This window comes from Manis pentadactyla, chromosome 2, assembly GCF_030020395.1.
Source record: "Manis pentadactyla isolate mManPen7 chromosome 2, mManPen7.hap1, whole genome shotgun sequence".
NCBI lineage: Eukaryota > Metazoa > Chordata > Mammalia > Pholidota > Manidae > Manis > Manis pentadactyla.
This window is the reverse complement of record NC_080020.1, coordinates 220,143,789-220,432,146: the sequence shown is the minus strand read 5'-3', so window position 1 is coordinate 220,432,146 and position 288,358 is coordinate 220,143,789. Positions and strand designations below refer to the sequence as shown.

The following is a 288,358-nucleotide window of genomic DNA, read 5'->3' as shown; positions in this document are numbered from 1 at the left end:
ACCCCCTGAGAGAATAATAAGTGCAAAATGGAGGGAGATTAGATCATCCTAGATCTTTTCCCTTCACACCTATTTGGAGGCCAAACACCACTTTCATACCTGCTCTACTCATTCCTGTTTGACAGCAAAACGGAACAAAATAAATACAAAGAAAACCAAAATGCTTGCTAGCAGCAATGGGAGCAGAACTGCGCTGGAGACAGTGTCATGGAAAGTTTATGATGTGATGTTTATGCCACGCTCCCTGACGTATGGTCTGGGTGGAAAATGCCTCCTCCAGGCTGAGATACACTCCTGTCATCCCCTTTGCCCATGCAGCCTGCCTTGTGTCATCTCCTGGGGCTCTATAGTTTTCCTTGAATTTATTTTTTACTTTTTTGGTTCCATCTCCCAACTGAAACTAAATTCGTGGAGGGTGGATACTGTAGCCGAAACCTGCTTGTTTCCTCAGATCTCTCATCACAGAGCGGAACCTTAATAAAGAATAAAGAAGGGAGCCCAGGCCCCATGGAGAGGCTGTGCTGGAGGTATTCACTGAGGTTCCAGTTTCTCCGACCTCTAAGAACGTGACAGAGGCCTCAAGAACTTCTGCCCCAGCCACCACCTGACCACAATCACACAAATGACCTGGATAAGTACCACCTGGCTGAGCCAGCTGACTCTTAGAACCATGAGAATAAAAATAGCCCATGATCATTCTTTAATATTATCAGGTGGGGTGGCTTGTTGAGCAGTAATAGATTCTTAGATCGCTGATCACTTAAACATCTTTTTTGGCTATTTGGTCATGAAAGCCATAAACTAAGCCCCTTTAGAAAGCTGGTGGTGGACAGTGGCTTCAGGCTGTGACGTCCCACGCAACCTGCCTGCCAGGACTCAGGATCACCAGGAACCTAGGGCTATGGGGTCCCTCTGGCTAGATCCCTCTCCTGGGGAGGCGTTGGCTGCCCGTCCCTTGGGGAGTGACCCACCCTTCCTTCTCCAGCAGAGCTGGGAAGTTATCCAGGGCCAGCTGTGTGCTTTGGAAAGCTGTGTCTCTGGTTCCTCAGCGCTCTCCCTTGTGCAGGAATATGAGATTAACCTCCAGTTTTACACCCGGGGACTCCAAGTACCATACAAGTTCCAGTGTTTTTCAGGTGCAAGTTCTTTGTTTGGTTTTTAGCAAATTAGTACAATAATAAGCTCGATTATCTAGGTCCTCAGGGGGTGAATCTGGGAACTCTAAGAGCAAAGGGGTTTCCAGTTACCCTCTGGCTTGTGCTCAAAGTCCTTACTCTCCCTGAAGAATGGGTGTGAAGGCTCAGGCTACGCAATGGTCTGGGAATGGAGACTAGGAAGAGAGGACTGAGGTTCCCCAGAATTACAATCCATGCCTTTGGCTAGCAAGCAGGTGGTCAGACAGAAAGGAAGGGCGGGTGGGCTGTAGTGAGGGTGTGTGATGAGCCTGGTGTACTCTCTCAAGAGGGTTTTTAGAAGTGTTTCTCATTCCTCAGCACTACTATGGACTGAACATGTTCTGCTCTCCCCAAATCCATATGTTGAAGCCCTAACCCCCCAGGTGATGGTATTTGTAGGTGGGGTCTTTGGGGGATAATTAGGGTTAAATGAGGTCCTGTGGGTGGAGCCCCTGATGGATTAGTGCCCTTTTAAGAAGAGGAAGAGACCAGAGCCCTCTCATTCTGCCATGCAAAGACACAGCAAGCAGGCTGATGCTGCACACCTGCAAGAAGGTCCTTCAGGACACTGAACCGAATATGCTGGTACCTTGACCTTGAATTTCCCAGCCTCCAGAACTGTGAGAAATGAATGTTTTTTGTTGAAGCCACCTGGTTTATGGTATTTTGTTACAGCAACCTGAGCTGACAAAGACAAGCTTTAAGATTTATTTTTAACTCTGTCTTGTGAGCCCAGAGGAACCTAAGCGATCATGTCCTCCGGCCTGATCCATTTGTAGGTGAAGACCCTCATGGCCTGGGGACTTGCCTGAAGTCACAGAGGTGTGTGAGGACTCTCTCTGCAATGTTGCCATGCAAAGCTGTGGCATTCACATCAGAAAGGCACTGGCTTTTGCTGGTCACCGTGTCCATCTCCACTAAGGAAAGCAAAGAACAGAGACAATTTTCCAACTAATCCACCAGGCAAACCCAACTGAGAAAAAAGAAAATTTCTTGGCAGGGACTGGTCCTCTGTAGGGATTGGAAATCCCTGGATGTGTGCTCAGGATTCCAGCACATTTCACAGGGACAAAGCCAGAGACAAACAGTCATGCCCTGTGTGCGGAGCCTAGTTTCTCTTGTAGCTTTTGAGGTCACAAGAAGCCTGGTTTCCGTGGCTTTGCAAACAGACTGTCAAAGCCCAAGTGCTGACTGTATCAGCTGTGGGACATTAGGTAAGCCACTTGACCTCTTTGTGCCTCAGTTTTCTTACCTGTGTAATGAATAATAGTAGTACCTCTCTCATGGATTGTTGTAAGGATTTTTTTTTCACTCTCTCCCATTCTCTCTACTTACCTTAGAGAAGTTCCTAGTTATTAATTGTGGTGCTATTGTTTGTCATTATTTTTATCTGATAGCTTTCATTGTAACCAGCTTTGGGGAGCTTATAGCCTACAGAGGTCACACTCTGATGTGTCTTATTTTGTTTGCATGGTATCCAATAGACGTTTGAACTTGAATGTACTTGATGGGGGCATGCACACTTCAGTTTGCCACAGTCTCCACCATGTACATTTCAGACTTTGATGCTACAAGCCAGGACCCAGCAGGCATAAGTTGGGTTTGTAACTTATGGTCTATTAGGAAGGTAAATTGGGCAGATTATGACATAGAATTTGTGGGTGCAAGGATCTATGGTGATTGAGGTGAAGTCTGAGGTCAGAATGAAGGGGAGCTGTTTTTGGTGTGTGCCATAGTGGCAGTGAAGGCCCAGCCCCTCCTCCTTCATGGCTCCTGCACCCATGCCCGTGGTGGGAGTGATGGAAGCCAGAGGAGCCTGAAGTAGTAACTGCCCACGGACAGACACTCGCATGTGCAGGCACCAATATTTCAGTCCTAATCTGAAGGCTGGGAACGACTAGTGTCCCAGCTCAGCAATCGGGCGGGAGGAGTTCCCTCTCACTCAGGAATGATCTGCCTTTCTGTCTGTTCAGGCCTTCAAGTGATTGGAAGAGGACCGTCCACATCAGGGAGGACAATCTCCTTTACTCGGTTTACTGATTCCAGTGTTAATATCATACAGGAACACCCTCATAGACAGGCGTGAGTCTGATTCCTCCACAGCGTAGGATATTCCAGCTCTGGAGTATGCATTGCGATACCAGCTGTTTGGGGCCAGTCATGAACTCCCGGAGTGGAGCTCTGTGAGCGGGGCTCCCCGCTGACAAACGGCCCCCAGTGAGCAGTTTCTCGTGCTGTGGCTTCCTCACAGGATGATTTTCTCCAGATTCTGGTGGGATGCGAGGGTTACTTCAACACTTGCCACAGTAGCTGGGAAGGGAACACTCAGGAGGCTGGGGGCTGAAAGGCCCTTTGTCTTCCTTCCCAGCTCGGAAACATGTGTTTTGAGCAGCAAGGCACGCACATCCTTGTCCTCAGATATATCTGCCTCTACCATAAGAATTTAGCAGGCCTGGTCTCTTGGTTAATGAGATTTGTCCTCACCTCTGATTCCTCTTCAGTACTTACATCTCCTGTGTGTTTATTTTGGCCCCTGGCTGCTCAAATCCCATTCCTCATGGCCCACCAAGTCCCCTCCCTGTAAGTGCTTCAGCTCTAAGTAGCCTTTTCCTGAAGCAACCCACACATTTTCTCTTCCTTCAGGACAACAGATCCCAGCTAGGTTAGGCAAAAGGCATCTGACAGAGAAATTCATATTCAGTAGGGACAGATAGACGGCCTGTGTTGCTCATCCTATGGGTTCTGGTCATATTTAGAGACCGAAGCCTGACAAATGGATTGATTTCTAATTGGTGAGATTTTTGGTGGCAGAGCCAAGTGAGAGGAAGGTGTGTAGGCAGAGTAGATGGGAGGAATGGATGGGGTCTGTCATCATGGCTGCCTTTGAATATTGGAGTCACCGTAACACTTTCCAGAACCTTCCAGAACCCAAAGCTCACTCACAGTGTGGCCAAGCTTGGGTAAGCCTCCCTCTACTCTCATCTTTTAGCCAGGCTTGGGCTGGCTTCAGGGCAGAACACCGGCTGTCCCTTGGCCGCCTCACGGTGGCTTGGCAGCTGCACAACTGAAAAGAACACTAGCCTGAGGCAAACACCCCTATTTCTCGAGACAGGCAGGAGCCTCCTCCCCTCTCCCTCGAGCAGCTGGGGTGAGCCAGGTTCAGTGAGGAGAAAGATGCACTTTGTTCAGCCTGGGGACCAGGCACCCAGGAATAAGCACAGGAGGCTGACAGAGCAGTGTGTGTGGTCTTGGGCTCATGTGCAAGGAGTGAAATCCTACTCCAGATTCTCAATTCTGCACAACCGAGCAGCATCATGTGCCATATTTGCTTACATTTGGTAGTGTGTGCACATGGTATCAACTCCAAAGGCACAAAAAGGGTATGCAGCAAGAAGTAGGGCTCCCTCTCATCCCATCCCCAGTCTCCCAGGTTCTTTCTCCAGAGAAAGCCACTTCCTTACTAGAACTTCTACAAGGAGTCTGTTTGTGCATATCCAGGCGCGCGCACACACACACACACACACACACATACATGCATATATATATATATTTAGGAAATGATAGCATTCTGTACAAAAAGTTCTGTATCTTCATTTCACATTACTTATCTTGGAGATCATTCCATATTAGGTCACACAGAAATACCTAAATGTATTTATAGCTTTATACTATTACATTGCATTGATGTCCTTTATTTTATTAGTCCTCTATTGATGTATATTTGGGTTGATTCCAATCTTTTTCACTTACAAAAGCAATGCTTTTTAAAAATAAAAACAAGAATATCACCCATCTCAACCGTAGGATAAATACCTAGAAATGGATTTACTGGGTCAGAGAATTGCCTTGGGAAACTTGATTCCTATTACCTAACCATCCTTCAAAAGAGTTGTGCCCTCTCCCCAGCAACACAGTGTGTGACAAAGTTTTTGACTTTTGCCGATTTGGTAAGTACAGAATGGTATTTCACGGTACTTTGAATTTGGATTCTTATATTGTGAATGAGGTTTACTTCCTTTGTATAAGTTTATACATGTATCTGAATTTCCATTGTTGGTCACTGTTCACATCTTCTTCCCATTTTTCTATCATCTTACTGCTCTTTTGCTACTATTTGTTGGAAATTGTTGGAAGAGAGGGAGGAAATTCCCTTCTCCATGACTTCTTAAAGTATTTCTAAGTGAAAGCACATCAGCAAATGTCACTCTGTCTTCTTTCTGACTCCCTCCTGCCACTCATTCCCACTGCGGAGAAGAGGTGTAAAAGGCCTGATCAGTAAGTTTGGCAGGAAGAAGTGGATGGGCCTTGCCTCTGTCTCCCTGCCCTTGGGATTGCTTGCTTGTAGAGCACGTGTGGTCCTGGCGGCCCGTGGCTGTGTAGTAAGCAGAGCAACAAAGGCCCTGCCTTGCTAGGTGAGGCCTGCAGGTTTCCAGATCTGCCTGTGACGTGGGGGAGTGTGGGGGGTTTGCAGGGGTGCAGATCTTCATTCTGGAGTCCAGCATTCAGAGGCCTATTGTGTGCACACCTAACTTGTGTTCTCCAATAGTTCTGTCCTAATAAAGCTGATGTCTGGGGTCTTCATTTGCCTATTCCTGTGTCTATTACAAGTTGCTTTGGAATTTGGGTAAGAAAAGGGATGCTATTTCTTAGACCCCCCCTCAAACTCCATATGAGCTTTATAAGTATTAAGGAAACTCGTCTTTTACCTGTGATATGAGATCCCAATATTTTTTTCTAGATTTTTATTTATCTTTTCACTTGGTGTGTTTCGTCTTTGTATGGAAATCTAGTCAAACTTATCAATCTCATGTTTTATGGGTTTTGAGGTACTGTGTCATGTTTTAAAATTCCTTCCTTCTGCTGGATTATAAAACACGTTTTCCTGTGTTTTTTTCAGGTGTTTTCATTTTTCACGTTTAATCCTTGTGAGGTCCAACCTAGTGTGGCACCCTCCTGGGACCCTGGACTGACCCTGAGGGAATGGGATTTGGGGGGTGGGGAAAGAAGGAGGGCCACGGGAACACAGGGCCACATACCTGGGTGCTTGGTCAGTGCTATTTGGTGTATGCAGTTAAGGGTCAGACACAGGTCTCTAGGACTGCCTGAGCATTTCAGCGGCCATAGCAGCAAGGAGGAGAGTTCAAGGAGTCTCCCTCTGGGGCCCAAAGGGATAGGAAGTGCTTTCTCAACCCACTCCGTGAGTTGAGTTGTAGGAGGATTGGAGCCCAGGCCTCCTAATCACAAGCTAAGGGCTTGTTTTCTGGTCCCAGCAGTCCAAGCCCAGCTTGGTTCCAGCTGAACCAGAGAGCTTCGGGGACATACGCCCAGCTCTGAGGCTGATGGGCCCACATGTCTCCTCCCCCTGAGCCCCTGCTGCATGCCCAGGGATCTACCACATGGCCTGGGCTTGGCCAAACGAAACTCCTGCTATGGATGCAGGGTCCGCTGGGATGACCAGAATATCAGGGCAGAGCTGCAACCATGGCCTTGGAGAGAAAAGGGGTGAGTTGCCTCCTTTCTTCTGACTAAAATCAACAACAGGCTGCAAACGTGGGATCACTTAGAGACCAAAGCCTTCCCGCATCGGGTACTTGTTACTCTCTTTCACATGTTGTAAAGGAATATGCCTTCAGGGGAGCAGAGTGGGCCCTGTGCTTCTCTCCTCTTGCTCCAGAGCCTGAAGAGCAGGTCGGTGAGCAGCTCTGCATCCTCCCACCTGCCTACCAGCAATCCTTCCCTCTTCCCACCAGCCCATCCTTGAATAATAAAACAACCCCTATCTTGTTGTTTTTCATAAGCATAATTAAACACTGAATTATGAAGTGTTTCCTAAGTGAAAGTGAAGAAGATCCTTCTCTGATTCTTTTATATAACTTAGAGTGGGTCAGGATGAATATGAGAATCCCTTTATAAGTATTTCTGGGCTTTGTGTGCATTTAAATTTTATGTATTAAAACTTGTAATGCTTCTTCTCCCAGTGATGTGATCCATTCTATATAATCTTTGGTTGCTACTTCTCTTTAGCTCTCTTCTCTTCCTACTCAGAGAGCTCTGAACAGCTTCCACCAGAGCTACCATATGCAGATGCACAGGCTGTGCATTGCACAACTCCAAAGTGTACTGTTGATTTTATTGTCTATAGACTGAAAGGCACTTCTAGACTTGTGGACCATGGCAGCCCTGTCTCCTTCCATTGTGTGGTCACAATTCACATAAGCAGTTCTAATTCCTTTGTAAAATTAATGACTCATATGCTATATCTCAGAGCCACATGGAAATATTTCTTGGGTTACCTGATGCTCTGGATTATCTATGCTTAACTCTTCTACTAATGTACGTGTTTAGTAGTGACTTCCATTCTCTTAGTTGAGCTGAATCAAGAGGGTGGGCAGATTAAACTGATTCATACTAAGGTGTGAATGACTAATATGTCACTTGAGCCCTGGAGGAATGGTGAAGGCTATTCCATTTCAGAGAGGGATCTTTGTGACTGGAAGAAAGATTTCAGCTGTAAAATCACAACTAGATGGGCAGAGAAGGGTATTGATCTTTGTCAGAGTGAGAGAAGATTGGAAGATAGGGGTTTTTAAAGCCTTTACTCTTGCTTTCCTCTATTGCTCTAGGACCAGTCTATTCAGGAGCTTATAGGTTTCTGTTATAGGCATGCTCAGCATTTTGTCTGTTTGGGAAATCCACCAGTGTGTAAGCCTCCCCCTTCCTGCTCCAAAGGCATAAATGGCCTCATAATTGTTCTTCATGACCCTGACTTCTGGGAGTTGCAGATATATGACTTAAAGTCAGCCAATCAAGCACACCCATTCAGGACTGCAGCAAGGAAGCCAAGAAGCAGGAACCATTTAGAAATGTTTGTGGCAGAAGGGGGAGCTCCCAGGGTGCCCAGCGGTAGTGGAGACTGAGAGGAACCCCCAGCAGCAAGGGGTGAGCCGACCAGGGCCTGGGCTGGCACACTTTACCTGGCCTCACTGGATTCCAGCCTGTCTCCTGATGCTGATTCTCCAAATTTCTTGTGAATTCTGTAAGCTACCTGATTTCCTTTCTAAAAGTTCTATTTCTGCTTATCAGAGTCAGCTTCTGCTCTGACATCCATGAGCCCTGAGAGGAATCTCCTCTGCTCACAGAGGCCTCAGGTCTTATTGAAGCTAGAGTGAGTCTCTCTGGCAAGGATTGATGGACTGATAAACCATCTCTAAAGAAAATTAAAAAAAGTTCTTATTTGTGGCATTTGTTATTTCCTGATGGCCATGGTGTAAATACTCCCACCATGGTCAGTTTCAAAATGCCGACTTCAAACTCCTGCCTAGCAAGATTTTGGAACCATTAATGATCTGCTGCCAGGAGCCAGGGCCAGCCAACTTGTGCATAGCATGGCTAAGTCTTAAAATCGGACAGATGAGCATCCGGGCAAGATGGATACCAACAGAATGTGGCTTTTGTAGCCAAGATGACCGGCTTGGCATATTCTGACTGGGTGCAGTGAGAAGAGGGTGGTGATGATCAGTGTTCAGCCCGTGAACTGGGGTAGGAAGCCAAGGCAAGGCCCAGGCTGTTGGCACCCAGTCAGGCCAGAAAGAACTGCTGTCCCCTAGAGGCGGGGAAGAAATCTATCTCTGCTGTTACCCTAAACCTTGATCGACTATTAAGAAGGATTCTGTGACTTTGGGCTAGCTGTTTCTTCCACTTGGACCTCAGTTTCTCCATATAAAAAAATGGGGCGACACCACCAACATCAGAGAGCTCTTGTCAGAGTCAGGCATTTTGTGCTGAGGCCATGGAAGGTCAGCTCTGCGGGAAGAGCTCAAGACCCTGGAGCTAGGGCTGAAGGACTGAGGCTCAGGGGAGGCTTTTGGCTTTGCATGTTTTGCAGCATCTGTGTGATGCACGCCTAGTGTGTGTGTGTGTGTTGTGTATGATGCGGTAGAACAAGCCCTAGGGACATCCAGCCCAGTGTGGCTCCAGGCATGTGTCTTAGATTACTGGTACTCTCAGCGGGTGAGCAGACAACAGAATCCCATTTTAGAGGATGCGAAGAGGATTTGAATGTTTAATAAGAAAAGGATGGACAAAACATGCTACAAGAAATCCACAAAATGTCATTGGCTTCGGTTGGCCTGCTCCCTCTGGCGTGTGTTGACAGGATTTTGTAAATAGTCTGATTAATCTCTGTCCTCTTGTGACCTAAAAAGTCACAATTGGAGTTTAGGTTTGTTCCTGGGATTTAATGTGTTGGCAAGTGGCAGAGAAGGAAAAAGGGGACACTGCATGATTTTCTGGCCTCCCAGCAGGAAAGCCCAGTGGCTCATTAGCCTCCGAGAGCTCCAGTCTCTACACCAGCAAGTTGCCCCACCTGCAGGTTCTGAGACCCTGGTGTTTTCTGCCTCACTGGGTCCTGTAAACAGGGTTCAGTGTGACACTCACAAGTTCCTGGGCAATGCCATCTGCTCCATCCATGATGGTTCCCTCTTCACCTCTTGAAACATTCTCTCAACAGTAAACTCCAAAACATCTGGGTAGATATTGAGATCCTCAGTAGCAATGTTTTACATTTATGAACTACGTTAATCCCAAACCCTATTTCATATCACTTGTTTTCAAAAAAACAGAACAAAACAAACAAACAAAAAACCCAGAACCCTAGTTCGGCTCACACTTGCTGGCACCACCAGGTATTTCTGGCACTCTTGGCTCAGACCTCCCGGGGCGTCTATCAGGTCTTAAAGTTGAAAGGGAGTGTGGTGGTGCTCAAAGGGTTAAATGGCTGGCTGTGCCATTTTGGCCCCAATCAGAGTGAAGTTTGCCCCAGCAACCCTGGAGCCTCAGAGCCTTGCCCTAGAGAGAAGCACAGGTCAGAGGCAAAGCACCAGGCATGGGCTGGAGGGCAGGTCTCTGTCACCAGCCCCGCTTACTTCCTGCTTCTGCACCTGCTTGCCCCCTGACTCTGTTGCTGAGATCTGTGAGCATCTGCATTTTGAGGGGGGCTGGGGGGATCCTCTGGCCTGTCCTCTTAAACCTGGAAGAAATGGGCAAGATTCCATTTTTAGATGTAAAGCTGAAAAAGAGAAGTCTGTGCTCAAACCATGTGTTTTGGGAGACAGGAAAGTTCCCAAATCAGTCTCTTTTTCCCATAAAAACTATACTACAGCAATAGCCTAGCGATTCACTTAGCCTTGAATTAATGTGACATCATCCAAAATGACTATTAGTCTGAAGTTACAACTTTCAAGGCCTAAAGAAAAGTACCCTTTCTCCCAAAATAAACATTACATATACTCAACCATAGGAGAACAGGATTATAGACTTTGGGAACTGGAAAGAATCGTAGAGTTTATTTTACAGATGAAGAAACAACAGTCCAGGGAAGGATGCTCCTTGGTTGGAGCCCAGATGCAAGGTCAGGAGTGGGAGTTCCCCAGGGCTCTTGCTACATTTTAGGGGGTTGGTAACAGGAAATTACCTGAGGTAGTAGCTGGGTTCGGGTTCGATGGTGCCATTTTCGATCTGAGTGATACAAGTGCTGGTTATAGTTGTGAGGGGTGATGTGAGCTGGAGAGATGCCTGTCTCTTTAGGTTTCTGTGCCCCTTAGGAAGGGGCTTAGGACACCCAAAGGAATTGGCTCGATGGTGGCAGGGAAATGTCCCTAGTAATATGCAGGGTATTTAATTTTTTCCCCAAGTGGATCAGGGGGAAGGTGGATCCCACTAGGAAGGGAGAGCTCAGTTAGTTTCTACTATCTAAGTCTTCTGGAGAAACCCAGCCAATGACCAGCTGGGCAAGGAGTAGGTACTTGGATGGGGGCGGGCTGATCCTCTGATGTGTGATGCTGCTTAGGACTGGCCAAGAAAGCCCCGTGGGGGGAGGGGAAGCGCTCTCTTCCACCTCAGGGCGAGGCTCACTCCCAGAGCATCAGCCAGTTTCCCTCAGTACATGTGTGTTGGGGGAAGACAGTGCAGGGCTAGAGGACTTATGGGGGCCCTGGAGGGCACCTGATGTTTTGATGGCCGGTGCTGACAAAAGCCTTAGAGCTCCTTCATCCGCTGGAACAGGAAACCTGCCCAGGGGGACAGATGGTGAGGCAGGAGGTGTGCAGCAGGCAGGGCTCTCTAGGTTGGGGGACTGACATGCTGGCAGACCAGAGGGCCTGGACCCAGTAGGGGCCTAATGCACTCCTGCTGAATGGAAGAAGTGTTGATGACGCAGCAGAGGGGCTTCGCTGGATTCTAGAGAGCTTTACCCAGTCACGGGCTCTGCTGTCCCTGGAGGCCCAGACTTCTAGAACATACCCTCACCCAGCTGCTGGTGTTTAACTGTTTCTGACAGTCCATCAACCTCCAAATTTTTTAACTTCAGTCCAATAGCTTTAAACTTCATATTCAATCATAATGTTCCTCTGTTCAAAAAATCTTTACTGGCTCCCCATTACCTTCAGCAGTGCTTCCTAGAGTATTTGTCCCGTGAGCTGACGTTAAAAATTGGCTTTGGTGATCAGGCTTCCCTCTTGGGGATTCACAACACACATACGCATACTTAAAGGCCCTGAGAAGACCCGCAGGGAAGAAATTGGTTTCCCAAGATTGAGCATGAACACCAGGATCCTGTCTTTTTGTTTGCTTAACATGTCTATTAGCAGATTATGGGACGTATTTTGATACCATGTTTTAGTAGTCTGCAGCATAAAAGCCAAATGAATTAGCCTTGCACTCAAGAGATTATGGAATCTGGCCTCAGCCTAGGCTTCAGCCTGTCTCACCAACGCGTTGTGCCGCCTCCCTCCACACCACGTGTCTCGTTCCTCCCTCCCGCATACTGTCTGTATCAGCAGAATTATGTTGCCCTAAAATTTATATGTTGAAGTCCAAATCCCCAGAGTGTATTTGGGGGAAGGGCCTTTAAAGTGGTACTTAAGTTAAAATGAGGCCGCTATGCCTAAATCCAATCTGACTGGTTTCCTTATAAGAAGGGAGATTAGCACACACAGAGAAACTCCAGACAAGGTGTGCACGCGGAGGGGAGGCCACGTGAGGACTCAGCAAGAGGGCGGCCGTCTGCAAACCAAGGAGAGAGGCCTCAGGAGAAACCAAGCCTGCCGGCCCCTTGATCTCAGACTTCCAGCCTCCAGAACTGTGAGAAAATAAGTATCTGTCTTTTAAGCCCACGAGTCTGTGGTGTTTCGTTATGGCAGCCCAAGCAGGTTGATTCACGGTGCCCACTCTCGCAGACGCACCGCAGGGTGTAAGTGTTCCATCCAGGCTTCTGTTTCTGCTGTCTTCCTCCTGGGGCACCAATCTCCTATCTCCTTCAGGGCTCTGCCACGGTATCTCTTTTAGCAACAAACAAACCAAACTAAACTAAAATAGAATTCTGCCTGTCTTGCAAGGCCTTGCTGGAATGTCTCCTTTTCTAATAAGCTCACCCTGATCGTTCAGTTGAAATGACTCTTCTCACTTCTGGGCTCCCAAGGCTGGCCAAGCGTCTGTTTAGCTTGTGGCCCCTCTGCCTTCTGCTACGGTGGGTTAAGCACATTCACTCCTCCCACCATATTGTTGGATATCTGGGAGCAGAAACCTGTCCCGTGTCCCAGTACTCAGCATTGCACCCAGCACATAACAGCTGCTCCATGGTTATTTTCCAGCTGCAATGAAAATTGTGTCTCTGCATCCAGTAGCCCAAGAGAAGAAGTGAGTACCTTCTGCTTGGCTGGGATTGTCTAGCTCTTGGGATGCTGGGGCCAACGGGCAGTCCCTGCTGTGGTTGAGAAGAACTGGGTACAGGAGGGGGCACTGTGGTGGGCCCAGAAGGGTATGTAAGAGCTGGAGTTATGCCTCTGAGAGCAGGAGCAGAGATCTACTCGATCTGAGTTCCCAAGATACATGCGTGTGTGACTTGAGTTACAGGAACTCTATGCCTTGCACACAGGGGAGGCTGAGTACTCCTGGTGAGGACGCCAGTGATGGGCTGTCAGGGTCTGCTCCCTGGGGAAGTGACTCCTAGTGACTCCACTGGAGCTGGAAGGTGCAGGTGGCTATGCAGCAGGTGGCAGCAGGGACCTCCTTGGTCAGGACCGGATGGCCCCTGTGCCAGGCCACCAATGCCACAGTCACTGGCCCTCACGTGGGGTTCGTGCAGTGAGCCCTGCAGCCTTGGGGAGAAGGGCCCCAGTGGAAGGGGAACATCGACACCCTCCACTCTGATCTGAACACAGGCTTTTAATTTCCCTGTAATTTGCCTGTTCTCCCCCTCCCTGGGCTGGCTTCCCTGCCATTTCATTTCCTGCCGTTTTCTCCTCTTGCAGCAGAGGTGAAGAGAGTTGACCTCTCCTTGCCCCAAAGCTGAATAAAATACAGAACAGATTTTTGTGAATAAACATAGGCTGGAATACCACTGGCCAGTCACTTCGGGGTCCTCTCAGGTCGTGTGGCCGAGCTCTCTCTGGGCCACCAGCCTACAGGCAGGGCTGCACAGAGGGGCTGTTCCCTGAGCCGCAGCCCCACGGGTCGGCAGTGGGGGGGACTTGGCCTCCCCGGATGAGAAGGGCAGGCCAGTCCCAGCGGCTGGTGGGCAACCTGACCCTCTCCTGTGAGTCACGGCTGGAAGGATGGAAACCTCCTTTTAGGTTGTCCTTGTCAGGGCACCAAGGAGGAAAGATTGAAATGTCAACACCTAGTGGGAAAGAAATTTCTGTCTGGAGCATTTGGGAAAATTCCAAGAGGGGTGCAATTAGAGCCCCTGCTAGTAGAGAAGAAGGGATGGTGGCTTTGGAGCCAGACAGATGGCACGTCTGTCCAGTCCTTGTTCTTTCACTGTCGTAGACCCGGAACTTAGTCTCTGCACACCTCCGTTTCCTCATCTGTAAAACTGAGATAATATTGTAGATTCTGTAGGTCAGCAGTGAGAAATAAGCATAACAACAGATGGAAAGGGCTGGGCACGTAAAAGGTGAGCCCTGGTCTCTCTGTGTCCTTCTTGTTATTCAGGTCTCAGCTTAAACATCAGAGGGGCTGCTTCTGACACCCCCACCTTCCCGTCTAATGCAGTCCGCCAGCTCTGGTCTATCGAGTGGCCTTCCTGCACTGCATGGATGTTGTCCTGTTTCTTTGTTTATGCGTTTGCTGTCCGGCTCCTCTGAGAAGGAAAGCCTGTGAGGGCAGGGACCCAGCCTCTGCACCCGCCCCTGTGTCTCAGCACCCAACCATTCTGGTGCCCAGCAGGCACTCAGCTGTGAGTTATTAAATAAGTGGTTGCAAAGTGGCAGCTATTATTTTTATTGCATCAGGGTAACTTCTTAATTTATTGATTTATGTTTTTATCCCTCCCTATATTTTCCCATCTCGCATCCCCTTTGTAAGGAGTTAGCAGGCTGTAGGCTTCCCTGTCTCAGGGTAGATGTGTGGCTAGGCTAAAATCAGAGGTTGTCTGCAAGATACTCTCCTTCCTAGATTTTGGTTCTGAAATCTCTAAAACTGTTGAAAAGGTATGCCAGTGCCTGGGGGCTTCGGGGAGAGAAAGAAGAGGAGGGTGGGAGGGAGGGAGGGAAGGAGTAAAAGAGACACAGAGAGACATATAGATAGAGATAGAAGGAGAGGGAGGGAGAGGGGAGGGGGGAGAGATGCAGGAAGGGTGTTGGGGGACAGAGGGAGAGAGGTTTTGGAGGAAACATGAAGAAAGGGGGACTCCCCATCCTCCTCCCCGCCAAGTCCAGAAGGAGATTTCTGAAGCTTGAAGGGGGCAGGAGGGAGCTCCAGGGCTCTGGGAACAGCAGCAGGTGGCCATGTATCCCCTGAGATAGTGCCCGAAGTGGGGGTGGCTGTGAGGTGCCCTAGGGAGGCGGAGACTTGGGCAGCATGGTCCCACAGTGACAGGAGCGACACCAGAGCAGCAGCATGGGCCAGCGTGCTGGGTGTTTGGGCTTGGCGGCTGGCGCTGGTGACTGAGGACCACATGGGCCTCCCTGGTCCCTGAGGCCCTTCTAGCCCTGGAGACCGTCCGCCCTTAGGGTGATGGACACTGGCTGTGGCTCAGCATCAGAGCTCGGCTGTTCACCCTCCTCCACATTATTTATGCACTGAGTTGGTGAAGGGGCTGATGACACATGCTGTGCCCATGTTTGAAGAAAGGGGTGGGTAGGTTTGAGCAGTGTCATTCCTGGTCCTGCATACGGCAGGAGAGTGCCACCTCTGTACCCACTGTCAGTCCTGGGCCCTGCTCAGCCCAGGGCTTCACAAGTTGTGAAGATCAGAGGTGACTCTGTGTCAGATATACAAGAAAGGTCATAATTCTTTATCTTCCTACAGCACAACTAAATCTAGTAAAAGGATCTCTTGCACGTGGTTGATGTATAACAGCTGCCATATCACACCTCCCTCTCCTCACTGTGTTATATCAGAAGCTCAGGGCTTTGCAATCCCGGAGAAGAGTAGAAGAACCAGAGACCTCAGACGTAAGGTGTTTCCACCGTGGTGGCTTCTTGGCTGGGGCCCCGGTGCATTAGAAGGTGGCCAGCTCTGCTCGAAGCTTCACGCCTTCTCTGCCACGGGAACCTCTGGGGTCGGCTGGGACCCTGAGGCTCCTGGCCCGTGTCTCCCGGGCGTGCCACTGTGCAGGGTGGTGCCCGGATCCCTTCCTTCCTCCAGCCCAGGATTCCACTCCTTAGGGATGGGCCATTTCCCTCTGCCCCTCAAAGAACCAGCTGTCAACTCCTCCCTGGCTAAGACAAAGCCAGGTCATTCTCTTCGTGGACTTGGTTTTCCAGAGGGTCACCTTGTCTCACCTGACAATGTCACCTCTTGCTCTGAGACACAGAAGAGATGTCAAGAGTACTGGCTCCAAAGGAAATGACCAAAATCTGTATTAGCTTCCTACTGCTGCTGTGACAGAGCAGTGCAATTTGGTGGTTTAAGGTGATGCAAATGTATTCTCTTAGGGTTCTGCAGAAGTTTGACACTGGGCTAAAATTAAGGTGCCAGCAGGGTGGTGTTCCCTTCTAGAAGCTGTAGGGCTTAATCCATTCCCTTGCCTTTCCACCTTCTGGAGGCTTCCTGCGTCCCCAGCTTCAAGGCCCCCTCCTGCATTTTCAAAGCCAGTGGTGCAGCCTCTCTCTGACCTGCTCACAGGAGAGGATACCCTGTCTGAGTAGCAGACAGGTGAGCCGACAACCGCAATCTCTGTGCTAAGTGCAGAGTGAATTCAGGGCGGGGGCAGGCAAGGCAGGGCAGGCTTCTCAGAGGGGTGCTACCCAAGCCAGTGCTCGGCTGAGCCCCTCTACTAGACAGAGGAAAATCCCGAGAACAGGGGCTTGGTCGAACTCATCCTCTTCTTACCTGCAGGCCAAAGTTACTACTTCGTGCCTTGTAGACACCCCATAAATATCACATACAATGAACCTATTCAACTTGTTCAGAGCCATTTTCTCTTTGGGGCCATAGTTACCAAAATATGATACGATGGGAAATCAGGCACTGTTGCCCATGTGGGAGGTTGAGGTGGCTTCCTCAGGGCAGAGCCCTGGCTGAGGGTTTTGGGGAATTTCCCTTATTGCTATGCATTTTCCCCCGTCGGGGATGAATGCCAGGATTGAAGCTGGAAGCTCCTTGTCCAGTTGTGGGGACTCACCAGGAATCCTCCCGGACATCAGGGAACTGGATTTGAGAACCAGTCTCAGGTTCAAGCAGAACTTTGAGGGTTGGCCACTGATAGATGTCTCCTCCTTTGAATTTCTTCATAAAATCACATTCTGGGAGCAAGGGCATGAGGCTGAACAGGTGAAATGCTTGGCACTGTCAGGACTTTCTGGACAGGTCTGTTAGCTGTGGCCCAGGGGGAAAGGGTGCTGCCTGTGTCTGGGGGATGCTTATGTTGGCTGCAGGAGGGAGCAGCCTGGGGCCTCTGCCTCTGGGTCCTGGCTCGGAGAGTCTGGCCTCCCATCAAAAACTTCCCTTTGCAGCTTCTACCTGGCAAGGTCCCTAGGCTGTGAGCATCTTCTGGCCCTCTGACCTCAGATGCTTCTCCTTCATTCCTGTCTTCTTCACACAGAGCTTCCAGATGGGAACCCTCTCTGGGTTCTAGGGCCTGCAGCCTGCAGGGGAAGGCTGATCAGAGGGCTATCCGAAGCCAGAAATCTCCTCCTGGTGCGGCAGGCTAAGGACTGAGCTGAGCTCTCAGTGATGACTTACTGTTTGTTGAGGGGATGGATCATGGAATGAGAGAGTGAAGCTGGTGAATCCAGGCTGCCTTTGGCACTTTCCCTGGGCCTTTATTCTCCCTCTTTGACTGGAGATGCTCAGCATCCCTAGATCCTTCCTAAACTCTTGCAGGACCAGGGCACAGAGAGATGGCGACACTTAAGTATTCTGCTTTCTTTGGAGGGCCATTCTCAAGGCTGCCCTTCATCCAGGACTGGCAACCAACTAGTGGGTAGTGAGGTGAATATGGGTGATGGAGACCCACTTAGCATTAAAGAAAAAGAGACATAGAATCAAGTACAATTGAAAATGTCAAGTGTATCTCAGGAATAAGGGTATTACTTGGTGAAAATGTGTTTCAGTTTTGTGTATACCAATAGTATTCTAAATGCTCATTGCAATGTGCGGTGCATGTTTTGCTGTGAGTCCTGGTGAAAAAGGTCAGAGCATCTCAGGAATCACTGGGGATCCCAGGGAGCCTGGGGGAGATGCCGCAGCTCTGACCAGGCAACTTCATCTGTTGTAAATCAAGATGCATAAACCACCCCAAATATCCCTTTCCTGTGACCTTGGGGGCAAATGGAAGAGCACTGGCTGAGAGCTGGGAGGCTGAGGTTCTAAGCTTGCACCTATTGTGTGCTACCTGCAAGCCTTGGGTACATCGCTAAGCCCCACCTTAGTTTTCTCCTCCATTAAATGGGTTAACACCGCGTGGGTGTGCACTGCTGCCCTCTGGTGGTGAGCTCGTTACTGCTGCAGCCTTGGCTTTAGGTGTCCTTGAGAGAAGGGGCAACAAGGTGGGCCTCACACCCAGGTGGAGTAAGGGCCCCATGTGTGTGTTGTGAGGTCTCTGCAAAGGCCCCAGCTGTTCAAATACCCTGCCTTGGGAAATACTCCTGTGTGACAGAGAACAGCACAGACCTTTCACTCAGATCCATGCTAATGAACATTGAGTTACCCCTTCAAAGTGTGTGCAGTTCCACTTTGCAAGAGGCATCAGGCCCCAGGACCAAGGTAGAAGAGTCTTCGCCAGCCTCCTCAACTGCTGGCTTCCCACCCCGGGCATTCACTGTGGCAGCACTGCCTGGCATGGCCAAGCCAAAAGGTGGTGCCTCTTGGGGGGCAGCCGTGGGGCCCCTAAGTCCCAAGGTGGTGATGTCTCTTTGACCTCTGCCTACCGCTGGCTTCCTTCCCTGCAGACATCTTTACTAAACATCAGAAATCCTGAGCAGAGTCACGGGCTGAGGCTTCCTTCCAGCGGACCTACCTTACAGTCAAGGTTTGATGAGGCCCACCTGCTCTGGGGTACTTAGCTGTAAGCCAGGTCCCTTGCATCTGTCTGCTGGGACCAACCAGTGGTGTTTGAGGCACTAAGGGTGAGATTAGATGCTTAGAATATGGGTTTTCTTCATCTTGCCACTTTCCTCAAACTCTTCCTTTTTGGATAGTATTAGTACCTATTTGCATCTCCAATTAAGGCTCTAATTAAATTCCCTTTAGTCTTTGACTCAGCCTTTTGAAAGAGAAGTGAGTTTCTGAAAAATGTCTTGCTTAAACAGTATGCTGCATTGTTCTGTGATTTATTTCTAGTAAATTAAAAGAGGACTGAGTGTTTCTGGCATTGTCTCTGGACTGGAAAAGTCAATTGTCAGGGAGAGAAATGCATCTTCAAGTCCCCCAAAGCAAATACCTTGGATCATTGCATTCAATAGGTGCTTAATAATTGTTTGTTGAAAGGTTGAATGGATGAAGAAATGAGTGGAATCTCAATGACAGTACTTCAGTGAAGTGCCTGAGCTATGAAGTCACAGTGTTGTGCTAAGTAATTGGGTGTGAACCTCACTGTTACATGACAGGACCAGGCAGCCTGGGCCAGGTCAGGGTACTTAGTCCCTGAGGGTGAAGGACCCAAGTAAACATTTAGCAAGATGGAGTCAATGTACTTTTCAAAACAATCATTTAGGTTATTAAGCCACTATCTTATGAGGGTCTGAGGGCTTGAAGTAACAGTTTTATTTTTAAACAATTTACTTCCATTCTGACTTCAGGAACCCCCACGATGGCTTAGTTTTGAGGACATTACCAGTCAACCACAGCCAAGAAGTGATTAACAAATGCCTGTCCCATACACTGGACCTGACTTCTGGGCAGACTTCTTAGTTTCGTAATAATACAGGATTAGCTTTCCTTTAAAACTTCCCAGGCTGGAACCATTTTGGAAAAAATCAGCATTTAAAAAAATTTTTTTTGAAGAAAAATATATCCCCCGATGTTTAGGGCCCTAAGTGGAGACTCCAAGAAAACGTTAAGTGCATATTTGAGTCCTTGTCCACATCCTCGCACAATGAATCATGCAGGGGCTGTCCCTCCCTCAGCCTCTTGATGGGAAATGGTGGCTGTTTCTAATGAGATGAGCAACGCCGGAGCTTTAGTTCCTCCTGTCACCCATCGGGATGCTGAATGCTCACAGAACCACGGAGAAGGAGCGGCATGCCTTGTGTACGGTTTATTGCCATGTCAACTGCTTACAGTTGTGGAAAAAACACGAATTCTACAGAATGATTTAGAGCTGCATTTCCCAAAGCTGTTGACAAGTACTGATAGCAAGTGAGATGATTTTAGCCCAGACATGGATAAATGTTTTTATTTTAATGGCATATGTTTATTTAACAACTTTATTAAATGGCATTTATTTTAAGGGCATGTATTTATTTTAACAAATTAATTTTTTCATTAAAATAGATACCACTAACACATCTCACCTGTGATTTTCAAGATTTCTCAGTAAAAGACTATAGAAGTTATTTTAAGTGAGAACAAAAAGAAAAGAAGGCATGTTAATAAAGAAAACTGATAATACACAGTGAGAATTATGAGGCTGGTACTGAAACAATGAAATTGGGGAACAAAGTCAAAGGGAGCATTAAGTTTTTGCAGTACAATTAGGATCAATACTCAGACTCCGGAGTGTCACTTGCAACAAATATTCAGGATACACCATCTACCCGGGGGAAGGCTTAGGCACTGTGCTTTTGTTTGGAGGAACCCCCAAGGGCATGGCCACTCTCCTTGGCTGTGGAGAACATTCTGACTGAAGGATCTTTCTAGATCACATCTCTGTGAGTTCACCAGTAAAGAGCCCCTTCAGGGAGGGATGTCTGCTGGGCAGAGCGGACCTTCTCTCAGACCAAGCCTGGAGCTCAGGGGAAGCTGACAGCTCCAGAGCCTTCCCTTCTGCCCACCTTTCCTCCAGGGCCATCACACATCCGAGGGTATCAGAGCAGAGGCCAAGCCTCCATGATGTCAGGCTCTCCCACCTCTGGGGATGCAGGCTAGCGAGTGAGCCCACTGCATCTCCTTCAGGATAAAGACAAAGGAATGAGCTCTGGGTCTTTGGGGATCGAGAGGTGTCCTGGCTTGGTGCTTAAGGCGACAGCTTAACTATCAAGGTGGCTTTTCCGAGGAACTTCCGTCGTGACCAGAGAACCCACTCCTAAGGCTGGCCTGGCTGGGGTGTTGGATCTCTTGGAGAAGAAACTCTGAAAGTACCCAGAGCTGGTGCTGGGTGTGCCATTTGGTGGTCTGGGAGTTGCTGATTGCTCTCTCTGTCACAAAGCCTTTGATTTCCACCGGCTCATGTGTACACATGTGGGTATTCTTGGTGGCCTGACCATTGAGCATAATTAAAAGAAATGATTGGCTTTCTCTTGATGCAAACATCTGGTTTTACTTGAAACAAGATGACTTAGCTGTTTCAGAAACATTCTTGTAACCCTGGATTCACATTTTCTTCTTAAAATATATATTTTCTCTGCTAGGGCAGCACATTAATGTAAACACACCGTGTAACTGACAACCGACAGTTTCAGAGTATGTGGGGCTCTAAGCACTGGAGGGACCGCAAGAATGATTGCGTTTTTGATTTGATCACTGGAAATCTGTTTCAACAGTCACTCTGATTTAAACAATTACTCTGATTTATACTCCAAACGCTGTAATTTGCAGAAAATGTAACCATGTGAGGACATTTTTGTAGAGTATGTCTTGGCAACTTTGTTTTATTGTGATGTCATTTCTTTTAGCTTCAAGGAAGCAGTGAGGGACTCGAAGAAGGAAAAAAACAGGGTCCTTCCTTCTGCTGTGATTTCCTGATGGCCGGGGGAATGTTCTGTCTTCCTGGTTACTGCTGCCTACCACTGCCGGCCCCCAAGGCCACCTCTATAGGCCTAAGACTGACATCCAGGAGAGAAGCTAGACCCAAAGTTTCCTGAATCAAAGAATTAAGGGCCAGGGGTGGGGGTGGTTGGATTTTCTTGTCACTTGTGCTGTGTCATTAAGGAGAACAGGTGGGAAGCCCACTCTCACACACTGTTTATTCTTCAAAGCCAGGTTGGTGAGGCTGGACGACTTAGATGGCACGGGCTTTAATCCCTTCCATGCCCAGAAAGGAGGATCCAGAGAGGTAAGGAACAGCACCCGGGCTCTAGAGCAAGTGTCAGAGCCAGCAGCAGAATCAGGGCCTCCCTGGACATCCAGTTCATTGCAAGATTGAAATGGAGGCAAGGAATTGCTACACGGTCCCAGTTTATGTGCAGGAAATGTATCCCAGTAAAATGGGAATACAAAGTCGTAAATCAAAATGGAGCAGTCCGTGTTTTGTAGGGTGCAGCCTAAGAAAGCGAGTATGTAAAGCTTTAGCTCTGTTTATACTCCGCTCCCCACATGCAGTTACCCCGACTGGTCGGCGCCACTGGGGAAAGGGCCACGGAGGGCACCCTGTGGAGCTGTCACTGCCTGCTGGTGTGGCGACAGCTCAGCTGCCACAGGTCTTGACGGTGCTTCTCAGATGAGGTAGCGTCGCGCCCGTGGGGTGGGCGCCAAGACCCGTGACGGTGGGAGGGTGCCCAGCCTCTGATCGCGTCTTCCTAGGCCGTTTGCTCTGACTGAATGGTTCTGACCCCTCCACGCTCAGACGCTGAAGCCCTGAGCCCCAAAGTGATGGTGTTTGGAGACAGGCCTTTGGGAGGCGATTAGGTGCAGATGAAGTAAGAGGGTAGAGCACCACCAGTGGGATCAGTGCCCTTGCAACGAGAGGAAGAGCCCAGGGTGAGCCCTCTCCAGCCCCCTTCCCCTCCCAACCACGTGCGCTTGGAACTAGAAGGTGTCTGCCTATAAAAGCAAGAGTTCTCATCAGTCTTCACGACTCGGAGTCTGTGACTCTATCATTTTGTTCATTTGTTTTTCTTATTTGAAAGTGATACAGGCTGATGGTGGACAGTCCCTCCCACTTGGACCTCATGCTTTTGGAGGTGTGAGGTCCTTCATGCGTGTCACCTTTCCCAGAGAGCTGGAGGGGTGATGCTCAGCCAAAGGCAGGGCCCACGGCTTGGCCCTCCTGAGACTGTCCTGAGCGACACAAACGAGGTGACGCTGACGTGTTTCTGAACTGTGCTGGTTTCTGCGGCCCCTGCACAAGCAGGGGGGCCTACGGTCTCTCTGCTCCTAACACAGGAGTTGGCCTACATTGGCCCTCCAGAATGGTTTGCTAAACGGCGCTGGATTGGCTCTTTGACTCACGTGTCCCCGGGTGATAAGTTTATCCATGCTATCAGCACAGATGAGAGAAATGGTCTTTTCTGTGTTTTCCTAAAGCTGACCTGAATCTTCACACTAGCTCCCACTCACTGGGTAGTGGGAGAAAAAGAAAAAAAATGAGTTTTGGTCCAACTGAATAATTTCGAACAGAGTCCTTTATTTGCACAGTTTCCTCAGCTAAATGCCCTGTCTTCCAGCTCTGCCCCTCGTCCCCTCTTTCTTGCCTCTGCATGGCGTTTGGGTAAGTGAGGAGGGAATGCTGTTTTCTGGGGCTCCTGACACACCAATGAGCCTCTGGTCTCAGGCAGGGTCCCTTAGTCCCGTCACCACTTCTCCTGCTGTCCTTGGTAGCTGAGGTCAGCTGCCAGTAAGACCTGTGATCTTACCTCTCTGTCTTGGTCACCCTCCCTGTCTGACTCAGGGTCTGCTGTGGCAGACCCACCACAGTCTCCAGTGCAAGGTCACCGTACCCCTTGCTGTGGTGGCCCATGTAGACACTTTAGCTCCCAACCCGGAGGGCATACAAATCCCCCCTGGGAAACCTTGCGCGGGTCTGGGTCCCAGACACAACCCAAGAGAACCTCAGAAAAGTCAACTTAAGCTCGGTCTTCCCTTAGCTGTAGTGCACTTGATCAACAAGCTTACTTTGATGTGGTTGCCGCCATGTTGGGGACAGGAGTAGACTCTGAAATGAAATTAACAGTCCCACATGGGAACATGTCAAAGACTTCCTTCTGACTTCTGTTCCTAATTATCCAACATTTATACTTATCTCCCGCTTCGATCTCTACTCAGAACTCCAGATAGGCATATCCAATTGCCTTTTCTATCTTTACAGTTGGATGTCTAAAAAGAATCTCCACCTTAACATAGACAGCACCTGAACTCCGCCTTCTCTGTCTCCGTATCTGTCCCCTGTTCCAAGAATTTTCAGTCTTCAAGAATAGCAGTGCCATCAACTCAGTTGCCCAAGCCAAAAATTTAAAAGTCATCCTTGACTCTTCTTTCTCTCAGCCCTCACATCCAATTCATCAGCAAATCCCATTGGCTCTAACTTTGAAAGAGATCTTGGACCCCAAACGTTCTCACCACCTCTGCTGTTGCCACCAGTGTCCAAGCTCCCATTTCTCTCACTTTGACCACAGAGTGTCCTTACTGGGTTTCCTACTTATACTTGTTTCCCCATAGATCAGTGTTTTCATTTGGGGCAATTTTACCCCCCGGGGGACATTTGGCAGTGTTTGAAAATGTTTGGGGTTGTCACCACTGAAGGAGGGTGCTACTGGCATCTAGTGGATAGAAGCCAGGGATGCTGCTGAAAATTCTGTAAGACCCAGGACAGCCCCGCACAGCAAGGAATTACCTAGCTTGAAGTGTCAATGGTGCCGAAGTTGAGGAACCCACATAATTTATTCTCAAAACACAGTAACCACAGCAATCTTTCTCAAGTATAAATTAGATTGTACCACTCAGTTGCTTAAAACAATATGGCTTTCTAGTGCAATAAAAATAAAATTTAAGTTATTTACTCTGGTCTCAAGGCCCTATAGAATTTACTTTCTGTAAACATCTCCCTTCTGTTCATTTACAGTATTTCAACAGCAATGATCCTTTACTTTTCTCTCCAGTTTTCTGAACTTGTCCTTTAATCAATGTCTTAAACCATGCTATCAAAATTGCCAGTAAAAGGGTGCCATTCAGATTGACATAAGTCAAAGGAGGGGTGTGTTTTTGTGTCAGGGCCTTTATAATTGCTGTTCTTGGAACAGTGTTCTTTTGATCTTTACTTAGTTGTTATCTCATCACTCAGGTCCCAGGCTAAATGTCACCTCTCAACAAGTCTTTTCTGACCTCCCTAAGTAAATAGACCCTATGCCCACCCAACACACACACACACACACACACACACACACACACACACATCATGTCTTCCCCAGTGGGTGGAGATACAGTGCGTGGCCGCCACTGGTGCCTTATCCTGCAGTTCCTCGTCACGTAGTGGGCAGCCAGGAGCAGCCCTGCTCAGCCACTGAACAGTGGTGGATATGAGAAGTCCTTCTCCTTCTTCTGAACTTCTCTTTTCTTCTAGAGGAAAGTGGGACTTTGAAAAGCCCTTTTAGGAAGGTCAAGGTTGAAAGGGCTGACAAGGAAAAGGTGGGCTTTCCAGGCACAAATAAACTAGTTCTCATCTTTTCCTGCTCATTTTCCTGTTGGTTCTTGTTTCCCTGCCCCCTGCCTCCTGTGCCAGAACCTGATCTCTCAATGATGGCACAACCACCTTCTCAGCTGGAAAACCTTGACCTTGAGAGGCTGTGTCTTCTGAGGCTGGTACATTGCTGCTGCACATTTGGGGCTTTGACAGTTTGATGTACTTGGAGTCTGTTATCCTAGTACAGGACATGCTAGTACTGGACTAGTCACTCTGTGGTCAGAGCCCCCTCACGTGTGCAGGGAGAACAGAGGCAAGAGACCATGAGGAAGGAGGAGAGAAGGGCAGGAGGGAGCCTTGGGTCTCAGTTTCTGGTGCTAGAAAAGTAGAATCTCCCTAGCTGAAGTACTTGGAGACCTGGCTACATTTCTGCCCTCTGATGCCATGAGATCCCTCGTTATCTCCCCACACACCCCTCTTTTGTCTTATGCCAATCTGAATGGCATCCTTTTACTGGCAATTTTGATAGCATTGATTAAGACACATGAATTTCACAAATGAGACACACTCATCTGACATTGTGCTAGGTCTGGTACCTTTAATGTTTAAATTATGGCCTCTGTTCTCCCAACACAAAGTCAGGTACAGGAGACCAATACAAACAGATAGTTGCAGAGGAATGTGGAAAGTGCAACACAAAAGTGTGCATATGGAAATCATAGATTAATGAAGAGAAGGGGCAAGGTGGGCAGAAGGAAGGTACCACCAAAGCAGGGTTACTAGCAGTTCAACATAAGCAAGATCAAAGACGAGGAGATGTAAAATCAGATGTTTGCAGAAATTTGAAGTATCGAAGTTTGGGATTGTGCTGGTGTGGAGTGAGGTGCTGGGGCCGGGACATAGAGCTGTAGTGCATATTCCATGCAGGGTTGCTTAGAGAACTTTCCAGGCTTATTCGTGGCTCTTAGCTGTTGAATTGCAGAGATCTAGAAAAAGTATAATTTTATTTTCCATATTTTCAGCAAAGGTATGATAATGAACTATATTTTCTTCTGGCCTGACAAAAGACCTTCACCAGTTTATAAAACAGAATTCTTTAAAACATTCCCACCAAATGTTCTCAACTTGAACTCAAAGAAGTTTCAGAATTAAGGCAAGGTGGAAACAGGTCTGCTTAAGAAATGGTTTCCACCCCCACCTCCTCTCCACCCCCCCCCCCACAGCTAGCCCTTACTTCATTAAGCAGAGACAAATGTTTGGGATCAAGAATTGAATGGTCAGAACGTACCTGTGTCAGGGCATTGTTACAACACAACTGTGACTTGTCTGGCTTGCTGTCAAATGTTTCGGGCAGCAGTGGGAACAGGCACTGGGACCCCCAAAATGAATCTCCTCCCATAGACAACCACACTTCCAAAGCACACTCAGTTCTAAAGGTGCTCACAGGGAAACGAACCTCTGTTAGCCAAGCTCACGTTGGCATCAGCTGTAATATAAAATGCAGGCCAGCCTGAACCTCTTATTTTTCTCTTTCAACTGGGATATAAAAGGAGCTTTAACATTTCCTCCAAAAACACATTTCAGCATTCATGCCTCCTTATGAGGGGCCAAGGGGCTGTGTGAATGAGAACTCTTCATTTCAAACCTGATATAACCCAGGAAGTAACTGGGAATCAGGCAATGCCAGCAGCAACAAGCAAGCTCAAAACTGCTCTAAATGGTTTGTCTCCTGCTACTCTTGTGCATTTCTGGCAGGGGCCTGCCCACAGGTGGTCACTAAATGTTTATTTTCCTCCAGCATACAGGCGGCCACCGCCCCTGCCTCCATCACCATCCATGCCATCAGCAGAGTTATCACCACCGTGGGTGCCAGGAGCCTCACTCTGCGGCCTGTCCTGCAGTGGAATGGCTGCTATCTCTTCCCTTCTCTTGACCTCCTACAGAAATGCAAGCAGCAGAGGCTGGCCCCACAACTCCCTATGGAATCAGAATAACTTCTAGAACATGTCCCTCTGGGAGTGGGGTTCAGGTCAGGAAGCTACACGGCCCATCTCACAGGTAGGAGAGACTGACTGGCACTATATGCTTTTGGATGCTTCTGGTTGGTTGGGAGTATCATGGGCACAGATGCCGTATTTCCTGGATCAAAAATGCAATGACACATGTTTACTGATGGGGCCAATGGGATAGGAATTTTGAATTTCAGCTTTCTTAGAAAACCTAAGGTTTTAGGGTATTGAGGAGAAGGCCAAGACGTGTGAATTCTCTTTCCCACAAGACCCTGGTGGCTGCAGGCTGACATGTGATTTCTCAGCCTTTGGACAAAGGTAGGTAACTGGCAGCAGGTGCTCCAGAGAATATTCAGAGGCAGCCCCTGGGATGATTCCCTACATCCTGTTGGATATAAAGCTGGTCACCCTACCGAGCCTGAGCATTGCCCAGGGAGATGACGAATTGTGTCCCTCTGAAGCAGTAGTTCTCAACCAGGTAACTGTTCCCCAGGGAACATTTGGTGATGTCTGGAGATATTTTGGTTGTCTTTACTGGAAGGAAAGTGCTACTGACATCAAGTGGGTAGGGGCCAGGGTTACTGCTCAACCATCTAGAATGCACAGGACCACAAAAAATTATCCAGCCCAAAATGTCTATATTACCAAGGCTGAGAAAGCTTGCTTTGAGGAAAAGGTCCAGGCAAACTGTGTGGTGACCAAGGCCTGGGCTCAGTGGAAGGATGACCTCCCCGAAAACAGATGTAAAGGGCTTTGGAAAACTTAATCAGACACTCAGCTTTGAAAATTGGATGGAACTTGCCAGAAATAAGCCAGATAACAAAGGTGTTACAACCAGAACCCTGTTTTGTGTTTATAAGGGCCTCTCTCTACAACTATAACGTCAAGGAAGAGGGGATGGAGGAGACCTGGGCCTGGCCACTCTGGGGCATTTGGAGGGCATGAGTGTAGTCAGCTTCCACTGGAGTCCATCAGACACTGGCTCTGCCCACTGCTGGAGGCGCTAGCGCCCAGGAGAGTGGCCAGGAGAGACAGCCTCTGGCACTGCCTGCAAGAAGTTGGATGTTTGCTGTTTGCTGTAGGAGAGATTTGGGTCTGGTCTGTATGCAAGTGAGACTGTGGCTCTGCAGCCTGTGACCCCAGATCCCAGAGCCTGGCCATGTGCATTCTTCATGGCAGATAGTCCCAGCACGGCCAGGACAGAGCAGCCCCTTTCCTCCTTCCTGGCCGCATGGACCCGGTGAGGGACCACAGGCTTATGTTACAAAGGGCAAGTGATCAGGCCTGGGCTTGGCCTCACCTGAGCAAGGATGACAGTCACCCTGTCATGTGGCATCAGCAGATACAGAGGGCGGTGTCCCCTTTTCCCTGATGCCTGACATCTCTCTGATTCTAGGGAGAGGAAATGTTAGCAGGACAATTTGGGGCAAGATTGCAGTAACTTCTCTTTTTACTTCTGGCTATTCTTCCTTGGGAGAGGTTGAGCACACTGACTCCTGAGGGCTGTTATGTGGCTCAGACTATGAGCTCCTTGAGTATAGGTCAGAGACTCGATCTTATTTATCTCTGTATTCCCAACCCCAGTAAGTCCAGGAGTTTGCCCTATGTAGACTGCATGGGTGAGTGAATGGGTGGATGGATGGATGGGTGGATGGGTGGGTGGATGGGTGGATGGGTGGATGGATGGATGGATGGGTGGATGGGTGGATGGATGGGTGGATGGGTGGATGGGTGGATGGGTAGGTGGATGGGTGGATAGATGGATGGGTGGGTGGATGGGTGGATGGATGGGTGGATGGATAGGTGGATGGATGGATGGGATGGGTGGATGGGTGAATGGATGGGTGGATGGGTGGATGGGTGGATGGATGGATGGATGGATGAATGAATGGGTGGATGGGTGGATGGGTGGGTGGATGGGTGGATGGGTGGATGGGTGGGTGGATGGGTGGATGGATGGGTGGATGAGTGGGTGGATGGATGGATGGATGGGTGGATGGATGGGTGGATGAGTGGGTGGATGGATGGGTGGATGGATGGGTGGATGGATGGATGGATGGGTGGATGGATGGATAGGTGGATGGGTGGATGAGTGGATGGGTGGATGGGTGGATGGGTAGGTGGATGGGTGGATAGATGGATGAATGGGTGGATGGGTGGATGGATGGGTGGATGGATGGGTGGATGGGTGGGTGGATGGGTGGATGGGTGAATGGCTGGGTGGATGGGTGGATGGGTGGGTGGATGGATGGATGGATGGGTGGATGGGTGGATGGGTGGGTGGATGGGTGGATGGATGGGTGGATGGGTGGATGGGTGGGTGGATGGGTGGATGAGTGGGTGGATGGATGGATGGATGGATGGATGGATGGATGGATGGGTGGATGGATGGATGGATGGGTGGATGGAAGGATAGGTGGATGGGTGGATGAGTGGATGGGTGGATGGGTGGATGGGTAGGTGGATGGGTGGATAGATGGATGAATGGGTGGATGGATGGATGGGTGGATGGGTGGATGGGTGAATGGATGGTGGATGGGTGGATGGGTAGGTGGATGGGTGGATGGGTGGATGGATGGGTGGATGGGTGGATGGTTGGATGGGTGGATGGGAGGGTGGATGGGTGGATGGATGGGTGGATGGGTGGGTGGATGGGTGGGTGGATGGATGGATGGATGGGTGGATGGATGGATGGATGAATGGATGGGTGGGTGGGTGGGTGGGTGGATGGATAGGTGGATGGATGGATGGATGGATAGGTGGATGGATGGATGGGTGGATGGGTGGGTGGATGGGTGGGTGGATGGGTGGGTGGGTGGGTGGATGGATGGATGGGTGGGTGGATGGGTGGATGGGTGGATGGGTGGATGGGTGGGTGGGTGGGTGGATGGGTGGGTGGATGGATAGGTGGATGGATGGATGGATGGGTGGGTGGATGGATGGATGAATGGATGGGTGGGTGGGTGGGTGGATGGATAGGTGGATGGATGGATGGATGGATGGGTGGATGGATGGATGGATGAATGGATGGGTGGGTGGGTGGATGGATGGATATGTAGTAAAACAATGAACAAGTAACAACTTTGTGGGGTATTTGTTGGCTGCTTATTGGGTGTACAACATTTTCCCCTCTCAGTAGTATCTCCCATCTGAAGGCTCTCTCTGGGGATAGTAAAGGTTAAAAGGAGAACTGAAAAAGAATCAGGGAGGGAGCTGAAGGGCCATCCTGGGCCGTGGTCAGTATTCCATGACTACTTGGGCAGTGAGTGGATTTGGAGCAAAGAAAGTCTTTGGGATTCATGCTGCTGCGGACAGATGCCTCCCGGATGCCCATGCCCGACCCTTGTCCAGGCCCAGTTGGACAAGCAGGGCCCTGGGACCTGCCTTCCAGAGTTGCCCATCTTGGCTGTGGAGTCAGATCATGAATGTGTAAAAGTAAAACTCATATTAAGCTTTTGGCTCAGTTGAGGATTATTTGATTAGGAGAAACAACAACAATAAAATGAACGGCAGTGAAGTGGGGGAATAAACAGCGAGGCAGAGAGGTGCGGGATGTGCTGCCAGCCTCACGGATTCTGGCGAAGTGCCTGGTGGTGCTCCCCAGACCCGTCGTCTCGTACTCTCTGGGATGGCACCGTCACTGCTTTAGGTCTCTCTGTTCCAGCTTCCTTCCATGGAGCTTCCCGTACAGGACCTTTCACTTCTGTTCCCTCAGAGTGTCAGCTTGCCCATGGCTTTGGGCTGCCCCGACACCTACTCTTGTCCAAATTTTCATGACCTTTTAATGCCCGAGCCCCAAACTTGTCTGCTATCGTTTCTGTGTTTTTAGTTTAAATTCCAGAGACAGGAAGAAAAAGGAGAGAGGGAGAGATCGGACTGGCTCAGCCTGGATCAGTTTCCCTAATCCCACCCCAGTCACCCAAGCCCATACTTGGGCTGTGTCAAGACTCACATGGAAGGAGCATGATCAGGGGGCGTATTTCAGCAAAGACAGATGCGAGAGGCCTGGCAAATGTACATGGAATGAATGAGGAATCCCAGGAGTTGTGACTGAGTGATGGCACGTGGGGAGGACTCTAAGAGGAACAAACGTATGAGGGAGGGAGGGAGAAGAGAGTGAGGTGCCAGCTAGGTTTGCTGGTTAGCATTTAGAGGATGTGAGAAGGTCGATTTCGATTCGATGAGCTTGACCCTCTTGTAACCGGCAGGTCAGTTAAGTTCATGGAGGCGCAGAGGCTGCATCCATCGCCTCCTCTAGGGGGCGCTGCCTTATAAGGGCAGGGTCTCCAGGACAGACACCTGAGAGAGACAGGCCTCTGGGATGCCGGGATTAACAGCCTTCAGAGAAAAGGTGTGACAATGGCCACACTGAGGCGGGAGAGAATTAGGTCCCATGGTTTCTTCCAGTCTTGCCCCCTGAAAGTTGTCCTAAGTTCCTTAAGAGACTGTTGAGACACAGCCTGTTTGCTTTGGGACTCCCCCCCCACACAAAGAACCCCAGTCATTGAAGCCATTGGAAGTTTGGCCAAAAGCTGAGCTAACTGTGGGAAAGCCCTAGTTTCGAGGCCAATTCAGAGGCAAGTGGGTAACCACAAGGACAAAGTCCCAAAAGCATATCAGAGAAAATAACAAGGCAAGTGCTATAAATGAAGGAGAGTCTGTGAGCCCCTGGGCCACAGGACAGGAAGAGAGTCTTAGGGGCTCAAAATCCCGTGACTTTCCAGGATGGAGACTCAGCATCAAAGGCCACCAGCATTGTTGTCTAGGGCCTGGGAAGTCCCCAAGGCAGAGGTAACCCAGAGGGAAGATCAAACCGATGACCTTGCAGAGACGGTCCTGAAGAACTTTGTCTTGTACCAAAAAAATCTAGTTTCTCAGAAAATGTGTTCAGTCTTGAACTGATACCCTGGAAGAGCCAAGTTCCTCATAGACTCTGCAATGGCACACCGAGACACTGCTTGACTCACAGAAAAGCCATCTGGCTCAGGTGACACTATCGAGGAGGGCAGAACAGGTGGCAGTCACTCCCGTGGCCTGGAAGCTCCTGGGCAGCCAGCTCAGGAGTACCAGCACAGATGCCAGTCCCATCGCGGCCCTGGCGTGGGCCACTCACCAGGGCCCTGGAGGTGTACAGGAAGCTGGAAAGGAGTCGTGGCTGCAAATGCCTGTGAGCTAATAGATATATCTGGAGGGTGAAAGTGAACATTAACTGAGATCCATGATAAACTTCTGCATATTATTATCATTTCATATTTATATTTAGAAGCATCATCCTGCGACAGAGGGGTATGTTCAATATAGAGTTTCTGCCTTGCCTGAAAACTAGCTTTGAGCTGTAAGAGTTAGACTGCATTTCCTTTCCCACTGTGAAGCAGTAACCAGCGGTACACCTTCCCTCTGGCAGCTCCGTGCTCATCAGAAACGTTTCTCTATCAGAGCCACAGGCCTTATGAGGCCGAGACTTGGCATTCCAGCGCCTCAGCTGTGCCGGACAGCCAGAGGCCCCACCTGTGGAACAGGGCCCCCCAACTCCCTGGGGGAAGGACAAAAAGCAGTTCTGATTTGTTGAGCATCTTAGAATCACTGGGGTGCAAATCAATGCTGGTTGTCATGGTGACAAGCTGCAGCCAGGAGCCTCCGGGCATGGGACAGCCAGCTGAGGGATGGATGAAGCTTTCACAGGCATGGCCTCTAGAAATTAAGACCAGGGATTTTGAAGTTAGGCTTGGGTTCAAATCCTTGCTTCATCACTTACTAGCTGTGTGTCTTTGGGCAATTTGCTTAACTTCATTGAGCCTCAGTTTCCTCATGTGTAAAATGGGGGTAATAATACCACCTTCAGAGAACTACAGGGAGGATTAAATGAGGAAACACGGGTGAAATGCTTCTTCCACTGACTACTACCCTGTGTGTATTTGTGAAGCATTAGCTTTATTAGTGTCAACATTCCTGGTGCTATCTTTGTACTTTGCCTGGTTTTTAAAGTCTGGTGTAGGCAATGCACTGAGGCAGAGAAAGCTTGCTACTTGCTTTGAATAGCATCTGGGAAGAAACTGTCACATTTTGGAGATGCCAACGAAAGAATATCTTATTTCTAGCCAAGCACCTTGTTTGTCCAGCTACAGCATGTGGCCTGTTTATCTGAGACAGCCACCCCAGTCCCATTTTTCATATTTACTTCTCAAGAAGTACAGCCAGAGGAAGAAATCAAGTTGTGGCTTGGTTGCAGTCCAAGAAGCAGACATTTTCCTGTTTGACAGGTGCATCTGCCCTTCCAGTGGCCCCATGAAACATGCAGGAACAGAGAATCACTTACGGTCATTGGAGGAATTGATACCCTTTGAATGAGGACTGAGAATAATGCAAATGTCACGTGGTATCTGCTATGCACTGAAAAGAAGGAACAAACCAATTAACTGATGGAATGTGGAGCATCTAAGGGAACTGCAGGGGCTCTGGAAGTCCAAGAAAACAGCAGAGTGGGTCCCCAGGTAGACAGCAGTCAACTGCTAGTGCTAAGTTTGGTCGGAACTAAAGCCAACCTAATGGCTTTGACTGGCTCTGGGTTACCCTCCCCAAATCTCAGATCCTGATGTTCTTTCTAAGATGGCACATCCCTCTTTAACTGGTAAGTTGCCAGAACCCAAGGCCCCAATTCCTCCCTTTCTGGCATTTCGAGTTCCCTCTCACTGATGGTTTAGCCTTCATACTACCTCTGTGGCAGGTGGGCCCGCACCTGCCTCCTCTGTTGAACTGCCATCTCTAGTTGAGGATACCAATTCTTAAATAGACTTGTACCATGTCCTTTCCTGAGACAGAAGTAGACTTTCAGTGGGTTCCCAGTATACCCAGTGAGGGGTCATTTGTTAGCAATGTCTGCTGTGGACGAGGGCTCATGCAGCACAGGCTAAGGAGGGACAGGGGCACAGTAAGTGATTTAGAAATGTTAGTAAATCATATAGCCAGATGGAAAATAAGTAGAATGGACAGGTGAAGTGTCTTCCTGATGTTCACATAGGTAGTTTCTTCCAGAGGATGGACAGAAAAGCTATCTTTTGATTGGCAGCTCTGCATTCTTCCTCTGTGTATCATTCGCTCTTGCCCTTGGCTGAAAGCACGGGGTCTGTGGGATATCACCAACAAAGGTGGCAGAGAGAATCTTTAAAAGCCCAAAGCTCTTTCTCCAGCTCCTGTTTGATCTGGTCAGAAGTAGATACATCTGGAGCCAGCCTGGGGCTCAAACCTCAGCTGAAAAGAGATAAATTCTTCTCCAGGGACAATGTCTAGCTTTGCAACCACTCAAACAGAATCTGATGCAAGTTTCCACTGGGGATTGTTAGTCAGTCGCATGTATTCTCCATCTAGAAATCATTTGTTAATCAATGAGTGCACTTTTTTTTTATATGCTGAATCACATCTGGAAGTGATCTAAACTGATGCTCAGGAAGATGATTAAAAATTCTGATTGTGCCCAAATGAATATGGAAATACTTAATAAGGAGCTGGCATCTTGGGATGCCTGTGAGGCACATTTTTGAATCCTCAGGGCCTGGATCTCACTTGGGGCAAAGGGACCTAATGGAGAGTTGGGAGGCGCTTGTTTCATGTGCGCCCCAGTCTGGGCGGGCAGGCCCTCCGTGCTCCCTGCTCATCCTTTGCCTGTCTTTCCGGAGCCTGAGCGCCCATGGCTGGATTCTCACACATCACCAGCTTTCTTTCCCAGGGCAGAGGGAAAGCAGGGAGGAGAACATGGGTGTCACAGTGTTGGCATCTCATGGAAACCCCAAGAAGATATTGGGACACGGAGGTTACTATCCGTTTTCACTTTCGGAGACGCTATAGTGATGTAAAGTCTTTTCGAACCTAAAATCCCACAGGACTCATACAAGGTCATAGAACATGCCAGCAGCCTAAAGCCTGGTTGGCTGGACCCGTGCCCTGTAGAAGCCACACTGAGTGAGTTGGACCAAGCCACCCGGTTCCCCTGGCTGAGCAGTATAAGGCAGATGGGGAGAGGGCCTATGTGTAGCTCGGGTCTCCCCCCGGGCACTTTGCCGCACCCAGTGACTCAGGAAGCTGGCCAGGCATGCAGAGTTGGGAGAGAGAGCCCTGCCTGGGCTCTCCTACCTCGGATTTCCCTGGGTCTCCCTTTTAAGTCGAGGAACTTGACTGCTTGCGTGATTCCAGAGGCCGAGAAGGCTTCTGGCCTCCCTGCTCAGCCGGGACCACAGCCTCACCGGTTAGCCCTGATTGGGCTCCAGTCGCTTCGGCATCTTCTTCCAGGAGGGCAGCTCTCCCGGCCCCTCACCATTTGTCTGCCCTTTGGCCTCCCTCTGAAGAAATGAAGGAAACTGAAGACTAGGAGGAGCAGAACTCCTGCCCACATCCCAGCTCTGTTATTTCCGGGTACCCTTCTGTTTGCCACGTGGTGACTAGGTATTTTTCTTAAGCCCCCCAGATATGATAAGTTTGGTGGTGCCATGACTTTTTCATGCTCCCAAAAGTTATTGCCTAGGCATTAGAAGACACAATTGAATAAAAAGCTAGAAGCAGGCTGTGGATAAAATGAGATTTCCTGTGGCCAGGATTCTCACCTGGCCCTGGTTGACTAGCTCACTGCACACCTGTGGGCAATACATGGCTGTTGATTCTATGTAAAGAGCCCTGCCCAGTGCTCTGGGTGCGACACGGTGGCAGGGCTGCAAGGCTGCAGGAGAGCAGAGCAGAGGCTGGAGTGGTGGCAGTGCCAAGGACAGAGGCCCAGAGGATGGCTGTGTGGGACAGCTGCGCAGAGAGGCCCAGAGGACAGCTGTGCAGACAGAGGGCCCAGAGGCAGAGTCCAGCTTGCTGCCTGCAGACTCGCTCTGAGTGAACAGGATTCTAGTGACTGACCTGCCACCTGGAAATAAAGTTGGGTATAACCCTTTCACCCCAAAGAACGTTTTGCTGTCAATTTCTTTGGTCACACTGAATCCATAGCACAGTTGCCCAGGGCTGAAACCCATTGGTAAGACAATTGGTGAAAGTCATCAGGGTTCACTGTTGACCAAGGAAAAGAACAGGCTGCCCTTATGGTAGGGGTGCTTCAGCAGGCTGCCCCTGTGAATGGGGGACAGTGGATCATCCCCCAATGGGTATGTGGTCTGAGGTGGCTTGCCTCCTAGAGGACTGGGCCCCACCCCAGGACTGGAGGCAAATGGAGGTGACACCTGAGGCTGTAGGGGTGGCTCTTGGTATAGTAAGCAGATCCTTTGAGAAGCAGCGTGCCCGGGAGGCAGCGGGGACTGTGGGGTGGCTGCTTCTTACAGTCTTAAAAAGGTCTATGGAGGAGGCCCAAGGAAAGGCGGCACAAGAGCTGCAAGCCTCCGTGGATTCCCTGAGGAAGGAGATGGCATTGATGTGGGAGGAGGCGGCACGAGAGCGCCGGCAGCAAGGTGCCATTGGAGATGAGACGGCAGCGCCGCCAGGTGCTCTGAAGGAGGAAGAGGCCAACAAGGAAAAAGATAAACTCCTGAGGGAAGCACAGGCGGAGGTGGCGTGAGAACGTCAGCTGCGAAGCATTGAGCTGAAGGTAAGAGAGCTGCTGAAGACTGAGCTGGCACAGTCGTGAGGCACTGTAGCAGAGGAGGCACTTGGGGGAGTGGAGAGAAAGGTGCCATCAGCCCCAGAAATGGAGGAGCTGGGGAAGGATGAAGGGGTGGTGCTGGAGGCACTGGCCCCTCCTGTATTGAAAGCCCGCCCAGTGGTTGTAAAGAAAAGAAAGACCCAGCAGCTGAAAGTTCCCCAAGGAGAGGAGCAGCCCCCTTCCCGGGCGTGGAGCACTCTATGGTCCGCCCCTATACTCAGGCTGAGCCGGTGGCTGTGGGACTTAGGGGTGGATGGAATTGTTCTGTCAGGATCAGAGATGGGAAAGCTGTCTTCCCTGACAGTGCAGCCCACCTTGAGGCATCAATTACAAAATGCGAAGTGACACGTACAGTAGCTGAAGCAATGAGAACCCAGAAAGAAATAAGACCTGTTACTCACAGGAGGAATTTGAGGGGCCTTGTGAAGGTTAGGAGGACCCAGATGTGGGTTGATTTGATACGGGCAGGAGTAGATGGAAGGAAATTAGGTGGAAAGCCAAATAGGATCTTACTGGAGCTATGGCAACAACTGAAACCAGTGCAGCAGTTCCAGCCATTAAGACCAAAGAGGCAGAGGTCAGAGACAGAGCCACGAGTCTGGCCTGTGTGTCTGCAAGACTTTTTGCTGGAGAGGCTGGAGAACAATATTCGAGCTTCCTTGCACAGGGACCATTGCAGAGGACTGAGGGCACATAGATTGAGAGGAGAGAATCCTGGAGGGGTGGAGTGTGGATAAAATGAGAGTTCCTGTGACCAGGATTCTTACCTGGCCCTAGTTGACTAGCTCACTGCACACCTGTGGGCAATACATGGCTGTTGACTCTATAAAAAGAGCTCAACCCAGTGCTCTGGGTGTGACACGGTGGCAAGGCTGCCAGGCTGCAGGAGAGCAGAGCAGAGGTTGGAGTGGTGGCAGTGCTGAGGACAGAGGCCCAGAGGACGTCTGTGCGGACAGAGGGGCCCAGAAGCAGAGACCGGCTTGCTGCATACAGACTCACTCAGAGTGAATGGGATTCTAGCGACTTACCTGCCACCTGGAAATAAAGTTGGGTATAACCCTTTCACCCCAAGAACATTTTGCTGTCAATTTCTTTGGTCACACTGAATCCATAGTGAACTTGCCCGGGGCTGAAATCCATTGGCAAGACACAGGCTGAACTGGTTATAGACAGCCGAGGCCACAGAAACAACCAGTGCCTGTAGCCTTGGGAAGAGAAAGGAAGCAATGTTCAGTCCTCTTAAGAGATCATGTGAATCCCAGAGTTCTCACCTGATGCCTGTCTTCTTGGCTGGGGAGGAGATCTAGGGCTTTCTTTGTGTGGCATGAACACAACATGGGGAGAGGCTTAAAAAACAGTCCATAAAAGCAAAGCAAACCAAACTAAACAGAAACAACTGGGCTCGTGTCCCTCATTAGAGAGCACCAGCCAAATGACTGCCCTGTCCTGGGCATTGAGATCAGGGGGTTCCAAGTTCATTTCAATGAGCTTGCTCTGTTTTGCAAGTCTTGATGTGCTGAGGGGCTGCATTTTTCTAAGTATGTTTTCTTGGGATGGAAGGTAATAAGAGGAAATGGTAAATATTGCCACGACGCATCAGAGCAACATCTTATTCTTGTATTTTTCCATCCTTGTTCTTGCCTGGTGTAGGAAGGAGAGAGAGCAACACTGCAGCTCTGCTCCCAGGCTGCACAGCAAGGCTCTGTCCCACCAGCCTCTCTGGCGTCCAGCTGGTTGTCAGGGTCCAGCTGCTGACTGTGTGCAGGATGCAGAGGGCCCCCTCAGTTGCAAGGTCAGGGGGTGAGGCTAGAGGAGAAGATTCCCCATTCTGGAGAGGACCCGGGGGTCCAAGAATAGCTGCTGGGTCTGCTCCACACCGGCCCTCCATCCAGCGAGGATGTGTAGTCAGCTGAACGCCCACGGCCCGGACAGTGCTCCGTAAAGGCTGCTCTTGGGCTGAGGGTTTTTGGCACATTTGGAGCTTTGACTCAGTGTTGAAAGTTGGTTTGGAGCCAGTGGCGGGCCTTACCTTGACCGTCGAGGTTGCATGTAGACTATAGTCTCCTTGGGTTAGGGATAGCCGGCGGGCACATGTTGCCTCCTCTGCCTAGAGTGCCTTGCAGGTGCCAAAGGAGGATGCGGGCGAGCTGTGGGGGTGATTCAGGCTTGCTCGGAGGCAGGAGCTCTCCAGCAAACTAGTTCTTAACTTCACCTCCTTTGGCTCATGTTGACCTGCATCAAGCGGCACAAGTAGAGAGGTGACAGGCAGCAGGGGCAAGAACACACGGGGGCTCAGGAAAGGGTCCAAAACAGAAACCTTGCTTTGTTGGACTGATTCTGCTGGGGGTAAACACAGTCAGTATGTTTGTGGGGTCATTAGTCTGCCTGGTGCTGCCCTGGGTGTGAGAATGTTCTGGGATGTGATCCTTGCACACAGGAACGGGTGCAGGGGTCTTTTAGGATATAAGTGGATGAGTGGCTTGGTCCAGTGGTGGCAGCTCTAGTTAATGACTCCTGGAAAACAGAAATTTGCCTGGAAGGCTCTCAAAAGAGCCTGTGGGTTTTGACAGTCAGACCCCATGCATCCCATTCATTGGTGTCACCTCTGAAATCCTCAGGGGTCCCTCTACATGGAATGAAACAGAGACAGCACATGTGCTGCTGAAAGTGAGTTTCCCCAGGGACCCTATCAGCACCCCCAGTGGCCCTAGGATGGAGGTCTTCCATGGGGATGGGTTTTGTTTCAGGATCTTACTAAAATGAGACACTCCCTGGAGACACACGGCCTGGGACCTGTGCCGGGAAGGAGCTCTCTCTCCAGCAGAGACCAGGGCTGCTGCCGTGCCCACCATGCTCAGACACCACCGGCCTGTCCCTGGAGGCTCAGCTGTTTTCCTTTGTGAGAGATTTGATGTCTCTGGATGTTACCCTGGTAAGCAGTCCAAGCTAGGAGGGATGTAAGAGGTTCTGAGACTCAAATCCCTTGTAGAATGTCAGGGGAGTTCTCCCAGTGGGAGAAGTGACAGAGGCTGAGGATGTAAGTGTGGCTGTCTCAATTGTATCACTGTGTCACTCTGGGGTAAGGGGTCAGCTTTGTAGACAGAGCTACTGCAGCAGAATCAAGAGATTTGCATTTGTTTTGTTCTCTCCAGAAGAGCAGGTGCTCATTCAGTGTTTGTTGAATGAAAGAGTACAGCCCATCTCCACTTCCGGACCTGTCTCAGCACCACGTTGACACTGGCTAGAGTAGGAGGCAGGGAGCTGAGGGAGCCCCCCATCTGAGGTCAGGCCAGGGGTGTGGACTGACCTGCACAGGAGTTCATTTGAAAGCACAGTGCTCTGATATGTTCTTGTGGGGATTCCTATAGCTATTCCAGGAAGGCCACCCTCCCTGGGTATCTCTGAGCACCCCACGGTGAGCACCAGGCCAGGCAAGGAGTGCCCTGTCCCCATACCAAGGCTAGCACCAAGCTGGGGCTCCCCTGGAGGTGGCAGCCTCCTTATCTCCTTTCTGACAAAAGGCTGATCACATGGACTCACCAGGAGCTTGGAGGCTGCTGGAAGTGGCACCTGCCTGCCCGTCGTAACTGGGCTATTTCTCTTCTGGTTGAGGCGACATCTAACAAGCAGAGCACCTGTGTGTGCTAAGCATTCCAGGCCAGATTGACAAAGCACTTGCTCTTGGCCACCTTCTCAAGGACTAGCCATCTGACCAGTGCCACTGGGCTCCTCTCCACTTCCACTTATCAGATGCCACAGCCCTGGGTTTCAAGGGAGCAGCTGAAATTACCGTGAAACAGAGAAGAGAGAATATCAGAGACAGAGACCGGCAGGACACCTGGAAAGGAGTACCTCTGGCAGCTACAGGGAGGTGCCAAGATGGAGGGTGAGCTGGGGCTGTGTGTGGGGTGCATCCGTTCATTTGTGTGTGCATGCACGCATACATTCATGCAGAGGTGTATCTGTGTGTATGCATGCATGTGCCCAGTGTCTGTATATAGGTGTTAAAAAATAAACTTAGTGTTTGAGGCATATTAAAAATTTTAGGTGTTTATTTGAGCAAAATTGACTTGAATTGGTCAGTGCTAAACCAGAATGCTAAGAACGCTCCACTGATAGGAGCCAGGGGAAAGACATTTATAGAGAAGATCACGGAAGCAAAGCAAGGAGATAATTTGATCATCTACAGCTGAAGCAGTTGCCTTTTTGGGAAAGCCTAGTTGGTGGTCCTATGTGATTTGGTTGTCCCTGAGTTCTGATTTCTTAAACTTGGGACATAGACAGACTTAGGTTTTGTTTGCTTACATAGGTTGTTAAGGCATCAGAACCACCTCAGTCTAATGGCCTCTTGTGTTTAAGTAATTTATCATAGGCATTTCTGTGTTCCTGTGTCTCATATGTGCAAATGCATAGGGCCAGCTGTCAATGTAAAGTATGTGCCTACAAACCTGTGTATGTTCTTAGGCTACTGTCACCAAGGGGTGGCACTCAGGATGTTTAATACCCAGCCTGGTGCAGGCACTGACCAATCAGAATGGACACTCTCAGTAACACAGTAGTTCTAGAGTCATAGGAAGGCCAAGGGAGTCCCATGGGAGGGGCTAGGATAACTTGGGCAGGGGGTGTGGACATGTGGGGAGCTTGGAGCACAAGGCCACTGGGCCTCTAGCTGGGGTGGCCTTCCTCCTTCTGCTGAGTCCTGGCTCTGCAGCTGACCTTGGGACTTGGTAAGACGTTGGGGCTGTGCACACCTTTCACTGCTTTTGAGAACTTGTAAGCTCGTGCTCATCACTGACAGTTGCCCCCATTCTTCATGCACCCTCCTTTGTACCCCAGGTTCCTGGTTGCTCTGGGGAGAGGAGAGGAGGAGGAGGGCATCACCAGGCTCCTTCCTGCTGGACACAGCTGTGGTCTGGCTGGCTTACCCAGGTGGGTTGGCTACACCAGCCCCATCACCTAAGAAACCCCCTCCACATTATGAGGCCTGCAGAGATGCTGCTGCTAAGTTAGTGGCAGAGGCAGAAACTCCGTCAAGACAAGGCCTCCCCCTACCAACGTTGCAGAAACTTATTGCTGCTTTTGGGGGATGGTGTGGGCGGTAGAGCCTGCTGGCCCAGGAGGTGTTCTCTTGGTTCTCAGGGAATAGCAGGTTTCTGGAGTCAGATCATCAGATGATAAAAACAGCAAGTACTCAGTATTCACGTTGTGTCAAATGCTTCTCTAGGCAAGTGACACGGATGAGTGTCTGTAATTTTCACAGCCCTTTGAGGTAATGACTATTATCATCCCCACTTTACATATGAGGAACTGGAGCTCCAGAAGAGCCCAGCCACCTGGCAGGGCCACACCCCTGGCTCACGAGGGAGCTGGAGGAAGATCCAGGTGGCTGGCCCTGGCCTGCTCTCTGTGTGCTCTGCAGGAGGAGGGGACCAAAGGATAAAGCCCCTTGCCCCCTTGGGGAGATCTGGGCTGAGTGGTGGGAAACTATAAGCATGTTCTGTTCTCCCAGCAAAGAGGGAAGCCTGGGAGCTCCACACGAGGCTGGGCAGCTCGGAAGGCAGCCTGCTCTGCATTCCATGGTGGCCGCGTGCAGTTGCTGGGAGAGCTCCTGGGGAGCATCATTAATCACAGTGTGGCCCCTCATGGGGACCAGCCCCCCACTGGCCTGCCTCTCCTCCTTTATGTGCTGAATCCTCACCAAGGAAGGGAAGATTGCTTTCTCTTGGAGGGAGGGGTTGTGGCATCCCTGAAGGTGTGTAGCTGGGACCAGCTCTACCCCAAAGTTGATCTGCAAGGTTTTGCTGCTCCCCTGCCAGGGTCTGGGCTGCAGAGGGCATGAGACGTGGGAAGCCCAGGCCAGCCAAGGTGGTACAGAGGCCACCCAGACAGGAGCAGAGAGGGCTGATGGCCCAGAGGACAGAGAGGGCCCTGTGGGTTGGAAACGGGGGTCAGAGAAGGCTTCCTGGAGGAGGGAGACCCTGGGAGCTTTGTGGTGAAGAGGTGGATAGACAAGATGTGGCATCATGTCACTGGGAAAGGGGAAGGTGGGGTGGCAGGTGCTGGTAAAGCCCTGGGGGCCACATTCCTGAGCCCTTTTTGTCCTGGCTCAGGGGGCCGAGCCTGCCACTTGGTGCAGGGCCACAGAGCCCCTCTGTAGGCATATTTCTTCATCCTGGCGTGTTCACCTCCCCCGAACCCCTCTGTAGGCCCCATAGAGCGGCCCCCAGAGCACATGGCAGGCACTTGAAGGAACAAAGGAACCATAAGTGACGAGGCAGTTCCCCCTGTGAGCTTCGTGCCCAGCACAGTGACGGGAGCAGAAGGGCTGGCCCAGCCTCGAGGAGGCTTCGGTGGGGACTTCACCTCATTGCAGGCGCGTGTCTCCTCAGCTAACCACATGGTTTCTGGATTTGAGTTCAGGGGAAGCTGGCCGGCTCTGGAGGTGCTGCCTCCTCCTCCGGGATCCCACCCTCAGACCAGGAGCCCGGTCTGCGGCCCTGGGGAGCCCTCAGCGCCCTTCCCTCCCGTACCCACCCCCACACTGGGCAGGACTGGGGGAGACACAGGGAGGCGTCACTGGGAAGTCTCAGCCCTGACCAGCGCCCTCTCTTCAGCTTCCAGGGGCACCCCTGACGCTCCCTGGTTTCAGCTGATCTCAAAGCAAACACCACAGCATTTCCTGGGAACCTGGCTGTGGAGGTAAGGGGGACTCCCATTCTGCCAGAGGGAAGAGCACGGAAAACTCGGGGACCCGTGTGTCTCCCTCCCAGAGTCTGAGTCCCTAGAGGACGGGAGTCGTCAGCATTTCCAAGTCCTGAAGAATTTGAAGTGTGCTTTTCCATCTGTGGGCAGCCGGGAAAGCGGATGGGGAGTCCCCGTCCCGGGGGGTGCCGGGCCCCTTCCTCCCTGCAGTGAGCAGGCCTGAGTCAGGTCCAGTGGCCGCACCCCTTAAAGGGCTGTGGGGGCGCGGGGGGGTGGCTAGATCCTCAGGGGTCTGTAGGGCTCCAAACGCAACCTTTCCTGGGGCTTTTTTATATGCTTATCTCTAGCTTTATATTTTGTTCAGAATTGTTTACATTATACTTTAGCACTTAATTCAACAGCCTAGAAAATATGTTTTTTCAAACTCTCTTTTTCATCTTCTGGACCTAAGATCATGTTGGTGTCTTTCCTTTATAATAATTCATTACCTGCGGACCACTGGCGTGAAATCCCGGCCGCAGCCCCACCAGCCCTGTCTGCAATTGCATGGCCTCCTTCACTCGCCCTCCCTTTGGAAAGCCTTGGCCTCTGTGTTTATACACTAATGTTTTTTCTCACACATTCATTGTGAGGCTTTCCTTAATTTGGTGTCCCACTGGGCACCAGCGGGAGGCCACTCAAACATTATGTCAGTGATCTCAGAATTGAACCCCAGGGCTTTCTTCTGCCAGCGGCCGGAGCAGATGTGTGGCACACTTTATTAACTCAAGTACCCACGAGTTGAAAATTTCATTAGTTTGAGGGGAGGGCTAAGTCCCATCCAGAGACCTGGTCTGGACAGATTCTTTGTGTCAACCTGACCCCTAGCAAAACGGATTATTGTTCTAAGTGAGACAAGTGACCTAATGTTCTGCCTGTTACGCACACATGGTCTGTAACCTTTTAAAATACGAGTGTGGGAAAACAGCACGTTCTGCCACATCCCTGACTGCAAATTCCTGACAGGTGGCAGCCGGGCTCTTAGCAACCCACAAGGAGGCTGGAATTAGCCAGGGGCCATGGTGGTCCCCTTAGGCCAGGTATGGGCCGGGCAGGAGACAGCCTGCTGGGGGAAAGGAGCCCACGGAGGCAGAGCCTCTGGCCTCCAGTGCCACCCTGCGACAGGCCAGGGCATGGCCTCAGCCAGGGGACCAGCGGGAAGGGCGCGGGAGCACCTTAGCTCCCCTGCCCCCACAACATGGGCCCTGGGCTTGGCAGCGGCACTGGGGGAGCTTTTCTGCAGGACACACACTGGAGGCTAGCAGGGAAGTGCTGGTTTGTTGGTCCAGTGAAGAGAGCTTACCCAGACTCTGTGCTGGGCGCTGGGTGCAGTCACATCTCTGCTGAGAACACCCTGCACAAACCCACCTGCTCACCTGGACCCCTCTCCTCCCCCTGTTCTCAGCGACCTCATGGTCTGCCTGTTAGATACACAAGGTCTGAAACCTTCCAAAACACGAGTGAGTGAGAATAGCACCTTCTGCCACCTCCTGAACCTCAGGTCCCTGTCCTGTAGCAGCCGTGCTCTGTAGGAAGAAGGAAAAGCCTGCTTCATTGAGTTCAGCACCTCCCAAGGCCTCCCCAGCAAGGCCCTGAGCTGGGGCCCATGGATGAGAGAGGTGTGTGGATGTGGCCTGGGTGTCTGCAATGCTTAGGGTGAGAGGGTGGACGAACCACCAGATCAGGCAGGGAGATGCCATTTCCATGTGGGCTGTGGCTGGAGGAAAGAGGCAGTTTTAAAACCAGGGAACATGGAGGGAAAATCTCCAAGAGAGAAGGGCTCGAGCAAGTCTTGAAGAGGCAAGAAGAATGGGTTAAGGAGGGGTCCTGGGAAAGAAAAGGACAAGGCATGGGTCTTCATTAGAGCTTTGGGGGTGCTAAGAGGTGGCTACGGTCGCCCACAGCATATTCGCTCTGGACTGTGTTTGTGGCTCAGATGCAGGGCAGTTCCCAGTGGAGAGAGGGTTCCACTTAGGCTGTCTAGGGGCCTGTGGGGAGCTCCACCCTTTGACAGTCCCAGCTCTCCGGCTGCATCAGAATGCTTGGAGACCTAGGGACACAGCCCCAGGCCTAGGCTCAGCTCTCCCCAGAGGCTGTGACCTGGCCTCCCAGAGAGCTGAGGAGAGGGCTGCCCTGGCCCCTACCTTCTGACAGACACAAAGCAGAGCTGGTTGTAAAAACTTAATTAAATGAAATATTTTAACAAGAAATTCCAAGAACAGAATGCCCCGCTCGTAAGCAAACCCTCACAGAAATAAAAGCTGAAGGGAAGCGTGTGTTCTGTTCGACAAGAGAAAGTTCCTGCAAGAATTGAGATAGTGCAGAGAGTTGGTTTGTGTTGGAGAAGTGGGTGAGCCAGCCTGGTTCCCCCAGAGCCCAGCAGGGGAGGGGTCACCGCCCTGGGAAGGCATGGACTCCTGACCATCCTTCAGCCATTTGACACACCTCTAACGAGCACCTATGTGCCAGGCAGTGTGCAAGGCTGAGTGTGCGATGCTGTCAGCATTTGCCAGGTATTTCTGTGCTCCCAGGAGAGGGATATTTTACAAGATAAAGATGGAGGCTCAGGGAAGTTATGTGACTTCCTATTCTTAGGTCAGAGCAGGGACTATATCCCAGTCCCCCAGACCCCATGTCTAGGCCCTTTTCACCTGCCCTGCCCTTTGTACCCCAACAAAATTGCTGGCTGGCTGGAAGCAGGGCCGCCTCATAGATCTTCAGCCGCTGCTTCTATGAGGGAAAAAGCCTGGAAGTACCACGTCAGTGAATGGTTAGTCAGTCAACAAACAGCACCCACCAGTGTGAGTGAGCTGTCTCACAGGAATTCATAGAAGGGAATGTTTCAGCAAACTCAGAACCCTCAGGAAGGGCTGGGCCCATTATACAGCCAGCCCCAAGGTGAAGCATAAAACCGACAAGGCCTTAGCATGAGCCCATTACAATGGCCTGGTCGATTTCAGAGTCTGGTCTAGGGCAGCAACACGGGTCAGCAAGCACATGGCCTGGGTGAGTGTCAGAGGAGATCGGGGAAGGTTTCCAGGGCTGAGACATTTTCTCCTGGGCCTTGAAGCATAGGGAGAAAGGAAGAACTGGTCACGGAGATAGCAAGGTGTGGACAGTGCAGGGGGACACAGACTAATCCAGTTCATCTGCAGGGCATCACTGCTGAGTTCCCGTTTTGCAGATGAAAAAATTAAGGATCAGAGAGGTCAGGTGACTCTCCCAGGCCCCCGAGGCTACTCTCCTTCCCTCTTGGGGAGTCTTCCTCCTTTGGGCCCCTCCCAGACTTTTTTTTCTCACCTCATTCTAATAGGGTCATGCCTCTAACTTCACCAGTTCTCTAAATATATGGTTACTTTTTTACAAACACACACACATTTTTAAACATAAATATAAAATTCAAGAGAATCAGATGGGCAGATAACCTCAGGAAGCCAAGAGCATGGAAGAAAAGGCCAGTCACCAGATTTTACAAATGATCACCTCAACTCCTGCTCCGGATGTTCAGTTTGGTATACTTCTAGCTACTCCGTGCCACGTGGTCCACTTTAGGATTCTGAAGTGATCAATCGCCATAGTTGTCATTAAGATGGGTCTTGTCTCCCCCCGTCTCCCTATGGCAATACCCCGAATGCCTGGCCCATAGAAGGGGCTTAATAAATAGCTGCTGAAAATATGAAATAATTTTCTCTTGAGAAGAGGAAATTTTTTCATCCAAAAATGCCATGAAGAGGGGAAAGGAACCACAAAATAAATTTAGTGCTTAATATATGTCAGTTACTGAAAGATTTACATTTTCTCTATTTCATTTTAAGTAATTAATATGATTTAATTTACTAATAACACCATAAATGCCCCAAAACTCATCACCAGCATGAGAATGAAGGCGTGGCCCAACTCGCATCCAGCTGTGTGTGTCCTCACCCCTGTGACGGTTAATTCCACATGCCAACTTGACCAGCTAAGGGATGCTTATAGAGCTGGTTAAGCATTACTTCTGGGGGTATCTGTGAGGGTGTTTTCAGCAGAGTGGAACATTTGAATGGAAGACTTTATACAGTTGTATGTAATTGTAATTGTACTTCTGCCAGTATGACACTACCAATTTTTCCACTTTCTGTATGCCAGGCACTTGCTATCCATTCTCTCATTTAATCTTCACTACAACCCTGTAACATATGAGGGAACAACTTTCTACTCCTGCTCAGAGTGGCTCAAACTATTCTTCTTTTATTATTCCCATTTTAAAGATGAAACTAGAAAACTCAAGTAACTTTTCTGAGGTGACATTAACTCATGAATGGTGAAACTTGAATGTGGCCACAGAGCTTAGGACTACTATTGAGAAGAAGGAAGTGCTGGCAGCCCCAGGCATCCCTCACTCAGCTCAGTGAGCTAGAGGCAGTCCTCTGCCCTCCGTCAACTGTTCCTTCTGTCATCTTCCAGAGCATCATGTAATTCCAGAAATGTTCTGATGATCTGCTCTGTTCCGGCTGGCTCAACCCTGGTATAAGGCTCCTGGAGCTGGCCTGGGTCCCACTGTTCTCTAGGGGCCTATGTGCAAGCCTGTGTGGGTCCCACTTAATGGAAGAGAAAAGAAGGAGCAGAGTCCACTCAGGGAGCCAGGGAGAGTTGGTGGACTGGCTGTTGACCAAGGTGCCTTCTCTCAGGTTGCTCTCTAGCACCTAAACTCTGGATCCTGTGCTCAGCATGGCTTGGTGCTTACGCACAACTACAAGCCCTAGCGATAGCTTAATAAGGGTGGGGACACAGGTCTAAAGCTCATGGACCAGACCACCTCCAAGGCCTGAGTCATCCCTCTCACTCAAACTGGGCCCTGGCTGTTGCCAGTCAAGGGTATGAAATTGAAACTAGGGTCAGAACTTAGAGCCCAGTGCCCCGGCATCATTGGCTAAGCTCAAGCACTGCTCAGACTTGGAAGGAGCCAGGAGCGGTTTGTATCTGAGAAGGGCAGGGCCCTGTCCATGTAGAAGCATGTGTGCCTACTCCACCAACTTTTATGAGGCCCCAGACTGTTATTTGTTGGTGACCACCCAACCATCCCACCAGCAAATGGAGTGCTCTAAAGGGAGTTGTAGTTGACCTCTTAATGCAAAACAGCAAGACAACGAGATGAGCTAAGAGGTAGGGTCTGTTTCTGCACATTTATCTCTGGTTATTAGACACTTTTAGAGGGAACATCTGTTTGTCCACTCTGGCTTCCACATTGCAGGCCCCATTTAAGGGCCAGTTTGGCCCCTTCTCTGACTGAATGGGGACTAAGTCATAAATTAGAGCTAGAAAGGGGACCTAGACTAAGAAGTCAGAGGAGGCTTTTCTCATCTCACCAATAAAAGGCATTTGGGCTCCTCAACTGACCAGCCTTCAAGTAAAAAGCAAAGCAAGGATAGGCTGGTCCAAATTCACCTGGTGGTACCCACTCCCACTGGGCCCATTTATTACAAGGTTTATTCTGGGGACAGTGACACTGGTCTAGGCTGGACCTGGGAATCAAACCAAAGCACACAGCTTGATTGTGCTTCCAAAGTTCCAGGTACATGGGCTGGGCTCCATTATTTCAATTTTCTTTTGGTTTTAAATGTTGGATATTTGTTTTACAGGAGGAATATCTGTGTTTATAGTAAGACTTTCCATGACAACTCACAATATGTTCTTAGGAGATGTACGTGTTGGCTTCCTCTCAGGACAATAGACCAACAAATTGTACAAGGGGAAGAATTGTTTATTTGTTAAATTTCTAAAAGTACTTATAAAATCAATACATTAATTGGTTAAAATTCCCCTTTGCCCCTATTCCTTTGGATATTGTTTCGCTTGCCCATCTCTCCAGTTTAATAGCCTGATATATATTTCTGTCTAGACACACCACTGCAACTTGAAACTTACCACAGTCCCTTTCCAGCTGTGCTGACATATGGGTCCATGCCTTACACTAATAATCTGCTCCCAACACATTCCTCCTGTTGCTTTTGATGTCCCACAGCTCTTCAAGTTATGCGGTTTCAAAATTTGCTTCACTCATTCTTTTTCCATGTTCTCCGGGTCTCTCTTGCTACCCCTCCAGTTCTTGGCTCCAGTGTCTTACTAAGGCAGTTCCACTTCTAATAGCTTTTGCACCCAGCCCTTCTGTTCAAAACGGTCAACCCCCTGGTTCTGTTGGTTGTACTTCATGATACTTGTATCCAACACCTCCTCACCATTCCCAGCATCTATGACTTGGCTGAGGAGTACAGCATCTTTTACTTGGACCCTGGCATAGCCTCATATCTAGATTCGTCCATTATAAGTCATCCTGCATGAATTGCCACATCAGTTTTCCTAAGTCACAACTTGTATCACCCTCCTATTCAAAAATTTTCACTGGATTCTCTTCTAAACAATAGAGTATCACCTTTTGCTCCAGCCCTCTGAAATATTGTGAAACTCGCCTTTTCACTCCTGTCTCCCCTTGACTTTTCCTGTGCTCTGGCTAGTAGATGATCCAATGTCTCTCAAACACATCAACCTATCTTTCTTTTGCTTGTGTTTCCCTTCTCCTAAGATGCCCTTTCTCCTTGTTTCTTGCCAAAGTCTACATATCTTCAAGAACCATTTCAACATTCTCCATGAAAACTTCTTGATTCTTATCCTTTCCTATTATAAGCCCTCACAATACTTGGTTTATACCCACATTCCACCTTTGGTAGACAAACGGATGGACAGATATCCAGAAACTGCATCTCACTGATTTTTGCTTCCCCTACTGAGCCTTTGTGGTTGACACACAGAAGCATTTCATGAAGGCTCATTGAATTGGGTAGGTCTCCCTCCATCCACATTCTTTCCTTGCTATAAACTCATTCAAGCAAGCATCTAATAATAAGGGTATTTTGCTTCTGTACAATATTAAAGGTTACTAATCTCTTTCACATGTATTATTTCAACTGATTTTTATAAACAGCCTTTCGAGGCAGGCAGGATAAATACCATCCTCACACTGTAGGTAAGAAAACTGAGGAAATAAGTTGTCCAAAGCTACAAGTAATGAATGTAGCCATTAACTGAACCCAGGGAATTGTCCTGATATGCAGTTGAAGACCAAAGAAGAGATCAAGCAAAGTCCAAGCCCTCCCAAGTATCTCTTCTTCTTCCAATTTTATTGAGCATGGTAAAGATATTCTAAGCCAGCCAAGAGCACCTCATATGAGGGATATCAAGGAACTGGACAGATGGGTTTGTTATAATTACATTTTAATTTTGAATTTGTGTCTATTTTTCTCTCTTCTCATGCCCTAAATACAGATAGTGTCTCATGAGCACCAGGAATCTAGGATTCTGCCTTCTTCTCCAAATTAAGCTATAATTCAGGCCTCCTTTGAGTTTGAACATTCAGTAGATCTTTGCTGTTCATAGCTCATCCAAGAAACTCCTGTAGAGCTATGCCTAGAACCACTCTTGTGATACCATGGGAACTGGGTCTAATTTTCCCCCTTCTCTCACCACTGGAAATGACCTCTCATCTACCCATCCATTCAACTACCCATCCATCCACCCACCCACCCACCCACCCATCCTTTATTCAACAGATTTTCCTTGAGTGCTGATTCACTACCAAGTATTCCACCTCCCTACAACTCTTTCTTGCTTCTAAGTTCGGACAGAAGAATTCTGCTAAGGTACAAATAGGTTAATGTGTACAAATAGTAATGCTTGTGCATTTTGACAGTGGGTTTGACCAAGGGAATGTGAAGCCTTTATGAAAGAGTAACAGAGGAAGGCATGTTTGGATAAAATGGGTCTTTCCCAAACAGACCTTGTGTAGGACTTGGTGGGGAGGTAATCTCCAATTTCCTGTTCTCCAAAGGTCCCACCTTTCTTTTGTTCTTCACTGCTCTTGAAAGAAAGAGTTACAGCTAACTCGCCCGAGGTGTTGATGACCCTTGTTCTTGCAGGCTTCCCTCCCTAGAGCTCAGCATGGATGCTCTGACTGGACTTGGCCTATGTTTAAATTAATCAGAGTTTTAAGTGAGTGGATGTGGCAGGAGAAATCCTTGAGTTTTGATTACACTTGGGATTGTCGGATATTACATTTGGAGAAATAAGGAAATGAAAGAGCGTAAGTGTATGGTTGGTCCCAAAATGTTAGGTCCCCATGCCTCCTCTTCCATCCACACATCCTTTGCCTTGAATGGATCCTGGCTGAACTGCAGGGAGACTCCTGGGGTCTAACGCTTTTGGGGCTAGGACTGCCTAGCCATCCCCTCTCCACTCCTGGCAGGCTGAATGAAACAGAGGGCCTGTAGGCTTATCTCCGAGTCTGACAGTCTTGTCTGGCAAAGTCAGGCTGGTCACTGAGAAAGACTGTGTGGCACGTGAAGACAAATGAGATACTCCTCAGGATCAAATTATGTGAAAGCCTTTGTGAATATTTTTTTCTTCTCACTTGGCCAATAAAACCCCTGAGACCAGTTACCTATTTTTTTTTTAAGGAGGCAAAATATTCCCCTTCTCAAATTCTGCCTTTCCCATTTCATTCTATTACTCAAAACAACACAGTGTGTGTTCTTCTAGAGATGTGAAATGTCAGACATTTAAATGAATACTCTCATTTCACTTGTCTTTCAATATGAATGAGCCACATTGAGTGGTATGATACACAATAAAGAATTTATTTAAATGTTTTCCCTCCCCTCAAGTTTAGTAAAATAACTCAGATCCTGATTTTCTTTGACTTGCAAATAATGTTATTTTCCAGAGTTCAGAGACCTTCAGAGATCTGATGCTAACTTCAGTGCAGGTCCAGTTCATACGTGCTTTTGCTTGTAGTCAGCTGCCTGCTACGGGGCTAGCTCAGTGTATGGTTATACCAATACGAACAGTTTGAAGGTTTTCCCTACTATGTGAAAGTTTCATTGGTGCAGAAGAATAAATGAGAATTGCTATAAAAAAATTAGAAGGTGATAGTAAATTCTCCTGGTGCAACCTTTATGTAGGGGCTCATGTCATTCCCAGCGGCTGATTGTAGCTCTTTCAGTAACTCGGTGATATATCTCAGAAACATGTAGTATTTTTGAATAGACAGGTCAATCAATCTTCTGGACTCAGCAATGAATTTTTCATAGTAATCAGAGAGTTGGTCTGAAAAGTCCTGTAATTTATATTTGAACTGCTGGTGGTAATCAGAAATCATTTTCTTCATTGCAACAGCCCAACTTTTAATTATTTCCTGAACACTGGTAGAAAGCTCTTCAATCTTCTCTTCCCCTTTGCCACCTGCATTGGCAAGGATGCTAAGGTATTCCTGGATATCTTTCTGCACAAATTGCTCAGCTTGACTTGAGAGTTGGGAATAAAATCCAGCAACACCTACAGTGTATTTTGAATTGAAGTCCTTAAGGACATCTATGAGGCTCTTAATGAGGTTGATGATCTTTTCTTTAAGTTCATAATATTTCACTGTCCAGCCGGCCACACTTCGATCAATATATTCTTTGCGAAGAATCTTTATGAACTCCTGGAGCTGCTGTAACTCTTGAGAGGCTTCTTGAAATTTGTTTTGAACATGTTCATTAAACTTACCAAAGTTAAGGTATAGGCTTTCTTTTAGGAATTCAAAAACAAATGGAATATAGTCATGAAAGATTGCGTTGATTTCATATTGGATATCATTAATGATGTAAGTAAGATTCTTCTCCTTTAAGTGTGTAATTACTTCTTTTATACTTTCAAAAATGCCTTCCAAAATGTCCTGAAGATCACTTAGCATCTCTGTGGTCTTGATAGACTGGAGGTCATTGAGGGCCTCTTGGATCTGTTGTGATAAGAATTGCAACAGTTCCCCATACTCCAAGATTACATCTATTAGTTTATGGCTGCTTGGATCAAAAGGAAATTCAATCTTTAGGTCCCTGATGAATTCAGATTTCTCCATTAAGTCTTGCAGATAGGAAAACAGTACTTCCAGCCCACTGTGGATTTTTGAATGTACCTGGGACAGTACCTTCCCCACTTCCTTCAAGGCCATAGAGCAGAGTTCATCTCTAGTGTACGTACCGGCAATTCCTGGGAGCTGCGATCTGGTGTACTTCATGTAATGAATGAACGAGTCCATCAGATGATTGACTATCACTTTGTACTCCTCAATAAGTCTTATTAAGCTGTCAAATACTTTATTTTGGAGTTTCTGGAAATCAACTTGGCCCTCCCGAACTAACAGTTCCTGGTAGAGGCTCTGGGCCTTGTCCTTCCACTGCTGGTAGGTTCCAGCTGTGTTTCTGGCTACCCTTTGGAGCGCCAGGTCCACCTCATCAATCCGCCTCACAGCCCCTTGATAGGCCTCCTCGGCGCTGTTCTGCAGACTTCTTCTCAGTTTTAAAGAAGCCTCTCTCAGATCAAGGCCTGTGTGCTCCTGGTGGCACTTGTTGACATAGTCATAAAGGGCCCCTGCGGCCTTGGGCACGTGGTCTTTGAGTGCGTTTAGCAATTCGGATGCCGCGTCTTCTTCCCAGTTAACTTTGATCTGAACTTTCTCATCAGGTTCCTCGTACCTCAACTCACTTTTGAACATGTTGAGTGTTTTATCTGGAGAGGACTAAAACCAGCCAAAAAAAGAAAGGATGAAAAGAACATGTTTTCAATTATCCTGACTACACAATAAACTACACTAAAACTCTATTACCAGTTAAAGATGAGAGGATCTTTCATATTCTGAGGGGGATTTATCTGTCATATGTCAGCTCATGCCTTTTGTCTTACGGTTAAACAAGTTCCCCATTGTTAATTCTTCTTTATCATGTGCCCCAAAAGGGAGAACATTATGCGTGGCATTTACATGGTAACATCTAACATGAAGGTCTTCCTAGGATTTAAGATTGCAAGAGAATGAGGAAGAGGGAGAGGAAAGGAAGAAAGAGACAGGAGAGGACTAATTCAGAGAAAGGGCAAGTAGCAAAAAAGAAAAAGGACCGCAGCCCTTCCGGCAGAGATCTCGAATACCAATATCAGGAGCCATTCATTCCCTAAGCCTGTGGAAAACTTCAGCAATAGAACCACACTGCTGCTTCTCTACTTACGACATTTTTTATTTGGTCCTGGCAGAGTCTGTAAAGTACATGAGAGGAAGTTGGCATATCTCATCCAACAATTTTATTGTGTGGAAGAATTTTGAAACCTCGAATTATTCCAGAAACCACTATCTGAAAAATGCACTCAACATAGGGCAGTTTGCCCATGAGTTAGGTGATAAGACATGACCTTCATCTTTCTAAATTTGCTCCAAAGTAGTAAAAAATTAATAATGGCAATAAGATGTTATGTGTGCATCTAATAATTAAAGTCAATAAAAGAATCATTCTGTTCTGGTTCAACCTGCTCCCTGCTTGGTTTCCACTGGTTTGGGAAAGCCCCAAGAAAATACTTGGTATTAAATTAAATTTATCTGCCCGAATTCTCTACTTGCTCTTGGGGGTACAGAGCCCATTAAATGGGACTCACCTGAGGGTGGTAGTAGAAGTTCCATTTTAAGGTATTGTTATCATCTTTCAAGTCCATGGCCACAGTGCCAATGGCTGGGAAGGCTGCCGAGGAAGACAGGCTATCCCTGTCTGCTTGGTAGTGCAGGTGGATATCAGTGAATGTCGGGCTGGTGATGTCAAGGTAAACGTTTTCTTCCAAGACCCTGAAAGCCGAAAAGCAAATGAACCATCACGAAATGGGTACATAGACAGTAAAAACCACAAAGATTTGGAAAGGGATGAAGTTTCAATAAAAGATCCATACTGAAGTCCTTGATATTTGTTATCTTCTTTATACTCTGCACTGACGTCACGGTGTGCAAATGTTCCTTTAATCTTATAGACTAATACGTCATCTTCAATTTTGTGTGTTTCCACAACTGTATAGGAGAGATTTTATATTTCATCAGATTAATAACTATAGGACATAAACATTTTCATCATGAAAACTGGGAGAATTGTATCTTAACTAAATGCCTCGTGTGTTTGGAACACGTAGTCCACATTTTAAAAAATAAATAGTTAGAAGGAGCCCTAAAATCATTACAGAAAAATCTATTTTCTTTAACCCTATTTCTCTTAAATGACAGTAAGTTCTACAGGACGATTTTTACATGTGGGGTATATATGTATCTCTTTTTCTCTTTCCCTGTTTTTAAAATTTTGCTATAGAGCATAATTGTGCCTCCAGTCTTATCAAACTACATAATTATTTATTCACAGCTCTCAATGAAAACATACAGCATCTAGGAGAGGAGTGGGGACATTTCCTTACCCTTCAGGTCATATTGTAGGAACTGAATGGTTGAGCTGCACATGGAATTCAGGAATGTTTCAACTTGATCTTCTTTGTTTTTCAAACCAGCACTCCAAGTGGCATTATACAGGGGAGAGGCCACCCTGAAATGTGTAGTCAGTGCTCCAAAGGAGGGAATGAAAATTCCAGCAGGTACAGAGAACTTAATGGAGGGAATCTCAATAGTCTGCTCAGGCACAGTGATGGTTGGCAACTCAAAGTCTGCAATCTTGCTGGCCACCTCATTTAGATCCAAAGCAGTAGTGCCAACTGAAATTCGTTTTGGAAGGGTGAACTGGGACACAGTTAATTGAGATTTAGGCACAGTTATCTCAAGAAAAGGAATTGGGGAGTCCTCAGGTTCAGAATATTTTGTTAACACATCGACTTCAGGGAATTTCACTTTGGGTAGTGTTGGTATGTTGAGGTGTGTGTAATCAAGTGTGTAGGATGGAATCTGAAGATCTGTAAATGGAACGTGGAACGTAGGTGTGACAAGAACTGAATTTAGAATATTTAGTTTCAGTAGGGGAATAATGAATTTATCAGCTAATTCTTGCACAGGGACAGTGTAAGTATAGCCATGGGGATTTTTGGTGTACACAAGGGTAGTGGAAGCATGAAGATACTGTTTTTTATCAATGCTGGTGGTTACATCCAGCTTCAGAAGGTCCCATAAGCTCTTGTCATAAACTGGTAGGACAATATTTTTGAGGAACCATAGGGATCCTTCTAAGGAACCTGCAATGTCAAGGCATGCTTCTTTTTGGTCATTGGAAAGCTGTACGTTGTTTTCGAGAGACCCAGAATGAACATGGACCTCACTCTTCCAGATGACTTTCTGGTTCTCAGTGTTAGCATTCAGGGATACCTCCTGGCCAAGGTAATTGATATCAAGGATGCCATGGGGCTGTTTTGCATGGACCTGAACAAGGGCTGATATTTTCCACGGGGAGAGTTCCAGGGTAACTTTGCCTGTATGTTCTTTGGATGTTAAAAAGAAGCCCTCTGGCTGTAAGTGGTTTTTCATATTGTGTTCCCAGATGGCGTAGATTCTTTGGAGAGTGGCTTCTCCAGCAAAATTTTCTTTTATTTCAAGGTTCCAGACACCATCCACTTTGGAAGCCCCTTGCAGCTTCACTGAAGACCGAGTACTCTTGGAATTCAAGTAAGTGCTGGCTTCACTGGCAACAGTTCCTGAATATTCCCGTGAAAGGACCAGACCCTTGATATCTCCTTTGGTAGATGACTCAATGGAAAAGTAAGAGGTGAGGCTTTCTAAGTTGAGTTTGTGGTCAACTGCTCCTGTAGCTGTGGAATACAGCTTGGGGGAATTAAAATCATACTTTAATTCAATGGATGAAGAGATAGTAGGCTTTGACTTGGTGTTTCCACTAAGTTCTTGCTTGAAATTCATTCTCAAAATTGGAATGTGGACTTTTGCGGTTGTTGTCACTGATGCTTCCATGTTTTTCTTTGTTAAGCTAATAGTACTGTCGTGATTGCCGTCCACAAATTTGTTACTCAGAGACAAAGCTGTGGCTAACTTCAACCCTCTTTTCCTCGTCAAACTTGAGGTGCCCTCTAATTTGTACTGCAGTGCATTGATGACAGAAGAAGAGGAAGTAAGGAAATGAGCAACAATATCTGATTGGTTATAAAGTCCAGCGCTGGTAGTCAGTGTGATGATACTTGATTTAAAGGAAAAATCATAGGTGATATTGCCCATGGCTGGAATTAAAATATTGTTTGGGGTATTCAATACCTTGAAATATTTCCCATAAAATTTATCCAAAGGGATTGGGATGGAATGCTTGCCTTTGTTTTTCTTATACTGAGCCTTTATGGTTAAATCAAATGATTGCTTTGTTGTTTTCAAGAATTCCTTCAAGCCTGTTTTCTCCCATAAAGAGAAATCTTTCACCTGGAGAGTTTGGAGCGTTGTATAAGGTAGAGTCATTTCTGGAATTGTTAAAGGAATATTTAAGAAATCCAGGTTGGCCTCTCCATTTATTCCTACGTGGGCTTCCATGCCATTCTCACTGTTTCCAGCAGAGAAGTTTTGATTATATTTATACTGATTGAATCTGGCACTTGCGTGCCAACCTGCTTGCTGGGCACCAGGACTCAGAAACAGTGCAAAATTATTGAGGAAGTCTATCTTTCCTGTCAATTTTAATGGAAAACTAACTTTCAAATTCCCTTCATTGTTTGTGGAAGCAGTAACCTCAAATGGCTGTGCTGAAAAGAAGAGAGAATTTTTCAAAGTTCCAATAACTTTTCCATTTAAATGAGCATTATGGTTGCCAGTTATCTCTGCTTTCTTTTCTCCGAGCAGTGCTATGCCCTTAGCGGTTAAAACACTGTGGCCTATGTGCTGGGATTCAACTTGTGACTGGATTTCAAATTTAGTGACGTTGAGGAAGCCAGATTCATAAACCAAGTTTTGGTTTACTCTTAGGTGTTTGCTATTGATCTTATTAGACAGTCCAAAGGAAGTCATAGGTCCTTCCACAGAAAAGCTGATTTGAGATTCATGTGTGCCCTCATCTGAGGATTTGGGGGAGGCCCATTTCCATGACCCTGTTCCAGAAGAGGTCCATGTTACGTGTCCAGCTTCCAATAGGGTCTTGATTTCATTGCGCAGGTCAGCCTGACTAGAGAAGTCCAGTTTGGGGATGTTCAATTGGTGGGAGTACTTTGTGTTGCTGTCCAGGGTAAGCTGATTGTTTATCTTGATGAGCACACCATTTCTAAGTTCCAGTGTATTTTTTTCTGTGTGTATATCTGCCACTGTGGTTGATTTTGCCTCAATAGCATTTCCAAAAAATAGCACTTCACTCTCATGTTCTGTTTTCAGGTAATTGCTAGAGAACTTCACAGACTCTTTCAAAACCAGTGGATCAATCATAGTGTCTGAAAGTTGTGCATTTGCTTGAATATCAAAATTTAGAACTTCTAATTTGGACTTCCCTTTGGCGGTGATGGAAGCCACAATCTCTGCCTTGTTCTCTGTAGTAACATTATAAATGTCAGCATTTGCATCTAATGTGAAAAGGGGAGATTGGATTTTCAAAATGCTGTACAGCTTCCCAAAAGTAGGTACTCCAATTGTGTGTGAGATGTGGGGAAGCTGGAATTCTGGTATGTGAAGGTCAGGAATTTGAGAATCTTTAAAATCAAGATTGGGGATTGTGAATTCTGGAATTGTGATTTCTGGTAAATAGAAGTCTGGCAGAGTGATACTAGCAAGAATGGTGTCTGCCCCCTTCAGATCCTTCAGATGTACTTCTGGAACTGGCCACTGCAGCTCGCTGTTTAGCATTTGGTCAATGGTTCTGATGATCTTTGCCTTTATTTCTACCAAGTCAATTGTAAAGGAAGGAACATGGAAGGTATTGAGGACAGTAAATTCTGGCGTGGAAAACCTGGATGGGATTTTTATATCTTGCAACTTTTTGAAGTTTATCTGAACTGATGGAATCTTCAAATCTGTCAGGGGGACTATGAAATCTGGGGTCTGATATGTAGCTTCCTGAAGAGCATGGAGGCTGACTTCAAAGGCAGGCATGGTTCCAAAGATGGTCTGGATTTCAGGAACAGTGAATCCTTGTTCTACCAATGCTTTCACATTTTCAGCCCAGTCTTGGAGAGAATACTGTTCTGCAAAGTCAGTTAGGTTCTTAGCAGCAAGACTCCACCAATCAGAAATGTAAGTGACAAGCGTGCTATAAACCTGGCCTACTAGGTACAGGTATCGCTGAACTTCCTGCTGAATGTCCATTTGATAGATTCGGTCCCGTATATCTTCTAGGGTATCTTGGAATTTGGTTTTCATGTAATTCAGAGATGCTGAATTTAAAGCCTCCTGTAACCAACTGAAGAATAAGGTTATTTGGGTGCCTTTTAGGTTTTCCAGATGGACTGAGATCACAGCCTTGACGTCCTCTACAAATAGTTTTAGAGCTTTAGCTTTCTGTGGAAGTTCCAGAGCCTGAATTTCACCATTGACTCTCTGCGTCACCTCACGGATTTTGTTATTGGTTTCATCTACAAACTGGTGGTAATCAAATGCCCTTAATTTCTTTGCCAAGAGGTCAAGGAATCTGTTTACTTCTTCAATGAATTTTTTAAATGACAATGCTTTAAGTTGCTTGACAGCATCATCAATAAACCCAAGCAATTCCTCAAAGTGACCTTTTATCTTAACTTGTTTTAGGGCATTGCTTAGCTTCTGAACAGTCTCCTTCAACTTATACTGGTGAGCCAACTGTACTGATTTATCCATTAAAACCTGGATGTGTTGGTCTATTTCGTACATCCTAATTAACTTATGGGCCATGGCTCTAAATTCATTGATTATCTCAGTTACTTCAAACTCTTCTATAAGAATTGTAACACAGTATTTGACATGCTCAATAATTTCCTCTATTCTTTGAAATGGAATGGTAGTTCTCAACTGATCTAAAAGTACTCTGACATCAATAGCTTCAACCTGTTGCCTTAACTTTTCAGCAAGGTATTGGATGTCTATATTCCGAATCTGTGTCTTGAGCTGTTGCAATTTTTCTTGTATCTGGATTCTGATTTGATACTTAGTATCTACATTTTGAATCCAAGATACGGTACTACTTCTAATTTTATTAAAATCAATCTTTTCAATGAAATAATATAGATTATGGATTGTTTTTACTAAATTTACACGGATATGATAATGTTCATCAAGAATTTTTAATTTTTCAATGATTTGGTCAATAAGCTTAGCAATAGCTGTTTTAAAATCACGTAAATCATAATTATCTTTAATATACTGATCAAATTGTATCACATATGTTTGTAGTTGAGATAATTTTTCATTAAGGTTGATTTTGGCATTGTCCAATGCAATTTGTAGATCATTTTCTGTAATTCTATAATTTTTTGTAAAAGCAGTTAGTTTCTCCTTGGCACTTGAAACTTGTGTCTCCCAGTTGAATGCGTTCAGATAACCATTAACCTGCTGTGGGAGTTTGTCCAAGGCTGCTCTGTATTTCCTCCCAAACTGATCAATATCGATGCGTTTCAATTGTCTCTGTATGGTTTCCAGTGCAGTTATAATCACCACTCGATTCTTCTCAAAATATTCTGGCAGGATTTTAAAGAATGGGAGGTAGACGGTGTGAACACCTTGGTTCTTATCATATTTTACAGAAGCAACAATAGTGAATTCTTGGGGCTGGTCAACACTATCCCTCATCCCTAAAACATCAATTACATTGATGGGCTCGCTGAGTAAAACTGGCACTTTAACTGGGGAGTCTAGCATGGTGAGGTCGGCCAGGGCTACTCCGTGAAGCTCCACACCGGCTTTGTCTTTCGTATTGTAAACACTGAAGTCCTGGCTGTATTCGTTTTTGTTCAGCTGGGTCTTGAGTTTCCAGGTGCCTGTTTGCTCGGCGGGAGTGAGCAGGACACTGACTTTGTGATCAAGGACAGTACTGATGCTCCTCTTGGCCATGAAAAGGTGACCCGTGGATCCTTTATAATCATGAGAGAAAGTAAGGGCCAGAGGTTCTGCTTTCAACAGGAATTTGCTATACAGTTGCCCAGTGTGCTCTCCCCAGAGAACCAGTTTCCCATTGCCATTTGTATTTACATTGATAGTCATTGTAAACGGGGCCATTACAGAGTGGAAAGTGTTGCTGAAGTGCACTGAGTCCGAACTGTAGCTTATACGGTTGTCAATGGCTGAAGCCAGTCCAGCAATGTTGGTGTTGAGCCGATGGCTAAACTCTGTACCCTGGACCTTAGCTACTGTGTCTGCTTTATAACTTGCTGATAAGTCAGCATAAGAAATGGTGTAGATGTGTTTTATTTCATTATTTTGGTAGACTCCTTTTATGTTCCCACCCACATTCAGCTTCAGGGGTTCTAGCCGTAATTTCCCACTGTTGGTCAGATCCAAAGCGTTGAATTTCAGGCCATTGTTTAAAGTAGTGACGAGAAAATAGGGTTGTAGCTGTAAATTAAAATTTTGCTTATAAAACTTGTCAGAGCTGTAAATGTTGTCCAGTTTTGAAGAGAAGTCCAAAGAGAGCCCTGCCATGCTCAGGCTGGTTGTGTAGTCAAGTTTCATTTCAGCAAATGAGCCCATCATGTCATTTGAGAGCTTAAGTCCCTCCTGGTTGATTTTGAAGTTGAAGATATTTTTGCTGTCAACACCCAGAATCATGGCCTGATAAGCACTTCCCAGCGACACCTCTGTGAGGGCAGCTTTTCCATCTAGACTGAATTTTGCATTGTGTTCCCTGAAGCGGCCATTTGTTGTTAATTTCATAGATGCCCCGGAGAAGCCCAGTGCCGCATTCAGCTCATTCTCCAGCACCAGGGGACTATACTTCAAGTTGGTAGTCGCACTGGTGGACATCCCATCGGGGGCAATCCTTAGTGTTGCCTTGTGAGCACCAGTGTTAACTTTGTCAGTGCCCAAGATGTCAGCATTTAATTCAAGACCATGGGAAGTTAGGGATCCAGAAAGCAGGGTGAAGAACCTCAATGACTTGTAATCAGCCTGGTACTCAGAGCGCAGCAATGCATTCTGCTTAGAGAAAGTCAGATCCACCTTGTTAGACGTGGCAAAGTCCTCATACTGCCCATTGGTGTCAGATTTCAGAGTCAGCTCATAGTTCTCGTATTTCAGGGAAGCAGTATTTTTAATGATGCCACCTTGCAAATCTGAGGTGGAGGTAAAGGAGACGGTTCCGTCTTCATATCTTCCTGTTATCTGGTTGGTGCCCTGCAGGTAGGAGGAGTTAAACCTCAGGTTGGACTCTCCATTTAGCTGGCCAGTGGTAGTATCCCTCTGATAAGAGAGGCCATATGCGCCTTTAGCATAGAATGACGAGGCACTGAACTGCCCATTAATCTCAACTTCCTTGACATACAAATGCTGTTTCGTTTTTGAGTCCAAATATACTGAAGCAGACATCTGTGGTCCCCAGGCACTAGATACGTTGAATGTTAGCAAACCTCTTGAGGCTGGGTTGTTTCTGATTTTTTCTACATGACTGAATTTGATGTTTGAATCCAGAAATTTGTGGTGTAGGGACCCAACACATGATAACGTGAACACATTCTTGTGATCATACGTTGTTTCTCCAGATCCTGACATAAAAATGAAAACACATTGGTTAAATTCAGTCATAAATTTCTAGATCAATTTCTATGTTGAATGTATTTTGATAATAAAGTTCCATTGATCTGGGTCAATTGTGCAAAAGTCTCTATCTATAACACAATCATAGAATCTGATAGCAAAAGGCATTCTTCCAGGAAACCTTGCCTGACCACTGCAGGGTTCATTTATCAGGTGTTTTCCCGCACCTTATATTTATACACAATACCCTACCAAACTACCTCTTATAGTGAATTATAATTGCCAGTTTATATATCTGCTTTCTCTGTTTCTGCTTTGTAGAATACTTGACACATATTATATGTTTAATAAATATTTCTATTAGTTGAATGAATGAATGAACAGTCTTCCAAGTGGCAAAGAAAATATTTTAGAAAGCCAAAATCTTTCCCTTCCTAGAGGAGGCTATCCCATCAGAGCCTGTGATGAATCAGTCCCTGTGTATCCTCTACCCGAGCAGGGCTCACCTTGAACACTGTAAGAGAGCAGGTCGACCACAGAGTCAGCCTTCATGTGGTACTGAGCCTGAAGGCTCAAGTGGTTTGTGCTTGTGTTGCCGCCAGTATAGGAGGCGGACCAGTTGTACAAATTGCTGTAGATGTTTGTGGAGAGGTCTAGAACACCCAGGAGAGGCATCTCCAGTTTATATGACTTGGGAATAGTAAATGTGGGGACATGGAACTCTCGAGATGGCAGGTAGAATCCCACAGGCTTGAAGTTGAGGGCTGGTGTCCGAATAGTCTCTAACATCTTTAGATCTTTGGAAGATCTGCCCCCAAAAGGCAAAGGAATCTCAATTCTCATGCTATTCTTGTTCAAGGTGTATTTGACCCGTCCATCACTGAAATGAACAACAAAGACAATGTCCCCACGGTCAGACATCAAGAACTCACAGTTCCCTGCTATCTGACTTTCTGAGCGATAGTCGTTGTGCCCCATTTCTGCACTTACACGGCACCTTTCCTCCTATCACTGTCTATGCCGAGGACAGTTTGTTTTCACCTCTACTTATCAAACATTCAAATCCATTCAACAAGCCCCTCCAACCAGAAGCTACTTCCTTATCAGTACTTCCTTATGACTACTGGGACATCTAAGTCATCGTTAATTTCTCTTGTTCTTACAGTGACACAGTCCCTTACACCTGTCTCAAAGAGCATGTCTCAATTCTGCTTATATAACTACTACTCACTTGTGCATTTGTCAGTGTCCACAGGTTATTTTCCTGGGAGGCAGGGTTACACCTTATCCTGGTCTTTATCTGTCCTTTCATACAGGGGATATTTGACCTATATTTAGTAAATTGTTTGTATCTCAAAAGAACACAGGTGTGGGAGTCAGCAATCTTGGGTTATAGTTTTAGCTGCCACTTATTGGTGATCCTGTATTAGTGAATTCACTTCTCTGAGTCTCAGTGATGTTATATATGCAGTAAGGACAGTGCCCTTCTGCTGACTGCATGGAGTCGGCCTTGGAGATCAAATGAAGAAAACTACTTGGAAGCACTTTGCAAATCTTTTTGATACTATGCATGTATGATGGATTATTATGATAACACAAGAATAAAATAGGATGGCAGAGTTTAAATGCTGTAATTTGTTCACTGCATTATTCCAGTAGGGAGTGGATGCTTCCTAGCCAGGATCCCACACTCAGTAGGAGGATGCTCGATAAGGCCCTGTCCAATTCCAAAGCTCTGCAGTCCTGTCTTTTCAGCACAGCACAGAGAAGACTGTTGGTCAGAAATTGTAGTAGTAAAGGAAGAGGTTTCTGGGTTCTCTAAAGCTGACATTTTTTTTTGTTTATCTTCAATAGACTTTGGCCATAGGAGTGCTTAAAGGACTTCAGCCTTTCACACTTATTTGGTCTATTAAACTTTGCTGCTCAGCCATGACTATGGACACAGGCCACTTGTATCCTAATCCTGAAGATAATACAGAGAACCATCAGTCTATAAAAGACTAGTCTTTTCAGCTCATGCTCTGATATTTTTTTCATGAAATAAAGCATTACATGTATTTCTGTAAATAGAGGAGTAGACTAAACAATTTGGAATCTGACTTCCCCATAGGCATGAGGCTATATTGCTAAAGTGAAATCTTCTCTCAGAATGCTACCTTCATATAATGCCCAATGGTTGTTCTGACTCTCTAGAGCTCAACAAAAATCCTGTCATCAACAATTCCTCTAGCTACTCCTGAATTTTTCACAACCAGTGATGAATATAACCTGGTCCTGAACAGAGGGGAGTTCACTTATAATGGAGGAAAACTGAATGGCGTTTGAATTCAGGTTGTAGTGAATAAAGCCTCCTACTGGAAAGCACCAGAATCCTCTCATTACTTTCTTAGGTTCATTTGGAATGGGTTGGCATTCACATTCTGACCTCATGTTCAATGCTGTAAAAATGCCACAGTGCTTATGCTATACTTAGGCCTCTCACTAAAATGCTTACATTATTTCCCTTAAAAATGTAAATTAAAAAAATCCTAAATCACACTAAGTAAAATATTCCACTTACTTTTCATGGTTCAAGAAATGTTTCTGATTTCTTTTTTTTTTTACCTTTTCAAGAAGAGTGTTTCTGGGATGTGGAAGTCTGGTAATCTCATTTTCTGGAGGTAGAACTCTTGTAGGTCACCGAGGTGATCTTGCAAATTCTGGGCATAAGGAAGACTCGTGGAAGCCTTCTGAAGCCATGTGTTTGTTGCCTACAAAATAATATAAGTTTTCAGAGCAATAGGCATGGGTAGGCCTCAAAGTACAAGTGACATTAGGTGATAATCCGTATTTGATTGATTAATCATTAAGCAGAATGATGCACTGAAAGTTAAAAATAAGTTGCAGAAAATTTTGAATTTTGGTTACAAGTCATTGGTCTCTTCCTGTATTTTGTAAAAGGAATATATGACATAGTCAATTCCACTAGTGTCCTGATGCTTCCTTTGATATCTTAGGTACAGCAAACTCTTTTGCTTTGTAATGTTTATTTGGTATTTATCACATATAGCCTTGTGAAACGGGGTTAATTATAGTTGCATGAATGTTTCCATGGTAGGAATCATGCCTTACCCATCTTTGGACACCCTCTTTCACTGAACTCAGGGTTTCTTGTACATAATTAGCCCTTATAACCATGTATTGGTTGACTGACTGATTTGTACTTACAACTATTAATTTGGAACCCATGTGCCGAAAAGTCATGTCTGTTTGAGGAACTCTGTGATCCAAGAGACTGTCAGCGTACATATATACGCTTTTAGGATAGTCAGAGAGGTCCACAGGGAAACTGGAAGCCGCTTTATTGGTATCCACGTTAGTGCCTGTGTTCCATTCAAATTCAATCTTCTGTTCATCTGAAAATGCACACGCGGCATAGCTGTCAGTGGCACCAGGTCAGCCCCTGACCCATGCTCTCAGGTACACAGCGCTCCCGGAAGCACCCCCGTGAGAAGAGGCACATACCGTAACGCCATGCCACCTTCTTGGAAACTGTCAAGCCATGAGCTGTAGCTGATGAGTCCACTTGGAGGAGGAGTTTTGTGGAAGACCACTGGGTAAGGATCTCACTTCTGGCTTCTGCTTGCAGACGGGGTATGGAAATAACACCTTTGATTTTGCCTTCTTCTTTCTTGTCACAGCTAGGGAAAAGAAAATCAGTTGACATTAATGACTTCTCTATTCCAAGGAAATATGCAGGGTGAAACAGTTAGAAGTTCCATTTCTATTGATAAAAATCAGATACATGAAGGGCTCAGAGAAATGAGCTCATTAACTCAGTTATTTCTAATGAGCTAACTCATTAGCTCATTCTAAAGCTAACTCAGCCTAAATGCAGGACTTTCCAGGAAGGTACAGGGGGAAGAGAAGTGTTTCCAAAATGGTTTGAATCCTGTTCTACCACTCACAGGCCCTCTTGCCTTGGCCACTTTTTTTTTTGACCCCACTGAGCTACCACTTCCTTACCTATAAATCAGAGAAACCCATACCTATCTTGCAGTTTATTATGAGAACCAAGATAATTTCTTTAAAGCACCCAGCGCAGTACCTGATGAATAGTAAGTGCCCAGTGAAGGAAGATTCAACTGGACATGTACAGAGGATCAAATGTTGAGGGCTTTATCTACCCTTTGGGCTGCAGAGTAGGGATGCCCTTGGTTTGATCAGCCTTGGACCTGAAGAAGAAGAATGAAAACTACAAGGGCCTGTGGGTCAGGTCGGATCACACTGAACTGTCCTTACCTTACGCGGCCAGTGAGAGTGACCTCAGTGATTTTCTTGTTCTGAATGTCCAAGGTGAGCTTGTAAGACTTTTTTGCCTTAGCCGATTCATCACTAACTCTGAGGATTGTCCCAAGGTCAACATCAAAATCTGGAATTTGGATTTCACTGGTCAAAGTCATACTCTGCCGGTTATATCTGAAGATCATAGTAGCCTCGGTCTGCTTCACACCTGGGAGAGTGTACAAGGAATCAAGACGTGTATTCAGAAGCTATGTTTAGGAAGGAAGGAGAGGAAAAAACGGAGAAACCCTAAGTACCAAATGTGCTCAAATGAGGATCCAGTTTAGGACTTTACCTTTAATTTTTATACTCAGTGGTGCTCATATATTTGTTTGATCTGCAAATAATGTATTGATTGCCTATCATGTGCTAAGCACTGCTCTTGGTGCTGAGGAATCTCTGCACTCATGGAACTTACACTCTAGTGGGAGGGCTATACAGACAATAAACAAGTACATTTTTCATGTCAGGTGGTAATAAATGTTATAAAGAAAAGCAAAACTGGGTAAGAAAGGGATAGAAGTGGTGCTAGTTCATGTGTGGTGGTCAGAGGTCTTCCTCTTAAGAGGTATATAGGCAGAGGCCTGATGAAGAGAGGCTCTAGGCCATGCTGCATTCTTAGGGGACAGCATTCCAGGCAGAGGGCATTGGAAATGCACAGACCCCAATGTGGGAAATGCTTGGCACATTCAGGGAACAGTAAGGGCTCAGGGTCCTTCTGTGTCATGTAGACACGGCATCTCTATATGACCCTTCACCTATGGGGCCCTTCCTGGTTCCTTGCTACCTCTGCCCTGGCTGCCTGTCTCACCAGCTCTCCTTTCCTTGTCTCAAGACACCTAGGTTTCCTCCAGTTCACAGGTGTATCCATTTTATTACATCTTCTGTAAAACTGTTAAGTGATATTTTTTTTCAGATGTATCCCATGCAGGCATCTCCTTTCCTGTGGGTTTTCTTTTTCTAGTTCAATTTTGTGAAATGGTATTTCTACATACAAAGACCTTCCAAAGTGAACATCTAAGCTTGCCCCATCCCCTAAAACCTGTTCCTCCACTAATCTTTTCTGTCTCAGCAAATGGCAACTCTGTTTTTCAGTTGCTCAGGCCAAAAAACTTAGAGTCATTTTGATTTCCTGTTTTCTCTTACACATAACACCCACTGTGTCGTCAGCTTAACCTTCAAAATATGGCCAGAATCCAACTACTTCCCAGATATCCTCTGCCACCACTCTAACCTAAAGCACCACCACATCTGCCCTGGATTATCGTGACAGTCTGCATAATAGTTTCTCTGCCCTGGTCTTCCTCAAGTCTTTCCTCAACATAAACATAGAGAAATCATGAGAACTCTCCAGTGGCTGCTTATTTCACTGACAATAAAAGCCAACATCCTTACCATGGCCTATAAGACTACCCTTCCCCTTATTTTTCTGACCTCACCTTCTACCATTTTCTCCTTGGTCTCTCTGCTTCAGCCATACTGGCTTCCTTCCTTTTCCTCAAACATGGCGGCCATATGCCTGCCTCAGGGCCTTTGCACCTACCAGCCCCTCAGCCTGTAACACTCTTTCCATGTGGCTTATCTCCTTACCTCTTTTAGTCTCTTTTTATGCTCCCTTCACCAGTGAGACTTTCCAAATAGCACTGCCTTCTCCCATTCTTCCTTCTCCCTGCCACTCCCAACATTCCCTAGATGCCTTTATGCTCTATTTTTCTCCCCAGCACCCATCTGATATTGAGAGTATTTACTTGTTTGGTTGTCTGCGTAAACCCCCGAGGGAGATATCAGCTCCATCGTATACTGTTCTAGCCTCAGCTCAGAACAGAACTGACACTTTTCAGGCATTTAGTCAATAAACATGTTCCCCTTATGAGCCCGGGGCCTGAGACTGAGAGCAGGGATAGAGGAAACCTCTCTTGGCTACTTGCCTTCTGCCTGAGTTGAAAACTTCAGTTTGTCCACCAAGGCTCTGTTCTCCCTCTGGAGTTCATAGGTCACACTGGCAGAATACTGCTCTACTTCTCCTGTTGGCTTCAGTTCCAGTTCAAATCTAAAGATGTCACAGTGCATATATTAAAGCTTTCGGTGATGATAATGGCCTCAAAACAACTGAGCCTCAATGGCAACAAAAATATGGTCCTTATTTTAATATTGTCTCTTCTCCTTAACTAACAATGATCTTTATGATGCTTCTCAGTCCCTCTAAGAGCCCAAGGCAAGGGCAGATCCCAGGCTTCCCCAGGTTTTTAGATGATCCCAGCAGAAGCCAGCTGGTTGTTTCTACAAACAACCAGCTGGACGTTGTAGGGGGGTTACTGAAGACAAGGGAGCCCTTAAGCATGGTGAAGGCTTTGAACACATCCTGGGCTCCAGGAAAGGTCATGCCTATGTGTTTTCAGGCTAAGAAACATGGACACTGACTTAGGGGCAAATTGCAATGTGTGCTGTGATCTCATCTAATGCATAAGGGAGGAAGAGAGGACACCATCTACAAAGGGATGCTTTCAAAGGAATGACTGTCAATGGCAATGGCTATAGTTCCCTTGAAGAAATGTGATAGAATCACCTTGATTGTTTATTTTTGAGCTAAGACCTCCCTTAGACATCATGACTTCTCACTGCACAAGTGCTCCTCCTCTATCTTAGGCTCAAAATTTAGTTAGGATTATGGATACCCTGCAGGTGTGTTGGGCAGAGGACCACTGTTTTAGATAATTGAAGGATGGTGCAAATCCCTAACACTGATGCATGGCCTACAACACACAGCATTTTTTTTCTTTTGCCCTGCTAGATGGCCAGGATTTAGAAGGTGAGCAGATGCTGGGTGGGGCAGTGAGCACCTCTGACCTGGTGTCCCCAGTCAGTGGATCGTAGGAGCCTGAGTCGGTGGAACTGGCCTTGGAGTAAGCACCCGTAGTACAGTAGTTCAGGCCAGTAAAGAAAGGCTTGCAGGTTGACCAGGACTGCCGGTTCTCAGTTAGAGGTGAAATCATTTCGGTTTTTGTGGTAGAGACCAAATGCAATGTGTTACTGGTGGAGAAACAAAAAACCTGGGTTATCCTCAAGTCCTGAATTGAAATGAACATCCCTGATTCTCACACTGCACATGCCCCCTTATCCTGCTCTCTATCTCTCTCGTCTGTCCACCTCCACTTCAAATTATTGGATTTACTCAGAAATATATAATAGGAAGAACATCAGCAAGGTTAACAATCACAGAAACCCTTATGTGACAGACATTGCACTAAGATGTGTACATATGCAATCTATAATTCCCACAGCAATAGGCCTTAGGCATCTCCTTTTTACAGAGGCTCAGAGATGGTAACAATCACTGGGACCTGAGCTCAGGTGTGCCCCTTCCTTCCTATGAAGGAAAAGGTAAGGATGAGAGGCCCTGTCTCTTTCCTCTGAAATCTCTTCCCACCAGCATTAAACATGCTGAAGTCTCCTCTCCCATTGTGGGCATGTGCATGCATGCATACACACAAACACACCCACTCACACACATACACCTTTTCTCTGCCCTTCTAGTCCCTTCTTGTCTCCCTCACAATCAAGAAATTTGTCTCTTTTGCAGTGTCCACTTCTTTCGGCATGCTTCTCACTGAACTGCAGTCTGACTGCCGCTCCCACCATGCCTCTGGAGCTACATTCATCAGCATCTCCAGGCACCTTATTGCTCCTAACTCCACTGGTCATTTTAGGCTTTATCTTCCTTGATCTCCTGGAAGCATTCAGTAGAGTTGAATGCTTCTGTAGAACTCCGGCACAGCCTTCAGATATCAGCTTAGGTATCACTTTCTTCAGGAAGCTTTCCCTAACTGCCACAGGCTCCAAGATACGGAGCGTCATGGCTGGATAACACTTCCTCTAACTTAGCCCTCACTTTATGCTCACAGCTTGCTTCATTGTTTATGTCCTTCCTGTAAACCGTAAGCCCTAGAAGGTCAGGGATGTTATGTACTCATTCAACATGCTGGGTACATACCAGACAATTAAATACTAATTTTTAGCATTTTTAATCAACAAATTAATGTGCTCAAAATATGGAAACTAAGGTAAATCAATGTTTGATGATGTCTTCAAATATGGAGTGTTCAATATGAGGCTGCATCCCATAATCACAAGATTAGTTATTTGATGCTTTATCTACTGACCTAGCTGCCATGAACCAGTATGTCCTCTGGTATTTTTCCTGGGGGAACCAAAAACGTTCATTTCCCAAGGATTATTTCTCTAGAGCTACTGTTTCTTCATCCTCAAAACCAACCAACCAATAAAACAACCACAATAAAAAAAACCACAACTTAATAAGAGCTAATTCATCAGTAGGCCTTAAGTCTCAATTTTCTAGTAAAATGTGGAGAGCTGAGGAAATGATGCTTATTTAGTGAGTGTAGTCTAGGTTAAAAACAGGTAATCCAGCACCTTCTTTCCCTCTGTCCTCCCAGATGCACCGGGGCCTGAACTATTTCCATCAGCTGCCTCGCCTGGCCAAGTCCTTCAGACAGTCTCAATTCTCTCCTTCAAACTGGCTGGCCAGAACTGGCTGAATTACCTGCCACTGAACAGCTTGACTGGCCTCTTTGGAGAAGGAATGATGAGCCTCAGCTGCCCAGCTTTCAGGGTAACTTGTGCCTCCAGGCCTGTCTCATGGAAGAAGTTGGTGTTCATTTGGATTCCACTCCTAGCAAAGTCTGGAATGATGATGCCCATATTCGTCACAAATTCCACAGACACAGAGGGCTTTGTCACCAGTTCTGCCTGCATCTGTAAGTCAGAAAATGACCTATTCAGCTTTGTTAAATATCTCAGTGCCCTGGCAGTCATATCAACCACTGTTTCCCATCCTTGGGCAAATATCTCTGGATGGCTCACAGCTCAGGAAACACTGTGATTTGTTTGGAGGAAGAAAAGCCAAGTTCTCAGCTCCCCAGAGCCACGTGACACTGACACCCAGAACGAGGAAGTGCCCAAGTTAACTTAAGCATAACAGGATAAAAAGATCACAGAATCCTCATTTACTGGGAGCACAGCTAAGTTCTCATGTTACTGCCATGCCCAACTTGAGCTAGCAAGGTGATACATCCTATTGGAACCCTGAAGTTTCTCAAAAAAATGAATGAGGTGATTTCAGTGATGATGTACTTTGTCTTGAATGAGACACGTCTTTTTAAAATTGCACAAGAAACCCATCCTGGAGGAAAAGAACAACCTCAAGGAATCAAAAGGTAAACAGAGTCTTACATTGGCTACTTCCAGTTTCACTCCAGCCTTGATTCCGGGAGTGACGACCCCAGAGGAGGACACTTGGAGCTGCAATCCAAGTCCGGTGGGGAGTTCAAAGGCATTGTCCATGAAGATGTAGTGAAGAAACAAGTCATTCTCTGAACCTTTCCTTATGGCCTCTCCGATCTACAGATGCAACAGAAGAGAGTAATTAAAGGTGAGCCCCATCGACGTAGGCTCCCACGTATTGGACAATAATTATTCTTGATCCAGAAAGGAGGGGACTAGCATATTTTGATTAGCTGAACAGGTTGATCAGTAAAGATGAATGATTACTGGCTCCTAGCAAACTGGGATATAAGAAATTGCCCTAGATAGACATCATGTCACTTTCACATGGTGACGCAGAAGGCACTTAAGAATATTACTGGGCCCTAGAGCTTTATGAACTTTAAGTATCATTGCATGGTATGAATTCTGTTTTTTAGGAGTCTAAATGTAAACAGGGGTTTACTTAAAATATAATATATTGTGGTAAAACCAAATCTTTGAAACCAATGAGCTATCAAGATCATATAGATACTGGTATGCACTGGTTTTTGTTTTTAATAACATTTCTAGAAAATAACTTGAGATCTGTTTTCTTAAAGCTGGTATTATTATTTATTAAGGCTTGGGGTGTATATTTGGATATTTTCTCCCTCAATAACAAATGAGTAATAATAAAAATTATAGCTCCTGTTTAGATAGTGGATTACAGTTTGCCAAATACATTCTTCCATAACCACTGCATCACGTCAACATTAAAAGGAGCCTGTAGCACAGGTAGAAGGAGATACACTTAACATTGTTTTTTCAGATGAACACAAGAATGCTCTTAAAAGATACATCTAACATTATAAATAGCTTAATTTCTAAATGTTACCAATTCCTTGCAGTTAAGGAACATTCTTCACTGAAATTCAAGGCAAACTTACCTCTTTGAAGGAAGGACAAGCACTTTCTCTGGTTTGTGTATCTGGATCTTTAGGGAGTCTGGGAGACCTAAAAAGAGTACAAGCTAATCTCACGGCCCTGTGATGGGGCCTGGCCCACTCACCATCTGGGGGATGCCCCGTAGAGTGTGAACACCATTTAGCAGCAGCCTTCCCAGGAGCTGGAGGTCATGGAGCTTGACAAAGCCGAGCTCCTCTCCCAAGATTTGGAGGTAGGCTCTGGCTTCTGGGAATTCTTTGGATTTCAAATCTTTGATCAGCTTCTCAACATTGAGCATAATTCCACTGACCATGTCCTGGGATTTTAACAACAAAATGTCTAATGAGCTGTCAGCACTGTCAGACACATTTAGATTCCTGATAGGGGACCTGTCTGTTACAGCTGTGGAGGGCTAGACATAAACACTCAAGGGGGTATGTGGGGCAGGCACTGAAATGAGTCCCCGACCTTTTACTGAAAGATAGATAGTGCCTCTGAATTAAGATAAAATACTGAAGTCTTACCAGGAATAGTGGTGTTGCCATACTGTTCTTAACTTGAATAATTTAGGTATAGTAAAGGGGATCTCGGTTTTCCAGGAGGCCAAGACCTCTGGGGCTCCCCCAAATTAGAAGATCATCTGCCCACCACTTCCTCACATGCTCATGCCCTTCTCCTATAACAGGGGATGAATACTAGGAGTTTCTTGATAAAATGTGCCTGCTGTATAAATTGGCCAAAAGCTTGAAAAACACCCAATCCTAGACAAGTTCTTATAGGTAAGAATTCCTATTCCTGGACTGATGTGTAGGTATTGAGAAAGACAAGAGTGATTGACAGACCCCAAACACATCAAAGACCCCCAGCCTCCGAGTGGAGGTATACATAAATTAGAAGAAGGAGGTGGGGCCCTCTGTGAGCATCTAGGAATAAATTATCGCCTTGCTTCTCAAACTGAAATATACGTACAAGTCACCTGGGGAATTTCATTAAAATGTAGATTCTGATTCAGCAGATCCTCCTGGGGCCTGAGAACCTACATTTCTAATAAGCTCTGATGTGATGTCAATGACTGGACCACACTTTGGGTGGGAAAAACATGAAGAATAAGAAGTCCCAGGTTACACAATCTATTATCTCCTCCTTAAGTGGGGGCTTATGCTAGTTTCAAAATGGATTTTGCTCCCATTAGCTAGTGCACTAACATGAGTAAGAGCCAAAGAACACAGTTAATAATGATCAAAATGTGAATTTAAAAAATTATATTAGTATCTGCTTATTGAGCAACTGCTACCAACCAGTCACTCTGCTTAGCATTTTACATACTTAATTTTGTTTAGTCTTTAAATGACCAGGTGAGGTATGGATTATTATTAGTATCTAGGGATGTAGAAACAGTCAGACATAATATTAGGCAACTTGCCCAAACATGCACAGTTGGAAGACAGTGAGGTTAGAATTCAAATCCATGCCCCAGAGTTCACACTCTTAATCATTACACTAGAGTCCCTCTAATGGGTCTGGTTTCTGGGCACCCTGAACCTCTAGGAGGCCCATAACTGCAGAGGATACTGGTATTTACCCTCACAGGACTGGTTAATAATAGCCATAATTCTCACTTCAGCTAGATAGTTCCTTGAGACTTCTAGGCTTAGATAAGAATGTTTGTTTTTGTATTGAGACCCAAAGCCTTCCTTGAGAGGATACTTAACAAAAACATACCTGCTCACGTTTATCGTCTTTGGTGTAGCCAAAGTGATCCACCAAGACCCTGGAGACATGATCAGGCACTTGCTCATCAACCCAGTACAGAGCCTTGTTGACACTGTCTGGGAAAAATCCTTGCTTCCCAAAAAGAGCTTCCACTGTTGGGTTAAAGCCATTTCCTTCCAAACCAATCTGAGACAAAAAATTGAGGCAAGAAGGTGCCATCAGGTTTCTTTGTTGTGTGTCAGCCTCCTATTCCCTCTTTATGTCCATTTAATTTAGCAAGCATTTGATGAATACTACAGGTTAGGAGCCAGCTTAGCACTCTATAGCAGTTGTCTATTTGAATCTCACTAGAATCTTGAAAGGTAGAACTTATTTGCCTTTTTCCAGAAGAAGCAGCTAAGGTTCAGAGAAGATAAGTAATTAAACAAAAAATTCAGAGTTAGGAGCGCATTTAGGGTTTGAACCAGATCTGTCTGACTTCACAGCCCACGAAGTTCCTTTTGGATTTGGGGCCTTAGGGCTTCTCTGAGACATCTGTGTTTCCATTAATGCTAAGGAGTCACGCTTCAGAAGGCCCCTAGCGGGGATGAAGGAAGGCCAGGGAAGAGGAAAGAGGCAGCCCTCAAAGAGATGGTTCCTGGTTCCTCCCAGGCTGGCTCGTGGCTCCCTTGACTTCCTATTCATGGTATTGTACAGAACGGAGCAGAGAACATAAGACCTCTTCAGTCTCAGACATACCTCAAAGAGGTCCGCTGAAGCAAATCCAAAGACAGTGAGGGTTGTTTTCAGCATGCTTTCTTTAGGAAGGTAATTGTTGGGATCAAATATAAGATTGCCTTCGATTTTGGCTGAGACTGGGTCAGGCCAAGGCAGAGAAACAGATTTGGAAAGGTGATAGTTCCGGGAAAATTTTGTGAAGTCCATGAGAGTTGGAAGTTGAGTTTCTTTCAGAGCTGTTTCCACTAACTTTTTCAAGCTAGATGAAGAGAAGGAATATATTTTCAGCTGACACATCATATTACTTATCCATTGTCTCTCTTACCCCAAGTAAATATGGATTTCCAGGTGCTACCAAACTATTTGGATTTCATTTGCCCCAAGAGCTTGGTTCAGGTGTGCTGCATTTTCACACAAGTGTTTATTCCAGGAGAAAGAACACTCCAAAAAGGGCAGGCCGTGGCTTAATTAGAATTGAGGTTTGGAATTCCAGTCCTTTGTGTCAGATGAGGGAAAATTATTCTTACTTACTCTTGGACATACAGTTCTTCTGATTTTAAGATGTTGGCAATGTGAGAAGCTATGAAGTTCTTCACTTGCTCATTCTGTTCCCGTGGGAGAAGTTGGACAACTGTTTTAATATCTGACTGGGAAGGGTCCCTCATCAGCATGAGATAGGCTGCCAGTCGCTTATCCCCCGGAGAGGCATCACTGAGGAAAATCTCAAGAAGGACTTCCCGGACCTATAGCCAAAATAGGAGACTGTCATCACTGTCCTTGGTTAAAACACAGAATCTGCCTGGCAAGCATTGGCATGGTCCGATAGTGCTTTATTATGTGCAAGTCGAATGCCTTTCCAATAACTTTCAGTACCTTAAATGCTGGTACTGAGTCTCTCCCCAGTGTTCCCCAGAGCAACCAGCTCAGGGAAAGTTCTCAGAAGACACCTATCAAATGCAGATTGAATTCAATTGCATTAAAATACACAAAGTATGGCTGAGTTATGACTTGATGGAGATCTGCTACTAAATGAAAACAAAGTTGTTTAAACATAAATTATCTCAGCATGAGTGTAAAGGTGGGAAGGGATAGTGAGAATTTGAGTCTAATAAAGTAGTTTCTAAAGCTATGGAGTCATTGTTCCTAATGCATCAGGTACCTAGGACCTGATGATGCTAGTTTGGAGAGGTTAGGAAAAATCAGGCATGTTTTCCCAAGATGAGAGTGATGGTTGATCTGGTAGGAGAACAGCATGTAGCATATCTTGCAAGATCAAATATATTTCTCCTGCCTACATACTACTAAGCAGTCAAGTCAATTGGCTTATTGAAATTGGCAATTAGAAAGCAGTAGAATAAAGTCAGTAGAATGGTGAGATTTAGAATCTCATTCAAAATCCTTGTTAATCTGAATAATGCTTTCACATTCAGACCTCCTCTGTGGACCTTACCTCATCTTGAAGTTCCATTTTCCGCAGGGCCTGGATGGCAGCCTTCTGGATGACCAGTGAGGGCTCTGTACTTTTGATACATTTCAGGATTGAAGATGTGAGTCTTGGGGTTAGCTTCTCCACGGTACTGCCAATATTTCCAATGACCTACATGGAAAAGGAACAAGAGGGATTCAGGATGAAGAAGCAGTAAGGAGTTGCTAGGAAAATGCTTCCAAAAGGATACACATGAGACAAAAGACTGAACAGTACCCTCAGAATCAAGTACGTGTGATCTTCATTCCCAGTGCAGTCATCATGAAGCTGTTCCAACAGGTAATCAGCAACATCCAACAGGTCCTGGGTCTTAGTAGGGTGTGTCTTATGGTAGCTACAGAATAAGAGTCAGATTCAGCAAGCATGGCTTGGTTTATCTTGAAATACAAACATGTGTTTGCTGATTTCTTATTTTAAGTCATTACTCTCAAAATGAAGTAGAAAAACAAAAAAGCAAACATCAGAGTTTTAAAGTGGAGGGTGGGGTACAATCCTAATCCAGAGACACGGGGTCCTTCTCAGCAACCACAAGAAGAAGTGTAAAACTCACTTGTTGATCACACGACTCAGAGCATAAAAAGTGGCCCTGCTCTGCTGCTCCTTTGCGGTGTTAAAGATCTCCCGCAGTCTCTGGGCCGAGGGCTCTGGGATCAGGGCCATCAGGTAGGTAACAACATCTATCAGAAGGGGGTTGGCTTTCTCACTCTTCAGCCACTGGAGGATGTAAGTGTAACACTGGGGCTGTCCACATTGAATCAAGGCTTGTAAAGTGATGGGGCTGATAAGAAAAGGGCAGAGGAAGTTACACAGATCACGTTCAAGGCAGCTAAAATATCTGTGGAGCATTGCGTTCTCTCTGTCAAGAGTGCTCTTATTTCCTTTACTCATGATCCAAACTTAACCATCTTCCAAAATACAGCTCAGATCCTAAGAACCAGGAAGCCTTCCCTAGGAGCATTTCCATTGGCCATGGAGGAAGGCCTGAAGGACCACTGGACTTATCACCAGAAAAGGACTGTTTTCATTGTCCTTTGGACAGAACACGGAACATGCCAGGCAGACATTCGCACGGTCCCTTCTCTGACCTTTATAGCACTTAGGACCATTGCTTTGAAGTATAGAGAAATCACAGTATTTTATTTTGTTGCATAGTTCTCTCTCCACTAGACTACATGCTTCTAAAGGGCAAAGATTTCTTTTTCTCTCAAACTTCCTGTGACACCCACAATAGAACTAGGAATTAGAAGATATCCATCAAAATACAGGAAAATTTTCCCTCCTATTTTAACACACAGATACATACACACAGGTGTGTGTATCTATGTATGGTTGCCCATGGGACTCTAAGCACCTTGGCTGATATTCTTCTATCCAGAAAACACTAACTGATCAACTAATTGAGTAACTGAATTGATATTTCAATGTCCCTGAGATTCTCCAGCTGAGGTTTGAAAGTTCAGCCAATTATAATGGGTTATATGGAAGACAGAGCCTCGACCCTTAAAGAAATACCTGGACACCTCAATCAGCTTTGGCAGGAGGGTTGTGACTGCCTCGTGGCTGAGGCCTCTTAGCTCAGTAACCAGTTTGTGGAAGAGGTTAGCTCTCTGGGCATTCTTCTCAGAGACACGCAGCATCTGCAGCTCCTGGAGGGTCTTCACAATGGCCTTGGCCTGCTTTGGAGGTGATGTGGACTTGGTACTCTCAAAGGCAAGACCCACCTCCTCAGTACCTGGAAGGAGAAAAGTGTCAAAGGGATTCTTGCTTACCTCCGTATCTCAGCTGCATCTTGGTCTGCTGGAAACTGGGAATTGGGGAGGTGTCAGCAAAGGGGAAAAGAAAAGAAAACTACCCTGTACTTGATTTCTATTGTGTATCTGGCTCTGTGCTCAGTGTTTCACTTCAAGGTTCCTGCTGACTCATCATGCTATCCCTGTGGGTCAGTGTTGTTCCTCAATTAAACATAAGGGAATAAGACCCAGAGATGAGCAACTCACCTTGCCCAGGACTCTCTGGGTATAAGAGGCAGAGCTGGAATTGAATCTAGGCTTTTTTGAATTTAGCATCAGATTACCTCTTTGCCCAGGAGAACCGGGGAGGGGCTGATGCTGCTGACCTGGCTACAGCTAAGGCTAGGCTCGCTGATGCTCGCTATCATTTCTTCCAGTGGGATCTAGCAACTTGTGGGCAGAAGACCCTTTTGTGTCCCCTCTATCACCCTACTGCAACCTATGCTAGGGAGAGGGTTAAGTCAGCATGGAAATGTGGTATAATGGAAAGAATTCTGGCTTAGATTCGACTTGGGAGCTTATTTTGCAGCACCTCTAATATTCTGAGACCTTGAAAGCACCAAGCCTCTCTATGTGTCATTTTCCTCTCTGTAGAATGGGTATAAAAGCACACATCACTGCCATGTGACATAACAGGTTGCTGAGAGCAATGAGGTAATGCATAAAACATAATGCATAAGATTTCAGTGGAAGACAAATGTTGGACCTTTCAGTTCTAAAGACTGATGCCTGACCCTGAAGGTTCTCTCCCACTTGCCCCAAGTCACCCAGGCCATGGGCCTTGTTACCGAGTGTTGGCAATTACCAGAGGTAGATTTAGGAGGCCAGGTCATGTTTATGAAAACCTAGCTAGCTCTGGAAAACTTCTCCCTTTCCTTTATCCCATTGCCACCTGATATTCTGAAATGAATATGCTTTCTCACTAGAGCAGCTCATAGAACAGCAAAGCCCACTTGACTCATTTGCCAACAATCATTCCATAGGGCTCAGCAAGGAGCAAAGCCATGATACATGCTATGTCTTGGGTAGATTTCCCAGCCCTGACTACCATGTGAGCATAAAGTCTTACCTTCATTAAAGAAGCGGCTGTTGATCTTAGGCGTGTCTTCAAGTTTCAAAGTCTGTGTGACCTGTGCCATCATACCATACTTATTCCTGGTAACAAAGAAAGCCCATCATGTTATGAACGGCTGGCTCCCCAGAACATACTGTTCTCTGCATCTTAAATGTTTCTCCCATGTCCTCTTCTATCCAAATCCTGCCCACCTTTCAAAACATAGTTAAAGCCAGCTGTTCTTGACTCCCCTAATGAACAGCACCCACATCCTCCCGGTCATAAGAGCTGTCTTTCTGATGAAAGGACAGATGTACCTTCTACCTTCCACCTGTCTGGAGTGCCCAGGGGGTAGGGACTAACACTATGCCTCAAAATTCCTTTTTGCACAGTGGGCAAAATTCCTAATTGCACAGTGGGCAATTACTCCATTAATATTGGTTGATTGATTGATTTTCAAAACGGATTTGGATATACAAGTCTCCAATCCAAATCGCAAATCCTCCATAAAGCCTTCCTAACCAGGGGAGCCTGCAATGATCCTTGGCTTTTCATGATCTACAGTCATTAAAGTCTGGGTCTCAGATACCTGTTGCTGGTCTCAAATTGTTTTGCATTGTAAGATTTTCCTGCCAAATTACCTGTTAGCTTTACAAGGGGCACAGGGATGGGCTCTGCTTTGTGCCTCTTCATAGCCCCCTCCCAAGCACAGCCTAGCTTGGGACAGGGCACCTGAAAAGCATTCAGTTCATTATCAACCCCAGAAATGATGAATCAGGGATGCAGCAGGTGACTTACATATAGGAAAAAGGCAAGAACAGGTGTTGCTCCTGGCAGATGGCTTCTGACACATGCTTCCTCCTGGGGTCCAGAGTATACTGGCAGGACTGGTTGCTGCTAATCATAGTTGACAAGGTGTGGGTCTATGAATGAGATGGGGAGAAGCGTTTGATCAGTCCCTGGGGCTTGAATCTGAATCTCTTGCCATGGGAATTTACCTTCAGGAAGTAGGGGAGGTGGAGGGCAAAGTTCTGACCACCAGATAATTCAGTTAAAGAAAGAACTTGGCACTTGGCATTTAGACAAGGGGATGCAACAACTCCGCATCCCCAAAGCTGAGTCAAGCTCTAGACTCTTCCTCTTTCATCCCAGTGGACCACTCGTCAATATAAACGAACTACACATAACCTGGTATCCTATGCATCCCTGCACCACCACACATTACCACTTCACACACTACTGCTAGTATGTTTTCTTTGCCTAGACGCCTGTCCTTATATCTCTCTTGTATTACACATCCTTTGTATTTGTCAGGGTCATGCTCTACACCTGCAATGAACCTCTGGGGCTAGCCTCATTGATGCTTGCCCATCATTTCCTCCGATCAGGTCCACTAGCAGCTTTGCCCAATGTGCTATGTAACTAGAGCCTCCTCCTTCTGGGTCAGGCCTGGGACTGCTTGTGGGCACTACTCAGCTTATCACTTCACTGGGTGTGCTGGATATTGGCCTTTATTGGCATGCATAGACCCTTGTTCCAGCATTGGCCTGTAAGCACCCTGAGGGGAAGGCCATGGTTCATCTGCCACTGTCCCTCCCTCAGTACTGCCCAGAGCCAGTCTGAGCATACAGCAGGTGCTCAAAAAAGACACATAAGCCAGTGCCTAGGCATCTCATTGTGGCCCTGTGGCTGTCAGGCTCCCTGATTTTGGTCCCAAGGACAATGACCAGGAGTATTGCCAGGGATGGCAGTGATTGCTCAAGTCCTTTCTGTTAACTGAGATAAGCTGTGCTTCATGTCCCAGAAGATATTACAAGGCATTAGGAAAGCTCAGGTAATACGGTGCTGCATGACCCCTGCTGAGGCGACAGCAGGGAAGACTAGTACTGAGGGGGTGGCCTAGGCAGAAGGCAGAGGGCCCAGAAGTTGCTCAGGGTCATACATGGGATGGAAAGACAGGATGTTGAAATGCTTTTGGTAATGTCACCCTTGGGAGTGAGGGAGAGGAGAGCAGAACATGGGTCTTGGCACTTCCATGGGGCGCCAGATGCTTTGGGCTGGAGACACCCAGCCCTGGCACAGCAAAGAGCGGTAGGTGGCTTTGCCAATCTACATCAAGCCCTGGAGCCTTCACAGGGATGGACAGTCATTAGTCTCAACTGATGGCATAAGGTTTGGCACCAGTGACAGAATGACAGCAAGAAGAACAGAGCTCTGGACGGGGACTCAGGACCCCGATTCTCGCCCTGGGCCAATCAGTAACAGGCTCTGCGCCTTGGGCAGGCCTCTCTCGGTTGGGTCCTCAGTTCCCTGCTATGGTCCATCGGAAGCAGAGGCTGAGCAGGTCTTCCCTGAAGTCCCTACAAGTTCTCACATTCCAGAGTTTAATAGCAAAGAGGATGCTGCTGAGTGTGACCGGCAATGCTGGTGTGAAACTCACCATGCCTTTGATCAGAGCAAGTGGGCTCACTCCTGTGCTGATGGGCTTGAAGCCGTCACACTCGTCTAGGTTTCTTTCGATGGATATTGCTGTTGCCACGTTTCCCTTCCTTGTTTTAACAGTGAAGTCACTGGAACAGTTTCCATACACAGTATCCTAGGGGAGCAGAAGATGCAACAAGCATATTCAAAGCAGGAAAACATCCTTATGTACTTCGGAAGGGGCTGGGAAGGGAGCCTGGGAGAAAAAGCAGAAGCAACATGGGTTTGGGAGGAATTTCTTCCTCCTAATCAGAATGTGGGCATTGCTGGTACCTGGCCAGCCAGAGGCGGAGTGAAGATCCAGTTAAGGGTGGTTCTGGTTCTGAGGTACACTGGCCAGGATGCTCAGGATCCAGCCAACTCTGATTTTATATTCTGTGTTCTCAGAACATTTTCTCTACTGCTCATTTACGGCATGTATTCTAATCCGCCTTGTGTTATGTGTATCTCGGTTCTCCCCACTGAATCTTGAGAACTCCCTGAGGGAAGGCCTCTACAGGATGCATCTCTCTGTTCTCCAAGTGCAGTATAGAACATAGAACACAGTAAGGGGTCAAAAATTTTCACTGAACTGGAGCAAATTGAATTCTCTCTCAGATTAAACCTGAAATTCTTAAAAGAGGCTGGCAATACATTCAATTATTTCCCATGGCTAAAATACATTCAGGTTTTACTGTGTTATACCTTTTGGGAAAGAAGAAAATCAAACAAAAGAGTAGGGTGGCCAATACTCCCCAAAACTGCTTTAAAATGAGACCCAACCTGCTCAGCCTGCTTGGGATGACCTGTCAAGTGAGGCCAGAGGACAGGGGGAGCCTTGCCTCACACCAATCGAGGGCCTCCTGTGTTACTAGCCATGTCGCAGAGTCAGTGATCCACTGTGTCATATAGCGTATGCACTAGGACCCAGCTCCAATATGAAGATGATTCAAGGGGCCACTATTAGTAGCTTTCTAAATTCTCACCAGAAACAATACTTGTTTAGTCTCTTGCGTCTCCAGGGGAACCAGGAGGGCAGAAACAATGCCCCTCTTGATGTTCAGGATGTGTTTGGGCTCTTCCTTCTCTGGGTAGAGTACAGCCTGCTTCCCTTCAGGAACGGCCAGCCTGAGATCATACCTGTTCCAGAGAGAGTACAGTCACAGACGTGTCCTTTCTCCGTCATGAGCCTGCTGGACATAGGCTAGGTGGCTTCAAAGTCTACTTCTTTCTTGATTTTCTTTTTACATCTCTTCTTTATAAATATATCTACACATATACCAACATTTAAAAAATATACAAATATGCGTGTTTAGGGCATTCTTTTATTTCTTTTCCTTTTCTACTCGCTTCACCCATCCCCTCTGTCCTCGACCCACGTCAGTTTGGCTGCCACACTGCTCAGAGAACAACCTACACTGACTGTTCTCTTTGTATCTCCACTCAGACAATTCCTTATAGATGTGAAGGGGTGTAGACAACCACATCTAAAGATTATGTCATTGCGTGTTTTATCCAAAGGGCATTGTATTACGCATACTTCTTTATCTTGGTTTTCTCACTGAATTATAGTCCATGAGAATTCTTTTGAGTCATTTGGTATAGCCCTAACAGATTCTTTCTAAAAAGCTGCATAACATTCCATTTTATGGTTCTATATAATCTATTCAGACATTCTCATGTTTGATGGCATTCACTTTCTGTCCTGGGTTTTTTTTTCCACATAAACACCACTGAAATAAACACCCTTATGCATATATCTTCACACATCGCAGCTTTTCTTTTCATAGGCTAGAGTCTCAGAGTTTGCAATTGCTGTGTTGAGGCTCTAAGTATTTTTAATTATAATAGATATTGATTATTGGCCCTCATTTCCACCAGCAATGCACACTTCCTCACAGGCCTGCCCACAACTATGGTTATATTTCTGTGTCTTGTGGGTGTAAGGAGAAACAGGTCTTGTTGTTCCATTCATTACATTCCTGACTGCTAGTGAATTTGAGCTTATTTTCATACATTTATTGGACAGTCACTCTTTCATGTGGTCTCACGCCATGTCTGAAGCATGTCGATTTTGATCTTAGGGACGTTCCTTTGAGGACTTCCCATTGGGGATTCAGAGCTATGCTTACTCTAGTTAAGCCAGAAAGAGGCCAAGGAGACCAAGGATACCTCCCACAGCAATAAACCCTCTCAGAATGTTCTAGACACTGTAGGGCAGGCTTAGGAAGCCTTGAGGTGGTTAAGAGCAGGAGTCCCTTTTGTTAGGAGAGAGGTAAAGAACAAAGAATAACTCCGACTCCTCCCATCATTGCATCTGGCTCCCTCAATGTAAGTTCCAGAATAAAATATAAAATGAGGTGCATTGATGAGAGACAGAAGCATCAAGGCCTACTCTGCAGAGAAAGGACTGGCTTCAGAGTCTAATGTTTAACAAATCGAAAAGAGTAGGGCATTTCTGATGCTACTGAATCGACAAAGCTATGACTGCCTGTATTTGCACACACTTAGGATACTATAAACTGATTTGGAGATAAGGCATAGGTGATGTTCAAAATATTTAACAACTGGCACACCAGAGACACTGATCAGTCGGAAGGAATGCCCGCTGGAAACCACAGGAGCAGTCAGTGTGCGCCATTAGAACAGCAACGCTGGGTAGGGCCTCGGTTCTCCCTGGCCTCCCTGAGCCTGAGCTGGACTCCCTGGACTCCCTGAGGTCTGCTGAACAGACCCTGCACGGCCAAGTATGGGCCACAGCAGCAACACCTGCAGGGACCTTCCCCGGACACCACCAGGTACCCAGCTTGTTTAATTTTTTAAACAAGAATTCACTTGTTTAAACAAACCATCACAGCTTCATTGTCTCAAGGAGTTTTAAAGCATGAGATTTTTGAAAAACAGATCTAAATGATAATTAGGGGAACTTCCTTAGGGGAGGGTAAATAATCCTTCCCTCTTTCGGACTGCTGTGAAAACCCAGCAATTCCGTGATGCATGCTGAGTACAGAACACAAATACCTATACTCACAATCGTGCCTAATATGAACACACACATTCCTACCTCCACGGACACATGCACACATTCATGCACAACACATCCACTCTCAGAGCTCAGAAACTGAAATACGCAGGCCCACGCCTCACTTGGCCATGAGGACAGCAAACTCATCAGAGTTCTTGGTCTTCTCCAGCAGGACCCTGCCCGTAGGCTTGGAGCCATACACCTCTTTAAGGGTGCACTGGCTTGTCTTTAGGATGAAACTGCAGAGTTGGGGGACCTCCAGCTCAACCTGAGAAGAGAGGGTAAGGGCACATTAAGACTCTCTGTCAAGAGAGTGAGATCCCCCCAGGGCCCAAGCCTCACTCTCTAATCAGGACACCAAGGGGAATGGCTGTTGGGGAATATGACATCTGTTTCCCAAAATCACATGTGTGCTTTACATGTCTTACAGGTTCTCCATGAATAAACAGACTCAGTCCTATTTTTGGCCTTTTGCATGTTCTGGGTACCAAGTTTCTTAAGTTTGCCCACATGCATGTAAAGGAAGACATCTTTTCATTGGCTCTGAAAGTACTCGATCAGTTATAAAGTACGACGGGTTAGAAGAAATGCAGCCTAGAGGAAGAACAGGAAGCAGGAGGAAGGCTATCATTGGTTTCAACAGCAAACGTCTCCTTAATGTCACCAACAACCCCCACGAAACCAAAACTGTTTGTATCTGTTAGGGTCCGTTCAGAGCTTCACATAGCTGGCGTTTAAGCAGATCTCGAGCTGTTATCTAGCACTGTTCAAAGAACCTTCTGCAGTGATGAAACTGTTCTATATTTGTGCTGTCTGGTGTGAGAGCCACTAGCCATGGGCTGCTATTGGACACTTGAAATGTGGCTAGTGTGACTAAGAAACTGAATTTTTAATTTTATTCAGTTTAAAGAGCCACATCTGGCTAATGGCTACTCTAGTTGACAACACAGACCATGGGGCCTGGGAAGAGGAGGGCAACTTCTCAGTCTAACTTCTGCTCCCCACGCAAATCCCCACGATTTTCCTTAGACACGTTGCATATGAACAGAGACATGAGTACAACCAGTCTCAACTGTAAGTAAAGTTTTATTTGAGAACAAACCGCATGTTTAAAGTTTTCTTTTTTCCATTTGTTTTTAACAACTGATTGTGTTTGACTTAGATTATAAAACCTGCATTCCAGAACAGTTTCCTGAGATGGCCCACCTCCCCTGGCTCTCCCACTATGTCACATCTACGGCCTTACATCCTGACATTCTAGATCATATGTTCCAATTACATCTTGGATGCTGATGGGAAGATAGATCTGATTGGCAAAGTTTTCTGTGGCAGACAGCTTCTCAGAAAAGTGGCTGACTTTCATACTGAGAGTCAGTCCCAGGACTTTGAGATTACAACAGTCCTGGCGTGAGGCTAGGTTCGCTCAGCCATTGGTTCAGGTGCCTCCAGGGGCTTTCCGTCTCCCCTCATACCTTGCAGTTGATCTTGGTGGCACTTCTTGCCTCGGAAGTCCCAGGGACACCACTGGAAATTGCAGCCTCATAGTTATATATGTACTTCCTAAGGTGCCTGAATCGAGTTGCATCTTCTACAATGAGGAGAAATAAGTCAGCTACATACAAGACAGCTCTCCCAAGGATAGTCAGTTTTGGGCAGAGAGAGGCAGTGGCAAAGGTAATCAAAAACGGTAATTAAACTGAAATTATTTTTAACTGACTTTGCATTATATGTAATTTTCTTTTGTATATTTAACAGCTCTACTATGTTTCACTGAGGATAACATTTAAATTATCTGACATTCCTTGAATACATCATCTGAAGTACAAGGAAGGGAGTGTTAAGTAATGAATGCAGCCAGAAAGCCCATAGGGAAGACTCTGGAAAATTAAGAGTTGACAGCATGAAACAAACTATCTCTAATGCCTTTTCAGCTTGCAAATACCAGAATTGTGTGGCTCTTTTGGTTCTGCCAGATCCCTGAGTACTTTTCATTAAGCATTACAAGTATCTGGCTGTCTTAAGAAACCCCCACCACGGAATTTTTGGAGGTTTCCGTTGTGCTTGAGAAGAATCTTCTTAACAATTCGAGAAAAAAAAAAAGTGTGTTATGAGCAGCGATGACAGATGCCCACTAGATGGCAGTGCTTCCCCATCAGAAGCCAGCCTGGCGCTCTACGGAGAATACCGGGTACCGCTGCGAGGCCCGCTCCTTTGACCTCTGTAAGTCAGGTAAACACGAAGGAGTGGGGGGTTCTGAATTTCTACACAAAGGTTAAAGTCAGCATTTCCTCATCCCCGTGTGCTTTGAATCAATGATTAGCCACTGATAAAAGGGATGTGATGTCCCTCTAAAGTGTCCATGGGTCAGCAGAGCGGCAGTCCCTTCCCCACCCTACCCCCAGGCCGAGCAGCTGGGACAGAACAGAACAGAACAGAAGGCAGGAAGAAGGGAGCTGGTGCCCTTCGAGGTGCGCAGAGGCTCAAGGACTGGCTTCCTGGGGCTGAAGGCCGTGCCCGCCAATCGGGCCTCAGAGCATTTTAGAGACCTGGGGCGCGGAGGATGCGCGGAGTGCCCTTTCCTGCCCAGTGGGGAAATGCCTTACTTGTGCAGATCGGGCTGACATTTTCCGGCACTTCTTCTGTAAGAAAAGGGGAAAGACAGCTGTGGGTACTCGCGTTGGGGGCCTGGGCCTCCCAGGGCCCGCAGTGCCTAGCGCTCTCCTCCTTCAGGAAGCCGGCCCCAGGCCTCCCTCCGCCCTCCGGCCCCGCCGCGGGCTGCCCTCCCTCGGCCCGGCCCGGCCGCCCCGCGGAGGGACCCGGGCCCGCGGCACTCACGCGCCCCGGCAGCGGCGGCGGCGGCGAGCAGCAGCAGCGCGGCCAGCAGCGCAGGCCTCGGCCGGCCCATGCCGACGGGCGGCGGCTCCTCCCGGTGCGCGGCTGCTGGGCCTCGCCTCGCGCGGGTCGCCGGCTGCTCAGGACTCCGCACCCGCAGGCAGCGTCCGGCTCCCGACGTGGGAATGCGCGGCCCGCGCCCGCGCCCTATTTATACGGGCCGCCCGCCGCCCAGGCCGCAGCTTGCAGAGCGCCCGGAGAATTGCAAAAGGTCCAAAGGGCAGCGTCCTGGGCCTGTTTGCTTTCCACGGCGGGCTCCTCTCTGAGCCGCGACGAGGGGCGGGCCGGGGTCTCAGCCCCCACCCCGTCAGGGCCACACTGGGCCTTTCCTCCGGCCCGGCCAGTCCCCGGGATACCGGGGAGAGGGGCCCTGAGCCAATGGGTTGAGCACCTGGGAAACCCGCTCTGACCCAGGGGCGCCTTCACGAGATGACCAGGCAGGCACAAACCCTGCTCTGACTCAGTAGCCATTTGGAGGGCCAGTCCTCAACGGCTTCTTGGTTGACACATTTTCCACTCCCATTATTTTCTATTTTGGTGGACTTTGGGTTTGCATGGGTGCCCCTAATCCTGGTCAATACTTGTGGCTGTGGGTCACCTGGCCTGGATTCAGCCCACCTGGGAGGGAGAAGGGGGACGGAGGGAGGCCTGCCAAGTGACCCGAATGGCCTCCTCCCAGTCTCAGCCGGAGTTTAGGTGCCCAAATCTTCAAGAAACCCCAGTGAGGTGGAGCTTCTGGAGAAGATCATTTCCCCAGGGCCCACACCCTTGGACAGGGTCTTGGTGGGGATTTGAAGAGAGGAGGCTTTGTCCTGAGGGAACCAGCTGGCGTTCACTCCAGGGATGCGGAGGCCAGTGAGGAGCAGAGCGGTGGATGGACGCAGCATGTTCCTTCTGGACATCCCAGAACCTTCTCCAGGAACCCTTCCTTTCCCTTCTAGGGACTGTCCATTTCCCACTATGGGGGCGGGGGACTTCTGCTGAGCGGCCCTTCCCACTTTCCGTGTCCTGCTGTAGGAAATCAAACACAGTATAGCTACTGCAGCTGTCCTGGTTTTACTGACCCGGATGCAATCATAAATGGTGATGGCTGGGATGGCCATGATGGGATAGACGAGCGTCTGAGGCTGGCCGTGTCCTCAAGGCACCTCCAGTCTGCTCGGGGGGACACAGTGTGTACATGGGAAATTCCAGGGAGCCGTGAAGGTAGGCTGTAAGTGGTGTTAAACCGTGTTGGGATAACTGCTGGTGAGGCATGAAGTGTGGCTGTGAACTATCCGGTACAGGAAGCACCTTTACAGGAGTCAGCATTGGTTGTTACAATTTATTTATAAGTTATATTGGATGTAAAACTACTTGTCAAGTCCTTTAAATCTCCTGATGGCAAAACTAATAGCTCTAGAAAGGTCATGTTCTGAAATAGTAATAGTGCACAACCATCCCCGTCCCCTCAGAAGGGACTCACACTAGGGTGTGTGCCTTGTTTCCTGCCCTTGGGCCTCCACATTTCTCCCCATTCAGGTACTGTCTTTAGCCAGGAACTCCTGGGCAGCCAGACTCCCAAGGATCTGTTGCTTTGCATATTTGGTATATTAAAATTGTTAAAATTGGATAGTACAGATCTCTCAACCCAAGGCTAGCCATATCTACACCACTGAATTGTGAAAAGTCTGGAAAAAGTAACTGTCACAAAACCCCATTTCTCTGAGCATTTTATTGTGACTATTTTATGTGGGCTGACTTTTCCCAGCAAGAGCAGCTACTACTATTTCAGGAAATGGTCTCACTCCTGCTCATGTTCACTTTAAGGTATTTAGATACAAAGAAGACCAAAGGGGATGACAGATGAAGTCTTTGTCCTGCAGGCAGTGTCAGTAGAGAACATAATTTTTATGATTTGGGAATCAAAAATGAATCCAATGATTTGGATGCAGGGAAAAAACCATGGGGTATTCGGATGTGCCTGAGCTGCCTGTCGCCATCCCTTAAGGAGAGAGCCTGAGGCTGGGAAGCCCTGGGGCTGGCTTCTCTGTTTTCCTGATTTCCTCTGGGAGTCACCCTGTGCTGGGCTCCATCCTCTGACAGGGTCTGGTGTATGAGTACCCAAGAGCAAATGTAGAATTATTGAGTTGACTTGAGTATACTCATAGAAACACTATAAGGGTTAATGTATATATTTTTCTTAAGTTACAAATCCACTTAGATCTTCTGTCAAAAGGTATTTGAAAATATAGCATTATTTGTGACCACAGATCACCCCTTATTCCTTTCCTTAAACTAAAACATTTTATAGTTCCCTCTCCTAAGCAACTTCTAAGTTTCATGTTTTCATAGAAGCATCATATTAGGATTCAGGAAATCATATGGCATAAGCTAATCATTGAACAGAGAGAACACTCGTCCAGAGAGGTCAGCTGATGAAAGGGAACCAGTGTGAGTAATAGACTCAACAAGACCCAGAATGGAGTCCTAGCTGGGGTTCTTGCGACATTTGTAATCTTGGCAAAGTGACTCCACCTTCCCCAGGCTTCTGTTTAGTCATCCCCAAAATAGGATTAGAAATATCCAGCTTCCTCACAGGAATTTTTGTGAGAATTAAATGAAACAATTATGTAAATAATTACATTGATAGCATGATGTCTGACCGATTAAAAAAATGAAAAAGACACTCAATAAATGGTAATTGTTATTTATTATGTGTGTTAGAATAGAAGTATATTTGTAGTACCTATTGAGCTAGCTAACCAGAAGGAACAGAAATTAAAGAATAAAAATAGGAGATCAGGGCTGAAGAGGGCACAGAATCAAAACCAGGATTCCATGATGGCTATGCATAAATGTGACTGAGCATCCATTTGAATCTGTTGGTGCCTTATTATTTCTGGATTTGAAACCACTGTCCTTTCTGAGACAAATGGAGGCCTTCCTCCAGCAAGCAGACCAGTGGCTCTAGCAGAAACATATTCTGGTATCATGAAAATTAATCTCAACTAGTGGCTATGAGTTATCAACGCATGAATGCAAAGTCCTGTTGGGTGAACCGTCAGTCTGAGTAATCACAGAGCCCTGAGTACTCGTGAGAAAGCCACCTGACTAGTAGAATTTCAAGGAATTAGATAATGCTGAGTATCCTAGTTACAGTCTTTAGAAGTGAAATTATGCATTCTGTTTATCTGCAGGTGACCAGAAGGGTCTTAGCCAAGTTCAGGGAAGTATTAAAGACATCTCAGAATCCCAATATTCTGAGTTCAGTGCAGTTTACATACTGAAGTAAATGTTCAGTATGTAATTTGCTGAATACAAATGAATGGATCTATGCCATTCAGTTATACCCCAGTGCTTCCATGATATTTATATAGAGTGGCCATGATGCTAAATAAATCTTTTTAGTGACATCAAAGAAGGCAATACAATTTGATACAAATTATTCCATGCTATGCTGTTGAAAAACCTCATTTGGTAATAGAGACAAATATTGACAATGATTAATCAGCTATGTCTTGTCTGCCTATGACTGCATTGTAATTGCAAATCATGCCCAGAAGCTGGAAAAGTAAACCTCAAGAATTGCAGATGAAACCATGCTCAGTGTGGTCTGCACATCTGTGCACATGCACGTGCACACACACACACACACACACACACACACACATACACACAGGAAATGTCAAGGAAAACATAGTGCATTTAGGTAAATGATACAGCTGGAAGACAGTGGGGTGGGCCAGTGTCAACCAAATGAACACATTGCTGATGGATGATTAACCTCCTAGAGGAAGCGAAAAGAAACTCTCCTACTCTGACATCCTGCTATCCAAGCGATAAGGTCAGAATGTTGAGCAGCAGTTCTTACCAGGGGAGAGAAGTCAGAAGTCAGCACTGCTCAATGTGCAGTGAGCTTCTATGTATATGAAGTGAAACTTGCTCGACTGTGCAGATCTTATCCTTGCAACTTCCAGCGTCTGCTCCAGCTCCACCTACTTCAAGGAGCCTTTCCCTGGGTTCAGTCTGTTAGCCTCATGGCTTCTGACCCTGATCTTCTATCAGTCAGTTTCTTTTTAAGGCCACTGATCATGACAACTTCTGTTGTTGCCCTGAACTTCTATTTTTCTGTGGTGATATGATTCAATTTTTAATGGGTTTACATATTACCTTGCTAACCAGAGAGAGAAGCTTGGAGGGCAAGAACTGTGTGTAGTTTTCAGCTTTGTATCCCTCTTCCCTCTCTCTCCCTCAGCAACACCTCACAGTAGGTGAGGTACGTATAGATTAAGAGTAGATGCTGTGCTTATAATGTGAGATGGTCCTTGTGAGACAGGATTTTTTCATACATGCACTTCATTTTTGCTCTGGATGCTGCCTGAATATGTTTATATCTTAATTTAGAATGTATGGTGAATTTGAATCAGAGAGAGATGGGATCTATGAACTAGAATTATGGGACAATCTCTAAGACTCTCTAAGTGTCAGTCCCTCATCTGTGTGATGAATGGACAAGACTAAGACTAGATCACTGATTTGGCCCATTGCAGCTCTGATTACTTTGATTTTATGATGACTTTGCAACTTAATAAAACAATATATAAATTATACTGGGCTTCAACCTCATGGCAGTTAGGGGCTATGGCTGAGGATTCAGAATCATGGAGCAAGACAGATTTTCTGGAAAGTCACTTACCTCTACAAAGACTTGCACCCTCACCGCCTCAGAAATAGAACCCTTCACCCATTTAAACACATTTCCACATAAGGACAGGGCATGCCTTCCTGGGGATGCAGGACCATCTTCCTCTTGTCTAGCTTTAGTCTTCGTCCTTGCCTTGACCTCAGATAAGCTTCCTTAGATATGCCTTAGCTTTTCATTTGAAAGGCTTTCTGCTGATATTTGTCCGCTGCTCTTTACTGATTTGTTTTTTTATTTTTTAAGTTTTATTTATGTTTTCACTGGACTAAGGACCAGAATGCACTATCCTCAAAAGGCTGAGACCAATACTGATGGTGACCACATGGCTGGCTGACTGAATGAGCCATGTCATTCCCACACAGCCATTTATTATCTTCAAGTATGAGGGAAACCCTAAGCACTCTGGCCTCTGAGAGCTTACAGATGAGGAAAAGGGCATGAATATACATCACAGCTAATCAGGACTGTACATAAAGTGCCCGGTATGGGGTCTTCATGGCCAGACTGCAGTGATCCAGTGTGGGTCTCAGAGGTCCAGGAAGAGGTGACTTGACTGGGTCTTGGCTAATGGGCAGAATTTGGGTAATTGGGCCGGATGGCACCACTGAAAGAGCAATGGTAGGAAGCTGAGACTAAGTTTGACATGCCTAACAGTCTGTAGCCCAACCAACTGCCTGATCCATGGAGGAGGCTGAGGAAATGTGGGGTGGCCAGATCAGGAGGGAGCACAGTCTGCTGTGCCCAGGCCAGGGACAGAGCTTCCTGGCTGATTCGAATGCAGGCTACTATACAAACTGCACATTATATATTTGGCATTGTATATAGCCCACATGACATTAAAACCCTAGGTTGTATGGAAGGCCATGAGTATTGGGCTGCATTCTTGTCCAGAGCTGTGAAGGGAAACGGAGAAGCAGGGATTCAGAGTGTTAGACACAGAGACCTCAAAGACCAACTCTGGATAATAGTCTCACTTTATCAATGGAGAAACAGGTTGCTTTACTGCTTTTTCCAAGACAAAGGTGGAGGTAGGGCAAGAACTTGGGTCTCCTAGTTTATAGTCTAGAATATTCCTTCTGTTCTAATTATACTAAATCTATGTCAACTACATAAACTTGCTTGGAAATTGCTCTATGAAGAGGAGTCTTTGATGCCAGTATATTTCTTTGTAATCCATTGCTCACTAAAAGTGAAAAACTTAATTGATTTTTTGGTGGGATTGTATTCAGTAAATATTGCTTTACAACTAATTATATAGACTCATGGAGATTCAGGGTCTTACAGGCCATTAATTAATCAAATCTAACTGTCTCTCAATATGGGTGTTCCATCAACCTGAGTATAATATACCTGGGCACCCATTAGTAGGCTGTCAAAATGGTGGAATTTGGTAAAATTAGATATTGCTCTAGTAAGCACAGCAATTAAAAGTCCCTAAAAGGGAAACTTGCGCAGCCTGTTTACCTACAGATGGCCAGAGAAGTCCTGTACATGGACTGCAGTGCTTAGTGGCTCTATCTCAGATCTCTTCTACTTCTGTTGTCTATTCAGGTCACAGACCCATTACAGGGAAAGCTGAGAAAGGTACCAGTTTTGGGAAGGAAGTTTCTATGACATTCTCTTTACACATATCCTGAAGTCAAAAACAAATAATTACCAGATTATTGTTGTTCTTACCTGCATATCCTTCCCTCTCTGTGAGCCTTAAGGGAGGAGCCAGGCTATCCCTCAAACCCAGTCTGCTTTGGTTTCCTGGTCTTCAAGGCAGAAATTGGGTAGAAACATGTGCTATTTAGTATCTGGGGTTCCTTGTCTTTCTTTCTTTTAGTGGTGGCATTTAGCTTTTAAAAAAGTTATTTTTTAAAATAATGGCCACCTTTAGGTGTTCTGAGATCCACCCTGGAAAGCTTTTTAATAGCTCAATTGAGATAAAATTCGTATATAAAATATACCCATTTAAAGTATATAATTCAATGTTTTTTAGTATATTCACAGGATTGTACAACCATTACCACAATCAATTTTTAGAACATTTCATCACCTCAAAAATAAATACTATACCAATTAGCCAACACCCACTAAATTCCACATTCTTCCTCCCTAGGCAGCCATGGATCTATTTTTTGTTTCTATAGATTTGCCTATTCCAGACATTTCATATAATGGGATCATACAAAGTGTAGTCTTTTTTGTTAGGCATTTTTGACTTAGCATAATGTTTTCAAGGGTCATCCATGTTGTAGCATTTTATTCCTTTTTATTGCCAAATAATATTCCATTATGTGGATATACCACCCCAAAAATGGATATACCACAATTTATTTATCTATCCATCAATTTATGGACATTTGTGTGTTTACACTTAGTGGTTATTATGAATAATGTTGCTATGAACATTTGTGTACAATTTTTTGCATGAACATATGTTTGCATGTCTTTGGTGTATATACCTAAGAATGAAATTGTTGGGTCATATGTTATTCTATGTTTAACCATGTGAAGAACATCCAGACTTTTCTAAAGTGGCTGCACCACTTTACATTCCCACCACCAGTGTATGAAGATTCCAATCTCCGCATCCTTGCCAACATTGGTTTTTACCTCTTATTTCGATTATAGCCACTTTAGTGGGTGTGAAGTTGTATCTCATTGTGGTTTTGATTGGCATTCCCATGATGGCTAATGCTGTTGAGCATTTTTTTGTGTTCTTATTGGCAATTTATATACCTTTTTTGCAGAAATATCTATTTGAATTCTTTGTGTTTTGAACTTTTTAATTGAGTTGTTTTGACTTTTTGTTAACTTATAAGAGTTCTTCATATATTCTAGATACAAGTCTCTTATCAGATATAGGATTTGCAAAGATTTTCTGTCATTCTGTGGGTTGTCTTTCACTTTTTTGATGGTATCTGTTGAAGTACAGAAGTTTTTAATTTTGACGGAGTCATTTATTTTTTCTTTCATTGCTTGTCTTCTGGTGTCATATCTATCATCTAGGAAGTTTATAGTTTTAGGTATTATATTTATGTCTATGATCCACTCAGTTAATTATTGTGTGTAGAAGATTACTTTTCAGCCTTACTTTGAGAAATTTCTAGGTTCTGTGAGCCTGTTCATAGCCCTGAGTAATCTCTTCTGCCTCCCTGTGAGGGGGCCGTGACCTGTCCCTGGGGAGGATGACATCAGTCCTGTTGCTCAATGAGCAGGATCAGTCACTTATCAGAGGGTGCTGCCCCTCCCTGGTACTTTCCAAGCAGTGACCAGTCACCGGGGACTGAGAGCCAGTCCCTGAGGGGACAGGCCCTGAGTGAGCCCTTGTTTTTCAGAAGGAAAAAAGATGTTTTTGGTTTTCAGAGCTGAAATCCCAGTCTCCTTTTGGAGTCTATAATGCTGTCACAACATTTTTCCTTTGTCCTTCAGAAAGTACCCAGTGGTTAGAGAAATGAAGCTTTTCTGCATCTAAAACAGATCAATATGCTTCACAAGGAAACATACAAAACTATTAATTAATAAGTAAATAAATGAAATGAAATGACATCAAACACCTTAGAATGCTTGCTTTGGAGGTGAAGAGAAGAATAGGAGTTGGGAGTGGGGATGGGTAGTTAGGATGAGGAATGAACAACAAATAAATAAACAAACAAACCAGTAAAATGAGATAGAGGCCTTCACAGACCCGTGCAACAATGTGCCAGGTGCTGAGGAGGGAGAGTTGTCATTTCTCTGCTCCTGAGTAGCCACAGAACACTAGGCATGTCATTATAAATATTTTTAAAACCCTAATATTTTTCAAGCACCAAAAATATAACAGTCATGTTGATAGTTACCTTTCATAAATTATCTCATTTAATATTGAAAAGTAAAATATCTAGAAAATGGATGTTCTAACCACCATGTCTACAAACAAGGAAACTAGGGCTGAATTCTCTACAACATACCAGATTTTACTATCTTCAGTATTTATATAAAGTACAGGTACCTGGAAGAGATGATGGTGAATGTGTAATCATATGAGCACTCTATGGTTGCATCTCTGTGACTCTGGGCACACACATACAAGTCGCTCTCTATCTGGGGAAAGACACTAGTGGCTTATTGACAAGAGCTATAGTACACATTGCCTTAAGGTTCGTCAAGGGCTTTGATATCTATCATTTCTTTGAGTTCTTCTCATAACCTTGTGAATTTTATGTTACATGTCACAGGTAGGGCACCTGAGGCTCCCTGGAGTTAAATGACTTTCCAGGATCACCTGGCATAGAGCTGGCTGAGCTAGGAGTCAAACCCAGGTGTCGTGACTTCACAGTCCAAGTAGTCATACTCCACCATCTTGAATCTCAATGGGAAGATAAGAAAACCAGGACTCTTTACGGCATTTGTTAGAGAATTAAGACATGGGTGTTCTGAGCCTCAGCTTCCAGAAGGAATGCTCAGAGAAAACATGAAGTTATCATAGTGACCCACTGCTGGAGAAGGAAATGGGGGTTAGCAGCATTTCCTGGGGTAGGCCTTTGATAATATCCAGATTTCTGATGAAATATACTTAGGGAGAGGCCCTGACATGCTGAAAGACCTGTAGTCACTGCTCTTTGGGTGAGTTCTTAAGGTAAATGCTGTGAATTGCAGTTTTCCCTTCTAAATCCCTCCATGTGTTTTCCCCAAGAAGGTACACAAAACACATCAGTGGTACACAAGACCAAGCAGGCTCATACACATCAGTTCTTTTTCCATACTTACCCTGCACATGATCATAATGAGTTCATCCTATTGGATTCACATTCTGGAATTTGAGACATTGTATCACACCCAGAAAGTACGTCCAAGAATGAGTCAGTGTGAAGTGGTGTGTCTGACCTCTCCTTCCAGACCAGGTCTTGGAACTGGAGTCCCTTGGTGGAACACTGGCTGACAGCGGTCTTTATCACTGGCTGACCGATAAGCACAGCTAAAGGCCATCTATGTAACTTACTTAGACAAGTTCAGTATAAAATGGTAAAATGAGGCAATTAATTCAAATCAGTCTATTCCTCTTGACTCTTACACCTTTTTTACCGGAAATTTTAGTTGAAAATGGTGATGGATGTCTAATTTATCTTGATAATTATCTCATTTTCACTTCATTAATACCAGAGCTGTATCTCCTTGTTAAAGGGCAGATGAGCTACTTGCTCTCTTACTGCTCAGAGAAGTTAGAACCTTCCAGAAAGGAGAGAGGTAGATGGAAAAGTCAGGTAACTCAAGCAGCTTCCAAGCCCATCCTGCTGATGACGGGACCCCCTTCTCACACCACACCAGTGCTTTCATTGCTATCATTCTTGCACAGAGAGACAGGAAGCCCTGGTGTGGCTTCCCCCTCCCCCCCCCCCACTCCCTCTCTCCCTTGCTCACACCCACTGTCTTGCCTTAGTCACCAAACCTCTAGTTAGGTTGTCTGTCCTTGTCTTCCTCCTCCTTCATAATTACGTTATCATCTCCACCATTTTGGTACTCTATTATCTCTAGATTAATAAATGTTTGGGGTGATTTTATGGGCTGTGATGCTGGTACATGTAGAATATACCACTGTGACTCCCAACATAGCCTGTGTAATTAGTTTTACTAGGGCTTCCATAACAAAGCACCACAGATACAGGGGGATTAAGCAACAGAAATTTATTTTCTCATACCTCTAGAGGCTAGAAGTCCAAGGGGTTGCTAGGTTGGTTTCTTTAGAGACTTCTCTTCTGGGCTTGTAGATGGCCATCTTTTCTTCCCTGTATCCTCACATGATCTTCTCTCTATGTTAGTCTGTGTCCTAATCTCCCCTTCTTATAAAGGCAGCAGTCATACTGGAGTAGAGCCCACACAAATGACCTCATTTCTCCTAACTACCACTTTAAAGGCCCTGTCTCCAAATGCAGCCATCTTCTGAGATACCTGGCATGAGGATGTCAACATATGTCTTAGGCTGGTCAGACTGCCATAATAAAATACTGGGTGCTTAACCAACAGAAACTTATTTTCTCAGTCTGGAATTTGGAAGTCTGAGATCAGGGTGCCACCATGGTTGAGTTCTTTTGAGAGTGCTCTTTCTGGTTTGCAGAAAACCACCTTCTCCACTCAGGGAAGTGGGGGTGAGGGGTTGGCAGGACAGAAAGAGAGACAGAGAGAGAGGTGTCTCTGATGTATCGTCTTATAAAGGCACTGATCCCATCATGAGGGCCCCACCCTTGCCTAAATCTAACTACCTTCCAAGGGCTGACTAGGGACTTTGATCCAAATGCTCTTGGAGCTGCCTCACTGAGCTATGTACGGCTTCCTCAGAGTCCAAGGGCTTCCTGAAATGGGTTTTGGCCATGGTGATGGCTATGGAAGGATATTGTTGAAGAGTCCCTCTACAGTAAAATAACCCAGACAGAATGGTAAAGCTAGTTGACTTTGCTCTCAGGAGGCTCTTCTTCTCCTAGTAAACTTATCTCTAGAGGATTAAAGGCAGGGTCCCAGAGAGCTGTGGACTCCCCTGTATCTGCAAGCCAGCAATCCTCTTAGCTCAAGGAACAATGCAGCTAGCGACCTTGGCCTAATCAGGAAGGGCAGATCAATGCTTTGTTACTATGAATGCTTTGGGTGGGGAACAGAGAAATAAAAGTGTCTCTTGCAAGAAAAGAATAGGTACAAAAATCTACAAATTGGAAAAGATGCATTTATATGAGATACCAGGCTTCTTCAAGAAAGTACTGGAGGAATGTATTTCGCTATTATTTAGGATATTTTAAATGTGATACTATTGACATCATTCAACCCATAAAGAAAGACCCAGAAATAGTATATTTGGTAAAAATCATATAAATATAAGACAAAAATAGTATTATATTACCTGACTGAGTAGTTTGAGTAAACCCAATGGTAGTTTGATTCCATTGTGTTCAGAGAATATACATTGTGTGATTTCAATTATTTTAAATTTATTGAGGTTTGTTTATGACCCAGAATATGGTCTATATTGGTAATTATTTCATGATCACTTGAAAAAACTGTGTGTTGTACTGAGTCAGGTATAGTTTTCTATAAATGTCAATTAGATCCCCTTGGTTGACGGTGTTGTTGAATTCTTTTATATCCTTGATGATTTTGTCTATTGGTTCTGTGAACTTCTGAGAGTAGGGTGTTGAAGTACCTGACTATAAATGAAGCTGGGGCTTAAAAACAAAAAGAATAAGGCTTCCTCATATCCATCAGTCAATCAATTAATCAACCAGCAACAAAGCATTTACTGATTACTTCCAGCATCCTTAGCCCTATCCTGGGGAGTGAAAGAAGAGATATGGGCTTAGTCAGGAAAACTGCGTGTTTATATCATGTATGAAATCAGTGTGTAGAGTCTCATACTAATAAGCTGAAATGTTGCAACTTCCCTTTCTAAGATTTTTATATGTGTGCAATGAATTCATCTGATTAGCCACACTTGGTTCTAGGTCACCCACGGACTTACAGGGAGGAAGGCAGGACTTCCACATGTTGGATGGTCTATTCAGCAACTTACTCTATAGAACAAGCTAATCCCAGGCAGACCCAGAACCCACCATTTTTTCAGAACTGGGTACTGATGCATCCCTTGTTTATGTATCTCTTCCTTTTAAGAAGTGGACTAATAAGAGTGCTAAAGGTACACTCTGAAGTCAGAGGTTTGGGCTTACACTGCAGCTCTGTCACTTACTGTCTGTGTAATTGGGGGTGAGTTATTTAATTTCTTGTGCTTCTGTTGCCTTATCTGTAAAAGGGGGGTCATAATAGATGATTCCTACCTGATAAGGTCTGCTGATTATGAATTGAGTTAAAACAGATAAAATACTAGGCCCAGTTCTGGTGCATGGTGAACAGTCTATAAGTATTAGTTATTATCATTGTTCTGTCAACCTGTCCTTTCAAGCCTATTCCCTTTCTTCTTCCCAATGTCTGTGATCTTCTGATGTGCATACATAATGTCTACTTTAGACATTTTCCCAAGATGAATAAAAAGTTTTTTTCTGCTAGTTTACATTCTTAGAGAGGAAGGAATACCAGATGATAAGACCAAAACATTACTAGGAGAGGCACAGCAAAACTAGGGTCACAGGAGGGGTTAAGGTTGATAAACAGCTCTGATGAAAGACCCAAAACTTTGAGGGGTTTTGCACATAGTTCTTTTGGATGCCGGCTGAATGGCCAGTTGGCTTTTGTGTGACACTTACGTTTTATTAAATAGCTAAATGATATTTTCTTTATTAGAATTTATCTTTTTATATGAAATAGAAATACTAACTTCTCATTTTATGAAACTTTGAAATTCTAATGATAATTTGTCCAAGTGACAGCTATCAACTTCTAGTTTAACATTAAAACAGTTATACATCTTGGAACTATTTCCTAGGCATGGAGTAGTGACTGTTAACAAAAGGCTATTCTTTCCACACCAGCAGAAACATGGCAAAGCATTTAAACAGTTCATGGAAAAGGATATCATTCTTAAACATTTACAAACATGTTTGTTCTTTCTTATAAAATGAGAAATTTTAAAAGAAAAAACTTATAACAATTACATTGAAGTTCATGTTTTCATCTGTCAGACTACCAAAGATAAAACAGTTTTGAAAAACATTATTGATAAGGGAGCTGTAAATATGTCCAACTTCAGTGGAGGCTAATATGGTAAGGCAGAGCAAAGCACAAGATATGCATACCTTGAAGCCCAGAAATTCTCCCTCTAAGCACTTATCTTAGATATAATATGTATCTGTAGATATATGTAATATATCTAACATATAATGACACTTGTGCAAAGATTTCCACACAACACTGTTTGAAATAGTAAAGTCTGGAAACATATTAAATATCCATCCATAGGAGACTAATTCAATAAATTATTGAATAGCCATAAATGGAAAACTATGCAGTTTTATATGTGCACCAATATAGAATTGTCTGTAAGATAGACTGTTACATGAAGAGCAGATGGAAATAGCAGTTATAGTGTGGTATCATTTGTGTAAACTATATACATATATGATACATGATACAACATACAAGTACATGCTTGTATATGCATATGTCCTTTTTATTAATCATTGTTCTTCAAAGAAACTGACCCAATAGCAGATATATATATACATACACATATATGTGTGTGCATGTACATGTGTATGTGTATGTATGTCTTTTATTCTGTATGATATTTTATATAAGGTTCAAGTATCATTCATTAAAAACAAATAAAATATAACTTTAAGAAAGTGGTGATGAGTAAGAGGGGAATGGTATGATCTGGAAGATGCAGAGAATTTACTCTTGCTCAAAATTTACTCTTACATTTAGGGAGATAATGAGTTAAGGCCAATTGCTCCAAATGAGCCCCATTCTAATCAGGCACCCAGAAGGATATATCTCATAGGCTCTTTTTTGATGCAAGAAGGCTAGAATGGTAGAAAAAGATTGTATGTCTGCTAGTCATTCACACAGAGTACCTGATACATAGTATCAACAAATTTTTATTGAATAAATAAATAGAGGGGTGGCCGCTCTGCTCAGTTACAGCTGATCAAGCTCCTTTGACTTCCAAAACGACAGCAAGGTGAAATGAATAAGTTTTCCCAGAGACTGCAAGGGTTCTGGGAAATTCCCTTGGCATGCGCATGGGCTTGCCTCTCCCAAGGCCTTCCCTTTCATGCCTCTCTCATCTAGCCTTTTGCCTATCAGCACTATGTATACACACATCCAGAGGGCCTTCTTCAAATGGAAACATTCCCGATGCAGCTCATAGCTTGCAGGAAATCACATTCCAGAGGCCAAGAGGTGACCCATAAAAGGCACCTTGAAACCCAAGTTATGATCCAAAACATCCAAAATAAGTAAATACAGCCATGTGAAGCTTACCATTCAAAACCAAATATTGTCTATGATGGCCACTCATGAGCAGAAGCAAAATGTGCCATTACCTTTCTCTGATGTAAACACACACACACATTAGTTAACAAGAGTATTCAGATGTGTATTTATTTTACTAGTCATTAGTAGTGTATCTTAAAAAAAAAAAAAAAGAGAATACTCAGCTAAATGAAACTGTTTGCTCATTTTGCCATTTCACACCTCCCCTCCCCACCCACGCACATACCCATGGTACCAGAAAAAAATGTAACATACATCATTTTTTTAAACTTTAGGTGAGAATTTAATTCACCCAGATACCTGAGGTAGTTGTCACATGAACTTTCTAGGGGTTGGGGAGCGATAAACCCCTGGAGTTAGGAGGAGGGGTTGGGAGGACTAAAGTTCCTGTTTACTGATTTCTCTGGACCCACTGGCACTTGTTTTCCCAGCCTCGCTTTCTGGTTTGAAGGTGAAGCTTTGAAAGGCCAGTTGCAAAATGCAAGATCATCTTGTATTTGTGTACTTTATGCTCTTCTATGACTTTCAGTCATCTTGTCAGCATTTTTTCCCGGGCCCTAGTGAGTACTCAACACTGTGCTAGCCACATGGAAAAGACATATATGGCACGTATCTATCCTTGCCCTCCTAAAGAAATCAGAAAACAGAACAGTAAGTAAAGAAACTGCTGGGTTCCTGCTGCTGCTTCTTTGCTCCTCACTCAGGGCTCGGGCTTATTCTTTCCTGTGATATTTGGGTAAACAGCCTAACAGTTAAATCTGACCAACTCGGGGGAATAGAGTGATTCCGCCTTGCTGTAATGCATCAGCTTTCTTGGGATTAAAGTCAAGATGACATGCTGTCTGCCAATGACAGCTCCACTGGAGACATCAAGCCCTGTCCTGCCAATGCAAGGATGCTGGGGAAAATGTGTTCCTGTTGCTCCGTCTTGTCCTTCTCCAGCCTGTCATTCACAAAACCTAGTCAAGTCTACTTTCTAAATATCTCCACCAGTTTTCCACCCCTTCTCTACTGACACTGATCTGGACATGTCTTTCCTGTATTTTTTCAGTAGCCTCCTTGCACCCTAACTGCAGCCACACAGATCAATGTGTGGTTCCCTGAACATTACAGACTCTTTTGTGACTCTGAGTTCTCAAAAATGCCTCTCTCTCTGCCTGGAATGCCCTCTTCCCATTAGTTTGGCAAACAAACTTAAAATCTTCTCTGATGCCCCTAACAGATTTAATCATAGCTCTTAATATTCTACATATGCTTTGTGTGTATTTCCATTCATAGTGATATCTGACTGTATTGTAATTGTCAGTTGGCTACCCATCTCTCCATTCCAAGGGCAGAGGCCATGCTTTTTCATTTTTGTCATCCTAGTGCCAGACACAGCAAACATCTCCACTTAGATATTCCACAAATATCTCAAAGATGTCATGTTTGTTGAATGAATGAATGCATGAATAAATGAATGAATTTCTTGAACAAATCTTTTTTCACCTTCTGTATCTTGAGTGTGGAAAAGAATTATTTTCATCACTTTTGGTGGCAAACATTTAATCGCATGTCTTGATTGATGGAGATTCATAACTCACTGCTTTTCATCTATCCCTCACAACTTGCCCCTTCCCAAGTCTCAGTTATCTACAAGATGAGACAAATAAGGCAGTTTTGCCTCCAAGGCAGTTTCCATTGTTCTGTGGGAAGGTAGGTCACCTTCTGAATTAAAGTACAGTGTTAATAGGAATGCTTCCCGGATGCATTCACTGTTAGATTGGAACAAGACATTGGTATTTCAAAAGAGTAGTTCCCTTTTGATCTGACAGGCAGTTTTAAAGAGTTAACAAAAATAACTTCTATTGCAGAATCATTTTGCAGTTTACTTTTTTAAAGTTCTGTTTACATACACATATACAAACACTTCATTCACAAATCTCAAAACATTTAATGAATAGAGAAGGAAAAACACCCACACTGTCTTGGTGCAATAGATGATTTTTAGCAATTTCTGCTATCGTCTGGTCTGATTTAATATGGAGAATGTTCTGCCTTTGCGTCATGTGAAATTCCTTTTGGCTCTACACTTTATAAAGCATTGTTCTACCTTGAGCAAAAGCACAGAGTCCCCTTTTTAATTCTTTTCTATGATTCAGTAATGAGATATAATTTTCACTCTAGTACAATTCTTCTGGATTTAGAAAAATAAAATAGTTTAGAATTGGAAATATAAATGCTCTGGTACATGGATCACTGGATCACATCTTCAGCCAAAGAAACTATCAATTCATACCAATGAAACATAAAGCTGTGAAGGGAAGAATATATTTCTCATTTCTCATCTATCTGAAAAATATCACTGGGCCAACTTTAATCATCTTTCCTATTATCATCTAAATGTATACTTGAAATGTAGCATCATAAACTAAGTGGATATTTTTTTATTGTCATGTTAGATTTTCACTGGTCATAAAGCTGCCTGATAGTATTTTCTATTATTTTAGCAGCCAACCACAGCTTATTTTACACAACTTTTATACAACTCTCCAATCAATATTACATAATGGTATAGTTAACTGTTAACTTTCCCTACCTTTTATTATTCCATCAGTAATGACCCAGTTATGAAAGCGATAGTTATTGATTTAGGATGTAGGAAAGAATGAATAGAAGACAAGTTACATTTTCTACAGCCTAAATTTTTCACTTCTTGTCAGACCACTGCTTTTAAAAGTGAATGAACTAATTTGGCTAGTACTATCTGTAAGAAACTTATTATTCTAAATAATTAGGTATGTTCATACAAAGAAAAAAAAGCAATCCCATTCTAGGTATGGAATTAACCCTCTTTGAACTCAAGAAAGCTACAAGCTATGAAATTAGGCTAGATAATCTTCTGAATTTAGAGTATACACAATTGCAAAAAAGTTAATTAGTAATGTAGAGGCTAGTTCTCACAGGTAACTTTTCCCCCAGATCCTCAGTGATAATGAAAAAAAAAAAAGAAAGAAAAAAAATGCCTCTCCCATAACAAAAACAAATGGCCCCAATTTCAAAGAACAAATTTTAGATTTGCTTAAATTCAAATTTTTAAAAATCAGATTGTGTATACACAATGAGACCAAATGACAGTTAGCCAAATGGTGCTCTGAGCTGTAATAAGCCGACTCAGAAAGCAACATCATGGCCCAGCTGGATATAGTGCAGCCACCCTAGTCCTTTCCATGCAGCAGCAATTACAGTGACCGAATCCACCAAGTGGCAATCTATGCCCTTCACACTGATGATAGAAACAGTAGGATTGGCTGCATTACACAACTGATTCAATTTGCTTGTTTTTGAACATACTGCTAGAGTAGGATAAAAACTGGAATGCTTGTACAAACACTATAGAGATTAGTGACTCATGACACTGCATTTTCAGGAAGTGAGGGCCAGCCCTTCGATTTGGCCAAAGCACTTCTAATTGATCTTCCACAGGGTACGTGTTCCCACTGAGGGAGTGATACCCTGATCACAGGAGTCTGCTAACTGACCACTTACTAAGTCAATGTTGGGGCAGTAAACCAGATAGAAGCCAGCTTTGTTACTTAAGAGTCTTCCTCCATTTTGTATCCATGGTTACAGGTTAGCCGAATATATAAAAATTGGGGGATACAAAGCCCTTTGGTGATCTGGTAGGTGTTAGTATGCTCTACATAGTATATATGTTTTTATACTATACATAGTATAAAATGTATGCTCTAACTAGTATAAAAATCTACAAACATCCAGCAGATTTTGCACTGAACTTCGAGAGGCTGTGAAGCATCTGACATCTGTCCACAGACCTCAACAATTCCTTAGTTAAGATGCTTACCGTGACAATCAGAGGACCAGGTACCTACTGTATTCATCTCTGTATTTCTAAACATTTCTAGTGCGGTGGAGAGCCTGGAATGAGTCTTTAGATCCTTTGGGGATAAGCAATTTACCAGGGTTGGAGTTGGTGCTCTTATCCACCGGGGGCTCCAGAACAAAGTAGAAAACCTCTTAGCAATGCAGTGCCCTAAAGCCTGCCACCTCCAGAGGCCCAGTGCCTTCTCCTCTGCCTCTTTTCTGTGTGCTCAGGAGAGACCGGAATGGTGAGCAGCACTGTGAGGGCTGCCTGTGGGTGTCAATCAGATGATGCAACGACAACCCCAATCTGTCTACACTGTGTGGGTCATGAGTGAGGTCATTGCTCTCAGGCTGAACCTATTTTTGGGTCTTTCACCCATGATATTAGAATATTAGAATATCATTGTCCTTCAATAAGTAGTGCAGTTAACTGCTTCTTTATCACCAAGAAATTTCTGGACTGAGCCAGAGAATAAGTACACCGAGTCACAGGCCCAGAACCAGTTGTCCTGACAGGGAATTTGTGCTATGGAAACAATACAGGAAATGTTTTCAAATTTAGTCTCCTCTCCAGCCATAGAATCAGGCCTTCCTCAGGGTGAGAAGGAGATTTTTGCTTTGTGTGTGTGTATATGTGTGTGTGTGTGTGTGTGTGATGGGGGGAGGGGACAAAGGAGGTTCCAAAGCTGTGGGCTCCATTCATGCTTTGAGTGATGTTGCAAGCCTAGACTTCTGGAAATACATGTTACTTGGGGCATAACTTTAACTCTTGGTCCAGAGTCTTCAGCATTGTCCCAGAAACCCACTGTGCCTTAACAGTGCCTCAGTAGAGCCATACCAAGTCATGCAGATTGGATGTATCACTGCTAGCTCATCAGTGCAGAGATCAGCTTTCTTTGAGAGGGTCCTGGTGTCAAGGGTTCAGTCCAAGCCTAGTGTATCAGGAACACAAAGGTGGCAAGTCTCCATTGCAGGTTGTTCTACTGCTTGTCTCTTACATTTTCTTGGACTATAGCTACTGTGTGTAATGACTGGCCAGAGTCAGGACCAACGAGGATGGCCCAAGGGAGAAACGATCCAGGCTCTGATTATTGGGAGCTGATAGTTGGCATCAACCAGATGAGCAAAAGCTCAAGAGTGGGAGAGTGACTCCACACACTGTGGGGCTCAGGCAGACTGTTCACGCAGACTGTGCTCCCTGACTTGGCTCAGGCGCTGTCCTCTTTTCTGGTTCCTTCTCTTTTGTTCCTCCATGAGCCAAATCCAACTTTTTCTCTAGGCTTTGCTCTCAATGGACCTGCTGGAAATCCTCCCTAATATCTCAGCTCCACCTCCTCTTCTGTGACCTCCTTTCCTGAAGAGTAATTGGTACCTGGAGTAGCACTTAGACATTCAGAGCATCCTCCAGCTGCTGCTGGTCATTCTCCTTCCCTGTTTAGGTCCTTGAGAGCAAGGTGTCTATAGATACCACCCCATGGAGCTAAGCAAGTGTAACAAGAAATACTGAGCAAGTTAAAAATCCAACTATTGAATCATTAGAGAGGTAACATGGCTGAATCCAAATAATTTCATGAACACTGGAGTGGTGAGGGCATGCAGTCTCCTCAGTATTTTTCAAATGTTTTGGAGTGATCCCTATTAAGAAGTTCTTCATCCACTACAATAGAGCCCCCATAAATATATATAATAAAAGATACCTCAAGCAACCTTACTCTCACTTCATGCGATGCACTCTAATATTCTCTATTCTGTTCTATTTAATTTTTTAAAAAGTGCTGGTCACCATCCATTCAACTGATTTCATGATCCACCAATGGGTGGCAATTTCTTGTTTGCAAAACACTGGCTTAGCTCATGGGATTATTTTAAACCTGACAAGGAATCCTGCCCTGCTTTGCATTCTTCTCTAAAAACTGGAAGAATATTTTCTATACATAATTTACACAACATCTAAAGCAAATCCTTACAGCAGTTCTGAACTAGGTTTCACAGTATGTCACGGCTAACAAGTGGTGATATTTAGAGCCATAACCAGTCTTAAGATTCTAAATTGAGGGCTACTTTCACTTTATCATGCTGCATCCATTGTCTTGATTTGTGCCTGTCTAGGCTCCTCCGCTTGGTTGTAAGCAGCCAAAGGACCAGGAATGCATCTGCCACCATGCCAGGTCCCCAGGAGGTGCTTCATGAGTCCCTGATAAGCAGAAGGGTATAATGAGGTTGGTCAAAAGCCATGTTCTGGTTTTGACATTGTGTTCTGGACATCTTTGTGACCAGACCTTACACATTACTTTATAATCATACATTTTATGAGGTATGACTATACTTCATGTATAACATACCCATGATGCTTTATGAGTCATTGGTCAATGGGTTGGCACTGGAAAATTTCTCAAACGTGCAGGCTTTTTTTCAGTGAAAAGATTGGAGGTACCAAGAGAGGCCAATAAAAGCACCAGATAGGGTCTTTTTTTTTTCCTGCTAGTTTTCCCAAAGAGCTTGTTTTCCTAAGGCTGTACTTTGTAGGGTTGGTGTCTGCCAGACCCTGAATCCATGATCAATGGAATACAAGAACATGGGCCTCTCTAGCTAAATACAACGTTCCAGGGGAAACACAAATATACATTTGTCCTAAGGTATATACATATATATATATATATATATATATATATGGGGATTTGGGTAAGGACAGTTAAGACTGAACAGACAATAGATAATTCTCTGTTGAATGAATGAATGAATGAATGAATGATTATGCAGATGAAAAAAAGTCAAAGTGTGACTAAATGCTGTAAATGTGTAAATATTCAGAAAGTCTATGCATGCTCATATGAGGCTCTTTTCTTCCACAACCTAGGATGGGAAAATGTGACAATAGCTCAGTCCTGTGGGTACTTGGAAAGGAAAGGACGTGGAGAGAGGAGTTAAGAGGAGAAAGGGAAGGTAAGAAGGGGAAAAAAGAATGAGAGGAAACATGTGGCTGGAGTAGCAGGAAGAACTCCAGAAACTCTGAATGTTGACCAATCTTTGTTCTAGAATTATCTTTATCTTACCTGGTACTCTGTATGTTTTGTTGGACTCAAAGTACAGATTTCATGTGATGGAAACTTCCCTTGTTTAGTTATTCTTCCTGAGCCAGTCTAAAAGGCTGTTTAACCACCTCAGTAGGTTTCTTGCAGCTGATACCCTTCTGAGCTGAGGTAAGGAGTGGCAGGAAGCAGTGTCATGTGGCTCCCTAAAGAGGGTTCATGCGGAAGGACTGACCCAGGAAGCCTTCCCTGATAGTAAATAAATGGGGCCCTCTCAGCAGGAGGAAAACAGGTGATGTTGCAATGGCAGAACTCACCTTTCCACCTCTTGTTTGGTAAGGTTTTGGGAAAAGAACCACAACCTGTGCAAAAGTCAGGTCAAAAGCCTCTCCAAACATTGATTTCCCAATCCAGGACCTGTAATATCAAATAAAACAAAAGCCCTTGCCCTGAATGAAGTCATTAGAAAATATCTCTTTGCTCTCCTGGGAATTGGGTTCTCTCACAACGTCTTTCTGAATTATCACTTTGTATTGAGGCAAGAGTTTAATCTTTCAAGAGGCCAGTGGTTCTGAGGGCAGAAGGGAAGGCTGGCGCTGCCCTTGGGCGTGGGAGAAGCATTAAGATCAAGAGCACAGCTATTGGAGCCAGGCTGCCTGGATCTGAAATTGGTTCTGCCACCAGTGGAGTAAGTTTTATAACCTTTCTATGTGTCTTATGTGAAAGAGGGATACAACAATTTTAATTCATAGGAATAAATAAGTTAATGTAGGTGATACACTTAAACCAAGTGCCTGAATATAGCAGACATTCAATAAGTCTTGGGTATTAATAGGATATAAGAAAAGAAATATTCATTTGCTAAAAATTGAAAGTTTATTTTGCTAGTTTTTATTCTTCATTTAATAAGGACCAGTGGTTTCAAGAATCCTGGGATGAAAGACCTGAAAAGAATATTTATTTTACAGATGTGTGAAAAACCGAGAGTTGAGCTCTTCAAGGCCACACAGATACCTAGTAGTAGATTCAAGACTAGAAACCAGACTTCCTGATTCTGGACCATTCTCCACTACACCATTTTCCTTCCCTGGAGAAGGCTGTCCCAGACCCAGAAAGTCCTATCAGAGAAATAATAACAACCAGAGCTTCAGTACCTCCTGCAAGAGCTCCTTAGTTACTCCAAAGACAAACTTAAGGTGGTTCATTCATTCATTCATTCATTCACTCACTCACCTGGCACTGAGTTAGGCTATCCAAGGAAGGTACAGAAAAGTAGAACATAGTCCTTGTCCTTAAAGGACTTCGAGTGACATTGGAATAATAAGTTAGGCAGAGACAAAATGATACAATAGTACAATCATTTCTATAATGTGCAAAGTTTTTGAGAGGTTAGCCATCCTTTGCTATATAACCAGTCAGAAGTCCAGTAGAAGAGTTTATAAGGTTAATAAGTTTATGAACAATTGAAGTAAATGAAGCCAAGCAGGTCTACTGTGAGTTGGGCCGTGGTTAATGTTTGCTCCAGCTGTAGGTGCCAGAGGCTTCACATTTCTGTAGCGTCTTGGTTTTTGCCTCCCCTGTTGTCCTTGGGGTTCCCTAAGAACTCCTCAGACAGAGTCTGCATTTTCTTTCAGCTGTAATCCACTCTTACATATACGTTACAGCCCTTTTGGCGTGTTGGTAAGATGTGGGGAGGGGGAGTGTTCAATAATTTTATGGTTAAATCTCAGTGTTTTAGTGTGCTTGGGTCCCTGGGAAGTGACCTTAATGCTTTTCTTGGACCCCCTCCCTCTTAGGCAAGACAGGAAACGTAGAGGGAGCTGGGGGCAGGGCGTGGTACTTCTCTCTGGTGGGATAAAATCCTGGTAAAATCTTTCCCTTAGAGATAAGACTTTGTTAGGAATATACTCTGGATTTATTTCAAACGGAAAACATTTCTCCACACCCGTCAGAACCACGAGGTTTTCTTTCTTGGCTCTTTATTGTGGGAACCTGGTGGAGTTCCCGAGGTAAAGCCCACGAGAGCATGGGAGCCCTAACTTCACAGGCTCCCGGAGTCTCCCGCTCTCATACTAGTCCACACTCAGCCCCAGCAGTCTGTCAGAATTACCACATATGTGTTCCTATCAGTGTATGGCTCTGTGAGTTCTGCTCCAAGTAAGCCCATCTCAATGACTCTCTGGATTCTACTGCTGTCCAGATTCCAGGGTGGCTTTTTGCCCTGAAATCTCAGCTCCTAGAAAGTCCAAGGAAAATCATTGGTTTTCAGTTTGTTCAGCTTTTTCTCGTAAGATTGGGAGTAATGACCTCCTAGTTCTTTAACTGAAACCTAAAATTCCGACTTCATTTTTTTGCATTTGGATATGCAGTTACATCAGCACCATTTGTTGAAAAGACTATTCTTTCCTCGTTAAATCTTTTGGCATCCTTGTCAAAAGCCATTTGACCATAAAGTTGGAGTTTATTTCTGGACTTTCAATTGATCTATATGTGTACCCTTATGCTAGTACTACACACTGTCCTGATTACAGCAGCTTTGTAGTAAGTGTTGAAATTGGGAAGTTTGAATCCTTCAAATCCATTATTCTTCCTCAAGATTGTCTTGGTTATTCTGGTTCTCTCACATTTCCATATGAATTTTAGGATCTTTCTGCAAAGATGCCAGCTGGGATTTTGAAATGGATTGCATTGAATCTTTATAATCAATTTGGGGAGTATACTATCTTAACAATACAAAGTCTTCAAATCCTTAAATATGGCTTATCTTTCCATTTATTTAAGTCTTTTAAGTTTTATTTCAATGGTGTTTTATAATTTTAAGTGTACAATATTATACTTCTTTTGTTAAATTTATTCCTAAATATTTTCTTTTAATGATATTGTACATAGAATTGTTTCTAAATTTCATTTTTGAATTCTTCATTGCTAGTATATAGGAATAAAATAATTGATTTTTGTATGTTGACCTCATATCCTGTGACCTTGCTGACCTTGTTTATTAGTTCTTATGATTTCTGAATGCTTATTTTAGTCAAAGTTTGTCCATGGTCCGGTGAAACTGGGATTAAAAATACCCATAAGATTTATCCATTTGGTTTATCACTTAGAACCACTGTTATGCTAAGGAAATACACTCTGGTAAGATTGTGATGGACAGATAGATAGTAGCTGGACTGAATCATGGGATCCAGAAGATGACTGATAAAGTGTCAAAAGAGTCAGAAATGGGTGAGTTAAGTGTAGGCACTGGCTTTGAGGTAACTGAAGGTTTACCTTGCCTTCTGAGACTTCGGGAAAGGAGTCAAGGGTATGGCTATGGATCAGGATGTGGGTAGAATAAACTTTAAAACTGCTAACTAAAAGCAAGAAGTTGATGGAAAGTATGCTTGATGATTTCAATTTCTCCATGATATAGGCACCCAGGTGATCTGCTGTGGGGAGGGATTTTTGAGGAGAATCATGAAGATTCGGAATATCTGTTGAGGAGGTTGGAGGGGAATCTGACCAAGGGCAGGTAAAAATGTTAATAGGCATTGCTCAGAGACCAGTTGAGGCTGAATTATAAAAATGGGTTGTCAGGTCTATTTGTGGGATGTTCCCTAGCAGCATTTAATCATGTGTGCACAAGAATAAACAGATACATAAGCAGCGATATTGCATTGATATTGGGCTGCAGATTTACTGTATGGGTGCCGTGGCCATGAAAATGTATTAACAAAAAGTGTCAAGGATTCTGGTAAAGAATAATTGAGACAACCAATCATGTTACTACAGACTAGGTTGGCAAGGGGGCCTTACAGGGTTCTCATAGACTGGGGGAAAATTACGAGGTTAAAGAATTAGAGGTCTTTCTTCAGTTGAAAAGTAGGTACAGTGAGAGTGAAGACATAAGACAGGTAGAAGGATAAGAAGTTAAGACTCAGAGTGGGATAGTGGAGTTCAAAATTGCCAATGTACAGTTCCAGGTGATGATGAGATTCTAGGTATGACTTTGCCAAAGTAGAGTAGAAGTGAAAGCCACTGTTTCTGGCTTATACACATGAACTTTGATATCATCCAAAATTATGATAGTAACTGGGGTAGAGAGAAATATCCAGACCCAATAATTGTCAGTTAATGGGGAGGAGTACCTGGGAAGTTGCTAGATGACAGTGATAAAGTGAGGCAGTGGTTGATATACCTGAATGGCTCACTCTCACAGAATCGAGAGCTTTTACCCAAATTATCTGAGGGTTACAACACTCCCATGAATAGCAGTGGCTCATTCTGGAAATGATTCCTAAGGTTGGGGAGTATCATGAAAGAATCTTTGGAGTGAAGAAGGTAAATAGCCTACATCTATACTAGAAAATCTTAGCCTGCTAATTCTGATATGCTCACTAAATAACACCATAAATGGAGTAGCTTAAATGACAGAAATTTATTTCTCACAGTTCTGGAGGCTGGGAAGTCCAAGATCTAGATGCCAGGAAAGTAGTTTCATTCTTACCTCTCTCTTTTTAACTTGTAAACTGGCAACATGGCAGAGGGTAGATGGGAGGGAGGGGGGGACATGGGAGTGTGGGGGTGGGAGAGAGAGGCTGCTCTCTGGTGTCTCGTCTTATCAGGGCACTAATCCCATGGTGAGGGCCACACCCTCATGACCTTCACTAACCCTCATTACCTCCAAAAGGCCCCACCTCCAAATACTATCAGTTTTGCAGGTTAGGGTAACAACACAGGAATTTGGAGGGAACACAAGCATTCAGCCTATGGCACTGACTCATGAGTAGGCACAATTTGAAGGAAGGGAAAAATACTTGCTATTAGTTGTTGTTTCCAACTGTCCCTTTCTTCCCAGTGAGAACTGCTGTTTTAAGGATGGCTACAGAAATCCAGGGAGAATTCCTGAGGAGCGTATGGCTACTATTCTATCCATACTCCTGCTTGCTACTGAAGACTATATATAGACATGAATCTAGATTTCTGACAGATCTTTCCAAAGATAAATGCCCGTGTTTTTCATAATTATGCTTAATTTGATATGTAAGAGTATAAATGCACACATTCATTTTTTGTAACTGAGGTATTATTTACAGTGAAACACACAGGGATTAAATGAATGGTTTGTTGAGTTTTGACAAATGCATAAATCTTCGTCTTTATTAAGCTATGGAATATTTCCATTACTCCAGAAAATTCCTATTCAATTCCTGCCCTTCTTGAGGCAACTGTAGTCCTGATTTCTAGCATTATAGATTAGCTTTGCCTATTTTAGAGTTTTATAGTAATACAAACACAGTAGGTGGTACTCTTTTTGTGTCTGACTTCTTTTGCTTAGCCTAATAAAAGTTAGAATTAAAGTTAGAATTTGGGGATTAAAATAAATCATTTTAATAGAAAGTTCCCATTATTACTAAAGTGACTAAATTCACACCAGAATGCAGGCAGATATGTTAAATATCCTTGGCGTTTTGCCAATAAAGCCTAAGAAAAATTTTAGCTAAGCATTATGGGAACTATGTGGAGGCCAAAGCCCACTTCTCATTCCTGAACTCTTTGTTGTCTCTGAAATGGATCAGAGGGAAAACAGTTCCTCTCCATACTTCTGAGAGGGATGGTAAACCTGTCCTGTTCCTGCTTCAGGATTTAAAGAGAAAACCTAGGAGTATATTCTCCAACTAAAAAATGAAATCACAGCTTACACATGAAATCCTGGAATGTATTTCTTAACCTCTGTTTCAACAGAAACCGAAGTCTGAGCAAGTATCTTTCCCTTCCTTCAAATTGTGCTTACTCATGTGGCCGTGCCATGGGCTGAATGTTTGTGTTACCTCCAAACTCCTATTCTGTAGCCCTAACCCGCCTAAATGGTGCTGTTTGGAGGTGGGGCCTTTTGGGGATAATGGGGGTTAGAGGAGGTCATGAGGGTGTGGCCCTCACAATGGAATTGGTGCCCTTATAAGAAGAGACACCAGAGAGCAGCCTCTCTCTCCCAACCCCCACACTCCCCATGTCTCCCCCTCCCTCCCATCTACCCTCCACTATGTTGGCAGCTGACAAGTTAAGCGAAGAGGATTTAGAACGAAACTACTTTCCTGGCATCTAGATCTTGAACTTCCCAGTCTCCAGAACTATGAGAATAAATATCTGTTGTTTAAGCCACCCAACTATGGCACTGTGTTATGGCAGCACAATCCAAGACAGGAGGTAATATTTACTAACTACATGTAATTTTTTTTTTGATTTATATGTGGATACCACATTTCTCTCTTTATTATTATTATTTTTAATAAAATGCTGAAGTGGTAGGTAGATACAAGATAAAGGTAGAATACATGTAATATTTAATACTTAAACCAAAACTAGAAGATAGATATTAGCATCTCCATTTTCTCAGGGAGGAAAATAAAGGTCAGCATCACCCAACTAGTAAGTGATAGCAGATATTATCAAATTTCCCTGCACTCCAAAGAAGTTGCACCAATTTATTCTCTCACCAACAGTCTCCAATTACCTTAAATGTTGGTAAATAACCCACAGGTAAAATATCAAGGTTACACAGCTGAGATGGGGCCAGGTCAGTATCTGAACCTGTGTTTTTTGTGGGGACAGTTATTGAGTTAAATTGACATACAAGAGCATATGGTATCATGATGATTTGATATACATATACTTTATAAAAGGATTCCTCCCATCTAGTTAATTAACACATCCATCACCTCACATGTTTTGTATGTAATATATGTATATTTATATGTAATATATCTGTATGTATATATGTGTATACAGATACATACACAGTATATATATACACATATATGTATATATAAATATATGTGAGAACATTTAAATTCTACTCTCTTAGCAAATTTCAGTTATACAATAGTGTTGTCAACTATTGTCACCATGTCATATGTTAGATCTTTATTCATTTTATAGCAAGAATTTTGTAACCTTTTATCAACCTCTTTCTATTTCCCCAACCCTCCAATCTGGACCACCACTACTTTCTATTTCTATGAATTTTATTATTGTTTTAGATTCCATATATAAGTGATATATACCATACAGTATTCATCTCTCTAACTTACTTCACTTATCATTATGCCCTCAAGGTCTATCTATGTTGCTGAAAATGGCAGGATTTCCTTCTTTCTCATGACTAAATAATACTCTGTTGTATGTATATCCTATGTCTTCCTTATCCATTCACCTTTCATCCTTTGATGGATACTTAGTTGTTTCCATATCTTTGCTATTGTGAATAATATTGCAGTGAACAAGGGAGTGCAAATATCTCTTGGATATCCTGTTTTCATTTCCTTTGGCTATTTACCAAGAAGTAGGATTGCTAGATCATGTAATAGTTTTATATTTAATTTCTGAGGGATCTCCATACTGTTTTCCATAATGGCTGTATCAATTTACATTCCCACAAGCAGTGTACAAGGGTTCCTTTTCCTCCATATCCTTGCCAACACTTGTCTCTTGTTTTCTTGAGGATAGCCATTGAAACAGGGATGAAGTGATTTGTTGTGGTTTTGATTTACATTTCTCTGCTGATGAGTGATGGTCAACACCTTTTCATGTATTCGTTGACCATTTGTATGTTTTCTTTGGAAAAATATCTATTCAAGTTCCTCTGCCCATCTTTAAAGCAGATCTATGGTCTGCTAATATTTTCTCCTTTCCATAGATTGCATTTTCATCTTGCTGTTTCCTTTGCTATACAGAGGCTTTTTAGTTTGATGTAGTTCCACTTGTTTGCTTTTTCTGTTTCCTTTGCTTTGGTGTCAAATCCAAAAGATTATTGCCAAGATCAATGACAAGGAATTCGTCACCTATTTTCTCATAGGAGTTTTATAGTTTCAGATCTTAAATTTGAGTCTTTAATCTATTTTGAGTTGATTTTTGTGAATGGTGTAAGAGAGGGATCCAGTTTTGTGCTTTTGTTTTCATTTTTTTCCCACTACTATTTATTGAAGAGATTATCCTTTCTCTATTATATATTCTTGGCTCCTTTGTTATAAACTAATTGACTTTATATGCATGGGTTTATTTCTGTATTCTCTATTCTATTTTGTTGTTCTCTGTGCCTGTTTTTATACCAATACCATACTATTTGGCTTACTATAGTTTTGTAGCATAGTTTGAAATCAGGAAGTATGATGCTGAACCTGGTCTCTGATTACGAAAACTGTTCTTCCTACTATGTAATTTTTCTCCATTTGGAAGAAATCTTCAATAATGGCAATAGTGACATTTTTCCTTTTATTATTAAATATAGAACACTTTCAGACTCTGAGTAATGGTGATTATAATAATCATAGTTTAAAAATCTAAAAATATTTACTCAAAAATATGGAATGTTAAGAGATGGGGAGATATTTAGTTGCTTGACATTTCACTATGCTGGATAAATGTGTTTTGCTGATAAGTGAATCAAAAGTTAGGAAACCTAATTACAGACTTGCTGGGTTTTGTTGGTGGGGGACAACGGGCAATATTTTCTTATGGAATATGTTCTTCAAAGATAGCTAGAAAATTTCTCTTGTCCAGTCTATTAAGCATTATTTAGTCAAAAATCTTTGCTTCAGAGTGTTAGGAAGGAGTTTGATTTGATGACAGGGAAGTCAGAGTGAGAGGTGACACTAATGTCAAGAAAGCAAAACTAGTTTATTACACTCTGTAATACAGCGGGTCCCAACCTAGTGTCAGACAGCCCTGAATATTCGGGAGAGTTCCTTTTTATGGGGTGTGCGAGGGGTTTTTCAGAGGGGTATTGTTGTGCAAACAAGTGTTGATTGACAGGCTGGCAATGATGTAAGCTAATTTTTACTGCATGTGCTTTTTCCCAGATTTCTCTCTGATTGCCCACCAAGAGGGGCTAACCCACACTGCAGATTTATTATAATGACTTTGTAATGAGCAAAAGTCACTTCAGGACACCCCAGGAGTATGCCTGGTTGGACTCTAGCTTGTGGATTTCTCTGTGGTTTTACTCCTCCTGCTAGATAGAGATCTTCTCACTGATGGAAGTTATCTGTAGTCTCAACTCTTCTATGGTCACCCCTACTTTTCCTCACACTTCTGGCTTCCTGCCTAACAAAAGCATGATCAATTAAGTTAGGCTAGTTTAACTTTAAAAAGAACTTTCAGGAATATAGAGGTCATCTAGTTCAGCTCCATTTTTCAAATATGAAACACGAGGGACGTTAAGCCACAGATTCAGTAGCAGAGGCCAGGTGACTGTGATATAAATCCAGAGACTCCAACCCATGTTTCCATTTCTGTCCCTTTCCCCCCATTTCCTTGGGTATCGTCTTTGTCTTGGCTTTTATTACCCCAGGTCCAGCACATTACAAGAGACTCCTAACTGGCCTTAAGGATCTCCTCAGCCTGATTGATCCAATCACCAAAAGGGATCTCTCTGAAACAATTATGGTTGTGCCATTCTTCTAATCCAACTCAAAATCTCCAGGGGTTACACATTGTCTATAGGCCAGATTCCTCATTATGAATGCTGGTTTGTGCACCTGGGAAGGGTTCATAAGACTTGCAGGGATTCTTGGGACCTCCATTCTCTGAAAATAAGATTAAGAGATGCATTAGATATCAGGTGATCTGTGAGGTTCCACCCAAGCTAAAGTTTTCAAGACCCTACGTACATTTGGCTTCAAATTATCTTCCAAAGTTCATATTCTGTAACTCCTCGATATGAACTTATCTTTATTCTTTCATATGTTTATATATTTTTGGTAATAGAAATACATTTTCATATCACTTTAGAAAACATGAAAGATCAATATTTAAGAGCTCAAGAGCAATGAAACTTTCTTTTTTTCTCTACAAATGAATTTATTAGTTCAGCTCTTCATGTTCCATAAATTGTCATTGATTTGGCAATTTGATGAAAACATTTATATAAAAATATTCCACTAGAATATAAAATCTACAGACACAAAGGGGTTTATTCTGCCATAGATGTAGTCTTAGAATACTTAGAATACAAACAGGTGAATAAGACATAAGAATATAATAAAAAAGCAGTTATACTGGAGGAGCTTGATTATATAGGACCCTAGGGATAAAATTTCATTAGCATAACCTCTCCATCCTCTTTTATTTCAAAGACTTTTCATATGGTATATTGCTTTTATGTTGAGAGTTTATCACTGAACTTAACTTTTTTACAGACTTAATTACTTTATTATTTCTTTTTTCAAAAAGATTTGAAATAATGGGATAAAACCAATCATCACCAAGCTTTATAAAAATGCATATGAAATTTTAAACTCTCCTAGATGCTTCTGAATGGTGTCACCCTAAAAGCTGCTTTCTGTAAAGCTGTTCTTTTTAAAACCAACATTTTTATTCATGCTGCATTCTACAGGAAATCTTTCTATAATGAGGATATCCTCCTCAGAGAATAATGAACATATTTCAGTATTTTCCTTATGATTAAAGTTGTCCCTAACCCTTTTCCCTTTATTTCAGAATTACTTAGTGAGCAGACATTGAAAAAATTGCTGGGGATGCTACCATAGCGACTCTGTGTAGGACCTCAGTACAAGGAGACATGCTCAGGGCACATCTGGAATGGCAGGACATAGGTAGTTGGACTCTGTTGGATGGAAGATGAAAAGGTTTTGCAAATTACATTGTAACTGATGTGTCTTCACATTTTTCCTTTTTTGTCCAACACATACCCTTCAAACTAACATCTCCCACTTATGTCCCTTATTATTTATTACCAGATGTTTATTCTTTTTTAGTTCTCAAAAACAAACCAAAACATACCTGCAAGATAAATAGGCTAGTTGTGTCCTTCTCATAGTAGTAGTAGTAGTGAAGAACTCGAGGTCCTATAAGGCTAAGTGACTTCCTAGCCCCTGAAATACATGGTAGTGGAAGTGAGGATCTGATGGTCTTCTAACATCTAGTTCAGGTTCCTTTTATTATTTTAACCTAATTTTCCCACAAAATAAGAGAGGACTTAGTATTTCTGAGTAGGAAGGGAAGCATGGGAAATGCATCTGCAATGAAATCTACCAGCATCTAGATCCTACAAGGTTGGTAAATCTCAACATGGGCTGGGCAGCCAGAGCCCAGAGCCTTGGCTTTCCTGGCTGAAATCTACCTTCCCCTGCAGGGTTTCTTAATGCCCTGTTACACTGGCCCAAGCAGGGCACTTTCTCAATTCCCACAGCATAGCTGAGAAATGCTTTTTTCAATTTTTTTAGAACACCAGTTGATGTATTCAGATTTTCGATTCCATCTTATGTCAAATTTAATAATTTGTATTACAGGAAATAGACCCATTTCATCAAGGTTTTCAAGTGGATTAGCATAAAGTTATAATATTCTCTTATAACTTTATATGTATCTCCATATATCTATTATTTTAAATCTTTCATCTATGTGTATGTGGGAACTTTCACTTATTTCTGATGTTTTTTGGTGGCTTCTCTTTTTTCCTTGATTAATCTTGCTAAAGCTTTTATTTTATTCAGTTATCAACAAAAGAAAAAAAGGGGGGCTTGGGGAGTTGATAAATGACATCTATTCAATAAACTTTCTGTGCACTCAATGTCATGCACTAATGTAGGGTTAAATGCTGCTAACAGATGGGGTGACAGTAAGACCTGATTTATGCCTATTTTCAGGTGTAGTAACTAACAGCATTCTCTTTTACTCTCAAAAGTGTCCTACATTATAACATAAATTACATGATCAACTCACTAATGGGTCAAATAAAATTCAGTTGAAGTATACAAGTGGTGGTCTTAACAAAAGTTTTGGTGAAGCCTGATCAGAAGGATTATTCTTTTTTAATGGAGGAGAGTAACTGGAGACATAATAGATGATCATTTTGTAGAGTTTTGCTACAAGAGAGAAAAGAAATAAGGTAGGAGGCAGAGGAAATGGAGTTATTTGTTTTCTGTTTCACCATCTCTGCTTTTATTATTTTTAATTCTTTCTACTTTGTATGGGCTTATGTGAGTTATTTCCTAGTTCCTAGGTTAATTAATGCATTTATCATTAATGTATTTATGTAATTCATTTGAAGCCTTATTGTATCTCCTCATGAATAAAACATAGTTTCTGGTATAGAGTGCTTTTATTTTCATTAATTTCTAAATAATTTGAAACTTTGATTTTGACATTCTCTTTAGCCAATGAGTTGTTGAGAAATGACTAAAATATCTAAACTTCTGGATTCAACTTTTTATTAACTTGTAATCTTTAGATCCTATGTTAAGTGATCTATATATCTCTACATATCTATTAAAAATTTGTTGTAATTTCCTTTGTGGTCTTTTACAGGACCAGTTTTTGTAAATGTTAACCTGGTAAATGAGCAAATTGTATATTCTCTATTGAGTGTGAGTTCTGTGCTATCTATCAGCATAAACTTGTTAGTTATATGATTTAAATACTCTATACTTTTACTCATAGGACATCATAGTGGGAGACTTTAACATACCTGTAAGATGTGGATTGCTAATTTCCCTTTGTGATTTGACTAATTTTTCATGTATTTCAAAATGATGTTAGTAACTCTTAAATTCATGATTACTATTATCTCTTGCAGAAATATTTAATGATGTGAAATACCCTTTTTTTAAGCTTTAATGTTTTTGAGCTTCAATTCTGTTTTGCCTCACATTGATAGTACTGTTGTCAACTTTCTGTTAGTACTTGCATATGTTTTCAAACTTTGAGTTAATTGCAATTTTGGCTTTCTCTGCTAAGTTATACATAGCTGGATTCTTAAGAAATTCAACCTGTTTTACTTTTTATGAAGCAAACATCCAATTTATATTTATTGTTATTTTTTATATATATAGACCTATTCCTTCAATGTTATTTTGCGTTTTCATTTTACCATCCTTTTTCATATGCTCTTATTTCCACTAAGCCTTTTCATGGATTAGTGGAATTTTGTTTCTCTTTTTGTTTACTGGTTTGAAAACCATGCACAATCTGATTTTACACAAGTAGTCACACTTAAATTTTTATCATAAGTGGTTAAATTTATATTTTTCTAACAGTATATGAAGTTAATCACTATGCATGATTCTCTTTGAAGCTCTTAGCATGCTTTTATTTTCTTAAATTCTCTTCCATCTTCCACATCTGGCTGTATAAAATTTCTGTGTATCCCACATGCCTCCTCCATCTCCCCCATTCCATGTTGACATGATCTGAAATTTTTGCACCTGATTGTTTTTAAGGAATTATTTTATTTTTCATAGAAAAAATAGTTGTATTACTTTTTTGCTAGCTACTGCAGCTCATGGTTAAGTCTTAGATTCATTTTCTTTGTATATTCTCTAGTAGTTTTTTCAGCCTTCAGAGAGGAGCTTTGGGTTATGAAAATTCTGAATTCCTGGATATTTGAAGAAACATCTTATTTCATCCTTTCACTTTAGTGATTTTATGGCTGAATACAGAAATTATATCTGAATGTCTTTTCCTTCAGCAAACTAAAGATATTGTTCATTGTTATTTTTTCTCACCCAGTATTGATGATGAAACATCTAAAGCCAAATCCGATTAGAATTAATTTGAATGGTCTTTTCCTCACCCTCTCTGGAAGCTTCAGCAGTTTACCTTTGTAGCCATTAGCACATTGACTATAAACCTGATGTTCTGAACTTAGATTACCTTTGTACATTGCCATTTGTATTTGTAGGGTGATGGTTTATTTTAATCCTGCTGCATATTTGGTGGGCCATTTCCAATCTGAGGATTTATATGTCTCTCCAACCATAAGACATTGCATCGTAGTATTTCTTCAGATCTTACCTCTCCTCTAGTCTCATTGTTGCCTATTAGATAGATGCTACGACTTAACAGAACTGTCTTCCAAGTCCCTTAAATTTTCATCTTTTTGCACCTTGTGCTTCATTCCTAGGCTTTCAGACATCTAATTTCCTTTTTCATTGGGCCCATTCCTCTAGTTCTACCTATTGAATTTTTAATTTCAATAAATTTTTTTTATTTCCAAGGTTTATGTTTGGTTTGTTTTATAACAGACTTCCTCATTCAGTATTGTCATCTTATATCTGATGACACTAATTAAACTTATTTTAAAGTCCTTTTCTTATCACTCTACTAACTTTTACATAATTGTTGGGTTGTTATCTATTTTTCATGGTGGCTTCATGCCAGATGTTGATAATTTTTGACTGTGGCTCATCTTTGTGGTCAGCTCCTCTGCTGAAACCTTTATATTTCTAGCTGCACAGCTGACCTTCAGGGAGATGTGGAAATAGCTGCTGAGGTTTGTGCTCCCCATTCTTTTCCGTGAGAATGGAGAAAAGGTGGGATGTATGCTGGGTGGGCTATTTTAGAAGCCACTGTTCTGGGCTTAGTCATGCCATACGGGCACTGTCAAGCTCTGCTCTCCTTCGGCTTGGCTCCTGCCCGAAGACATAGCTTGGTAGGGAGGAGAAGAGTGGGCTGTACCTGGCATGACCAGTGTGGATGCCCCACCTCACTTTCCTGTCCTTTGCCCTGAATCCCTCCTCTCTGCTCCTGGCGTCTATCACCTATAGGCATGCGATACCCTTGACAATGCCTCTGTCTTCCGTGGTAGTGCTTCCCAAAGGCTCCAGCACAAATTCCAGGCTGCAATTACCCTCTTCAGACTTACCCTGTGTATTTCTTGACTCTCAGGAATTTTTCATAATTTTGAATAGCCAAAAATTTCTCTTTGAATTTACAGAACAAGGTATGTATTCCCACACTCAAAAAAGAAATGTAAGGCTTAGAGTAGATGGAAAGAGGGGCTTGGGAAGGAGGAAATACCACTCTGTGCAATTAGTTTTCCATCTGGAAGGCAAAAGCTTTCCCCTTTTTTGTTTTTGATAGTTGTCTGCCTTTCTCTTACCGATATCAGAAATATCACATAATTGCTATCCATGTTGTAAATATTTGTTAAATATACCTTTTAATTTTCTTTAAGGTATCTTCTAAGATATAGAAATTCTTTATTTTTATGAGGACAAATCTTCTCTATTTTTTACTTTAAGATTTCTAGATGTTGTGTCGTGCTGAGGAGGCCTCCGTAATACACACTAAAATCCTATTTTTTTATGTTTGGGCCTTATAATATTTCATGGTTCAGTCTTTTGTGATTATATATTTTGTGCTTACGTATGGACTCATCAGAATTTTAGTTTGGTGTTTGGTGTGAGATTTGGTGTGCGTCCCATTTTCCGTCTCCAAGTTGAAGTTCACCTTGCTGTCGTCCTTCCCTGCTCTGTCAACTTGTTTTGTGGCGGGTGGGTGTGCAGAAGCAGTTAACATTTTTTAGTGCACAGGTCATCAAACCATGAAGAACCACATCAGTATTGGATGGGTTGGACTGTACAGCCCTCAGTACTCTTAAGCTTTGAGATGAATGCAGTAATTGTATGGGATCTGGGGTCCTCTCTCTTGCAGAGAAGATGAAGGTGTAGAAGGGTATGTGAAGATATGTAGCCAGAAAAGCTGAGTGTGGCAGAGAGCACTGTCTACCAAAGTGTTCCAGTTCTCCCTTTGGACACACCTAGAGTCCATCTTCCTGCCTTCCTCACTATTAGGCATAGCCATGGGTCTAAGTTCTCTCCAGTGCAGTGCGAACAACATTCCTGTCCAGTCCTGTGGAAGCTCTCAGGGGTACTCCTCCATTCTCCTTTTTAAAGGCTGCACATAGATGATGAGGTTCTAAGAGATGGGAACTCAAGATGGAAGGATCATGAGTGCTTGTAAAGCTGAGTGGAGGAGAGCTGCCTGCTGACCAGAAACGTTTGCCTTGGATGAAAACTTAAGTGAGAAATCACCTTCTTTGGTAATTACCCAAAAGAAGACAGGATATTTAGATTTCTGGCAGATAGGCTATACTGAGTTAGGAAAGTTTCCTTCTATTCCTAACTTACCAAGAGACTCTGTTGGTCTTTTAGTCAGGAATGGATGTTAAATTTTATATAAAAAATTTTGACATCTATGAAGGGTCAAGAATAAATTGCATGTATTATACTGAGTTTTGATTTAACAATTTTAACATTTTCTGATTTATTTTTGCTTTTCTCTTTACTCCTTTCTTCTACTTTCCTTGGTTTTATTTTGTGTTCTTTTTCTAATATCTTGAGTGCTATTCATTTATTTCCTTTTTGCTTATTTAATTAGAAAGGTATTTTGGGCTATGAAGTTTCTGATATTCTACAGCACTGATTTATAATATTCTAACTGTATTATTTTCTTAGTCATCTGTTAATTCATAAAATTCTACATAAATGACTTTTATATTATTATTAATTATATCATGTGCCTTATACCAATAACTGACAAGCAGATTATTTCCCATTTCCCCATGGATTTTGGAGTGTTCTGGGCCATACTTTTCTTTCTGTCATTCATATCAGGTGCAGAAGCCAAGGCACCCCCACATTCCTCTATGATATGTTTGGTATTTTTGAGGTACAGTTTTAACCAATACAAATCTCTTCATAGGTAATCTATTTCTTTTTCAGTACTAATTATAAAAACATACATTTTGAACAATAGCTATATTAAAATTAAAAGTTTTTATTCTAAAATTATCAAAATATGAAAGTTTCAAGCAATAAAAATTAGTACAGTCCTGTCTTTAATATTTTAACAGCTTTATGTAGAAGTGCAGAATCTTATTAATATGACATGGCAATTTATGTTTCTTTATCATCTTTACCTTGGGAATTGGTTGCTGTATAGAAACTTAATATGACCATAAAAAACCTTTATATGATTTGCTGGAGGGATTTAAAGATACATTTTCTTTTGTCTTCTTTAATCATTTCATTATTAAAATGAAAATTACGTCTTTTTGTTGTGAATTCATTTCTTAGGAGGCTATCAAGTTATCATCTCTCGTCTGTATTATCTTGGTTTAGAACATGCACTCTGGTGCCAATATTTATCAGCTCTGCAACATTTGGCAAGTATCTTAACCTCTCTGTCCTCTAGTTTCGTCAAGTGTAAAGTGGGGAAAACCACAGTGCCTACCTCATAGGGTTTTGCCAAGGGTTGAGAGTTCAAAATATAAAGTTTTTAGAACAGTTCTGGGGACAATGTTCATGCTGTATAGTTAGGTATTTTTATTGTTATCTAGAAGCAATCACGGCTACCTCCATTGAAAACTTAATGCTGATTTTCTTCTCATTAATAGAGTGCCCTTTATGTTTAATGGACATTACATAAACTGTCATTATACCAAACTCAGTGATGAGGTATTATACCTAGATGAGTCTAGACATTATTATCCTAGATCCAGAGAAGCTATGAGAAGTGAAATAATTGTTCAAATTCACTAGGCAGTGACAGAACTGGGATTTGAATTCATGTCAGTCTGTCACTGAAGTCCATGCTATTTCCATGATATCACTCAGCCAGAAACCACAGCACTATATGCAACCAACCACCATAACATCTTTCTGCCATTACCAAACCAGAGCTTTATCTTTTTTGGCACACCAAAAATCGTGTACTTAGAGTACCGATGTAGTACCTCTGTATTGGAATTAAACTGTAGGTATCTGATGACAGTAATGATTTACTGCTGCTAATTTTAGTTTACCCCAGATAATTTGTCAATCAACACCCAGTCTTTTGGTTTTCTCTCTGCCATTCCTCCCAGTCTCCAGTTTCACATGGGTATTTAAGATCGCCAGTCTCTAGCTCTCCAGGCGGTCTCTTAGCATGGAGGCTGTACACAATATAAAATACTGAAAAAAAAACTTGACCCCTACGTTCAAGTAGGAATGAGAGGAAAATGACTGCTTTCTGAGGTGGGAACAGCAGGAGCAGTTTCTGGGAAAATTCTTTCTAGGCCTAAAAATAATTAAAATTTTGGTTGTGTCCATTTGAGATCTATGCCCAGCCCAGGTCTGCATGTCTAAGCCAGCACTCTCCAGTCATTCCAACCCAGCATGCTCACTACCACCTCCTCCCACCTCTCAGAGCAGCCTGTGGATTGTTTTATGAATTGTCCAGTCTCTTCAGCAAAATGGTAACTTCCATATCTTTTGCCTTGTTTGTATCCCCAAAAGCTTCTGCCAAGTAGGGCCATGTAGTCCTTTTTTCATTGTGGTAAAATAAACATAACATAAAATTTGCTATTTTAACCATTTTTACATATACAGTTCAGTGGCATTAAGTACAATGACATTACTGTGTGATTATTACCACCATCCGTCTCCAGAACTTTTACAGCACCCCAAGCTGAAACTCTGTTCTCACTAAACAGTAACTCCTCACTCCCCTTTCCCGCTCCTGGCAACCACAATTCTCCTTTCTATTTTTGTGAGTTTGACTACTCTTTTTTAAGGAGAACCAATCATACAGTCTTTGTCCTTTTGTGTCTGGCTTATTTCATTTAATATAATATATTCAAAGCTCATCTGCGCTGGAGTGGTGTCAGAACTTCATTCCTTTTTTAAGGCTGACTAATATTCCATGGTATGTATATATTGAATTTTCCTTGTTGGTTCTTCCGTGGACAAACATCTGAGTTTCTACTTTTGACTGTTGTGAATAGTGCTGCTGTGTGCATTGGTGTACAAATGTCTGTTTGAATCCCTGCTCTCAGTTCTTTTTGTTATATACCCAGCAGTGGACTTGCTGAATCTTAGGATAATTCTGTGTTTATTGGTTTTTGAGGGACCACTGTGATATTGTCCACAGTGCTGCGCCATTTTATATTCCTACCAGCAATGCACACTCTAATTTCTCTATATTCTCTCAAAGCTTATTTTACCCTCATTTTTCTGACTTACTCCTCATGATGAATGAGTAATTATTACTCTATATAACATCTGTATTGAACTTCATAGTTGGCAATATTTTTGTGTATACCTTGCCCTTTTTAACCTTTATAATAATGTTTTAAGTATATTTATATTACGAAAGAAGAAATTGAAGCTTTGAGGTGTTAACATCACTTTCCCAAGATCACAGAGCAAATATATGGAAAAGTCAAATACATAACTTTATTCCTGATTCTTTTCGTTATTCAGAGAATCAAATAATCTATGTTCTTTGAGAGTCTCCCTATTTGCTCTGTTCACTCTGAATCATAGCAAAAGAAAAGCTCACAGTGTGAAGAGATTCCAGAAGAGGATACCTGCTATTCTCCCATACCTCCTATGAAAATGAATGGCTTAAATAAGTAGCAGGAAGGGTTTAGGTTAGATATTAACTGGGTGGCTGATGTTGGTAGACATTGGCAAAGATTACCAAAGGATACTTTGGGATAATTCAAGTCCTGAAAAATACTGTGGGTTGAATTCCAACTCAGCACATGCCTGAAGGCACAGGAAGTAATTCCATGAATCCTTGTTAATTGTTTGAAAGCAGGGGATAAACTTAATTTCACATAGTGTCTTTGAGTTCTCTGATTCTATAACAAGGATTCTACCAGTGTATCTGTATTACTGAAAAAAGCTGTTCTTTCATATTTGGGGATGGATCTTGTTTTCTTGACCCTTTCATCCTTGATTTTCTGGAAGATTCAGGTCCCTTCACTCAGTTCCATTTCATACCCTCAGACTTCATTCACCAGAGCATCAAGGGAGAGGTCAGAGGTGACGTACCTCACCTGGGGTCCTGAGCCACCCATTGGGCAGCTGACTTTTCTGTAACACCATTCATTTGATTTCACTCTGCTCCCTAGGGAGATTTGAAGGGGTTGCCATTTTGGCCTGAGATTAAAGGGACAGTTACAATGTCTAACCTTTCTGAGTTGTCAGTGCTGTAGCAAAAAGAAGAGACAAGGTTGCTGGTTTAAGATAGCAAGCCTGAAAGAAAGCTAGCTAGTAGTGATATAAAATTCTCTGGGTATTTATCCAGATGTTGCCATCAGTCAGCTATCTGCCTCAGAGCAGCAGTCTGTAGGGTATTTAAAAGTCCACATGATTTCACTCACTGGGCAGTCCTTGCCTTCCCCTGCGGAACTGTACATCTTAATGACCCTGTAAGCAAGACTAATTCAGCTCCTTACATATGTTTAATATCCATGTGTTTTAGTTTCCTCATTATTCAAGAGGAATAATCAGAACTTCTCACCTCATAGTTGTTCGAAGCTAAGTAATAAACCGTTTTGAGAAGTAGCATGCATCCCAAGCAATTTAAAGACCTTTTTAGGATAATGTAGAAATTAAAGAAAAACTATTCTAGAAATCATTTAACAAAATGGTTGCTGAAAAATTGAGGTAATGTGGTATGCAAACAAAAGTGGTAATAAGGTAAAAAGTACTATGCATCTGAAACTAACAAAGATAAAATAAGAAGCAAATTATTAAAAAAAAAACCCATAAAAATAAAAGTACTGTCTCACCTACATCCTCTTTCTTTCTTTTTTTCTTTCCTATTCTTTGAAGTCTCCTTGTTGGGGCCTTCACCTCCTATGCTGTGAATGACAGGTGAAGAACTGGGTTTAGAGGAGTAATCACTGAGGCATTGCTTTAGTAAATAGCAGCACTGTTGACCTGGAGTAGTGATCACACTGCTTCTGCCTGATGCAGGACAGTCAGTCTTAGAGTCAGAGAGCAGGGAGTGCAGAGCTGGGTCATGATCCTGACCAACCAACGCTGTTACTGAGCAGATTATGAAACTGAAGCCAGGAGAGGTGCCCATTATTTCTCTTTCACATATCAGAGAATGGAAGTTGAAGAATGCAGTGGAAAGAAGATGAAATGGGCAATGGTGCATCTATTAATCCTAGATCCAGGGAACCGTCTTTGTAAGTAGACCTGCCTTCAAATGTCCCACAGGGTCTGCAGAGTTTGCAGAACAACTTAAGAGCACTCGAAACCAGGTATGGTCTCAGCAAATACATGGAGTTAAGGCCAGCAGAACCTGGCTTGGCACTTAGTTGATCCTCATTCTCACCAGAACTCCCTTCTAAGCCTGGATAACTTCACATAATGTTAGAAATTTCCCTCTAAAGATCTGCCTCTTTATCTCTGCAGGGCAGCAGATCATCTGCCTCTTTATCTCTATTGGCAGCCCTACTCAGTACAAGTTTCACACAAATGCACAAACCTCAACCACTTGGTTTTCACTCTACATTGCTTTCTCTCAAATTTAATCGCTGCATTTTAGTGTCTGTAGAAAGAACTCAGGGGTAATATGACACACCTCTGGAATTCCTCCACTGATTATAGGCTGTGCCCTGCAAGTGACGATAGCAGGATTTGGCCACTTAGGAGTGCAGGGTTCCCTTGACACCACCTGGATCTTCATGGAGAGGGTCATGCTGCGTACTCTCCCGGGGTGCTGGATTGATTTCACAATTTTTCCCCCTAATGTAGTGTCTGTCTTGAAGGAGGTCCCTGTCCAAGCATGTTTTGCTTTTTTATGTAATAAATCGCAAAATTCAGGATTTAAACATTGGAAGTAAAAATCTATATTTTTCTATTTTAATCTGTGAGATTTAACATATTAATTTTATCTTTAATTACAAAAAAGCATGGTGAACAAAATGTGTTGTGGTGGGATTATGAAAATGTTTTTCTTTTTTATACTTTCATATAATTAAAATTTTTTCTACAATGAAATTTATTATATTTATGAATCAGATAAATGTTGTAAGAATCCAGCCCGGTCATGGGGATTTTTGGATTTCTGAAGAGCTTTTGACCTAGGATCTCAGTCACTCCCTCATCTCGACACTGAAGTGAAACCCTGTGACTTCTAGGTTGTTTCCTACACTGAGGTTTTATGACTCCATGGAAGATCTAACTCATTATCATTAAAAATAGATCTGTAGGGCTCAGGGGAATGATTTTGATAGTAGTTATATTGTTTAAAACCCCCAGACTTGGAGCTGGAATGCTCCAAGAAATCTCTACCTGAGGAGTTGAAGGGAAGGCAGGGAGGGGGGTCCCACAGTGGGGTAAAGGGGCAGAGGTACATTATTAACACTCTCATGGCTTCTCCTTCGCTGTTTTCCTCAGTGTGACTAATTATAATGCTCTTTGTTCTTTGTTCCAGAGTCAGAGACATCCCTGCCACGCAGCTAATACATTTATAACTCTGGGCAAAGGTTTCAACAAATACGATTTCTTCACTCCAAAGTCCACCTATGTGTGTTCCCTGAAATAAAGAACAGTGCATTTCTGTCTGCTGGTCTCTAATCCCAGAAGCCTCGGCAGCAGAGCCAGGAGTAGATCCAAAAAGGTCTTCTTAGAGCTCTGGAGACCATGACTGGCTCAAGCAGGATGACGCTCTGTGGGGTCACCCATGGACTTCATTGCTTTCTTTTTTTCAAACTGATATAGTGTCTGCAGAGAAAAGACTGCCCAGGTAGTCCAGAAAAAAAGAGACTATCTGTTGTGACTTAAGTGGTAGAAATGGAAAGATCCTAACACGGAGCATTGGTGAAAACACACTTCTTATCCAGGCAATCGATTAGAATGTTGCAATTGAAAAGTTTTACTCAGAGAAAGAAAATGAGTAAAAAACAAAGTAAATGAACAAAAAGGAGAAGATCTGGGATTAGGTCTGATGATCTAGAACATACAAGGAACATAATTCAGTTTCTGATTCTTTATCTGGGATCTTGGAACATGATCTGGGCATAAATCAGAATCTTCAATGGCTATATTACCCTGCCTGCCACACACCCTTCCCATGAAGATAGGCAACAGGGAAGGTGCTTGAATTCTATCAGACCCATGGGTGTCACCGAGCAATTTCTTTCTTTAGCATCTCACATGAACATGGCTGAAATCACAGATAAAGCTCACCTGGGGCTGGACTGGGAGAGCGCTCCATGTGACAGTGCTATTCTGAAAAACATCTGACTTGAAGCCAAGCGACACTAAACCCACTCTAGTGAGTGTTTTGGTATAAGGTGTCTATTCCAGAGCCCAGCCCGAATACTAGTGGAACCGAGTATCGTATGACAATCTGATTTACCACAAAGTCTTGTGGCAGATTCCGCAGGTATGGTGTGAACATTTGAATGACCTTATCTGGGAAGGAGCCAAGTGGTCTATGGAACATCTGAAAATGAAACACTACCCTGCAGAGAAACTGTGCCTGCCTTAAAACCTCTGATAAGAAGCCACTGAAACTTGAAAACCACACAAACATTGTCTTGGTTCTTGAGAAGTTCATTGTTTAGTGGGGAAAGCAGATAAAAAATGACAATCTTAAAATAATTTAAGTGCTATACTAAGAGTATATCTAGGGTGCTGTCAGAACACAGAAGAGGGACACCTTGTCCAGCCAGCCAGTGAGGGCCAGAGAAGGCTGCCACGATAGCTAGTTATAAGAAATTGAGAGTACAGTTGGGATGTCTTGTCTTGAAGATGACATTAGCTTTCCAAATACATCAGACTCATCCCAGAACCAAAGGATTTAGCTTTTCTCATAAAATCTGTATGTATTTATTCATCTGCATCCTCAATGAAAGGGAGAATGGTCGGAAATATGTCATTGCTCAGACGCAGGTCAGTGTCACCGCTTTTTAACCTATGGTTATTCCTCCATACATGTTTTCCTTTAAAAAGCCTGCTCTTTGCTGTCATTCTATCTGAACCTGTACTTTTCTTTATATAATTCTTAACAGATCTCTATCTCACCACCTAGACTAACTGTTTAACTTTATGTGACACTATTTCATCTGGTTTACATAATGCAAGATTTTGCCTCACTTGATATTTGCTATTTTCCCTTACTTGTTTTCTGCATACTTCCAGGAGCTCTCCTGAGTGATGTAAGCCTGGCAGTTATTTTTGGTATTAAGTTTTATAACTAAAAACCTAGATGTATTTTTCATTTCTTGTAAAGTTGTCTGAGCCAGGGGAGCTGAAAACTAGAGAATGGGCTGCTTGGAGAGCTAAAGACCTAAAAGTGAATGCCACCTTCTAATTGCCTGATGAAGCTGTTTATCTTTCACAGTTTTGTACTTTACGTCCAGGGCAGGGTCTGACTAGCCTCACTCATGTCAAAATTAGGCTGGATATTGGAAACTTCTTTCCCTTTTATCTTATCTCATTGGCGATGTGCATGCATCCATTATTCCTCTGGATTAAGAGGTCAAAGAAGCTCAGGAGTTACAAGGATGGACCCTTTTAATTGTGGGCTGGGGGTGTGCCTAGAGTATCCTCTGGATGCGTTCACTGTTCTACAGTGGGTCTCTAGGGGGAAATTATTTGTTGTTGAGTAAGGGCCATTCGCAGGATTCAGCCTGAGTTTGCACATAATGTAGGGTCACTTCAGCTGTCTTAGAAATGACAATAGTGGTAGCCAGTGGACAGACCATTTTAAGATAATAACATTATCCAAAGTTACTTCCATTTCAAAAATAAATATTATCCACCAATTGATATGATCATGCAGGTTTTTTGTTAGATCTGCTAATGTGGTAAATTGCACTGAGCTTTTTTTTATATTGAAGTATCATTGATATACAATCTTATGTTGGTTTTAATTATACAACACAGTGGTTCAAGTTACCCATATTATTAAATCCTCACCTCTTTTAGTGTGGTCACTATCTATCAATGTAGTAAGATGTTACAGGGTCATTAACTGTATTCTCCGGGCTGTACTACATCCCTGTGACCAACTTATATCATGATTATGAGTTACTGTGGTCCTTTATCCTCTTCCCTCACCCCTCCACCCCAATCCTATCCCCTCCCCCTGGTAACCACTAGTCCCTTCTTGGTGTCTATGAGGTGTCTATGGCTATTTTGTTCTTTCTGTTTAGCTTTGTTTTACTACTTCACAAGTAAGTGAGATCATTTGGTATTTGTCTTTCTCTGCCTGGCTTATTTCACTGAGCATAATACCCTCTAGATCTATCCATGTTGTTGCAACTGGGAGGATTTCTTTTCTTTTTATGGATGAATAGTATTTCATTGTGTATATATACCACATCCTCTTTATGCATTCATCTACTGATGGACACTTAGGTTGCTTCCATATCTTGGCTATTGCAAAAAGTACAGTGATAAACATAAGGGTGCATATGTCTTTTGGAATCAGGGACTTCGTTTTTTTGGGGGAAATTCCTAGGAGGGGAATTACTGGGTTGAATGGTATTTCTATTTTTAGTTCTTTTTTGAGGAACCTCCATATTACTTTCCACAATGGCTGCATAAATTTACATTCCCACCAACAGTGTAGGAGGATTCCCATTTCTCTGCATCCTTGCCAGCATTTGTTATTTCTTATCTTTTGGATAGTAGCCATCCTAACGTATCCAAATCTCATTGTGGATTTAATTTGCATTTCCCTGATGATTAGTCATGTGGAGCACCTTTTCTCCCATACTGTAGGGTGCCTTTTTGTTCTGCTAATGGTGTTCTTTGCTGTACAGAAGCTTTTCAGTTTGATGTAGTCCCACTTGTTCATTTTTTATTTTGTTTACTCTGCCCGAGGAGATGTGTTCAGGAAAAAGTTGCTCATGCTTATATTCAAGAGATTTTTTCCTATGTTTTCTTCTAAGAGCTTTATGGTTTCATGACTTACATTCAGGTCTTTGATTCATTTCAAGTTTACTTTTGTGTATGGAGTTAAACAATAATCCAGTTTCATTCTCTTACATATAGTTGTCCAGTTTTTCCAACACCAGTTGTTGGAGAAGCTGTCTTTTCCCCATTATATGTTCATGGTTCCTGTATCATGTATTAATTGACCATATATACATGGATGTTATGTCTGGGCTCTCTACTCTGTTCCACTGATCTATGGGTCTGTTCTTGTGCCCGTACCACATTGTTTTGATTACTGTGGCTTTGTAGTAGATCTTGAAGTCAGGGAGCATAATCCCTCTAACTTTGCTCTTCTTTCTCAGGATTGCTTTGGCTATTCAGAGTCTATTGTGGTTCCATATGAATTTTAGAAATATTTGTTCTAGTTCACTGAAGAATGCTGTTGGTATTTTGATAGGGATTGCCGTGAATCTGTAAATTGCTTTGGGCAGGATGGCCATTTTGACAATATTAATTCTTTCCATCTATGAGCACAGGACACTGACAGAGTTCTTAACAGTTATATTGAGATATAATTCTCATACCATACAATTCACCCAATTAAAGTATATAATTCAATAATTTTTAGTATAATCACAGGATTGTATAGCCATCACCACAATCTATTTTAGAACATTTTCATTATACCAAAAAGAAACCCTGTACCCATTAGCCATTGCCACCCAATATCCTGATTTCCCCCCAGCCCTAGGCAATCACCAACCTATTTTCTATCTCTATAGATTTGCTTATTACACACATTCCATATAAATGGAATTATATGATAAGTGGTCTTTTGTGTTCTCTCATTCAGCATAATGTCTGTAAGGTTCATCCTATTTTTTGTACCAGCACTTCATTTCTTGTTAGTGCCAAATAATATTCCATTTATGGATATACTAGATTTTGTTTATTCATTCACCAGTTGTCTGACATTTGGATTATTTCTACTTCTTGACTATTATTTGACTATTATTTCCACTTTTTGACTATTTGAATAATGTGGCTATGCAGCATTATTTATAATAGCCAAGATACAGTTGTAATCTAAGTGTCCATCAACAGTTGAGTAGATAAAGATGGTGTGGTGTGTATATATATATATATATATGCAATGGAATATTATTCAGTCATAAAAAGGAGGAAATCCTACCATTTGCTATAAGATGGCTGGAACTTGAGGGCATTATTCTAAGTGAAATAAGTCAGAGAAAGAGAAATACTATATGATCTCACTTATATGTAGAATCTAAAAAAGAAGTCTCATAGAAAAAACCATATTTGATTGTTACCAGAAGTAGGGTGTGGAGGAAGGGGCATTCGATGAAGGTGGTTAAAGGTACGAACTCCCAGTTATAAGATTAAGTAGTAGGGATGCACTGTATAGCATGTTGACTGTACTTAACATTGCTATAATATATGAAAATTGTGAAGAGAGTAAATTGTAAGAGTTCTCATCATGAGCTAGAAAAATTTTTTTCATTCCCTATTTTTTGGTACCTATATGAAGTGATGATGTTAACTATTTGTGGTAAGCATTTCACAATATATGTAATTACTTATTTAATGCTGTTTTCCAACCATATTTCAAAACTGGGAAAAACGATGCAACTATGAACATTCATATTCAAGTGTTTGTATGGACGTATGTTTTCATCTCCAGGTATATATCTAGGGATGGAATTTCTGGATCACATGGTAACGCTAACCTGTTAATATTGAGAAAAACTAGACAACAATGGGAATTTTCCCTAAGAAAACGTTAAGGACTGAGAATAAAAGGAGATCAGAATTGGACTGAAAGGGACTGAATCCAGCCAGACTGTTTTCATTCTGACAACCTCTAGATATTATTGGATATTCAGAGGATTCCAGATGATAACAAAAATACCTTTTCAGGGTAACACTTAGACAGCAAAACTTTGAGTGAACATTAGTTATAACATCCCCAAATGTTTTCTGATTCAGGCAGGAAGGCAAGTAGATTTTCTAGTCTTGTATATTGTTTCTGCATGGCATGTCCCAGAAGCACGTAAGGATAAATTGTTTAGATTTCAGTCATATCTGAATCTTGTAAAAGCTGTGCTGTCCAATATGACAGCCATTAGTTACATGTGATTTTTACAATTAAATTAATTAAAATAAAATCTGAAATTCAGGTCCTCAGCTGTCTGAGGCTACTATGTTGCACATGTGGCTACTGTGCTGTACATTTAGCAGTGGTTCTCCAATGGCCATGATTTAACCTGCCACAGAAATCTGGCACTGTCTCGAGAACTTTTTTTTCTATGACTTGGGGCAGGGTGGGTGCTACTGGTACCTGGTGGGTAGAGGCCAGAGATCCTGCTAGACATCATATAATACACAGGGCAGCCTTCACAATTAGCCATGAAAAATGCTAATAGTTTCAGGATTGAGAAACCTTGTTCTAAAGCAATGCTGTCCAAACCTGGGTAGCTTTTTTATATAGAAAAGAAATCATCTGATCAGCTTTTTAAAAGTCCTTATGCCTGAGTCCCACCCCTAAGTTTCTGATTCAGGAAGTATGAAGAGAATCCAGGGATCTGTGTTCAAAAGCTTTCCAAGTGATTCTTATGAGTAGCCGACTCAAGAACTATTGTGTAAAATTAGACAGGCAGACTCTCAGCTCTTAATTCAGAAGAAAATCACCTGGTAAACATGAGCAGTACTCCCAGGTTAGATTAATGGCTCCAAGGCCATTACCTCTTCTGTTTAATTTCTCTAATTGCCTATCTCTCAATTAATGGGGTCATTCAGCATTTAAGACTTGCATTAATTTCCCTCCTCTTTTTAAAAAATTCTTTCATTCTGCATAAATCCAGTTTGCAAATGATCACCTCTTGTTAATCATTGTATTCTTTCTGTTTACAAACAGAGCAAATGACCTAGAAAATGTTTGGCAGTAGCTGTCTTTGTTTACTGGTGTTTAATGGGAAATAGCTGAGCAAACAGGTGCTCTAGCTCCTCTGTAGGTGGTATGCATGACATTGTCGTCCATGCCTTTGCTACCAGCTAACTTAACTACATGGAAGTGGAATTCATTTCAAATGGTTTGAAGTTGTATACTTTAAGTTCAGTATAATTCTGCTGAACTTAGAGAAGTGTAAAAAGAGTTGATTATAGCTTTAAGACATATTTTCCTTTCCATATTCTATCACTCTGTAATAAACTACAAAAAGGGAACAGTCCCTGCTTTTAGGAAACTTAAAAGTTTAAATAGGAAATGAGACATAAATACAAGTATCTGTAAGAAAAGATATTCAATATTCTAAGAGGATACAAAATGGAGAGGAAGAGATTTTTCTGGCTGGAGAGATCTGGGAAATTTTATGGAAGTACAGCATCTTTAGCTTTTCCATCCCTCATTCAATAAATGTTTGATGATGGCTAACTTATACTAGGTCCATGATTTCTGGAGCTGGGGATAAAGAGGTGCAATCCCTCTATTTGCAGAATTTCATTTCCTAGAAACTAATTACCAGTCAACAGTTATTTATAATGTGCCTACTGTGAACCAAGCATACAAGACAGATAGGCAATGATGACTCAATGGGATCAGTATTAAAGTAGGGGGAGAACATAATCCAGTTGATTAATGGCTGGGTTTTTATCATACTAAATCCTCCTCTCTAAGCACAGATATTTCTCTGTTCTCATTTGCAATGTCCATATCATAAGGCACTCACTCACCCTTAGCAATAATTTAATCATAACACTGAATTTAACAGTAGTTATTTATTTAGTAACATGTTGCAATCATCCAGTGGGTCATTAGTGTTAAGTCTGGCACCTCCCAAGGAATCAGTAAAGAATTGCAACTGAGAAACCACTGCAGTGATCCTGTTTGTCAGTACCTCTGAGGAAGTTTTCTGAAAGAGCTAATATATATTGGCTCTTCTGTAAATCTGGTAACTATGTCAATTGTGAGCTTAATCAGGAATATGATGGCTATACAGTGAACTTTGCTGTGTGGAGTTTGTAGTATGGCTGGTTTTATTCAATCTCGAAGTAATTTTAAATTACAAAACATTTCAAAAACATAAAAACTACAGAAAATAATATAACAAACACCTACATGTACTCCCCATAATGCCTAAAAGATAATAACATTTTTCTTTTTTTGCCCTCAATTCTGTCTCTTTGTCATTTCTCTGGGACACAAATTAAACAACATTAAAGATATAGCTAGCTAAAATCCCCTTTGCACACCCCCTCATTTCCTTCAATGTCCCTCCTCCCAGAGGAAACCAGTATCTTGAAGTCAATAAATTGGCAGTAAAATTCTCATGTATTAAATGAGAATGAAAAATGAAATTTAAAATTAAAATAAAGATTTTTCTATATATGAATGTATGTATATAGTGTTTTTTAACATTTACACAAATGAATAATATTGTACATATCCTTTTGTTAACTAAATTTTAATTTGAAGTTATATTTTCAAGATTTTTAGGTATATATAGACTCAGTTCATTCATTTTCACTGCTGAATATCCAATCTTATCTGCATTTCAGGTCCCTTTGCCCTGTAATATCTTTAATGTCTTTTCTTTCCTTGGTCAGTCCTGTAAGAGGTCTGTCCACCTTATTAGTTTTTATCAAAGATATGGATTTATTGTTTTTTTTCTATTTCATTAATTCTTGTTCTTTATTATATTTGAATGACTAAAAGGTTCCATCTTTATTGTCAGTTTGTTGAGGTGCAATTCACATACAAGAAAATTCACTAATTTTAAATGTATAATTTTGGTAAACGTATATAGCAGAGTAACCACAAACATAATCAAGACAATTTCTACTGCCACAAAAAGTTCCCTCATGCCCTTCTGTAGTCATTTCCTCCCTTTTATCCATGAGCCCTGGTAACCACTAATCTAAAAAAAGCTCAGCTTTTTCTAAAATTTCATATAAATGTATATACAAACAGCATGTAGTATTTTGGGTGTTGCTAGTTTCAGTTAGAATAATGCTGTTGAGATACATCCATGTTATTACATGTATCTGTAATATGTTTCGTTTTAGTGCTGAGTGGAATTCCCTTGTTAAAAGAATATTCTGTTCCATGGATCTCTGTGTCTGCATCAATCATTGTTTTGTCTATGTAGGGTTATAGTTTTAATTCTTGAAATCTGGTTGGGTAAATCTTTCAACTTTTTTATTTTTAAAGCCTGTTGTTACTTTGATTGGGATTGTGTTGAATCTATTGATCAATTTGAGGAGAATTGAGATTAAAAAAAAATAAGATCCATGGACTATCTCGTCATTTATTTAGGTCTTGAATTTCTCTCAAAAACATCTTGTAATTCCCAGTATACAGGTATTGCATATATATTTGTTAAATTTATCTCTGGTTCATACTACTGATGCTATTAAAGTAGTCCTTAAAATTTCAAATTTGAATTGTTCAATGCCAACATATGTAAATAATTTTTTAATATTGATGTTGTATTCTTGATACCTACCAAACTAGCTTGTAAATTTTAACAGTTAATTTGTGGATTCCTTAGTATTTTCTACATACAGGATTATATTATCTGTGACTAAAGACAATTTTGCTTCTTTTCCAGGCTGGATGAATTTATTTCTTTTTCTTGCTCTTTTAAACTGGGTAGAACCTTCACCACAATGATTAATAAAAATGGGAAGCTTGAACATCTCTCTTTTTTTTCTGATCCTATAAGGAACACATTCAGTCTTTTTCACCAAATATGACATTAGTTGTCAGATTCTGTAGATGCTTTTTATCGAACTAAGAAAGTTTCCCTCTATTCCTAGTTTGGAGTTTTTATAATGAATGGGAGATGAATTTTGTCAAATAGAGTTTCTGCCTTTATTAAGATGATTATGTGGTTTTCCTGTTTTAATTTATTAATTTAGTGAAGTACATGGATAGACTTTAAAAATGTGAAACCAACTTTGCCTTCCCATGAGAAATCCCACATGGTATTTCCCTTTATATATTTCTGGACTTGAAATGCTAATATTTTGTCAAGGATGTTCGCATTCATGTTAATGAAGGATATTGGCTTATAGTTTTCTTCTAGTGGTTTATCTGGTTTTGGAAACAGGGTAATGCTTGCCTCATAAAACAAACTGTGAAGCATATCCTCCTGTTCTATTTTTGGAAAGATTTTACATAGGATTGGTATTATTTGTTACAAAAATGTTTGGTATCATATACCAGTGAAGACATCTGCACCCAGAGTTTTCTTTTTGGGGAAGTTTTTATCTACAAATTCAACTTATTTAAATGGTCTCAGGCTAGTCAGGTTATCAGTTTCTCTTGAGTGATCTTTGGTAGTTTGTCTTTCAAGGAATTTGTCAATTTCATCTAAATGGCATAAAGTGCTCATAATATTCCCTTATTTAAAAATATGCAGTATCTGTAGTGTTGTCCCCTTTATCATTTCTGATTTGTGTCTTCTTTCTTTTGTACTTCATCAGTCTGAGTAAAGTTTGTCAATTTTATTGGTCTTTTCAATGAACCAAGTTTTGATTTCATTGATTTTTCTGTTACTTATTTTCTTCTTAAAAAATTTCTGATTTTTATTATTTCCTTCCTTATGCCTATGGATTCAATTTACTTTCTTTTAGTGTCTTTAAGTGAAAGTTTATAACATTAATTTGAGAGCATTTAATAATATAAATCTCCCTGAGAACACTGTGCTTTAGATATATCTCATAAATTTTGATATGCTTTTAAATTTTCATTTGGTTCAAGATAATTTCCCTTGTGATGTCTTCTTTAGCTCTCAGTTATTTAGAAATGTGTTTCATTTCCAAATACTTAGAGCTTCTCCAGGTAGGTATCTGTTGATTTCTAATTTAATTCTACTGTGGTCATAACATTTTGTAAGACTTGAATTCTTCTAAATTTACAGAGACTTGTTTTATGGTCCAGAACATGGTCCTTATTTTGGTAAATGTTTTTTGTGCACTTGAAAAGATGGTGTATTCTGCTGTTGTTATGTGGAATTTTCATTAAATGGCAAATAGGTCAAGTTGATTAGCAATATTACGAAGGTGTTTTATACTTCCACTTGTTTTCTTTTTACTTGGTCTATTACTATTAAAATCTCTGACTAAGATTATTAATTTTTCCATTTCTCTTTTCATTTCTAACAGTTTTTGCCTCAGGTATTTTGCGACTCTGTCAGTATTTGCATACACACTGAAGACTGTTATGTCCTCTTAATGAACTGACTCATACATCATTATGCAATTACTCTCTATTCCTAGTAATATCCCTTGCTCTGCAATCTAGTTCATTTGATGTTACTATGCCACTCCAGCTTTCTTTGGATTGTGTAGGCATGGTACATGTTTTTCTATCACTTTACTTTGAACCTATTTGTGTCTTTATATTTTAAGTGGGTTTCTCTCAGGTAACATATAACCGATTCTTGTTTTTTTAATCCAATCTGACAACCTGTGTCTTCAACTGGAATGTTTAGACCATTTGTATTTAATGTATTTATTGATACAGTTGGGTTTATATCTGCCATCTGCTAATTATTTCTTATGTTCTGTATCTTTTTTCTCATCCTAGTTTCCTATTTTTCTTCCTATTTTCCTATTAACCTCAATTAGAATTTTCATGATGCGATAGATTAGTTGTAAAGACATCTCTTATCTTTATGCCTTTCTGTATCATACATTTTTGCAGAGTGACTGAAGAGCTTTGAACCTTGACCTGAAAAGGAGTGTACACTCCTACTCTGTCTCTCTGAGAACCTGCTATTGCCATGTGTACAAGCCCGTACTAGCCTGCTGTATGATGGAGACAATGAGGGAAGAGCTGAGCCAAAAGCCAAAGCCCCAAATATGTGAGAGAACAAGGCCAACCCACAGATGACCTACCAGAGGACCCCATCCATGTGAGACGGCCTAGAAGAATTGAGGTGACCTGTAGACTCCAGAATCCAGACTTGCTCATTTTTTTATTTGGTTGGATGTTACACAGCATTATTGTGGCAATAGATAACTGATACATATAATATACATCTTCTCTCTTCAAATGCAATCTTTGTATATGTGGCGTTTTGGTATTTTGTAAGTCTCATAGCTGAATTGTATTCATTTTTCAAATATAGGGTTTGTACCTTTATATTTTAAATCAATCAATAAGCCTATTTATACTTGTGTTTTTAAATTTTGTCTAAAGCAATTCAATACCAAATATCTCATCATACCAAATAAGGTAATTCTTTTAATAAGGTTTAACTTCATCCTTATCCATGCTCCTCCTCTTCTAAATTATGTTGACATTGTCAACAGTTTTAATTCTACATAATCACTAAATTTGTTTAAATAGTATTCCACTTTTTTTTAGGAATCCTCAATTACATATTATCTCACAAATTATCACCAATTATTTAAATTTATGCTAATTGATAATTACTTAATTGGAAGAGATTCTTTTCCTTCTCATTTTAATCTTTCTCCTATCAGGAATTCTGCTGGCTAAAGTGAAGGCCAGCCCACATTTGAAAGGAAGGGAAATAAAATTCTCAATGGTAAGATCTGCAGTTATTTTGCATTTTAACCCTTCTGATTCCTCAGAAAATGAAATCAATGGTATATTTAAAAATTGATGATATCTTAGAAGTGAGTTTGCTGCATATACAGTGATGCCAACTTAGCTCACCGCACACATTAATTCCTAATTAAGAAATACTTATTGAGTACCTGTGTGCAATGCACTGTGCTAGGTGCAAGAGATACCAGCAGTGAGATAGATACGATTCTGGTCCTTATCTAAATTAATATAGGTCTATGTCCATAGTCACAAAGTCCTGTTAACTTGATGTTCTAAATCATCATGGGTCTGGCCCATCTTCTATTTCCTACCTCCACTCTTGCTCAAGCCCTTTCATGTCTCATATCTGTTATGGCAAAAATCCTTCTTTCCACAAATCCATCTTTCCATAAAACTGTGATTTGACTTCATTACTCCTTAGAAGGCCTGCCATCAGTTCTAGGATGAAGCTCAAACTAACTCAACATGCTCTGTCCTCTGTAATCATGTTGCTGCTCCCTTTGGCTGCATCTCTGAATAAGCTTCTCAGTTTACCCTTAGGTGCCACTGACTGGATTTTAGTTCCTTGAGTATTTCATGCCTTTTTTTCTTATTTGCCTTGATCTATATTATCTTGACACATCTCCATATCCTCTGTCTCTGCCTGGCCAACTTCTCCTCATCCTTAAGGGCTTAATTCAGTCTTACTCCTGGAATTCTGGAGAAGGGGCATGGTTGGGGGCTTCTGGGAATATTATGAAAAGGGACTTGAAGGCAATGAGAGTGTAGCTGCCAGAAGGAGGAAGAGAGTGTGAAAAGGAAAGGTTGCTGGGGCTGTGATGGCAGGACCAAGCCTGGGAGGAACAGGGAAGTTCCTTCTTCAGTTCCTTGAAGAAGAAACAGGGCAGATTGCTCTCCAGGAAGATGCAGAAAAGAAGAGTGTGGGCCAGTTTGGGAAGTCCTAGCACCCTTGATGTTCAAGAGGAGGCCATGCTGAGCCAGGACAATGTTTCCGAGGGTTGGGAGTAGGCAAGAGAAATGGAAACAACTGATACCTTTTCCATGTACCACCTAAAATTATCCCGGGTACCACATCCTGTGATACATATGCCACGTTTTTGGAAAACATTCCAACAATATCATTTTTAACAGCTACATAATAAACCATGATGTAATCTGAATCCTTTATTGTTGGACGTTTATACTTTCTACTTTGTTATTTTTATCAATACTGTACTAAATGTCTCTGTAGGTAAATCTTTCCTCCCAGCCACAGTATTTTCCTTAGGAGAAATGAATGGGGGTGGGAGAATGCTTTTGAGAAAGAGGAATGCCAGAGCAAAGGATATAAACAATTTTAAAGCTTCAGATATACAGTTGTCAAGTTGTCCCAATGAGCACTTTTGCCCCAGTGAACACTGCAAGTATATGGTTGTGTCTGCTCCCCCAGGTCCTCATTAACACTGGGTATTATTTAAAAAAAAAAGTTAGGTTTAATTGCATCTTAAGTAGAAAAGACATCATCTTCCCCTAGTGACAGAATGACTGCAGATACAGAGGCATCTAGGGAGATCACTGAGTTTGTGCTGCCCCCTGGTGGCACCTAAAAAAACAGATAAGACAGAAAACAGTCAAATCGAAAAGAAACTGAATTAAGTCATCAATATTAATTCACTTAGGGCTAAAGTGCTAGCAAGTGGACCTGAAAAAAGAGACCTGACTTTAGGATCGGGCTAAAGTTCTAGAAAAAATGGCCCTGACTTTAGGATACTGGAGGATATGGGAACTAGAGGAAAAACATTCTTACCCACAAGTAAAGCCTGTAGTATGATGTCCATGATGCACTTAGGGATGATTTATTAAGCTGAATGATAACAAAAGAAAAATTAATACTTAAAGGGTGTGTTCTGAGGAGAAATCACATGCAACTTCTTTGAAGGGGCAACAGGAACTACTATATTTTATGTACTTGATACCTGTTTCTCCTACAAGGCAGTGAAGACAATGAAACACAGAGATTATGAGTCAGTCTTCTAGGGTGGTCATTTCACTGAGAAGAACACTCTTAACAATAGTTTTGTTCTGGATCTTAGATTGGTTTGGTGTATCAGGGGTATTTTTGCTTAGAATTGTTCCTGCAAAACGCTGTGCTGTTAGGGACAAACGAGGAAAAGGGAAAGAGCTATAAAGACAAATGCACAGCTGTGGCCCCAAAAGGAGTTGTTAATTCACTGCTCTGCTCATGTGTTCTGAGTAACCCAGGACTGCAAATACCACCTGCACTGTAATACATTTGCTCATTCAATCTTTCATTTAAAAATTCACTGAAGAACAATAATATGCTCTCAGTATTATTTCTATGAAACTTGATGTTGTAGGAGAAACAGACATCAGAGAGTCACATAAAATAAATATGTATTTACATATCTGGATGACAGAAAAAATCCAGGTAGCTATGAGAAAATACAACTTAGTTTAGTGGTTCTTGAAGTTTTTTGCTCTTATAGCTTTAAAGCTCTCATATCTCTCCTGATTGATTGAGAACTTGACTAGAATTTTCAATCTTTTTTTCTTTTTTTTTTTTTGCTAAAATTAGAGACTACTTGTCTTGAGAAAGGATTTCCTATGCAGTCTTTAGAATCATCTTCTTTCTTAATTTCTGGGAAGTTTTTCAAAAAGGCCTTACCAAAAACAACCAAATAATATGTTATTCTTTCACTTAGATGTGACTTAACTCAGGAAATATATTGTTAATTTCAACATTCCTTTTCAAAGTTTGTTTCTTCTTTTATTGAGATATACACACAAAGTGCACTCATCTTAAACGTACATATCAGTGAACTTTTACAATGAAGATACTAATAGCAATGAAATCTTTAATAACATTTATATTTTATAATATGTTGGTTTATACAAATCCCTGGAGTTGAAGATTTGAATTTAATTTCTGAAAAGTCTCCATATGGAGCCTAATTGCCAAAGTGCATTTTCATTTTAAATCATTTAGCCAAATCTGATTTATTTTATCAGAACAAATCTGACGTTACTTTCCATTTCAAACCAACATGTTAGTAAACATCCCTCTGATGATCATCTTATTTCTGAATTCTAATTCTAAGATAGATGCTAAATAAGGAAAAGACTCTTGCCCTGAGTTTGCAGCGTGGATGAAATAAAGCACCACTGCTCTAAAACTTCTTACCTACATTTTTGGGTTTGGTCTGATAGAACCTTCCCTTGGAAGCATTGTATTATTTAAAAATGTCAAAGAGAAAAATGAAAGTTGTTCTTAATTTTGCTAGGGTTGCTATATAAAACACAGGATGCCCAGTTAAATTTGAACTTCAGAAACTAATAATTTTTCAGTGTTTTATTTGGGGCATTCTTATGTGAAAAGATTTTGTGTTTTCTGGAATTCAAATTTAGGTTGGTTTCTGTATTTTTACTTGCTAAATCTGGCAACTCTACTATTGTCTGATTTCAAATTATGTCTGATGATTAACAATGTCACCATGCACCAAAATACTCCATTTCTAATCCTTTGCCTTTCAGAGAAATATGAACAATATAGGGAAACACACAAAGGGTAGTTTCACTGATGTTAATATTTTGAACTGTTGATTATGTTTGGTGTTCCAGAGGACTTTACACTCCAGGGCACAGCATAATAATATAGAGGGGTAACAGAGACATGCCTTTATTTATAAAGTGTGAACACGGCAATAGTGAAAGTGAAGGAGAAAAAGAAAATTAACCGTGTACTTCAGGCTTGTGGGTGGCTTGGTTCTCAGGCAGATCAAAGGTAGGGAAGAGCATATATAAAGGGTAAGGATATGGACATTGATTCCTTGAAAACTATTATATCTGTGCCCCCTTGAGAAGTCTTTGGGCATTTCTAAGTGTAAAATAATCCAGTTTGATGACCACTCACCCAAACTCTAAGGAACTCTTCTCAGAGGAAGTGGCGTTTAAGCTGAGAAATGAAGGACAAGTATGAGCAAGTGAAGTACAGGGCAGATGGTCATTCAGTTGTTCATAGAAACTCCTGCCAGTAGATCTTAGGAAAGTTCGTGTAAGTTGGAAAAAGCAGGGTTGTTGATTGAGGTTAAAATGCCCCCAAGGTCCTCATATTGTTTAAGAGGAGGATAGAGATATTGATTAACTTCAGGATTTGTTCAAGTAAATGTTATAAATTATAGAGTGACCACCAAAAGATAGTACCAGAGTGAGTAGCTTCCCAAGTGGTAGAAATGGCATGTGGGGTGGGGGAGAGGTAAGGAAGGATAGGTTAAAAAATTCTTTTTCAGTTCTCCAGGAGAAACCTAGAAAAAGTAGTGAAAACTTAACACTTGCAGAGCTCATTTTATGAGGCTACTGTAATTTTTTAAAATTAACATGCTTCTTGTGAAATAGCTTACAATTTATAAGAAAGGTAAAGAGTTGAAAGAATATGCTTTTCCCCATCAATAATTTGAGAGCAAATCGCTGAGATCATACCCAATGGCCCTCAATACTTTAGTGTCTATTTCCTGCAAGCAAGGACTTTTCCCTACAGAACCCCAACATGCCCATTGGGATCAGGAAATTAACGTTAAGTTACCACTCACTGATGCTTAAATCCAATTCAAGTTTCTCAAACATAGAGAAGTAGAATAAAATGCAATTAAGTGGCCGTCCCTGGGGGCTCGTGGGTTTCTGTGTCCGGCAGCCACAAAGTGGGCTCTGCAATCCTTGCCCAGAGAAGTGGGATGACCCCACCCCAATGTCCCATATCCACAGGACAAGCTACACCCTCGCCCCTCCCCCGGCGCAGGCCAGAGGCCCCCACAAGGCTCTGATAGGAGCCGTAACCTATGCCTGAAAGACAAGATGATGAGGTGAGCGGCCCACCTGGCGCCTGGAGCGCGGATTGGGCACCGCCCTCCCGCGCAAGCCCGCAGCCCGCACCCCTGGGGAAGGCGAACCGCGCGCAGCGGCCAGCCGCACGGCCAGCTCGTGACCTCCACGCACTACACATGCGCCCTGGGCCGCACACGAGGCGAGACGGGTCTGCTGGGTGCCGCCATCTTGGGCCCTGGCTCTCTTGTCGGCGCCTCGGGAGGAACGGCCGGCCCTGCTCTTGGGATCTCCGTAAGTGCAAGCCCCCCTTATGTACGGACCCCCCGCTCTCGGCTGTGTTGCCCTCCACGATGTCTCTCCACCCCTCCGTTGTGCCTTGAACTGCTGTGGTTTGGGCGTCAGAGGAGCGGGCCCTGCCCTCTGCAGCCGGGGCGCGGTCCCCTCGGCCCGCCGCCCTCTCTGCCCTTCACAGGCGTCTGCGCCCGCCCCCCGGCGGGTGCTGGTGCCCTTGACCCGAGAGGGCATCCCCCAGGGGCGGTTCGGTGCTGGCCCACACTGTGGCCGGGGTATTTTGCTTGTGGAGATCAAATGACACCGAGTAGGGAAATGCTCTCCTGAAGAAACTTATTTTTGCCAAGTCACTTAATTGTTGTAATACACGTTCAAAGATAACTCTTTACCTTTTGGAGTTTAAAAAATTAAATACAAGTCCTTTGCAGCATGTCAGCTAAACAGAAGGTAAAGTTAATCCCATCTGTTTTTCCAATTCTGTCTCCTAATTTATTCTCCACACCTTAATCCGTTTGCATGCGACACACAGCCATGAACATATGTAGGATGTCATTTTAGTGTTCAGTACATGTTACTTTGACCTTCTCTCCACCCCTAACTTAACAGGCTTCCTAAGAGCGTTCATCAGAGTCAATAGTGATGTCTTTTTAGTAATGTAAAGAAAAGAGATGCTTTACAATTTATTCCAACTTTAATATACATGTCAATTGTGTGTGTTTTACAGCTTTACAGAAGTATAATTGAGGTACAACAAACTGCCTATGAACTGTACAACTTGACACTTTACACCTGTATACACCCATGAAACCACTATAATCAAGATAAACATATCCATCACCCCCCATTGTTTCCCTTGCACCCTAACACTGATCTGCTTTGTTGCTATAGTTTGCATTTTCTAGAGTGTTATGTAAATGGTGTACAATCTTCACTCTCTCTCTCTGCCTTTCTTTCAGAATATTTTGAAATTCTTCTATGTTGTGGTTTCTATCAATACTTTGTTCCTCTTTGTTGATGGTTAGTTCCCATTGCATGACATACAGCCATTACTGATCAGGTTCCATTTTTACGTAAATAAATAACAAACTGGGGTCATTCAGATTGGGTATTTTGCTGACATTGTCCTGAAAATGAGTGAAGTAAGCATGACACTTAAATTATAGGATTTTTTAATGAAAAAATCCAACCTCTGTAGCAAAAATTAGAAAGTTGTGCCTGCCATTGCAAGCTTGTGCCTCTTACTACAAGCTTGATGGCTTTTCAGTACTTACAAGTGTTCTGATGAGGTTGGTGGTGATACTAATTTGATTTGAGATGCTGGATAATGCAATGTGTCAATATGTGGAAGTTCTGCATAACTCAACTGATATTTTCAAATAAATCAATGTATCTTTAAAGTCATTCATGTTCAAGAGTTCCATTCAAAGTTTAAGATAGAGCAAAGGATTTTAAGGCAACAGTATGAAAAGTTCATTTGTGTGGCTTAATATTTCATATTGTGAATAACTTCTGAGAGACCACTAATTGAGTTTTTGTGAATGTCAAAGAATACCCTCACTTACATGAAAAACTGTTAAAAAATACTCCTCTTAACTGTGTGTGGCCAGATTTTATTCTCCTAGTTTATCAAAAACAACCTGTTGCAACACATTAAATGCATGATCGAGCTGTTTTCTGTTAAGCAGACATTGAGATTTGCAAAAATTGTAAAACCATGTCACTCTTCTAAGTTTTTTGGTTTTGAAAATAAATCTTTCATGAAAAAATAAGTTTAGTGTCATTTTAAAATGAGTTACTAAGTGTTTTTATTTCTAACAGGATATATGTTGCTAGGGAGAAGCTACATAAACTAGAGCTCTTTCCGGTCTGCTGCTGCTCAGGCTGCTATAACAAAATACCTTAAATTGGGTGGTCTATAAATAAAAATTTATTTCTCACAGTTCTGCAGGCTGATCAGGTTCCATTTTTACTTAAATAACAAACTGGGGTCATTCAGATTGGGTATTTTGCTGACATTGTCCTGAAGATCAAGATGCTGGTAGGTCTGGTGCCTGGTGAGATCCTGCCTCCTGGCTTGGGATGTCTGCCTGTATTCTCATTCTGTCCTCATATGGCAGAGAGTAGAGAGAAGCAATTTCCCTTGTGACTTTATCAGGGCACTGATCACATTCATGAGGATTCCATCCATCCTCATGACCTCATCTAATTCCAAAAGGCCCCACTTTCTAATATTTCATTGGGAGTTAGAGTTTCAAAATAAGCCTTTTAAGGCGACACAAACACTCATTAATTCTTAGTATAAAAAGGTCCTGAGACCAAATTTTTTGAGAACTGATGGTTTAATAGAAGTTTTTTTTTGGTGCTAGAGAAAGAGAGGTTTGGGAGAGGCCTAGGACTACAAAATTGGGGGACGGTTGCTGTTTTAAATTGAGTGCTTGGAATGCTTCACCTAGAAGGAAACATTCTGACAACAACTTAAGAGGTGAGGGAGCAACCTGTGCTCTGGGAGCAAAAAGCCCAAAACCAAGAGGGCAAGAAGTTCAAGGAATAGCTAGGCACTGTGACTGTGGTGTCATAAGTGTTATAGGAATAAGGCAAGAGAAAAATGGGGCTCCTTGGCATGGTGGTAGTAGGTTAGATCTTGTAGGACCTCATAAGCTAATGTGATAGCTTTAGTTTTCACTATGAGTGAAATTAGGAGCTACTGAATTTTTTGAGCACAGTAGTGCATGCTGTGTCTTTTATTTTATAAAGCTCATTCTGGTTATAATGCTGAGAACAGTCATGGGTAGGACAGATAGAAGCAGGAAGACAAGTGAGGAACCTGGTATTACAGATGACAGACAAATGTAGTTTGGGATCAGGACTGTAGTAGCAGAGAAGAAAGTGTCAGATTTTTATGTGCTCTGAATATGAACCCAGAAGGACGTGTGCAGGATGCCAAAGAACTGGAGTCAAGGATGGTTGAAAATATTTGGGCTGAGCAAATCTTTTATGTGGTACATTATGTTGATTGTAATTTTGTTACAGTTTTTTTCTTTTTGCCTGTGATTTAAAAACTTTAATTTTTCACTTTTTTTTGGTAGCCTCTAGGTTTTGCCTCTTGGAGAAAGCCTCTTTAAGATTAGAGAAAAATTTATATTTTTGCTTAAGTAGTTAAAAAAATTAGTCCTTTTATCTGTCTGGTATTTTGTTTTTGCTTTCATTAGCGTTTCTCAACCTCAGCATAATTGACATTTGGGCTGGATAGTTCTTTTTCGTGGGAGGCTCTTTTGTACCTTGTAGATAATTTAGTAGCATCTCTGGCCTCTACCTTCTATATGACAGTAGCAACTCCTGCCCCCATCCTGGCCCAGTCATGATAAGAAAATGTATCTCCAGACATTGCCAAACATTCCCTGTGGGACAAAGTTGCACCTGATTGAGGACTACTTGAATAAAGAATGTTTAAAAAATTGAAACCTGATTTTTGAAATAGATTAAAAGATATATACTATTTTATTACTACTGTATTACCTGGATCTAGAAATCACTCTGAGTATGTGGAGAGGATACAAGGAGAAAGACCAGGGCACAGATGCTTGAGCTGGTGGAACTTGGTAACCTTGCCCGAGTACTAGTCAGAATTTCATCAGAACGAACTTAAATTTTAAAAAGGAATCAGCTTGTTTACCTATACCTGAAGGGTGCTTTATCTGGTTTTGTTTGTATTTTTATTTTTGGATTTGTATCTTCCACTTTTTAGTTCTTGTTCATGATTATGTGGTTTAGTTGAAAGAGCAGCATGAAAAAGTGGGAGTAATATAGAGAACTGGATTGGAGAAAACTTAAATGTTCTAAATGTCTTTTATCTTCATATTTTTGATTTGAACAATGAAAATGTGAAAATCACTTAAATGAATACTGAAAATCTTTAAAAAATTTAAAACATATAAGAAACTTTTAATGTAGGGAAAGAATTTTAAACTTCTTTTAGTAAAATTTAAAACTACGTATGACTCAACTATATGTTTATTGGATCACTGGTCTGGACTTAAATGTGAATTCATACATGACAAATCCCAAAACAGTAAGAGTGACGTTGTCTATAATATGTATTTTGTAGAATGAGGGAACTTTTGTATAGAAAGGGCTTTTCATATCAATTTAATAGTATTTGTAGACTGTATTTTCTGCAAACCTTAGAGCTGTGACGATGTGAATTTTTAATTTAAACTTACTTCAGGAATTCAAGAACTTTTGAATTTTTTATAAAGTCTTTTAAAAAATATTCAAATATGATATACTAAATTTAAAAGCAGAGATGAGCACTAATTAGTGCATTGGATTAGCTTACTGATTATTTAAGTTGTGACTCTACCTACCATATCTGTGTTTGAACTTATCTGTACCTGATTATGTATAATTATAGAAAGAACTATTACAAATGTCAGAGCTTGCTTTTTCCCATACTAGGCTATCAAATCCAATAAGACAAATAACATGATGAAGCTGCTATAAGACTGTTCATCAGAATGGTTTTATTTTCATTTATGGGCTTTATAATTGTATACATTTATGGAATTAGAGCACCACCTAAGAATCCAATTTATAGATACTTTTTACTCTTTGTATTTTATATTAGGCTAAGAAAGACTTCTGCTGCAGCAAATATGGTTTGGAAAAACCCTAATTTAATTCAACACTCTCATTTTACAAATTTAGAATCTGATTCTAAGAAAAAAGTTTCCCAAATTTCACACAAATAATTCTCAAGTAAAATTCAAGTTTCCTGATGTCCTAACCTTGTGTACACAGAGTAAGTACTTTCTATGAATATAGTAATATTCTAAGAAATATAATATTGAGTAAGGTTGTTGCCTCTAGAACATTGTTTTTACATAATATAATTGTCCATTATATAATATAATTGTTTTGGTTTTAAATTCTATTTAAGATTTTTTCCCTAATTTACTCTGAATTGTTAATTTGATCTTTGGATACACAAGTGTGAGGAGCTTTCTTCATGATCCTGTTGAGCAAGCACTGGAGAGGCATGTGCAAGTCTAATTGATATCTACAGAATGGGTTATTCTGTCCACCTGATTAAAAGTCTTTTCCATAGTAAGGTTCTTTGAACCTGCAAATACTCATTTTATGAGTCCTATCTTAGAAGCACATCCATTTTCTTCAGACTTTTTTGTAATCATCTAGTCTTTGCTCTTTCAGAATTGCTAATCATTCTGCAGAAACTATTGACCATTAATATGCATAGATTCATAACTCAAGCAATTTCTTCTTTAGGCAAAGTAGATATACTGGTAGTCCTAACATAAGGAAAGATTTTTAAATTTTAGAAAAATTTAAAACTACATGTGGCTGTCAAAAATTACAGTCTTGTCAACTGTGAATGTTTCCTTTTGTTTCTTAAGGCCTCCCCTGGGCTGGGATGCAGTGCTTCAGCAGTTGTTGGTAACATCCTAATGCCTGGATGTTACTGGCATTAGGACCTCAGATAGTTTTTTTTTTTCTCTTTGCTGTGAAGCTCCCCAAGAGGCCACTTACATTGTTTGAGGGGGAAAGGCAGTGTGGAGGAGTAGGCTTCTAGTAGTTTGAGTAACCTGATCATGCAACTTCCTGTGTCTTTGGGCTTCTGTAGTTTATATTGTATATACCACCTTCATTTAATGACAGAGTCCTTCTGGCTACATCTTTTTATACCTAAAAAGAGGGGTGTGGTTCCTGAAAGACTTATGTATTTTTTTCTGTTTCCCATTTACACAGGTGAATGGTCACATCCTTTTCGGTGAGTGCAGGAAGAATGTTCTTGGTATAATACAGCACAGTATCCTTTAACAATTCCTGGTCTTCCCTTCATGTAAGGAATTACAGGTCTGTAATCTGACTAAATTATAGAAATTGGGTTAAGACCTGTGATTTTAAATAATGGTGGCTTAAGAAGGCCTTTCTTATCCTGAAGTGTTTGGTTTATGTAAATGAAAGTCTTTAGTTTGTTGCATATTGATTTTATTCTTGGAGACTCTAGGATCAAGTAAACATACCCTGTAATCTGTAGATCAGAATATGCTGATTGCCACACCAAATTAATTATCTAGGTGGAAATAAAAACCATAGTCAGTACCCAGTTGTCCTTAAATCGTATTTCCTTCTCTAGCTTTCCAGTGGCCTGTTGCAGTTTGTGGACTTGGGTCTTAAGTCTTAAGTTTGTTCTACTCTTTTATCTGAGATAACATTTACACTTTCATAAAACTTCATATTTTTGTCCTCCACGCTTTTCTTACCTTTTTATCATCTTCTGAGTTTTGAGGTATTCTCTCACGATTTTCTCCAATTATCTTTATTTTGTGTTGCTTTTCGCTATTGCAGTTTTAATTTCTTATGTATGTGTTGTTCTTCCTAATCTGTTGTTGCATCTTAATGACTACTTAGTCATATAAAAATATATTCTTTTGAGCTTTTTGAAAATAGGAATTGGACTTTTGAAAAGCAATTCTTTGCTGTCTCCTTTAGTATGCTTACTCCTGACGTTTAACCAAGAAACATTTCTTTGGTTTCTTTTAAGCGGTTCCTTCATTTTTTTTTTTTTTTTTTTTTACATTTACTGTTTTTCTTTCTCATCGTCGTAGAAAGAAACTGGTACTTGACTGAGTTTATACTTTACAAGTGCTAGTTGAGCTGTGTCCTATTGCAGTAGATTTTAGTTCTTGTCTAAATTTGGGGAATATTTTATACTTAAACATTGGCCTACCGTTTTTAGAATCCCAACAATCTAGAGAAAATTGGCTGGAGCCATAGCTGTAGTAGAGAGCTTTGCCTCTGTGCTAAAGATTTCTTCTTCCCTGACCCCTCAACTTGTGGCTAGCCATGCCAGTGGTGTACCTAACCTCCCTTAGGGTCCTTCCATGCCTGGCTTTTAGTGGTGGTGTCCAAGACTCAGCCTACAGCCCTTGATCACAGAATAATACTGGAGTAATATAATGATGCTGATAGGATTCAAATATTGCTGAGAGTCAGAGTGGAGAGTATAAAAGTGTGTCTCTTCTTGGTTCACCATATGCCCTTGCTTCCAACACTCACCCTTTTGAGTTACAGGTTTTTGGAAGAAACCTTTGTGACGGAAAGTAGTTTTCTCACAGGAGGAAGAGGAGTCTCCACTGGGCTCTTTTGGCTTTCTTCTGTTATGCCACATCTGTTTGGTATCTGGTAGAAAATTGTTAGTTTCTGAAAGTAAAGACTGCTCTTCTGTTTTCCAGTGATTATATATATTTTTTATTTCAATAATAGAATTTTTTGAAAATCTGTAAGGCAGTGATCACTTAGATGCACTTTATCTCTCATCTTGCCTGACATATATAATTCTTATTAATATGTTCAAATTGTTAAGTACAGGTATAGAATTATTTTAAAAGTTTGTTTACATACCACATTTAAGGCTAATTTCATTTAATTTTGACAGCTGTCTGTCTAGAAGCTAATTAGTACTTATTTGCTTTTTAGAAAATGGATTCTACGTCTCTGTTACCAACATTCTTAGATGTGGATCTGACAATATCACATATAGAATGTTTTCCCAAGGACATTCTGGTGAAATTTCAAGGCAGAAATAATACTGAATGTGAGTTTGACTACCATATATTACAGAGGGAAATCCAGCATGTTCCAAAAGTAAAAGGTAATGTGGACATTGATGAATTTTGTTTGGTAGAAGAGAGAGCATCTGGAGAATGGCAGAGAGGAAGAGTCGTGGGAAAGAAAAATGAACTCTACACAGTGCTCCTCATAGATCGTGGCGAAGAGCTAAGAGTCGGAGGTACACAGGTCGCTTCAGCCTGTGGCAACTTATTTGAGCTACCACCGCAGGTAGTATTTGGTATTTTTGCCAACATACTACCAATTGAGGAAAAATGGTTTCCAAAGGCTTTGAATTATTTCAAGTCATTAGTAGGACTCCAAGTGAAAGGTTGTGTACAAGCTATTTTGCCTCTTCAAATGATTCTTCTTGAAGTGCCAAAAATTATGTCCCAGGTTCTTGAATTACAGTTAGGAAGACTTACTGACGGGGATTCCTTTCGTCTTATTGTGGAAATGTTAAAAGAATTCCCACAGCAAATACCAGATTTATCAAAACCTAGAAGACCTGAATTACCTTTAAGTAGTAGTGATAACTTACTTGATACTCACCATGTCCTGGATAATTTGCAGCCGTCTTTGTCAGTAGGCGGTATTGAAAGCGTGAGGGTATCATCTGCATTGAGCCCAAGTAAATTTTATTGTCAGCTGACCAAATGGATGCCAGAGTTAGAAAACTTGACAGTGTGTATGACTTTGCATTATGACACTGTCAGTCAAGAAAACAGTTCCATGTGTGAGAATTTTGGGCTATTTTGTGTTGCCAAAAGGAGAAACGGACAGTGGCATAGAGGAATTCTCCAGCATCTCTTGCCCGATAATCAAGTGAAAATTTGGTTTATGGATTATGGCAGTAGTGAGGCTATTCCCTCAATTCATGTAAAGAAACTAAAACAGGATTTTATTTTAGTACCATTATTTTCATTTCCATGCTCTTTGACATATTTACATAGTCCAGATAGAGAGGCAAGAAAATTTCAACTGAGTATATTTAAACAAGCCTTGTTAGGAAAAATAGTATATGCACACATTGATTGGTTCAATAAGGATGAGCATTTGTATTATGTAACACTACAAACTCAAGAGCCTGTGGTTAATAAGTGTCCACTGAAGACTCTAGGCACCCAAGTACTTTGTCCAGTGTCTGATTCAAAACTCTCGAATATGTTCAGAAAGACAGGTGCTTCTGGTAAAAACAGCTTTGCAGTTGAGAGTTTTATTGGAAATACTGAGCAGTCGATAGACTTTCTAAATAAAAAAGACACTTTGAATGTAAGTCTTCCTATTAAAACTGTAGAAATGGAGATAGAGACTGTCTATGTAGCTTGGGTAGCATATGTTCTAAACCCATCAAATTTCTGGGTACGAACTAATGAACATCAAAATGAATTTGAAGATCTAATGAAAAATATAAACAAATTTTATAACTTGTGTGAAAATGATGACTTGATTCTAAGAAATCCAGAATCTGGATTATTTTGTTGTGCTAGGTACAGTAAAGACAGATGTTTTTACAGAGCTGTTGTTACTGAAATTAATGGTCATAAGATTAATGTTTACCTTTTGGATTATGGGAATACTGATTCCATACCATTTTTTGATGTAAAAATTTTGCTTCCAGAGTTTTGTGAGCTGCCTGCCTTAGCCATGTGCTGTTCACTTGCACATATATTTCCTGTTGAAGATTTATGGGTAAAGGCAGCAATTGATTACTTTAAAAAAATCGTCTCGAACAAAGCAATTTTGCTTCAAGTTATAGTGAAAAAAGATGACAAGTATACTGTAAATATGCAGAGTATTGAAGACTCAGAAAATACTGATGTTGTCTCTCTCATGTTACAAGCTAGATATGCAGAATATTGGGAGGTAGAACCAGAGTATTATCCAAAATCTGTAAGTGAATATTCAGTGTTAAATTTAAAATCTAAAAACAAAGTTAAAATTAAGCAAGTCTTATCTTCCCTTCTTGAAGGGCCTAAACCTGAAAATTACTATTCAAATAAGCTAAAAGAAGGAAACTTGTCTTCATTAAAGTCCCCAGCTGTTAATTTCTCAGATATAAAAAATCCTTTTACCTTGTCTGTGGGACTTGACTCACCATGTACTTATAAAGAATATGTATTTAAACCAGGCACAGTCCTTGAAGTTAAGTGTTCTTGTTATTATGGCCCAGGTGACTTTTCATGTCAGCTCCAGTGTAAGTTAGATGACCTAAAATTACTAATGGAACAAATTCAGAATTACTATAGCAGTCATTCTGATCCTTATCAGGTTGGGCAGATTGCTTGTGTGGCTAAGTATTCCAAAGATGGGAAATGGTATAGAGCTGCTGTTTTGACTCAAGTATTGAAAAGAGAAGTTGACGTAGTATTTGTTGATTACGGTTACCAGGAAAGAGTTTTATTTAAAGATCTTTGTGCTATTAACCCACATTTTCTCTTCTTAGAAGGCCAAGCCTTTAGATGTAGTCTTAACCATTTAGTTGAACCCATTAGTTGTAAATTATTCAGTTGGACAAGAAAAGCATGCAGAGACTTTGGGGCTTTTATTTCTTCATCTAGAGGGTCATTGACGTGTGTCATCTATGCCTTAGTTCTCATTCATCCAAACTATTTATGTAATTTAGTGGAGTTACAATCTCCATTTATTAGTGCAAAAGAATTTCTCATTAATCATGGTTCTGCACAGTATAGTACATCATCAAAGCCATTCCCATCTTCAGTTAGTCTTTATAGTTACTGTTATTCTTCCTTTAATATAAAAATTGGAAGTGAGGAAGAAATATATATATCTCACATATATAGTCCCAAAAACTTTTATTGTCAACTTAGTAGAAATTATAAAGACCTAGAGATGATAGAAACAAAAATCACAGAGTTTAGTAACCTCAAAAATTGTTCAAAATATGAGCCTAGGAAAATGAGATTATGCATATCTAAGTACACAGATGATGGTTTCTTTTATAGAGCTCTAGTAATGCCAACAGATTCATTATCTGACTTCCTGGTCTATTATGTGGACTTTGGAAATAAGCAGTTAGTTAAAGGAAGTATGTTGAGGGCTATTTCAGATGAGTTTCCAGAGTTGTTGTTTATACCTATGCAAGCTATTAAGTGTTTTTTGTCAGATCTTAGAGATGTAGATATTCCAGCAGAAATCAATAGCTGGTTTGAAGATAATTTCTTGGGAAAACCATTAAAAGCAATAGTATCATCCAGGGAGTCAGATGGCCAGCTAGGTGTAGAATTGTATGATGGGTATGAACATGTAAACCAGAAAATTAAAATGTTGCTTCATACTTACAGAAAAAAACATTGCAACCAAGCGCACTGTGTGGGAAAGGGTTATAAAATAGATGAGAGACTTCCTGTTTCTTTGAAAGGCAAAGTAGAAAACTGTCACCATAATACGATAAATAAAACTAGTCTAGTAACACATTCTGGAAGCAAAATAGATCAGTTAATGAACCCCACAGGTATATATGCCAGGTTTTTGAAACCATCAGTTTGTTATAAAATTGAATCTGTATCAGAAAACAAAATGAAGTCTTTGAATGATGGACTTAAAAATACAGATGTAAATATTATCCCTGGATCTGCACATGTTCTTGATGAAAGGGATGTGGGCCAGGAATTGGTGAAGGTGGTATCACAGTCTTTTATCAGAGCTTTAAATCAACCAGCATCTCAAAACCCATGTAATATTACTAGACCACGGATCAAAGACCTTCCTCCACCCAAAATTGACCTGAATGCCAAAGTTAAAGGATATGTTTCTAACATCAGTAATCCAGCAAGTTTCCATATTCAGCTTGCTGAGAATGAAAACATCATCATCAAAGTTACAGAGGCTCTAAATGAAAGCAGAGCAAATATAGCAAAAGAGAGAAAATCTGTTAAACTTATGGTGGGAGATCTTGTAGTTGCAGAGGACTCTTGTGACAAGACTATGTACAGAGCAGTTATTAAGAAAATTTTGTCAGAAAGTTCTTTTGAAGTGGAATTTATTGACTATGGCAACACTGCAGTAGTAGACGCATCTAAAATTTATGAACTTAAGAGGGAATTCTTAACTATTCCCCAGCTAGGAATCCATTCTTTTCTCAGTGGATTAAAGTGGAATGATCCTGATAAAATATGGGACAGCAAAACTGTGGATTATTTTGCTTCAAGATTAAGTAACAAAACAGTTTCTTGTGAATTTTTGCGAAAGCATGAGCAGAAATGGGAAGTAAATATAATTTGTGCTAAAAAATGTATCATTAATGAGCTACTAAAATGGACAGCATGTTCAAAACTACAGAAAACAGTATTGCAAATGCCTCAGGTTGGCTCTAAAAAAATGAGCCCTGGTAAAAATAAGAAGAAAAGAAAATCACGTGGATCTGAAGGTTCTGTAATCCTTCAACCATCCTCCCAACAGCTGGTTAGTATTCCTTTTGAAGAGCTAAAACCTGGACAACTTGAAAAGTCTAAAATACTTTATTTTTCAAAAAGTGGGGTATTTTATGTAAAATCTAAAAAGAAAAAAAAGTTATCAGATTTAACAGTCTTAATGACTGAAGTTAAAAAACCCTCTTTATCAGTGGAAAATATTGAAAAAGGCTTAGACTGCCTGGCAAAATCTAATAAAACTTTGAAGTGGTATCGATCCAAAGTAGAAAAAAAGTATGTTGATGAGAAAGCACTTGTTTTTTTAGTGGATCATGGTAGATATGAAATAGTGCCTCTATGTAATATCAAGGTGCTTATTGATGAAGTCAGAAATATTCCAATGCAAGCTGTGCCTTGTAAATGGGTTTGGTTTGAAAATTTTAGGAACATGCCATTTGAATCCATTGTGTGTTTATTTGCAGATTTGGAAATAAACATCCTTTTCCTGAAATATTTAGACTCTGCCTGGGAAGTAGAAATTTTGGTAGATGGCCTGTCACTTTTGGAATATTTAAACCTAAATACAGTTCATGTTCAAGAAAATAAACTTAGATCTTCAGAAATTTTCCATGTGAAATCTCAGACTCCTGTTTTATCTTGTGCAGTAAGGTCATTTACTTGGGCACAACTCCAGAATGGTAGACACTATTCTGGGATGGCCACTGCTGTTTCTGATCTATCGGACTTTTGTGTTCAGTTAGAAGATTTTTTTGACACAATGAAATCTCTCCTTATACTGCTTTCTGATCTGCCAGAAAACTTACAAACAGTATCTCAGGAGCACTTAATTCCTGGTTCTAGCTGTTTGTTCAAATATGAAATGGAAGATCAGTGGAATAGGGTAGAAATTTCTGAAGTCTCTGATCAGTCTTTACTTCTTCTGTTGATTGACTATGGATTTTCTGTTTACATACCTTCTTCAGATATAAAACATCTTAAAGTTGTTCCTGAGGAACTTTTGAATTTTCCAAGGCTGAGTTATCCTTGTGTCTTACATGGCATCTTACCTGCGCAAGGGAAACATTGGAATGAAGAAGCTCAAAGTTTTTTTCAAGATTTCCTAAGTAAACCTGGCTTAATTTTTCATCTTAGGGAATATAGTTTTGAAACAAAACTGAAAGTAGATGTCCTTCATGGGAAAAACAATTTGGCAGATATGTTAGTTGCATCTGGTCTTGCAGTATATTCTAAATGTTCAGATCATCTTGATGCAGTTACTACTCCTGGATCTAACAAAACCTGCTATAAATTGCAGAGTAAGCCTGTTTGCCCAGTGTTAGATCAAAATTGTTACAAAAGAGAAAATACAAGTTGTACATGCACTGAGAAACAAAAGCTAAAACAGAAAACTATAAAGAGGAAAGATGTCTATAAGAACCTCTTAAGGAAAAGCTGTATGAGTAAAAGATTATATTCTGGGAAGTTAACGCTGAGGAAGGAGGTTGATAGAGGAAAACATAATCCCCAGAGTACCGTTGCATTGGATATGTGTACAGCAACTTCATTTTGGGGACTACCTAATGGTTTGAAGAATAACCCCAGTTACTTTGAAAACATTTTTGAAAAACTATCAACTGAAGGAATACAGGAAAATAACACAGTGGACTTGAGAACATCAATGAAAGCACTGCATGTTAATGAGAAGTTGATACTAGAAGAACACTTAAAAAGTAAGTAGCAATTTTAAAAAAATAGATTTTTTTTTAGAATTTTTGGTTCTTTAAAACTTTACTGTGTACTAAAATTATCCAAACTGATACCACACTGAAAGAAAACTTACTAGAAAATCTGAATGAATGGATAAACTGGAAGTGATCAGTTGAATTATAAAATGCTTCACTATTTTTAACTTTTTTGAATGGTAACCTTTGAGAATGTAATGAAAGTAGAGGATTTTAACCACATGCATGCACACACAACATGACACTTCACAAATAAGTTTCAGGGGTTTCACAAAACTCCTGAAGGTCTGTAGATCTCAAGTTAATCTTATTACTAATGAGCTTCTGGGCTCTTCTTGAATCAATTATCTATTACATACTGTGCTTATCAGATGAAATAAATCTTAAGGGTTTTTGAGTATGCTTCTGAAATATTGCTAATGCAATTAAATTTATAGAATAAACTGACTCTAACATATTTCCTCTTTAAACTTTTAAACTTCACACTGGTTCTAAAATGTTAAAATTTTAATATTCTATGTGCTATAGTATTGTTTGGTTTTGCTTATGCACCTTATATTTCATTTTCTGTATGGGTTGGTTACTGATGATTTTGTAGGCTATAAAGGATGTTCCCTGCTTATTGAATGAATATTCTGACTTTATAATATAATTTGTATGTTATTCCATATTACAACTGGTATCATAACAGATATATCCTGTTAATGAGTGGAAGTGTCTTATTTTTTATGTATTTTAGAGTATTTCATTTGGATTCATATTTACATGTTTAATAGTGAATTGATAAGTGCTTCAAAGTTGGCCCTTTGTCCTTATCTTTGAGTCATCTTTTATTGTAATGAAAGTTATGGTAGAATGCTTACTGTGTCCCAGGTACTATGCTGAGTTTTATATGAATTATCTTATTTAAAGCTTCCCACAACTCTGTAAAGTATATTGATATTAAGGCTTAAGGGGAGTCTTAACTAGTACTCCACTTCTTTGCCTAAATTCTTAACCATTTTAGAGAAAGACAAGGAGAAAGACATTGATGAGCAAGATCGCACATTTAAAAAAAACAAATAAAACGATATTGATAAATGTGACTTTTGTCCATGGGCAAATGGATTTACCAGTACTGAATCAATAATCTAAACTTACGCAGGCACAAAGGAGAGCTTCTCCATATTGGGGTGAGTTGTGTTTCCATGTAAGATTTGCAGCTTGAGGCAGTTATCTCCAAAAAGGGAGCAAGGAAGAAGAGGCTAGTCTAACACATACCCTTCATCTAAATGGACCTATCAGACTGTCCCTATTTGTCATGTGTAAGTAGGGGAGCGAAGAGACCAGAGGTGTGTTTTGTGCTGAGAGAGTGCCTCACTCAAGTACACATGGAGGGAAACATCAGGAATGGGACAAGCGTACCTCCAAGTTATCGCTATTTTATGGATGAGGCTCAGGGAAATTAAGCAAACTGTGTCTAGATATAAAGCTGATATGTAAAGGAACTGAGATTTTAAACTCAGATGTCTCCAAACCCAAAGACTGCTTTTATTATTGCATTTTGAAGAGTAGTTAGATTAGGAAGAGTTTTCTATAAACTCTCAGATGTCAATCCATACCTTTTGACACTTACATAGTATCTTTCATTCTTTTCCTTGTGTATATTTTTACCTTTTCTTTTTCCCATCAAAGTTTTTAACTCACTTTTGGTACCTGCCTCCATCCCACCTCCTGTGGTGAGCCAGTAGTGACTTAAAGTGAAAGCAGCTGTTCCAAAAACAGAACAAACATTTCCTTACACCTCTAAAAAAGGGAAAAATTGCCCCGAATAAGAAAAAATCATAACTTTGAGAGAAATTCCTGAAACAGGGTTTCATGGGCTAAGAAGACTGATATACTTGCTGTAATTATAGTTTTAAAACAAAATAAGAAAAACGTAAAATGGGTTTCGTTGCCTTGAGTACTGTCCACGTTCCTGCCATCTGCATTCCTCATTCAGGAGCAGTACTAACCACTACTGTTTGCTGCTGTGATGGTCTGCATGTGCCTGAGCCTAGGGAAAAATAGTTACAGTAATTCTTTTTGGTTGAAGATACCAGTATTTGACACTCTTTTGCCTGTTAAGAAAGTTAGAAAAGGGAGTCTAATAACAGTGCTTTTCGACCTAGGCTTTTCATTGGAATTAAGAAAGCTTAAAATCTGGTGCCTGGTTCTCACTTTTAGAGATTGTTGTTAACTGGTCAGAATCAGGATTTTAAATTAGGATTTAAAATCTCCCCAGGTGATTTTAATGTAAGCCAAGGCTGAAAACCAATGTCCTAGGGAGTATTGTGGGTGGTTCCCTGAATTATTTTGTGAGAGAAAATAATTCTGGACTTAGTGTGTGAAAGTACTTAGAATCTGTTCTTCCTGAATTTGGAGTCCAGACTATACCTAATGAGTTATGGTAATTCTGTGCTAAACTTAATTCAGAGTAACACAATAGTAAAAATGTCATATTAGAAATGGCCAAGAAGTACAGTGCATTTATTTTATCTTGCCCAGGTATTGTTTTAATTATAGAAGTTCATGCCCCTTACATTGAGAAAAATTGGCTTTACTTTCCCATAGTTTCAGCCTACTATAACATACCAATATTTAGATACCCAAGGTAATTGTTTTTACTTTCATACTGTTTTCTCCAAAATAAAAATCAGTAGTCTTTCCAGGATGTTTTTGCAGGTTTTTTTTGTTGGTTGATTGCATATTGTTCAAGTCCTTGACTAGATCATTATGGGAACTAGAGAATGTAACAACCCTTTAAAAAAAAAAAAAGAGCAAAACAAAAATACCTAGTTGTAAAAAAAAGCAGTGCTTTATGTTGATAACATGCTAACTTCTAACATCTTGGAAGGAAATCTGGAATGGCAACTCATTTTTAAAGAAGAGTTTTGTTTGACATTTTAAATTTGAGGTAATAGCTAGACATTCAATGAGGAATGGATGATCAGCATGCAAAATATTAGAATGAATTTTGAAAATACAAGATTAGTAAGTAATACAGATTCATGAATCACTTGCATCGGATCTAGCATAGTAGTTAAAAGTATGGGCATTGATGCCCTACTCTGAGTTTGAATTCCTACCTCCTCCCTTATTAACTGTGAAAGAGTGGGTAAGCTATTTAACCTATCTGTGTCTCAGTTTCTTCATTAAGTGGAGATGATGGTAGTAACTACTCCATTGGCTGGTTGTGAAGATTAAGTAAGTTAAAACATTTAAAGCATTTTCACTAGTACCTAATATATCATAAATGCTCACTGTTAGAAATATGGGTAATCTTCCTACTAAAGCTACTATATTCTGAAAATACTTTGTGAAATAGTAACTTAAATTTCTGTTGCTCTGCAATATATGGAAATATTTAGGAAAATGTATACATACATGTGAACACACACATATATAGTTCCCCCTTATTTGTAACAGTATACTGTGATAAAAGTTATGTGAATGTGGTCTCTTTCAAAATATCTTACTGTACTCATCCTTTTTATGATATGAGATGATAAAATGCTTATGAGGTGAGGTGAACGTTACAGGCATTATGATGGAGTGTTAGGGTACTGTTGACCTGATGATGATATGTCAGGAGGAGTATCATCTGCTTCCAGACCACGGTTGACTGCGGGTAATGGAAACCATGGAAAGCTAAGCTGTGGTTGAGAGGGTACTACTGTATTTCCAGGCAATAGTTAGATTAAAAGCTCAGTTTCTATTTTGAAGATAGGATTTATGATTGAGACAATTACAGTTCTAAATAAAGATCAGAATAGGTTATAATGTGTTTTTTCCAAAGTGGATATGTATTACTGATTGTTTAAGACAAGATATTTTGATTGCATGTATGATTATATGTACATTTGTATGTGTATAATTTGTTAATGCCCTATTTTGTTTCTACTTTACCTCTTCTATTTTGACTTTTAGGAATTGGTAAGTAAAAAGAAATTCTGTTCATAGGAGGAATTTTCAAAACCAGTCTTGAATTGTTAATGAAACCCATAAAGCTTTGAAAATTATTACAACATATTCTTGTTTTGCAGTAGAAGATGAAAGCTCAGATCATTTATGTATCAGTTTGGCAACAAACGATACATAGGATACCCAGAAGTGACAGCTTTGTTTTAGCTGTTCCAGATATATAATTGGTAAGCACAGGACAACTTCTGATATTCAAGCATGTAAAAGGAATCTAGAGTGTTCAGATTATTTCCCCAGCAGAGAGTGATTAGAATATTTTAGAAATTTAAATGACCAAGAAGAATTGTGATGATGTGATTTCAAAAATATTACTAGGAAATGTGGTTTGCCATTATCTTAAGCATTTTATTTGATAAACTGTTCTTTGCATGTGGTTTCACAGTCGTCAGATATCACTTTACCATTACCTTCAGTATTTTTAGGTGTCTTTCCCAGCTAAAGCCTTTGTTTCAATTGCTACTTTGTAGAGTCATACCAGTCACGGACAATTTATAGTTTATGCTGCATAACCACATCCCCTGGAAAATACAGGTGCTTACAAGACTGACATTTATTAAAAAGGATATAGAGAGAGGTCAGACTTAATTCTACCATTCCTCTCTTTACCTTATACCATGATATTTTTCTTTCATTCATTTTAAGTTATAACTATTTTTAACTTGGTTATATGTTTTTAGTTCTTAGTTGTAGATATTTGTGACTTACAAGAACACCACTGGTTAGAGTGGGTAGATTTTTGTCAGTTTACTTGTGAATTGGAACTTACTGTGCAAGTAAACGGTTACTGAGAAGATTCAGAGTATTATTTTAGTGTAAAGATATAACCATAAAATTATACAGGTGCACTTAAAGGTCTGAGTAAGTCAAATAGTTTTAAAAAACGAAATATTTGATGATTTAAAGAATATTTGGGAAAACTTAGATTATTTCCTAAGCTAGCTAGGGACAAACAAGTTTATCATTTATACATGTATATTGCATGTATTAGTATGTTGGCACTTTTTTGAGGTTAGGGAATTTTCAGAAATACTGTTATTTATGAATATATAGGAATTTAAATTTGGTATCCTGAAAGTTAGTTTATTCAAGGCAGGGAAACTTCGTATTTTTTACATTACAAGTTATTCTTTAGTTTGTGGTTATTTTAGAGCAGAGAATTTAATATTTACTCTTTGTAATCTAATTTCACTGAATACTTGTCTTTCATTTTCCCCCAAACCTCACTAGATCTTGAAGATTATTTTATCCAATTTAGAAGAGTGCTTCTCTTGGAAAAAAATGTATACAACTTCTGTGCTTGTTGCATTACAAGGTTGCTTTTGTTGTTTTGGTACTGTGAAATATAGCAAAGTTAATGATTTGGTGAGTTCAGTTAAAAAAAAATTAATTTGAATGCCAAAGTAGGATAAATTTGTAATAGTGGATTTTTTTTTTTTGATACCAGTTTAACCAGGAAGGGCTTAATCCCTTCAGTTTTTCAGAGTTCTTTAAACTGTTATATATAATTAACCTCCTTGATTTATAATGTTTTGTTTGGAAAAAAAACAAACTTGACAAATTTATGGCATTTAAATTATTAAATACTATAGAAAAGGATGTTTTTTATGTGACTATATTTCAGTTAATTCCTAATTGGTTTTTTTTCCTCTGTTTGGACAAAAGTCCAGTGAAGAAAGTAGCTGAAGATATGCTTAAAATTAAGTTTCTTTCTTTGAAGATAAATAGCTTAATTTAGAAAGAGCTCTTCTGTTCTTTTTATATTTTATTTTGAAGGTACATTATTTATTTGCCCTACATTAACTATTATACTGTAAAATGATAACATGGAAGATGCATGGAAATAATATATGGTTCTATTCAGAGTACTTTCAAATAAAACAAAAAATAGCATGTTCAGTTTAGGATTTATATTTTTCTTAGAATTAAGTTTTATTATACTTTACAGGTAATAATAGTATTAGAATAATGCTTTTTTCTGCTCTAAAAAACTCATATTAAGCTAGTAAAATCTGTTATTTTATAAATGTTGGCCACAGACTCTTAAATTTGGGGAGCAGTAGAGCATTTAATTTCTTAGATTAAAATACTTGAAGAGCTAGGATTATTAAATCTTACCTTAAAATTTTTTTATTTCGAATTTTGCTTTATTCATATAAATTAAAGAATAACATTTTTCAAATCCATGAAAAAAATGGTTTCTAAAAATGGAAAAAAGTGGTTCATTAGAAAAAACAATTTTCTGTTTAAGAATATTCACATATTTTTAAAAGCTCTGTGTTGAAATAAAAACCCTCAGATCCAAAGCTATTATGTGAAGACAAATTATTTAGCCATTTGTATTTTCCTGACATGATGACCTTGATTCTAAATTGGTTAAATTTCAGTGTCTGATTATTTTTTCCAACTGTATTAGTACCTGTGTATAATATGACTTTTTATGATTTAATGAACATTCTAATATAACTTGCTGAATTTTGTGTACACCCAAGGGAAATTATTTTATTATGTTGAATGTTTTGAGTTAAAAAGGTTTTCACAATAAAATATTTTAAGTATACTTCCCTAATTGAAAGTGTGTTTTTTAAAATGGTAATATTACATTTAAAAAAAGCAGTATGTATACTGTGAAGAAAAATTGAAGTTAAAATTTCCCTTAGCCAAAGATAGTCTTTACTTAAGAGGAAAGTTGTAATAAGTGGTTTTATAAGTACTTCTCTGTTTCTTATTCTCAAAAGTTAATTCTTTATCTTTTAGTTTTCAAGGAATGTTGGATCTGTAAAAATCAAAAATTTTTATCTTATAATTTGGTCTATAGTTTGGATGTAATTCTCATCCTTTCTCAAGTCTCTAACATTATTATTATTTTTTTTTCTGTAGTTGACTATCTCCATACTGAGAAAAATTTTTCTAAGTATATTTAAGATTCTAATAGTTGTTCCCCTTTGGCTGTGATACATTAACATTTAAGTAATGATTTTAATATATTTACTTAGTTTTCTTATTGATCATAAACTGTTCAGTTGTTGATTAAAGGTATTATCATAATACTCTTCCATAGCACCATATTTATTTCTGTCACTATGTCCTTGAACTTACTGATATCTGTGAATATCCTCTCCTTACTACTAAATTATCCTTTATAATCTTGTTACATTCTCCTAGATATGGTACATTCATTCATCAAATGTTTTGGAAGTCAGTTAGATACAGGAGATACAAAAATTAGTAAAATTCGGGTTAAGATTTCCATTACAGTATTGGAAACATTAATAAACAATTAAAATAGTGGTATGTGGTATGTAATAATAGGTATTTTAGGACCACAAGGACAGTATGCCTGGCTTCCTGGGATTGAGAAACCAGTTGAAAGATTTACAAAATATGACCTGTGAGCTTGATTCTTGAACTATATATGTGGTTATAGTTTGCCAGGGAACTTGGGCAAACGTACAAGGGAGGAAAGCCTAGTGCAGCCAAGCAAATGGACTCATTACAAATACACTACTTTTGTTTTAATTGCCAAGGCTTGAGGGGCGGTGGGGATAGGAAGAGACTGCTACCAAGGTATGGTTTTCCTGGGGTGGCAAAAATTTTCTAAAATTAAATGGTGATAGTGTTTGCACAACTCTGTGACTTATACCCATTGAATTGTACATTTTAAAAAGATGAATTTTATGACAAGTAAAATCTCAGTAAAGCTGCTTAAAACTTACATGTAGAAGCTTATATATAGCTTATGAATTCAGTAAGCTATCCTTTCAGACTTTAAAGAAAAATGTAATGAAAAATTCTGATATCTCATACAGAGATTTCTAAATTAAGAATAAAATATCAAACCTCAAGGTTAAAAAGAAAAAAACTTAGGGGAAAATAGCAACTTAGCCCAGAGCATTCTATACATGTCATTATTTATTGGTGAATAATGCATTTTTAAACCTTTATCTTAAATGTGTGGTAATTTAAAATCAAAGTGTGCAAAACAAAGATATACGGCTGGAGGGTTTATTTCTGATCACCCATGTAACCACTGCACAGTTCAAGAACAACATTGCCAAGACTCCAGAAGCTGTTTTCCTGTCCTCAAATATTTGTGCCCTCCTCTCCAAATAAACTACTATCTTGACTTTTGTGGTACTGCCTGCCTTCATTTTGTGTATTTAAAATAGTTTTATAACAATCTTGCCAACAGTAAGAAGATAATGTTGCTTTTTCTCCTTTAATGGTTATGTATGGAACTGATGCCATACTTTTATATCTAGTTTTTTTTGTACCTTTTTATATATGTGAGACTCATGCAATTTTTTTTGTGTGTGGACTGTTCATTCACTTTCATTTCTGAATATTTCATTATAAATTATCAAATTTACTCATTTGACTCTGGATAACATTTTTTCTAGTTTTCAACTATTACAAGTAATATACGAAATACTATGCATCATTTCATGAGCACGTGTGTTTTTATTGACTGTGTGCTGGGTCATTGGCTGTGTATTAGTGTGGCTGAGAACTAAGGTGGTTTGATGTCCAATGGATAATTCTCTACATGTGGTTACTGAATGTATCTTCTGTGGTGGTTGCCTTGTGAACATTAGCATGAATCACCAAGTATTATGTGGCCATTACCACTGTTCCATCCAAATGCCTCTTCAGATTTTTTATTTTATTGTTTGTTTATTTTAGTGTTTGTATTTCCAGACTTACTCCTTTTGAGCCCCAATCAACTGATGTGCCAGTTACTGCTGTATGGAAGTCTGTATGTGTGATTACTTCAGGGATTTTTTTCCATTCAAAAGATGTAGGCTGTGCCGAAAGAGAGAGTTTCTTTTCACCCTTGTTCTTCAGGGATGCCCCTCAGTGGTGATGTAGTTTGACAATAGTTCATGCTGGCTTGCAATGAATGATATATTGAGTTGACCAACTTATGGATGGACCAGACTTGATTTTTAAAAAAATCCTCTTGTCTGGACATGGGAAATCTTCCCATGATGATAGAGGTGTGATTTTTGAGTTTTAAAGTAGCCTTGCCTTCCTGGGATAAATCCCACTTAGGTATGCTGTGAAATCCTTTTCATATCTTACTGGATTTGGTATGAGTATTTTTTAAGGAATTCTGATTTTGAGGAATATTTGTAATTTTTTTTCTTGTGGTGTCTTGTTTGGATTTGGCATCAGGGTAACAATGAGTTGGGAAATGTCTTCTCTATTGTCTGAAAAATTTTATGTAGCATTGGTATTATTTCTTCCTTAAAAATCTGATGGAATTTACAGTAAAATAGTTGCTTTTTGTTGGAAGATTGTTAATTACTACCTCAGTTTCTTTGCTTGTTAAACATGTATTCAGATTCTCTATTTCTTAGTTTAAGGTATTGGCATAAAGTTATTGATAACATATCTTATAATCATTTTCATTTCTGTATGTCAGTGGTGATATTCCCAGTTTCATTCCTTATTTTGATAATTTGCCTTTTTTGGTTTTTGAAAGTTGTGGTAAAGTGCATATAAAATTTAAGTATACAGTACAGTGATACTAAGTACATTCATATTTGTGGAACTGTCACCAACTGTCTATCTCCAGAACTCCTTTAATCTGGCAACTTTGAAACTCTATACCCGTTTAAAAGTAACTCCTCATTCCATACTCTCTACATCCCCTGGCATTCACAGTTGAACGTTTTTTCTTTTTTTTTTTATAAAATTTGACTACCGTAGGTGCCTTACATGAATGGAATCATATAATATTTGATTTCACAAATGGCTTATTTCATTTAGCATTATGTCTTCAAGGTTCATTCATGTTGCAGCATGTGTCAGAATTTCCTTTATAAGGCTGAATAATCTTTGGCTCTTAAGTGAATCTCTTGTACACAAGCTATAGTGCGTCATGTTTTTAAGTCCATTTTTCTAATTTCTGTCTTTTGATAGTTCAACCCATTTACTCTTAAAGTAATTACATGTAAGGAGGAACAGCTGTCATTTTGCTACTTTGCATGTTTTCTATATGCCATGCAGCTCTCCCTTGCTCATTTCTTGTGCCACTTCTGTCTCTTTTTTGTTGAGTTGATTTTTCTTATAGTGAAACATTTTAATTCCCTCTCATTTCCTTTTGTGTATATTCAGTAGCTCTTTTTTTTTATGGTTACTGTGAGGATTGTATTAACATCCTAAAATTATAAAACTCATTTGAATTTATGCCACCTTAACTTTAGTAAGACAAAAATTCTACTCCCATTTGGGTCCATCTACATCCCTTTTCTATTATTGATGTAAAATTACATCTTTATACATTGTTCAAAGACATAAACTAATAATTGTTTTTATGTATTTATCTTTAATACAGAAAAGAAAAAGTGGATTTATAAACCAGTTACAATAATACTAGCTTTTTTAGACTAGTTATTTTTATAAATTGTTATTAATTTTACTAAGGTATCATTGATATACCCTCCTATGAAGGTTTCACAAGAAAAACAATGTGGTTATTACATTCACCCTTATTATTGAGTCCCCCCCCTCCACGCCCCATTGCAGTCATTGTCCATCAGTGTAGTACGATGCCACAGAGTTCCTATTTGTCTTCTCTGAGTTACACTGTCTTTCCATAACCCCACACACACCATGTGCACCAATCATGATACCCCACATTATGCTTCTCCTTCCCTCCCCACCTGCCCTCCCTCACCCCTCCCCTTTGGTAACCACTACTCCCTTCTTGGAGTCTGTGAGTCTGCTGCTGTTTTTTCCTTCAGTTTTGCTTCATTGTTATACTCCGCAAATGAGGGAAATCATTGGTATTTGTCTTTCTCTGCCTGACTTATTTCACTGAGCATAATACCCTCTAGCTCCATCCATGGTAGGATTTGTTTCTTATGCCTGAATAGTATTCCATTGTGTATGTGTACTACCTCTTCTTTATCCATTCATCTACTGATGGACACTTAGGTGGCTTCCATATCTTGGCTGTTGTAAACTTAATAATGTTTGATAAAATTCAGCAGTGAAACCATCTGGTCCAGAGGTTTTGTTTCTTGGGTAGTTTTTTGGTTACCAGTTCGATTTCCTTTCTGGTAATTGGTCTATTCAGATTTTCTGTTTCTTTCTAGGTCAGCCTTGAAAGGTTGTATTTTTCTAGAAAGTTGTCCATTTCTTCTAGGTTATCCAGTTTGTTAGCATATAATTTTTTATAGTATTCTATCATAAATCTTTGTATTTCTGTGCTGTCCATAGTGATTTTTATTTCTCATTTTTGATTTTTTGATGTGTTTAGACTCTTTTTTCCTTGATAAGTCTGGCTAGGGGTTTATCTATTTTATTTATTTTCTTGAAGAACCAGGTCCTGCTTTCAGTGATTCTTTCTATTGCTTTATTCTTCTCGATTTTATTTATTTCTGCTTTAATCTTTATTATGTCCCTCCTTCTACTAACTTTGGGCCTTATTTGTTCTTTTTTTAGTTTCATTAATTGTGAGTTTAGACTGTATGGGATTGTTGTTCTTTTCTGAGGTAAGACTGTATTGCAGTATGCTTCTCTCTTAGCACGGCTTTTGCTGCGTCCCACAGATAATGCAATGTTGAATTGTTGTTGTTATTTCTCTCCATATATTGCTTGATCTCTGTTTTTATTTGGTCATTGATCCACTGATTATTTAGGAGCGTGTTCTTAAGCCTCCATGTTTTTGTGGGCTTTTTTCATTTTCTTTGTGTAATTTATTTCTGGTTTCATACCTTTGTTGTCTAAGAAACTCGTTGATAGAATTTCAATCCTTTTGAATTTGCTGAGGCTCTTTTTGTGGCCTGGTATATGATCTATTTTTGAAAATGGTCCTTGTGCACTTGAGAAGAATGTGTATCTTGTTGCATTTGGATGGAGTGTTCTGTAGATGTCCATTAGGTCCATCTGTTCTAACATCTTGTTCAGTGCCTCTGTCTTTTTACTTCTTTTCTGTTTGTTTGATCTGTCCTTTGGAGTGAATGGTGTGTTGAAATATCCTAAAATGAATGCATTGCATTCTGTTTCCCCCTTTAACTCTATTAGTATTTGTTTCACATATGTAGGTGATACTATGTTGAGTGCACAGATATTTTTAAGTTACATCCTCTTGTTGGACTGACACCTTTATCATTATGTAATGTCCTTTGTCTCTTGTGACTTTCTTTGTTTTGAAGTCTATTTTGTCTGATACAGGTACTTCAGTTCCTGTTTTTTTTTCTCCCTGTTAGTTGCATGAAATATCTTTATCAATCCCTTTAGTTTGTCTGTGTGTGTCTTTGGGTTTGAAGTGAGTCTCTTGTGGGCAGCATATAGTTGGGTCTTGTTTTTTTATCCATTCAGTGACTCTGTCTTTTGATTGGTGCATCATACCATTTACATTTAGGGTGATTATTGATTGGTATGTACTTATTGCCATTGCAGGCTTTAGATTCATGGTTATGAAAAGTTCAGGGATAATTCCATTACTGTCTACCAGTCTAACTTAGTATGCTATTACAAACACAACCTAAAGGTTCTTTTTTTTCCTTCCTTTTTCTTCCTCCTCTCTTCTTTATATATTAGTATAATATTTTGTACTCTTTGTCTATCCCATGATTGACTTTGGGGGTAGTTGATTTGATTTTGCATCTGCTTAGTAATTAATTGTTCTACTTTCTTTACTATATTTTTATTTCCCCCGGTGATAGCTATTTAGCCTTAGGGACACTTCCTTCTACAGCTATCCCTCCAAATGTACTGTAGAGGTGGTTTGTGGGAGGTAAGTTCTCTCAGCTTTTGCTTCTGTGAAAATTGTTTAATCCCTCCATCAAATTTAAATGATAATCTTGCTGGATTAAGTATTCTTGGTTCAAGGCCCTTCTACTTCATTGCATTAAATATACCATGCCACTCCCTTCTGGCCCGTAAGGTTTCTGTTGAGAAGTCTGATGATAGGTTGATGGGTTTTCCTTTGTATGTGATCTTTTTTCTCTCTCTAGCTGCTTTTCAAAGTCTGTCCTTATCCTTGATCTTTGCCATTTTAATTATTATGTCTTGGTGTTGTCTTCCTTGAGTCCCTTGTATTGGGAGATCTGTGCACCTCCATGGCCTGAGAGACTCTCTCCTTCAGCAACTACCTCCTCAAAGACCCTTTCTATCCATTTTTCTCCCTCTTCTTTTTCTGGTACTCTTATAATGTGAATATTGTTCCCTTTGGATTGGTCACACAGTTCTTTCAATATTCTTTCATTCCTGGAGATCCTTTTTCTCTCTGTGCCTCAGCTTCTTCATATTCTTCTTTTCAGCTACTGTGCTAAGAGCTGAAATTGACCACACTTAACTCATGGCAGTTTACCATTCAAGCCTTTCCTTGGCAGCTGCAAGCATTCAGTAGATACCAGGGTCCCAAAAATACAACAGACAGATCTGGGCAGTGAGTTATTTAGGTGGAGAAATGGATTCCTGGTGTTTCCTTCTATGTCTGCGCTCTAATTTCCTTTTGCTTGGTTGTCCTGATGATTTATCCATATTCATCTTTTCAAAGAAGTTTCATTGTTCTTTTCTATTGGTTTTCCATTTTGTATCTGATGATTTCTGCTTTGATTTTTATTACCCCCTTTTCTTACTGATTTGCTTCATGAGGTGGAGACAGATTACTTGAGATTTTCTTTTGCAGTGGAAGTGTTTAAATTTAATCCTATAACATTATAAAGCATTTTTCAGCTCCATCCATAAATTCTGAAGTTTTTCATTTTTTGTTTTCAAATATTCTTTTATTATTTATATTAATTTGGATTTGATAAATGAGCAACATGTTTTTGAAGGTCACCTGGGTCTATGGCATGTATCAGTAGTTCATTCTTTTTTTTTTTACTGCCAAATAGTATTTCATTGTGTAATATACTACATTTCCGTAGTTTCTCAGTTTTGATTATTAGGATTAATGATGCTAAAAATGTGTACAAGACTATGTGAATATATGTTCATTTCTTTTATGTATATGACTAGGAATGGAATATTACTGGGTTACTGGTAAGTTCATGTTTAATGTTTAAAGTTACCAAACTGTTTTCCAAAGTACCCCATTTTTACATTCTTATTGGCTGTATTTGTGTTCTTGATTTTCTATACCCTTGTCAATATTTGTTGTTATCTGTCATTTTTGTTATTGCCATCCTAGTGGTTATGAAATGCTACCTTCTGGTTTTAATTTTCATTTTGCTAATAACTAATGATATTGAGCATCTTTTCATTTTCATAGATTTTTGTATATATTCTCTGAATAAAAAAATCTGTTCAAATTTTTTCACCATTACATTTTTTTGGGTCTTTTTCTTGTGAGTAGCAAGAGTTCTTTATATATTCTGGATGCTAGCTCCTTATCCTATATATGGTTTATAGGTATTTCCCCTTATCCTGTGGGTTGTCTTTTCACTTTCTTGATGTCCCTTTGAAATACAGATTGTTTTAATTTTGTTGGAATTCAATGTGCACATTCTTTTCTTTTGTTGATTTTGCTTTTTGTGTCATACAGGAAATTGGCTAATCAAAGATCATGGATATTTATACAACAAATATGTTTTTTCCTCTTTAAGAGTCTTATAATGTTGGCTCCTATATTTAGGTCTTTGACTGATTTTCAGTTAACTTTTGTTTATGATGTAAAGTGGGGTATAACTTAAATTTTTTTTCTTTTTTGAGGGTGGATTTCCAGTTTTTATAGCATTTTTTAAAAAAGAGACTGTTCTTTTTCTATTGAGCTGTCATGGAACTTTGGCTAAACTCACTTGACCGAAAATGTAAGGATTTATTTGTGAACCCTCAGTTCTGTTCCATTGATCTATATGACTAATCCCATGCCAGTTCTTCACTGTTTTGATTACTATGGCTTTGAAATATTTTTGAATCGGAAAGTGTAAGTCCTCATGTTGTTCTTCAAAATTGTTTGGCTCTTTTGAGTCTGTTACATTTCCATATGAATTTGAAGATCATCTTGTAAATTTCTACAGAAAAGCCAGCTAGGTTTTGTTCTTTTATAACAATTGGTTGAATCTGTAGATGAGTTTGGGGAGAGTTTGTGTTAACATTGAGTCTTCTGTTCCATGAACAGGGAATATTCTCCTTTTGTTAATCTTTAATTTCCCTCAGTGTTTATAATTTGTAGTGCACAAATTTTGAACTTTTATTGTATTTCTAAATATTTTCTTTTGATGGTATTGTGAAAGATGGTGTTCTTGATTTCATTTTTCAATTATTTGTTGTTCATCCATAGAAATACAGTTGATTTTGAATTTTGATCTTACGTCTTATGACCTTGATGTACCTGTTCATTAGTTCTAATTTGTGTTTTCGTGTGTGTTTGTATATATTGGTGCATGTGTATTTTCCTTAAAATTTTATGCATACAGAATCATGTCCTATGCAAGTTAAATTTTAGTTTTCCCTTTCTAATTTGTATGCCTTTTTTTTCCTTTCTGTATTGCAATAGTTAGAACCTCTAATACAATGTTGGAAAGAAGTAAGAGCAGGCATCCATGCCTCATTGTCTATTTAAAGGAAAGTCCTCTGTCTTTGACCACTAAGTATGATTTTTGTGGCAGGTGTGTTAACCCTTAATCAAGTTGAGGAAGTTCCTTTCTATTCTAAGTTCATTGAGAGTTTTTATTATGAATAGATGCTTGCTGTAACTATTTTCTTTTAGTTACCTATTACTTTTTCCTGCTTCTTTCCCTGTCTGGTTTTTATTTTTATTTTTTAATTACATGGTAGGCAATGTGGATATATATTGTAGCTTTGGGTTTTATCTTCCTTTTAAGATTAAACATTTTTGTTCTGGTAGAGTTAAATTTCTAATAGATCACTTGGATCCTATCAAAATCTAGTTTAATGGCAGATTTGTTTCATTTTGTTTTTTGCTTTATTCATGATGATCACTTATGTGGCATAACCTTTCTTGGGGTCTCACCTAAGTGCCCAAGTTGTTTTCCTGGATACTGATACTCTGACTTGGCCCAGAGTGCAAATTTTCAAGCACTGTTACCTCCAAAATCTTTTCTTAGTTCTGAACCTTTAACACAGCCACACCAATGAGAGTCTTTCCCTGAAGATTTGCAGCCTAGGAGTTGGCTATGGACATGGGGAATTAGTGTATAAGCCTCTGGGTTTTCCTGTCTAACTCTTCTCACTATGGCACCAAAATTCCAGCTACAATAAACAGCCTTGAACTTTGATTTCTGCTTCCTTAATTCAGGAAAACTACTGGTCTGTGCTTGGCCTATACTTCCTAGGGATCAAATAATTTTCCTAGGGAGAGAACCTGGATGAATCTAGGGATTCTCATGTGTATCTCCTTTCTCAAAGAGTACAGCCCTGCATGGGTACTATCCAATGCCTGCACAGTTTTATGTAGTCTCTCTAGGTTTTGTACTCAGTTGTTTCTTACAGGTTAAGTCTACCAGTTACTCACATAGTTAAAATGAGAATTCCCTAGTTTTTCATTAACTTTTACCATTGGACCTAGAAGCACCTGGAGGTAATAGAGACAATCACTTGGATTGTGGGCATATTCTTTTCTGGCTTCTTGTTTATTATCTACCTTATTTTTATTTCTCCAGTATAAGCTGAATTAAGCACCTCAGCTAGTGTAGTAACTCTCTTCTTTACCTGTTTGCTCATGAGGGAACCCAAAGTGTGCAGGTGGCAGTTTCAGCCTCCAGTTCAGAAAAACCTTTGTTGGGTTCTGGAATGGAAGCATTCTTTCATTTGGAATCAAGAACTTTAAACCAGCAGAATCTGGAGTTGTAGGAGTGGGATGCACACATTTTCTTCTGAGTAATAGTGAGAATTTTCCTAAACTACTAAAAAGACATGAATTGGGCTGTAAATACCCTAGGCATCCACGCACTTTTGGGTTACTTCAGTGTATCTTGTAGAAGTATCTCTAAACCAGACTTGAACTTTTTCTTCCTCAATTTTTGATCATAGGGAATCTCCTTGAGTCCAGGTATTATGTACTGAGAGAGGGAAAGCAGTGCACCAGCAGTAGATGTCTTGGGTGCCAAGCCATTTATATATACAACATACATGCCTTCAAGACCTGTTTGCTTCTGGTCTGCTGTACAGTAATACCACTTAATGCAGGGCTGTTGTGTTTGTCAAACCATGGCTTCCTGTGTCGGGTACTCATCTGATAATGGGGAACTCAGGTTTGGGTATTTCTTTTTCCTTAGTTCATAGACATCCTGATAAGTAAATAGTTTCAAGCCCTTTTGAGGTAGGCTGGGAGGAACACTTTATGTAGAAACTTTCGGCTGTGTAGCAGGGTTCTTTCTCAACAGAACCTAGTGTTATCTTCATTCCGGATGATTTGAATTTGTGAAGTCATTCAGATCTGGGAACTGCATGAGGAACAGTGACTATTGTAGCAATTTTATTTAAAGATCTCCATTCACAGACTTGAGTTTTTTCTTACATAGATCAAGGAAAACTTTAGTAGACTGCCCTCTATTTCTGTTCTAGGAATATCATGGTAAGTTAGTAACTGCTACAGATTTATGTGGGTCAAACGATTTTAATTGTTGCTCTCATCTTCCCATTGTAGTGGTCTCATATGTCTTCTCATTGGTGGTTAGATGACTCCTCTTGGTTTCTGTCCCTCTGCGATCCCATCATTCTTAATGATCACAGTGAGCCTGTAACAAGGACAATGTAATTCCCTGTCATTTCTGCCATGCTGGTAGTAGTCACTACAGAGCCTTTACCATTGTATTTCTCAGGTCAGTGGTGAGGGGAATGTTCTCTAGGTCATCCTGGGGGACATAGGGAATCAACGGCAAGTGACATGAATACACTTGCATTTCTGTCTCCATCGCTTTGGATTTCTTTTATATCAGGGGTTTTCAAACTTTTGCACTTACCAAATCTCCTGGAGTGATTGTTGAAAGAGATTTCTGGATCACACTGCCAGAGTTTCTGATTTAATAACTATGAAGTAGGCCTGAGAATTTTAATTTGTAATGATTCTGTGCTGCTGTTCAGGGACCACCCTGGAGAAGCTTTGCTCTATATTACGCCATGGGAATTATGGGCATCTCAGTTGTAGTGAAGGACACCAGTGTGTCCACATTTTACTTAGCCAGTTGAGCAAGTTGTTTGAACTGTACTCAGCTGCTTGATCTACACAGGATCAGATAATTCAAAGTGCTCGCAAGATTCTTGTATACTCATGCAATGCTTTGATAAAGGTAAAGGATACAGTATGGCAGTAGAAAGCACAGGCAAATACATGAAAGGCTTTTCTCAGTCACCCAGGACATACTTCATGTTTAGATCGTGAACCACCAAAATAAATGTGAGATCTCTTCAACTCAGGGGAGACACACTTTCATACCCCTGTGGTTACTTTTTTTTTTTGGCTATATTCCTTATGCTATACATTACATCCCGGTTACTTATTTATTTTACAATTGGAAGTGTGTTTATATATATATATATATATATATTTTTTTTTTTGTGAGGGCATCTCTCATATTTATTGATCAAATAGTTAACAACAATAAAATTCTGTATAGGGGGGTCAATACTCAATGCACAATCATTAATCCACCCCAAGCCTAATTTTCGTCAGTCTCCAATCTTCTGTTGCATAACGAACAAGTTCTTACATGGAGAACAAATTCTTACATAGTGAATAAGTTACATGGTGAACAGTGCAAGGGCAGTCATCACAGAAGCTTTCGGTTTTGTTCATGCATTATGAACTATAAACAGTTCAAATATGAATATTCATTTGATTTTTAAACTTGATTTATATGTGGATACCACATTTCTCTCTTTATTATTATTATTTTTAATAAAATGCTGAAGTGGTAGGTAGATACGAGATAAAGGTAGAAAACAGAGTTTAGTATTGTAAGAGAGCAAATGTAGATGATCAGGTGTGTGCCTGTAGACTATGTGTTATAATCCGAGCTAGACAAGGGCAATAAACATCCATGTATGCAGAAGATTTCTCTCAGAACATGAGGGGGGAGGTTCTAAGCCTAACCTCTGTTGATCCCCAATTTCTCACCTGATGGCCCCCCTGCGACTGTGCCTGTCTTAGGTTGTTCCTCCCTTGAGGAATCTTACCCGTCTCTGGCTAACCAGTCATCTTCCGGGGCCATACAGGGAAATGTGAAGTTGGTAAGTGAGAGAGAAGCCTTATTGTTTGAAAAGGTTAGCTTTTTACTTCTTTGCATATTTATGCCCTGTGGCTTCTATGCCCAGCATTTGTCTTGAGGTGTCTTTACCACTTGGAAGAATTACGATACTCGGTAAATTCGACATGTGGCATGAGTTCTATTTAAAGGTTGTAATTAGGTAGGAAGAAGAAAAGCTATAGAAGTAGCAGGCGGAAGAAAACCTGGGAAGATTGACTATTTCTTTGACATATCTTCTTGTAGAGTAACTTCAGCATGGATAGGTTTTAGACTACTAGTTAAATTGTGCGCACACATTAACATAATAGGAATATAGTTACATAACCAAAGCATACCTGTAATTACCAGCCATCTCCAGTGAAACCAAGAAAACCAGTTAGGCACCTTAGGCATTTGTGAAAACTTATCTATGATATGGTGGATATTGTCCAACTGAACTTGAACAGTCTGAGAGAAATCAGACAAATTAAAACAACCCATTCCTGGGGAATGTTCACATCCCTTATGTTCTTTTAACAGTAAATAGTCTGTGGTTGTAAGATTTTGGAGCGCTACAATTTGCACTTCTCCTAATTCTTGGTTGAGTTCCAACAGTATAGATCCAGTCAAATTTGTTGTTTTACTGTATGCACAGGCCAGCTTAGATATCTCCTTCCTCATTCCCATGGCAAGTCCAGGAACTGGTGGGATGAGTGCATCTACACCTGTGGCAGTGCGTGGATCTTTGTTGGGGTTTTTTTTTTTTTTTTTGCTGATCATCTTCTGTCATGAGTCTTCCCGAGAGTGCTGATGTTGGAAGTTCTTTTTCATATCGTATCTTAGTTCATTTTCGGGGTAGCCAAATTAGGCTTTGATCCTCTGTATAAACACAAACAGACCCTTAGCCTACACTTTTATATGCCCTTTATATCATTGTGTAGAACTCATTGGAGGTCACCACACAGGAACTGCTTTTTTTAAATTTTTATCATTAATCTACACTTACATGATGAATACTTTGTTTACTAGGCTCTCCCCTATACCAGGTCCCCCCTATATACTCCTTTACAGTCACTGTCCATCAGCGTAGCAAAATGTTGTAGAATCACTACTTGTTTTCTCTGTGTTGTACAGCCTTCCCTTTTCTCCTACCCCCCCAAGCATGCTAATCTTAATACCCCTCTTTTTCTCCCCCCCCTTATCCCTCCCTACCCACCCATCCTCCCCAGTCCCTTTCCCTTTGGTACCTGTTAGTCCATTCTTGAGTTCTGTGATTCTGCTGCTGTTTTGTTCCTTCAGTTTTTCCTTTGTTCTTATATTCCACACATGAGTGAAATCATTTGGTATTTCTCTTTTTCTGCTTGGCTTGTTTCACTGAGCATAATACCCTCCAGCTCCATCCATGTTGCTGCAAATGGTAGGATTTGCCCTTTTCTTATGGCTGAGTAGTATTCCATTGTGTATATGTACCACATCTTCTTTATCCATTCATCTATCGATGGACATTTAGGTTGCTTCCAATTCTTGGCTATTGTAAATAGTGCTGCGATAAACATAGGGGTGCATTGGTCTTTCTCATACTTGATTGCTGCATTCTTAGGGTAAATTCCTAGGAGTGCAATTCCTGGGCCAAATGGTATGTCTGTTTTGAGCATTTTGATGTACCTCCACCCTGCTTTCCACAATGGTTGAACTAATTTACATTCCCACCAGCAGTGTAGGAGGGTTCCCCTTTCTCCACAGCCTCGCCAACATTTGTTGTTGTCTGTCTTTTGGATGGCAGCCATCCTTACTGGTGTGAGGTGATACCTCATTGTAGTTATAATTTGCATTTCTCTGATAATTAGCGATGTGGAGCATCTTTTCATGTGTCTGTTGGCCATCTGTATTTCTTTTTTGGAGAACCGTCTGTTCAGTTCCTTTGCCCATTTTTTAATTGGGTTATTTGTTTTTTGTTTGTTGAGGCGTGTGAGCTCTTTATATATTCTGGACGTCAAGCCTTTATCAGATGTGTCATTTTCAAATATATTCTCCCATACTGTAGGGTTCCTTTTTGTTCTACTGATGGTGTTTTTTGCTGTACAGAAGCTTTTCAGTTTAATATAGTCCCACTTGTTCATTTTTGCTGTTGTTTTCCTTGCCCGGGGAGATATGTTCAAGAAGAGGTCACTCATGTTTATGTCTAAGAGGTTTTTGCCTATGTTTTCTTCCAAGAGTTTAATGGTTTCATGACTTACATTCAGGTCTTTGATCCATTTTGAGTTTACTTTTGTATATGGGGTTAGACAATGGTCCAGTTTCATTCTCCTACATGTAGCTGTCCAGTTTTGCCAGCACCATCTGTTGAAGAGACTGTCATTTCGCCATTGTATGTCCATGGCTCCTTTATCAAATATTAATTGACCATATATGTCTGGGTTAATGTCTCGATTGTCTAGTCTGTTCCATTGGTCTGTGGCTCTGTTCTTGTGCCAGTACCAAATTGTCTTGATTACTGTGGCTTTATAATAGAGCTTGAAGTTGGGGAGTGAGATGCCCCCTACTTTATTCTTCTTTCTCAGGATTGCTTTGGCTATTCGGGGTCTTTGGTGGTTCCATATGAATTTTTGAATTATTTGTTCCAGTTCATTGAAGAATGTTGCTGGTAGTTTCATAGGGATTGCATCAAATCTGTATATTGCTTTGGGCAGGATGGCCATTTTGACGATATTAATTATTCCTAGCCATGAGCATAGGATGTGTTTCCATCTGTTAGTGTCCCCTTTAATTTCTTTTAAGAGTGACTTGTAGTTTTCAGAGTATAAGTCTTTCACTTCTTTGGTTAGGTTTATTCCTAGGTATTTTATTTTTTTTGATGCAATTGTGAATGGAGTTGTTTTCCTCATTTCTCTTTCTGTTGGTTCATTGTTGGTGTATAGGAAAGCCACAGATTTCTGTGTGTTGATTTTGTATCCTGCAACTTTGCTGTATTCCGATATCAGTTCTAGTAGTTCTGAGGTGGAGTCTTTAGGGTTTTTTATGTACAGTATCATGTCATCTGCAAATAGTGACAGTTTAAATTCTTCTTTGCCAATCTGGATTCCTTATATTTTTTTGTTTTGTCTGATTGCCGTGGCTAGGACCTCCAGTACTATGTTAAATAACAGTGGGGAGAGTGGGCATCCCTGTCTAGTTCCCGATCTCAGCGGAAATGCTTTCAGCTTCTCGCTGTTCAATAGAATGTTGGCTGTGGGTTTTTCATAGATGGCCTTTATTATGTTGAGGTACTTGCCCTCTATTCCCATTTTGCTGAGAGTTTTTATCATGAATGGATGTTGAACTTTGTCAAATGCTTTTTCAGCATCTATGGAGATGATCATGTGGTTTTTGTCTTTCTTTTTGTTGATGTGGTGGATGATATTGATGGACTTTCGAATGTTGTGCCATCCTTGCATCCCTGGGATGAATCCCACTTGGTCATGGTGTACGATGGTTTTGATGTATTTTTGAATTCAGTTTGCTAAAATTTTGTTGAGTATTTTTGCGTCTACGTTCATCAGGGATATTGGTCTATAGTTTTCTTTTTTGGTGGTGTCTTTGCCTGGTTTTGGTATTAGGGTGATGTTAGCTTCATAGAATGAGTTTGGGAGTATCCCCTCCTCTTCTATTTCTTGGAAAACTTTAAGGAGAATGGGTATTATGTCTTCCCTGTATGTCTGATAAAATTCCGAGGTAAATCCATCTGGCCCGGGGGTTTTGTTCTTTGGTAGTTTTTTGATTACCGCTTCAATTTCGTTGCTGGTAATTGGTCGGTTTAGATTTTCTGTTTCTTTTTGGGTCAGTCTTGGAAGGTTGTATTTTTCTAGGAAGTTGTCCATTTCTCCTAGGTTTCCCAGCTTGTTAGCATATAGGTTTTCATAGTAGTCTCTAATAATTCTTTGTATTTCTGCGGGGTCTGTCGTGATTTTTCCTTTCTCGTTTCTGATACTGTTGATTTGTGTTGACTCTCTTTTCCTCTTAATAAGTCTGGCTAGAGGCTTATCTATTTTGTTTATTTTCTCGAAGAACCAGCTCTTGGTTTCATTGATTTTTGCTATTGTTTTATTCTTCTCAATTTTATTTATTTCTTCTCTGATCTTTATTATGTCCCTCCTTCTGCTGACCTTAGGCCTCATTTGTTCTTCTTTTTCCAATTTCGATAGTTGTGACATTAGACCGTTCATTTGGGATTGCTCTTCCTTTTTTAAATATGCTTGGATTGCTATATACTTTCCTCTTAAGACTGCTTTTACTGTGTCCCACAGAAGTTGGGGCTTAGTGTTGTTGTTGTCATTTGTTTCCATATATTGCTGGATCTCCATTTTGATTTGGTCATTGATCCATTGATTATTTAGGAGCGTGTTGTTTAGCCTCCATGTGTTTGTGAGCCTTTTTGCTTTCTTTGAACAGTTTATTTCTAGTTTAATGCCTTTGTGGTCTGAAAAGTTGGTTGGTAGGGTTTCAATCTTTTGGAATTTACTGAGGCTCTTTTTGTGTCCTAGTATGTGGTCTATTCTGGAGAATGTTCCATGTGCACTTGAGAAGAATGTGTATCCTGTTGCTTTTGGATGTAGAGTTCTGTAGATGTCTATTAGGTCCATCTGTTCTAGTGTGTTGTTCAGTGCCTCTGTGTCCTTACTTATTTTCTGTCTGGTGGATCTGTCCTTTGGAGTGAGTGGTGTGTTGAAGTCTCCTAGAATGAATGCATTGCATTCTATTTCCTCCTTTAGTTCTGTTAATATTTGTTTCAGATATGTTGGTGCTCCTGTATTGGGTGCATATATATTTATAATGGTTATATCCTCTTGATGGACTGAGCCCTTTATCATTATGTAATGTCCTTCTTTGTCTTTTGTTACTTTCTTTATTTTGAAGTCTGTTTTGTCTGATACCAGAATTGCAACACCTGCTTTCTTCTCTCTGTTGTTTGCTTGAAATATCTTTTTCCATCCCTTGACTTTAAGTCTGTGCGCGTCTTTGGGTTTGAGGTGAGTCTCTTGTAAGCAGCATATGGATGGATTTTGCTTTTTTATCCATTCTGTTACTCTGTGTCTTTTGATTGGTGCATTCAGTCCATTTACATTTAGGGTGATTATTGAAAGGTATGAATTTATTGCCATTGCAGGCTTTAAGTTTGTGGTTACCAAAGGTTTAGGGTTAGCTTCTTTACTGTCTTACTGTCTAACTTAACTCGCTTGTTGAGCTATTATAAACACAATCTGATGATTCTTTATTTCTCTCCCTTCTTATTCCTCCTCCTCCCTTCTTCATATGTTGGGTGTTTTGTTGTGTGCTCTTTTTAGGAGTGCTCCCATCTAGAGCAGTCCCTGTAGGATGCCCTGTAGAGGTGGTTTGTGGGAGGCAAATTCCCTCAACTTTTGCTTGTCTGGGAATTGTTTAATCCCTCCTTCATATTTAAATGATATTCGTGCTGGATACAGTAGTCTTGGTTCGAGGCCCTTCTGTTTCATTGCATTAAGTATATCATGCCATTCTCTTCTGGCCTGTAGGGTTTCTGTTGAGAAGTCTGATGATAGCCTGATGGGTTTTCCTTTGTAGGTAACCTTTTTTTTCTCTCTGGCTGCTTGTAATACTTTGTCCTTGTCTTTGATCTTTGCCATTTTAATTATTATGTGTCTTGGTGTTGCCCTCCTTGGATCCCTTGTCATGGGAGTTCTGTGTACCTCTGTGGTCTGAGAGGCCATTTCTTCCCCTAGTTTGGGGAAATTTTCAGCAATTATTTCTTCAAAGACATTTTCTATCCCCTTTTCTCTCTCTACTTCTTCTGGAATGCCTATGATTCTTATATTATTTCTTTTATATTGATCACTCAGCTCTCTTAAAATTCTTTCATTCCTGGAGATCCTTTTATCTCTCGCTGCATCAGCTTCTCTGCGTTCCTGTTCTCTGTTTTCTAGTCCATTAATGGTCTCTTGCATCTCGTCCATTCTGTTTTGAAGTCCTTCCAGAGCTTGTTTTATTTCTGAATTCTCCTTCCTTAGTTCTTGCATATTTCTCTGCAAGTCCATCAGCATGGTTATGAGTTTTGTTTTGAATTCTTTTTCAGGAAGACTGGCTAAATCTATCTCCCCAGATTCCTTCTCAGGGGAAGATGTAGCAGATGCCGAAGCTGTCTGGGTTAGTCTTGTCTGGATCATATTTTTTGCCTTTTCATGTTGACAGGTGCTATTGACTGTCAGCTGGGAGGGCCAAACTTTTCACTTGTTACTGGCCTTTCTTTACTGGGACAACTGCGACCCCTAGTGGCTTGTGTTGGGTAATTGCGTGTAGGGTGGGTCTTTGTGTCTTGCCTGGCCGGAAGGGAGAGATTTCCCTTTCTGTGGGCGGAATTTGTCTCAGGCTGCTTCTCTGCTTTCGCAGCGCCCGGTGGGGTAATGGATGGGGGGGCTGTTTGGCTGTTTACCTCCGTGAGGGGTCTCAGAGCTGTTGCCCAGGGGGTTAGTGCACCCGGTTTTCCCTGTAATTTCCAGCTGCTGTACTGTGACCTGGGTGGTTTCCGTCAAGCTGTTAAGTCCCTGTCCCTTTAAGACTTTCAAAAAGCCCCCGCTTTTCTTTGTCACAGGGGCTTCAGCTTCGGCACCCGCTCAGGGGTCTTGCTGCCCTGTTCCCCCAGTATCCAGGGCCCCCTGGGCACGTACTGTGTCTGTGCTCTGGTGGGGGTGGTGGGGGCTGGGTGTTCGGCAGTCCTGGGCTCCGTCTCCCTCCCGCTCTGCCTATTGTTCTCCCGCCGGGAGCTGGGGGGAGGGGCGCTCGGCTCCCGCCGGGCCGGGGCTTGTATCTCACCCCCTTTCACCAGTCGCTGGGTTCTCGCTGGTGTAGCTGCAGTCTGGCCACTGTCCTGCGTCTTCTGGTCTCTCTTTTAGGGCTAGTTGTGTTTGTTGTATTTTCAAAAGTATATATGTTTTTGGGAGGAGATTCCCACTGTCCTACTCACGCCACCATGTTGGCTCCGCCCCCCCCCGTGGTTACTTTTTATAAATCTGTTTTTTTATTTTCAATGATGCAAAAGTATTTTTTCTTCTGTTTTATTTTCCTGTTTTACTGTTGGTTTTGTTCTCTTTTATGTTAGAGATTTCCTTCATTTTTTGTCCACTCATGTTGATTAGTAAAGAAACTTAAACAGTGATCGGAATTTCTCCATTCATGGGCTGAGGAATAATCTGATAGGTTCAAAGGAGCATTTTGTTATTTTGGTTTCTCTTTGATTTGTCTGTTTTCCTTGCTAACAATCCTCTTCTCCTCTGCTTGATTGGTATAAACCAGACTGCCAATCTGGGAGCTGAATTAGGAAACAGGTAGAAACTCTCATTATTCAATTCTGAGTAGAATTTTATTGTAAGTATATAATTTCACTTTGTCTCCAAATTTTGAGCACAGTATGTTACCCCTGCCTTCTGTTGTGTTTGGCATCACCAAATTAGGAGTCTGACTTATTTCTGGCATCATTTCTCGAGAGTGTGTGGGTCACAAACTTTTGGTTTCAGTTCCCTTTATAATTTTAGAAACTACTGGGGATCTCAAAGAGCTTTTGTTTATTTGTATTATCTCTATCAAATTTTTACTAGAAAATATAACTGAAGATTAAAAAATATTCATTATAAAATAATTATATTTCAACAATTTTGTATTACAATTTTTTTTATGAGAAATATATTTCTAAGGTAAAAATTAGGTGAATAGCATTGTTTGAAATTTTTGTAAATTTTTCTAGTATTTGGCCTAGTAGAAAATAGCTGGCTTCTCATAGCTGCTTCTGCATTCAGTCTGTTTCTGTATCACACGTCATGTAGGTTCCGGAAAACTCCAGTCTATACTTATGAGAGAATGAGAATGGAAAAGACAAATCACATCTTAGTGTTATTATGAACAAGGTTCTTACCTCACCAATTCCCTGAAAGAGTTTCAGGGATCTACTAGTAGTACCCAGACCACATGCTGAGAACTGCTGGTCTGGAGAAAAATCTATTTTCTGCTGAGTAATAGAAAGGTAATTACCTAGGCATTTGGGATTGGACTGTGTCACTGGTCTAATTTCTTCCACAGAATCTTAATAATTCCTGGGGGCTTTTGAGCTCAACTACTTACAACTTCATTAAAAATAAAACCTTACCTTGAGATATGCCATTGGAAATGCTATTTCAGATATAAGATGGTTGGCTCTCATCCTCTGCAAGACTGTTTTCAAAGCAGGTGGGCTGAAGTTACTACCTTCCCAGGAGAGGGAGGGAAAATTGGGGGAGGATGCAGGCAGACTTTTATTAGGAGTGGGACAGAGTGTGATTTTGCCTCCGCAGTAATCTCCCAGCAAAATCTGCCTAGATCAGAACATTGGAATAGGTATCAACTAATTTTCTGTCATTTCCATTGCTAATATTTTTTGTTCTTGTGGATTTTCTTTTCCATATCACTTAAATTGAGTTTTGAGAGGCAGCAAAGATAAATACGTGTGTTGAAATCATTTGTTCTTTCTCCTGTCATTATGTGTGGTGACAGTAGCACTTTGGTCATTCATCTATTTCTTGATAAACTGGTGTAGAGGATTTTATTTTCCAAAAATGGCCACAACACTGTCTCCTGTTCCCATTCTTTCCTTCAAGAATATAGAGAAGTGATGCTGTGTGACGTCTAAGACTGGGTCATAAAAGATGATCTCTAGTTCCTTCACCGAAGTGCCTGTGCTTAATGCTGAGCTGCCCTTAGGTCCAGTCACCCCGAGGTCGCCATGCTGTGAGGAAACTCAGGCCGTATGGAGAGGCTTTGTTTAGGCATTTTTTTTTTTTTTTGATAATTCTGGCCTGTGACCATTTGAGTATCCCTAAATAAGGCCTGGACATTGTGGAGCTGAGACAAGCCAACCCTGCTGTGTTCTGTCCAAACTTCTGCCTTACAGAGTCAATGAGCATGATGTTATTGTTATCACTAGATTTTGGAATAAGTTGTTATTTAGCAATAATAACTGGAACATATTTTGGTACTGGAAGTCAGATGTTGCCCAAACTTTTGAACTGAGCGTGGGCAGAAGGTGGAAGGGCTTGAAGAGAGGAAACCTGACTGGCATCAAGGAAGCTGTCAGTGAGAACTCTGAGGAAGCTGAGGAAAATGTTGGAAGCTGGAGGAAAGGATTCTGGAGACCTTTATCACATATTTGTATATAATAAAGGCCATTTAGCGAAATTTCTACTGCTGTCATATGGAAAATTGAAAATGTATCTAATGAACTTGGGTATCAGGCTAAAAAAGATTTCCAGGCAGTTGCTGTAAGTCTCCTTGTTGTTTTCCTTGAGTGAGAGTGCCTGTGGAAGTTGCCCTGGCCCAGTTGTTTGTTGCATGTGTGTAAGCTCATGTGGAGGAAGTATACCTGAGGAACCATTTCTGGGAGCCTGTAATCTACCCTGATTTACATGACGAAGTATGAGACTGTATGGGTTGAGACTTGGGAGGTCTTGCGGGGGTGCAGTGTATTCTGCAAATGGGAGTGATGTGATTTGTGGCCAGAGGGCAGACTGTGTTACATTGTGGTATCTGAAGATTGTCACAGTAGTATTTCTCATCTCACTTGCTTTTATCCAATGTGACTCTCAAGAGGGAGAGTATAATTACCCTTCCCTTGGATCTGGACAGGCTTGTGACTGCTTTGACCAAAGCACAGGGTAGATGTGACCTTACATGGCTAGGTCATAAACAGTGATCAGCTTTTACCTCATTTTCTGAAACACTTGCACCTGATGCCCTGGATCATCATGCAAGAAATTCAGCAACCACATCCTGGCTGAGGAAGCTTAAGCCATGTGGGTGGGCCGTGTATTAGGGCTCCTGTCAACAGTTCCAAATCGCAGCCATTGGAGTTGACCTTGAGGGTTATGTGCATTGTGCAGAGACCAGCCAACTCCATCATGCCCATCATACTCAGATTCTAAGCTACAGGGTCCGTGAACTTGATAAAATAGTTGCATTTTATATACTATGCTTTGAGTTAGTAACTGGAACAAGTTGGATAACTTTAAAGCCACATTATAAGAATTGTTTAACATTTTGGTGTATAGTAAGACAAAGAGGCTTGGTAATGAGTTAAGAGTTTCAGTGAGAAGGTTTGTGACACATTTTAGTTGCCTCATGGCTTGCTTATTTGGTTTTTGGGATACTAAATCATGTAATTAAATCTGAGTTCTAGATAGTTGGTGTGTGACTGTACATTAGTTTGTACTGGCTTATTTGTAATCATTCCATTTGATTTTTTTTCTCCTACTTGATTAAAAACTCAATAAATATGATTCTTTCAGTTTGCCTCCATGTTTTACACATAATAGATATGAGATAAATGCATATTGACTGAGTATTAGATTTTGTTATCTTTTCTGAGTGTATAATTCATGAGTTGTAAAAATATGAAAATGTTATAGATGACTTCGGAAATAAGGAACTATATATCATTAATCCCTTTATTAATAAGGGCTATAGTCTTTTAAGGAGTTTCAGTCCTAGTAATGTACACATCTAATTTGAATATTTTTGTGAGGTAAAGATTTCAGGTAAAAGCAAATTTTTCTAGCAGTTAAGAAAAAAAAAAAATGTTTCTATAATTTTTTGGAGGGTTTTACTGACATCTAGTGGCACTCAGGTCTATATGCTTTAAATTCTTTTTAGCTTTATTTCTACTCATCTTTTCACAACTATCTTGTCATTTTTCAGCCCTATTCTCTTTTTTTTTTAATGGAAATAAGGAACTATATATCATTAATCCTTTTATTAATTTCATGTGCCTAAAGTAAGAGTGCCATTTTTTTGGGAAGATGCATGATATTATGCCTCATATATAATTTAACATAAATGAATAAATATCTTGTCTTTCATTCTTAAGTGTGTTTTTTTCCTGTGCCTTTTCTTTTCTTTGGCCTTGGATTCTCCTTTCTCCCTTTTTCCATTCACATAATTCTTCCACCTGCGCCCTAAGGTAGGTCATAACAGCCTTGATTTTCTCCATGTGCATGTAATTCAGTGCATGAGTGAATATAATTGTGCAAACATGTAAATCAGTGTGCACATTTTATGTTTTAGAAAAATAAGATCATTTGCAATTTTCTGCATTTTGCTTTGTCACTTAGCATATCTTGGAAATCAAAGATAAGTAATATAGGTCTATTTATTCTTTTAAATGTATGCATAATTTCGGAAAGTATAGATGTATTTTAATATTGTTTACAGCAACATCTCTTGATAGCCATTTTTTTTTCCACTTTAGATATGGCTACCATACACATCTGTTACATAAGGTAACTGTTTCTCTGAGAGAGCTTTTTTAGCAGTGAGATTGTTGGGTAAAAGAATGTATTTTTTATTTGAATTCTACTATATTACTTTCAGAAACATCTGAAATGTCAATGAATAATTACCATTAGTAGATTTTTATAATATTTTAAATATTTTTGCCTTTATGTGGGATGTAAAGTGATTGATTTTAATTTGGATTTCCTGATTACTAGAGAATTTGAACTTTTCATGTTTTTGTTGGCTCTGAATTTATGTTTTGAATTTTCTAATTTTAACTTTTACAGTTTGAGCTATCAACCCTTTGTTTATAATCCAATTTACAAATATTTTATATGGAAAAAAGATATAATGAAGTTTAAACTCCTCATACAATTAAACATGTCTGTCCATAAATTTTGAGAGTTTGTTTTCTGGGATGTAATTTAAAAAGTCTCCCTCACACATGGATTATATTCTCCCAGAGTTCTTCCCTGCCCCCTTTTTTTTAATTTATGAAATTTTTATTGTCTGAGTTTTACATTTAAGTCTTAACCCACCTGAACTTTAATTATTATACTTTTTAAAATTGAAGAAGAACATATACACAGTAAAGTGCAATATTAAAGAATTATCATTAAGTGAACAATTTGCCTCTTATTTATTAAACCTGCATTTTCATTGATAACCACTATCATGCTGTCTATGATAATCTTTCCTGCTTCTCTTCATATTTTGCCTCCTAAACTGTGTCCCTGACTTGTAGTTCAGTTTGTTGGCCATTGACTTTAATATTAATAAATTCATGTAACATGTACTTTTTTAATATCCAGTATCTTTCACCTAACATTTTGTGAGTTTTATCCACCTTGTGGTATGCAGCAGTTCACTTATTCTCCTTGCTTTATAGTATTCCTTGGTGTGAGTATGTGATTCCTTATCTATTTTATTTTTGATGGATATTTGGACTGTTTTCAGTTTATGGCTATATAGAATAGTGCTGCTATGAATATTCTTTTTCATTACTGTTGATGTTTTTGTGCATTACATTCTAGTTGGATATATATTTTGGAGAGAAACTGATGGCAAGGCATGTAAAAGTCCGGCTTCAGTAGGTTAGTAATTACGGCCCTACATGTTTTCAAAACAGTTATACCAGTTTACACTTCCACCAGTGGTGCAAGAGTTCTAGTTACTCCATGTCTTCATAAACACTTCTCTGTCTGCCTTTTTTATCTTAGTCATTCTTATGGGTAAGTACTGGTATGTCATTGTGGTTTTAGTTAGCCTTTCTCTGATAACTAAGGAAGCTGAACAACTTTTCACATGTTTATTCATCACTTAAGAATTTCTCTGGGTCACTTTTCTGTGAGGTAGACTTTTTTGTAGAAATTTTTCATATACACATACATATAAATGTATATTCCTAATACAGGCCCTTTATTGCAAATATCTTTTCCATTTAATGGCTTGCTTTTTGCTCATTTTGTGGTAGGTTTTTTCTTTTGATTGACAGAAACTCTTAATTTTAACTCAGTTCATACATTTATTTTTCTTTAGTGCTTTTTGTCTCCTGTTGAAAAAATATTTACATTTTAATCATGAAATAGTCATTTGATAGTGTCAAGCAATTATATCTGCCCATGTATCTACCACTTCCCTTGGTCTTCGCTTCTTCCTGTATTTGCATGTTTCCTTCTGGCACCTTGCTCCTCCTTTCTGAAGGACTCCTTTAGTGTTTCCATCGACACATGCCTTATGATGAGGAATTCTCTCTTTTGTCTGTAAATATATTTTGCCTTCAATTTTGAAGGGGATTTTCACTGGGAGAATTTTTGAATATTTATTTTCTAGGTATAGAATAGAATTTTAGAAGTTATTTCAGACTTAGATGGCTTTCTGTTATCTTGAGACTTTCGCCTTCTTTGTTGAGAACTAGCTTGTATTAGTGGTCTCCCTTCAAAAGTAATGTATCTTTTGTCCTTTGGCTGCTTTTAAGAATTTTTATGTTTTGTTTCAGAAGTTTTCCTGTGATATGCCTGGAACATTTTTGTTTGTGGATTGTAATTACCCTGTTTGGGATCTGTACCACTTTTTGAATGCTTAGCTAGATTTTTGGGGGGATTGGTTTTCAAAAAAATTCTGTCACTGTATCTTTAAATATTTCTTTAGCCCATGATTTCAGCTATACTCATGTTGGAGGTTTCGCTTTGTCACATATGTCTTATTGCATTTTCTTTATTTTTAATCTATTTCACTTTCTGTACTTCAGTCTACATGCTTTTACTGACATATCTTCTGGTTCACTAGTCCTTTTTTCAAGCTATGCCCAACCTAATACTACACCCATGTGTTGAGTTCTTAGAGTATTGAATTTTCAATTCTATTTTCACTTGAGTGTTTCCTATTCTCTGCTAAAATTCTCCATCTTATAATGTGTTGAATGTATTAATCACTTACTTCATATTCCAGACTTGTCTCTGATTCTGTTTGTTTCTGTTGGCTTTCAATATTGTCTTGTTTACTTTTGATTTACTACAGAATTATGTACAGAATATTACATATAACATTGTATATAGAAATTATGGATGTTCTATCAGATGATTTATTTTTGCTTCTAGTAGGCAGTGAAGCCAGAGGCAGATCGTCTTAGTCCAATCAGGTACTGATATGTTTTGGATCTAGGCTACAGTTGTTTTGAGGCCTCATCCTTACGAGTTCATCTTTAAGTATAGCTTTCGGGAGCCCTGTCCACTGAGCTTCAATGACTCCAAGCTCCATGAGATCGTCAGAAGCTTCGCTCAGCTTCCAAGACTCTCAGTCACAGCTTTTGGCAGTTGACTGTCCCTTCTGGGTAAAGTTGTACCAGGTGCCAGGCTCTTTGTTGTCCTTTCTACTTTCTTGGACTTTGGCTCTGCAAATTGTATTGCCTTGGTTGCTCTCTGATAACTTCAAGCAAATGTGGCTTGTATTTTGTTTAGGTTTTTTAGATTTTCTTTTTTTTTCTTTTTTCAGATCAATGGCAAAATTTGCCAGGAAAATTTATTAAATAATCCATCCTTTTTCTTTAGAATTCAGCTACAACCATTATAATATATTAAATCTTATAAATTCTGGTATTTCATTTTGTATTTTCTCTTCTCCACTAATTTATTTATTGCTATACAAATACCATTTCTTTTTCTTAGTTTTATAATGTATTCTGATTTCCAGTAAGGCAAGTCCCCTGCCCCCATATTTTTCCTCATACTTTTCTTGAGTATTTATTCTTCCATGTAAACTTCAAGATCATCTTGTCCATTAAAAAAAAAAGCGCTTTGGTGTTTTAACAAAAATTATATTGAATTTATATCATACTTTGAAGAAGTGAATATTTTTGTGATATTAAGTTATATCTTGGACATGGAAGATATTTTAGATTTTCTTAGGAGAGTTGGTGCAAAGCAAGCTAGATTGCTATATATTAAAAATTTTAGCATGTCTTGAATTATGTCTTTAAACTTTCAACCTTATGTAAGTTTGATACCTGTCTTGTTAAGTTCATTTTAACTCTTGAAATAGTCTTTTTCTTCTACTTACAGGTGCTTTTTGCTGGATTAAAGAGAATTTTTAAAATGTTTCATCAGTGTATTGAATTATCTCATTCCTAATTTTTTATTGCCTAGTTATAAAATAGTGTTACCAATAAAACAAATATTTTAATATATTCTTTACATTTATTTTATTTCCTTATAGTATATGTTAAAATTTCAGAGAAAATGATGAATATTATTGACTGTGGAATATTATTCTAGTTACTGATTAAAATGGAAAAGGATTTAGTTTTAACATACAGGAGGTTGTTTCTTTCTACTTATATTATAGTTTTTATTAAAAAGACTGCTGAATACTATTAAATATGTCTTCAGCATCTGTTGGTTCAGTCATGCTATTTTTCCTCCTTAATTTTTTGATCTAATCATTTATGTTCCAATCATCATTACATGCCTGAAATAAATTCTGCTTGGTTAGACTAGATAAACTCTGCTGTGATCCCTTATGGTCTGGACTTTTTAGGTAAGTTGTTAAATATATGTAAAAGTGTTTTATAACACATACAGTTTAAATAATTAATAATAACAAAATGAATGCTACCTTTCAAGACCAAGAAATAGAACACTGTTATATTACAGAAGCTTCTAGGTATCCTTCCCTCCAAATCAAAACCATTATTCCAAATTTTGTGTTTACAATTAATTATAAAAAAAAGATTTTGGCTTTACTACCCATGTTTGCATCTCTAGACAATACCTTATATAATTTTGTCTTACAGACCTTATAAAATGGAACCCTACTTTATTCTTCTGGCTTATTTGGTCATTATTAAATTTTTGATGTTCATCCACTTTGGTGCATTTGATGGTTCATATTTATTGCTGTGTAATGTCATACTATATGGATATACCACAATTTTTCTATTCTGTTTGGGCATTTGTGTTTCTCGTTTTGGTGTCCTACAGATAATGGTGCCATAATACATTTTTGCACATGTCTCTTTTGCATATGTGCAAGAGGGTGTCTAGGGTGTATTCCTAGGACTATAGCTACCAAGCCATAGGGTCTGGCCATGTGCAGTTTTGTTAGTACTGTCAGACTAGTTTACATATTTTCAAAATCATACACTAGTAGGTTGTGAAAACTGCCATTTCGTTACACCCTCACCAACACTTAATATTGTTCAGCACTGAAATGTTTACTAATTTGGGTGTAAGATGAATCTCATAGTTTTTAAAACATTATTTTGAAATAATTTCAAAATTGTTACAAGAATAAAATTATTGCTCTTATTAACTCTTTACTCAGATTTCCCAGTTTACCATATTTGCCCTATTCTGAGTTTGTATTTTTATATATATATGTGCATGTGTATGTATGGTATGAATGTGTGTGTATGTAGTATGTAGGTGTGTGTAAATATATATGTACATACACATAATTTCCTTAACCATTTAAGAATAAGTTGAATGCATTATCCCTAAAACACTTAAGTGTGTATTTCCTATAAACAAGGATACTTACTGCATAAAATTGGGAAGTAAACATAGATCCTATCACCCAATCTGTAGGGGAGACCTCTCCCCCACAATTCACATTTTGCCAATTATCCTAGCATTGCTCTTTATAAATGCTCTTTCTTTTTGATCTTGGAGTCGGTCTAAGTGACACGTTGCCCTTAATAGTCATGCCTTCAGTCTGGACCAGTTTCTCATTTTTCTTTACATTCATAGTTTTGATATTTTTGAAGAACACTGGCCAGTTATTGTAGAATGACTCTCAATTTGGGTTTGGTGTTTTCTCAGGATTTAGATTCTGGTTACACATTTTTCATGGAAGTCCATGGGAATGACTCTGTTCTTTTTCTCTGTTTGGAATCAGGAGGCACAATATTTTTCCCAACACTGATGATGTTGACTTCTGTTATTTTCTTAGGATAGTGTCTTCCAGATTTACCTGTAATAAGTTTTATGCTTATTGATTAATGAGTAATTCAAACTATTTTGTAAGCCTGTATAAATAGCCTCTTATCAAATGCTCATCTACTAGTTTGGGTATCCTTGATGATTCTTGTCTAATCAAATATTACTGCAATGTTTGCCAAGTAATAATTTTCTGATTCCTTCTACCTACACAGATTTACTTATTTCCTAACTTGTCCATTCATATACTTTTATCAGTAATGACTCCTGGATTTCTATTTTATTGAATAGGTTATATTCCATTACTACCATAATGCATTTTGGTCCCTAAATTGTCACAGAATTGGCCACTGTGAACCCCTTTCAAGTTGATTTCTGTATTTTGATATGTCCTCGTAATTCTTTGAATTCTCCTTACTTTAGGGTACTCCAGCCTTGGGATCAACCATTTCTCCAAGGAGCTCTGCTATCTTTTAGTGAAAAATGATAATTATAAACTGAGATCTGGGCCTTGGTATGCTCATTTATACTGGTTGTTTTGCTTTTACACACTCTCAGTGGAAAGAGGTAGAAATAGAAATACATACACACATTTCTTGTTTATATTATACATATATGTCTACATATACATTTATATCTATTTCCACATATATCCATCTCTGTATTAAACATCATAAGTTTATACTGAACTCCATTTTTTCCCTTTTCATATTGAATCTCTAACAGAAACCTGGCTCCCATAATCTTTAATATATTCACTCATTTGTTCAATCTCATTTAAAGTAACTAATCACCTGACTAGCAGGCTATGTTCACCACCCCAGTTCTTCTGACAAGTTGGCTATCTATTCTCTATCTTCTCACCATGGCTGAACACCAGGGTTTTAATGGGCACTTCTTAGATTATGAATAAATTAGACTTTCAGTTTATTGGCCATTAGCCTGTTCCTTTTTCTTCATATTTATTGGGTGGTTTTTTCCTTATTGATTTTGGATACCAACATTTTCTTCTTAAATTTTGTTGCAATTATCTTCTGGATTCACTGGTGTTCTGTAATCTGTGGATTGGTATCACTGGTACTTCTTAAAAAATTCTTGCCGTAATCTCTTCTGATGTTTCCTCTGCTGCATTCTTCCTCCCTCTGGGAGTTTCATTTAGATGTAGATTAGATAATCTCACTCTACACCCTATTTCTTTTAAATGTTTATATTTTTTATTTCTTTGTGTTCTGTTTTGGATAATTTCTATCACGTCTTTTTGCTTACCAGTTTTTTCTTCAGATGTTAAAACCAAGCCATTCAGTTTTTGTCTGCTAGTTAAGAAATATTTGACTATTCCCACAAAGATTCACTAGTTTTTTTTTTTCCCTAAAAGCTCTAATGTACTGCCTTTCACATTTAGATCTGAAATAAAGTTTTTAGTGTGTCGTGAGGTAGGGGTAAAGATGCATCTTTTTGTACATGAATAGCCAGTTGACCAGTACAACTTAATTAAAAAGCCCATCTTTATTGCATTATAGTAGAATGCAATCAACGCACTGTATATGTGTGGGTCTGTTACTGGACTGTTTCTTCCATTGATCAGTTCCTCTTGTTGTCAATACCAAATTGAATTAGCCACTCTATCTTTATAACAGATCTTGATAACTCATGTAAAAGTCCTCCAGCTTTGATCTTGAGGGTTGCTTTAGTTATTGTTACATCCATTATTATTTCTAGGGTTTTTGCTTGGTTCTATTTAAAATAAAACCACTTACTATTTATTCTTATTTTTGGGATTCTCTCATCTTCGATTTGCTCCATTTCTCTACCTGTCTCCATCTCTCTCCCTATATCTGTCTTTATCCCTCCACCACCTGTCCCTCATCTGCTCTTGTTCCTCTCCCTTTTCCACAAAGAATGCATCAATGAATATTTTATTACATGTTCCAGGGATGGATCTTTGTGATAATTTTTAATATATACCAGTGAATAGAATTTCTGAGAAAGAATACATGTATTTCATTTGGCTGAGAAGTGTTAGATTATATTCCAGAATGGCTATACCAGTCTGCACTCCTTTGGAAAGTGAATGATCATTCCTGCACCTTCACATTTTCACCAATACTCGACATTGCCCAACTTTCACTTTGTTAGTATTAATGGTGTAATAGTGATATGTTTTTTTATTTCTTTTATTACTACTTTTGAGAATATTTTTTATGTGTGTTAGTCTGTTCATGTTGTATCCTTTTCCTGTTTTACCATTACAGCCCCTCTGGCACCCTCTTAATGATTTGCATGAATTCCTTGTATATTCTGGATTCAGTAAACTTTCTGTGGTCTGTCCAGTACACAGACCACTAGCCACATGTAGCTACTGAACATAATAGCTATTGGCTGCAGTATTGAGGAATTGACTTTAAATAGTTACATGTGGATGGTGCCTCATGCATTAGATAGTGCAGCTCTAGATATTACTTCTTAGTCATTTTTGTGGCACTGAAAATATTTTCTCCTTTTCAATAGTGTCCTATGTTGTACAAAAATTCTTAATTTTTATTTAACAAGTATATTTTGCTTTATGGCTTATGCTTTGGAATCATACGCATCTCCTTTAGTCCTTCAGTTAAGATTTTCTAGTGTATACACCCATGAGTGGAATTGTAGAATCACAGAGGATTGGCATACTTAATTTCAGAAAACATTGCCAAGTTGCTTTCCAAATGCTACACCAGTTTATACTCTCATGATATAAAAGGGTTCCTTTTCTCCACACTCTTGCTAGTCCTTGACATTTGACTTCCTAACTTTTACTTGTAAACTTACTCTAGGTCCCCTGTCCCATTGTGGATATTTGCAGGAATAGCTCAAAGTCATTACAAATGTTTGCATTTTTTTCTTCCTTATATCCCATTTCAGATAGATTTTTGGTGGGAAACTGAAGTAACTTGGACCTTTTGTACAGGCACAAAGAAACATTATGAGGGGTTTTTGGATCAGTAAGCTTTCATGTGAATACTTCGGGGCTGCCTGAATCATGCATGCAAGAAGAAAAAAAATGCTGGACTCCTTGATTACCATATTTTTGTCCTCCAGACTAAATCCATCCTAAGATCCCTTAATCCCATGCTGGGTATTATCTACCCACTTATAAACCCTCCTCCATTACATTCTGAGTATCACCCTAGACTGAAAGAAAAGGCTCTGTTTCTTATAAATAACTAATCTTTTTAAAAATTGTGGCAAACATTCATTAATTGAAGTCCTATCCTCACCACACAGGCTGTTCTTGGACTGTAATATAATTTGTTGTATCTGAGTATATATATATTTCTTGAGGATAGAAACTTTATCATCTCAACCTTTAAATACTTAAAAGCTGTCATCTGAGTTTTTAATATTTAATACAGGGCTCAGTATATAGTAAACATTCAACAAATATGTTGACGTAAATGTGTACCATGCAGAAGGAATGTATTAACCACAATATCGTTGTCATTCTTCATCAGCAAACTTGACCTACTTTATCTCCAAAGAAATCATCACACAGTATGCTTATATTTTTATGTATAGAGTATAGCCTTTATCCTGTGTTTATCAGCATGTAAAAGTTCACGTAAGTGTGAAAGCAGGCAACTAGAACAAATATGGCTGTCAAGAAATAACAATCTTACATCATTTAAAAATTCACTTATCTGGAATATATTTTTACTAATTTTACATAATTGAGATGTTAATGTGATTTAATATTTGGAATAGTTTTCCTATATATAAAAATTATTAAATACAATTTAAAAATGTTACTTTTCTATAATTTAGCTTTCTGGTAATGTCACCACCATTATCTTTCTAGGCTTTGTCATTTTATGTACTTCCTGGTTATTGTCACTGATTCTCTACTTTCCTGCTCATTCTCTCATATTCTTGTTAAGTTATTTTTTATTTATCTTATCACTCTACCATAAGTGAAAGCTGTGGAATGACTGAAACTTCTCTTTGCCTGGGATATTATGGTTAGCTCATAGACGGAGCTTTGAAACTAATCAGTTGTAAATTTGCCCACACATTCTGAACTGTTGCATCAGTTTTAACTGTGTTCAAGTCATTCTGGTAGATCTTATTGAGTCATCCACATTTTCCTATTGACCAACAACACAAGTTACAAAACACTTGTAATAGACTTATGGACACTGAGAAGTGACTAGTGGTTACCATTGGGGAGGGGTTGGGGTGGGTGGGAGAAATAGGTGAAGGGGATAAAGAGAAACAAAATCCCAATCATAATATAAATTAGTCACAGAGATGAAAGTACAGCATAGAGAATATAGTCAATAGTTCTGTGACATCTGTGTTGACAAGTACACTAGTTGGAGTGAGCATTTAATGTAGGTAACTGTCAAATCACTGTTGTATACTCGAAACCAATATAATACTGTATTTCAACTATACTTCAATTAAAAAAAGAACAACAAAGCACTTTCTTACATTTCCCTGGAATTGCAGACCCATATATCCTATCACATCCTTGAAATTTTCAACTGGGTGTGAAATAGCCAAACATGTCTAAAATTAAATTCTTGTTTTTCCTCTCAAACTTGCTCTTTCCCCAGTGTTCTTCATCTTCGTAATTGTCTTCCCCTTCACCTGGTTGTCAGACAAAACCTTGATGTTCGCCTTGGTTGCTTTCTTTCTCTCATACCTCGCAAACATCCCTATTGGCGCTACCTTTTACAACATAACCCTCCTACTTTTTACTTCCTGCACCGCTACCATTAGTCTAAAAATGCAGCAGACTTCTAACTGGTCTTCCTACTGCCCCTTGTGCCCTTCCCCCCCACATATCCAGTCTGTTCTTCACTTGGCTGTCGGAGCCTATTAAAACCCTAATCTGATTATGTCTAAACCTCCAATGGCTTCTTCCCACATTTAGAGTAAAATTCAAAGTCCTTAAGTGGCCTGTTAAGGCCCTGCATGATCTGACCCCTTGCTACCTCTCTCACCTCATCTTCCGGTTTCGCCATCACTCTCTCTTCTCCAGCCACACTATCCCACTTACTGATTTTTAAGCATGTTTCTACTGCAGGCCCTTTGTATGTACTATTTCTAGCCTAAAATGCCTTTTTTAAGGAATACGTAAATTTCTCACTTTATTCAAGTCACTTATTTAAATATTGCCTTGTTACGTCATGACCATTCTCTGTAACATTCTCATCTCTATAACTCTCTATCCTCTTATTCTACTTTACTTTGTAACATCAATGACAAGCTGATATGGCATATATTTATTTTTATCTGCCCCCAGTAGAATGTAAGCTCTTCGTAAAGGAAGAAATTTGCTCATCTGTAGTACCCACGCTTAGGCAGTTTTTTACATGTAGTATGTGCCCAATGAATATTTACTGAATAATGAATAAATGACAATTTCTGACTGTGACAGAATTTCTCTCTGTGCTCAATTCAGAACATACCTGATTTTTTGTTTTTCTTGCATGAGATTTGGCTCTATTCATAGGGATGCTGGACTTCAAAAAGAAAAGTATGTATTTATTTGTGCTTATATTCTGAATTATTAAACTAGTTTGTGTAGTCTTAGGATAACTCATGTCTTTTATCTTTTGTAATCTCATTCTCAGGATGATAGACCAAGAAATGAGGTTCTTTGAAATTAGAAATTTTGGCCACCAGATGGAGACCCAGTACTGACTTTTTATGAGAGATTGAGAAGTAACCATAAAAATAAGAAATACTTACATCAAATGCTTTAATTTTTTTCCCTCCTAATTTGTGTATTTCTAACAACTTTTATTCTTTAAAGATGTTTCAGGAAGGTTTGGTGTGGTTAGCAAGTTGGAGTAAAAAGGAATCATAGAATATGATTCACTGAAAGATCCATACAAAGATCAGGGTACTTGGCTGATTCTGTGGTAAAACAAGGTTGGAAGAGCACAGGCTGTTGAAGAAAGTAAAAATGTGTGGTTAAGATATTCGGAGTCGAGGGATTTGCATTCGTGGGGGAAAGGGCCAGTCAGGGAAGAGCTGCAGAGGGAAGACCTCCAGCGTGTGACTGAAGTGTGCTTCCCTGGGCTAGCAGCGTCCACAGGCCATGAAGGACACACAGTAGAGGGCTTCCAAGGGGTCTGTCAGTGGCAGAGTACATTCTGAGGGATTTTCTAACTGACCAGGCAAGTGGAATTATTCTTGTTCTTTCCTAAATGAGTGGAGGAGTTGGCAGATTTTACATCTTTATTCCTTTTATTTTCAGTGTTATTTTGGAGCCACGCAGTTTGGAGATTACATGTATGCCACATATGAGATGCCTACAGACTTTAGAAAGCTAATTTGATTTTGAAATAATTGCATTTTTACCCTCAATATATGAGGATGTAGGGGTTGTTAACTGGGAGGGCATTCCTAGAGTTACAGAATGAATAGTAGTGGAAGATCCAAAGCATTCCTCAGCCCTAAGTATTCCTGCTTACTCTTCAAAAGCATGTCTGTCTCTTGGGCAATGTTATATCTTTGTGACATTATCAAATAATGTAATCTTGATGTTTTAACCTTAATAGCCATTGCCATCTAAACCCAAAAATGAACTGACTGACTGAGAGGATACAGCTGTTAGAGTGTGTGAGATGTTTTCTGTTTTTCCCTCCAAATTTATTCTACACTAATTCTCAACCTGCTCTGTTTTCCAAAGGATGACCTTTGTGGACTGCATCAATAGGCTGTCTTGCCCTCTGGCTTTTATTTAGGTTTGGTCAATAGGATGTACTGGCAGGAGGTAAGAAGCTGGTACTGGCTGAAATTAAGCAATAAAGTAGTTAATTATAAAGGGTACTAGCTATCTATCATAGTTATCCAAAGTCATATTGCCTAATTTTCTTGATGAGAAAACTGCTACTGCTGCTCTCGTCTCCACATATCCCCGGATGAAATCGTTGCGACAGTCATCCCTACAATGCTATTTCTGCATCAGGAGCAAAACCTTATAGGCAGTGATAAATGCCCACTCCTGCCACCCATGTAAACCAAAATTGGAAGTTTCAGAGCAGGTTTTCTCATATTTCTCTCTTCTGATAGGTCAGAAAATATAATGTGCCCTTTTTGTGCTTTGGCTACCTGATATTGCTCCAAATCTGAGTTCTCTATGGACACAAACATGCTCTTCCTTAATGCAATACAATTTCATATAAGTAAAAATGAACACATGCTCATAATATCCTTAGAAGGGGCAAACCAAAGTCTCCTAAGTTATTTCATTCAACTCTGAGCCTGGCATCTCTGAGTAAATGATGCTTATTTTTCTCCTAGTTGTTTCATAATCTTGTTTTGACATTCTAAAGTTTATAGATTAAAATGTAAAATTAAGCATTATCAAAACACCCTCGACAAAAATAGTAGTGCAACAGGAGGGGGCAAGGAAATCAGGTAAACTATATAAATAGTTTATGACAAAGCAAGGAAGAAAATATGAGTAGATGATACAGCTCGTTTCTTCAAATACTTTCGAGTTCATAATTGTTTTTGAATTTCCTTTCTCACCATTAATGTCAAATGTCCCTTTTTTTTCAGCCTGTACCTCAGCTTGTTGGTTTCTTTACATGGTAGGGGATGTGCAAACCTTTGTTTCTGAGGCATCTGAGCATTTGTGGTCTTGCCTGGATGGCATTGCTCTAGTTTTTTTAGACAGTACCAGGGGGCATCCCAGGGGATCTTGAGTTCTGTTTGTATGTCCTTCTACATAACTGTCTAGTTGTCATCATAACTGTCTAGAAGCACCCATATTTTTCATTGGCAGGAGCAACAGTTCTTGCCAGTACCATCACAAGCCCACTCCCAGTTTTTAAAAATCTGTTAAATCAATTGTATTAAGAGTGTTAGGTATCTAAAATGGTCAGGTAGCAGGCTTCCTCAGTTTCCAATTCAATAGACTGTTGTGCCCCTTAATAAAAGTGTTCTCTTGAGTGATAAAAACCTCTAAACCACAAAAGTCCAGAGTAGTAGGGATGGGGCACAAATGTTATATAACTAGGTCATTAGTTGACTTCTACCATTTGGTTCTTGGAATTTTTTATTTTGACTATGGCCTAAGATATGGCACTGGAATAGATGACTAGTTCACAGCGTATTCTACATCCACTTGGGCTATATCACAACCTCACAAGGTGTTGTCTTTTGGCTAGAATAAGAAGTGGGTCTTCAGTAAACAAATTCACCATTTTTAATGATAGCTGTGTTTATGTGATGGAAGTCCCCATTAAGACCAGTGAATCCTATGAACACTAATAACTATTCTTACTTCACTTGAAAATGAGTTCTTTGTTAGAAATAAAGTGTGTGGAATATTAAAGGAGTGTGACAATAAAAGGATACATTCAGTAAGTAAGACAGATAATGGAGATGATGACAAGAATGTCAAGCAGGGAAAACAAATCCAATTTGAGAGGTAGTGTCTCTGGTAAGGACAAATGATTGGTCTTCCATTATGGGAGATTTCAGTCTAATAAACCTGCCACCAGGTGGCTGATTGGACTCTGGACTATGGTGCCTTTTGGGAAGTTTGGTGTCAATCTCTGTTGCTTGTAAATTTGTTTCTCAGCAATGAGATCATCCTAGGTGAGGTGAAGTACATATTACTGAAATATTATATTGCAGATATCTGCTTTTGTCATCATGGCCATTTTGTTCATAAGTTAGGCAAAGCCAGGTTATCTGGGAAAGAAAGTTGACTGGCATTCACAGGGTGCATTATCTTTTTACATTATGCAGAAGTGGCATCTTGGTGATCATTATGTGGGACTCAAATATTTTTATATTCTTTGTTCATTCTGGTAGGTCTGTCCATATGTCTCTTTCAGTGCGTTTTCTGTCTAATCCTCTAGTCATCTGATTTCAAAGATTCTGATCATCTCTGCAGGCATTTAAATTTTCTCATTGGTAGGATTTTACATCCCCGTTGTTTTCTGCAAGACTACTTGAATAGTAGTGCTGAATAAAACTGATCTTCCTCAGTCATTGGGTCAACTGGGAACTTCCCATGAAGTCGTAGATATGGGTTAAGAGGGAGGTGGCAGTGCAGCATGCAGTGGGTGCTGCATCCAGAATCCACACAGTTACTTGGTTCTTGGAATTGGAGACAAAAGGTATGGAAATTTGCCTTTTGCTTTGTAGGCAATATCGTAACATACCTCAGATCACTGGAGTCCAGAATCTTGACTGAGGCTTCAGGCCTCTGTATTTTCATGGAATTTATCTCCTATTCCTTGCTACACATACATCTTATCAAGGTATCTGGTTTACCTGATGCTTCCTACTATTAGATCCCGTTAATGTGATTCTGTTAGTGTAATGCAGCAGCATCATTCTCTGTGGAATATGGAAACAATCAAAGCCCATGTAGATATAAATTGTTTTACAGAGCCCGAGAATTGGCCTTCTCTGAGGCAGAAAGTTACTGCTGTCATTGCTAAGTGAGAGAAAGCTTCATTGTGTACTCTTTGTCTGTTGGATGGTAGAAAAAGAATTTTCCAGAGTGGTAGCTACATGCCAGGTTCTAGGAGTTTGGTTGGCTGACTTTAGTGAGGAGACCACATCTGGACCAGCAACTTAAGTTGGTATAATCGCTTGATTAGCTGTCCTTTTTAAGATGTATCTTGGAGTTAACTGGGGGTGTGTTAGGAATCCTTCAGCAACTTTTAAGAATTTGGTGGTGGCACTAATGTGTATAATTATCCAGAGGTACCTGGTGTTCCTGTAAATGTATTATTTAGGTAGCGAGATGGTACTCCAAAGGCTTCCACTTGGTTCTTCTTACTGTAAAAGATTTTACTTCCTAAGAGTTAATTTGAGGACTTTTCTATTTCCTAGTATATCTGTTCCAACTATATACCAAGGCCCTGGGGAAATGCCCATAGAATGAGTCTCTTGTCACACTGAGCTGTCAGAGTGATTTATGTATGAACTCCTTATATCTTTGATTGGTTGACCACAGTGGCTTTCTGGATTTACAGGGTTTAACATTAACTGAAAGCTAATGTGTGACAGTCATCCGAAGATCTAAGTGGTCCCCCCTCCCCAATACCTCACACCTCTCGGAGAAAATTAGGATTTATGGAATGTAATTTAGGTAAGCTACTCCTTCATTTAAGGGACCTCAGGTCCTGTGAATTAGCTGAGAATTAAGTGTTATGTGAAGGGATATTACTCTGTTTGGGTGGCTCCTATCAGCTATGTTCACCAGACTCGAGAGGTTTTTGGGTTATACAAATCATGTAGAATCTTAGAAAGCTCCTTGTTCTTCTCAGTCTTCTTATCAATTTTCTAATACCAAAGAAATATCACTACTACTCAGAACATGCTCATAATAATATATACTCTGACAATAACTATGTCCTCTTGAGGTGGTTAAATAGCTCCTAGGTGTGTACCATCCTGAGATCTGATGATTCCACTTGGAATCATGGTAACTTGTGACTTGTGGACATTATCATCAGTCTCTTTGCTCTGTAGGGAACAGGCACCATGACACTTTACAGAGATGCTTGCATTCTGCCAACAAATATGTTTATAAATTCCTTGATTAAGTATCGCCAGGTTCTGTTGGAGGAAGTAAGAGGATGGGTAAGTAGATCTTTCATAATGAGTGAACTCTAGCATTCCTATCTCCCCAAGTTTTAGGATTCCTTCTTATATATTATACCAAGAATTATCAGGCATTTCAACTTCATTTAATGTAGTTACATTGAGAGCAGGTGTTTCTTGGTTTTGGTTTTGGTTTTTTTAGAGGGGCCTTTACCAGTATAGATGAAAACCATCTATAAATAGATAGTACCCAGAGTACTAGTGAAATGGATGGAAAGGGTTTGGTGAGTTCTATACTTGATAAGTACTCAACAGCCAAAACTGATAGTCCCAGCTCCTGGTTGTCACTCTTTAGATTATGTGAAATTATAAAAGAATAAATATATAAGCAACCCATATGGAACTCATAATGGTAAGCATTTAAAAACTGCTGGATTTGGATGAAATCTGAGATTCCTTCTAGGTTTTTATTAATTTATCAATTTTGAATTGATCAGCAATGCAGTTTTGTGACTTACTGCATCATGGACATCTTTCCAAGTCAGTGGATGAAATGGAAGAGTATGGCTCCAGGAGAATGAAGGACTTGATCTTTGACAGAAGGAAGGCTAACTGCTCCACACCCTGAAAATCTAATGAAATCTTGGTCCACTGCTGAACTTTGTTTTTATTTTGCAACCCATATTCTGTTAATTATTGTAGACTTACATATTTATTTTTTATGATTGTTATATAAATATTATATCTTTTATGGAAGATTTTATGCTTATTCTTACCTATTTATGCTTCCAGATTAAATTGAAAATCTGATTCAATCTTCATAAAATTTAGGTGCTCTTATGTTGGGTGCATGGATATTTACAATTGTTATATCTTCTTGTTGGACTAATCCCTTTTTCATTATATAATGTCCCACTTTGTCTCTTGTTACTTTGTTTTGAAGTCTATTTTGTCTGATATAAGTCATTTTCTCATTATTTGCATGAAATATCTTTTTTCATCCTTTCACTTTTAGTCTACATATGTCTTTAAGTCTGAAATGAGTCTCTTATAGGCAGCATATAGATGGGTCTTATTTCTTCATCCATCCTATGTCTTTTGATTGGTGCATTTGATTCATTTACATTTAAGGTAATTATTGATAGGTATATGCTTATTGCCATTTTATTGTTTCTGGTTTTTGCAGTTCCTCTCTGTTCCTTTCTTGATCTCTTATACTCTTCTATTGTTATTTGATGATTTTTATTGTTATGCTTGGGTTCCTTTTAAAAATTTTTTTGTATATCTTTCATAGGCTTTAAGTTTATGGTTACCATGAAGTTCATAGATTGTTTCCTAAATATTTAACAGTGTATATTAAGTTGTAGGTCTCTTGATTTCAAACACATTCTAAAAGTACTACTTTTTTATTCTTCCTCCTCCACACTTTATAAGATGTCATAATCTACATCTTTTGTGTATGCCTAGTCTAATTTTATAATTAGTCTTCTACCTTTACTGTAGGTTTATTTTCACTGATGAAAAATATTTAGAACTTAGGGACAGTTCCATCTAAAGAAGTCCCTTTAACATATCCTTTAAGGTTGGTTTAATGGTGTTGAATTCTTTTAACCTTCATTCATCTGGTAAACTTTTAATCTGTTTTTCTGAATGATGACCTTACTGGGTAGAGAATTCTTGATTGTAGGCTCTTTTTCAATACTTTGAATAGTTCATGCCACTCCCTTCTGGTCTGTAAAATTTCTGCTGAGAAATCTGATGATAGACATATGGAGTTTCCCTTACAGGTAACTGTCTGCTTCTTTCTTGCTGCTTTTAAGATTCTCTGTTTTTAATTTTTGCCACTTAATTACTATGTGTCTTGGTGTTGTCTTCTGGGGCTCCTCTGGTTTGGGCTCTCTGTGCTTCCAGGACCTAGATGTTTATTTCCCTCTCCAGATTGGAGAAATTTTCAGCTGTTATTTCTTCAAATAGACTTTCTACTCCTTTGTTTCTCTAATCTCCTTCTGGTACCCCTATTATGCATATATTATTTCATTTGGAGTTGTCACACAGCTCCCAGCATCATCTCATTTTTAGAAATTCTTTTTTCTCTCTGTTCCTTGGCTTGATTACTCTGTGGTTTTCTATCTTCCATTGCACTGATTCTTTCCTCTGCTTCCATCAGTCTGTTCCTCATTCTATTGTATTTTTAATTTCAGTTACTGAATTCTTCAGCTTGGAGTGGATCTCTGTTGAAGTTCCATTGAGATCACCAATTCTTTTCTCCAGTTCAGTGAGCATCTTTATGACTGTTACTTTGAATTTTTTATCAAGAAGATTACTAATCTCCATTTCATTTAACCTTTTTTTCTGGTGTTTTTTCTTGTTCTTTTGTTTGGAACATATTCCTCCTCTGCCTCCTCATTTCAGCTGGGTCTCCATGTTTCTTCCTTTGTATTTGATAGATAAGCTATGTCTCCTGGTCTTGAAAATAATGGCTTTATGAAGTCAGTGTCCTTTGGTGCCCAGAAGCTCAAGATTCTTTGCTCACCAGTGCCTGGTTCTCTTTTGCAGCTGAGCCACAGTTACTGTGGCTGGGCTGTGGGCAGGGCCTTCCTTTCTGCTTGTCTGTAATTGCTGATCTCCACAGCTCACTTCTGTGTGCCCTTTGTGTGACCTGAGGTGTTTCTTCTGGGATTTGTTATTGGCAGGGCTGTCCTTTGCCTGCTGGTCAGCAGTGGTGGACTGCTGCTGGGCTGAGTGTGCTGTGAGGCACTGGGGTTGAGCCAGTGGGGCAGGGGCAGGGTTTACATTGGCTCCCACCGAGCATCTGGGCAGCTTTGCTGAGGGAGGGCTGGGGGAGCCAGGGAAGTATGGTCTGCCCTCTGCCTGCCAGTCAGCAAGATCGGACGGCTAGTGGGCTGAGTGTATAGCTAAGGTGGGTTCTCAGGGGAGTGCTGCTGTGGGGCTACCGCAGCCACCAGTGAGGGAGCTGGAAAGTTTCAGAGCTAGTGCCCACAAGCCCTGACTGGTTGGGATGAGGGAGGGCTGGGAAACTTTCATATGTCCTCTGCCTGTCAGTCAGCACAGTTGGACCACTGCTGGGCTGAGAGGGCCGGCTGGGCTGGGTATGCAGAAAAGCACCTCTGTGGGGTTGAGCTGCTGTGAGGAAGATGGAGCATTTTGGAGATGGCTCCTACAGGCACCTGACCAGTTGGGCTGAGGGAGGGCTGGGAAAGTGTCAGCTGCCTGCCCTTTCTACTCTGGAGAGAGCTCCTTCCTTCTGACTCCCGCCCTTCTGGCATACTTCCTGCTGCCAGCAAATCTTTCAAACTGCCACCTCTGTGTTGGGTCTCAGCAGGTCCGATAGAGCATGCCTGTCCTCCACAAGCAACAGGCGTCTTGGACCCCCAGAGTGCTCCAGCTCTCCCTGGTGTACCTTAATCATCAAAGCCCAGTGCAATGTGGGCTCGTATTCCCAGAGCAGATCCCTAGAGCAGATCTCCAGGGCTAGCTGTGTCGGATTCCTGAGTGCTTATCCCCAGCCCACTCCACTCCTCTCTGGGGGCCGGGATGGGGAATGGGCTTGGGTCCCGATTGGTCACCGCTCTGCCCCTTTGCCCTCTCACAGTGGTTCTTTCTTCTTCACCAGGTGTAGATGGTCCGTTCTGTAGTTCAGGTGGTTTTCATTGTTAGTATTTTCTACAGTTGCTTCAGTGTTTTGCTACAGTATGTAAGTGGGAAGAGGTTTTTGCCTTGTCCTCATCCACCATCTTTTTGCACTGCTTTCCATCCACTGTTTTCTTATGTTTGGTAAGCATCTGTGTAACCATTGCTTCAGACTCTTTGTCAGGAAGACTGCTTAACTCTGTTTCATTTAGTTCTTCTTTTCTGAAATTTGGTCATGTTTTGTTTCATACATATTCCTGCGTTGCCTCATTTTGTATGACTTTCTGTAAGTTACGTGTAAGGGCTACCTCTGCCAGTCTTGATGTTATGGCCTTGTGTAGAAACAACCTTTGGTAGACTGTATGTGCCTGGCAGTTTTGGCTGGCTGGAGGCAGGTGGGCATGGACTGGAGTTTCCTGGTGCCAGGGCCCCTGGGGCAGAGGTTGGGGGTCTCCTGTGCAGTTACTGTCTGGGGCTGTGCTGGCAGGGTGGCCAGTGTTGAAGGGGCACAGTCTGGGGAGCTCCCGTGTATGCAGCAGGCTGGGCCTCCCAGGTGGGGTGACTAGAGGTGGAGGGACACAGGGTTTCCCCTGGGTGGGCACCAGCTACGACCATGCAAATGGCAAGGTACCTTCTGGTTTGGCACTGTGGTGGTACAGTGCAAAGTGGGCTGATAGGGATGGCAAGGGTGTGGGCATGATCAGGCTGTGTGAGTGCTAAGCTTGAAGCATCTTGGTGGAACTGCTCCGTATCTGACAGGTGTGTTTGGGTGGGGGCTGGGAGGCCCCATCTGTCACATCCAGGGCTGATGACTTCACCCTAACCTTTTCAGCGCTATCATTGTGTGTGGAGAATGTAAACAATGCACTCGTATCCTCTTCCCCTCTGTACTAGCAATGTACGAAATAATATGGACAGTGTAGCTTACCCCAGACCCATCAGCATTAACAGTATTTTGGGGGGAACCTTAACAGTGGTGCTCATCCCGCTCTCCTCCATGCCAGCAGTGTCCAGGGGAACACAAATAGTGTTGCTTACCGGTATCTCTGGTCCCAGAGAGCTTCAGCAGCTTTCCTGCCTTTTGAGTTCTGAAAATCAGTTTCCTTTGATTATAGTCATTGTCTGATTTAAGCTTTCCACCTGGTGGCTTTTTTTTTTTTTTTCCTGGGACCCAAGGCAGGTGAGTCTGTGCTGTGATAGCTCAGCAATATCCCTCCATACTGCAGGACTGTGCTGGGGGTGGGGATCCCTCTGTTACTGTGTCTCTGCCATTTTTTAGGTGATCTTTTTATCCCTTGTGCAAAAGGTGTGCACTCAGGCACCAGTTGTCCCTCAGAATGAAGTGCTCTGTGTGTAGGTGTAGATTCAGTGTGTTTGTGGGAGGAGGTGGGCCCAGGCTCTTTTTATGCTGCCATCTTGGGCCCAACTACCATATTTAATTAGCTTTTAACACTGTTTACAGTTACGTTTTTAAGTTTTTGTAAGCAAATTCTTAATATCAGTGTAGTCAAATCATTTCTTAATATACTTGGGTTTTTTTTTCTGCTTTTTATTGTGTTCATTTCCAATATCTGTTTATTCTGGTGCTAGTATATTTTTTAATTATAATAAACTTATAGTATTGGTTTAACATGTCTCTATTAATAGATACAGTATTTTTAAATTTGCATGGAAATACTGAGATTTAATAATTTTTGCTGCCAATCTCTTTCATAAAAGTGTATTTATTTTAATCTCTTGATTGGTCACTTTCAAACTGCAAAATTCTTTATTATGGTTGCCTTTAAAAAAAATGACTGTTCACCTCGTTAGTGATTACTGTGTTTGGGGTGGGGAAAGTGCATATTTAACCAATATTGGAAATTATAGTTCTTGTAAGTGAGAAAGAAAAGATTAGAATTACTTTAGTTTTACTTATCTAGCTTAAGAGCTAACTGCTTTTTAGAAGCATAGAGAAAAAGTAGACAGCAGCCTCTTGGCAATAATCTACTCATTATGCTGACGGGCATCTTTTCAGTGTTTTTATTTTATTTTTTAATGCAGCCCAACTAATTAAGTAGTTGTGGACTTTTGTGAGTCAAGTGAGTAGTCTAGTGGGTTGCAGAACCCTGAGAGTGGGTGCTTCCTTAAATTTTGTGCCCTGCAAGCTTCTCTGGCTTCACTCTTGGCACGTCTAATGGTAGGCTGGGTGTATCAAGGACCACCTTTGTGTGTGGAAATAGCTGTCTTTCCTTGGAGATGCTGGTAGAATTTGTTTCTGGAGTTACTTCACAGTCCACTCATTGACAGTCACTGGCACTGGCACCCCAGGTTTTGGAACTGTTAGTGGGGTTTTTGCTTGGGATATTAGTACTATCCACTTCCTTCCAAGTTGGGAATTTCCTTCACGTACAGTAACTTAGAATTTGTCTTTTCCTCATTTTGGTCTCTCATATGGTATGTTTTAAAGAAATTTCTCATGTGTAGATGTATTATATACCCTGCCCTCCTTCAGGACTGAAATGGGTGGAGGTCTGTTACATTTTGTCATTTCAGTTTCAAAGAGGAGTTAAATATATTTGATCATTTTGTGACCCTGAAGGTTATGGTTAATACTTTGGTGTATTTTCTTCCAGTCTTTTTTCAAAATATGTATTTTATAAATATCTGAAATCAGAGTTCTGTACGATTTAATTTTCTGTTTTTTTTCCTCCTGCCAATATATTAGAACATTTTCCTAACATTTGGTAAACATATTTTTATTGCTTACATTACTACTCCATTAGAGGATATCTTGAGTTTTGCTGTGCCATTTGACTTTTTAAGATTTTTGATTATTTCTGTGTAAAAGATCTTACAGGTTTATTGACAATTAAGTTTGCTATAAGTGAATATCTGTGTACCACTATATTTTATAACCCTGGTGATGGTGGTGGAGAGATGTGCAAGTGGGAGTTGGATTATAGTTATAATGATGGGTATAAAAATGCTTTTGGAACACTGAGGTAGGAATAATTTATTTGGTGTTGGTATTTGTGGGTATGGCTTTACCAATGAGTGACATTTGAAATGGCCTTAAAAACTTAGTAGAATTTTCACTGAATAAGGAAGAGCGAGCATTCAAGGTAGAAAGAACAGCATTAATAGAGGCATGGATTAGAAAAAAATGTGGAATTCAATATTGATCTTTTTGTCTCTGCTTATAGCAGTCACCTGATAAGTCTAGACTATATCCTAGCAAATGCTTTATCATACCCTTTTTAGACCCTTATAGCTGCTAAGGAAATGTAGTCAATTAAGTTTTTTGTATATCTACGTATTTCCTCTCTCTCCTTCTGATGGCAGATGGAGAAAATAAAATGGTTAGACAACTGGTTCAAATGTGTCTCTTGTATTCTCTTGTATTCTGAGTTCAATTTCACTAATCTTGTAAGAAATTGTTTTGAGAAAAGGTAATAGCCACAGCAAGAAGGAACCAACGTGAAAATGTCTGCAAGGCCTAGTGTGGAAATGAATGGATACTTTCTCAAGACATCATTGCAGTATTTTTAGCTGGTATGAAAACTAAATATGAAAGAGAGAATGATCATTTTTGATTCTCCATCTTGTGTGCAGTTCCCTTAACACTGAGAACATTCAGGAACTGCTGAGAGTGAAGAATTCTGAGAACAAAGGACTTAAGTACATTGTAAGCTTTAAGTGGGCATTTTATATGTGTTTTAATGTTACCAGAATATATTAGGGATGGAAATCAACTCTGGAAACAAGGCTTTTATCAAATTAGTAAAAGAGCAGTGAGATTTGTTAAGGCTAGAGATGTAATGGTTAGATAATATGTCAAGTCTGTAGAGAGCAGTAATTGCAGCAAGACATTAAAGTCTGTTGAAATCACTTAAAACTTTTCAGATTTGTTAAAGTAAATCAAAACAGTGCCCCATGTCACAGCGCCGTCAGTACCTGATGAATGAACATCATGTACTGCTGTTTTCCTCCTTGAGTATTTCCACAGTTGTCCTTAGGACAGTACGGCTGTAGTTATCTGAGGAAGATGAAGACCTTTGCACCTCTAATAGCAAGCCTACAATTACTCATCAGAGGAAGACACTGCAGATGAAGTGCAACAGAAGAGAGATCTGCATTGACTTAATTTATCCATACCACCAACCTATTTAAGCTACTTAATAAAATCTGAATTTTACCCAAGACAAAACTTTATGACAGTCATCTTTTAATTTGAAAATTGGTAAATTGGCCAAAGATAATATGGCTATCTTTTTCCCCTTTTCCTTACTCAAAGTTACTTTAGAAGAGAGACACTCTGTAGGGTTAGATATGTGTTTTCTCTTAAATGAATGACACCTACTTTCTGGTAGACAGAGTGACTAAGAATACTTACACCCAGGGACAATATAAAGTTGTTGAAAATTACACTCTGAAATTAAGGTGCTGGTAAATATAAATGTCGGGGGTTCTCTCATTTTGCGCCTTATAGTTCAGAAGATCTTCCATCAGGATTTTAGGACCACAGGTATAGAATGATAGTCAACTTAGACATAGAGAGAAATGGATTTATTTAAAAGGAAATTTTGGAGAAAATTTAAATATATGAAATCTTTATTTTAAGGACTTAGGTTTAAAGATTTTTGTGAATTTGTGACTACAGAGGGTTTTTTTATTTGGGCATAACTTTTTCCCTTTTTTTAATTAAGGTATCAATGATATACAATCTTATGAAAGTTTCACATGAGCAACATTGTGGTTACTACAATACAGAGTTTATTCTGTTAGAACATGGCTTACAAAATTACCCTTTTTTCTATGTATGGAGATGTAAAGCTCTATAGAAAAATGTGGAAATATTTTACAAACTTCTCTTAAAATATATATAAAACTCAAGTGTTTTTCATAAGTTTTACCTGTTAGAGCTTCTTCAAAGTTGTGACACCATTCTTAGTGACACAAACCCCAGAATGAAAACACCTGAAAGAAAAATCTTGGGCATGGGGGTATGGTGGGGATTAGATTTGTTCCTAATTTTGTCTGTAACATTTCTTGGGATTCTCTCACTTGGTTACTGCCACCATGTTAGTTAAAAAAGGACTTTCTCCAGGACCACATCCAGACTTTAGAGGCTCTAAATAAGAAAAATATTATTGCAGAGGTGCAATGGTATGTGGAAGGTTTTATGTCATTATTAAAAATTCTAGAGTTGTAAAGGTGTCTATTATTCTCACAATCATTTTGATACTCACCATACACATATATGTGTACATGTATGTATATGTATGTATACAAATACATTTGTAAGAATTATATGTGTATTTAAAATAAAAGTTCATTTAAAATATTTTTGATGCCCTTGCTTGCATGTGCTTAATCCAGCACTGGGTGCATTAGGACTAAGGAGAAGGGTATTTCTTTCACATAACTCCTGCCTGTAACTTTCTCAGAGACATTATTGCCAGCATCACACTGAAAGCCTTTAAGCTGAAATCAGCCCATTGTACATACATATAGATACCCCCACACAGACATGTACACATGCATATTGTAGTACAACTTCAGTTTATGTGTTTGATAGGATCCTCGGTATTTTAAAACTAGTGTAACAGAAATAAGTATAGGTTGTGGGAAGAGAAAAACAAATCCTCATTCTGTTATCTCTTCAATCTGGAAACAGTAGGATTTTACTGAAATGTAAATTTCCTTGCCTAAATTATTAGTAGCAAGTGAAATTTGTTACCTGTATAAATATTGTCTCAAATTTCATGATTCCAAAAACGATCTTGTTGTCATCATAGCATTTTCCTCAGGGACTCAGAACTGATTCATTGTACAGATATTTCAGTGTGTCTGCTTGATGCAAATCATTCTATAAATATTTGGGCAAGATCTGTGTTTGAGACACAAATGATTAATATCATTCCTGACCTGAAGTTACTTCTGATAGGGGTGATGAGAAAGAGTTGTCCCTAATAAAAGGTAGGCTAGAGTAAGGTCTCCATTAATGTCCATTTAATATTTAAGGAGTAGGGCAGAGTAGCATTTAGTGTCACAAATATATTTTTAGTTTCAGACTAACAAACGTATTTTTTTTTATTCTTGTACTCCATGGGCATGGAGGTAAGTTTATTTCCAGAAAGAAAACTGTCACTGTGCTATTAAGAGACAAAGCAATTACATGAAGACTTTGAAGTTCTTCTGTGTACTTGGCCATATAGGTGGTTATCTTGCTCTTCCCACTCAAACACTGAAGGCAAACAAACAAAGGAGAACACCTGTTTATTTCACCTCTGACTGTGTTTTCTTTCATCCTGGACCCCAGGGGCCAGATTTAGTCAACAGCTGTGTTCCATGTGTGCCCAGAACCTGTAGAAATTTGTGCCATGGCTCTGCAGTGCACATGCTAATCTTTTTTTTTTTTAATGCAATAGTCATGATTGAGGTTAGTTTAGTTTTTTATTTTAGTGTTTAAAAGTAGGCACAATGAGAAATAAAACACACATGCACATAATTAAAATTATCCTTCAAAGCACAATGGAAATACTGTCATATCCATCTTAATATTTGGCCGCGAAGAAGTTACGTGAAGAGTTGCCCTCTCTATAGCCTACCTTCTCAGAGCGAGGGGAGGAAGCCTAGTGGCTTCCACAGTGATAAATCAGCAGACTTTAACCAGGTCACTATATGCTATGGAATTTATGATTGAAAAGGGGATATGGAAACTTCATCTTTGCAAGCAGGACATTGCTGAAGATAGAGCTATGTGGGGGTCGCAAATTAGTCATATTTCTTGAGTATTTTAGGTTGTGTGTGCTACAGCTGATATTTAGGTATTCCTCATAAAGGATTTTTTAAAATGTTAGCAGCTCTGCTGTTATGAACCCTCATGTTTCATAGGGAGATACAGGGCTGACTAGTCAACTTCCTCTGCAGTAGAAGAGAAACTTAATGTTTCTGGAGATTCTGTGGTGACTTCATCCTTATTTGCAATGCTGCCTTGTTGCCAGAGGCTCCTCGTTGTGTTCAAAAGTGCTGCAGCAATTCTGCCAGGTCTCTTTTTAAAATGAGTTTATTTTAAATGTGCCTTATTTTAAGACAGCCTACATTCTTTGTAAACAATACCCCCACACCAAATAAATCAAGAAATAAATGAGAGCTCAAGATAACATCAGTTTGTCAAAGTCCTGATGTGGTGGTGACAGAAATCAGCCAGTTATGATAAATGACAAAAGTAAATGGCTAACTTGATTAACATTGTCCTCTTTTAAAATCATCTTTGTAAGTTCATGTATTGGGCCATATCATCCTCCTGATAATCCAGTGGACCCACTATCCCATATTCATGTTTTCACTAAGAAAGAACCTACTGTTTTGAAATGATAAGGAAATAGTAGATTTGTTCTACAGTAGCATCATAAAAGGTTTTACTCTCTTCAGTTTCTGTTACTCATTCTTCCTTTGATTGATGTTATGTAGTCTTTGGTGGACTTTCTGTAAGTCATTTTTTTAGCTTGTTTCTTACAAATGATGCTTTATGACTTTATCAGTACTGGTGGTTTCTGCAGCATGTGCTTATTTTTCTTCTTTGCTTTCATTAGAGGCATACCAACCAACAAGCAACACATCACTGTTACCTTCTGATCATCTTCCCAGCCTGGCCAGGCACAGCTCACTAGAGATTTCTTGGATCTCAGGCTATCTCCGTAAGTGATCATGAGGCTGGTTAAGGGAAACAACCAGCTACAAACTCTAGATAATTTTTTTTGACATAAATTATGTAAAAATTGTAATATATTTGAAGACTACACGCTTTATTAGACATTTCTAAACTTTATAATAAAAGTAAATGATTTGAATTTTGATGAGATGATGGCCTACTCAATTAAATGGGGTAATCAAGGTTGTCAAGATGAGTGGAAGCATTTTGGCTGAAGTTTCCTGTTGACATATATGGATTCTCCTCCATTTCTTCCCTGTCTATAAAATTCTCCAAGGCATCCATGATTTAGGAAACTACTCTTTAAACTGCCCATGGTAGCCAAAATGTTGGAATATCTTCTGGGCTGCTAAAGTGCCTATGTGTATGATTTGGAAGATTTCATATCCTTGTTGAAATTGAATTAGTAACAATATGGTTAGATGAATCCTGTGCCCAATCATGTTATTGCCTGTACATGTGCTTATTACATACAGGTATTGTCCAGTTGTGTGTTTCTGCATAGACCATATTATTGGATTTTTAGCACATGCCATTTGCTTCTTTCCTGTGATAATTTTAGTATAGATTTAGAGAAAAAATGTCTGGCTCCAACAAGTTGTCATTGATTTAGATTACACTTATTACTATTATTTCCATATTATCATGTTAATTCTTTCAAATACCAGTATATTTGTTAACAAAATAGAAGTTTTCAGTTCTTAGCAGTTTTACCTTTTACTTCTGCCCTTTTCTAATTGCTGACATGTTACTATTAACAGAAGCTCAAGGGCAATTCTGCACAAATTCTTTTTGTACTCTTTGCTGAAGGAATGTCTTTTGATACATGGATTTATCTGCAGTTTTTCCTCTGTCCAATTTAGTGATCAGCCTGTTTAGAAGGATACACTTTCATAGTTGTGGGGAAATGAACATGCTGTGCTCATTCCTCAGATTCTCTGGAAAAACAAATATTTAGGAAAAGCAAACTGTAGTTAACATTTCTTATTTTTTCTTGATTCTCAGAGTTTTATGGTTAATATAAAATGAAGTTCAGTCTTCACCTTTCAAACCTTCTATTTCCATTTTCCTTCTTCGTTTTTCTTATCAAGTGGATAGTTTGAGTTGAGGGAAAATAAAAATGTACTCATATAAGAGATTCTGAATAAAGAATAATAGAGCACTGAGTCTCTCATCCAGTTCAGAGGTTTCAACATTTATATCTTATTTCAGTGGAACACTGTTCAATTAACACGTGGTTGAGCTCTCTGCAGGCTAGGAAAGCATCTTGTAAGGTTTGTGCTGCTCTGTGAGACTTGTTTGTAGCAGGAGTTTATGACATGTCTTCAGAAGGCAAAAAGTTTTACTAGCCTTATCTTTGCTTAATTATGGATATACTTTGATGGTTTTATGCAAGTTGCTAGTTACTGTTAAGGAATTCTAGGATTAAAAAAAATAAAATTTATTGTTTAAATAATTGGAAAACAGATTGATTTTTTCCTATATTTTAACTAGTAATAACAACAAAATATTCATATCCCCAGTTTGGGAAGCAGCATCACTGATATCTTTTGAAAGGCTCTGTATGACCCCCTCAGTCGCAGCATCCTCCCTGCCTGTTAATGTATCTATATTCCTGATTTTGGTGATTATCATTCCAATGCTTCTCTGTATAATTTTACCACATTTTTATCTAATTGAAAATAGGCTATTTGATTTTACATTTTTCAGACATTTTTCATCGTGTATTGTAGAAATTCATCCAGTTTGATGAATGTAGCTGCAATTAACTTCTTGATACTGATAGATTGTGTTTCTGTTTTTGTCTAGCTAGATGGTATGAACTTCATTGATCCTTTTAAATGATGAGCTTTTAGTTTGATTTTCTGCATTGTTTTTTGGTTTTCGACTTTATTGATTTCTGCCCTTATCTTTATTATTTCTTTCCTTCATACTTTTGATTTTATTTTTCTAGTTTCAGTTTAAAGTTTCAGGTAATTTATTTGAAACTTCTTTTTTTTATATGAGCATGTAATCCTATATATTATTGTCTCAGTTCTGCTTTATCTCTGTCCCATACATTGTTACATTGTGTTTTTACGTCACTGGACATATTTCTGATTTTCCTTGTCATTTCCTATTAGATCCCTGGTTATGTAGAAATATATATTTATTCTCCACGTATTTGGAATTTTTCCACCTATTGTTCTATTATTGATTATTGCTTAAATCCTTTATGACCAGAGAACATACTTTGATTACTTAAATTCTTTTAAATATGTTTTAGTTTGTTTTATTGGCTCTAATGTGTTCTGTCAGTGTTCATATGTACTTAAAGAAAATGTATATTATCTTTTGAGAATTTTTGGGTGGAATTTACTATAAATGTCAAGTAGGTTAAGTTGTCAAGTATGTTAGGTCTCCTATATCCTTTACTGATGTTTCTTTTTTTTTTTTATTTTGGTATCATTAACATACAGTCACATAAGCAACATTGTGATTACTAGATACCCCCATTATCAAGTCCCACCACATACCCATTACAGTCACTGTCCATCAGCATAGTAAGATGCTAAAAAGTCACTACTTGTCTTCTCTGTGCTATACTGCCTTCCCCATGCTCCCCTCAACATTAGGTGTGCTAATCGTAATGCCCCTTATTCCCCTTCTCCCTCCCTTCCCAACCACCCTCCCCAGTCCCTTTCCCTTTAGCAACTGTTAGTCCATTCTTGGATTCTGTGAGTCTGCTGCTGTTTTGTTCCTTCTGTTTTTTCTTTGTTCTTATGCTCCACAGATGAGTGAAATCATTTGGTATTTGTCTTTCTCCACCTCACATATTTCACTGAGCATAATACCCTCTAGAACCATCCATGTTGTTGCAAATGGTAGGATTTGTTTTCTTTTGATGGCTGAATAATATTCCATTGTGTATATGTTCCACCTCTTCTTTATCCATTCATCTACTGTTGGACACTTAGGTTTCTTCCATTTCTTGGCTATTGTAAATAGTGCTGTGATAAACATAGGGGTGCATATGTCTTTTTGAATCTAAGAAGTTGTTTTCCTTGGGTAAATTCCTAGGAGTGGAGTTTACCCAGTCAAATGGTATTTCTATTTTTAGTTTTTTGAGGAAACTCCATACTGCTTTCCACAATGGTTGAACTAGTTTACATTCCCACCAGCAGTGTAGGAGGGTTCTCCTTTCTCCACATCCTCACCAGCATTTGTTCCTATTCTTTTCTATCTTGGCCATCCTGACTAGTGTGAAGTGATATCTCATTGTGGTTTTTATTTGCATTTCCCTGATGATTAGTGATGTGGAGCATCTTTTCATGTGTCTGTTGGTCATCTGAATTTCTTCTTTGGAGAATTGTTTGTTCATATATTCCACCTATTTTTTAACAGGGTTATTTGCTTTTTGGGTGTTGAGGCATGTGAGGTCTTTATATATTTTGGATGTTAACCCCTTGTCAGATATGTCATTTACAAATATATTCTCCCATACTGTAGGATGCCTTATTGTTCTGCTGATGGTGTCCTTTGCTGTACAGAAGCTTTTTCATGATGTAGTCCCATTTGTTCCTTTTTTATTTTGTTTCCCTTGCCAAGGAGATGTGTTCAGGAAAAAGTTGCTCATGTTTATATTCAAGATATTTTTGCCTCTGTTTTCTTATAAGAGTTTTATGGTTTCATGACTTACATTCAGGTCTTTGATCCATTTTGAGTTTACTTTTGTGTATGGGGTTAGACAGTAATCCAGTTTCATTCTCCTGCATGTAGCTGTCCAGTTTTGCCAACACCAGTTGTTGAAGAGGCTGTCATTTTCCCATTGTATATCCATCACTCCTTTATTGTATATTAATTGACCACATATGCTTGGATTTATATCTGGGTTCTCTAGTCTGTTCCATTGGTCTATCAGTCTGTTCTTGTGCCAGTACCAAATTGTCTTGCTTACTGTGGCTTTGTAGTAGAGCTTGAAGTCAGGGACCGTAATCCCCCCAGCTTTATTCTTCCTTCTCAGGATTACTTTGGCTACTGGGGGTCTTTTGTGGTTCCATATGAATTTTAGAACTATTTTCTCTAGTTTGTTAAAGCATGCTCTTGGTATTTTGATAGGGATTGCACTGAATCTGTAGATTGCTTTAGGCATGATGGCCTTTTTGGCAATATTAATTCTGCCTATCCATGAGCATGGGTTGTGTTTCCATTTATTGGTATCTTCTTTAATTTCTCTCATGTGTGTCTTATAATTTTCAGAGTATACGTCTTTCATTTTATTATTTTTGATACAATTGTGAATGGAATTGTTTTCCTGATTTTCTGCTAGTTCATCATTAGTATATAGGAATGCATGATGTTTATTTTCTATCTTCATTAATTGTTAGAAAAAACTATTGAAGTTTCCTACTATAGTTGTGAGTTTTTGCAGTTATTCTTTGAGCTCTCTCATTTTTTGCTTTAGTATTTGGAAGCTCTGTTCTTAGGTACATACACGTTAAGGATTATTATGTCTTCTTTATGAATTTTCACATTAACATGATATCTCTTAAATCTGGTAGTATTCCTTTATGAAATCTACATTGCCTTCTGAAAGTGATGCCTGTTTTCTTTTGATTAGCATTTTCTCATATATCTTTTGCCAAACCTTTTTTAAAAATTTCTCTTTGTTTTTATAAGAGTTAGAGTTAAATTTTTGTAGACAAAATATAGTTTGGTCTTGCTTTTTTATCCAATCTTTCAATCTTTGTCTTCTAATTGGTTATTTAACCCATCTATACTTAATGTATTTTTAATATTTTTTAAAAGCTGCCACTTTGCTAGTTTTCACTTATGCTGTTTGTTCCTTTTTTCTTCCTTTTCTGTCTTATCTTAGTTTAATTCAACATCATTATGATTCAATTTACTTCCACTGTTAGCTTTTTAGTTATATCTTTGTGTTGCTTTCTCTAATGGTTGCTCTAGGGTTTACAATGTATATTTTCTGGTATTAAATGGTTTCATACTGCTCTTTAATTTTTTTAATTAGAACTGTATGGATTTTACTAAAAATCTTTTTTGTGTATATTGATATAGTGTGTGCTTCCTTTTTAAGAAAATTAATTTGATAGATTTCATAAAGCTGGACTCTTATCATATTGTATTCATCCTTTTACTACATATTTCTTATATTCAACATTTTCATTATGAGATTTAACCAGTTTTATACATGAAAATATGTCTTATTCATTTCAAATACTTCATAGTATAAATCATATTAATAAATTACAGCTTGTATATTTGATTCTCTACTCTGTACAATTAGTTCTTATTTTTGTTAATCAGTGCTGCAATGAGTATCTTTGTATATGTCTCCTTATACTTTTACTTTGTTGACTAGAAGAGCAAATAGGGGGCAGCCTCATTCTATAATGTCAACTAGGTCAAATTGTTTGACCATACTGTTGAAGCTCTCCAAATGCTACTGATTTTCTGTCTACACTCCTAAACATTTATGCCCTTAATATGAGAGCTTCATAATAAATAAAGCAAACAACTGACAGAACTACAAAGGAGAAATAAACCCACAAAGCGAAAAACTGAACAGAACCATGAAACAGACATAAATTCAAATTATAATAGGATATTTCAATACCCCAGTGTTAGTAAGAATAGGTTTGAGAATATAATCAGTCAACTCAACCTAGTTGACATTTATAGAATGCTTCATCCAAAAACAGAATATATATTCTCAAGTGTGCACATTTGCCAAGACAGACTGTGTTCTGGAATACAGAACAAACCTTTTATTTCTAAGAATTATAATCATGCTAAGTTTGTTCTCTAACAGTGAAATTAAACCAGTGTTAAACAAAAAACCATCTGGGAAAATCCCCCAAAATTAAAAAATAAAATAAAATCCATAGGTCAAAAGAAATTATATGTAACATTAAAAATATGTTGTACTTTTGTTTTCATTTATCAATATTTGTGGGATGTAGCTAATGAAGTTCTTAGAGGGAAATCTAGCATTAAATATTAGAAAAGGAGAAGGGTCTCAAATCAGTATAATAAGATTTACCTTAAGAAAAAAAGAGCAAGTATAACCTAAAGCAGGTAGAAGTAAGGAAATAATATAAGATCAGATATAAATTAAGTTGGAATCAGAAAAACAAGAGAGAAAATTTTAAAAATAAAAGCTTGTCTTTGGAAAGATCAATTAAAAAAACTAAGAAAAAAAATTGAGAAGATAACTTTTACTTATATTAGGAATTAAAGAAGGAATACCAGTATAGATCTTTCAAATATTGAGATGATAAGGGACTATATGAGCTTTATGTCTCTAAATTTGGTAACTTAGATGGAATTGATAAATTCCTTGAAAGACGAAAAATACAGAAATGCCATCAAAGAGAAGTAGATAACCCTAATAAGCATATTCATTAAAGAGTGAATTCATAGTTAAAAACATTCTAATGAAAATTCCATACCCAGAAAATTTCACTGGTGAATTCTTTCAAACAAGGCAGAAATATGAGTCCTACATAAATTCCTCCACAGAAAATGGAAGAAGAGGGAACACTTCCCAACTCACTTTTGAGAGGCCACCATTATCCTGATACTAAAACCAGCCAAAAACATTATGAGATAATAAAACTATATGCCAGTATCCCTCATGTACATCTGAAATTATCATCAAAATGTGTACTACTATTTTAGCAAGTGTCTGCTGTCATTCTCTTAAAATATATACTGTCATCCTGATAAGGATTTGAAAGATGCAAATTTAAAGTAGATTTTTTAGTATCACACATGTTAAATTTGTTTTGCTGTATTTAAAGCCTGTCTCGGATTTTTGACATTTGGACTTTCAATTAAAATCAGACCTTTGTTGAGTTTGAGTTGATTAACCTTTTGTGGTGGATAACTTTCCTTTAAATAATGCCAAGAGATTCTCTGAGGTAAGAATGCACTGAATACTTATTTATAGTTATAATATTACAATTTGTCTTCAGTTTCTATTTAAATGGGATTAAGTATTAATCATCAATGAAAATAAAGTTTACTCTAAAGTTTGTTTTTTTTAAAACAAAAACCTCTGAGTCCAATTTATTTGGTATCACGTGAGAGAATTTGGAATTCTTAGACATTTGTTGTAGTGTAAAGTGTCAATTCCTTATCTTGAGACTTAGGTGTATTTCAATGTCTGACCCTACACTTAATTTGTAACAGTGTGCTATGCCAGGTCATGTAAGTATATTCTAATTTTAGACCTGAATCTAAAGTCTGGAGTGTAAATAATTTTACACTTTGGTCCATAGTTACAGTGGTTCACATCACAATTCCAACCAATAAAATGCCTTTTTGACCAACCATCCAGGACTTTTTGCCCAGGACTGTGGCAGGTTCCCAATATGTTAGACTTCTAGTGCTGAAGCTGGGTGAACTGGGAGGAATTGGTCACCTATATCATTCTAAGTGTTTTTTTTTAATGTCCCATTGAATGATTAATATATTCTCTTCAATATAGTAGATGAAAAATAGTATCTGAATCATTGAACACAATTTTTCAAATGTAATGGAAAATCACTTTCATTTTGCTTGTGACATGACTGTCAATTGTTAGAAAGGAAATCTGCAGGAACCACTTGTACATGCTTTGTGGACATTACTGTGATCATGTAGCTGTCCTGATATAAATATACTGTATGTTATAATTTCTGGGATAGGAAAACATAAAACACTCATTCATGAAATGTTGTTTTCCCTTATTTTTCTTTTCTGGCAGGAAAATAATACCAACAGAATTTTTAGCCATCAAAAAATGAATATAGGAATCTGTGTTCATTGAAGATATCAATGCTACCTTCAAGTTACCATGTGCTAGAACTCCATTGTATGATATATACTGACTACCTAGTAAGTTACATGTGAAAAATAGCTCAGGCGCCGTCATACTAAGGATGTGGAAGATGTTTCTTTTGCTTTTCCTTCTGTAAGAATCTGTACTTTGGTAGATTTCTTAGTGTTTTTGTTTTGTCTAGTTCTTTAATCCAGTGATGGGTGGAGCAATAGGAAAAGGGCTGAATAGCTAGGATTGAGGAAGAAAGAAGAAGGAATGAGAAACCATGAGTAAGCACATGAGATTTAGACTAACAGGAAATTAATAAGTGATTCAATCTAAAGATTGAACTCAGCCCCGAATCAACTTAGGTGTTGACTCCCTGTTCTACGTCCCTATGTCTACTTAGACACAAATTGCCTGGGTGTTGTGGTATGGATAACGTAGGCAATCTTTACAGCACAATAGCAGGTCTAACCCTATCGGCATCACAAAAGTGAACTTCCGCCTTTCCCTGGCTCAAGGCTTACCCACAGTGATGTCTACATGTTTTACAGCAAGTGAGACAACATGGATATAAAACTCCAAACTGTTTTTGGCTCTATCAAGCTGACCAGACTCAATAAGAGAAGAGTTTCTTGGTTACCCTTTTATGCATAATTCAGAATCTACTTTGTGATCTTGTTTTTTTGCTTTATAATTCCTTCCAGTCATACCTAAACTTTCCACTAAGGGGGGGATTAATTAGACCAAATGTAACCCTGCTCCTAGTAAATATTCACATTACTTGCATGTAGTTTTTCTTATTATAATGCTATTTCATAAGGCAAGATTTTCATAGCTAGGATAACTAAAAATGGAATATGCACATTCCCCTTGTTATATTCTTCTTTGACAAGTTCCTACTATGATCTTGGCTTCCATTCCTTATGTGGTCTAATGAGGGCAAACCAGACTCTCCTGATGGGTATTCTCCACTGTTTATAAGATACTTTGTAGATCACAGTAAAACTATAAAATGTGATCTCTACTGTCAATAAACTTAAAATCTCTATGCTTGGCCTCAAGAATAATACTCCTATAATCAGAGCAAAATTAAGAGATAAACAATATAATCCTGTTTTTAAGGGTAATTTTAAGTTAATATAAACTCAGTGAAGAGCTTTGGGTGAATATGGGTTTGAGCTGACTGGATAGATGTAGACAGTATTGAGGTAAGGAAAATAAATCAGCATGCAGATAATTCTGACAACAAAAGTAAGTGTGATCTCTGTATGGTTGTGGGAAGGAATTAATGAATTATTCCCACAATATTGTGAAAGGAACTAATCAGAAAACCTAAAAAATCCTTGATGGAAATGTGTACTTATGACTTCAGTCCTTTTATAGTTATTGAGACTTATTTGATGGCCCAGAATAGAATAAATGTTCTGGGTGCATTTGAAAAGAATATATTCTGTTGGTATTGAGTGGAATGCACTATACATAACAGTTAAGTCAAGCTGATTGATCGTATTTTTGAAGTCTTTTATATCCTTGATTTTTTCTGCTTGTTCTGTCAACTTAGAGCGTATGGAAATCTCAAGTTATAATTGTGGATTTGTTTTCATTCTCCTTGCAATTCTATCAGTTTTAGTATCCTGCATTTTGAAGCTCTGGTTTTAGATGCAGAAACATGTAGGACTGTCAAGTCTGTTTGATGAATTGACCCCTTTGTAATTATGAAATGTTTTTTTATTACTGATAACTGTTTTATCTGAAATATGCTTTGTCTTTCTGGATTAGTGTTATCATGGTATATATTTGTCCATCCTTCTAACTTGAACCTATTTTTGTTGTTATATTTAAAATGCATTGTTATAGGCAGCATGTAGTTGGGTATTGCTTTTTTACCTAATCTGACCATCTCTGTTTTTCAGCTGGGATTATCAGACCATTTATATTTACATTTAATGTGGTTGTTGATATGGCTATGTTTGTCATCTTGTTATTTTTTATTTGTCCCATCTATTTCTTAGTTTTTTCTTTATTTCTGCCTTCTTTTTGGATTGATTCCATTTTATCTCCTTTGTTGGCTTATTAGGTATAATTCTTAGTTTTAGAATTTAGTGGTTTCTTTAGGGCTAAAGTTACATCTTTATACTTCAGGTGAGAGTATACCACTTCACATATAGGATAAGAATCTTAACAATTGTATACTTCCATTTATTTAACATATTGTTTACATACATTTTACTTAGACATATATTATAAATCCCACAGTAAATTGTTACTATTTTTGTTTAAGCAGTTATATTTTAAGGAGATGCAGGTCATTAGAAAAAAAACTAACTTGTATATTTATCCATGTAGCTACTGTTTCCAGTGTGCTTAATTCCTTTTTGTAACTCATATTTTCATCTGTTACCATTTGTCTTCTTGAAGAAAATGCCTTCTTCGTTCAAGATTTCTTGCAGTGTGAGTCTGCTGGTGATGAATTCTTTCAACTTTTATATGATTGTAAAATTCTTCATTTCACCTTCATATCTGAAAGATACTTTTGCTGGGTATATAATTCTAGGTTAAGTTTTGTTTCTTTCAGTTCTTAAATATGTTTCTCCACTTGCAGGGTTTCCAGTGAGAAATCTGCTGTCACCATGATGTTTCTCCTCTCCATTTAATGTGTATTTCCATTACATCCCTGACTGTATTTAAGATTTCTTCTTTATCATTGATTTAGGGTACTTGATAATGATGTGCTATGGTGTAGCTTTCTTTTTTGGTGCTTGGAGTTGGAATTGTTGTATTTTTAGGTTTATAATTTTCATTATGTGGGAAGTTTCTGTCTGTTATATCTTCACATGTTTTTTTTCTGTTCCAATACCCCACCCTCTACTGGCACTGAGTTAAAGTAATCAATGGCTTGGGTGGATCTCTACCATTATTTGTTTGGCCCTTAGTTTTTGACCTAAGGCCCTAACTATACATTCTGGCATTAACATTTTTTTTAATCACTTACCAATACTATCAATTTCCATTGCTTTTGTAACTTCCTTTCAGTTTATGACATTTGTGCATTTAGGTAAGTAGATAAAGAGTAGATGAATTAAGTGCTGCTATCTGAGTTACATTTTAGCTTTTTGGTCTTAATTTTGAAGTAAATTTTTATAATTTTCCCTGTGCTCTGATGTTATTTCATTTAAATTTAGAACTATGCAATTATTACTTTTGAATCTTAATGACCCATTTCATGAGTAGCTAAACTTAGAAGGCTAGAGTAAAGAAAGTTGGAGTAGGTCTGTACATTGTATTCTAACACTGTAAAATATAGTTTGCTTTTCTCTAATTTAAAATCTTATTTAAATCCCAAGTGTCTATACCTTCCAAGTTATGTGATAAAATTAAATTAAGTTTCAGTAAACATTATCTATAAGCTACAATATGAATGGAGTATCAATTATTTAGGGGTGGGAGTCACTAATATGGATATAATGATTTCTCATTAACACTAACAACTTCAGAGCTGTTATTACATCATATTAAAATAGTGATTTAGCTGCTTAGTAAGCAATTAAATGCAAAGAGTGTTATGCTATCTGCCCACTAGGAGTTGGTAAATGTTGCCAAATGCTAATGATTCATTTCCTAATAACACAAGGGAGTATGAGGCCATAAGTTTCAGTTAAGGAGGTTCTGTCAGGACTGGACTTGGCACTGGTGCAGAGGCAGAATGGTGAGATAAGAATACAGGCATGGCTGTAGGTCTAGATTTGGATCTAGTAGTTGTGTAACCATGAGCAACTTCACCTTTCTGAATGCTCAGCTTTGCTTCTGTAAAATGCTCCAATTTGTTGTAGGATTATTATTATTATAAATAGTAACATTTTTATAGGATTATTGTAAATAAAAGTAATGTATATACACACATAACTATATGCACTTAACTATACACACACATACATATATATATATAAAATGGCTGCCATATTATTGTTAGGGGATGAGCTGGAATGTATCTGGCTGTTGCTTTCTGTTGTGTCTAAGATAGCATTTTTCTCAAGAAAACAATACTGTGTAGGAAGGGATTGGAAAAGAAGAGTATTGTCTTTGTTGCAGGATATTTGGAGGGAAGATGAGGCAGCCTTATAGTTGATTTTTAAAGTTCCTTTTTCATTGATGAAGAAATCCAAAGGAAAACCTAGAAACAAAATGCCTAACCAAAAGCTTTGTACCAACATAGTATGGAAACCAAGAACAACTTGTTTTGTTGGTAAATGTATTGCAAACTCGGGGGCTTATGGTTTTCTCAAGTAGTATCAAAATGAGAAATGATCTTTTTTTCTTCTTGGGTCCAATGGCTACATCTTTTCTTTAACATTTGGTAAGTCAATGGACCCAGATTAGGTAATTTCTGTTCAGGAATTAATATAGGATAGTGAAGATCATCTGAAGTCAAGATACAGAAGACCCAGTTTCAAATAGTACTTTGTTTTTTTTAGTAGGACAACAACAAAATCCAACACAAAAATTAGGGTATAGTGGCTGCAGCCTGGGATAGGGTGTGCAAATAGAATGAATCAGAAAAATTAGTGGTTTGAAGTTTTTTGAATATTAACAGATAAGGAATCTCTACTTTTAGAGGAGACCCTAATCTGATATTTTGTCATTGGACTTTCTTGCTCCCAAAGACTGTCAGTAATTGCTTTGGTACTAAGGTCACGTAGTTTATGCAGTGGTAATACTATTTTGAAGACTAATTTTCTGAGCATAATGAGCAATTAATTATTTCTTTTAATGAGTATTCATAAGATACCTATTATGAGTTGGGGACTGAAGATTGAACAGTATAAAGACAGACAAAATCCCAGCCCTGATGGAGCCTCTATTATACTAAAGGGAAGGCAGACAACAAACAAATGAAAACATTTACTGTGTTGCAATATAATAAGTGATATGGGGGGAAACAAAGCAGGAAAGGGGGATAGCTCCGTGTGTGTGTGTAAGTGTGTGGAAGGGGGTCTCATTGAGAAGGTGAGATCTGAACGAACACCTGAAAGAGTTCTGTGAGTGAGTCATGGTGGGTGTGTAGAGGAACAGTCTTCCATATCAAAGTATAAAGGCTTTTTGTGGGCTTTTGAGCAGTCTCTTCTATTTGAAGAACAGCAAGGAAGACAGTATTCTTGGATCAGAGTTAGTAAAGAGAGAGAAAGAGATATCAGAGATCATGGCACGCCAAATCATAAAGACCTTATAAGCTGTTGTTGCTTGGAGTGAAATGAGAAGCTAAGGCAAGGCTTGAGAGAGGACTGATGAAATTTTGACATATTTTTAAAGGTTTACTTTAGTTTCTGTATTGAAAGTAGAATGTAAGGCGGGTAGAGAGGAAGTACAAAGCCCAATAATGTATTAAACAGAACTCGGTTAGTGGGTTGCTCACTGTCTTCAGTATATGTATTGTGCCAGGGAGATTAGTGAATACCCATTAAATCTCTGAGATTGGTGGGGTTGGCTTCCTTGAGGGAAATGTAATTTCCTTTTGGTAGTAAGGAAATATTCCTAGGGCATGCAGAGGTGTCCTTTCTCCTATTAGTGGTGACTTGGTGACAGGAAAGTGAACTTGCTGCCTCTGGCTCACCTGGATGTTTCAGATCTATTTCTGGAATGCAGGTTTTATGAGATATGCGTGGAGCTACTTCCTTTTTTTCCAATTTAAAAGTCCCCTAATTGGGTTGAGTTCAGATTCTGTGTCATGGTTCTGTTTTGCTGGAAGAGGCTAATAAAGAAGGAAGCTGTGTTATTAGGTGTACAACAAAAGGAGTATAGTAATTAGGCAGGATTGTCCCTCCATTGGACAAAAAGCTTTAAGAAACTCAGGCAGACAGCAAACAAAAACCTAGCCCATGCATACGGTTGTAGATACCTGATGAAATCTTAGAAAATGTGTTCACATTTATTCTCCAGCAGTGATGTTCTATTCCCAAAGCATTCCGCACTGTGATAGGTGTATCATTAGTCTGATAATCTCAAGTTAATTCTCTTGCTTTTTGCAAGGTTTGCTCTGTAGTGTTGGTTTAAGGCAGAAGGCGAACAGCTTAATGAGATTGGTCTAAGATACTGCAGGTTAGGTGGGGATGTGGAATTAGAGCACATGTATAATAGTCTCAACATTCTTTTTGTTGATTTATAGAATTGGAAAAGATGATTTTAAACTTCTTAATTAAGCATGAATCTGCCCCAAAGCAGGAAATGTTGTTTCTACACACACATCAAAAATAGATACTTTTTAAAGTTAATCATTTTTATAACTTTAGATTAAATAAGATGTGAATGAAATTGAGTGGTTATATATATATATATCCATGTGCGTGCATGTGTGTATACACATATACATATGTACATATGTATGTATATATGTTTGTTTACTTCTTGGAAGCATTTCCAGCACAACTGAAACAAGATACTGGGTTCTATTTTGTGTGAACTAAGACAGTGAAACAAAAACTACATTTCTCTGTAGTGAAAACTAAGAGGTTTACATAAAAAACAAAGGTGTAGAAAAAATTGCTACCATAATAATTTTGGGGGAGACCCCTAAACATCCCAAATATTTGAAGAACTCATTCTAATTTACACAGCTATTTCTCTGCCCCCACCAGCTGTTTGATTCAACAACTACAAGTGAAAAGCATGTGGAAAAATGTTCTCCTTTGTCAGTTATGAAATGTTTTAGTTGAATTAGCAGAACCCCACAAAGTTGGAAGGACCAGAGAACTCAGAGGCACTTTTGGCTCACTAGGGATGTTACGGGGGTAGAACTTACTGAAGATGTTCCCACCACCCAGCTGAGTGCCTGGCAAACACCATTCTACCTGTGATGTGTTGGATCTTAATCCCATCTCCCCATGGTATCTGCGCCGAGGATGCACAAGGCAACCAAAAATCCATCATCTCTGCTTTCTGCATGACTTGACACGGCACATTCTGCACCTGAGCCCTGCCAATCTTACCTCATTCTGCCGAGGCTGCTGTCCATCTGCTGAGAATGCCTGATCTGGGACTGCTACTCCACGGTGGCTTCCTTATACATTCTTCTTTGCAGTAACACTTCTACAAAGTGTACTATTTCTCAGCTTCTTGAATGTTATGACAATCTTCTTTTAAGTTATAGCATCTTTTTGTATATACTGTGTGGTTGTATTTTGTTGTGTGCACTCATTCTTAATTAAGAGATTATTTTCCTAGGTGTAGCTTCGCTATTATTGAGATTGAATGGTTTGTCCTTGTTCTCACTACCTGCTTGTTTTCTTTAAAACTTTTGTTATTAGTTTCTGTTTCAAAATTGAAAAATTAATACATGTTTATGGTAAAAAATCAAAGCAAAACAGGAAGATATACAATGGGATTTGAAGTAAGACATACCTGGTTGATGGGCCCAGGTCCATGCTTTACTAGCTGCATAAGCCTTAGTAAATTACTTAAACTTCACTTCTTTTGCATGTAGCTGTCCACTTTTCCCAGCACCACTTACTGAAGAGACTGCCTCTGCCCATTGTATTTTTTGCCTCCTTTGTTATAGACTAATTGACCATACAAGCATGGGGTTATTTCTGGGCTCTGTCTTCTGTTCCATTGATCTTTGTGTCTGGAGGTATTTTCACCTTGCAGGTGAGGAAAGTCTGAGTTCACTTGAGCATGTCAAGATCACATCCATTGTCACTGACAGGCACAGAATTTTAACTCATCTCTTGGGTTTCAAGTATATCTCCCTTCACAGAGCTGGTGGGTGACCTGTTAGGTGTGCAGGAGTACTTACTAATTGAAGATACGTTAATTTTCGTATTTGGGAATCTTGTTTTTCTGAAACTTGATTACCTGTAATGCACAACCACTGACAGGAAACATTCTGCTCAGTTTTCTTTTCAACTACCTGTCTGGCTGGTTATTTATATCTGAGCAATTTTCCTTCCTCTCAAATATCTGATTTATATCACCATGGATAGGGGGTTCCTAGTGGACCTATGCTCACTGCATGCCCCTTGTTTCCTCTTACCTCTCTATCTAGTCTTTTTAGTTTTATTTGCAGGCTCTTTTTCCTTATGGGATCCCTTTATTGTGGATGCATCTCAGGGTTCTGTTCTGGATCTTCATTCTACATACACCCTTGCTCTCAACTGGCAATCTTACTCATTTTCAATTAACACCAAAACCGACAATGCCCAAAACTATACCTCCAGACCCTATCTCCCTCCTGGGGACTTCTGTATGTTTAATGACTTATTAAAGATCTTCATTGGGATGTCCCATAGGCATTTCAAGTATGACATATCCTTCCCTACTTCTATGCTTGCATCATTCTTAAATACATCTTTTCCCTCCCTTCCTGCATCCAACTAATCACCATGTCCTATTGATTTTATTCCTAAATAATTTTTAAAATCAATTCCCTTCTCTCTTTTCCCTCCCTCCCGAAGTTCTCTGTTGTCAGTCCCCAGGGAAGGCTGCTACCATCCTTAGACAAATTTTTTGTGTCTTCACACTGTCTCTTCTTTCAGTTCATCTCCATACTACAGAGAGAACCATCTTTCACAATCTGATTATGCTCACCCCCTGCCTAAAAATTCTGTGTTAACTTTACATTGCTTTAAAGGCAAAGCCCAGACCTTACTATAACAGATAAGGACTCCCATATTACTCTGTTACCTTCATCTCTTCCCCATTCCTTAAAAGTGACTACTAATGCTTTCTGATTTCATGACCATTTTGGGTTAGGATCCCTTACTTGTGTCCTACTTTTTAGAAGAGCATTTATCATACAGAATTATAATTGTTTTATGACTGTATCCCTCCACCAGACTGTAAGATGCCTGAGCCTAGAAACACTACCTTCCTCACCACCTTGTCACCAGCTGAGCACAGTAACTGGCACATTATGCATGGTCACCAAATATTTACAGTAGTTCCTTTAGAGACCTGAGACTAACATTTGTAAAATCAGGTATATAGTCACTTGCTTCTATTTGGAAGCTGTGATAGAAATATCAAAAGAGTCTGTCATATAGAAAATAAAAGCTCTCTACTTAACAGTAATTATCTCCTGTTTTTTATATTCCTTTAGTGAAATATAGGTGATGTGATAAAAATAATTATTGTATCACTTAAAGTGCAGCATCTATCTCACCTTTGACATACTTCAATCTTTAAATTTCTTGCAGATTAGTCTGCATTTTACATTAAAGAGAATTCAAAAGATCAAGATCAATGCCAACAACAGCAAATGTTGGCGAGGTTGTGGAGAAAGGGGAACCCTCCTACACTGCTGGTGGGAATGTAAACTACTTCAACCATTGTGGAAAGCAGTATGGAGGTTCCTCAGAATGCTCAAAATAGAAATATCATTTGACCCAGGAATTCCACTTCTAGGAATTTACCCTAAGAATGCAGCACTCCAGTTTGAAAAAGACAGATGCACTCCTATGTTTATCGTTGCACTGTTTACAATAGCCAAGATATGGAAGCAATCTAAATGTCCATCAGTAGGTGAATGATAAAGAAGATGTGGTACATATACACAATGGAATATTACGCAGCCATAAGAAAAAAAACAGATCCTACCATTTGCAACAACATGGATGGAGCCAGAGGGTATTATGCTCAGTGAAATAAGCCAGGCAGAGAAAGACAAGTACCAAATGATCTCACTCATATGTGGAGTATAAGAACAAAGGAAAACTGAAGGAACAAAACAGCAACAGAATCACAGAACCCAAGAATGGACTAACAGTTACCAAAGGGAAAGGGACTGGGGAGGATGGGTGGGAAGGGAGGGACAAGGGCGGGGGAAAAAGAAAGAGGGCATTACGATTAACATGTATAGTGCATGGGGGGCATGGGGAGGGCTGCGCAACACAGAGAAGACAAGTAGTGATTTTACAGCATCTTACTATGCAGATGGACAGTGACTGTGAAGGGGTATGTGGGGGGGACTTGGTGAAGGGGGGAACCTAGTAAACATAATGTTATTTCTGTAATTGTAGATTAATGATACCAAAATAAAAAGAAGATCAAGATCAAGTGACTTTTTTAAACTGAAGAGACCAATTTCAAAGAAATTATGTTATAAATTTAGCAAGAAGTAAAGCATCAGATTACCTGTCAATTTACCTTAACTGATTAAAATATGCCAGGGCATGACTTCTCAGTATGAGGGTCAAATATCATAGGAAGAGTTTGCTGAATGTTTATGAGAATCAGACTAGAAATTTAAATCACCTTTTCATGTAGAAAAATGAACACCATTGCTGTGGAGCAGAGGATGAGAGTGCCATCCACGTGCATGTGAGGTGAGGACCTGTTTAAGGAGAGTGGTACAAAGTCGTGTGAAGGGAATGATGTTCTTTGCTCCAAGGGGGAAACCTTGTAAGTGAATGGTGCCTCAGCTTTTCTTTATCAGTCTTAGGCTTATTGCAAGTATATGTGAAAACACAGTGGAGAAGAACGCATAGTATGTTATTTAATCTGGAATGCAGATGAAGAAAACCCAGGAAAATACTTAGTTTTGACATTGGATTGAATAGTTACAAGATCTGTTTCAGCATTCTTATAATTCTTTTAAAATAAAAACAGTTTCTATCTAAGTGTGAAGAACCTCCCCTTGGGTTAAGGTGATGAACATTGATAGTAAAAAGAGGGGGAAAGTGTGTGATATAAAAGGTAAGTCCTAGAGTTTCTGTGAAAATGAAGTAGCTTGAGAAATAAAGGGAGTGGGAGAATTGGGCCACTGACAATGGAAGCCCTTACTTGCAGAGTAACTGATACTGTCTTGAGCAAGATATGAAGGATGGGGAGGATAGATTAATGAGATGGTACCTTGGTGACAGAGGAAAGATCTGAGTAGCCTCCATGGTCTGCTTTCTCTCCTTCTCTCCCTTTCTCATTTTCTGACTGACCTGGCTACATGTGGAGTATATTAACACTAAAGTAGAACATTTGCTATCTCCAGACACTTGCAGAGACAGTAATATTTCAAAATCCTGTCTTATTATGTAAACTTTGAAAGCCCTGTGTAGGATATGTTGGTATCATGATGCCAATTTGACAGGTGAAGAGAAGAGTTCAGGGAGGCTACCATGACTTGGCCAAGGTCACTTAGTGATTTATTTCAGAGTGAGGGGTGCATCCCAAATCAACTGGTCTCCTTTTTGTGAAGCCACATGCTGGTTGGATATTTGGCCATTAGATAGTAGATGTTTGTAGGGATAGGTACTGTCCTTAAGAAACCTAGGATTCCAGGGGGGATTAAAGATGATGGTGTGAGAGGTGAGACAGAGACCTCCTCCTAAAACACACATAATATGAAAATGTAATTAATACAACTAATCTTGAAAGAGCAACAGGAAAGAAAGCTGAGCCAGACTGCATATACCTGGAGGAAAGAACAGACCTCACGAAACAGGTTAACGTACCAAAGCTGTGACCGGGGGTGGGGGGGACCCAAGCCTTTCCCCCATGCCAGCTCACCGGCAGAAGGAAGAGAAACAGAGCAAGGAGGGAGTGGAGGCCTGGAACTGCTGAGCACATAGCCCTGGAGATGTGCTCTGAGAGGATGAACCTACATCGCATGGTGCTCTGGTGATTAGTTGGGTTGGAAAGTTAAGACAGGCAGAATACCTGGAGAGACTGAGATTCCAGCTGCTCGTGAAAAATGGATCCTGATCTGGCTGATCTGGGTGGGCAGTCTCTGAGAGATTTCCTAAAAGCAAGAGGACTTCTAAAGGGGCAAGGATTGCACAGAGCTTACTGCTCAGGAGAAAGGACAGGTAGACAAAATTGTCCTGGTGCATTCTCCCCAGCAGATTGGGAACTTTAGTGATCTTCAGGCACTCCATCCCACTGGCTGGCTACACATCTCCAAGGCCCCCTGCCCCCCTCCATGATACGTATCCTGCTGCACCTTCCTCTCTGCCAGCCTGCATCTGGCTCACAAACCAGCAAACTGTGCCCTGGGATCAGGCCAGCCAGAGGGAAGCCCCGCCTATAGCAGCTGCAAATGCAAAGCATAGAGGCTTACACCTGTGTGTTTGGCCCACTGGTTCTGGCAGTGGGGACAGGCATAGTAGCTGGGAATCAGGAAACAGGTCTTTCCTCCCCCCAGGCACCACCACCATTCCCCTGTGACCCCCCAACATCACTCCAGGGGCTGAGCAGCTCCACAGAGTAGAGCTTATGGGCACCAGAGGTTTCCACATACAAATATGAAACGTCAAAGGAACCTGGTTCAAAGCAAAATCTCAACACCAGAAAAAGAGATGAGTGAGACTGAACTAATCAATCTTCCTGAAAGAGATTTCAAAATAAAAATCATAAACATGCTGCTGGAGGTACAGAAAAATATTCAAGAACCCAGAAATGAATTTAGGACAGAGATCCATTCATTGAGGAACACAATGGAGGGTATTAAAAGCAGATTAGATACAGTGGAGGAGACAACAAATGAAATAGAAATTAGAGAAGAGGAATACAAAGAAGCTGAGGTACAGAGCGAAGAAAGGATCACTAGGAATGAAAGAATAATGAGAGAACTGTGTGACCAATCCAAACAGAACAATATTTGTATTATAGGGGTACAAGAAGTAGAAGAAGACAGAAAAAAGGATAGAAAGTGTCTTTAAGGAAGTAATTGCTGAAAAACTCCCCAATCTGGGGAAGGAGATAGTTTCTCAGGCCATGGAGGTGCACAGATCTCCCAACACAAGGGACCCAAGGAAGACAACACCAAGACACATAGTAATTAAAATGGCAAAGATCAAGGATAAGAACAGGCAATTAAAAGCAGCCAAAGAGAAAAAAGATCATATACAAAAGAAAGCCCATCAGACTCTTATCAGATTTCTCACCAAAAACCTTGCAGGCCAGAAGGGAGTGGCATGATATATTTAGTGCAATGAAGGAGAAGGGCCTCACCAAGAATACTTTATCTGGCAAGATTATCATTTAAATTTAAAGGAGGGATTAAACAATTTCTGGATAAGCAAAAGATGAGAGAATTTACCTCCCACAAACCATCTCTACAGTGTATTTTGGAGGGGCTGCTATAGATGGAAGTGTTCCTAAGGTTAAATAACTGTCACCAGAGGTAATACAAAGAGGTAGACAAAGAGTACAGAATATGATACCTAATATATAAAGAATGGAGGCAGAAGAAAAGGAGGGAAAAACACCTTTAGATTGTGTTTGTAATAGCATACTAAGTGAGTTAAGTCAGACTCTTAGATAGAAACAAAGTTACCCTTGAACCTTTGGTAACCACGAATCTAAAGCATACAATGGCAATAACTCCATACCTATTGATAATCACCCTAAATATAAATGATCTGAATGCACCGATCAAAAGACATAGAGTCACTGAATGGATAAAAAAACAAGACCCAACTATATGCTGCCTACAAGAGACTCACTTCAAACTCAAAGACATACACAGACTAAAAGTGAAGGGATGGAGAGAGATATTTCATGCAACAAATAGGGAGAAAAAAGCGGGAGTTGCAGTACTTGTATCAGACAAAATAGACTTCAAAACAAAGAAAGTCACAAGAGACAAAGAAGTACATTACATAATGATAAAGGGGTCAATCCAACAAGAAGATATAACCATTAGAAATACCTGTGCACCCAACACAGGAGCACCTACATATGAGAAACAAATACTAACAGAATTAAAAGGGGACATAAAATGCAAAGCATTCATTCTAGGAGACTTCAACACTCCACTCACTCTAAAGGACAGGTCAACCAGACAGAAAATAAGTAAGGAGACAGAGGCACTGAGCAACCCATTAAAACAGATGGACCTAACAGACATCTACAGAACTCTCCACCCAAAAGCAGCAGAATACACATTCTTCTCAAGAGCACATGCAATATTTTCAAGAATAGATCATATACTAGGCCACAAAAAGAGCCTTAGTAAATTCAAAAGGATTGAAATTGTACCAACCAGCTTCTCAGACCACAAAGGTATGAAACTAGAAATAAATTATGGAAAGAAAATGAAAAATCCCACAAACACATGGAGGCTTAATAAATGCTCGTAAATAACCAATGGATCAATGACCAAATAAAAACAGAGATCAAGCAATATATGGAGACAAATGACAACAATAATTCAACACTGCATAATCTGTGGGATACAACGAAGGCTGTGCTGAGAGGGAAGTATGTTGCAATACAGGCCTGCCTCAGCAAAGAAAAATAATCCCATATGAACAGACTAAACTCACAGTTAATGAAACTAGAAAAAGAATAACAAATGAGGCCCAAACTCAGAAGAAGGAAGGACATAGTAAAGATGAGATCATAAATAAATAAAATCGAGAAATATAAAACAGAAAGAATCAATGAAAGCAGGAGCTGTTCTTTGAGAAAATAAGTCCTTGTCAATAAAAAAAGAATCTACACACATAAACAGAATCAGAAATGAGAAAGAAGAATCACTACGGACACCACAGAAATACAAAGAATTATGAGAGAATACTATGAAAAATTATATGCTAACAAACTGGATAGCCTAGAAGAAATGGACAACTTTCTAGAAAAATTCAACCTTCCAAGGCTGACCCAGAAAGAAACAGAATATCTGAGCAGACTAATTACTAGGAACAAAATTGAATTTTTAATAAAATACTACCTAAGAATAAAACACCTAGACCAGTTGGCTTCACTGCTGAATTTTATCGAACATTTAGTGAAGATCTAATACTCATTCTCCTTAAAGTTTTCCAAAAAGTAGAAGAGGAGGGAATACTTCCAAACTCATTCTATGAGGCTAGCATCACCCTAATACCAAAACCAGGCAAAGACAACGTGGAAAAAGAAAATTACAGACCAGTATCCTTGATGAACATAGAAGCAAAAATGGTCAACCAAATATTAGCAAACCAAATTAAAAAATCCATCAAAAAGATTATCCATCATGAACAAGTAGAATTCATTTCAGGGATGCAAGGATGGTACAATATTAGAAAATCCATTAACATCATCCACCACCACATCAACAAAAAGAAGGACAAAAACCACATGATCATCTTCGTAGATGCCAAAAAAGCATTTGACAAAATTCAACATCCATTCATGATAAGAACTCTCAACAAAATAGGAATAGAGAGCAAGTACCTCAACATAATAAAGGCCATATATGACAAAACCACAGCCAACATCATACTTAACAGTGAGAGCTGAAAGCTTGTCCTTTAAGATCAGGTACAAGACAAGGATGCCCACTCTCCCTACTTTCATTCACCATAGTCCTTAAAGTCCTCACCACAGCAATCACACAACACAAAAAAATAAAAGGCATCCAGATTGGTAAAGAAGTTAAACTGTCACTGTTTGTAGATGACATGATATTGTACATAAGCCCTAAATAATCCAATACAAAAGTACCAGATCTAATACCTGAATTCAGCAAAGTTGCAGGATACAAAATTAATATGCAGAAATCTGTTGAATTCCTATCACAAATGATGAACTAGCAGAAAGAGAAATCAGGAAACAATTCCATTCATAATTGCATCAAAAAGAACAAAATACCTAGGAATAAACCTAACCAAGGAAGTGAAAGACTTATACTTTGAAAACTATAGGACACTCATGAGAGAAATTAAAGAAGGTACTAATAAATAGAAACACATCCTGTGCTCATGGATAGGAAGAATTAATATTGTCAAAATGGCCATCCTGCCTAAAGCAATATATGGATTCGATGCAATCTCTATCAAATTACCAACAGCATTCTTCAATGAACTGGAACAAATATTTCAAAAATTCATATGGAACCACCAAAGACCCCAAATTGCCAAAGCAATCCTGAGAAGGAAGAATAAAGTGGGGGGATTACACTCCCTGACTTCAAGCTCTACTACAAAGCTATAGTAAGCAAGACAATTTAGTACTGGCACAAGAGCAGACCCATAGACCAATGGAACAGACTAGAGAGTCCAGATGTAAACCCAAGCATATATGCTCAAGTAATATACAATAAAGGAACCATGGATATACAATGGTGAAATGACAGCCTCTTCAACAACTGGTGTTGGCAAAACTGGACAGCTACATGCAAGAGAATGAAACTGGATTACTGTCTAACCCTGTACACAAAAGTAAACTCCAAATGGATCAAAGACCTGAATATAAGTTATGAAACCATAAAGCTCTTAGAAGAAAACATACACAAAAATCTCTTGAATGTAAGCATTAGCAACTTTTTCCTGAACGCATCTCCTTGGGCAAGGGAAACAAAAAAGGAACAAATGGGACTACATCATGCTAAAAAGCTTCTGTACAGCAGAGAACACTGTCAGCAGAACAGAAATGTATCCTACAATATGGGAGAATATATTTGTAAATGACATTTCCAACAAGGGGTTAACATCCAAAATATATAAAGAACTCACATGCTTCAACACCCAAAAATCAAATGACCCTATTAAAAAATGGGCAGATGATATGAACAGAAAGTTCTTCAAAGAAGAAATTGAGATGGCCACAGACACATGAAAAGATGCTCCACATAGGTAATCATCAGGGAAATGCAAATTAAAACCACAATGAGATAATCACCTCACACCAGTTAGGATGGCCAAGATAGAAAAGACTGGGAACAACAAATGCTGGTGAGAATGTGGAGAGAGGGGAGCCCTCCTACACTGCTGGTGGGAATGTAAACTAGTTCAACCATTGTGGAAAGCAGAATGGAGGTTCCTCAAAAAAGTAAAAATAGAAATACCATTTGACTGGGTAACTCCACTCCTAGGAATTTACCCAAGGAAAACAACTTCTTAGATTCAAAAAGACATATGCACCCCTATGTTTATTGTAGCACTATTTACAATAGCCAATAAATGGAAGCCACCTAAGTCTCCATCAGTAGATGACTGGATAAAGAAGAGGTGGTACATATACACATGGGAATACTATTCAGCCATAAGAAAGGAACAAATCCTACATTTGCAACAACATGGATGGAGCTGGAGGATATTATGCTGAGTGAAATAAGCCAGGTGGAGAAAGACATGTATCAAATGATTTTTCTCACTTGCTGAGTATAACAATGAAATGAAACTGAAGGAACAAAACAGCAACAGTTTCACAGACTCCAGGAAGGGACTAGCAGTTGCCAAAGGGAAGTGTTGGGAGCGGGTGGGTGGGGAGGGAGGGAAGAGGGGACTGAGGGGTATTATGACTGGCACACATGCTGTGTGGTGAATCATGGGCGAGACAATCCAGCACAGAGAAGGCAAATAGTGACTCTGTGGCATGTTACTGGGCAGTGACTGCCATGGGGTGTGGGCAGGACACGATAACATGGGTGAATGTAGTAACCACATTGTTTTTTCATGTGAAACCTTCATTAGAGTGTATATCAACAATACCTTAATAAAAAAAAAGAAACCCATGATTCCAGCCAGGAATTTAGGCAGCTTTTGGTCAGACAGGAAACTGGGAGATTGCCTTTGTGTTCTAATATTTTGAGAAGTTTTGTTCTGCCCAAGAAGGCCTATTTTGCATCATAAATGATGCTGCTCACAAGAAGACTTAAAGCTTTATTAAGGTAAAAAAGTACATATAGAAGGAAACAGTTTAACTACTATTTCATGGACGCAGTTGTGGGGAATACATTAAAGTTAATGAGTATTAGACTACTTAAATTGTTTATAAGACTTCAAAATTTTAAGTGTTTGCCTAGAAATACAATCTGGTTTCTGTTCATATTGTGATCAGTCTCTTGTCATTTTCTCTCTGTTCAGAGGATGTCCCTGAATGGTTTGAGCTTAGTTAAAATGAATGGGTTTTTAGCATAATGCCAAGTGACTATATGGGGATTCTACTCCTGCACCTCTTTTCCCCTAGAAGTCATCAGTTCTGAATCATTCTCAGCACACTTTGAGGATTGAAAGCCTGAGATCTCCTGTAGGTATTTCCCTTTTCTAATAGAATTTAGTGGAGAAGATAATGCTGAAGTCAAAAGAATGATTCTTTAATAGTGGGGTCTTAGGCAGTGTTACACCTAGATTTATAATCCTTCCTTCTGCCCAGGTATGAAGGCTCATCTAGTTGCCCTTTCCCCTTCTGAATTGCTTTAAAGGAATTGTCACACTTGTCAATTCTGTCAGGGTCAGGCAGATACAGCCAAGATCCCACTTTAAAATCCTCCTCAAGAGTAAGGTGTAGAGGAAAAATGGTTTATCTTATTCCATTTATATTAATGAGACTGTACTTATTCCATTTATGTTAATAATTCACTTTGTAGCTTTAAGGAAGTCTAGTCATCTTTCTGGACAGAAGTTTCTACAACTGGAACATGAGTTTTGGCCCATGGTAGAAAAGGACTGTTGAGTTTTAGCTGTAAGGTTCATTCTGTCTAACTCTGGTATGAAACATAATGACTATGTTAAGATACATTGCAAACATACAAAACTTTATGCTTGAGGATAATAAACATATACTGGCCAATATTAAAAGTTTGCCATATTTGCCTCTGATTTTAAAATACTAAGACGTTTTGTATGAAGTTGAAGACTACTGGGTACCACGCACTAATTCTATTCTGCATCCTTTTTTCCTCCTTTTCCTGTAGTAATTTATCTTCTGAATTTTGTGTTTAATAAGACCATATGTGGTTTCATGCTTTTCAACCTTTCTATGTTTCCATAAACAGTGCATAGGATTATTTTTTAATGTTTAAAAACTTCATACAAATGACATACCATTTGGCAATTTGCTTTTATCTATTATGTTCTTTCATCTATTTTGATATGTTATAGTTAGTTCATTATTTTAACTAACACACAATTATTATAACCATTCTCTTTTGCATTGTTTTAATTTTTTACTACACAAATAATATTACAAAAAATATTCTTCTTTAAACTTGTCTCCTAGTGAATATAAGTGATATTACTTTAAGGTGTAAACCTAGAAATGGAATTGAATCATAGGTCACATACATCATAAACTTTACCAGATGTTGGCTAGCACTCAGAGTAGTTACTGAAACTCTGACCAATAATATATGAGATTTCTAGTTGCTTCACTTCATTGCCATCACTAACATTGCCTTTAGAAGTTTTGCCAATCTGGTGTATTTGAAATAGTTTCTCATTGCTATAGTTTAAACTTCCCACATTACTGCTATTACTGAGGTTGAGCACATTTTCCTATTTTTACTGTTTGGATTTCCTGTTCTGAGGGAAGTCTATTTGTATTTTCTACTGTTTTTTTCTGCCACTGGCTTATTTATTTGTATAGGCTCTTTGTATGTTGTAGATATATATTTTATAATAGCATGTGTTCACCTAGTAGCAAATCTTTGCCTAGTCTGTAACTTCTTCTAATTCTGTGAAGTTCTTAAGTTTATAAATTAGATTAATTATGGTGGATTGTGTTTTCCAAAGATAACCACAGTGGTAGTCCCTGCCCAACATGCTCTTCCAGAACTTTGCTACTCCTCATTAAGGGATGCAATTAATGTCTCTTGTACTTGAAATTGGGAGGAACTTTGTGATTACACTGATGTAACAATTTAGCAACAATGATGTTATATGACTTTAAAAGCCAAGTCACAAAAAATGCCATTCATTTCTTCCAGGTTATCTTGGTATGCCTTCACTTGGAACCCAGCCACCATGCTGTGAAAAAGTACAAGCAGGGTGTAGAGTGTGGGTCACCTCCAGGTTATCTTGGTATGCTTTCTCTTGGAACCCAGTCACCATGCTGTGAAGAAGTACAAGCAGGGTGTAGAGTGTGGGTCACAAGGTGAAGAACGAAGGCCCCTGGCTCCCAGCCGTGGCTGAGCTCCCAGTTGACAGCACCAACTTGCCCATGCATACTTTTGAGATGAGTGAGCCATCTTGAAAGTTGGTCCTTTATTTTTCCCCCTGCATTATTGAGGTATAATTGACAAATACAAATTATGTATACTTAAGGTATAAAATGTGATGTTACATACATATACAATGTGAAATGATTACAATCAAGCTAATTACCATATTTGTCACCCTCAAAAAGATGTCTGTCTGATATTGCCATGTTCATTGTAGTATTACAATAGCCAAGATAAGGGAAAAACTTAGTCCATCAATGGATTAATGGATAAAGAAAATGGATATATACAGTGGAATATTGTCAGTTTTAAAGAAGTCCTGCCATTTGCAACAACATGGGCGGACCTGGAGGACATTAGATTAAGTGAATTAAGACAGATACAGAAAGACAAATACTGCATGATCTCACTTATATGTGAGATCTAAAAAAGTTGAACTCAGGAAAGCAGAGTAGAATGGTGGTTGTCAGGAGCAGGCAGGTGGGAAATGGGGACATGGTGATCAAAAAGGTACAGAATTTCAGTTATGCAGAAAGAATAAGTTCTGGAGAACTAATGTTCAGATCTAATTATGACTATAGTTACTAATGTATTGTATACTTGATATTTGCTGAGAGTTAATTATATGTATTCTCAGCATACACACACACAGACACACACACACACACCCAAAATCAAAAGCAGGTTCTTTACCCTTGGCCATGCAGCACTAGAGAAGAGAAAAGCCATCCCCACCAAGCCCTGCACGTATTACAGATTTGTAAAACTAATAAGCCATTAAGTGTTGGGGTGGTTGGTTCGGCAGTAATAAATAACAGATATAATTAGTCTTACTGTTTGTGTGTGTGCATGTGTGTTCTTAAATTATTTCCTATATCAAGACCATAAAGTCTTTTCATCTAAAAGTCTCAAAGTTCTGCTGTTATCTTTTTGGTTTATCTGAGATCCACATATATATCTATATAATATATATTAAAATTAGAGCCCTACTTGACTGTGTATATTTGTGTGTGTGTGTGTATGTATATATATATATATGGAGAGAGAGAGAGAGAATTAAGTAGAGTTCTGATTTTTTTTTTACCACACAGTGTGTGTCCAACACAGTTTATTGGCATGTCTGTAGGTTTTAATGTTACCTGTCTTAAATGTATTTCTGTGTGTTTTTGTGAATCTGAGTTCCTCAGTGTTCCTCTGTTGGTTAATTTATATGCCACTGTTGCATTGTCTTATTTGCTGTAGTTTTAGAGTCAGTTTTCACATGTGTCAGAATGTATTTCCTGTTTGGTCTTTTTGTTCATAATTATCATGATAGTTTTTGTCCTTTTGTTCTTCAGTATAAATTTTAATATTAGCTTGTCAAGTTCTATAAAATAACTTTGTTGGCATTATTTATAGATTTATTTGGAGAGAATTGCAATGACTGCATCTCATAATTTTTTATTATAAATTACATAATCTCTACATTATAAATGGCAAGGATGGATATTATAGGTCTATAGAATACAATACAGAGTTCAGACATATATTCACGTTTATGTAAAAATTACATGTTCTAATTGTTGCTGGTATAAAGAAGTGCATTTGTCTTTTTATTTAGGTATGATTTACATACAACAAAATGCACCCACTTTAAGGACACAGTTTGTTGAGTTCTGACAAATGTATACATGTTTCTAACACACATGTCAATCAGGACATTACCCTCATCCCAGGAAATTCCCTTGTTTCTCTTTGGAAATAGTTCTTTCCCACCCAAAGGCAGCCATCAATATTCTGGTATCTGTCTCCACAGAGTAGGGTATTGTGCTCTTAATCAGCATGTAAAGGAAGTAATTCAATTTTTTTGAGCTTAGTTTCTTTCATTATAGTTTCTGTGAGATTCATCCATTGTGTTGCAGATAACAATGGATTTTTCCATTTAAAATTACTGAGAAGTAGTGCATGGTATAAAAATGCTATAACTCACCCATTCTTCTGTTGATAGACATTTGAATTATTTCTCATTTTTGACTATTATAAAATCAGTTACTAAGAGGGGTAACTCAATTACTTGCACTATTCTTATACAAGTCTTTGTGTAGACATATGTTTTCATTTCTTTTGAATAAATACCTAGAAATGAAATAGCCGGTTCATAGGACAGATGTTTATTTAACTTTTTAAGAAACTGCCGAACTGTTTTACAAGATGGTTTTACTGTTTAACTGCCCTCCAGTAATGCATGAGAGTTTCAGTGCTCCACATCCTCCCAGCATTTGTGTTAATCTTTTAATTTTCACCATTCTAGTGAGTGTGTGATGGTATCTAATTATGATTTTAATTTGTATTTTTCTTACAACCAGTCATGTTGAGCATCTTTTCATGTTATTATTTACCATTCATATATCTTGTTTTGTTAAATATCTCTTCCAATGTTTGCCCATTTTTAAACTTTGGGTTGTTTGTCTTCTTGTTCTTGAATTGTAGGATCTTTAAAAATATATTCTGGATATCATATATTGCAGTAATTTGCCGGTTGGTATTTTTATGGTGACTTCCAAAGAGTAGATCTTAAAAGATTTGATGAAATCCAATTTTTTCTTTTACATGTAAGACTTTGGCATGCTGTCTAGGAAAATGCACTCTGCCAAGACTTTGTTTTCTGGAGCAGTATTAAGTTCCCAGCAAAACTGAGAGGCAGGTACACAGAGTTCCCATATGCCCTGTACCTCCACATGTGCACAGCCTTTCCCATTATCAGCATTCCCCACCAGAGTGATACTTTTGTTACAACTGATGACACTGACACATCATAATCATCCGATGTCCTTAGTTTCCATTGGGGTTCACTGTGGGTGTTGTGTATTCTATCAGTTTGGACAAATGTATAATGACAGGCCTCTACCATGTGGAGTATCATGCAGAGTAGTATCACTGTATCTAAGGAATCATTGCCTACCCCAACATTTTAAATATTTTTTCCTGTATTGTCTTCAGTAAGTGTTAAAGTTTACACTTTAAAAAGTTAGTGTTAGAGGTCTACATCTAGATCTGATTCCCTTTTCAAGTTATTTATTGTGTTTGTGGTGTAGGTAAAAGTTAAGGTTCATACTTGTTCCAAATGAATATGCAGTTTTCCCAGCATCATTTGTTGAAAAGATTGTTCTTTCAGATTGAATTACCTTGACACCTTTGGCAAAAATTGTTTGCACAGACGTATGTGAACTCTGGACTGTATTCTATTCTAGAGATCTCTGTGTCCATCCTTATGCCTCTGGCATGTCTTGAGTCTTACAACTTTGTGATAACTTTTGATAGAAGATACTGTCAGGTACTGTCAGTCTTACAATTTTGTTCTTTTTAAAAATTGTTCTGGCTCTTTCAGGTCTTTTGTATTTTTATGCAAATTTAAGAATCAGCTCATCAATTTCTTCTCCCACCTAAGATCTGAAACAAGTTGTTTCATATGTTTTGTCAAGTTTTCCTTTTGATTTTATCAAGAGTGAAAGCTCTGTGCTCTCTCCAGAATGAAATTGTGATGGTTAAAGTTTATGTGTCAACTTGGCTAGGCTACAGTGCCAAGTAGTTTGGTGTCATACCAGTTTAGATGTCACTCTGAAAAGTTATTTTGAAGATGTGATAAACATCTAAAACCAGTTGACTTTTGGTAAGGGAAATTACTCTCAGTAATGGGGGTGGGCCTTATTTAATTAATGAAAGGCCTTAAAAGCAAAAACTGAAGTTTCCCAAAGAAGAAGAAATTTGCCTCAAGATTGTAGTGTAGAAGTCCTGCCTGAATTTCTATGCTCCTTGTCTGTTCTACAGATTTCAGATTTCAGAACTCTGACTGATACAGAAGAGTAAAAAACATTCTCGTTTTTTAGTCATTCACATCTCAATGTGAACTTTTCTATTGACCTACTGTTAAGCATGGTGTAAGTCTGAGAGGAGAATGACAAGCTTTTATAAAAGAGAAAAGTAAGAAAACTTCATAGAGATGTCCCAGAAAAGGCATTCCTCAGGATAGAAATCTGTGGTTAAAATGGGAAGACGGCCGCTTGGCAGAGTGCATTTGCTCACATCTTATGTAACTAGTTACGCCTTCTTACACATCAGTGCGACTCTGTGACAGGCCCTGGCGCTCAGAACCCAAATAGCCTCAGAGAAGTCATGGTTTAGCGGGACAGTCACATAAACAGTAGTGTGAAATGAGAGCTATGACAAGGCAAAGTAAAGATTACCATGGGAATACTTAAGAGGCAGGGACTGTCTTTTAATTTATCATGAGATGTGTTACTAGTGGTAAGAGATACTCAAGAGAGCAAGGAGCCGAGAAGGTGGTGGGGAGCCTCAGCTTCTCCCCAGCCCACTGCTGACACGACCAGACCTTGTATATGCCACAGAGCTTTCTGGAGGGTGAGCCATGTGTCAGGGAACCCTCTGTATCCTCGCTCCCCCAGTGTAGGACCTACATACATGTGTAAATACTTTATGTAGCAGAACTGATCTGTTACAACCAGGAAATTCTACTGAGGAAAATCTGATGAGCGTCTCACCAGCTACATCTTCCTTTGACAGCCATTCCTACAGTTGAATGACTAGGCTTTGGAGGCTGTATCCCTCTGTTGTAGGGATGCAGCATGTGATCTTAGAGCTGTGCTCATGCATGAATTGTTATTGACAAGAAGAAGTAAAAACTCAAAACGTGTTGTGTTCCTAAGATCTTTAAATCAATTACAAACTTGCCTGTTGTCCATGATGTAAAGATGATACCCATCCTGAACAAGAATTTTTCAAGCAAAGAAGTGGGTTTTCATCGGTCCTTTAGCGGCACAGGTTCTGAATATCTCATTAAAAAAAAAATAGAATGGCAATGAGGAGCATGAAGGATGTCTAGTACTTCCATGTCCAGGAGTGTGAAGGGTGTGGGAAAGTAAATAGCCATCATATAAACAAGCTGTGGGGAAATGGTGTGTCCTTCTAGGATAAGACAGAGCAAGAAGGCACAGGGTTTGAAGATCAGTGAACACCCATGAAACCATCACCACAGTCTGTAGCGGCAGCCTCATCAAGTTGTCATCCATTAAACATGTACAACCTTTTGCGTGTCAATCATACCTTAATAAAGTGGTTTAAAAACATTAAAGATAAAAAGATATTGGAAACGTTCACTAATAGTGTTGAAAATATCAGAATATTTTGTTCTTGAGGGACAAGTTCCAGAGGGCCTGGCATAAGGGAGTTGAGAAGGAGTGGAAGATGGGGTCAGCTTAGAGGATTTTCAGAGCCATAGATGAGGGATAGCATGGAAGATTTTGACCATTTACCCTGTTTCTGAGGCCAGCATGTTCCATGTTCTTGGAAACATCCTATCCATCAGCAAATACTGGTTGTAACTCTAACACGGATACCAATTCCCACTTCTTAGTACTTCCCTGGCTACCACCATACTCTAAGCTGTTTTTTCCCTTGGCTAGACTTCTAACTGGCCTCCCTTTTTCCATTGTTGCTTCCCTCCTTCTTATTTTCCACACAGCAACCACAATCGTTTTTAAGAAACCTAAAGGCAGATCATGTCATTCTCTTGCTCAGAAGCCTCAGGGTATTTTCATCGTGTGTAGAACAAACTCAGATTCTTGCCAAGACTTACACTTACGTAATCTGGCCCATAATGCCACCCTAGCCTCGCCACTGTTCTACTAATTTTTTTTTTTTTTTTTTTTTTAATAATTATTTTTTATTGAAGGGTAGTTGACACACAGTATTACATTACATGAGTTTCAAGTGTACAACACAGTGGTAGAACATTTATATACATAATTCTAGGTTCCAGCTATCACCCTACCAGGCTGTTACAGTATCTTGACTATATTCCTTATGCTATACATTACATCCCGGTTACTTATTTATTTTACCATTGGAAGTCTGTCCTTTTTTTTTTTTTTTTTTTTGTGAGGGCATCTCTCATATTTATTGATCAAATGGTTGTTAACGACAATAAAATTCTGTATAGGGGAGTCAATGCTCAATGCACAATCATTATTCCACCCCAAGCCTAATTTTCATCAGTCTCCAATCTTCTGAGGCATAACAAACAAGTTCTTACATGTAGAACAAATGCTTACATAATGAATAAGTTACATAGTGAACAGTACAAGGGCAATCATCACAGAAACTTTCGGTTTTGCTCATGCACTATGAACTATAAACAGTCAGTTCAAATATGAATACTGATTTGGTTTTTATACTTGATTTATATGTGGATACCACATTTCTCTCTTTATTATTATTATTTTTAATAAAATGCTGAAGTGGTAGGTAGATACAAGATAAAGGTAGAAAACATAGTTTAGTGTTGTATGAGAGCACATGTAGATGATCAGGTGTGTGCCTGTAGACTATGTGTTAATCCAAGCTAGACCAGGGCAATAAAACATCCACGTATGCAGAAGATTTCTCTCAGAACGGGGGGGTGAGGTTCTAAGCCTCACCTCTGTTGATCCCCAATTTCTCACCTGATGGCCCCCCTGCGACTGTGCCTGTCTTAGGTTGTTCCTCCCTTGAGGAATCTTACCCGTCTCTGGCTAACCAGTCATCTTCCAGGGCCATACAGGGAAATGTAAAGTTGGTAAGTGAGAGAGAAGCCTTATTGTTTGAAAAGGTTAGCTTTTTACTTCTTTGCATATTTATGCCCTGTGGCTTCTATGCCCAGCATTTGTCTTGAAGTATCTTTACCACTTGGAAGAATTATGATACTTGGTAAATTTGATATGAGGCACAAATTCTATTTAAGGGTTGTAATTAGGAAGGAAGAAGAAAAGCTATAGAAGTAGCAGGCGGAAGAAAACATGGGAAGATTGATTATTTCTTTGATATATCTTCTTGTAGAGTAACTTCAGCATGTATAGGTTTTAAGCTACTACTTAAATTGCACACACACATTAACATAATAGGAGTATAGTTACATAACCAAAGCATATCTGTAATTACCAGCCATCTGCAGTGAAACCAAGAAAACCAGTTAGGCACCTTAGGCATTTGTGAAAACTTATCTATGATATGGTGGATATTGTCCAAATGAACTTGAACAGTCTGAGAGAAATCAGACAAATTAAAACAACCCATTCCTGGGGACTGTTCACATGCCATATGTTCTTTTAACAATAAATAGTTTGTAGTTGTAAGACTTTGGAGCGCTACAATTTGCACTTCTCCAAATTCTTGGTTGAGTTCCAACAGTATAGATCCAGTCCAATTTTGTTGTTTTACTGTATGCACAGGCCAGCTTAGATATCTCCTTCCTCATTCCCATGGCAGGTCCAGGAACTGGTGGGATGAGTGCATCTACAGCTGTAGCAGTGCGTGGATCTTTGTTGGGGTTTTTTGATGATCATCTTCTGGCATGAGTCTTCCAGAGGGTGCAGATGTTGGAAGTTCTTTTTCATATCGTATCTTAGTTCATTTTCGGGGTAGCCCAATTAGGCTTTGATCCTCTGTATAAACACAAACAGACCCTTTGCCTACACTTTTATATGCCCTTTATACCCTTGTGTAGAACTCGTTGGAGGTTACCACACAGGAACTGCCTTTTTTTTTTTTTTTTTTTGCTATCCCTAATCTACACTTACATGACGAATATTATGTTTACTAGGCTCTCCCCTATACCAGGTCTCCCCTATAAACCCCTTTACAGTCACTGTCCATCAGCATAGCAAAATGTTGTAGAATCACTACTTGCCTTCTCTGTGTTGTACAGCCCTCCCTTTTCTCCTACCCCCCCATGCATGTTAATCTTAATACCCCCCTACTTCTCCCCCCCTTATCCCTCCCTACCCACCCATCCTCCCCAGTCCCTTTCCCTTTGGTACCTGTTAGTCCATTCTTGAGTTCTGTGATTCTGCTGCTGTTTTGTTCCTTCAGTTTTTCCTTTGTTCTTATATTCCACAGATAAGTGAAATCATTTGGTATTTCTCTTTCTCCGCTTGGCTTGTTTCACTGAGCATAATACCCTCCAGCTCCATCCATGTTGCTGCAAATGATTGGATTTGCCCTTTTCTTATAGCTGAGTAGTATTCCATTGTGTATATGTACCACACCTTCTTTATCCATTCATCTATGGATGGACATTTAGGTTGCTTCCAATTCTTGGCTATTGTAAATAGTGCTGCAATAAACATAGGGGTGCATCTGTCTTTCTCAAACTTGATTGCTGCATTCTTAGGGTAAATTCCTAGGAGTGGAATTCCTGGGTCAAATGGTAAGTCTGTTTTGAGCATTTTGATGTACCTCCATACTGCTTTCCACAATGGTTGAACTAACTTACATTCCCACCAGCAGTGTAGGAGGGTTCCCCTTTCTCCACAGCCTCGCCAACATTTGTTGTTGTTTGTCTTTTGGATGGCAGCCATCCTTACTGGTGTGAGGTGATACCTCATTGTAGTTTTAATTTGCATTTCCCTGATAATTAGCGATGTGGAGCATCTTTTCATGTGTCTGTTGGCCATCTGTATTTCTTTTTTGGAGAACTGTCTGTTCAGTTCCTCTGCCCATTTTTTAATTGGGTTATTTGTTTTTTGTTTGTTGAGGCGTGAGAGCTCCTTATATATTCTGGACGTCAAGCCTTTATCGGATGTGTCATTTTCAAATATATTCTCCCATACTGTAGGGATCCTTTTTGTTCTATTGATGGTGTCTTTTGCTGTACAGAAGCTTTTCAGCTTAATATAGTCCCACTTACTCATTTTTGCTGTTGTTTTCCTTGCCCGGGGAGATATGTTCAAGAAGAGGTCACTCATGTTTATGTCTAAGAGGTTTTCGCCTATGTTTTCTTCCAGGAGTTTAATGGTTTCATGGCTTACATTCAGGTCTTTGATCCATTTTGAGTTTACTTTTGTATATGGGGTTAGACAATGGTCCAGTTTCATTCTCCTACATGTAGCTGTCCAGTTTTGCCAGCACCACCTGTTGAAGAGACTGTCATTTCGCCATTGTATGTCCATGGCTCCTTTATCAAATATTAATTGACCATATATGTCTGGGTTAATGTCTGGATTCTCTAGTCTGTTCCATTGGTCTGTGGCTCTGCTCTTGTGCCAGTACCAAATTGTCTTGATTACTATGGCTTTATAGTAGAGCTTGAAGTTGGGGAGTGAGATCCCCCCTACTTTATTCTTCTTTCTCAGGATTGCTTTGGCTATTCGGGGTCTTTGGTGTTTCCATATGAATTTTTGAATTATTTGTTCCAGTTCATTGAAGAATGTTGCTGGTAGTTTCATAGGGATTGCATCAAATCTGTATATTGCTTTGGGCAGGATGGCCATTTTAACGATATTAATTCTTCCTAGCCACGAGCATGGGATGAGTTTCCATCTGTTAGTGTCCCCTTTAATTTCTCTTAAGAGTGACTTGTAGTTTTCAGAGTATAAGTCTTTCACTTCTTTGGTTAGGTTTATTCCTAGGTATTTTATTTTTTTTGATGCAATTGTGAATGGAGTTGTTTTCCTGATTTCTCTCTCTGTTGGTTCATTGTTAGTATATAGGAAAGCCACAGATTTCTGTGTGTTGATTTTGTATCCTGCAACTTTGCTGTATTCCGATATCAGTTCTAGTAGTTTTGGGGTGGAGTCTTTAGGGTTTTTTATGTACAGTATCATGTCATCTGCAAATAGTGACAGTTTAACTTCTTCTTTACCAATCTGGATTCCTTGTATTTCTTTATTTTGTCTGATTGCCGTGGCTAGGACCTCCAGTACTATGTTAAATAACAGTGGAGAGAGTGGGCATCCCTGTCTAGTTCCCGATCTCAGAGGAAATGCTTTCAGCTTCTCGCTGTTCAATATAATGTTGGCTGTGGGTTTATCATAGATGGCCTTTATTATGTTGAGGTACTTGCCCTCTATTCCCATTTTGCTGAGAGTTTTTAACATGAATGGATGTTGAACTTTGTCAAATGCTTTTTCAGCATCTATGGAGATGATCATGTGGTTTTTGTCTTTCTTTTTGTTGATGTGGTGGATGATGTTGATGGACTTTCGAATGTTGTACCATCCTTGCATCCCTGGAATGAATCCCACTTGGTCATGGTGTATGATCCTTTTGATGTATTTTTGAATTCGGTTTGCTAATATTTTGTTGAGTATTTTTGCATCTACGTTCATCAGGGATATTGGTCTGTAGTTTTCTTTTTTGGTGGGGTCTTTGCCTGGTTTTGGTATTAGGGTGATGTTAGCTTCATAGAATGAGTTTGGGAGTATCCCCTCCTCCTCTATTTTTTGGAAAACTTTAAGGAGAATGGGTATTATGTCTTCCCTGTATGTCTGATAAAATTCCGAGGTAAATCCATCTGGCCCGGGGTTTTTGTTCTTTGGTAGTTTTTTGATTACCGCTTCAATTTCGTTGCTGGTAATTGGTCTGTTTAGATTTTCTGTTTCTTCCTGGGTCAATCTTGGAAGGTTGTATTTTTCTAGGAAGTTGTCCATTTCTCCTAGGTTTCCCAGCTTGTTAGCATATAGGTTTTCATAGTAGTCTCCAATAATTCTTTGCATTTCCGTGGGGTCCGTCGTGATTTTTCCTTTCTCGTTTCTGATACTGTTGATTTGTGTTGACTCTCTTTTCTTCTTAATAAGTCTGGCTAGAGGCTTATCTATTTTGTTTATTTTCTCGAAGAACCAGCTCTTGGTTTCATTGATTTTTGCTATTGTTTTATTCTTCTCAATTTTATTTATTTCTTCTCTGATCTTTATTATGTCCCTCCTTCTGCTGACCTTAGGCCTCATCTGTTCTTCTTTTTCCAATTTCGATAATTGTGACATTAGACCATTCATTTGGGATTGCTCTTCCTTTTTTAAATATGCTTGGATTGCTATATACTTTCCTCTTAAGACTGCTTTTGCTGTGTCCCACAGAAGTTGGGGCTTAGTGTTGTTGTTGTCATTTGTTTCCATATATTGCTGGATCTCCATTTTGATTTGGTCATTGATCCATTGATTATTTAGGAGCGTGTTGTTAAGCCTCCATGGGTTTTTGAGCCTCTTTGCTTTCTTTGTACAGTTTATTTCTAGTTTTATGCCTTTGTGGTCTGAAAAGTTGGTTGGTAGGATTTCAATCTTTTGGAATTTTCTGAGGGTCTTTTTGTGGCCTAGTATGTGGTCTATTCTGGAGAATGTTCCATGTGCACTTGAGAAGAATGTATATCCTGTTGCTTTTGGATGTAGAGTTCTATAGATGTCTATTAGGTCCATCTGCTCTACTGTGTTGTTCAGTGCTTCCGTGTCCTTACTTATTTTCTGCCCAGTGGATCTATCCTTTGGGGTGAGTGGTGTGTTGAAGTGTCCTAGAATAAATGCATTGCAGTCTATATCCCCCTTTAGTTCTGTTAGTATTTGTTTCACATATGCTGGTGCTCCTGTGTTGGGTGCATATATATTTAGAATGGTTATGTCCTCTTGTTTGACTGAGCCCTTTATCATTATGTAGTGTCCTTCTTTATCTCTTGTTACTTTCTTTGTTTTGAAGTCTATTTTGTCTGATATTAGTACTGCAACCCCTGCTTTCTTCTCACTGTTGTTTGCTTGAAATATGTTTTTCCATCCCTTGACTTTTAGTCTGTGCATGTCTTTGGGTTTGAGGTGAGTTTCTTGTAAGCAGCATATAGATGGGTCTTGCTTTTTTATCCATTCTGTTACTCTGTGTCTTTTGATTGGTGCATTCAACCCATTAACATTTAGGGTGACTATTGAAAGATATGTACTTATTGCCATTGCAGGCTTTAAATTCGTGGTTACCAAAGGTTCAAGGTTAGCCTCTTTAGTATCTTACTGCCTAACTTAGCTCGCTTATTGAGCTGTTATATACACTGTCTGGAGATTCTTTTCTTCTCTCCCTTCTTGTTCCTCCTCCTCGATTCTTCATATGTTGGGTGTTTTGTGCTGTGCTCTTTCTAGGAGTGCTCCCATCTAGAGCAGTCCCTGTAAGATGTTCTGTAGAGGTGGTTTGTGGAAAGCAAATTCCCTCAGCTTTTGTTTGTCTGGGAATTGTTTAATCCCACCGTCATATTTGAATGATAGTCGTGCTGGATACAGTATCCTTGGTTCAAGGCCCTTCTGTTTCATTGTATTAAATATATCATGCCATTCTCTTCTGGCCTGTAGGGTTTCTGTTGAGAAATCTGACGTTAGCCTGATGGGTTTCCCTTTATAGGTGACCTTTTTCTCTCTAGCTGCCTTTAACACTCTTTCCTTGTCCTTGATCTTTGCCATTTTAATTATTATGTGTCTTGGTGTTGCCCTTCTTGGATCCTTTCTGTTGGGGGTTCTGTGTATTTCCGTGGTCTGTTTGATTACTTCCTCCCCCAGTGTGGGGAAGTTTTCAGCAATTATTTCTTCTAAGATACTTTCCATCTCTTTGCCTCTCTCTTCTTCTTCTGGGACCCCTATAATACGGATATTGCTCCTTTTAGATTGGTCACACAGTTCTCTTAATATTGTTTCATTCCTGGAGATCCTTTTGTCTCTCTCTATGTCAGCTTCCATGCGTTCCTGTTCTCTGATTTCAATTCCATCAATGGCCTCTTGCATTCTATCCATTCTGCTTATAAACCCTTCCAGAGTTTGTTTCATTTCTGTGATCTCCTTTCTGGCATCTGTGATCTCTTTCCGGACTTCATCCCATTTCTCTTGCGTATTTCTCTGCATCTCTGTCAGCATGTTTATGATTCTTATTTTGAATTCTTTGTCAGGAAGACTGGTTAGGTCTGTCTCCTTCTCTGGTGTTGTCTCTGTGATCTTTGTCTGCCTGTAGCTTTGCCTTTTCATGGTGATAGGAATAGTCTGCAGAGCTGGGACGAGTGACGGCTGGAAGGACTTCCTTTCTTGTTGGTTTGTGGCCCTCCTCTCCTGGGAGAACAGCGGCCTCTAGTGGCTTGTGCTGCGCAGCTGCGCGCAGACAGGGTTTCTGCTTCCTGCCCGGCTGCTATGGAGTTAATCTCCGCTGTTGCTGTGGGCGTGGCCTGGCTCGGGCAGCTACTCCAAAATGGTGGAGTCGTGTTGGAGCAGGAGCTGCTGGGAGGCTATTTATCTCCGTAAGGGGCCTCCCTGCTCCCTGCAGCCCAGGGGTTAGGGTGCCCAGAGATTCCGGATTCCCTACCTCTGGATTAAGTGGCCCGCCCTTCCCCTTTAAGACTTCCAAAAAGCACCCGCCAAAACAAAACAACGACCACAAAAAAAAACAAGAAAAAAAATTTTTTTAATTAAAAAAAAAAAAAATTTTTTTAATTAAAAAAAAAAAGGTGGTCGTTCGTTTTTCTTTATTCTCCGGTGCCAGCCTCAGGCCTCTGCTCACCAGTCTTTCTGCCCTGTTTCCCTAATATTGGGGTCCCTGTCCCTTTAAGACTTCCAAAAAGCGCTCGCCAAAACAAAGCAGCAAAAAAGCAAAAAAAAAAAATGGTCGCGCGCTTTTCTTATGTCCTCTGTCGCCCAGCCTCCAGTGCCTGCTCACTGTTCTTGCTGCCCTGTTTTCCCAGGATCGGGGGCCCTGCACTCTGGCCCGGATGGCTGGGGCTGGGTGTTCGGCAGCCCTGGGCTCCGTCTCCCTCCCGCTCTGCCTGCTCTTCTCCCGCCGGGAGCTGGGGGGAGGGACGCTCGGCTCCCGCGGGGCCGGGGCTTGTATCTTACCCCCTTCGCGAGGCGCTGGGTTCTCTCAGGTGTGGATGTGGTCTGGATATTGTCCTGTGTTCTCTGGTCTTTATTCTAGGAAGGGTTGTCTTTGTTATATTTTCATAGATATATGTTGTTTTGGGAGGAGATTTCCGCTGCTCTACTCACGCCGCCATCTTCCGCCCCCTCTGTTCTACTAATTTTATATTGTCCATCGCTCAATTAGGTGCTGTGTAGGTGCCCTTCTTGTGGCCTTTGCCCTTACTATGCCCTGTACCTGCACCTGGAATGCTCTTTTCCAGAGATTTCTGAGGCTCACTCCCTCATTTTGTTAAGTTTGTTGAAATCTATCTTATCTGAGAGGCCATTCATGACCACATGCCTAAAATAGCACCTTCTTACCATTCTCTTTATCTTGCTTGTTTGTCATAGCATTTAACATGACAATACTATATTGTGTATTTGCTTTTATACTGTTTATTATGCTGACTCTCACCCTACCCTATGAAAGTTCTGTGCAGACATTGGCCATGGCTGAGTGAATTCTCCTGCAATAAATATTTCTTGAACAATGAATGCGTGATTTAATCTATGCTTGGTTGTGTTCCCTAACATTTAGATTTTAATTCTGTTTGCCTTTGCGCTCATGTCAGGAGCTCCCTATGGAGTCCTGTCACTTCTTTGCCTGAGATGGTTTCTTCTTTCTTTTTGCTTTCTTGACTGAGATCCAAGTCAGTCTGTGATTTGACATCATCCTGTGCATTAAATTTTAAATTTTATCTTCCATTACTCCCCAACCAGAGGCCACTTCCCTCATATTTACCTTATTTTTTTGCTCCTAGACCTTTGCATGTCTGTGTCCCTACTTATCCTTTCCTAAAGCTTTGTAGTGCTTGAAAGCTGTGCCGTGAAACTTGTCACTTGGTAGTGTACTTTCCCCTTTTTATTGTAGATAGGCAAAGGGGAGATTACTGGAAACTTCAGGAGAATCTTAAAGCGAGGAATGTCATAACCCTCTCAATTCTAGTGCCCAAGACTTGAATGCCCCATCTTTCCAATTGGATTTTTAACTACATGGGGCACAGATTTTTATGTGGTAGGTTTACCTAGAGTAGAAATCACCTACATTCAATTTGTGTTTTAGAGACTTTTCCCCATTTTGCTCAGTATCTGGATGCTTAATGGACAAGGGAATAATAAAAGGACTGTAGAGTGGGCCTAACTTGGATCATATAGACCTGTTAAAACTCAATGTTGTTCTCCGAGGTACTGGCAAATTTCCTATAAGCTCATTTTTCTAGAAAGACTGAGCAACCTAATCAGATCTTACACTAATTTTTGCCTCCTTGTAAATCTGTAAGAACTCTATAATCTTAAATATCATTACTATTATTATGATAATCTGTACCTGAAAGTGTAGACCCCACCATGACCCCATTCTGGTGGAGAAGAATTCTATCCATTAGTGGGGTGACAAATATTTTAATTATCAGGGGACTTGTCTCCAACCAGGTGTCATATTTTAACAAAGCTGTCATCCAATAACCTGAAACAAATGTCAATGCAGAATTAATTTGTTTTATAATTAATACTCAATCTTAGGTGTCAAGTGGATATAATAATTTAATGGTAATAATTAGACTTCATTGTAATTAGCTTAAAAATGAAGAGTGTATTCAGAATGATGCAAGGTAATGCTAGGAGTTGATTTTTTATATATTCACCACAGAGGAAGATTATTATAAAAAATGTCAATTCTGGTCAGAATTTATAAATTTAGTGATGATGCAGATACAATAGTAATTAAAAAATATGGACAAGCTGATTCTTGCTTTCATGTGGCAGAAAAAAATGAATAATGATGACCAGGTAAGTTTGGGGAAAAAAATTGGGAATATGCCCTATTAGATATCAAAGTGTGCTATGAAGTACATGTAATGGGAATAATGTGGTATCGACAAAGGAATAGGTAGATAAATGAAAGAGAAGAGAAAGTTCATAAGCAGAGTCTACTTAATGTTAGTGTTTTATGTATGGTGGAGTCAGCATTTCAATTCAATAGAGAAAATCTTGGTTATTTAGTCAATGATCTTGGTGCAATTGGTTTGTATTATAGCAAGAAATTTAAGTGAGGTCTCTATCTCACATTTTATACATTAAGAAAGCCCAGCTGGATTAAATAATTTTTTTCCTAAATCTAACATATTATTAATGAAAACTCCTAATCTTTCAGTGGAGAAGTATTTTATTGCTAGGTACCACAACCAGAAACCACAAAGGAAAAGAAGAAAAATCTGACTTTATAAAGTTTTAGAATTCCTGTATGATAAACTATAACATTCATTCATTCTTCCAGTTAATCAGTACTTATTGTGTAACTACTACATGCAAGACACATATAGTTAATATGGCATACAACAATATAACATTTTGAATGTTTAAAGAATTCTTCCAAATCAATAGAAAAAAGATGAGCAACTTGAGAGAAAATGGGCAAAATATATTATAGGTAATTTATCAAAGCACAAAAAGCCAGTGAACAAATCCATAAAAGAGTTTCATCTTTGATGAAATTTAAACCAACAATGAGAGATAGCTTTTCTCTTTTTGTATTAATAAAGATTTAAAGGTTGGTAATATGCACTGTTTGTAAGAGTATAAGCAAATAAACATCTCAGTTTCTCTTGTGGAAATATAAGTTGTACAGTTTTTGAAGGGCAATTTGGCAATGTATAATAACATTTAAAAAGAAACATAACTTTTCACCCAGCAATTCTACTTCTAGAAATGAATCACAAGGAAATAACTGCATAATAAATCTTTCACTTGTAGCAATGCTTGTACAATTACCTAAACATCTTTCCATAGGGATTGGTTAAATAAATTGTGTTAGATCCATACAATGAAATTCTGTGAAATTGTCCAAAAATAGGGTAATTATTTGAATATCTACATGGAAACATGCCCACAATATATTGTTGCTTTAAGTCAGTTTTAAAGTATGTAGAGAATGACTCCATTTTTAAAGTGGAGTTTAAATACCTATATATACACATATATTTAAACACTTTAAATATTAATACATATATTTATTGATATCAATACATGTTAAATATACGTGTATAGGTATTCAAAAATATACATGTTTGTAGGAATACAGAAAAGTAGCATAAAAATGGTTGTGATGATTATCTCTGCAGGATGGGAATTTAGGGGATTTATATTTCCTTTTTTAAAGAACATGCATTGCTTTTCTAATGAAAAAGGGATATTTTCATTTGAAAAATGTTATAAATCACAAAATCATAAATATCCTTAAAATTATTTTGAGGTCACAACTCTCTGTGTACATTTTCTGTGAGTATTTATAGGATCTCTAGTTTCAGCTTTTTGTTGCACTGAGAAATTTGCTGTCAGTTCTCAGCAATCATTTTGGTAAGCATTTCTGTGGGGCCATACATTGAGATTAACAAAGATGATAAGGCCATGATGTTTAACCCTGAGGAGCCTGACGTCTTATAATGTGGTCAATTTGACATAGTAAGAAGAGTGTTTAGCTGGAGGAGGCTGGTCGCTTTACCATCAATAGCACCTGTGGGGTCCTTAAGAAATGTATTTGAGGACATCATAAAGATTCATAATAGAAAGACTGAAGATAAACCGATTCACAGCAGTGGCTCCTGAGTTCAGCCCACCTACTATCTTTGGCCATCCTGTCATAGAAACATGCCCCCCTTTCCCAAAATGGTCGAGAGTTAGGTGACATTTCCCTGAATGCATGGATTGCCTAGTGGTTGTATTTTATGTTTAGGTCAGCCCTTAAATCCCCACTTCTGATATCACCTTATTCTTTGGCTCCCCTGCTATTTAAAATAGGAAATGTTGCCTTGAAAACACTAGGTAGTGGCAGTTACTAATTCTTTTGGACTAAGAAAATGGACAATTATTCCATCATCAGTTTCCTCTAGGGTTGGGCTAGCTTTCCTTCTAGGTAGATTGACAAGAGTTCTGGTTCTCAAACTCATGCTACCAGCCAGACTTGTGGGCCCAGAAACTCTCCAGCCTCCTCCTCTTATTGGGAAATACAAGTTCATCTGGCTTCCTGTGATAAGCAGGGCCTTTCATGCTAGTTTGCTGTGGTCTAAGATAGAGCTCTGACATGTTAGAACTCACGTAGGTGAGAGTACAAATGTGTCAATCCAAAGAAAGAGACAGATTACACATGGGCTCTGTTCTTCTGGGTCTCCCTATAACCTGTGTGGAGGAGGGGTAAGCCATTCACACAGATAATTAAATGTGTGGTACAGAAAAGCATGTAGGGGGCTATGGAAGCTCAGAGGAAGGAGAATTACATTCTGTTAGACATAGGATGCTTAAAGGAATAGGTAACATATAAGATGTGTGAGATTTTAGTGAACAGAAGTGATAGGGAAATGCCTAGATGTCCCCTTCCTGTAGGGGTCAGGTAGCCTCTGGCATTCAAGGTCTGCATCCTTGAGATTTATGTGTCACTAGACAGTACCTAAAAACATGATTTTTTCTGTAAAGCACTTTCTAGGCAGGGAACATGAAGGAGCTATATAGAAACTGAGAATTATACATCAGTAGGGTGTAAAAGACGGGTAGGTTTTATGGTACTGCCCTGTCAACAGTAAAAAGAGAAGCTATAGGATTTTTTAACAGGAAATCAGAAACAACAGGGTCCTTGCCTGAGAAATCTGAGGTTCAGATAGAATCTTTCCACATGTATTTCAAATATTTTGTCTCAGACTGTGACCTCTTTCTAGAATGTCCTTCCCTGTCTCTGTTTATATCCTGACCATTCTTCAATGCCCAAAGTATATCTTCCATGATACTTTCATTGATTCCCTGCAGAAGTGATGTGCTCATTCTGTGAGCTCCTGTAGCTTTTTATACCTCTTTTATGTATAGCATTAATTACACACTGTCTCTTAAGTCTCTTGATGATTGTATATGCTCCATGTCCCCTAACAGAACATAAATTTTGTGGCCCTATCACTTAGCAAGAATTGTGCTGGAAATGTATTAACTATGCACTTTGTTGAGTAAATGATGAATGAATGAATATTCAGACAGATATTTATCTAGATCAGCAGTTGCATTACTACTTCCTAAGGAGTGTTTTGGAGATTTGTAGGGGGCCCATTTGGTTACCATAATGATTGGGGGAATCACTAGCATTTATTGGATATGAAGCAGACATGCTAGATGTTCAGTATGTAGTACAGTTTTGCAGAATGAAAATCCTGTGTCTCACATGATTTTTTAATTACCCAGTAGATAAGATACTCAGGTAGGTGAAAAACATGTTCATAGTTATTTGAGCCTAAGGGCAAACTCCATTCTACACAGAAACACAGAATTTTCACCATTTTACTCTACACTGAATTTTCCAGAAATGTAACCATTATGTAAATTGAGAGAAAAGTGTATTCATTTTTTTTGGAATTTTACTAAGTATTGGTTCACCATTTTGGAAAATCCCATCATTTATAGCAGCACTGCTATGATAACTGAATGTCAATACAGTACACCTGCATAGATTTGTATTTGTAGAGGTTTCATTCATGGGGCAGCCAGTCTAGTTTATGTGTTGGGTAGGCATATCCAATCGATCATTTATTAAAAACATATGTTATTTAATTACAAGTTATTTACTTTTTATATTATTGATAGAACACTTTATTATTTTAAAATAGTGTACAGGAAGGCTATCTTGTCTCTGAATTTCATTAGGGATACTAAAAGGGGTATTAGGTCTGATGAGGTTGAAAACTGATGATTTAGATTGTCAGGTTTTCTATTCACCATGGAAAACATGGGTGCCTTGCTGCAGTTCCAGAAATGTTGTCTAAGGTGTTTTCAATGAACATCTTATTCACATCCATGGCCTCAGTTAAAAGCTGACATTTCAACATAGCTTGATGGGTATCTGGGGAGTTGTTTGCAATATGCTCATTGGAAGTCACATGATAAGTTAGAACTTTCCAAAGTGTTAAAATGACCAAATCTTCTAATCCAAGGTCAATCCACACTTTAAGCCCTACCCACTCTCATTTTTGGGACCCCACTCATGATTCCAGCACTGGTAAGTGGGTCTTCTGTGGGGACAGTGGTTCTCACACTGGCATGAATCAGAATCAGTACAAAGCTAATTAACATACAGATTACCAAGCTCTTTGTCTCCAGCATTTCTAATTCAGTATGTCTGGGGTGGAGTTTGAGATTCTGCAATTTTAACAGGCTCTCAGGTGAGATGCTGTTCTGCTCAGGAGCCCATGCCCTGAGAACTTAGGAGATGCTAGGAATTAGAATATATCTTTGTCTCTGCCTTGTTCCCATATGCACTTAAAGTAGGTAGTATATTTTTGAAGGAGGAGAAAAAAGAAAAATGTGGAACTAGCAAGGAGTCTAATACAAAAATGCAAATGCAAGGGTCTCATATATCTGCTGAGGGGTTGGGGTGGGCACATATATAGTGCCAATTTTTTGAAAGTCTCTACTGCCAGAAATTGCTGCATGTTTTTCAAATAGCACCTGGAAAAAATCCACTGTACTATTCAGAGCTTCTTGTTGGGACAGGCTGAGGAGGGGACATCTGGGTGCTTTATTATAATACATTTAAAAAAGGTACAAATACACATATAGCATGGCTTGAGTAAGACATCCACGTGCTTCAATTCTGACAGTTATGTCATAGCTATTTAAAGTAAATGACTGTGATTTGAAGTCCTTCCATAATTTTTGCTTGTTCCATCAGTGTAGTTCATTTTTCACTCGCAGATACTTAACTAGAACACAAACTGGATGGTAAGTGGAGGAGGCCGCAAGCTTAAACCTTCTTCCCAAAGGAACGGAGCAAATTTCCATTCTATTTTTTGTCCTTTGTAAAAATTAGGCCTCATAGTCACAATGAAAATCCTTCACACACGACCAGGCTATTCTTTGTTTCTGGTTGTCTCCTACAGCTTTTTTTTTTTTTTTTTTTTTTTTTTTAAATAATTATTTTTTATTGAAGGGTAGTTGACGCACAGTATTACATTACATTAGTTTCAAGTGTACAACACAGTGGTAGAACATTTATATACATAATTCTAGGTTCCAGCTATCACCCTACCAAGCTGTTACAATATCTTGACTATATTCCTTATGCTATACATTACATCCCGGTTACTTATTTATTTTACCATTGGAAGTCTGTCCTTCTTTTTTTTTTTTTTTTTTTTTTGTGAGGGCATCTCTCATATTTATTGATCAAATGGTTGTTAACAACAATAAAATTCTGTATAGGGGAATCAATGCTCAATGCACAATCATTAATCCACCCCAAGCCTAATTTTCGTCAGTCTCCAATCTTCTGAGGCATAACAAACAAGTTCTTACATGGAGAACAAATTCTTACATAGTGAATAAGTTACATGGTGAACAGTACAGGGGCAGTCATCACAGAAACTTTCGGTTTTGCTCATGCATTATGAACTCTAAACAGTCAGTTCAAATATGGATACTCATTTGGTTTTTATACTTGATTTATATGTGGATACCACATTTCTCTCTTTATTATTATTATTTTTAATAAAATGCTGAAGTGGTAGGTAGATACAAGATAAAGGTAGAAAACATAGTTTAGTGTTGTAAGAGAGCAAATGTAGATGATCAGGTGTGTGCCTGTAGACTATGTGTTAATCCAAGCTAGACCAGGGCAATAAAACATCCACGTATGCAGAAGATTTCTCTCAGAACAGGGGGGGTGAGGTTCTAAGCCTCACCTCTGTTGATCCCCAATTTCTCACCTGATGGCCCCCTGCGACTGTGCCTGTCTTAGGTTGTTCCTCCCTTGAGGAATCTTACCCGTCTCTGGCTAACCAGTCATCTTCCAGGGCCATACAGGGAAATGTGAAGTTGGTAAGTGAGAGGGAAGCCTTATTGTTTGAAAAGGTTAGCTTTTTACTTCTTTGCATATTTATGCCCTGTGGCTTCTATGTCCAGCATTTGTCTTGAGGTATCTTTACCTCTTGGAAGAATTATGATACTCGGTAAATTTGATATGAGGCACGAATTCTATTTAAGGGTTGTAATTAGGAAGGAAGAAGAAAAGCTATAGAAGTAGCAGGCAGAAGAAAACATGGGAAGATTGATTATTTCTTTGACATATCTTCTTGTAGAGTAACTTCAGCATGTATAGGTTTTAAGCTACTACTTAAATTGCGCACACACATTAACATGATAGGAGTATAGTTACATAACCAAAGCATATCTGTAATTACCAGCCATCTCCAGTGAAACCAAGAAAACCAGTTAGGCACCTTAGGCATTTGTGAAAACTTATCTATGATATGGTAGATATTGTCCAACTGAACTTGAACAGTCTGAGAGAAATCAGACAAATTAAAACAACCCATTCCTGGGGGCTGTTCACATGCCATATGTTCTTTTAACAGTAAATAGTCTGTAGTTGTAAGACTTTGGAGCGCTACAATTTGCACTTCTCGAAATTCTTGGTTGAGTTCCAACAGTAAAAATCCAGTCAAATTTGTTGTTTTACTGTATGCACAGGCCAGCTTAGATATCTCCTTCCTCATTCCCATGGCAAGTCCAGGAACTGGTGGGGTGAGTGCATCTACAGCTGTAGCAGTGCGTGGATCTTTGTTGGGGTTTTTTGATGATCATCTTCTGGCATGAGTTTTCCAGAGAGTGCAGATGTTGGAAGTTCTTTTTCATATCATATCTTAGTTCATTTTCGGGGTAGCCCAATTAGGCTTTGATCCTCTGTATAAACACAAACAGACCCTTTGCCTACACTTTTATATGCCCTTTATACCCTTGTGTAGAACTCGTTGGAGGTTACCACACAGGAACTGCCCTTTTTTTTTTTTTTTTTGCTTTGTTTTTGGTATCACTAATCTACACTTACATGACGAATATTATGTTTACTAGGCTCTCCCCTATACCAGGTCTCCCCTATAAACCCCTTTACAGTCACTGACCATCAGCATAGCAAAATGTTGTAGAATCACTACTTGCCTTCTCTGTGTTGTACAGCCCTCCCTTTTCTCCTACCCCCCCATGCATGTTAATCTTAATACCCCCCTTCTTCCCCCCCTTATCCCTCCCTACCCACCCATCCTCCCCAGTCCCTTTCCCTTTGGTACCTGTTAGTCCATTCTTGAGTTCTGTGATTCTGCTGCTGTTTTGTTCCTTCAGTTTTTCCTTTGTTCTTATATTCCACAGATAAGTGAAATCATTTGGTATTTCTCTTTCTCTGCTTGGCTTGTTTCACTGAGCATAATACCCTCCAGCTCCATCCATGTTGCTGCAAATGATTGGATTTGCCCTTTTCTTATAGCTGAGTAGTATTCCATTGTGTATATGTACCACATCTTCTTTATCCATTCATCTATCGATGGACATTTAGGTTGCTTCCAATTCTTGGCTATTGTAAATAGTGCTGCGAAAAACAAAGGGGTGCACTGATCTTTCTCATACTAGATTGCTGCATACTTAGGGTAAATTCCTAGGAGTGCAATTCCTGGGTCAAATGGTAAGTCTGTTTTGAGCATTTTGATGTACCTCCATACTGCTTTCCACAATGGTTGAACTAGCTTACATTCCCACCAGCAGTGTAGGAGGGTTCCCCTTTCTCCACAGCCTCGCCAACATTTGTTGTTGTTTGTCTTTTGGATGGCAGCCATCCTTACTGGTGTGAGGTGATACCTCATTGTAGTTTTAATTTGCATTTCCCTGATAATTAGCGATGTGGAGCATCTTTTCATGTGTCTGTTGGCCATCTGTATTTCTTTTTTGGAGAACTGTCTGTTCAGTTCCTCTGCCCATTTTTTAATTGGGTTATTTGTTTTTTGTTTGTTGAGGCGTGAGAGCTCCTTATATATTCTGGACGTCAAGCCTTTATCGGATGTGTCATTTTCAAATATATTCTCCCATACTGTAGGGATCCTTTTTGGTCTATTGATGGTGTCTTTTGCTGTACAGAAGCTTTTCAGCTTAATATAGTCCCACTTACTCATTTTTGCTGTTGTTTTCCTTGCCCGGGGAGATATGTTCAAGAAGAGGTCACTCATGTTTATGTCTAAGAGGTTTTTGCCTATGTTTTCTTCCAAGAGTTTAATGGTTTCATGGCTTACATTCAGGTCTTTGATCCATTTTGAGTTTACTTTTGTATATGGGGTTAGACAATGGTCCAGTTTCATTCTCCTACATGTAGCTGTCCAGTTTTGCCAGCACCACCTGTTGAAGAGACTGTCATTTCGCCATTGTATGTCCATGGCTCCTTTATCAAATATTAATTGACCATATATGTCTGGGTTAATGTCTGGATTCTCTAGTCTGTTCCATTGGTCTGTGGCTCTGCTCTTGTGCCAGTACCAAATTGTCTTGATTACTATGGCTTTATAGTAGAGCTTGAAGTTGGGGAGTGAGATCCCCCCTACTTTATTCTTCTTTCTCAGGATTGCTTTGGCTATTCGGGGTCTTTGGTGTTTCCATATGAATTTTTGAATTATTTGTTCCAGTTCATTGAAGAATGTTGCTGGTAGTTTCATAGGGATTGCATCAAATCTGTATATTGCTTTGGGCAGGATGGCCATTTTAACGATATTAATTCTTCCTAGCCACGAGCATGGGATGTGTTTCCATCTGTTAGTGTCCCCTTTAATTTCTCTTAAGAGTGACTTGTAGTTTTCAGAGTATAAGTCTTTCACTTCTTTGGTTAGGTTTATTCCTAGGTATTTTATTTTTTTGATGCAATTGTGAATGGAGTTGTTTTCCTGATTTCTCTTTCTGTTGGTTCATTGTTAGTATATAGGAAAGCCACAGATTTCTGTGTGTTGATTTTGTATCCTGCCACTTTGCTGTATTCCAATATCAGTTCTAGTAGTTTTGGGGAGGAGTCTTTAGGGTTTTTTATGTACAGTATCATGTCATCTGCAAATAGTGACATTTTAACTTCTTCTTTACCAATCTGGATTCCTTGTATTTCTTTATTTTGTCTGATTGCCGTAGCTAGGACCTCCAGTACTATGTTAAATAACAGTGGAGAGAGTGGGCATCCCTGTCTAGTTCCCGATCTCAGAGGAAATGCTTTCAGCTTCTCGCTGTTCAATATAATGTTGGCTGTGGGTTTATCATAGATGGCCTTTATTATGTTGAGGTACTTGCCCTCTATTCCCATTTTGCTGAGAGTTTTTAACATGAATGGATGTTGAACTTTGTCAAATGCTTTTTCAGCATCTATGGATATGATCATGTGGTTTTTGTCTTTTTTTTGTTGATGTGGTGGATGATGTTGATGGACTTTCGAATGTTGTACCATCCTTGCATCCCTGGGATGAATCCCACTTGGTCATGGTGTATGATCCTTTTGATGTATTTTTGAATTCGGTTTGCTAATATATTGTTGAGTATTTTTGCATCTATGTTCATCAGGGATATTGGTCTGTAGTTTTCTTTTTTGGTGGGGTCTTTGCCTGGTTTTGGTATTAGGGTGATGTTAGCTTCATAGAATGAGTTTGGGAGTATCCCCTCCTCCTCTATTTTTTGGAAAACTTTAAGGAGAATGGGTATTATGTCTTCCCTGTATGTCTGATAAATTTCTGAGGTAAATCCATCTGGCCCGGGGGTTTTGTTCTTTGGTAGTTTTTTGATTACCGCTTCAATTTCGTTGCTGGTAATTGGTCTGTTTAGATTTTCTGTTTCTTCCTGGGTCAGTCTTGGAAGGTTATATTTTTCTTGGAAGTTGTCCATTTCTCCTAGGTTTCCCAGCTTGTTAGCATATAGGTTTTCATAGTATTCTCCAATAATTCTTTGCATTTCCGTGGGGTCCGTCGTGATTTTCCCTTTCTCGTTTCTGATACTGTTGATTTGTGTTGACTCTCTTTTCTTCTTAATAAGTCTGGCTAGAGGCTTATCTATTTTGTTTATTTTCTTGAAGAACCAGCTCTTGGTTTCATTGATTTTTGCTATTGTTTTATTCTTCTCAATTTTATTTATTTCTTCTCTGATCTTTATTATGTCCCTCCTTCTGCTGACCTTAGGCCTCATCTGTTCTTCTTTTTCCAATTTCGATAATTGTGACATTAGACCATTCATTTGGGATTGCTCTTCCTTTTTTAAATATGCTTGGATTGCTATATACTTTCCTCTTAAGACTGCTTTTGCTGTGTCCCACAGAAGTTGGGGCTTAGTGTTGTTGTTGTCATTTGTTTCCATATATTGCTGGATCTCCATTTTGATTTGGTCATTGATCCATTGATTATTTAGGAGCGTGTTGTTAAGCCTCCATGGGTTTTTGAGCCTCTTTGCTTTCTTTGTACAGTTTATTTCTAGTTTTATGCCTTTGTGGTCTGAAAAGTTGGTTGGTAGGATTTCAATCTTTTGGAATTTTCTGAGGGTCTTTTTGTGGCCTAGTATGTGGTCTATTCTGGAGAATGTTCCATGTGCACTTGAGAAGAATGTATATCCTGTTGCTTTTGGATGTAGAGTTCTATAGATGTCTATTAGGTCCATCTGCTCTACTGTGTTGTTCAGTGCTTCCGTGTCCTTACTTATTTTCTGCCCAGTGGATCTATCCTTTGGGGTGAGTGGTGTGTTGAAGTCTCCTAGAATGAATGCATTGCAGTCTATATCCCCCTTTAGTTCTGTTAGTATTTGTTTCACATATGCTGGTGCTCCTGTGTTGGGTGCATATATATTTAGAATGGTTATGTCCTCTTGTTTGACTGAGCCCTTTATCATTATGTAGTGTCCTTCTTTATCTCTTGTTACTTTCTTTGTTTTGAAGTCTATTTTGTCTGATATTAGTACTGCAACCCCTGCTTTCTTCTCACTGTTGTTTGCTTGAAATATGTTTTTCCATCCCTTGACTTTTAGTCTGTACATGTCTTTGGGTTTGAGGTGAGTTTCTTGTAAGCAGCATATAGATGGGTCTTGCTTTTTTATCCATTCTGTTACTCTGTGTCTTTTGATTGGTGCATTCAACCCATTAACATTTAGGGTGACTATTGAAAGATATGTACTTATTGCCATTGCAGGCTTTAAATTCGTGGTTACCAAAGGTTCAAGGTTAGCCTCTTTAGTATCTTACTGCCTAACTTAGCTCGCTTATTGAGCTGTTATATACACTGTCTGGAGATTCTTTTCTTCTCTCCCTTCTTGTTCCTCCTCCTCGATTCTTCATATGTTGGGTGTTTTGTGCTGTGCTCTTTCTAGGAGTGCTCCCATCTAGAGCAGTCCCTGTAAGATGTTCTGTAGAGGTGGTTTGTGGAAAGCAAATTCCCTCAGCTTTTGTTTGTCTGGGAATTGTTTAATCCCACCGTCATATTTGAATGATAGTCGTGCTGGATACAGTATCCTTGGTTCAAGGCCCTTCTGTTTCATTGTATTAAATATATCATGCCATTCTCTTCTGGCCTGTAGGGTTTCTGTTGAGAAATCTGACGTTAGCCTGATGGGTTTCCCTTTATAGGTGACCTTTTTCTCTCTAGCTGCCTTTAACACTCTTTCCTTGTCCTTGATCTTTGCCATTTTAATTATTATGTGTCTTGGTGTTGCCCTTCTTGGATCCTTTCTGTTGGGGGTTCTGTGTATTTCCGTGGTCTGTTCGATTACTTCCTCCCCCAGTGTGGGGAAGTTTTCAGCAATTATTTCTTCTAAGATACTTTCCATCTCTTTTCCTCTCTCTTCTTCTTCTGGGACCCCTATAATACGGATATTGTTCCTTTTGGATTGGTCACACAGTTCTCTTAATATTGTTTCACTCCTGGAGATCCTTTTGTCTCTCTCTATGTCAGCTTCTATGCGTTCCTGTTCTCTGATTTCAATTCCATCAATGGCCTCTTGCATTCTATCCATTCTGCTTATAAACCCTTCCAGAGTTTGTTTCATTTCTGCGATCTCCTTTCTGGCATCTGTGATCTCCTTCCGGACTTCATCCCATTTCTCTTGCGTATTTCTCTGCATCTCTGTCAGCATGTTTATGATTCTTATTTTGAATTCTTTGTCAGGAAGACTGGTTAGGTCTGTCTCCTTCTATGGTGTTGTCTCTGTGATCTTTGTCTGCCTGTAGCTTTGCCTTTTCATGGTGATAGGAATAGTCTGCAGAACTGGGACGAGTGACGGCTGGAAGGACTTCCTTTCTTGTTGGTTTGTGGCCCTCCTCTCCTGGGAGAACAGCGGCCTCTAGTGGCTTGTGCTGCGCAGCTGCGTGCAGACAGGGTTTCTGCTTCCTGCCCGGCTGCTATGGAGTTAATCTCCGCTGTTGCTGTGGGCGTGGCCTGGCTGGGGCAGCTACTCCAAAATGGTGGAGTCGCGTTGGAGCAGGAGCTGCTGGGAGGCTATTTATCTCCGTAAGGTGCCTCCATGCTCCCTGCAGCCCAGGGGTTAGGGTGCCCAGAGATCCCGGATTCCCTACCTCTGGATTAAGTGACCCGCCCTGCCCCTTTAAGACTTCCAAAAAGCACCCGCCAAAACAAAACAACGCCCACCAAAAAAAAAGAAAAAAAAAAAAAAAAAAGTTTTTAATTAAAAAGAAAAAAAAAAGGTGGTCGTTCGTTTTTCTTTATTCTCCGGTGCCAGCCTCAGGCCTCTGCTCACCGGTCTTTCTGCCCTGTTTCCCTAGTATTGGGGTCCCTGTCCCTTTAAGACTTCCTAAAAGCGCTCGCCAAAACAAAACAGCAAAAAAGCAAAAAAAAAATGGTCGCGCGCTTTTCTTATGTCCTCTGTCGCCCAGCCTCCAGTGCCCGCTCACTGTTCTTGCTGCCCTGTTTTCCCAGTATCGAGGGCCCTGCACTCTGTCCCGGATGGCGGGGGCTGGGTGTTCGGCAGTCCTGGGCTCCGTCTCCCTCCCGCTCTGCCTGCTCTTCTCCCGCCGGGAGCTGGGGGGAGGGGCGCTGGGCTCCCGCGGGGCCGGGGCTTGTATCTTACCCCCTTCGCGAGGCGCTCGGTTCCCTCAGGTGCGGATGTGGTCTGGATATTGTCCTGTGTCCTCTGGTCTTTATTCTAGGAAGGGTTGTCTTTGTTATATTTTCATAGATATATGTTGTTTTGGGAGGAGATTTCCGCTGCTCTACTCACGCTGCCATCTTCCGCCCCTCTCTTCTCCTACAGCTTTTATCTTAATGTTCTTCCATGTGTATAATTTCCCAGAAAATTTAGTACTTAATATTCTGATTGTTTCTAGTACTTGTTTTGTCTCCCCACTGAAATAGTAAGTGATTCAAGGGCAAAGTCTATGCCTTACAACATTACTGTGTTTTTCACTGTTGAGTCCACATGAGGTGCTAAATGACTAGAGCAGTAGTTTTCTGTGTGGAATGAAGGTGAGAGAACCCGTCAGAATCACATAGGGAGCTTTCAAAAAGTATGCACATCACAGACCCATGTAATTCTTAAGGTACCAGATTTTATTCATATTATTTACATTTCCAATAATAATTTCAACTTGGCTTTTTAAAATTTAGTGCCTTAAATATGGGAACTTGCATATGATAAAGTCAGTACCACAAAATTGATAGGTAAGTGATAGGTTATTTTGTAGCAAATAATAGGAATACTGGTTCCCTTATTTGGAGGGGAAGTAAAGCTGAAACCTTTAATTAAATTATAAAAATGTATTCTTTCATTTATTTAACCAAATGCTCTACTGTATGCCAAACACTTTTCTAGATGTTGAGGAAACTGTAGTGAGCAAAAGAGACGAGTGCTGGTCTCATGAAGCTTTCGTCCTAGGGGGTTCTACGGACAATGAATACACAGGCATAGGTATTTATATACACATTCTATTTCAGTTTTCTATAGGCAGATTGCTATAAGAAAACAAATAAGGGAATAGAGGGAGATGTTTGTTTAGATAGTGAAGGCCTATCTGAGAAGAGGGCAAATCGGGTAGAAATTTTAACAAAAGGAAGAAGTAGGGCATGAACCAATCTGAGAAAGCATTTTGGGTGGAGGAAACAAGTGACTACGGAAGTCTTCAGGCAGGAATGAGCTTGCTTGTTTCTAAGGAATGCAGAGGCCAGTGGGATGGAGCAGAGTGAGTGAGCGGGGGTGTATGAGGAGAGTGGGGGAGTAGAGTGTGTGTGTCTTTGTTCTTGATGGTTGAGAGTGGGAATTAGACAGTGAGCTGGAGGAAGGCGAGGAACTAACAAAATCCAGGAGTGGATTCCACTCAACAGATGTCATAAAACCATCACAGGACATTAAACTGTCTTATATATCAAATGAATGAGATTGTTGGGTATAGAGATTGTTCTTTGGATGTGCAGTATAAGAAGATAGTTTAGACCATCAGACCTAGAGTGAGCCTCCTTGGTTTGAACCTTGACCAGCACTGTGTACCCGTTCTCTGAGCCTTGGAATGCGTAATTCACGTGATCCATTTGTGCTTTAGCTTCCCCTTCTGTAAAATATAGTATTACCCATCTCATAAGACTATTTAGGATGACTGAATGAGTTAATGTGGGTAAGGGACCCACAACAGTGTCATAGGGAAGTGCTCAGTAAATATTAGCTATAGTTATGAACACGATTATCATTTTTAGATGGTTTCAGGGTTAGGGATCCAGGAAATAGGCAAAGACAATCAGTGGACAGAATTCTGATATGAGCAAGGGCAGACCTTAGCAAAGGGCCCAGGCCAAGGAAAGGAAGAGAAAGTAAAGGTACAGAATGGCTTATATCTAGTAGATTTTAGGGATACTTATGTTTTTGTTTTCAATGTTGTGATTTCTTATGGCAACTTTGGTGAAGTGCTACGGTCTAGTGTCAGTCACAGTTTGCAGTTGCCTTGGGGACTAGCAGCAGTAAAAGGTTTGCATTCCCAAGGAAGTGGTATGCTAGGGAAATGCAATAGGGACTCTGGTGATTTTATTTGAATATTAAAGGAGAGAATGACTCCAGAAATGGAATGCTTGGGGACATTTCAGTGATACACATGTATGCCGTTGCTTTCCGCCTGTTACCTTATGTGCCAACCATGCTTGCTGTCTGCCATGCTGGCCTGTCCTTTTCTGTCTCTTGACTTCTGTGTATATGAAAACATTGCTTTTGGATATTTTTTACATTGCTTAGAACATACGAGGACTAATTTAAAAAGTAAAGAGGGAGGATTGTTAAAATCAGGTGATGGGGATACTGTCTTACAGCGCTGGTCAGGCTAAAGTTGATAGAGGTGGTTCTAAAAAGTGGCCTGGTGACCTTGGGCACATAGTGATGAAGAACTGGAGTAAAACAGGGAAAACTTTGATTGCTTCCCTTAACTGACCACTCCATTATGAACACGTGGATTCCAGGCTCAGCCTTAGGACTGGAAAAGGCCACTTTGAGATTGGTCAGAGCTGAGCACCTTGCAAACAGCTATTACAAGCCAAGTCAGTGGTGCCTGGCAAGGAAATTAGCATTTATCGCATTTCAGTAAAAATGATGAGGCCCAGTTAAATTAGATTTCCTTTCATTTACAATAGACTTAAAATCCTATTTAGCTATAATCCAGCCATTGTAAAATTGGTTACAAGGATCCTAGTTTTCTGAGATATTGAAGCCTCCCCATTCTATCAGAGCATCTTGATTTCATCCATTTTCATCCGTCGTTAAATTTCTTATGGCTGAGATGCCAGAGGCGACCTACCTTTCCAATTTGCTGCCGTTTTCAGCACTAACTGGATTGAGATCAGAAACATTTATTTTATTCAATGCCTTATCTGCTTTTTTCCACTATTTTAAACACTATTGAGGGTCAGACTGAAAATCCTTCTCTCATTCTAACTGTAATCAAGCAGGAAATGGTTTTATTTTATTTTAAACTAATACCAAGTCTAGGAAGACAGCATCATTTCATACAATGGAATCAAATGACCCATTCTGCCATTGCTGAAATTTTAGTTTGCATATCTTATCACAAAACCCATGCTTATGTGGTTTTACACTTAAAATTCTCCGAGCCTTCTTTCTACATAAAATTGATATGTCTCATTTGGGGGTCAGCTCAGACTTCATCACCTTGAAGAGCTTGGAGTCACAGGTGATCTCTCTCCTTCAAGGGAATCTCTACTGCTCTGAAGGTGTGTGTTACCTGTACAATCTATTTGTCCACAGTTTGATGTCTTGTCTTCTTCTGTGTTAGTCTTGTCTCCCCATCCAAATAGAGCACTTTCTGAAGGCTGAACTGTGGCTCAGAATGGTTCCATCTGCCTCATTTAGTTGACAGAAGAATCCCTGCCGATTGATTGATTCCAACAAGAGGAAGGCTTGTGTGTGGAAGGTTCCGTACTATTCTGGGCTCCTGACAGGATCCTTAAAATGTCAGATCATCCTATGAGGAGCTTCTTGCTCCCACCTTCCTTCAAGGTTCCCCTAGGCCTTATTGCCTTCCCAGGAGATGAAGTGGGCCCAACGGCTCAAGGCACGGGGCCTGCATGACCTGGAAGGCAGGGATTGGTGGAATGGAAGCAGCTGGGTCTCGTGGTCCATGCTGAGCTCACCAGTTTTCCAGGCACTGCAGCTTCCTTCCCTGCAGAGCAGGAATTGACGCTGCCATGAATACTCGCTGTCTCTCCTCCCTGCCCGGCCTGTGTGGTGGATGCTTATGGCTTTTCCCTGGACCTATCTGTAAAAAGATGCGAAGGATAGGACTGAAATATTTGTAGGAAACAGGTTGCTCTGATTCAGAGCAGGAGACAGGGCAGGAGGCAGTGTTTGGGATCCTGACCTTGGTGCTCCTTATTCCCAGGTGAGCTGAACGGCTGATGTGTACAAATGCTGATCCACCCTGTGGATAAAATGAGAGTTCCTGTGGCCGGGATTCTCACCTGGCCCTGGTTGACTAGCTCACTGCACACCTGTGGGCAATACATGGCTGTTGACTCTATATAAAGAGCTCTGCCCAGTGCTCTGGGTGATATGGTGGCAGGGCTGCAGGAGAGCAGAGCAGAGACTGGAGTGGTGGCAGCACCAAGGACAGAGGCCCAGAGGACGGCTGTGTGGGACAACTGTGCAGAGAGGCCCAGAGGACGGCTATGTGGACAGAGAGACCCAGAGGATGGCTGTGTGGACAGAGGGGCCCAGAGGAGGGCTGTGCGGACAGAGGGGCCCAGAGGCAAAGACTGGCTTGCTGCATAGAGACTCGGTCTGAGTGAACAGGATTTTAGTGACTGACCTGCCACCTGGAAATAAAGTTGGGTGTAACCCTTTCACCTCAAGAACGTTTTGCTGTCATTTTCTTTGGTCACATTGAATCCATAGTGAACTTGCCTGGGGATGAAACCCATTGGCAAGACCCTCCCCGCCTCCCACTTGCACATCACTGACCAAGGCTGACTGAGCGAGCACATGCTTTGTGGCCTACTCTGTGGGAAGCACTAGCGTTTTTGGTTCAGAGACTTGTCCAGCATAGCCCCTCATTTGCATTGCTGAACCCTCTACCTTGGAGGACTAGACCTGCATCCTGTGCCACACTATGTATCTTCTATGTTTCAAGACTCAAAGAAGAAATCTCAGGCATGTAGTGAGGTAGGGAGAAAGGCACATAGGAGGATCAGAGAAGATGGAATTATACCTATTCATTATTCAGCAAATCTAATAAACCTCTCAGCCAGAATGTACAAAACTGAAAATGCTCTTTCCCTGAGGGGGAGGACACAAGGGGCAGGAACAGTATGGTGCGGCATGGCTGTGCTGTGAGAGCATGGGAGCTGTGCGAGCCCCTGGCAGGGCACGTCACAGGCCAAGGCTTCCTGGAGCTGAAGAAGCAAAAAGGCATGATAAAGACTGACAAAATGCCTTTCATTTTCAAACTTATCAGGGAGAATCACCAACCGGAGTGCCGACAGAAGGAACTTGGGTCTTGCCGATGGGTTTCATGCCCGGGCAAGTTCACTATGGATTCAGTGAAATCAAAGAAATGAGAGTAGAACATTCTTGAGGTGAAAGGGTTATACCCAACTTTATTCCCACAGTAGCAGGTCAATCACTAGAATCCTGTTCCCTCAGAGCGAGTCTGCATGCAGCAAGCCAGTCTCTGCCTCTGGGCCTCTCTGCCCCTGCAGCCGTCTCAGTCTCTGTCCTTGGTGCTGCCACTAATCTAGTCTCATCTCTGCTCTCCTGAAATTGTGCCACTGTGTCGCCCAGAGCACTGGGCAGAGCTCTTTATATAGAGTCAATAACGACGCATTGCCCACACGTGTGTAGTGAGCTAGCCAACCAGGGCCAGGTGAGAATCCTGGCCACAGGAACCTTCACTTTATCTACAACTTGTCTTGCCAATGGGTTTCAGCCCTGGGCAAGTTCACTATGGATTCAGTAACACCGAGGAATGATGATGGAATGTTCTTGGTGTGAAAGGGCTTATTACCAGCTTGTTTTCCTGGCGATAGGTTGAGCACTAGAATTACGTCTGCATCCAACAGTCTGCAGGTCTGTAATGCTCCTTGCTCTCTGCCTCTGCACAGAGCACTGGGTAGAACTCTTTGTATATTGACTCAGTCAATAATAGCTTATTGCCTAGGGTGTGGAGTAGCCTAGCAGTAGGCCAGTTACATCATCAAGGAGTTTAGGTTCAGGTGAGGATCCTGACCATAGGAACTTCAATTTTCCCCACAGAACTGTTCATTGCTCCAAGAAGTTTGGATCAAGTGCTTTTTGTCTCCTTCATTTTATTTTGTTTTCCAGAGTCAAATAGCCTATTATGATTTCTTTGTGAAGAAATCTTCTGGTGGAGGGGGGCGGGTCTCTCTGGCCTCAGTCACATTTTATTGCAGAAAATACCCTGAAGGAGGAATTAGTAGTCTAGTCTGCCTCCGGTATCTTTCTCAATTACATGGGTGCTGGGCAGCTGTGTTTGCAGCCCTTTGCCAAGGAGACCCTCCTTATGCAGGGCCCATCATAGCTCCCTTCCTTCCTCTCACACGTCTGTCCTCCTAGATGGCACACAGGATATGGAATAAGCTAGGAAGATGGAGCCATTCTCTAGAGATAGCCCTGACCAGGGATCTGGTTCACTTTTTGTTCTCCTTGCCTAGTGAGGAAGTCTTGAATCCTTCTGTAGAAGACTTGTCATCATACCTTCCATCAACAACCAGCTCCATTCTCCAACATTGGGCTAAAAATGTGGTGGCAGCAGGATTAACATCCGAGAGCAGTAAGAGTGGCCTCAGGATGGCTTTATTGCTCTAGGTACCCTTGGAAGTTGTCTACCAGAGGAACACTTGGATCCTGAATCCGATGGATGTGGGCCTTCTTCTGAATAATCCAACAGGAGTCGAAGGAGTTCCTCCCTGAGGATCAGGGCTCTATCTGGCCGAGCCATTCAAGCTCCTCTCCTTCCTAAGCACCCTATTCTTACAGGTGTTGGCTTCCCAAGCTCTGAGGGCAGGGGCAATCTGGCTGGGAAGCTTTGGCATAGATAGGGAAAGTGGCAGTGTATTCTCCCTAAATGGCAGTGAGACTGAGTCAATTCCTGATGCAATAGTCGTGTGATCCAGTGGCATTGTCACCAGTCAGTCCACAGAGAGTGAACAGCCTTCTTCCTCCTAGCCTGCCATAGAACAGCCTGGTGGGAATGGGTCTGGGGAAGCCATACTGAAGCACTAAGGACAAGGGAGCTCAGGGTCAGACCCAAGGGAGACTTTCTCTCCTTCTGGTCTAAGATTTCCTCCTTTGATTTCTTGCCACTGAGCTTTCCTATACCTCAGAGATGCTGTTCTGAAGACAGGCCGTCAGAGGTAAGGTAAGATTTGAAGTCCTAGCCCAAGGACTCTTGTTTCTGTTCTCTCAGGGACATTGAAAGCTCAGTTCTGCAAAAAATTCTTCCCTAATTTTCCCTGTGGCCCTCTTACAGTTTTCATGGTAGTTATTTAGAAATGCTAGAACTGAGACCCAGAATTGGAACTAACCACTTGGGTATCATTTAACAGAAGAGCTGGGGTCCAGCCCATGAGCTCTCATTCGTCTTTATACTTTTGCCACCTGTCAGGCCATGGGCTATGTAGCCTTGAGAAAATTATCTTACCTGTTTGAGCCTCATTTGTAAAGTGGGGTGATCAATACAATCTCTTAGGGTCTTCAAGAGACTATATCTGAACAATATTTTGCATGGTGCCTGGCACATAGCTCCTCTGAAAATAGCAGTTATTAATGTAAGGCTTTTATCACGAAGACTGGGTGATCACAGCTGCTCCTGAGGCCCGGGACACCAAGGCCTGTGAGGATAGTGAGGAGTGGGGGAGTGGACAGAGTGGCCTGGCCCCATGGTATTTGACCTATTACTGTACTCTTTCTGGTTGTCAGACTTGTACAGAGATGATTTAACTTTGTCCAGCACCAAGGCTGCCTGGGATTCTGGTTTATATTCCACTGGTGCCTGGAACAAAGCCGGGGAGATACAATGAGGGATGTTTCCTTTTGTGTCTACAGTTGCTTCCTGGTTACAATGGGCCATTGTTGTGCTTGGCCACAGTGGAGGGAAGTGTAACTGACTGACCAATTGATTTTGTCTCATGTCTTGGACCTCAGAGTCCCTGCTTTCTCAGGGGCATCTGAGGTTTTGGGAAGTTGTCTCAAACAGTAAATTAGATATTGCTGAGTGGTAGATGGATTATTGATCTCTCTTTTTTCCTTCCTTATAATGGAATGATACCTTCATGGGCTTTGCCTTACGGCTTTGGTGTACCTCCCGTTAGAGTAGAAGTATATGCCCCATTGATATTGAGCATGGCTTTAACCAATGGGATATCAGTATACGTGAGGTAAGCAGAGGCTTTGTACTTGGATTATTTTGCTTGGTCTCTTGTATTATTCCTGCTGTCTGCCGTAGAATAACATGCTCTGGGTAGCTCATGGTCCACAGAGAATGATCAGACATATGCAGTATCCTTAGACTCTATCCTTAGACAGATCCAAGATTAGTAAAGCCCAGTTGAGATCAGCTGAATGCCAGCCTGCCCACAGACTGAAGAGGGAGAAAAATGAATGTTTGTTGTTAAAAGCCAATGAGATTTGGGGATTGTTTGTATGCAACATTGTTTTGAAGTGATAGCTGACCAATGTACTGACACATAGATCCTCCAATAAGCCAAGGATCAGCAGGAGAATCTGATGGCTACAGACTGGCTAATGTAAGCCCCTTGGACAGGGACCCAGACTTTTCTGAACTAGAATGCCCGATTATCTTTTCCCCTGGGGAGACCATAGTGAGCACATAGTGGGCATGGTTTGTCTCCTTTCTGCTTGCAGTATCCACTCATACCCTGCTCACAGTAGAGAGTTGATAAATGTATGTTAGATCTTATTGGAATGAATTGAAATTTAGCCAGGCTAAGGAGGATTTACTCCTAAAAACTTTTTGTAGGTCTCAGTAGGAGTATGCAAGATACAAACCAGAGAAGAGGCTGTGGAAAGGGCAGTGTAGCCCACCCAGGGCAAGGCCAATTCCAAAATAAATTTAAGAAATGCTGTGAGCCTTTGGACAATGTTGGTAGCCTCTGGTTTGGGAGGGCTGCTTGAGGATACACTTAGAAATGTATCATTTTCTGTCACAGTCAGTCTGGGCTGCTATAGCAGAATATGATAAACAAGGAAGATTAAACAACAGGAATTTCTTTCTCACAGTTCTGGAAGCTGGAACGTCTGATGCCAGTCTGGTCAGCTTCTGGTGAGAGCTTGCTATTCCTGGTTTGAAGATAACTCTCTCCTTGGTGTCTTCAGATGGCTAAAAGCAGAGAGAGAGAGAAAGGAAGCAAGCTCTCTCTTGTCTTTTATATGGGCACTAACCCCATCATGGAGCACCCCCCCCCCATGACCTAATTACCCCTCAAAGATCCCACCTGCAGAAACTGTCACATTGGAGATCAGGATTTCAACATCTGAATTTTGGGAGGACACAAACATTCAGTCTAGCATTTTCCTTTCCAGAAACAACTCTTGACTACGTAATTAAATGCCCTTCTTTCTCCTTTTTCTGTGCCTCCAACCCCCTGTCCCAAATATATCAGACATGACTGTAATGTTTTATCTCAGCAAAGGCTGACTGTTGGTTGATCCCTACTATCCTGATTGCATACAGATGTGAAGAATAATCCGTTTCAGAGATATTTGTATTTTTGAAGGGAATTATAGGAGTTGCAAAAGATTTCTCTAGACAAAGAAATGAATCACCAATGATAGAGTGTCAAAAACTATGTTAGGCTGTCAGTCATTTTGGGTGGAAAGTTCTGTGTGCTTCGCTGGTGCTCTGTATAGGTTCCCTAAATCTTCCTGCATTAGGGTGAGACTTCATCTGCCTTTGTGACTCCTTTAACTCTATGTTCGGAATGAAACAGAGAGGCAGATAATGAATTGTACAAGTTGGTTCTATTTAAAATTGCTGGGGGAATCTCAGGGCACACAGGTTTTTAAGAATGCCTAGTTGTGCTGACACTTGCTGTTGGAAGATAAGAAGATGCCCTGGGACTTCTCCAGGGGGTGGGACCCTGGAGACTGCTTCTTGCCACTTCATTAGGGAGCACATCCTAATGCCCAGGTGAACATCCTCTTCTTCTGGCCAGCCCATCAGAGGAATTGGCCTTTTAGTCATTGTTTCCAGGTAAAGGCTGACTAGAATTAACGACTGACTAGAAGGGTCATTGTTTCCAGGTAAAGGCTGACTAGAATTAGTGACTGACCAGGTAAAGGCTGACTAGAAGGGTCAGCAAAACAGCTGTGTGTTACTTTCCAATAATGCAGAAGAGCAGGAACATAAGATAGTAGGAGCCTAAAATTTGGGTCTGAGGACTAGAAGCTCAATATTCTCACCTAGGACTTGTAGGAAATAAAAGTTGGTCTCATAGGGTTGTTGTGAAGATGAAATGAGATGTAGTATGTGGAAGTCCTCTGAGGGACATAATTCTGTGTAAGTATTAGTTGTTAAGAGAGTGATTATAGAGATTAATATATGTATTAAGGCTGGTGAAATTTATTTTACTTTCCTCCTGCCAGATGTAGTTATGAGGCAAAGTAGTGATCAAGCAGGAATCCTCTGGTACCAGATACCCTGGGTTCCCAGCTTCACTACCTACCTTTTCTCTATAGTGGTTGTCAGATTTAAGTGAGCTGATACCTGAAACAAATTCTGAGTTTTAATACAAAAATTTTTGAACAGTGTATGGCAGACAATAATCTTTCAAAAGATGCCACCTATTTTTTTTAAAACTTCTTATTTTGAAATACCATAGATTTGCAGGAAGTTGCAAAGAAATATACAGAGAAGTTTCATGTACTCTTTACCCAGCCTCCTGCAAAAGTTGACGCCTTGCCTAAGTATAGTTCAGTATCAATACCAGGATATTGACACTGGCATTATCTAAAGAGCTGAGTCAGATTTTATCAGTTTTACATGCACCCATTTGTGTGTGTGTGTAGGTTCATACACAGATTCATGTAACTACCATCACAGTTAAGAAGATACAGAACTCTATAATCTCCATAAAGCTCCTTCTTGCTACCCCTCATAGCCACACCACATAGCCATTTTTAATTCATTGAAGTAGTCAGGAAGTATAATTCTTCTCAGCAGAAGTATGAAACAAGAACTGCCTGACACTGAACTTGTTTAATTGTAAGCTCCCTGCCCTTGGAAGCATTCAGATAGAAGTTGGATCTTCTTTATCAGGGATTCTTTAACATGGTAATACAAGAGAGGCCGAGGGGATAGTGGTAAATTGAACTCTGAGATCCCAACACTAAGCTTCTAGGATTATATAGAGAGGTACCCTTAAGAAGGTGTGGTTTCAAATGGGTCTTGAAGAAGGGAAGGCAAAGGGAAAAGGGGAGAGCATCAGGTGAACCAAAGGAGAGCCAGCTCTTCTCTGCTCACTGTGGGTAACAAAGGTCCACCTCTGGGTTAACAAATAAGGTTTCTCTGAAAGCTCTCTGGACCCTATGGAGCCTAAGCATGGGCTGCTTTATCTCTGTTATGGGCCAGGGAGTTCACAGCTGGGTTGTCCAGAGTGAAGGTGTCCTCTAAGAGGCCAGCTCTTAAAGAGAGGCATCCTAGGTGAAGATAGGCTTCTTGCTCTTGTGGGCTGCCTTGCCGCAGTCTGTGTCCTTCATCAGACTGGTCACATAATTGTTTCTTCTTTATAACCCAGACTAGTTTTGGAAAGGAAATATAAGCAGGCCCAGGGGGTCTGCTCCTTATAGCATCCTCTGTGACATCATTCTTTCCCCAGAATGCATTTGTTTATTTATTTATTTATTTATTCCAGGGAACCTCGGCAAGTA

General features: G+C 40.4%; 2 protein-coding genes and 1 long non-coding RNA gene across 4 annotated transcripts; 2 read left to right on the top strand and 1 right to left on the bottom strand.

The window, feature by feature from the left end:
• Positions 1-52,136: 52,136 nt before the first annotated feature.
• APOB (apolipoprotein B) lies at positions 52,137-88,715 on the bottom strand. The gene is made up of 29 exons (XM_036881596.2): positions 88,543-88,715; positions 88,311-88,346; positions 87,180-87,295; positions 85,830-85,975; positions 83,669-83,822; positions 82,663-82,818; positions 81,021-81,145; positions 80,238-80,323; positions 78,891-79,110; positions 77,929-78,156; positions 77,595-77,712; positions 77,343-77,489; positions 76,424-76,635; positions 75,914-76,151; positions 75,185-75,361; positions 73,587-73,778; positions 72,506-72,673; positions 71,817-72,028; positions 70,103-70,285; positions 69,184-69,305; positions 67,214-67,424; positions 66,437-66,612; positions 66,140-66,327; positions 65,537-65,682; positions 63,439-63,812; positions 55,777-62,940; positions 55,267-55,381; positions 54,982-55,165; positions 52,137-54,079 (listed from the first exon to the last, which is right to left on the bottom strand). Exons 1-29 carry the CDS (start codon positions 88,610-88,612, stop codon positions 52,439-52,441), a joined length of 13,305 nt encoding a protein of 4,434 aa, XP_036737491.2. The 5' UTR covers positions 88,613-88,715; the 3' UTR covers positions 52,137-52,438.
• Positions 88,716-130,453: 41,738 nt separating this feature from the next.
• LOC118910565 (uncharacterized) lies at positions 130,454-143,616 on the top strand. Its single transcript, XR_005024038.2, has 3 exons — positions 130,454-130,900; positions 132,079-133,541; positions 143,260-143,616. It is a non-coding gene; the product is annotated as an uncharacterized LOC118910565 (long non-coding RNA).
• A 5,547-nt stretch (positions 143,617-149,163) lies between these two features.
• TDRD15 (tudor domain containing 15) lies at positions 149,164-248,286 on the top strand. 2 transcript variants are annotated; one of them, XR_008995933.1, is made up of 4 exons: positions 149,164-149,241; positions 156,739-161,295; positions 161,726-162,973; positions 248,208-248,286. XR_008995933.1 is itself a non-coding variant. In XM_057497426.1 (3 exons), the coding sequence occupies exons 2-3, from the start codon at positions 156,742-156,744 to the stop codon at positions 161,735-161,737; spliced, it is 4,566 nt and encodes a 1,521-aa protein (XP_057353409.1). In that variant the 5' UTR covers positions 149,164-149,241; positions 156,739-156,741; the 3' UTR covers positions 161,738-164,026. The 2 variants fall into 2 exon arrangements, 1 of the variants encoding a protein (XP_057353409.1); XM_057497426.1 differs by lacking the exon at positions 248,208-248,286 and having other exon boundaries at positions 161,726-164,026.
• The last annotated feature ends 40,072 nt before the right edge of the window (positions 248,287-288,358 follow it).

Bases quoted from the DNA above. Each gene is read 5' to 3' on its own strand.
- TDRD15 (XM_057497426.1), top strand. From the start codon at position 156,742: ATGGATTCTACGTCTCTGTTACCAACATTCTTAGATGTGGATCTGACA.
- APOB (XM_036881596.2), bottom strand. From the start codon at position 88,612: ATGGGCCGGCCGAGGCCTGCGCTGCTGGCCGCGCTGCTGCTGCTCGCC. The intron at 76,636-77,342 runs GTAAGGTCCACA...TTTTGGCTATAG, and splicing joins AAATGGAACTTCAAGATGAG to GTCCGGGAAGTCCTTCTTGA. The intron at 73,779-75,184 runs GTATGTTTTTGT...TTAAAATCCCAG, and splicing joins AAGACGATAAACGTGAGCAG to GACATGGTCAGTGGAATTAT.